This window comes from Archocentrus centrarchus, chromosome 15, assembly GCF_007364275.1.
Source record: "Archocentrus centrarchus isolate MPI-CPG fArcCen1 chromosome 15, fArcCen1, whole genome shotgun sequence".
Classification (NCBI taxonomy): Eukaryota; Metazoa; Chordata; class Actinopteri; order Cichliformes; family Cichlidae; genus Archocentrus; species Archocentrus centrarchus.
Window position 1 is genome coordinate 21,857,746 of NC_044360.1, and position 282,151 is coordinate 22,139,896.

Here is a 282,151-nt window from a genome sequence, read left to right on the forward strand (position 1 = left end):
AGGTAGTGAGGTATACAGTACAAATGAAATATGTGTAATCCCTAGAAATGAAAAGGACTTTATCTCTCATTGTGTTTCATGTGTCTTTGTCCAGAGCGGCCCAATTCGACCTGCTGAGTGAGCAAACCCACCCTCTCCACGCTTTCCCTTTCTCTTCTTCATACTTGTTTCTGTTGCTGCAAATGGGACAGCAACCAAGGGGTCCGCACTACAAGCAGCAGATTAAAGGATTACCATTAATTAGATGTCAGGGACAGAGAGGGGCTTTGCCTGTCTTGGCCATGATACAATATCTGTTAATCTGCTGCGCTCCTGGATAAAAAGAAATCAGTCCTTTGGCAGAAAAAATAGGAAAAGAGGGATGGGGCCAGGAAAGAATTGAAAAACAAGAACAAAGAGGCAAAGGCAGTAAGAGGTGGCTTTAGAGGCTGGAGGATGGATGAAAGGAGCGGAAAAAAGGAAAACTGCTCCTAGTCCACTCGAGTGTACATTGAGCTTTTCTTATAGAAAGAAAAGCGGCTGGAGATAATAGGATGCATAAGGATGTGAGAGAGCAAAAGGAGGTAACAATGAGCTAATAACAGGCTGATCTATAGAGAAACAAGGGGCTAAAGAGAGAGGTGAAGTGGCTGAGGCCTGAGAAAAGAACAGTTGCTCCAGAGAAAAATAAAAAAAGAAACAAACTATGTACTTTTACATTTATTATTTCTCTTGTTGTCTCTTTCCTTTCTTCCAATTTTTTTTATGTCTGCTGAGACAAGGTTGGGCAAACATCTCTCCCCTTTAGACATGTGTCAGCTTTGCCGTGCACCACTGCATCTGTATTATTTTCCCCCCAAAAAATAAATAAATTGAAAATGACTGTACAGCTGGACCTCAAAGATATAGTGCTCCTTAGTCCACATGTGTCATCCTTAATTAAAGACTTGGTCAGATGGATAGCAGGTAAGTCGTGTGACAGACAGATGACTGTTCTGAGTTTGATAAGGCACTGGTCCATAATGGAAGCCCTGACCCTCATTTTTAGTGCTGTTAACCCAAGGCAGACTGCCTGTGTTGACTTCATCTTTCTTTGACAGGGAGTTTGATTCTGCGCCTGAGGCCAGGTGAGGACAAGCTATCGGGGTCCTGCTAAACACCCGCTTACCGCCCAGCCGATAACACGCACCCTGCAGGCATGCTGGTTTGGGGTACTGTCTCCCCTGTCTGGACAGATCACCCTCAGTGAGCCTGCAGATGAGTGAGGCTTATCAGTGGTGCATGTACACACAAGAAGATAATATTGCTCACAGGATATAAGCAAACTGAAGTTGATCCTAAAATATATATCCGTGGGTTTTCTGTTGAGTTAGTAGAATGCCTGAAGGCAAGTACAGGACCACAATTTTTTTTGCAGCAGTGAGTAGGACCTAATGTAAATTTGAGTTGTGAGGGGGGTAATTGATGGAGAAGGGTTGGGACATCATTTTCTTATGGCCAGGCATAGGGCATTCCCTCTATTTGAGTAAAGGGACTGTGGGCGCCCCTGTGAGCCCCACTCTGCTGAGACTCTAATTACTTTGGGGACCTGGAGAATTCAAAGGATTTAGATACGGGGAAAAAAGAATTTCTAATTTACTGCACCACTTGATGTTTGTCTTCATTTGTGGTATGACTTGTGCTTTGGAAAGCAAACAGACACAAAGTGCGCCTTTATCAGGAACTGCTTCCCGATAAAAGGGAAACAGTATTCGACCGCTGTCACTGCGTTGTTTATCCCCAGGGTTTGTGTGTGTGTGTGTGTGTGTGTGTGTATATTAATCTCCTGGACAAACACACTGTAACCTCACCCCCTCTTTCTGCCAGAGCTATCTTCATCGCACAAGGCTCAGCCCCTGCCTGTCTGGTTGCTGACATTTCTTCTCATGCTGTGGAGCCATCGTCCCAAACCCCTTTTTCACCTGGACTAAATGACCTCAGAAAATATGAAGAAAAAAATTTTTTATTTCTTAATTGAGTCATATCTCATGCTGCTACATAGACATTTACACAGGTGTGTGAAAAATTCAATAATCACTTCGCAGTTGGGGGGAAAAGTCGTGCATAAGAATCTGGACTTAATATCTTTGAGTCCTGAAGATGTCCGTGGTTCACTAGGCAGATGATTTGGTTACATGCAAATCATTTTTTTCATTCCGAGGGCTTTGTATAATTAGAATATGGTAATCAAATTCAAATACTAAAAAAAAAGCATTAAAAAATATTCATTTTCATTTTTCATTAGATTGCAGCATAGATTACATTCTCGCCTGATTGAGAACAGTCCCCTGTGGACTGTGGAAGGTGCTGTCTGAACAGGCTTTCCTGACAACAGACCTTTTGAAGCATGTGAATAAGAAACAAGTTTTGGTTATTAGGTCAACTAACAATAATTGCTTAGCAGGTTGGTCAATTAACACCCCACCCCCTCACACACTTGTTTGGATTTGCATGCACATGTTTATGTTGTGCCTTTATATAAAGAGCCAGAAAGGTGTTAATTTTAATTTCATGCCTTTCCATGATTTAGTCAGTGTAGATTAGAGAAATAGACTGCATCTACAGTATTAGTGTATCAGACAAAGGGAGCCGTGTGTGTGTGTGTGTGTGTGTGTGTGTGTGTGTGTGTGTGTGTGTGTGTGTGTGTGTGTGTGTGTGTGTGTGTGTGTGTGTGTGTGTGTGTGTGTGTTTCTTACTTATTCAGCATGACGCGCTTTGGAATTATGAGGCCACAAAGGCAGTAAAAGCTTAATTTGAGAGGTTACACTGTTCCCGACCGAAAGCCATAAGAAAGCTCAATGGTGAAATGAGGATTTAATAAAAAAAATATATTCCCTGTGATTCAGTTGTCATCAGTTGAGAGCGCCCCTACGCATATGCACAGATCCGTGACCAATAAAATGAGTGTGAGAGAAAATGGGTGGTAAACTTTCCATCATCTCCATTCTTTCTTATTAACAGGGGGATATTTTGCTCTCACTCTGAGTGGCAGAGACCAGTAAAGCCACGGTGTTTTATGGCCTTCCAGCTCACTGTTGACAAAGATTGGGCACCAGAGGGGCCTGCTAGAAAGTCACAAAGTCATGGAGGACAGAGAGTGGGGGTTTGCAAAGTGAGTCTTCACTGACAGAATCTTCTGTTATTAATGGTTTAAGGCATTAATGTCACACTTTCAAACTTTAATTGAGCAACCAGTGAGCGAGATGTCAAACAGCAGGGCTCTCCAGGGCGACATATGCTGTGCGTGTGTGTGTTTGACAGAGTGCGCCCAGGTCTATTTGTGTTTGTTTGTGTGTGTGTGTGTGTGTGTGTGTGTGTGTGTGTGTGTTGCTCACCTGTGTGGGAGTGTGATAGACAGAATGAGACCTCTCAGCAGAAGGTGCTGGGGAGACAATCAATACTCCTCACCGAGATGTGTGGCTACAGCCCTCTCTCATTATGTGCCACGAGGGAGGCTGCTGCTGAGTCTGGCTGAGGAAGAGCCAAGGGAGTACGGACACACATTCATAGAAGCCCCCCTGACGCAGGCTATTGCTGTTTTTTTCAAGATATGTGACAAGATAATGAGTCTACAGCACCCCTCAAAACATCTCTCATGGGTGCACTATCCTTGTGTATCTTTTCTCTAAAAGAGTGTTACTGTATTCTTTCTTAGGATTCACCAAGAAGAGTGATGCCAGAAGTCCATTCAAAGGCACCTCTATTTTAGATGTGATGATGTCCAAAACCAAGAGAGGCTATTTGTGGATCTGCTGTACCTAACTCAGGGGGAGAAAAATGAGCAGAAAATGATACCTACAGCATACAGTGACATTGGAAAAAATACCTCTCTGCAAACAATGTGGCCCCTATTATCTACAAATAACCACAATCCCGAAGGTGCTTTTGGATTAAATATAACTGCAAAAATAATGGGCATATTTTAAAATTTGGTAATGCAACAAAATCCTTCTGGGCACCAGTTTCTTGGACCAAGACAGTGGGACGGTTCTGACGAGCTGCACCCCATCCCCATCCATTTCTATGGAAGTTGCCAGTAAGCTGTGCCAAAGTGCTGATATCCCTCATTAGAAAAGCAGAATCCAGGAAAGAGTCCAACTCATGCCTGCCCACACTGTCACAATGATGGTGCAGGGTCTCCACAGGAGATTTGAAGGTCAACAAGAAAAACAGGTTGTAACAGATATAAAATTGGGGCCAGAGGAAACCCAGCCATTTAAGTAGAATGGGGCTGCTGAGGAATGAGATTAGGGAGAGTGAAGTTGTGTTCTCCAGTGCTTGTTAGCACTAACTGAATTTGACTGTACAAGGAAACAGGCACGTTGATGGAGGTTATTTATGCATGTGGATCCAAGGGAAGTATGTGTGATTTCCATGCCAACAGTCAATTTATTTTATTTACAGATTAGGAAAAGAAAAAGGCAGCTATTCTAACAAGTCGTTCATTATCTGTTGATACCCAGGATCTATCCACTGAGCCCACAAAAGACAACATTTATCCAGCCCTCAGGGCAGAGCCTGGGGTGGGGGGGCTTGGCTCTAAGCCTACAGGAATAAAGAGTTAACACAGGTCAAATCCCATCTTTCATATCCTCGGGCAAAACATGTATCCTCATATTCAGCAATTCCATGCTAGCAACTCATTATTGTAATTTAGTTATTTATTAATGTATTTTTCTCTGTTCAGCTTGTTCACTCACTTGGGCATACATGCCACACTCCAATCTTATTTAAAAGCTTTCTCTCTCCTGTGGTCCTTTGTAATAAGCTCTGGGGTGCTGCAGGTATCGTGAAGGGCTTTCAGTGCCAGACAGGGCACCCACACTAGATTAAACCACCAGCATTGCCTGCTGGGAATTCTAACAATTATCAGCCTTGTACTCCAGGGACGTGGGACTGATGGAGGACAGGGAGTCTTGATTCAGAGGAGGGGGGGGAGCCAGGCTTTGGATGTTGTACGTATAAAGCCCCCCATCTTTAACAGTGGTCTGTCACATTGAGATAAACAGTGCCTGCCAGGCAAATTTATTATAAAACATCAGATGTCTCAAAAGCACTGTTAAAAAGCACCATTTGAGACAAGGCACTGACTATTTTGTTTCATGTGACTGGCTTAAGAATATCCTGCTGCTTATCTCCTTTTGTTTCGTTTTGCATCCTTGGCCATGACATCGGTCACTGATGCTGCTGCTGAAAGTGTAGGTACAAATGTATAAATGCTCCCTTTATTCCACCTACACAAAAGCAGGCCTCTTTGTCATTTTGGAGCTTGTTTTAAATTAAAGGACCCATCTGAGGGCACTGGGAAGAGAAAGAGGATTTGTAATGAGAGCATTAAAGCAACATATGTTACTCCCTTGCACTTCTCAATTTAAGACTGGCTTTTATTTCACTTTTTTTTTCTCTTTCACACACTCCACACCTTCTCTGTTGAATTCCCACTTGCCTATTTTTGGAAAGTCATTGAGAGTCTTTGACAAAAACGGCCTGAAGTGAATGTGAAAGTGTACCCCTGGCCTCGTCGCCTGGTAGTCAAGCAGACCATCTGACCACCAGCAGTAGGTTGGGCCATGTGGGGCCATAAGACCAAACCTGGGAGACCTATGTAGCTGCTATTGCCAAGTTACTCCACTCTCCTTCAAGCTTCAGACTACTCTGCCCACCTCAGCTACCACAACCAGCACTACACTTCTCCTCTCTTACCCCTGCAGGTGCCAGCTCTTCTGCTAAGCGAGATCCCAGTGGAGCACACTGAGGGAAAAAAAATCCAGTCAACCTCGTTTGTGTGTGTGTGTGTGTGTGTGTGTGTGTGTGTGTGTGTGTGTGTGTGTGTGTGTGTGTGTGTGTGTGTGTGTGTGAGAGTGGGACAGAGATGTGAAAGAGCACTGGTGGCAAAATGGGTCTCGCAAGCAGAGGTGTCAAAGGAGGTTCAGTCCCAGGGGGGCTAATTTTATATTGTTGTCCAGATGACCTTGAGCTGGGTACCATGGAAACATTCCTACCTTGACTTTGAAAGGTGTCTTGGTGGCTCGGCGTTCGCGTGGCGACAAAGCCCTCTCACCTCAGAACAGAGAGAAATGGCCAAAGGCAAAAGGCTGGAAATAATAGCAGAGCGCCTTCGGTGCCCAGGGAAGGAGAGCATTAGCAGGAAATCTTTTGAGGTGCCTCTGTTCATGCTCCACAGCTCCTCTTCAGACATGCAGCTGAATTTGAAAGCTATTGATGGCCTTGTTCAATCAATGGAATAACAAAGTCCTGAACTAAAGTGACTCAGAGAAAAGTGGGGGTAAGTGTGTGCGTGTGTGTGAATGAACGAGAGTGACAAACAGATAGGAAGAGAGCGCATTTGATTGCATGTGTGTTCGGGGTGTTCAGAGTGTGCATGCAGCTGCAGAAGGAAACCGGGAATGACTTCGAGAATTGATCTTTTTAATATTAGCTTGGAAATGTCCCAAAGCCCTGTGTTTGTCTCTAAGCAACATGCACACTATGTAAATTTATGTCAACTAACATTATATTCAGCTGTATTTGTCTGTTGCGTATTGATATACAAATGAAGTCAGTTGGAATACATTAAACTACACACATTTATTTCAGGAATTAAGTACTATTAGGCTTTGATTACCAAGAACTGTGCCCAGGCAGGACAAGACAATATTGGTATGCAAATACAGAAAAACAAACACACACTGGTTGAAAATGCTAAATAGGGGCATAATGATGATTCTTCTCATTGAGCCTAAAGACAAATGCAAAATTCTCTAACTAAATAAGAAAATATTTGTTATTAGTATTTGTAGAAGTCATTTGATTTGAATGTGCTTTGAATTAGAGATTAACTGAACTTGAAGACGTACCTCATTGTCACAGCAGTGTGTAAGCAGAAAGAAGCATGCATCCTGCTCTGTGCCACACCCCACCTGCTGTCCTGCTATCCCAGGCACTTTCCATCTGCTATTGCAACACCTACACAACAAAACAGAGTGATATTGCTTTGGATTGGTTCATTCTCATTCCACATGTTCAGGATTTAGTATACTCCAAAGAAGGATTTTGAGAGCGTGGTCGCACACAATTGGCAACAGCCATTTTGACTAAAAAGGTTGCCAAATGTGCTCATGCAAACAATCTCTGATGAATCTTGGTTGCTTCCTTTGCCTATTGAAACATTAAAACAGCTAACATTAGTTGTTAACATCAATTAGGAATTAATTACATAGAGTGTTATAAACAGTGTTATAAATATGGACCAAAGGGCTGTGTGACATTGTTTTAATGTTTACACAGAGCAAGCATTTGTAGCTGGCATCTCCCCTTTCCTGTGAAGTACTCTTGGAGGTAAGTCTTTTATATCTCAATTAAAGTGCTTTCCCTGAGCTCCGGTGCTCTGAGCATGGCCATTATCACCATGGCTCCCAACAGTCTAATTATGCCCACTCCCAACATCACCCCCTCCCAATTCATCCTGCGCCCACGCTTCTCTATCTTGAACCTCAGTGAGCTCACCTCAGCCTCCTTACAGCCAATCAGAGAGAAGTGTATGGAATCATTGGGTTATGGGATTGGCTGCGTAGTGCTGGGTGTCTCTATGGGAGGCATTGAGGAAATACCCCAGGGGAGACCTGGCACAGCACGGCTGTTGCTAAACCCTGAACTGCCTGTCAGCAGCACTTTGTCTGAACATGATGTGTTCTTGTTAAGAGGCAGCGATGCGATGGTAGAGCAAACACCCCCTGCAATGGGCAGGTGCAGAAACCTCAATAAACTAGCCCCAATTTTAGAGCAGCATTCAGGTGTCTGGGCGGCAATGATGTGGCAGCATTCGCTGTTTAAGAACAACCATCACAACGCTGACAGAAAACAAACAGGAAAAATATTATTCAATATTCAAAATTTAGCACAGGAGTTCCTAACTTTTGACTACAACAAGATAAAATGCCTAAGCTGTGACATTTGTTCAGTAAACTGCTGAAAATACTTTATATTTTTATTATTGTGAGCAAACCCTTTTACAGTTGAATTGCTAGAACAGTAATTCCTGTTCTCTGAACCAAATTCTCAATCACTCCCTGGAATCAGTCACTGTTTTGATGCATCCTCAAACCTTTAAAATGAGGGAAGTCAATTGTGTCTCCAGCCTTATATTTATATGTGTTGCAATATTTTTAACTGTAAAAATGTTTCCTATTATGAATTTGCTGTGGACTGCTGGAAGAGCAGCAACATATCTATCAAGCAGATAATTATCTGTGTTCTCATTCTGACATTTTATTTCTGCCCCATACTCTTGTGGCTCCATAGTGTGGTGGTTTACACATTCACCTAACAAGCAAAAGCACAAACACCTCACACCAACTGTCAAGCACAGCTGTGGAGCAGTGATGATTTGGGATGATTATTTTACCACCACAGGACCTGAGTACCTTACACTCACTGAGTCAACTATGAACTCCTCTGTATACAAAAGTATTACTGAGTCAAATGTGAGGCCATCTGTCCAAGGAGGACAATTATCTCAAGCACAGCAGCAAAGCTACAACAGAATGGCTGAAAGACAAAACAATCATAGTGTTGCAAAGTCCCAGTTGAAGTCCAGTCGTACACAAAATGGCCTGTGAATCATGCGCTTGGTTTTCTCCTGCAAAACCAGAAAAAAAATACATAATATGGATTTTCTCAGATTTCTGAAAAATCTACGAGGATTAAATGGCATGAAAAGTTGTTTGCTTAACTATTTTTTGGTGCAAATTTATTGGAAACCATAATTAATTACATTAGACAATTTCAGATTAGATAAGGGGAGAAGTTTACATCTGATAAACACAAAAGTACTCATTAAAAATGTATTCCTGTATAAAATATAATTTGGTCATGAAGGAGCCCACTGTGTTAAAAAGACTTGGCTGTTTAACCCTCAAACAGGGTTAAACAGTTTTAACCTAGTTAGGCACAATTTGCAGACCTCATTTAACCTTTTTTAAATATAAACACATATTTATTCATTAAAACACTTTTAAACAGTCATTCACCTGTGATGTATCACAGTAGCCACTGGAGCAAAACTGATATAACCAAGTCATAGCCGAGTGCACAGACAGGAGGGCGTGTCAGAGGCTGATACCAACAATGAATGCAAATCATCAGAGTTCACATTTTTGTGATATTTGTAGAACTTTTTAAATTATTATTTATTTATTTATTCTAGTCGTTTTTGTAATAAATGAGTGAGTATTTTGACTCTTACACACACAAACTCAAACTTATGCACAAAATTCTGAAAACATGAAGCTCATGTATGAATAAAATGACCCCAAACCGCTGAACTCAAAGCACATTTCCACTGGTCTCACACAATGTCATTCAAAATGCCAGGTTCGCAGGTCTCTGGGTACAGATTGTATCATTTAGCACACTTTGTTCACCTAAGAAAATGCAACACAATGATTACCAATTAGTCTCACTCATGCTGCACCTGTTCAGATTCATTTGGATGAACAGCTGAGTCATGTGTTAGAGTATAAAGGAGGCCTCGAGTGACTTGAACAGTTGTGCAAGAAGACGGAGCACAAAGAAGAGGATGAGTGAGAAGAAGGGTAAGAGGAGGCCGAGGAGGCAACAGAAGGAAATTTGCAGTAACACATAAATATTTCTATTGTTACCTTTTTGTATCTGTGCACTGATTTTCTTTGTAATGTTTCTCCCTGTACTTAGATTACATGGCAAAAGTACTGGGTTTTGCTACGCCTACACAACCTCCACAACCTCTACAACCTACGTAAAATAAGTACTGTAGTATTTCTGTTGCATGTACTGTACATGTAATACTGCAAATGTTATTTTAGAACAAAAAAAGAAACGAAAAGAAAAACCTCTCCACAAACTTGTATTTATTTAAATACACTGCTCAAAAAAATAAAGGGAACACTTAAACAACACAATATAACTCCAAGTAAATCAAACTTTGAAATCAAACTGTCCATTTAGGAAGCAACACTGATTGACAATCAATTTCACATGCTGTTGTGCAAATCGAATAGACAACAGGTGGAAATTATTGGCAATTAGCAAGACACACTCAATAAAGGAGTGGTTCTGCAGGTGGGGACCACAGACCACTTCTCAGTACCTATGCTTTCTGGCTGATGTTTTGGTCACTTTTGAATGTTGGTGGTGCTTTCACACTCATGGTAGCATGAGACGGACTCTACAACCCACACAAGTGGCTCAGATAGTACACATCAATGCGAGCTGTGGCAAGAGGGTTTGCTGTGTCTGTCAGCGTAGTGTCCAGAGGCTGGAGGCGCTACCAGGAGACAGGCCAGTACACCAGGAGTCGTGGAGGAGGCCGTAGGAGGGCAACAACCCAGCAGCAGGACCACTAGCTCCACCTTTGTGCATGGAGGAACAGGAGGAGCACTGCCAGAGCCCTGCAAAATTACCTCCAGCAGGCCACAAATGTGCATGTGTCTGTACAAACGGTTAGAAACCGACTCCACGAGGATGGTATGAGGGCCTGACGTCCACAGATGGGAGTTGTGCTCACAGCCCAACACCGTGCAGGACGCTTGGCATTTGCCAGAGAACACCAGGATTGGCAAATTCGCCACTGGCGCCCTGTGCTCTTCACAGATGAAAGCAGGTTCACACTGAGCACATGTGACAGACGTGACAGAGTCTGGAGACGCCGTGGAGAGCGATCTGCTGTCTGCAACATCCTTCAGCATGACCGGTTTGGCAGTGGGTCAGTAATGGTGTGGGGTGGCATTTCTTTGGAGGACCGCACAGCCCTCCATGTGCTCACCAGCGGTAGCATGACTGCCATTAGGTACCAAGATGAGATCCTCAGACCCCTTGTGAGACCATATGCTGGTGCGGGTTCCTCTTAATGCAGGACAATTCTAGACCTCATGTGGCTCGAGTGTGTCAGTTCCTGCAAGATGAAGGCATTGAAGCTATGGACTGGCCCGCCCGTTCCCCAGACCTGAATCTGATTGAGCAGATCTGGGACATCATGTCTCGCTCCATCCAGCAAAGTCACGTTGCACCACAGACTGTCCAGGAGTTGGAGGATGCTTTAGTCCAGGTCTGGGAGGAGATCCCTCAGGAGACCATCCGCCACCTCATCAAGAGCAAGAGATGTGTGGAGTTTTGACACGGCAGTTAACACTTTTCAGTTTCTTTCAGTTTGTGCTGAAAGTTTTGAGAAACCGAGCCACAGTTTCTGGAAATTTAAATTAAAGTTTGAATATTTTTGGGGGAAAGAATGTTGTGTGGTTTTTGAGATAAAGCTGTTCTGATGCATTTGTGAGGTTTTGCCATAACAATCAGAAGTTTTGTAAATGCATTTTGAAAAAAAAAAAAAAAACAGTTTCAAGAACTGTGTCTTAGCAACTGTGAAAACAAAACTCTCTGCACTCTCTTTTCTCACATAAATATATAATTTTTTAGTTATTTTAATGGAAATGTTCTGACATGAAAAGAACTTTAGAATGTCTTATTTGTACATTGATAATTGGATGAAAGCGTGTGGCAGCTCTGCTTCGGACTGCTTTGTAACCTAACTGGATAAACAAGCTAAATGAGCTCATAAAAAAGATCAAGAATGATTTATTTTTCCTTTTTATTTCCAAAAATAAAAAGAGACCACTTAGTTTGACAGATTAGCAAAAAAACCTGGCTATGGCAACAAGTTTATGGATAAGGTCTAAGAACACAAGTGAGAATAAATCACAGAAATCAAGTTAAAAACAGCAGCAAGGATAACCAGCTCAGCTCACAGTCTCACTGAAAGGCTTTGATGTAGGAAAGATTTACCTGGAAAGTGAATAAATTTGCCACATTAAGTCACTTTAAAAAAGAATCGATCTATAAAGATTAGTTATTACCAGTGTGAGGTTACAAAATAATTCTCAGCTTAAAGTTGAAACTGAGAGTTCTTGCTTATGACATCCAAACCTTCATCCAGAGAGACAAGGACAGAAATATGAATCACCTCAGTGACTTGCAGCTTTCCACGGGCAGAATGGCAGCTTGATTGAAAATAAAGGAAAGGGCAAAACTGCCATGTGCCAAGTCCAGGAAGTATAGCGCTACAAACAAAATGCACCTGTTCTGCATAGAGAGCACAAATGAGACTTTACCATCATAAATCATGGACCTATAGGAGACAGGTACCTTCTCCAATTTAGACCCTGGGGCAGATGTAGACTGTAGGACCGGAAGACTGTAGAATAACACTCAATAACAGAGTAAAACCTGCAACACGCCTTTGACATATAAAAGGTAGAAAAGCAATAAATCAAACCCATGCTCTACTATGAGCGTACATCACCTTTTAAGCTGGGAGGCTAACCTTCTGGGTAGCTTCAAATCTCTGTGAAATTGTGTCACACTGTGTACAGTGCAATATTAAACCATTCTTCAAGAAGGAAAGGAGCCGTTCTTTAATGGATGAAAGAGGTGAAAATGAACTCTTTAATATTCGGAAAGGTCCAGCGACACTAAGATATTTTAAATGAAAAGATGTGTGACTGCTTCCTGTTGTTCATGGAACCGCTTTTTAATTTATTTAGCAGCAGGCATCGTGGTGTTACCATCTTGGTATACAGGCCCATCACAAGAATTCAAGATTGACACCGCAGGGTGCACTTGCTCGTGTGAAATACCTTGGCTGTTACGCAATCATGCAGCGCAATCATCAGACCTAATGATCCCCAGTAGAGGCTGCCCCTACTATTACAGCGAGACTGCAACGTTTAACAGTTGGCAACAGACACTGTGGGTTGAAAGCATCATTTAGCTTTCTTCAGGATCTAGAGAGGATGAAAGATGAGTCATGAGATGATATGCCTCTCACTGATGCTCAGGGTCTAGGTGTAAAGCAGGTTATATACATTTATTTGTGGGCCATGGACAATGTGTTTTCAAACACAAGCTCCAGCAAACGGTACCAGCTTTGTACAGCTGACTGTACTCACAGCACTTACTACTTAATATTGTGGTAATATCTGAGGATGCAACACTGGTCGACATCTATATTCTTACATAAATGTCTGTCTGCTATTGACAGCGGCTTTCGAACAGTGTCTTTACTGGCATACTTTAACTGTGTTTGGCATCGTGTTGCTATGTTTTTCTATTTTGTTGTGTCTTTAAGGTCGTCGCCCTTGACATAGTTATTATGCTGCTTTATTTGTGTCTTTTCATTAACAGATCGGCCTATTAATAACTCATTCTTCTTTTAAAGTAGAATTCATGGCTAAATTGCATTCAACAGACTGTAATTTGACTCATCCTAGTCTTTGAAATGATAATTTGATTATTCATGTGGTATCACTATTGTTACGGCTAATCCATGTATCCTTGTATTTCTTTTATCTATTTTATGTCCTGCAATGTAAATATTTATGATGAAAAATACTCTCTTGAAGCAGAGCTACGGTCATGAGCTCTGGGTACTGATCGCGGTGGAAATGAGTTTCCTTCATAGGGTGTCTGGGCCGTCCCTTAGAGAAAAGGTGAGGAGCTCAATCAGTCAGGAGGAACTCAATTAGAGCTGAGAAGAGCCAGTTAAGGTGGTTTCTTCCTTTGTTAGGATGCCCTGTGTGTCTGCTAGGTGTGGTGTTTCAGGCACGCCACTTTAAGCTCCTTGAGATGACTGTCCTTGTGATTTGGTGCTGAGTAAATAAAATTGAATTGAAATTAATTCAATTGAATTCAATTGAATACCCAACTTGGATGAAGCACTGGGCAAACCCAGGATGTGGTGCAGAGACGATAAAATAGGTGAAAGTACTGTTCTCATCAGCTGTGGCCTGTTGTTACAAATAGGTGGAAATGGAGAGTTATTTGGCAGCTTGTTTGTTTTTGTGAATGGGAGTTAGACGTTTGTGTTGGTATTTCATTTCTCACAGTAACCTCTTTACAGCAAATAGCCGCCTGGCTGCTCCTTGAATTTGTTGCAGTGGAGTGGGCTCCGTGCCCACGTTTTTTGCCCTGCAGACTGAGCTCCTGAGAGAGTCTGACAAAAACAAGTGTGGACATTAGAAAATCTGACTTTGCACAGTAGTGGCCAGATTTCTCTCCATGTAAAAGGATGCTGTGCCCTCCCAAGGTTGCTTCTAAAATATTTGGGATGTTTCTTTCTCCTAACTTTAGGCAGCTCAGACTGAATATACTGACTCAAGTGTTGCGCCTTATCAGGAGCTAGATCTGAAGCCTTCAGGGAATTATCTTTTTGTGCGCATGTCTCCAGCTTAGATTGGACATGTTTTTCAGCTGCCACAACAAGATTTACATCCTGAAACGGGGTACCCCTTTTTCCCGCCTCTTCTGAACTTCGTGCTTTCTAATACATACTTAAATTCGGCCTTACCCCATCCTGGTCTTCCCTTTGTTTGGCGGACTTTTTATCTTCTTTCAGCTTTAACTTGCCTGCATTCATCTAGTGTTTTCAAGATTTCATATGGCCTCTGCTCCACCAACTCTTCTGCACTCTCTCCTTTGTTTCTTTTTCAGCTTTCTCTTCATGTAATTTCTTGTCCATAATTTTTTTTGTCAGCCTTCTCTTTCAGCATGACTGCCAGGTTGTCTGAAAGAATTTCCATTGGTATCGGTAGCATCCCTCCTTTTCTTTATTTATACTGCGATATTACTATATTAACAGAACATTTTTGCAGAACAAAAATCTTGATACAATCCTGATCAAATGTTCACAACATATTTTTTCAGAAGGAGATAATTTGACATGTTGCGGTATGAAATTCCTAATTAATATGACAGTAATAAAATACATAAAGGTTACAATCTATATAGATGCATTTTGCTGCATGCTCAGTGTTTGTGTTATGGCTTGTGAAATGGAGTCATATTATGCTTTGCTATTTTGATCAAACAACAAAGGTGCACAGGTGCTAAATATGCACTAGCAGCATGTTTTCCTCTCAGTGCATCTCATGCGTGTAAAAGAGCTGTTAAAAAAAAAGAAGCCTTTTTAACCTTTTCTTTAATTAGAGAAACAACTGAAGGAGGAGTGTCAAAGAAATGTCACAAAGTGACGCAAATTAAAAACACCAATTTAAAGGAAATGAAACACAGGAAACTAATTCTTCTTTACACTTCTGATTACAACAGCCTGAAAAGAGTTACTGAGTGCTGAGGTAGATATTGTGATGTAACTTCAACAATGTTGTTTCCACGAGTATTTTTTTGTGTTCTGATTATGACGTGTAGTTTCCTGTGCTTTTGTATTTATTTTTACATTCAATTTAATGTGATTATTACACATATAATTTTTTCAGTCATATTACATTCAAACAAGAGAAAAAAACTGAAACAGCATTACACCTCTTCTGCTTGCAAATGAGTTATTTAAGAAAGATGTCATGACAAATGTATCCACAGCTTTTTTTTTTTTTTTTATTCAGCAACTCTTTTATTCCCTTTTGCTTGAACCACCAAATGAAGCAGTGTTCATAATGCCTCAAAAATAGGCATCCAAAGTAGTTGGCTGAACTGATTCATTATTGTGATTAATATTTTTTTACAATGACGAGGCAAAGACTAGAGAGTGGGTGATAAACGAGAGGTATTACAGGCAGGCGAATGAGAAGAAAAGCAAGATTAGACTACCAATTACTTAATCTCTATTGTTGTTTGTGACTAATGATAATTAGAAATAGCGCGCAATAATTGCAAATTCGCAGACATGGGTGGAAACAAACTGTATTACCACAGCAGTATATATCTTGTAATCAACAATTAACAGCACAGCAAACCACTGTTTGCTTATCACATAATTCTCATGTCTAGCAAAAACGCTGGTAACAAACTGTGCTTGCTGATGAAAATAACATGCACTTCATAGACTTGTGCAGGATAACCAATTGAAAAAAGTTGGGATGCTTAAGTAATTAATAAATCGTGTTAATTCTTTACTCTAAAGTTATTCTCGCTCATGGTCAGAGATGTATTTCTTATACAGAATGCTCCATCTTGTGAGGCTTTTTTTGGGGGGTAACAGCAATGGGAGGCAGGGATGGATGATATGTGTTGGAACATTAATCATATGCATGTGTTTGCAAAATGTTCTTGTGCTGCCAGACTGCTATGCCTGCTTTACTTTACTTTGCCTCTTAGTCACATGCGAGCAGAGGTGCAACAAAACAAGGACAGTATCGCCTGAAGTCAGCAACCAGGGAGCAAAATGTGCATTCAGCATTCTGGAATGCATACATGTGTTGCATCATTTCCCAGAATAAAATGAAGAAAAACATTTAAACCAAATGAAAATGCCTCAGAGTGACAGTTCATCCCCCCTCCCCCCATACAACATAGGAAGGATACACATAAATCTTTTCCTGAGGTGGATGAATGGGTAGACAAAAAAAAAAAAAAAAAAAACCAACAAAAAAATGAAGAAATTGTTCCTCTAGAACAAAATGTTATGACTGTCTTTCAGTGCACCCATCCTGGGAACAGTTTCTGTGATCTCACGCAGTGATTTTGGAGTTGGTGACCTCAGGCAACTTTGTCATCTTCAGGGTATCTAAACCCCAGGAGGCCATCATTGTGGCCTCTCATTGACCATAGGCTGTGACCTTTCATATGTCAGTACTGCCACCTCACAGTAAGAGGGACTCATGATCAATACAGTAGTTATACCTTGATGTTTCAGTGCTTCATTTTTTTCCCCAAAAGAAGACTTGGTGGTGGATTGGAGCCTATATTTCCTGAAGAGAAGTCCCTCTATTCAGACATTTTAGCCTTATAATAGACTAACAATGTGTTTGTGTAAGAACATATATAAGAATGGTATTTAAAACTGTGCTCTTTTATAACACATCTGCATTGTGACTTACTGTGTTGTTATATTGTGTTGCTCTTAAATGGAAGACAGCAAGCTAGGAAAAGTTTCTATTCAGATGGTGACTGATATTACTTTTTGCCCATGTTAATTTAAAACCTGTTAAGACAATGGCAGTATCTGCACACTGTGAGTGTGCCAAATGACCAGGCTATTAAAACTCACAGCAGTGTGTAATCCTGTAATCTCAGTACTCTGTACATTTAGCTGGGTTTATACTTCTGCATTAGGAGGTTGCAAATGCAGTACCTGACTCGAGAAAAAATGCACACTGAGGCAACGGCAGAGAGGAGATACTGTAAGTGTTTCAAGAACTGTGATGGCTCAGCATAGGTTGCTTTGGTTTTGTTTATTTTTTTCCTCCTTCTATCGGCGCCAGTGATTTCTGGGTCTGAACACTCCTTTGGTTCCCAAAATCAAACACTGAGGAATCACTAAGAGGTAAGAAGAACAGTCCATAATCTCTCAGCTCCAGTGATCAGTGTGGCTGTACTACAAAGCAAGATTTATGTGTTAGCATATGTTGAGCTTAATGTTAAGCAAGAGTGTGCTCTGTGAGTTTGAATTAAAATGTTTATTTTACCTCTCAAATTGAAGCAGTGTTGCTTTTTCATGCTCTTAGATTTTTAATCACGTTTTATCATCAGTCACATGACCCGTGAAACGCCTTTTTCAGTGAGCACGCACAGAGCCTGAAGCAGGAAGCCCCGCTTAACAGAGAAAGATGAAAACCACCATTATTTTGTGATGTCCGACTGGGCTTTTAGGTTCTGCCAAGCCAGCTAAGGCAAAGAAAACCTGTCTGTGTTGAACTTTGTTCGCAGTATACCCTCCAGGTCTTACAATACCTTTAATGTCCAGGTATCCATGAAAAAGAGGATTTACAAGGTTTAGCAGAGTTAGAAGTCACCAGGAAGTTAGCTATCTAGTTTCTATCCAAAGATGATACACCGTGATCTTACTGAAGTAACACATATATATATATATATAATATATATATATATAAGTAACATATAAGTAAGTAATATATAAGTAACACACATATATATATGACCTTTGTTTTTTTTGGTAAATTACAATAACTTTCTGAAAACATCCTACTGGGGCAGTAAATATTAGAGTTGCTCTTTTTCTTCTTATCACCCAGACTGTCATTTGTTTCAGTTAACTCCAGTACACTATTAAAATCCAATTGTGGAGACTTGAAACACAGTCAAGCTAATTAAATCATCACAATGAACAAAATTTCTATTACATTTTTGTCAAAATATTAATTTAACTGATGCAACATGGAGCTACATGGAGGACAATTATATTTCTTCTTGGAAATACAGTCCCAGGAGAAAACTAATTTCACTGAGAAATTAAGATATTTTGTGTGATTGGTAGCAGGTGAGCCATTGAATTCTGAGCTGAGTGTATCATCTGAATATGTGATTTACAGTGATCAGAGAATAACACAAAACCTCACACTGAAGTTGATAAACAGGTGTGGGAGTTATATCTGTTTTGCTCTAAAAAACAAAACTACCCAGGTGATCATTTATTAAACAACCTTGAGCTCATCTTAATGTTCACGCATGTTTGAAATGTGCATCCAAGTTGGGTCTTGAAAAAGTATGAAGATATTGCCCAAGGAGGAGCTGTTGCAGCTTGAAGATACCCATGTGAGGAATAATAAAATGATACTGGGAAGTACAACAAAAGTTATATTGGGATTCATACATAAGGGAAAGCAGCACTGCAAAAAAATGGAGATGGAAAAGTCAGAGCTGAGCCGCCAAAGGAATCTAAAAAGCTGACACTTTACAGATTGTAAACAAGTTCTTCTTTTCATAGTGTAAATACAAAGGTCCACGAGGTTACAGTTTAAAATTTAATTTTCAATTAAATTTAAATCTACTTTATATAGCACCAATTCACAACCACAAATGTCTCATAGCATTTATTAGATGACAGTATCAGAGCGTGAGAATGTTACTTATTGCTCAAAATTGTCATGACTAGGGTGTGTGTGGCAGGCAGGATAGGACCCCAGGAAGCAGACTCGGATGAAGGTTTGAAATAAAAGGTGGATTTATTGTCAAAACAGAAAGAACCAAAACTCAGCTGTACGGGAGGTGAATATGTGCCAGAACTAATACAAAAACCAGGACGCAGGGACACACACAGCACAGGAATACTGACGCAGCAACATCAACAACACAACAACAGGCACAGAAAACACAGGACTTAAATACACAGAGGGGCTGATGAGGGAAGAGGAAACAGGTGGGAACACAGGTGATGCTGATTACCTTAACTGGGGGAAGCAAAACTGAAGATAACAGACATGGAACAGACAACTATCAAAGTAAAACAGGAAGACAGAAGAGGGAGACAAAGACGCAGACTTGACACCAGGAAAACATACGGAACAAGATGACAAAACAGACACAAGACCATAGATACAGGGGAGACAGGGACAAAGGGAACAAGACATCAAAACAAACTGGGGACTGAAACTCAGGAAAATAAAAACTTAACACAAAATGCTGGGCAGACGGCCCAGGACATGACAAAAATAGAGGTGTTGAGATTTTATCTAAAGGCGATTCAAGGAATGTACACAAAACATCAACACTGCAGACAGAAACACCAAGATCAATGAACCAGAAGACGGGAATAATGCGTCAGATTTCCTCTGAGATAATGATGGGGTTTTAAATCAGTGAACCTTTGGCAACCAAATGACACTGTGCCCATTTTGACAAGTAGTCAAGGGTGATTTTAAATGACCCCTTGAATTACTGAGAACCATCAATCACCCCCCCCAGCCCCAAACTGCACTGTGCTCTCCATATCCAGACCAGTGGAGCACCACTGTGCTCCCCACACAGTGTGAGTTCTTGACATAGTGAAAGAAGCAGGAACTGAACTGACAGGATGTGTCATTTTCAATCTCAGACTTTTGACTTCACAGGACAAAGCTACAGAGTGAACTGATAATGCTGTTTTAAAGGACTGAATAAGGCTGAACTGCCAATTGAAATTTTGTTTTATTGATGAAATAGTTGTAGATGCAGAGAGAATTTCCAGAGATGTCTGTTCTGTGTTTCGGACAGTGTCACTGGACTATGAAGCTGAAGGCCATGAAATGAGAATAGTAAGGAAGAGGAGGAATCACAATTATGTCCCCATCCTGAGCCTGTAAATACACTGATACCACTGGTGTCACAGAAATATGCACAAGGTGTCCTTTGCTGTAAGCAACCTAAATGGGATATTCTTCAATGCAGTCACCTGATCTCAACGCAGTAGAGCATGCTTTCCATTTACTGAAGACAAAACTGAAGGCAGAGAGACCCACAAACAAGCAGCGACTGAAGGTGGCTGCAGTAAAGGCTTAGCAGAGCATCGCAACAGCCAAGTATAATCCTTTATTAATGTTAGTTTCTCCAATTAAATGGGGGACTATTTATAAAGATGTCTGTAATTCATAAACAGTTAATGCAATACTTTTGTCAAACCCTTTGAATTAAAACTAAAAGTCTGCACTTCAAATTCTGGACCTAACTGTCTGTGCCTGGACTGACTTCAGAAATATTGCACTTTTAGAGATAATGGTCCTGTTTTAAAGAACACCCAAGTTAAATTAGAAGGTCAGAGGGATGGTAGACGGGTTTGAAGCTGGGGCTGAAAACAATGGAATCTGTCATTGGTTTTCTTCATGTGCTTAGTTAAGAAGAGAGGAATCTTGCAAACAGTGCATTGTGGTGGAAAACATGATAAACTGCTTAATTTATTTATTTTTCATTTATTAGACTGCATGCATGTGAAAATCAATTCCAAGCAAGAGAAAACTGCTCAGCTATATTTTTAATTGTTGTCCAGAAGCTGATCGATCAACAGTGAAAACATACATGTTGAATCAATTTCAACAAATTTATGGAAACACAAAACTCACTGCAATCTCAGATGTTCCTGTGATCCACCGCAGCCTCTGATGTTAGAGTCACAGGTTTACATGGATGGATAGACACTTCATTGATCCCACAAGGAAAATTGTACAATCTACAATAATTAAACAACAAAGTGAGAGTGAAAGTGCCACAGGCGCACAGTGAGCCATTAAACTATACAACTCAAACGCAAAATTGTAGCCAGTCCTGTAAATACCCTGGACATATTTTTCCTTCAGAACTGCATGCTGAAATGTAAAATGCCAAGATACATGGCATTTTCCGTTAAAAACTGCAGAACACAACCTTACACTTGGGTGAAATCAGGAACATGTCCTTGGGCCAGTGTACGATTAATATTAATCATCTTAATAAGCACATTTTGCAAACTAAGCAGGGAGTGTGTGTCTCTGTCACTCACCTCAGTATATAAATACCTGCTGTTGTGCTTTTGCTGGTCATCAGTGCCAGAGTGGTCTGAAGGAAGTCAGTTCTAAACAAGAGAAAAACTGTTACATGTAGGTTGGGCTGGTGTTCTGGTCAAACACAAAACAGGCCCATTTAATTGTCACCACTTTAATTAATCTGCTCTAAAAGTAGGCCATTCCATTTTCTGCAGCTGTGACACCACAGCCTCCGGATCACAGTAGATCAGGTGGGTGTTAATACCTGAGAGAATTCCCTTCCCACATACTGTAGTTAAAGTTGTTTTGGCCCAAACAGCTCAGCTTTAGTTTCTTTTTTTTTTTTTTTTCAGCTTTTTTGTCAACGACGCTTCAAGAAAACAAATGAGCACTCAACGATTGTAAGCAGACTATTAGCTATAGCTCAATATCAGAGAATTTGCCTGAAAACCATCTTTGAAGCAGGATTTTGTGCACAGTAACTTCCCTCATTAAATAATTCTGTTGCCTTATAAATAAAGCGGTGCTCTGTGGAGAATTCTGATGTTTACATGAAAGATCCAAAGGAAAAGACAAATCTATGAAAAAATCAAAATAAGAATCAATGATATCTACTTTATTTGTACTGGAGTTTTTTAACCAAATGCACTGCATATTAAAATACAGTAAAAATGAAATTCTTAAATAATAGATGTGGGTTTTTGAATCAATAGTTGCTCTGACTAAAGCCTTTGTTATGCCCTTCTGACTTTTTAATGCCACGTAATACAGATGATGCTGAGAGAGGGCAAAAAGTGCAAAGGGACACAGACAGAAACCAGTGAGTGAACAGAAGATTGCTGAGATTGGTGCCATGGGGAAGAATCATAAGGAGCATGTCGATAATACAAACTCCACTATAGAAAGAACTGAAATGTAGCTTCATTTATTTAATTTACTTCACCACACACACACAAAAAAAAAAAAGTTGGCTAGCATAAAACTCTGGCAGAAAATGGGCACCTCCTGTGGGCCTGCTCATCACCAGACTGTCTTTATAGTATTGGCTTTCACTCTATAAGCAGTAATTTTAAACCACCCAGAACAGTGAATCTACAGGATGTTAGCACTGCGGGAAAACAGTTCTCGTTAATTAAAGTTTGGACAAAATATATACAGAAATCAAATCAACCACCTAAGATAAAGAAGTAAAAATTAATTTCTTTTTAACGACAAAGCTTTGAGGGGGAAAAATGAACACATCAAAAAGATATACAACAAATCTTTTTGTTGAATACAGCAAAATGATTGTTGGATACAACAAAGGACTAGTATGATACAGCCTCTGTAATGAAGCTCCTTTATCATTCAAGAATTTAAAGTCCCTGATACTATAGCGGTGGTTGGGGATACAGGACTGAGTCAACTCGCAGGCTCATCTTACCATCCTCATTTATATCTTTCTCTTTCTTCTCTTTTGAAATATTCAGCACTTTCCGCTTAATCTTTCTGACTCATGTCAGTTCCAGAGGAGTGACGGTTAAAGATCCCTCATCATGAACACTCTCTTTTTCCCCCTCAGGGATCACCTGAGGGGAAAAAAGTTGCCGTTTCCAAACAGACATAGCTGTTGCTCTCAGAAGGAAAAAAAGAGGGATTGAAAGGAGAGAAATTCAATGGCCCTTTTTTTTTATTTTACAAAGGTTCAACTTCAGCCAATATGTCTCCCCTCTGAGAACATGAGTCAAAGTGACATGGAGCCCCACTGACAACTCACCATCAGTTCTCATTAAAGAGAACCAGGAACTCTTCAGTCTTTTCACTTTACTACTCCAGCTCATTCCCATTTACTGGGAAGAGCAGAAAATGAGCATGTAAGCAAACTTAAAGCGAAGAACTCTACTAGCACAGAGCATTAAAGTTTCTGACAATGATTAGCACTCTCTCTGATTTCAAAAGCAGCCCGTCTGCTTTGAGCAGTTTGAAGAAGGCGCCAAGGTGTGAGCACAGTGTGAACTGATTATAAGAAAAAATAGATTAACATTGTAACCTCAAAGGACTCCATGCATTTACATCAACACCTCGCTGTCTCATGACTTTCCCTTCTTCCTTTCACATCCTTATGTTGTTATTAGCTTCCATGTCATTCTGCCGCGCTTGTTTCTTTAGTGCTGCAGCCACAGAAATACAATACAATGCAATTTAAGTTAAATGTTTTTGTCTTTTTACCCGACTTTTTACCCGCTTGGGGAAACAGACGTGTCTCTCACACCAGAGCAGTTATAATGAGTTGTCAGAAGCCCGACTGTGTAAACTTTTAAACTCATTGTCCACGTTGGCAAAAACCTCAAGTTAGCAGAACAAGAGGTACAAAATGCTATTTTGAGCCACTCGTGCAATCAGGTGAGCTGGTGAAAAGTGGGTATGCTGCTGCAGAGCACGGCGCTCTCGAGCTCCTTCTGTCCCCACACTGCACGCTCATTCCCAAGGGCCTAAGGAGGAATAATCAGTCATTAACTGGCGCAGGCCAAGGTTCAGCTGCAGAGTGCCATGTCCCTGGGAGGATCAATAGGCCAGGGTAATTAAAGAGCTGGCCAGGGGAGGGTGTGGTGGGGGGAGCATGTTGCCAGTAAATCCACTGCAGCGACGGGATAGCTGTAGCCAGAATGACTACAACACTGACACCGGGAATGTCACTAAGGGAGGGTGACACACTCGCATAAACACGTAAACATATCACAGACTCCAGTGGGACCTTGAGACTGGCTCAAACACAAGCCAGTGCGCTTATAAATAATAATGCACCAAGACTATTGTGCATGATAGCACTGATGTGTAATTACTTGACTTGTTTAGGTTTCTTTTATTTATTTTATTTTTTTGAGATTTCTATTATCATGTGGTGTAAATTGGCATAGATGACAGTAATTACTGTGATGTAGAGTTCTGCGCTGTGCCCAAACACCAGAGGATTAATCGTATCTTCTTGTGTATCCAAGTGGAGACGCAAATCTATTGAGCTGTCAGGACACATGGTGATTTAATTTCTCTAAGCTGCTTTTAGCGTGAGTAATGTTTTATTGTGGAAAAGGTAGCAGCAAGGTAAGCCGAGTGAGCATGAGCCACATTGCTTCTCACATCCAAAGCACCATAAGATGGATTCTTTTTTTTTTTTTTTTTGCACTATGAATAAAGCTGCTCAGATGTAAAAGTCCAATAAAGAGATGAAAGAATCACCACAGAAAATCCTTCTGGAAAGACTCGCGTGGATGATGTTCTTTCGATGTTTGTTTGCAGAGGAAAAATGCTTTTTCTTTGCAGAATGAACTTCGGTGTGTACCTTAAATCCCAGAGCATTTGCGAGCTCCATTGGTTTCTTTAATCTGATACATTAATGATCCTCACTTCATCCTAATGAGGACGCAGAGGTCCTGTGCTGTCAGCCCTCTCACACTTGTAAAAGATACTTTTGAATCCAGTCTTTTCAGTTCTCTAAATTTAATCCTCACACAATAAGCAGAGCACACATTCCACAGCTTCCAAGATACTTCCAAGACTGCACTACATATGTACTGATGAATAATTAACTCACACATCCGGTGACGCATCATTTTTCTTCTCAAGACCACTAACACAAAAGCTCTAATGTCAAAGGTGAGAGCATATGTAATTTTTCATTGGAAGGCATTAGTCAAAATACCAACCAAGAGCACTGTAAACCACACAGACTAAATTATAATATCCTCAGTTTGTGTAATACATTCAAGTCACAGAGCTAACATCCCATTTTCAGTTCTATAATCTTTCAAAAACCCAGAAGGTCATTTTGATGACATCGATTCAGGAGGTGTTTCCAGAATCCTCAAAGACTTCTCTTACCAGCTGGATTGAAAAAAACAAACAAAAAACAATCCTGTCTTGTGCATGAAAAAGAAGATAATTATTTCTCAGGTAATAAAATTTTCCTTTCTCAATTTTGGCAACAACACTCACACAATATAAATGCGATATTTTTGTCATCTGTGATACTAAGCTATAGATAATAACAATAAAGACACAGGAATAGTCATGAAAGGTGTAAACTGATGTTAATGTAACTAAATCCAAATTGAAAATGTTGTGTGATGTCATGGGAATCTGCAACACTTGAAAGCTGTGAAATGTTAAAATTAAAGTTTACAACATTTCTACCACCTGCTGCTGTCTATCGGCTGCCACATGCACTGTAATAAACCGGGTATCATCAGCCTTGATGCTACATAACACACAGTACACTAGCACAGCCAAATGGAGGACAGCCAGAGACAGACATCAGGACGGTCTGTAGAAGATTTGAGTACTGTCTGTTTTATGGCATATGGAAATGGCCTAGATATTGATTACTTACTAATGAGGCCCATGCAACATCCTATGTATACTATATTAGTTATAATTTAATATTATATGTATTAGCTCTCTCTATATATACTGTATACTATACTATACTATAGATACACATATATATACAGTTTCCATGGCCTATAAAAACTATAAAAACTCTACAGCCTCTTGGTTGTTTGGTTGCAGTCTTGTTAACATAAAGCAGGTTTGTAAGACAGTTTTTGATCTTCGTTCGCTCCAGTTTTCAGGTATCTTTTTGTTTTTCTGAGCCATACTGCTCAGAGATACTTTAAGTCCATTGGCAGTTTCTGTGTAAAATAATACTTTCTTTCCTCAGAGTAAAAATAGCTTTTCTTTCCCCGTGATGACTACTGAGTGCTTCACCAAAGACATAAACATGCTGACCTATTGATTGGAAGGTTTTCACTTCCTAATGGGTTTTATTACAAGTGCTTTACAAAAATATTTTTGGCCTATTATGTTCTTTAATTGCACATTTTTCCCCCATTGGTTTGTATTATAAAGTTTAGTTTGATCATGAACAGCTTAAACTTTCTCTGTCAACATGAATGAGCATAAGGAACCCCAGTGTTTTTTAGCTACATATTAAGCAGTTATGATATGATTTTATACAAAAATCAAGTAAATGACTTGGTATAGGAATCAAACATTCTAGGTGAGTTGAATTAAACGACACGACAAATCCACTACAAGCTCTTTTTTTCCTCTTCTTTTTTGGTGCTTGTGTGTTTTGTTTTGTTTTTTTTTGCAGATTGCATACCACTACATACAAGGTGTGATCAGCTCCACAAACAGTTCCATAAAGATTCAAAATTTTACTCACATTCAGGGTCATCTTCTCATACGCCTCTGGACCTTTTTCATAGTGGCTGCTATTTTTAGATCATGTTTGGGCACAATTTGGACCTGGGAAAAAGACTCAACACGGTAAGGCAAGCAGAAATCCAAAGCAGCTGGGTGAGTAGTGGTGGAGAGTGGGCAGGTAGGTGGATTACTGGTAAGTACTTTCCTTTAAAGATGTGGAGACTGGCTGGCTTGTTCTGGTAAGAGTAGCTCGTGGTGCTTGCAAAACTCCTCAGGAAAGCAGGGATCCAGGTGAACAGGTTTTCAAAACAGACTTTGAACAGGCAACTAGGAAGTAGATGGGGAAAAAAAAGGGTTAATGGATGAAAAGCACAAGAACTAGCAGGTATCAAAGAGGGCCTGATTAGCCTCATATTGCTGTTAATGATCTGACGAAAAACAGCGGCATCATCCAGCCTTTAAATGCCATGAGCTTGGATCATAACAAGATCTCCCGGTGTTATCTTTCCTTGTTCTTGTGCCCATGTGATGGATGCTGGATCTTCTCCAGTGTCAGAACAGCAATCGTTCAGCTCAGTTTTTTGGGAACTGGATGAAGTTGCAAGGAGGCAAGTCTGGCGAGTATGCCAGTAGTGAGTAATGATTGCAGTTGTGTGGCCAGAAAAAAACAAAAAAAAACACAGATTAGATAGGTTCCTCTTAATATTCTTTCTACAAGACCACAGGATGTTACTATAGAACTCCATCTTGACAGTCTCACTCTGGGGGATGAATTCAAGGTGTGAAGCCCGATGAATATTGAAAAAAATGTGGAGCATTTTCCCAGCCTCGCTCCTACCCCTGATGCACTGCCTTCAGGCTTGTAAACTGTGGACTCTTCCACCAAAAATTGCAGAAAATGTATCAGATTGTATTCAGTGTTCTGTCATGCAATTTCCAAATAAGTTTGAAACAGAACTTAATGTTTGCTCTGTGCACAAATTTTAAGGTCCTTGGTGAAATCACAGAACAATTATCAGAATGGGACTGCCAGGGAGAGGAAGTGATCTAAAAATACTGGTCATGCTGGAATATTTTTGATCACACCCCACTCATACTGCCAATACTCAACAGGGCCAAATCCATCCATCCATCCATCCATCCATCCATCAGGCTTCTGTCAGTATAGCAGCACCAGGCACAGACTCTTTTTTCTGACCACACATGCTTAGTCTCTCCAACACACACAGTTTTTCTGCAAAACAGGCAGTAATGTGGCACAAACGCTGCCCCCTACTGGCAAGTGAATTAAATGTGTAAGTGAAACAAAACAGACAATACGGTGGTTTACACTGTCGCCTCACAGCAAGAAGGTCTGTGTGGAACTTGAATGTTGTCCCCGTGTCTGCATGGGTTCCCTCTGGGTACTCCGGGCATGCATGAGATTAGGATAAGTTGAAACTGACCTAAATTGACTGTAGGTGTTAATTGGCGCATGAATGGTCATCTATCTCTGTGTGTTAGCCCTGTGCCAGATTGGAGACCTGTCCAGAGTGCACCCTTCCTCTCGCCCTATGACCCTGAATTGGTTAAGGAGAAGAAAATGGATGGATGGATGGATGGATGGATGGATGGATGGATGGATGGATTAATCAAGTCCTATAAAAAGCATTTTGGGCAGATAGATTTGGGTATTTTAGAAAACACCCTTTACAGGTACCAGTACAGTAAACTTCAGCTAGACTGAGTTGTTTTTGTCACTTTTTGTGTCATGGTTGTTGCGTCTTTCTTCTATTTTTCACTTTTTTCAGTGGATTTGCATTGCTTTTGTTTACCCTAAATTGTCTTATTATCTCTGATGAACCTGCCATCCTGAGACCTTTCATCCAGAATCTGAACCTTGGGTTCCATTTGGTTGATGCTTGCTGCTCCTTGGAGCCCACTGATTATTTGATTTATTGATTCAAGCAATATCCTTTGCATGACATGCAGGGGTATTTTGGTCAGTCTTGTAAGGAGGTAGTAAACAAGGAAGGAGGGGGGGAGAAGTAGAAGCCTATTGATTCTGTGGACAGTGACTCTGATCACTTTAAACAGGCTGGAATCGACAAGCCGTCCCCAGGCAGAGCAAGGCCTTGATCTGACAAAGAGGAAAGCAGCCTATGGGCGTAACAATCAGCAACAAACGTTCCAAAACTCAACAAAAACAAGAGAGGGTATTAACTGTGATGCCCATTGATCGGTCAGCACTGCGCACAGTCACAGAGACAAAGCTGGCCCATTCGATTTGTCTGGAGACAGACCCAGAGTAATTGTAAGGAACTGCAAACAGCAAAAAGAACAGCACAGGTCAACAGGACATTTTCACTTGAAACGCATTTTTTGTAATGTGTTAGAGGTAGACAGCAAACACGTGAGGTGGGAGAAAAAGACAAGAAACACAGATTGAGAAAATAAGGGTGAAAAACACAGAAATCCATAGGGGTTTGATGTGAGCAGTGACATTAACAGTCAAGGCACAGAGTTCCTTCTGGCTTTACTGCCCACCGTGCACCAGGGGTCATTCTTTCCAGACAGATCTGTGAGCAGGAGGTACATATTAAGAGCTTAGAGGTAGCTTTATTCTGTCGTGTTTGGTAGAATCTCACAGGTGGAGGTTGGCATAAACAAAAAGTTTGAAGCTGCTACACGGTCCTATTCCTTCATGATGCTTGACACCAGATGGAAGAACAATGGACACAAATTTGAAGTTTTTGATTTTTTTTTTTCAGCACATCCAAGATACAATTATAAATTTAAAGCACGTTGTCTATAGATTTTCCAAAAAAAACACTACAGAACAAATTTCTTAGATTTTTGGCTTTAAAATGGCCGAACATACACCTAAAATGACACTGCTCAATCATTTATCACACCTTAGCATTTACCACAGAAGGTTGCTTCAGGAGCTATGGATGTTTTCCGCTCTACAAAACCTCATATCTCATCTTGCTTCATGAAACAGTATTCCTGCTTAATCCCAAGAGAGTTGTTTTTAATTACATATGTGTTTGTACGCAGGCAAATAACAGCATACCGTACCTGCATGTTCAATGTAATACATCAAGTTATGGTTACTTTCTTTGAAAATTATTTCCAAGTTTGCATCAGTGCTCCTGTTCTATTTCAGCTTGCATTAAATGATTGATTAATTGAGAGTCCTTACGAATGATGTCATCAGCCACATTTTGTGAATTATTTGAGTGATCCTAATGACAGTTTGACGCAGAACCAATCTACAGTGCGGACAAGAAAGGTGATTGAAATTCATTGCTTTTGAATTGATGTAATTTGTGTCCAGGTCAGAATGTGCCAATTGCCACAAGCTTGAGCATTTCCCAAACCAGCAATTAAACAGAGAGCACATAAATCATTGGAGGACCATGGATGACAGACAGGGACTTTCTAATCGCAGCCATTCAGCTGCAGAGGAATCTATTTTTATTAAAGTTAAACAGACGTGAGTGGCATGTGACATTTGTTTTGCAGTTAAAAAGGCATAGTTATTATTGAGACTTAGAGTTATCTTTGCTTTGTGTATTTTTAGCATAACTGATAAACTTTATTGTTCTCCCATGCTAAAATGGACACTTTTAGATTACCCAAAACATCTTGAACTTGTCTCGTCATGGCATGTATCTCAGTACATAGAAACACACACAGTTGTCTACATAGAGACAGCTGGCTTTAATTCTTCTTACACAAAGCCATTATTCCTGGTGTAATTTAAGACAGCCCTTTGTAACATGGTAATTATGGCAGAATGAAAGATTTTCACATTCTGGTAACCTAGAATTGCTGACGGGTCGCTGCATTTCTGCGGCGAAATGGAAGAGGTCTGTGAGCAGATTAACAGGACAATCTTTTACATTTTATCTCCAAGACTCATGCAGAGAATTGAGGTAGTCAGGTTCCCTTTAAATCACTAAGTCAATTACCTCGTCCATATGGGACAGCGGTGATTTGGATATTAGAGATGGGTGGAGTTGAGTGCAAAGGGGCTGTATCAAAGGAGTCTCTCCTAGCTATGCTGTGCCCCTCAAGGCTGTACTTATGAACACCTCACTGACTCTGATTCGCCGCTGTGCTGCCTGTGATAGCTTTGGCAGCAATAGCAAGTTGAGATGAGATGCAAGATGAAGCACCTGGTCCAAGAACAACTGCTAACATCTCCAGGGATTTCAGTAATTAGCGTCACATTCACGTTGCAGCACCTCTGAAAACATAACGTGTCTGGCACCTCAATAACACCTGCGCTAGATGTTTTCAAATGTTTTCATATGCCACATTGTCATAAAACATTAAGGTCAAGACTGACGTGTATTTTTAGTACATTGTACCTCATTAAAAAAAATAAATCAGTTTCCACAAAGTATCTTAAAATAATTTCTTAAAACAATTGTTGAGGACTACTGTAAAGTAACATAGTATTTCTGCTAGGAGTAAATTTGTAGAATAACTGCAGCAACAGGCATTCATATGGAGGGATGTGTTTCTTATTTTTGATGTTATGGGACTTTTCTGAGTGGAGTTTGCATGTTATCATTGTGCATGTGTGTGTGTGTGTAAAGAATATTTGTGTGTATTTTAATAAGGACAAATACAAATAAAAGGACAGATGCATTTTAATATGATGGCAAAATGTGTTTATAGTTAATTGGTTTATGAAGTCAATAATTTGATTCAGTTTCAGCTATATCATAATGCATTTATTGAAAACAAATCACTTTTTAATAACCATGCATAGATGGATAGATGTAATCTGAAAACAATCGCTAATAGTGATCATCTCAGAATATGACTGCGGTTCCTATCTGCTCCGTTCAGCATTTGGACTTCTTTCAGTTCATTGTTTTAGCGTTGCAGTCTGAAATTATTATATATTGGTTCACAGCAGTTAGCTGTTTTCAACAAAATAAATAAATAAAACTAGGGTTGATTTTGCACACCAGCTGCATGGGTTCCTGGTACACACCCGTCTTAGAAAATATCATATTTATACACCAGATAAGCATACCTCATTTGTGGAGCTACAAATTCATTACAAACCTTTACTTGCTGCTCATGGGTCAGAACACAGCTATCCTCTAACTCAGTCATGCTATCAACATGCCAAAGCCATGTGATGGAGAATTTTGCTCTAGTTCCAGCAGCAGTGGGTGTCTCTAGAAGCACCTTTTGCCATGATGACACAAAAAACACATAACCACAAGGTGAAAACAACTGGCCACATTTGCTGAGATGGTAAAGCTCAGCACCAGAGAGTTTAATCTCTACGTGTGATACATGCATCACTTGATACACAGAACATGGCATTACCTGCACATATGTACAGCTAGAGCAATAAACTACCTGCATAATCATGAGCAGATCCTCATGTCAACATTTCAGCTCTGACCAAGAATGCACATGGGGACTCTTGGGTTTCTGTGGTAACCCAGATTGTCTTGTTCCAACACACTGTTCATTGGATGTGGGGAAGCATGATCGGGGATGACCTGGTCGTCTCTCTGGCCTCTTTATCGTGTTCATTGAGCAGCTTTTGCTGTGTCCTTATGTTCTGTTGGAGGAGGCTGCTAACATGTGAGAATGAGGGTGCTATGGGGCTGACGCGCCTCAATCCAGCATTTCTCAGCAGGCCATAGCATTTTGACACAACCATTAATGTTAGCCACTTTGCTTGTCAGTGGTTTTAATGTTGTGGCTGATCACTCTATGGCAGGGCAGCAGAAACTTGCAGACCTTGACTGACAAAATAACTATTCAATGAATATTATCTACATTTAAGTGGGGCTGTAATATTCATTACAATGAGCTGGTGAAGAGATGAAAAGCTTTTTCCTCCACTTATGCATCTTATTTTAAATAAGTGAACTGGCATTTACATAGTGATAAGTAATAGTTTCAAATATACATCACATTAGATCATACACTAAATCTCAAATATGGTAATTATCAGGTTAAAGGTCATTTGCTGTTCTGTAGCCCTCGGATTATGACGTTTTTCTGCGAAGAATTTGTGCAGGTCTTTAAATAAAATCTATGTGAAGCATTTCTGTGTGCCAAATGGAGTGACAGGCTTGACATATTTTGTTCTAATGAAAAGAGACTGGACAGATTTCAAGTTAATTGATTCAGTTACATGAAAGCTGAGTGGTTGACTTAAGCATTATTGAGAATGACCTTTAACTTTGTTTTTATATAATAGTCTATCATCTTCCCAGTTGCTCTGACGAGGCTCATACAGCAATTTTTTTTTTTTAGTGTGATCATACCGGATCATCCGTCGACTGTCACAACTTCAAATGTCTCATATGAACAGACACGGAGGGGGGAAACAAAACACCTTCAAATAGCCAGCTTTAATCCTGAGAACTGTACACAGTTTACACAGAAACACCAAAAGCTTTTTAACTGTCATGATACACACGTATAGTATCGCTGATATGTCTGACATTGGTGACTGGTGATCATCTGTTGTCATGCTTTAAAGGACTCAGTGTATAGGCTCAGAAATGCACCCGGTATAAATTATGAATTGTGTTTTAAAACACAAGTTTGGCCCTTGTTTACGATGCAGGTAATTTTCCTTTCTTTGGTACCTTGACGCAGACTGGCTGCTCAAAATGATCCAGTGAGGTCTCAGACAGCAGTGGATAATCTGAGTGATCAAAGAGTCTTAATGCAATATGAGGGTTTTTTTAAAGGTCAGCTGCGGATCTGCCATTTCTTATAAGTCCTGTGCTCTCCTTTGGCCTGCCAGCCATTAAAGGTCACATCATACTACTCTCCTGCAGACAAAAAGATGGCAAAAGGCTCTGTGTAGGGGGGTCCATTCTTCATCTAACAAGAGCCACAACAACGGGCCCTCATATTATACTACATGCTGTCATACCAAAAATTCATAGCAAGCTCTCCCAACACCGCAGAGACAAAGGCTTGTCCTACAGCTACTGAAATGATTAAAGTCTCTTCAGCCCCTCTGTACTGTTTCACTAAACGATCACAATCCACAGCAGTGCCTTTAAATCTTACCAGTATTTTATTGAAAGTAAACGACATCAGCTGTAATGACTATAAATGATACCTGCTGTGTACAAGACACTGTGGGCATGAGTGCACAGAGCTGAATGTCTCACAGTGTCACTCAGCGGCAATTATTTCTTATTTTAATGATCATGTTTCGGTTTTCTTTCATGCTCTTGCTCGTGAGTGACGAGAAATCGTTTAAGAGAAAAGTTTTTCAACACAGGTTTGTTCAATAAAAATGATAAAATTATTACTGTAACGTTTCATTTAAGTGCCTTATGAAAACACATAAATTGAGCACATGAAACAAAAGATGTGATTAAAGACAGAAAGCTGTTGCACTTTGAGCAAGCATCTGAAATCAACTTTCATTTGCTACACATTTGTAGCATTATAACAGTACTAATATTAGTGTATATACATTTAATCAGTACAACATGCAAAAGCAGAATATAGAGTAAGAAGGGAAATGTCTGTATTTGTTTGTACGTGAATAAAGAGTCAAGTGAAGCATTAATAAAATTGCTATTTTTGTATCGTATCATGTGTTTACTCTCAGTGTTGAATCTATCTATCCTCCATCAACCCATCCCTTTTCTTCCACTTATCCAATTCAGGGTCATGGGGGGTTGGAGCCTATCCCAGCTGTACTGGGGCAAGATGCAGGGTATACCTTCTGTCACGGGGCTAACACAGAGACAGACAAGCATTCACGGATTCACACTTACAGTCAATTTAGAATCACCAAAAAAACTTATCGTGCATGTTTGGACTGTGGAAAGGCATGGGGAGAACATACAAGCTCCACACAGAAAGGTCCCAGCTGTCTGGTGGATTCAAACCTTGGACCCTTTTCCTGTGAAGCTAACTACCACATTGCTGTGCCACCCTCTGCGTATCCTGTAGGTGACATATTAACATTAGTCTTATAAAAAAAAAAAAAAAGCCTCAAATATTAGAGCGCTTGACGTGGAGCGGCATTGGATAGATTAATCCAATGCTGCTCTGCATTACTTTCAGATTAGAAGGCTTTAATTTTTGGCATTTACATTCCACTTTATCGAGGCAGAGAGAAAAATGAAGCCAATCAGGAAATGAAATGGATTTAATTAATCTGTTATGGCTTGTGGCAAACGACTGTGAAGGCTCAGTGAACCAAATGCAGTCTATGTATGTGGTGATGTAGTTGTTTAGTCCAACACTTAGGTGCCGTTTACACGAGACCGTTTTCATTTTGAAACGGTGTCGTTTTGATGCGTTTCGGCCTTGCGTTTACACGACAACGGTGTCGTTTTGATGCGTTTCGGCCTTCTGTTTACACGACAACAGAGTGAAAACGATGTGTTTCAGAAACGGGGTCCAGAGTGGAGCGTTTCAGAAACGCACCGGCTTGCGTTTTCGTGTAAACACTTGAAACCGGGGTGATTTGAAAACGCTCGACTCGCACATGCGCACTATGGTTGCGACGGCCAGTTTTTCGCGCACGCGCAAACTGATAAACAGTACTCGCGGATTCACGAGTGCTTCTTATGCTTTTCCTGTGTTTTTACCGTTTTGTAATTCAGCGTTGTGTGCAGCAGCGATCCAACCTCATCATCGGTCCACACAAAACCTCTCACATTGGCCGTTTTGTAAGTAATGAACAATTTGCCGCACTACCTACTGTGTCACTCCACGCATGCGCGTCTTGCGTAAACAAACTGCAAAGAGAAAACCAACGCCAACTTGTGGCCTGGCATGGGAACTACATCGTTTTCATCGTTTCACATGTCCTCGTGTAAACGCGGATCGTTTCTGAAACGCCATCGTGTAAACGAAAGGCTGAAACGCATCAAAACGACACCGTTTCCAGTGAAAACGGCTTCGTGTAAACGGCACCTTAGAGCTGTGAACTGACCTCCGTAATCTCTGTGGGTGACTGTTTTCTTCCTTTGTTATGCTATGGAAGAAAAAACATTTAATTGCTCAGTCTTAACCCATCGATACCATGATGAATCAAATCATTAGAGGAAACCTTGCAGAAGTCTAACCTACATTCCTGATTATCCTTTTCTTCAATTCAGTACATTCCAGGAGATATTTTTTGCTCACTGTTGGGATTTACTCCTTTAAAGTACATTTTTCCCCTAACACTAGTATTGGATTAAGCAAATTCACTAACTCCACAACCATCAGCTGTAAGCCCGATGCTTTAAGCACAAAGACTGTAAGTGAAAAGAAAATCTTTCCATTTTAAGAGCAGCTGTGAGAGTCATGGCCCAATCGTGTCCTATTGTGACTGTGTCCCCTCAGAAAATGCATCACTGCCCTTTCTGCCTTAGATTATTCCTTCCTGCAAAATTGCACTGACTTTGTCATCCGCACTCATCTAAACATGAAGCCTGTGTGACAAGCCTGCAACACTTAACCCTGTGCTATAGATTTCAGGAAATGTCTTGAAGTGGAGCTACATCCTTTAAACAGTTGATCAATGAATTAGTGATAAATAGCTATATAAAGGTAAGAGTGTAAGGGTGGATTTGATTAGTCTATTATATATTACACATTCCATAAAGTGACAAAAACACATGTAAAGAGGTCAAGTGTTGGGATTCTCAGAGAGAAATTCAAACAGTGAGATAAACAGAGAGGTATCCAAACATGGACTCTGTGTGTGCGCGTTTGCTTCATCGTACCTGCCACAACAGAAACATGATGACTTCAAGCTCACTTGCCTAGCTAATGTTTTGAGTGTGGAGTGATTAGTAATTTGCTGACATCTGCAGCAAGACATTTGTCATCAGTGAAAAGGAAATGTCAGGAGTGACACCAATGAATAATGCCCTTATCAGATATGTATGTCATTTTTCCATAACCATAATGATGTAAACGAATTCAGTCACTTTTGATCACTCATAAAATAAGACTTTAATATGTATCTGTCATGTTGTTACTGTGCAGCCGTTTCAGCATCCTCTGCTTCCTCATATTGCAGTTTGACCTACCTGTGTTGCATAGCGATGGTGAAATATGCAGCAAGCAGAGGAAGACAAGGTACTAACAAAAATTTGACTTTAGTGGCCAAAAAACAGGACCCGGAGACAGGAAGTCCATAAGAATAAAACTCAACTGGACATGAGGAAATATACAGAACTTAAACAGAGTGGGAAACTAGAAACACATCACCTGGAACAGAGTGGAACAAACTACTTGACAAAGGAAAAGATAAGACACTTTTTTTTTTTAGGTACATCCTACATCTTACATAGACTCAACATGGTGCTGGAAACATTTCTCAGATATTTTGGTCCATATTGACATGATAGCATCACCCAGATGCTGCAGATTTGTTGGCTGCACATCAGTGATGCAAATCTCCCTTTCCAACACATCCCAAAGGTGCTCTATTGGATTGAGATCTGGTGACTGTGGCAGTCATTTGAGTACAATGAACTCATTGTCATGTTCAAAAAACCAGTTTGAGATCATTTGAGCTTCATGACATGGTGTGTTATCCTAGAAAATGGGTACACTTTAGTCATAAAGGGATGGACACGGTCAGCAACAATACTCAGGTAGGCTGTGGTATGTAAAAAATACTCATTTGATACTAAATGGCCCAAACTGTGCCAAGAAAATATCCCCCACATAATTACACTATCAAAACAGCCTAAACTGTTGATACAAGGCAGGGTGTATTCATGCTTTCACGTTTTTTATGCCAGTTTCTGACCCTACCATCCAAATGAGCAGCAGCAGAAATCGAGGCTCGTCAGACCAGGGGATGATTTTCCAGTCATCTTTTTATCCAGTTTTGATGAGCCTGTGTTAAGTGCAGCCTCCATTTCCTGTCCTTAGCTGACAGCTGCTGTGGTCTTCTTCCGCTGCTGTGGTCTGTCTGTGTCAGTGTTTGACACGTGTAATCAGAGATGCTCTTCTGCATACTTCAGTTGTAACACTGGGTTATTTGAATCACTGTTGCCTTCCTATGAGCTTGAAGGAATCTCACCATTCTCCTCCGACCTCAGCCAATCAACAATGCATTTTCACCCAGGAAATGCCGCTGGATATTTTCTCTGTTTTGTCAGACCATTCTCTGCAAACCCTAGAGATGGTTTCTGAAATACTCAGACCAGCCTGTCTGGCACCAACAAAGTCACTGAAATCACCTTTCTTTCTCATTCTGATGCTCAGTTTGAACTTCATCTTGGTCATGTCAATATGCATAAATGCACTGAGTTGCTGCCACGTGACTGGCTGATTAGATATTTACATTAACAAGCAGTTGAACAGATGGACCTAACAAAGTGTCCAGTAAGTGTATACACAAAGGACTGATTACACAATGAGACACAGGTGTGACAATAATGAGGGAGGGGCAGGTAATCACAAGGGAGAGGAACTACTATTTGAAATACAAGAGGAAATACTCAAGAGACAAATAACAAACACCAAAACAAGAAATTACACTAAACAAGATGTCAAAGGCAGTGAAAACTAGAAACACAACAAAGCTGACCAACCTAACGAGAACAAAAATCAAAACAAAAAAAAAGCAAAAACTGGGACCAGATTTGACTCAGCTGACTGTAACATCACACCACTATTAACACAGATTAACAGTGACACATAGAACTATATCTGTACATCTGTTATACAAATAATCTGGTAATAAACACATGCAACAATATCCTAATCTGCACTTTTGGTTTACTGTATTTCTCTGCTTCTATCTTTTCTCTCTCCGCATGTAATGGAGGCCTAGGAAGTCACGTTTCTTGAAATTGGATTGCTGACAAATACTGACGCTGACTGTTCGGTGTGTGGGTAAGGTTTTCATTTGATTCAAAGAAAAGCAAATAGAAATTCAAGAGCATGAAAAAGCAGGAGAATGGGAGCGACAGAAGGGATATTTTTCATCTGGTGATTTACAGTGGAAAGTGAAAGGAAAAAAAAAACGAAGTAAAACGAGAGGAGGTGAGGAGAAGGGTAAAAAGAGAAATACCTCCTCCAAGATCGCGCCCTCTCCTGTCATCATATGTTTTTCATAGTTGTCCTGATGTCCTGTGCTGTGCTCTGTGGTCATTAAAGTGTATCCTGCCAATGTGCTGTGGGACTGATGTCTTAGCATGACAGCCACAGTGAATGTATGTGGATTACCCGCCATATGCACTCATCGCAGACGTCATTATTCAGGTACAAATCAAGCACCAGAGAAGGATAATGTTTCCTGAAAAAACACCCCTGTGTTGATAACTGACACCTTAAGTCATGCATATTGATTAAGTCCTGGAGGCATTAGCAAAATGAGTTGAAACTGCAGGAAGGAGACACTGAGGGAATAGTGCTGCAGCAGTGAGTGAAAGGCATTTAAAGACAGTTTAATACAAAGGGCTGTGCTGTAGAGATAGGAGATGTAAATAAACCTGCAATCAGGATGCATTAGCTTCAGCCTGAGCCGCCACGATACACCACTGTGATGGACTGTGTTTGTTAAATGAGAAACAGTGCAACCAGGTGCATGTGTCATTTTGAAGTCATGCCCTCACCAGACAGCCTTATTGTCCTCTGAAAAAAACATTTTCCAGGCTTATTTATGAGGAAGTTTTTATCCACTACATTGACTTGCTTCATTTTTGCAAATTACCCTAAAAAAAAAAAAGGCTTTGCCCTCCACTTCCATGTCAGTATGTCTTCAATTATCGTTATAATGATGAGAGCTGGTGTGGTGCAGCTGTCAGCATGCTTCAACCAACTGTATGGCTGCCTTTTTATCTGGGATTGAGGTGATTATGAAGCCCTTAATCTGCAATCACGGTAACAATAGTGCAGTCATACCTTTCATAAAAAGCTGCATCACTCCAGGTGTTCTGGAACCTGATCAATGTTTGTGCAAAAGTCACGGGGACACACACTGTCTGCAGCAACACATTTTTTCCTGGAAAACTGTCTCTGGCTTCCCGGCATCTACCTCAGCGGTGAAGACAGTGGCACCTCTTTGGATTTCCTGCTGAAATTCGATGTGGCATCTTCAGTTTCCAGAGAGGCGCGTTATGGCCTTTCAGTTGTGATTATGAGGTAACAACCACCACAGACAGGAGGTGGAGACCACATGAAACTGAACACCGCAGTGAATGTACATGAAAAGGCTTTGCACATGGGCGCTCTTCTGGAAAAAAAAAGACAAGCATACTTAGGAGCACAGCAGCAAGCAAATATGCTGCTGACAGAAATATGTACATGTACTAAAAAGCCTCGCAGACACATATCAATCACAGCTGCACCAAGCTCGGAACCATTTATTATTAATAGAGGAAATCATGGGAGGCTTTTAATTGGAGATGCTCTAGTGGGTGTCTCAGAGGTAAGCGGGGTGCTGTCACTGTCGATCTGCAAACTTCCTCAGCTCGGAAAAAAACGGCAGGACGTCGCACTTTCATGTGCACCTCCTGTTGACTGTGAAGGATATAATTTGAAGCCATCCTTCTCCTCTCACCACAACCTCTGATTAGCAGCCGTGACTCGGAGGCCGGAGCATACTAATTCAGGAACAGCAGTCTGGGAATCACCACCATTAGTAGCAGGTATAGAGACTAAACGGCATAATATGCAAATGAAAGGAAGGTATCACCTTGACTGTCAATCACTAAAATGAAATAAAAAATTCTGTACGGCCGCTAATAATACCTCACTAGAGAAAGGGAGCACAGGAATGTAGATGAAGAGAGCGAGGGGGGAAAAGGGAAGCATAGCGAGGATAAATGAAAGCAGTCTGGAATCAAAGCCGGCTGGTCTGTGCACATGTGAGAGTGTGATCATGGCAGGCAGTCAGTATGAAATTAGCTCAGACACTGATGGGAGTTAATGACAGGAAGGGCTGGGGTGCCAGGACACTTCTAATATTCAGTGGCATGTTGCTGTCTCTTGTCACCCATTTGCCTACTTGAGAAACTATTGTGCCTTCCTGTGAGTTTCCATAATGACAAGCTGCACCTGGCCATCATTACACTGCACTGATCACACAGGAGCTCAGGCAAAGTGCTGCCTTTTATTTTAATCAGGTCCCCTAGACATTCTTTCTTTTTATCAACAGTAGCACAAAGGCAGCATTCAGGGAGGAGGTTAATCACATATTGTGTACATAAAGAAAGGAAAAAAATCTCATTACACCCTAATACTACTTCATGTTCTGTGGGTATTTGGCTGTCTAAACTCAGCCCCAGAGTGGCACAAACCTGCTGGTCGATCACACTGCTCTGGCTGGCAGGAGGATCTGAAAGTCCCTCTTGTTTGTCACATATTGACCCACTTTGCCTGACAGCTCACAAATCAGAGCCATCAGTCTGGAGTGCGTATGCGTGTCTACGTGTATTTACGCAGCCTCCAGCGCCACCTTCCCTCATGGAGCTCCCCATGAGGATTCCAGGGTCGTACCTCATTTGCACTCAACACAGCAACTTGGGACTGGGCTGACAGGCTCATTTTCCCCACTCTGCATGAAGCAGCACAGTAGCAATGTCTACGAGCAGCCAGGGACCCAGAGTGGGTTTTATAATTAGCTGCTTGCTCTGTGTCATCAATGTACACAGAACAAGAACCTCCTTCTGAGTGCATATGGTTGGCAGGCACTCAACATGGGCAAGCCACTGCTAATGATAATATGCAGGCATACGGTGGTATAGGCCGACTGAGGTCACAGAAACATGTTAGAGTGGGGTGAGAGAGGGAAGCGGGAAGGGTTGGGAAAGTGTGTACACAGTGCACGCCAGGTCATTGCTCAGCAGGTGAGAATTGTGCCTGGAGGTGGTGTCTGATTGCTTTGATGTGAAATGATTGCGTTTTAAGTGGCTCTGAGGTGCATGGACCACAGGCATGGCCCTGGTGTCATTGTCACATGGTCAGACAGGCTTAAGTTAGCCCGTACTCAATCCCAGTTGCTCCCCAAGAGTCCAAAGGGATGGGGGCGGATGCAACTGTTGGTATACAAATGTGCGATGAGGAGTGAGAACACAGCTGCTGGCTGCATCTCTAGGTAATGTGTCCAGATAAAAGGGTCTGGTACTTGCAAGAAGGTGAAAATGAAACGGGGAAGAAAGGTCTCTCTCACATGGGATAGCAAGGGCACTTCTTTGATCCCTGAAATATCCCTCCAATGTTAGTGAATAGCAAGAAGAAGAACTGCTGATTACATGTAAAAATAAACGATACAAGAAGTAGCACAGCATGGAATAAAAGTACAAACTTCAGAGGCTAGTGCAATCGCTATATTGCACTGTTTCCCGTTTTTAACTTTTCTTTTTTTAACATCTTTTACTTTTGCAGACTGTTTAACATAAACGTTATTATTGCATTCATAAAAATGATCCATAAACAGATATCTGCACATAAAAACAAAGAAACTATAGATAAGGGACAAGACATAAAATGAATAGTCTGAAACGCTCATGTTTCCAAATTCCAGATATATAAAGAAGACATGCAGGATGATAGTGTAAAGTGTTTTATCACACCCTGCCTGTCGCACTCCCAATTCTCCAAAGGCTGACAATTGGTCAGGAGCTGTTGGCATCACATTTTAACGCACTGCGTAACCCTTTTTCATTTTTCAAAATGAAGGGTACCCGACAGACTTCAATAGAAGTCCCTCAATGTTTGAAAGAGAAGGGCTGTCTCACATCGGAGAGACGGCGTTTGTTGTTCGCTCACACAGCAGATAAGCATCCACTGAGTGCAGAGGTGGAAATGGAGCAATCAATTAGATTTTAACAAATGACTTTCTGTGTATTACCCAGCAGCTGTTAAATCGGTCAACCTTAGCACACACCCCTCTCTGAGGGGACCGTGGAGAGAGCTTGTCTACACTGCATGCTACATTATGGCAAACTCCAGAGAAAGTCATTCGTGGCCCCAGGCAGGAGTGTCGTGTGGCTGTGGACAGAAAGGGAGGGATGGAGGATGGAGGTGGGTCAGTTGGACCCTGTGGGTCCCTGGTGGAGATGCGGGGACTGATTGCAATTTATTTCAGTATCTCTGTTAAACATTTGCTTACTTGCAAACATAGCTGTGGTACATGTACGTTTGTACACTGAATGCAGAAACAAAATAGCCTCCACCAGCACAGATTTCCTTCACGAAGGACAAACCTGTGTTTAGTCCTGCTGGGCAACCTCAGTCTTTAAGGGCACAGGCACAACTCAGTGAGTCAGCTCCCTAAATGATGTAGTTTTATGGTGAAGTGCTGCTAATGGCTCAGCAGAACATCTTAAAAGGCCACTTAAAAGCTAGCAGGCCCATAAACTGTGTGACACACAGCAGTGGGATCTGACCACACAATACCCATTTGAGTGACTGAAGGCATATGCTGTGTGTGTGTGTGTGTGTGTGTGTGTGTGTGTGTGTGTGTGTGTGTGTGTGTGTGTGTGTGTGTGTGTGTTGATGCTGGAGATATGCAGGGTGACAGAACGAAGACAGACAGATAGTGTCAGCAAGGTGCGAGTGCATCTGCAAGCATGGCTACACCATTTCACTAGTCTTGTATTGTCACCTCAGGATATATTTTCCAAAAGCTACCAGATAGGAAAAAGGTGTGGATGGTGTGATGATGCAAGAAGAATTTATTCTCATCTTGGATACACAGAAAGCTCCGGAACCAGTCTGACTTCTGACATGCATGTCCTCATCTCAGGTTTTTGGACTGCATCCCCAGAAAATAAATAAATACTTTAAAACACGTCACCGTCCGGGTCCATATGCCCAGTGATTTGTGTTTTTTCCCTTCTGTTCCTTCTGTGTGTGCTTACTATTTGGATTCTTAGTTTGTTATAGTTTTCTGAATTCAGTTATTAGTTATAGTTATTATTTATATTGAATTCCTGTTTCTCTTTGTTTTTGTCTTCCCTGCATCTCTGTGTTCTAGTGTCTGGTTTGTCACTCAGTGTCATTTCTCTTGTCCCGCGTGTTTTATTCCCAGTGTTGTGAGAAGTCTGCGTCTCTGTTCCCATGCTTGTTCCCATGTTTCACTGTGTCAGTCTTTATCCTATCTGCCTTTAGTATTTAGAGTTACTTCCTGGTCTCTTCTGTTGGGATTGCCTACAGCTGTGCTCCTCATCTGTTGTCCATTTCCTCATTGTTCTCTGTGTATATATCGTCTTTTTCCCTGATCCTTTGTTGTGTTTTCGTCAGTGTTTACCCACCCTGTGCGTCTCCTTGTTCCTTAGTTTGTAGTTTAGTTCTGGCACCTGACCAGCTCCAGGATAGCTGTGTTTGTTATTCTTGTCACTCCTCAAATAAAATCACATTTAAGTTCAGTTTTGCTCGACGAACCCGCATTCTGGGTCTAACCTTGCCTGCCACACAGCTCCTCATGACGTTTTTTTTTTTTTTTCTCTGTTGCAATTTAGAGCAGTTGTCAATACTTAAGCCCGTTAAAAAAAAAGAAACAGCATTTTTCCAAGTGCAAACCACTGTACAGGCCTGTAATCACTGAGCACAATAGAGCAAAAAGCCTCCACTTATGAAAAGTACTGTATAATGGCAGAGAGGTTGGTGAAGTCTACCATTAAGTTTTCATAACATGGTTGCTATGCTAACCCTCATGGAGATTTATAGAGAAAATACTTTTCCATCTGGTCAAGTTATGTTACAGATTCAGTCTATGCAATCAGAAAAGAAATCCTGCTGAGTATATTAATGTTTGTATTTTTTTTTTTAGATGATCTTGGATTTTGCTCGATGTTGATGGTAAAATCAAACTGACAATGACAACTGGGGGGGGGGGGGGGGGGGGTTCTGTCTTGTTTAAAAACAAATAAAGATGAAGTACGACTCCAATTCTGAAAAAGTTGGGCCGCTGTGTAAAATGTAATAAATAAAAACAGAATGCAATGATTTGCAAATCTCATAAACCCATATTTCATTTGGAATAGGCCACAGAAAACATCAAATGTTTAAACTGAGACATTTTACTATTTCATGGCTCAGTGTGAATTCGATGGCTGTAACACATCTTAAAAAACACTGGAGCCAGGACAACAAAAGGCTTGAAAAGTAGATGGTACTAAAAAAGAAACAGCTTGAAGAAGATGTTGAAACTAATTAGGTTAATTGGCAACAGGTGAGTAACATGATTGGGTATAAAAGAGCATCTTTAGAGAAGCAGCATTTCCTCAGAAGTAAAGATGGGCACAGGTTTACCTGTTTGCACAAATCGTGGAGCAATTTCAGAATAATCTTGCTCGATGTGAAATTGTGAAGACTTTGAATATCTCATCAGAAACAGTGCACAATATCATCAGAAGATTCCAGGAATCTGAAGAAATCTCTTTGCTGAAGGAACAATGTCAAAAATCAACTGGATGTTCATGATAGTTGGAACTTCAGACACAGGCTTGATTCCGTCATGGAAATCACTGCAGAGACTCAGGAACACCTCTAGAGTCTAGTCTGTGAACACAGTTTGTCGTGCCATCCACCAATGCTGGCTGAGAGCAGTGTGTGCTCCCAGCCAGATGCCGACTTTTTCAGGGAAGACCTTCCTTAATTTAGGAAGACAGTGCTAAGCCACACACTTCAACATAGAAAACCCAGGACTGCTGAGCAGCAGGAATCCTATATCAGATGGGCAGTGGTTAATGGGCAGTGGTTAAAAAGATCCTGGGTTTGAATCCAGTCTGGGGTCTTTCTGTGTGGAGTTTGCATGTTCTCCCTCTGTGTGGGTTCTCTCCGGGTACTCTGGCTTCCTCCCACAGTCCAAAGACAGGCAGTTAGTGGGGTTAGGTTAATTGGCCATTCTAAATTGCCCATAAGTGTGAATGTGAATGTGAATGATTGTCTGACTCTCTGTGTGTTAGCCCTGTGAAAGACTGGCCACCTGTTCAGTGTGTACCCTGCCTGTTGCCCTATGACAGCTGTGACCCTGAACTGGATAAGTGGAGGAAAATGGTTGGATGTTTTTCACTGATAATCTCACATCAGTCCCTTATTTCAGTGTATCTAATTATAGAAGTCTCAATAAACTGGCAGTGAGTAAAACGTGTGAATAAATTAGCAGAAGTGTAGCACTGAGTTGCTAACCTGAGCTTTTTAAAAAATTTTCATGATGCTCCAAAAAAATTTCATTCAGTTTAAAATCCCATGTGTATTTCTTATGAGAGTCAGCAAAGAAGCTTCCACTTTTAGAACTGCAAACAGCTTAGCTGTGGTATTTATTTCATGAATACCAATAAAATTAGTGGGATGGGGGATTTAATTACTAATAATTATGTTTAGAGCTATACTTTATAATCTGTTTAATATAATAAATAAATATTCACTCAGATGGCTCATTATGCTGGGAGTTGGATTAACTTACCTCTTGCAAACGCCAACTTGAGCCATGTTGCATGCAGTCATTTCTTCCCCTCATATATTCGCTCAGTCTCTCCTTAGCCCATGTCCATTTTGCCATACATCTTATTCCAATTTGAATAGTTTTTCTGTGTTTAAACAGAGGGATATATCATAATTATCAAACCCTTACCCAATATTTTTGTTTTTTTTTCTCTTGCAAAGAGCTGAGAGTTCAAAATTTCTGCAGAACACCAATAAATGTTTGGAGACTCTATATTGGCATGATTTACTTCAGTTTGAGTTGAGTGGCAAAAATGGCAAAACAAAGAGAAGCTGCTACTAAGCAAACAAAAAAATTGAGGGCAGTATCAATATTAATAATAAAATACTCTGTATTTATCAATTAGGTTCTTACAATGTGCTCTAAAACTGAGTAAAATTAAATTGGCCAGTACTTGGTGGGATCTCTTTGCCTTTAGAAACAACTCCCACAGTTCTGGGTAAACTTGCATTAGCTTAGGATGACACTTTGTTGCAAAAGCTGATACCTCTACATTTTCTAATTATCTTCACTGTCCCAGGAAAGATTAAAAAAAAAAACAAGACTTTATTAAGAATCACCTGTGATCATGTCCCTTTGCATACATCATTTTTGTTTTTTCTCCTCTTGTAAACATAAGATATTTTATTCCTAAATTTGTTTTCTGCAATTTTCATTAAATGTATGACTGAATTTTTCAACCAGGCATTTTCAGTAGGTTCAAATTAATAGCAAGCTTATAACAGATTGGATTCAGAGAGTAATTCTGCCGTGGGGAGAGGACATCCGCACAGCATATACTGCTGCTGTGACTCATCCTGATAAAGCAAAATGTAATTTTGTTTATGATTAGAATTATTCTCCAAATTAATTTCCACAGCAATTAATCTTGATGCGTCACCTATAAGATGCATTCCGCTCTTTGGTAGAGGTGATAAAATGCAAAATAATTGAATTGATTAATTTATGCTTTGTAATGACCAAGCTGTAATGGTTCTCTTTTTAATGGAGTTTTTTTTTTTTTTTTTCATTATGAATGGTCTATGTTGTCTGGGATGGTCAATAGCCTGTGGGTTCTAAGATATTTAATAAATATCCTTTTATTGTGCTTTATTCCATCGGTGAAGCTCGAGTATTGCCTCTCATGCCCAAAGTGCCTTTCATATCCCCATCCTCCAACCCCCAAACCCTATATCCCTTTTGAGGAGCATTTCTTAATTAAACCGTTATTTATCTACTTGATTGGTATATAAGAAGGGACACACTGCAATTCTCTATCTCATATTGGGACTTGAGTGGCCCAGCCCCTGAGGGAATAGGCCTTTATAATTTGAACATCAGGCCCTTTGAGTGCTATAGTTTGCATAGGTGTGCAAGCAAGAGGCTTAATAATGGAGAGGTGATGCAGCTAGGGCTCCTGTGGAGGGATAAAAAGTAATGAGATGAGGTTTGTAAAACAGTGGAAGAAATAAAGATAGAACTGAGGAATAGACACTGGAATGAAAATAATAAACAAAAAAAGAGCAGTTCATGCCTGATAAAGATTCTCATATTTTTGCCTATTGTATGGAATAATGCAAAAATGGATCTGTCTGGGGCTGAAACACACTACCGTCAGAGTAGAACACTAGGGAAGAAAAGCAAGGCTTATTACCTTGGACATTTTATTTCAGTGGCTGGGGGTAGAAAGCAATTACACTAACAGCAGTGAAGAAAAAATCTTTTGAAGGTGAACAACACAGAATTTCAATATTGGAATATGTGTTCAGGGCTCGGTATTTGGGATGTGAGGCTTTTTTTTTTTCCATTTAAAACTTTTAGCATTGCAATGAAATATGCATCAAGCATCGGCACTTATTGGCTCAGTTTTCAGGAATTGTTGGTTCACAAAATTATACAGACCGTCACCGGCCTGCACACTTTGCTGCTCCCCGGTTTTGTTTCACTTTAGCTTGACCGGTGTGTTTGACCATCATTCATGGGTTGTAGCTTCTCTCAGACTTTACAGAGGAATGAAATTTTTTATACAGAAGCTGCCCAAACTGAAGTCATAAACATAAAACCAAGAGAAGCAAAAGGCAGCAAATTACCTTGTCAGAAGTAGACTGCCTCTAGTATCACTCTCAAAAAATGAACAGTGCCACATTCATTGAATCATATCTTCTTTTTTTCTTTCCAGCAACCAAAATGGCTGCTTATACTGTATATAGTCAAAAGCACAATATAGTCAGTATGTTGAAAGCACTTAACACATATGAACCCAATTAGAGCACCTTTTACCTTCAGAACTGCCTTAGGTCTCTGTGGCACAGATTCAACAAGGTACTGGGTACAAGATGGAGATCTTGGTCCATATTAGCATGACTTCATCACGCAGTTGCCATTTGAGTACTTTACCTAAAGAAATGGGCTGCAACATTTAAATGATGCTCAGTTGGTCCTAAGGGCCCCAAAGTGTGCCAAGAAAACATCCCCCACACCATTACACCACCAGCAGCCTGAACCATTGAAAGAAGGCAGGATGGATCTGTGCTTTTAAGTTGTTGATGCCAAATTCTGACCCTAACATCCAAATGTTGCAGCAGAAATCGAGGATCATCAGACCAGGCAATGTTTTTCCAGCCTTCTTTTGTCCAATTTTGGTGAGCCTGTGTGAACTGTAGACTCTGTTTCCTGTTCATAGCTGACAAGAGTGATACCTGGTGTGGTCTTCTGCTACTGTTGTAACGAGTGGTTATCTGTGTTACTGTTGCCTTTCTATGAGCTCGAAGGAATCTGACCTCTGAAATCAAGAGGACATTTTTATTTAGAGAACTTCTGCTCAATGGATATTTTCTTTTTCAGATCAGCTTTAAAGTCTAGAGAAGGTTTTGTGGGAAAATAATGGAAGATCTGCAGTTTGTGAAATACTTCTGGTAGCCCTTCTGGCACCACCAACAATGCCACATTTAAAGTCACTTAAATCACTTTTTCCCCTGTTATGATGCTTGGTTTGAACTTCAGCAGGTCATCATGGCCATGTCTACATGCCTAAATGCACTGTTTTACATACTGAAGTTATGTGAGCAGCTCAATGACAGCGTAGCAATAAATGTAGAAAATGTGAACTACCTGAATCTTGTGTGATTATGTGTCTCCAAAGTGACAAAAAAGTGATGTGAAGCAGCAAAGATAATTTGGGATCTCATGCATGGAGAAACTGCAGCTAAAAAGTGAATAAATATTGGACTCACACTCATCATCTGGCCTGAAACACGAGTGGATGCTGATGACCTGCTGTCTAAGCTGGCATTTCTTTATTTTTCCAGGACAGCCAGAGTTTCTTTATCCGCTCAGACCCTCGTGGGCAAGATGTAAAACTGCATCACACCTACAAGTAAAATGCCCAATAACCTCCCTTGCAACATTCCTCTATCCAGCCATACCCTTCCCAATTACTTACCCCAACTACCCTCCTCGCTTCCTGCAGAGAACAGCTTAGGTCATTACAGTCTGCTGTCAAAACCTGTGACCACTTCACATTGGAGCCGCCAGGATTAAGGGCTGTGAAAACAAGAACAAGAAGGGAAAGGAGGTGAAAGCTGACAGAGGGAGCAAGGCCTTAAATATTTTCTCTTTTTACCCTTCTTTTTTCTCTGACCGCGTGCTGATTCTTGCAGCTACTTTGTGGCGGACTGCACTAATATGAAGCGATATGGAGTCGCATGGAAAACACGGCAAAGGAGGAGCAAATAATTCCTGACTGCTGAATCAAGGCTCCTCGGTGCATCCTGTTATCACTATAACAATTTGATGAAAATGCCTCTTTAAGAAATCCTAATTCTCAGAATTAAATAGTGAAATCCCCCAGACTCGGTCAGATGGTGCCTTTTTAAGAGACATAATAATCTTAGCCACGACTAAGTGAGGTGGAAAAATATATATTTAGCTGTTTGAGGCAGGATGGGATGCTGGCCTGACTAAAATAACTTTAAAGTACCCTTCGATTTTGTTCTTACTAAATGCAGTTATCTGACAGTGTGATGTCCAAGTGCTGAACACTTTGCAAATCTGATTAAGTTTCTGTCACATTCTGAGGCAGGAGTTAACATATGTGTGGGTGCATACAGGTACGTGTATATTTTCTCTCCAACTGGGAATTGTCAAGTTGACAATAACAGCAAATTGCATTCTGAGTCAGATTCTTACAGGTTGAAGGGTTGAGGCAGCATTCTTGCATCAGACCTGTGTGTCTTTTTCTCATGGTGTACTATATAAGTGATGTTATCTGAAAAAAGGGATCAAGTCACGCAGGTATCAGCAGGCACAGGAAGAATATTTGACATTATCTCAGCCGTTTACTTCTGTGTTGACACCATCAGGAATTCAATTTCAGCCCAACAAAAGATCATCCTCTGCCTTTCCGGTCTAACTGGGTAAAGTGCACTTTATAAATGGACGCCTTCCTTCCCTTTTTCCAATTTAAATCAGCTCCAGCAAACTGGAAACAGCACGAAGCCCAACCATGACTCCATTATCCTCCAGCATTAATTTGAAATGAGTGTGAAATCATATGCCTGCTTGGACCTGCTGTCCTGTGGAGTGGACCTGTTTGGTGTTTTATTTACTGTCACCTCAATGCCCAGAACTCTGTTAATCCTCTGTTTGTGTTCAAACACCTTAGTTGGTTGTTCTGCATCAGTCCATCTCTATGCTGGCTGCTGTGAGCAGTCTGTCTAGTTGGCTGCCAGTGGAGCTGATCTGGCTGGCAGCCTGCTGTTAAGGACGATGACTGATTTTAGAGATGTGTGACAGCGGATGGTAGTTTGATATTGTCTGTCTGCCCTCCCGCCTGCCTTTGTGTCTCTCAGGATATCTGTTTGTCTGCTACTCTTCACATCTTTTTTCTGCCTTTCATGCTGTCCGGCTGCTAGTTAGTCTTGTGTTAAAGGCCCTCCTCTACAGGCGTAATAAACTGAGGCATAAACTCATAAAAATGAATCTGTTTATCAAAAGGACTAAAATTTAGGTAAATGTGAGATTAAAAATCTCTTGGCGCAGACAGGCCTCATTACATAGACTAGTAATGCACACATCAAAAACACAGCAAAATACATTAAAAGTATTTAGCTTATGTATTTACATCAGAAAAACTGAAATACAAAACTTAAACTTAACTTGAACAGGAGAATAAGTAAATGTCTCAGGCCTAACATGGGCAATAATGTTCAGGCATAACAATTTCAGCCTCAAGGAACTGTCTCTAGGCCATTTAAAATTACCTTAAACACATTTAAAGAGACTACCCATCGATTTTGTTCATTTAATTAATTCTGCAGCTGATACCAAGAGGAGAGAGACACAAATTTGAACACCATTTTTCCAAATTCAGTACAAGCTTTAGGGATAGAAAAAAAAAAAAGTCTTGGGATTGAAAGTGAAAACTTATTTTATGGATATAAGTAAGCAAGTAAGATGGGAGCAGACTAGACTGGAATAAGAATGTCTCAGTGGTTGAGTCTACAAAGCAGATCATCCAACCTGAGCATACATCATGCAACGCTAATCTTAGCAAACCACAGTAGACCATATCAAGCATTTTATAAGTATTGTGAAGATGTCACTAAAATCCAACACAAACACAAAGTTTTAACTTCAATTTTTTTTTTTTATTTCACCAAGTTCTGGATGCACTGAGATCTGCCTGTCAGGCTTTTGCATTTTTTTTTTTTTTTTTTGAATTTTTTCTTAGATGCAAGTCAGTTAAAAAGTTGTAAAAGTTAAACATTAACCTGAGATGACAATTTGGACACTGACCTATAGTTTTTGAAGGGAAATGAAGGGAAAGAAATGCTCCAAATTATGTGGGACCTGCTGATTATCTAACATCTAAAAGCTCGAGGGCTTTACGCACCTCTGACACTGTTACAGGAGTTAAACTAAAGCCACGGATTCATCAGAGCAAGAAGTAGCTCTAGTTCTTATGAGTGATATTTAGAGACTCAAACAATGAGCCAAAGGCAATAAATGCTTGTTAAAGCAACCAAGCATGTCAGCCATGTCAGAAATTTGGTGCAGGTCCTTAATATTGCATGGGAGAAGCTTTGTGCCAGCTAACTCTTCAAAACAGCCTTCAGAAATTTCTATTGAAACTGTTTGAAGTGTAGGTAAAGGAATTAGCTTTGGCTTTTCTAATAGCAGCGTGCATGAGTGGAACAGTCACCTGAATCCTGGGTCAGTCTGTGTTGGTATTTGTTCTCCTGTATGTGGCCCGTGTCGCATCACACTCATGAAGTAGCTTGGATAACTCAGGAGTAAAATCACGCCTTCCTTTGACCTTTAATTTCACACAGTTTCAATATCAGCTATAAGATTACTTTTTCTTTTTTTGCAGTCAAAGTGAAACAGGGCATGAACAAACCCTTGTTCAAAAAATAGAATCATGCCATGCTTGAGTAATATGGAAACTCAACTTGGTTTTAGGAATAAAGCAGCTGTAAGGTGCACAGCAAGCCAAAAAGACACTGTGTAAATTAATCGTTGCCCTCTCCCCGGTTTGTGCTCACTGTCATTACTGCCGGCAGTCGTCACAATTTTGGGACCTTATGCACACAGAAAGCAGGTCTGCAGGCTGGCAGGTCTCTGCAGGCACATCACTGCAGGAGAATAGAAAGACAGATTCCCAGATGGTACAAAAGGAGGTTGCTGAAACAGCTGGAAAAAGATGAGAGACTTTGCTGAAAACTTTCAAAAATGTCCATAACTGTTTTGTTTCCTGTTCTTACTTCTTCAGTGGTAATTTTCCTGCTTTCTTTCTTTCTTTCTTTCTTTCTTAATTCTGAGCAGTAACATCTCAACAGCTCCTCAAGTGCAAGTATAAATCGTTATGGCTCTGTGCTGACGTCACATTTCCCTCAAGCAGTGACCAGTGCTTCAACAATCACTGCGGTTTTACCCCCCGCTCTCTCTCTGCATCTGCGAAGCTGGAGACGCAGATTCACATTGCCGAATTGCATGTTTTGCTAAGCAGCAGAGGGAAAACACCCTGCTTAAAATAGACCTATTATGCTTTTCTCTGTTTTCTATTATACAGGTGGCTGCTCATATTAAATACAGCCAGAGTTTCAAATAATGAGATCAGTAATCCCTATGAGCCAAAAGCTCAGGCTTAGACTGAGCTTTCTGTTTCCAACATTTTTTACTCGTGTATCTATATTATGTCAAAGAGATGGGGTATCTCTAATATATAAAGTTTGTTTTTTTTTAATGGGAAAGTGATTGTGCTGATCTAATAATAAAAGCAAATTTGCTCCACAGCACTGGGGCTAAAACAGTGAAAGCATAGTCCCCCTTTGTTTTAAGCCTGATCGGTGGAACCTGTAACAGTAATTGATTCTCTCTCTGAGGGATCTGGGGCAGTATAAGGTGTTAGGAGCTCTGAGATATCAAGTGGAGCCATACCATGTAGTGATTTAAAAGTAATCAGTAAAATCTTAAATTGGATTCTGTAGCAAATGGGAAGCCAGTGTAATTCTGGATGTGTTCCCTGTGTCAAGTGTTTGTGAGGAGTCTTGCTGCTGTGTTTTGTACTAACAGTAGATGAGAAACTGCTGCATCATTTCAGCAGACAATGACTTGCAACAATCTGAGGTAGTGAGGGTGTGGAGAAGGTATTCGGTTATTATTCGGAAGTAGTGGCCTGATGTTTGTAGTATTTCTAATCTGTACACAGTAAGACTGGGCTAGACTCTGGACATGCTCTTTAAAATTGAGATGTTGATTGAAAATAATGTCAAGTTCTCTTTCAAATTGCTTTGGCTTGGTTATTAGTTGTCCAAAGTGGGAGGGACACTATTAAAAATATGATCTGGACCAAGAACAAGGATTCAAGTTTTCTTCAAGTTCAGTTGTTAGAAATTAGAATCATTAATTGCAGTGGTCATTTCAGGCACACACACACACACACACACACACACCCATCTGCTGCTCCTTGCAAACATTTAATTTGCAGTGGGCAGCCAACCCCAGAACACATATAAAAAAAAAAATCTGACTGCCTGGAGCACAGCAACAATATAAATCTATCATCACAAACAAACAATTTAGATAGATTAACACTTGTTGGGAAGCTTTTATTGCACTTAAAGTAATGAGTTGCTGTCAACTTGGGTAACATGAGCATGTCTCTGCAAACCAGTATCACGGGTTGCTTTTTCACCATGACACACTGGATGAGGCGCAAATAAGCAGCAAAGGACACACAAATTCTAAGAGACTGTCACACTAAACTGAAACAACAAGAGCGCACACAAACAACGAGAGCCTTTGATTTGACTATTTTACTGATGAGCTGATAACAGCAACAGCAACCTCTAAGCCAGAAAAATAAAGCCAACATGGAAGTGCTAAAAACTGAAGTACCAACTTTATACTAAAGATAAACAGATGTTTACAGATTGAAACAAAACATATTTGGGTTTTTTAACTAAAGACCTTAAGTGTTATAGAGCTCTGAACCCTAACCCTTAACAGGAGGTAGATGATAGCTGATAGCCGTCGGTTCGGTCTCACCTCAGTTAACCTGAGTCACTGAGTGCATGTTCGGTATGTTGGTCCCCTTCAGAGTCCTTTTAATGCAGGTACCTGACAAATGATGTGGATACCTGGGTGTTTAACTGTACTGACAGACTATGCAAGAACTCTTTGCACTGGTTTTCTTGTCATTACTTGTATTTTACTTGGCAACTTAGTATTTGTGCATCTTGCTAAACCTTAATTGATAACATCTGACTCCTAAAAAACAAGATGAGGACCCAAAGCTATGATCAAGACTTTGAAACAGGAGTTCCCAAACTAATTAGTAAGTTCAGAATAGTTATGTGTACAGTATTTTTTTTATGTACAGTTTACTGCTTGTAAAAATGCTTGTTTGACTCATAATATTTCTTCTAGTCAATTAAAATGCCTTAGGCACATTTAATTCAGGTTAAAAACGTACTTGTCATTAAAGGGAGCTTTAAGCATCCTCAGAAAAGACATCATTCATTTGTCAAATTGATTATTCATTATTGGATTTTTTTTTGTTTTTATTCATCCTTTATTTAACCAAGTAAAAGTCTCATTGAGATTAAAATCTCTTTTCTCTGCTTTTCACCCGTCGCCCCCTGTAGGCCATGCATAAATCCTGACCCGGTTCCTCTGTTCTTTCAGGGTCATCGTCAGGCCCTGTGTCCTGGATTGGGTCCTTCCCCTCAACCGGTTTCTGAATGGTACCCCTGATTATCTCATAGGTTTGCTGGATATTCCCTCAACTCCCCTTTAAAAGAACGGCATTACTTCCAGTTCCCCAAACTTGTCAAAACCAATTTGCTTTCCTATTATTCCCTGAACTGATTTCACCATGACCCCTCCTCGCAGCCCTTCCTCCACAAATCCTCGACCCTCTACTTCCCTCAATTGAAACTCCCAACACGACCTGTGCAACCCCTACACTCCCGCCACCTTCCTCCCGTGGCCTCCTGTGAATATTTTTTTTAGAAACCACCTTCTTCTTCTCTGCCACTCTTTAATGGTCTAAACGCTGTGACATGTTCTTTCATCTCTGTGCAAGCCTTAAGAGGAAACATGGTAAACAGTTAGCCCGGCATCCACACACAAACAGACCTTTGTGTGAATGAAAGCAGATAGTGAGTCACCAACTACTAAATAAAACCTACCGAATAGAGATCAGCAAAACTAAACTCCTGCGGTTGCCAGCATTGGCAGCACTTCCACCATCATATCCTGCACAGCCCTTCACCCCCCGACCTGCACCCATCCCATCCATTCCTCTCCCGTCAATTAGCGCCTCAATAGCGACAACACAGAGGATCTTCATTAGTGGGGAGTGCTCAATTATATCAGTTGATATTCCTTTCCAAAACTAATTATCCTAGTTGCTTGGTACGGCTGACTGAGCCTGTCCTCACCCCAGGGCGCAGCGGTTACTGATGTGATTTGGTTTTGGCTCCAAGGTCTGCTTTCCTCTCTTCTCTTTTGTTACCCTTTCCCTCTCCACTCATTCAACACAGTTACAGTCCTTCTCCAGAATTCTCCAAGATATAACTGGACCTCTTTGTATTTTGTAAATTGTTCATGATGAATTGTCATACTTTTACATTTTCCCAGTAAACAAAAAAAAAAAAAAAAACTCTGAGCATATAGATGAGGATCTTGCTCCTCCTGCAAGACAAAAATAGCAGAGCTGTGTTAATTCTACAAAAAGCTCATCATAGGAACCCTCACTCCATATATTCCCGCTGCTTTGCTCATTCTGTGGGGGATAACAAAAATAGTCAGCTTGTACCACAGCTGTATCTGAAGCAGAAGTGGTGCAAATGCTGTTGTCCCATGAGAGGAGAAAGAGAAGGAAGTAAAAGCTACAGAGAACGTATAGTGGAGATATCCACTCAGAGCTTATTTACATGGAATGCATTCACTAATGAACAGCTGTGACATCTGAAATATATACATTGTGAGTACTGCTCACGAAATCTCATTTCAAAACAGCCTGATTTTCTTTCAATTAAAATACTCCTTTAGAGGTCAGAACAATTATCATGCACATCTCCCCACTATGGTAGATGCAATAAAAGGCAATAGTTGAGCATTTAAGTTAATTACTGTAGGAACTTTAAGGCAAAAACAGAGGAACTGTTTCTTTCTTCTGGAAGATATGTAGGTAGTGGGGATTAACTTTAATAGAAAGATTTACTTTTCTTTCATCTCAAGCATATTACTTCCATGCTAATCGTTTTGCTTTATGTTTCTTGAAAAGCTTTCTAAGACAAAATATTATCCAAATGTCTAAGCTGCACACGTTCTGAGTGTTTGCAATAATATGTCAGCTTCAGGTTCTCTCAGTGGGCTGCTTGCTGCCTATAAGCCATAGACCAGCCTCACGGAAGGTGGGCTATTTAGTCACATTTCCAAGTAGCTCTGGCAGGGGAACACACTCATTACACATAATTCCTCTCCTCTTTTCTTTGGCTCCCTCTTCAGTCGCCCCACTCTCCCCCTCTCACTCTCTCTGTATCGTTCCGCTCCTTGTTTCATAGACCAAGAGACCTTACGGTCCTCTGTCCAGCGTCCGGAGGTAGATCACTTTAATTCTGCTTCATAGATCTTTTTCAAAAAGACCCGAGACCCGGAGACCTCAGAACCAGTGACCGCTGGGTGAACCTGGGCCAACCAGCCAGGGCTTGGGCGCTTGTAAACACAGACATCATCTCACCCATTCTCATTCCCCCTGAGTGCTTTTGTTGCCCTCTCCACAAAAGCACAAGCATTTGATGTTAAGCAGTGTGTGTTCTTTTATCTAGGATGTGTTTGTTTGTTTTTGGAACCCCTGGTCATCGTGTCCACCACGTAAGTGATATTGACCGTGGCTGATCAATGATTTAAAGATGGCCTGGACACAAGTCATTACATAGTTTATTGTTTTGTTTTGTTTTTCTCTGTTATAGTTATTTGGGTGGACTGAATCCAAAACTCAGTGTTCCCAAGACAGTCTGATCTATCCTGGAACAAGTGAAAAAAAAACAACTGCTTTTTCTGTTTGATTAGGTGGACAGGACCTGGATTCCATCAGAGGTTCATAAGTTCATTTCACTGTTTGGGAGGAGCTTCCAACCAGACCATCTGCCTGATGTCATCAACCTAATTTGAACAAAGGAAAAAAACAGATCACTACTGAAAAACACAATTGTGCTACAAAGACACCTTTATTTTTTATTTAAACTATTTGCATTCATCAAATTTAATGAGATCTGCTTCAGTCTGCTGTCATTACAGGTCACACAATCAGTATAACAGCCAAATAAAAATATCATATAATCATAATGGGCGATCTTACAGCAAAAATCCTGAAGCATGATGCTTGTAACAGCAGATGAGTTTCTCTGAAAGATGTCAGTTTTTCCGAGACATAGCCAAATCAAAACACGCTCACACAGTTGATAAATCTTCTCACACAAAGGCAGGACACACACAAACCCACACACCAGAAAAATAATCACGGATGTGTCAGTGTGCAGGACATTCGGTGGCATTCTCAAGGAGTGAAACCTGTCTGGTTTACTTTAGAAACCACTGTAGACACGACTTTTCTTCAGCCTTGTTACTTTCGCACAGCCTCCCTTAAAGGGCAGCCGGCTCATCCTTTTGATGACTGACGGTGGGATTTGCAGTGATAATGTCTTCAGGTGCCAGAGGATTGGGATTAAACATACTCCAATTTAAACAGCAAAGTTGCCATGGCAATGACCTTCAGTTTTAACTCAGACATGTGGGGAATACGGCCTGGAGTTATTGTCCGGAGACGTTCCTATTCAGCGGAGGCTTTGTCCATGATTGCACTTTTAAATCCTCCATCAAATTAGAAACTCTGTCCTAGAATAAGTCTGTTGGAGAAAAGTGCGGGTGACATTTCAGTCATGGCAGTCATGGAATCAAGATACAAACTTGCAAGCATGACTTTAACAATGTTGAACACTCTGCAATGAACTATGAGTCCTAAAAGACAAACATTGGACACCCAGCCCGCCTACACCGTGGCCTATTGACCCTGCACTGGCCCTCCAAGTTTAGGAAAACCCTTAGCTCCCCTCCTAATTAAGGTGAAAGAGGGCTTTCAAATTAAACTGATGAGGGCTGACGTGGGGCCGCTCTTTTAGCTGTCTGTGAACGTGAATACCCAAAACATGCTACAACTGAGCAGGCCTGCAGACTCACAGTTTGGGGTCAGTGTCTATCCCCCACCAGGGCAATCCGTTCACACTCTCACACCTATCTGTCAAAGGAGAAAGCAGCAGGACATCACGAGAGAAAGAACAGCGAGTCTTTCAAAGCAGGAATTGTGGGGGGTGTTTTAAATTTTAAATAAAGAACAATCCCCTTCAGACAGCAATAAAACAGTACAATTATTATCACTATTGATTCAGCAGTACCCATGAGGCGTGGTTGGTCAATATGAATTGCTGCAATATTTAATGGCTTCAGCTGCAGTCACAAGTGTGGCTAGACTGCCCCACAGTGGAGGCTCTGAGAAGTGCTAGACCAGGTATTTCTGGTGCGCACACACTCAAATGCACACAGAGATTTATACACTGCTCAAAGAAAATTAAAGGAACACTTTGAAAACACACCAGAACTCAATGGGAAAACAATCATGCTGGATGTCTATACTGATATGGACTGCCTAATGTGTTAGGAATGAAAGGGTGCCACATCGTTTGATGGAAATGAAAATGATCAACCTACAGAGGACTGAATTCAAAGACACCCCAAATATCAAAGTGAAAAAAAATGATTCAGCAGGCTAGTCCATTTTGCCAAAATTTAATTGCAGCAACTTCAAATGGAGCTCAGTAGTTTGGATGGCCTCCACGTGCTTGTATGCCTGTCTGACAACATCGGGGCTCCTAATGAGACGATGGACAAGGGATCTCCTCTCAGATCTGGACCAGGGCATCACTGAGCTCCTGGACAGTCCGAGGTGCAACCTGGTCCCATAGGCAAGGGTGGGGGCCAGTCAATGGTATTAATTTTTTCATCCTCCAGGAACTGCCTGCATACTCTCGTCAGTCTGTATCTGATTGTTTAATCTGAGACATTCACACCAGTGTCCTGCTGGAAGTCATTTTATAGCTCTGGCTGTGCTCATCCTGTTCCTCCTTGCACAAAGGAGCAGACATCAGTCATACTAATGAGTTAAGGACCTTCTACTGCCCTGTCCGGCTTGTCTGACTCCTGGAATCTCTTCCATGCTCTTGAGACTGTGCTGGAAGACACAGCAAACCTTCTGTCAGTGGCACATATTGATGTGCCATCCTGGAGGAGTTGGACTACCTGTGCAACCTCTGCAGGGTCCAGGTATCACCTCATGCTACCAGTAGTGACACTGACCCTAGCCAAATGCAAAACTAGTGAAAAAAGAGGCAGAAAAGATGAAGAAAGAAAAATGTGAGTGGCCTCCACCTGTAAAACCCTTCCTGTTTGGGGGGGTTTTCTCACTGTTGAATGCTCTAGTGCACCTGTTGTTAATTTCATTAACACCAAAGCAGCTGAAACTGATTAACAACCCCCTCTGCTATTTGGCTGACCAGATCAATATCCCAGAAGGTCAACTGACTTGATGTTATACTCTGATTAAAAAGTGTTCCTTTAATTGTTTGAGTGGTATATTATATAGTCCTCATACTGACCCTCACTGTCTGTTCACAGTTAAGAAACAATATTCATACTATATTCATACTAAAACATGAGCACTTTCTATATATTTCAACAAGCTCTACTATAAGCAGTAGATATCATCAGTCCAACAGATTTCACTGTTATATCTTCTCCAATAAACATAATGTAGAGTGTTAGCATAGATCTGCCTAAGAGCAGCTGTTGTGTCCAACTGTTTGGTTTTCAAATATTTGGTGCATTTAAATGTGTCAGGACATATTTAAATGCACCAACCTGTGTAAATGGTATATTAGGGCTAAATTCACATTGAACCTTTCATTTGTTGAAATGTTTTTGCTATACAAAATAAATCTAGGTCAAATAAAAGCTGTCACATTATTTAATACAATCATGTATTTAATATATTTTTGCTCAGTGACTGAGGAGGTCATACTTCTTCTCTTGGTACTGTACATCAGACTGACAGTCAATGATGTTATAATAATGTATAATAATAATAATAATAGAATAATGATGGTGGCTCAGGTGGTAGAGTGGGTTGTCTACCTGACGCCACCAGTCTGCATCCACCGAAGTGAATGTTTAAAGTGCTTAGGCATCAATAAAAGTGCTTTATTAATGCGTGTGTGTGTGTGTGTGTGTGTGTGTGTGTGTGTGTGTGTGTGTGTGTGTGTGTGTGTGTGTGTGTGTGTGTGTGTGTGTGTGTGTGTGTTAATGCGTGAATGAGACTTGAAGTAGAAAGCACTTTAAATGCTCAACTGAGCAGAAAGGTGCCGTATAACTGCCAGTCCATTGTTGTGCAGTATTGTGTATAAAACAGAAATAAAGCCAACCATAGAAAAGTTAATAACCTTATAAAAAGCATGTGAAAACTTCTCAACAGCACAAAAACGCAGGTTAAGTTATTCAAACAGAAGCTGAAATCAGTATGTTTTTAGAAACATCTGCAAACACAAAGATGTTCATTTACTTGATTAAAGAATCTGAAACAGTTTTCATTTTGGTTTCATATTTGGGAACAAAAGAATGACATTAATGCAGGAATTGTCACAAAAGAGCTTTTTTATTGGTTGTAGTTAGAATTACTATATGATAAATTAGTCTGTACAGCTGACATTTGTTCCACTGTGCCATTCAAAAGTTGAATATCTTTACTTACAATATAGTATTTACACTTTAGAAAGGATAAGAATCCTTTGTTTTTAGATGAGATTAAATCATATTTTAAAAATGTAAAGAACAAAAGATACTAGGACTTCTCACTTACATATTTAAATAAAGGATAGAAGTAACATGCAGAAAAATATCAACAGCAGTGTTTCATGTACATTGCAAAAAAAATTGGAACAAAATTGGTAAAAAATAAAATAAAATAAAAAAAAATTCACAAAGGCTGCACATCCTGCATCCTTTAAGCACAGATAGTTATTATATAGTACCTAACTGTTGGCCGTCCACTAGTGAAGTGTGGTCAGACTCTCTGACTCTGAGATGGATTAACCTCATCAGAGTAACACACCTGGTCATGGCCATGTAAAAGGATTATATGGATTTACCGTGTATGAGTAGCATTTTTCAGTTCCTTCCATCATATTTCACACAGCTCAGCTGTAGAACTGACAGGTAAGGCTAATCATGTGACAACACACCAGTCTAGTGAACACTTAGTGCCGTATTTCGCCACAGTAACATCTGCAAGACAAGCTCTATTGACATGTATGGGTGTATCGGTATGTGTAGCATGAAAGATACAGGGAGAATTGTCTTGACAGATGATTGGTAAAAACTTAGTCTATTTCTTATTATCCTGCACTTTCACAAATTATAGGGTATGCACGGAACCAGAATGAGTAACATGAAAAATTCAAATGGTATTTCTTCCTCTTTAATGCAGGGGAAAAAAGGAATTATCTCCGCCTGTTATTTCAGCACTTCCCTTAGGATCTTCTACTTATTGGCTTAGTGAAATCCATTGAAAGACACATCCACTTGAGTACATTTTAATGGATTCAATCCAACATGGTGCATATAATCCACGCAGTCACATCTAGTAGATAAATAAGGTAAATCAAAGTAAAGTGAAATGGCAGCGAGGATGGCATGCAGTGTGGAATTTGGCAGGGTTATTTGGCAGTCGGATCCATGTAGGCATGAGTTGTCTACTTAAAAAAGCAGTGGAAAAATGGAAGAAAACAGCAGTAAGTAGTTAAGTCCAGGTAGCTGGTTGGCGAAGCTTGTTACATTGCAGTCATCGCTGTAGCAGCAGTGAACTCTGACGCCTGGCGCTCTGTAGCCCTGACTGTTGGCCTGGCTGCAGAAGGACTTGTAAGAGCATGACTTCATCACACCACCTAACAAACAGAAAATGAAGCCAGTTACTCTAATTTAGAAGCTGCCTTCGTCCAATCAATATAAAATTGTGGCTTTAACAAACTCTCCTGGTTGGTCTTGCTTTCAATTATTTTTGTTGTTGCTGTTGTTGTTTTCATCACAGCAGACCTTTAAAGCTGTTACTGCTGGTTTAAACACAGCATTAGAGTAGATGACTCCCTGCTGAAATATTACAAGTTGCAGGTTTGATAATAAGCCTACCATCTTTTAATTTATTTAGTGATATCAATAATAAAATATTTAAATAAAAAATATCAAATCTGCAGCCAAACAACAAAATGATCTGTTGGCTGAGATTTGGTAAAGCTGTCTTGGTGCCATGAACACATGGTGTCCTAATTAAGGATATTCATTGAGTAGGAGTAGCAAAGCTCTTCATTCCCTTAAAAGCCTCAGACCCCCTGCTGCCAGAGATGCATCTACAGACAGCAGCCTGTCCTCCATTTAACACACAAAGGCATACATACACATGCTTACACAAGATACAAATGGAGTTTTATGGTAGAAAAAAAAGGTTCAAATTAAACTAGTAAAAAGAAAGGCTACTACACTGTCACTGTTGGACTCACTGTCATGGCCCACCACTACAGCGCAGGCATCAGAGTAGCCAGGACAAGCTTTGGAGCCTTGCCGGTTGCAGTCATCATTATTGGAGCCCATGCAGGTATAACATCGTAAAGCCTCACCTGAATGAAACAGAGCACAGCTATGGTAAAGTCTGCATTGTGGCACATGCACGTCTCGTTTATTTAAGCACTGGACGTTAAAATCATGCAGCCTCTGCAAGGTCCTGGTGTAGAACCTGGACAGCCCATAGGAGACAAACGGTTGCCTCAGATAATTGAGAGAAAAGGTGTCAACAAGGGTGTCAACCGTGGATATTTTTGATTCATATCTACACAGGATCTAGAGGTTGGCAAATGCATGAAGGGCTTATAAATGTAATGTGTGATGTTCCATGCGTCCAGAGGGACTATGAAGAGAAACAGCACTAATTAATTAACTTCCTTCACACGAATTTTCCCAGATCAACCAAAGTGTTTCACCAGCGCCCACACGTTTTAGAAAAAAAAAATACATCTTTATAAACTTTAGCTAATGCCTCAGGAGCCCACTTCAGCACATAAAACACTTAAATGTCTTTCTAAAGCTCTCCCGAGGAGGGAGCAGTTATTTGAAAACTAACTGACCTTTGAAATACTTAAAGGCTTCCTTTTGAAACTCTCCATCCATCTCCTAAATTCCAGACAAACTTAAGGCTGCTTCCTAAGAGGATCAGAGCTGGAGTCACCAAAAGCTTCAAACATACTTTGCAACAGCACATCTCCTGTATTGGCCGTCAAAATAACCTCCTTCAACTCCAGATGGGGCTGTCATCACTCAGTTTTGATAGAAATAGACATAAAAAGTGTTGGTTTTTTTCCTATAGTGGGACAGCATATGGCATTTTCAAATGAAACCATTTGAAAATGGTTTCATTTGAAACCATTTTCAAATGATGGTTTCAAATGAAACCATCATTTGATGGACAAACCTAATTAAGTAACCTAATTACTTAACAAAACCACAAATTAACACTAAAGCTACAAAAACACTATGTGAAACAAAGTGTTCATGTTTCAAATTATGTAACTGGCTTCTTTTCTTTTCTGCATATGTCCCCTTATATATGCTGACTTATATATATTTATAAATACATTCTGTTGTTGGCAGTCTATCCCCACAGCACTGTCGCTCTACACACATTGTTAAGTATTAGCCTCCAGGCCTATTAAGAGATTATTGGCTGGGATTGTGTGTTACATGCGTGTACAGTGGAGCATGATTGACTGAAGGAATACGAAACCCATTGCAGATAGCAAGTAGTGACATGACATGAATAAAGTATAAGGTCAATATGAAACATGCCAGGCTCTTCCTGACACATAAGGGTAACTGTGGGTCTGTCATGTCCAGCTTTTTTCCCCTTGTTTCAGAATTTAGAGCCATTTTGGATAGTTGTTCATTCAATAAGGTCCGATTTTTCAGGAACACACAAAATGCACAAAACAATGAATATAAACTATTATCTGAAAAGCAAGGCTTGCAACATTCAACAGAACCTAAAGGGAGCCAAGATGAAATGACAGGTGGACAGAGGGTTACAAAGCAAAGAGAGATGTATGAAAAGAAAACAAGGTTCTTACAGGTGGTTGATAGCAGGACCGGGGAAAACAGGAGCAGCAGACAATAATAGACAGCTCTCATGGCGATGGTGGTCCCCGCTCGTCCTGATCACACAAATAAAAGCAGATTGTTTGCTCCCAAAGCCCCCTGAGCTTAATCTGAGCTATCAGATAAGCTGATATTCCCTCCTGTACCAGCCAGTACTAGCCCCTCTGCTGGGGCCTACAGCTCTGTCTTAAACAACAATAGCTGCTTCGTCAGCCTGGATGGACAGTGGACACACAATGGATTTCATCCTGAATCTCACATAGTAACGCTTTGCCGAGGCCACACCCATCCTGAGTTTGGCTCGTTGCTTTCTTGTCGTGCCAAAGTAGTTACCCATGACAGGTGTCAGGTAGGGACATCGCCCTGCTGCTCCTGGACTGATCATTAAGAAAAAAAACTTTAGCTGGCAGTCTGTTTGGTACCTGGTTGCTTTGCCAAAGGATGATTGTTGTTTTGTGTTTACATATACGGTTGTGGTCAGAAGTTTGCATCCACTCATCATGGGCATGAGTGTCATGGTAATTTTAAGCTTTTAACGATTTATTAAGGGATCACTTGATCATCACAGCATATTCAACAACAACATTCAGCGATATCAATCTGTCCGGTTAGGAAGCATAAACAGTTGAATCCTTTTCACCTGCTGTGGTACAAATTAAATTGAAAACAGGTACACTGAAGAGGCAACAACAAGACAACCCCCAAAATTAAATGGTTTTGCAAGTGGTGGCCACAGAACTTTGTTCTCCCTCCTCACCCCTCCTGACTGATTGTTCTCTAGTTGTTTTTTTTGTGTGTCCTTGTCATTAGTTCTATCATGAAACGGTACCTGCAGCCCATTCACGTTTCACAGGTAGTCCAGCTCCTCTTCTATGGCACATCTATACGTGCACCTTCTCACAAGAAGGTTTGCTGTGTCTCCCAGCACAGTCTCAAGAGTATGGGCTTTATACCAGGAGAAGGTCCCTTTCACAAGGACAGTGAGACAGGGCCGTGGAAGAGCATCAACCCAGCAGCGGGACCAGTATCTGCTTCTTTGTGCGAGGAGGAAGAGGAGGGCCTTTTAGGGTTGTCTTGTTTTTTGCAGTGAACTTGTTGTGCCTTTCATTTACACCAAAGTAGGTGAAACAAATTCACAATGGTTTATACTTCCTAACTAGACAGACTGATATCCTGGAAGTTATCCTATACTGTGAAAATCAAATGTTCCCTCAAGTTTTTTGGAAAAATCTATATTATACTGGATGCTCCAAGACACAATGTTGCTACATTTGTCAACAACTTAAATATTGCAATCATCTAAAGCTTTAGTTCCCATAACTTTTTTTTTTGTCTGGTGTACTTATTTAAAACTAAAAATTATATTTTTATTTATTAGGTAAATAACAAACTGAATTCATGTTTTTATAACCAAATTTGAGCCGGCACACCGGACTTCTCTGAGTAGTCAGAAATTAATCAAGCACAACTGGGACAGTATAGTCTGTCTTGTGTATTGTTTATCTTCTGCTTCACGTGTCTGAGTCCTGGGTCCTGTCTGCCCTTTGTTAGCTTTAGTCTTGTCTGTTTGTTTTCAGTTGTGCTTCCTTTAGTCTTCTTAATCAGATTCTGTTCAGCTGTGCTCCCTGGTGTGTCCTATTTCCCTGATGGTTCGTGTGTGCATATATTGTCTGCATTTTCCTCTTGTCCTTTGTTGCGTCCTCATCATTGGCTCCTGCCCGCTGTGTGCTCTCCTGTAGGTGTTAATCCTTGACCCAGTGAGTTTAGTAATTTGTTCTGCTGGCCCCTGTACAGGTCTGTCCTGTGTTCCCAGCAAATAAAGCTGTTAAGTTCCGTCCTGTCCTGATTCCTGCTTTGGGGTCCTAAAACCCACCTGCCACAGCAAAGCTCATGACAAAAACTCATTTTTCTGTTCAGAAAGGCAAGTAAATAATTGATTTAGCATCTTAATCAAAAACTAATGTGCTCTATTTATTTCTGCTTTTTTTGTAATACTGCCAATTTTTAAAATTCATGGATAACATATTTTAGCATTATTATATCATTTTGATTAAAGAGCTTGTTCATACTGGTGGAGTAACCATTACAGAAACATTAAAAATTATTTTGGTAATTACCAATATTGCAAATTTAAGCCATAAACCCCGCACTGGGTAGTGGTCTAATAAATCTGTTAAGCACTGTATACACAGCTCTTAACTTCTCCTTCAGTGACACCTCTCATTATGCTATAAATATATCCTTTCAAGCTGGATTAAATAAAAGTATTGACTCATATAAAACAATGTGATCCTGGACTTCTCTTCTTCCTAGCTTTCACTTCAATTGGGCACATTTACTGTGCTCAAACTCACAGCGAGTTGTATTTTAAATTTTTTTTGTGAGCTTATGTTATCGCTAAACACATGTGAAATAAAATGTGTCCATTTTATTTAATCATTGCATATTTAATGAGCATGTTTTCACATGCCTCTTAACTGCAAAAGCAAACCCTGCACTACATGCATCCCTCATTCTAGACCTTTGAAGAATCAAAAGGCCTAAAAAGCATCATTTATAAAACAAGAGCTGTGCTTGTGTATCTCATCACAATACAGATTTTAAAGAAAAAGAGCCACGGCATTTGATATAAACACTCATCAGCCACTTTATCAGGTACACCTGTTCAACTGCAAATCTCTAATCAGAGGGGGATGGCCAGACTGCTTTGAGCTGATAGAAAGACAACAAGAACTCAACCATTCGTAACACCCAAGGTATGCAGAAGAGCATCTTGGAACACACAAAATAGATGGATCATGGATGTGCAGCCGGCAAATCTGCAGCAACTGTGTGATGTTATCACGCCAATATGGACCAAAGGCAAGGTGAGTGGGTATCACACAGAGGACTACCTCAGATGCGGTGCCAAAGCAAAACTTGAGAAAAAAAAAAAAAAAAAAAGAACCAAATTCATGCCAGCATGCTGTATTGCCATCTTTTATTGCACTTTGTAAGCAGATGCTGTACAGTAGCTGTGCAGAAAAGTTATTCCTCAGTGTGACAAACAACCATTGCAGGACTAGGACAGGATCATCCAAAATTAAATTACTCCTGGTCACAACTGAACACAGTCACAATTAGTTTGCTTTTTATCAAAATAAAATCCCAAAAATAAAGTTCCACAATTTCATCAAAAAAGCTATGACAAGTATGACAAATATCTACAAGGTTATGTGAGGGAAGTGGGCCGAAGATGACAGAATACCTATCAAAAATGCACAAGTCTCGATGTTTCCTACAGTATGTACAAACATTAACATTACAAGTTCTTCTTTTTCTCTCACATGCAAGAATCTATTGTGATAGCTTGTATTCTCTTAGTGGTGTATCAGCATTTTATGAATAACTAAGAATCTGGTTCTCATCTTCAAAATCTATCTTTCTCTTGTATTAAGAGGAGACAATAACAGGAGTGGGTAAACAGTCTTCTCCCTCAGTGGCTGTCATGGCAACATCATAATAGATAATTTAACCCACAAACAATGCTTGCACTTTCTCATTATCATACACACACCCACACACACACACACACACAGACATACTCATTAGTGATATGATAAAACTTGAAACCAGACCCCCGATACAGTACGATACACTGAAACATCAAAAATGTACAGAGTAATTAAGAGGAAGCTGATCCTGTGGATGACGTATACACAAGGTCAGTAGGAAATACAACCCCAAGACCACTTTGGTCTTAGATGTCCATCAGTTTGAGAAAGAGTGATTCTCTTCATTTTCTGCTTTTCAGTTTGGCTTTGTTGCTGCGATGTGGCCTGTTAACTCTTCCCCATCTTGGCAATCAGCTCGTCACAGATCTTTGTTAACTCCTCGATCTCTTTATTCTGTAAAAAAAAAAAAAAAAAAAGTTACCCACAAAAATTAGTACACTCTGATATGTATAGTTTTTAATGTCATATCTTTTTACATCCTACTACTGACCTTCTGCTCTAAAGTGCGCTCCAGAGAGTCCACCTTCATCTGCTCCTTCCTCAGACTGGCCTGGTAGGCAGCTTGCTCCTGCTTGGCTTTGGCCCGCACCTGAGCTATCTCTGCATTGGCCCTGAAGGCACAAGTGACACAGTGTTAATTAATTTTTTCAAAGGCATCAACATTTACAATACTTAGTTGCATTCACATGACCGTACAACATTTACTGTATTTATACAGCAATTTGTTACAGTGTACATAGCTTGGTGGGGAAAGTAACGTGACATAATGAGAGCATGTACAGACTCACTTGTCTAGTTTCTCCTCTGCGTGAATTTTCAGGGCTTGATATCGCTGCTCCTCCTTGCGGACCCTTGAAAGATACTCCTGAGCACATTTCTTCAATACCTCTTCATTCTGTACGAGGAGACCAAAAGGTGTCAAGCAAACTCTGAGATGACTAACTGAGCGGTTCATACTAATAAAAACTTGGGAATAAATTGCATTACTTTACGGAAACCCTCCAGGACATCTTTCATCTTCTCATAACGACGGAAGAGGTCAGCTAGAGACTTCTCCACAGAGTTGAGGTCAGCCAACGCCTGATCCTTCTCCATGATGAGCTGCTGAATGGTGTGATGGGAAAGAGATTTCTCTTTCTGGTCATCCTCTGATGGACACACACACAAAGATGATGCAGATCAAGAGTCTATTTAGTGAAGAAGCTGCTGTAGTGGACGCAAATACCAAAAAAGACCACTACCAAAACACACACACACACACACACACACATGCACGCGCACACACACACACACACACACACACACACACACGCACACGCACAAGACTTCTCTGACATTTTTGACAATATATTGATATGTATTTGTGGTAGTATGATTAAACATGTTATACTATTCTATATGAAGATTACTGATAAATCAGTGTAGCATGCAAAAACAAAAAGCCACTGAACAATGAGAAAATAAAGAGATCTGCATAACAGAGACAGAAGTTCTGAGTAGCCTTGAGCCCCTTCAGTGTTAAATGCCAAAGCACCCACAGTATTTCAAAATACAAATATCCCTTTCCTTTCCCTTCATTGAGCGACCTGGTTAACTCACCAAATCTGCATGAATGACTTCACAGTGATCGCCAGTCATGGGTAAAGTGCACGTTCATGTATAGATTTAGAGTGTATATTTGCGCTGTATGTCTCATTAAATCTGTATAATATTGCACTTTACATGAAGAAGAACAAAAAAAACAAAAAAAAAACAAAACAAAATGCCATCAGAGTCTGTCCTTTTTATCCATTAAATACAAGTCTCAGCCTACAGGGTGAAATGCAAAAAAAAAACCAAACAAACAAATGCCACTGGATGAGATGAAGAAGTGAGCACAGCTGCTCCCCTCTCTGATGGACAGACGGAGAGATGTGAGCTGACACAAACAAGTGAAAGACAATTCCTCATTACTCACCTGGCATGCCTGTCAGGGTTATCAAATAGTAAGGGGGCAAAGATGGGAGCAGAACAGAAAAGAAGGGACTGTGTTAAATCAAGCTGGGAGGGCAAGACACGTGAGAGAGCCGAGTGTTAGGCATTAGCAGAGGCAGACTGATCCTGCGTGCGACAGTGCTTTAATGAGAGTAAGAAATAAAAAGTCGACTGCAGCAAAAAAAAAAAAAAAAAAAAAATCAGATTGTCGGGGATGTTCAAAGGTAGAAAGGAGGATGTAGGTGAGAGCAGGAATAATGCAGAGTGTGAGCCTGCAGTGAAATTTAATGAGTCCAGAGAAGCTGGACAAGAGTTGGCAAAGGAGAGTGCTGTCCCCTCCACGGACGTCAGGATTCAGTTCATGTCATTCAAATATGAAAGCAAACATACAAAAAAGCAAGATTGTTGCAGAGGATAGGAAAAAATATTTAAATGTCTGTGATCGGTGGCACTGAATACGGCCTCACAGGGACCTCCATAATGTAGTTCAGTTTGCAAATGAATAAGTGCAAAATAAAGTGTCAGAATTTGGGAAACAAACAGTTGATTTAAAATAAAATTAGTGTGTTTTGGCTCACCTATCATCTGGGCAATCGTCTTCTCATACTCAGCAACAATTCTCCTATGGATGAAAAATTGTAAATCTTCAATATAAGTCTTTTTTTGTTGTTTTTTGTTTTTTTACAGAAAACACTCTCCTCACATCAAGCCTAATATGAAGCATTGTTTTTTAAAATCAGGTCTCCATAGGTAAGAGGATTGATTAGCCATGCCTGGCCCTTAGCCTCTTAGTCTCTCCTTAGCCAAAGCCCAGTCATTCAAATTAAGTAAGCCCTGACTTATCCATACTAACTGAGCAGTAGACAGCTGGACTTGCACCCACCACCTGCTGTCAGACAGTAAAATTTCAGTACTGCATATTTTTCTTTCTCTAAACCCCAGAGCCACTTATTTAACCTTGACTGATGATCATAGATCTATATATACAGATATACATAGATAGATCATGGATCATAGCTAAAGCTATTTATGAGCTACTGTCATGCAGTTAGTGGAGTGTAATCTAAATGCCTGCAGCTCAATTTTAACTTTTTAACAGTAAAGCCTATACATTTATGTCACACAATCCACATCTATTTATCTATACTCCTTGCTAACACTCTTGCTGATTCTTGAAATGGCTCTCCACTCTCCTGTTAACCATGGCCTTGTTTGACACCTTAACTGAGATAAACCTCTTGAGAGGTTAGAAAGCTGATAATAAGTGGAGTCTGAGAAGACTAAGTACCATGACACACTGCGATTTGTCGGCAATACGGATAGGATCCGTGATTCATGCTGCAGTGTCTGTGTGGGACCCCAGTGTAATGAAAGTGATAACAACCCAAGGTGTCTCTTCTTACCTCATCTCCACCACTTCCTGTCGGCTCTCTTCATACTTCCTCTGCCACTCCAGCACTTCTTTCTCCTTTGACACAATCTGAGGAGGGTGACAAAATTGTTTCATAAAGTTTGTGATGCTGACTTCAAGGAACAACGGTGACACACAGAAGAAAAAGAAACATTATTTGGGGCACCTCCTCTCGTGCAATTCCCAAAGAGTGGTCCAGATCTCTGGGCAAGTGAGGACTCTCCGCTTCGATGTAGCTGGCTGTGGTCCTGGTGTACAGTGAGTTCTTGGACACGCCACTTTCTACTGAAGATGACAAGTCTCTGTGCTGCTTCCAGGAAGCAAAGGACAGGAGAGAAAGCAATGGAAACATAACCAGTTACCAACCAGACTGTGGCAACAATGGGACACCCTCACCCTCGGGGTCACTCGCACATTCTGGACTGGATTGCTGAACCAAACTGCTAGGCAGCCTCGAACTATATCAAAATGTACCACACAGCAAAAACAATACGAAAATGAGGCAAGCCAGTGATGTTCTTGAAGACTTGGTCAGCCGCTACATGATTGGATGAAACAGTCTTCATTGCCGCAGTATTAGCCGTGTTATTGGCTGATGCTGGCCCCAGCTGAGCAGTCATAATCACCTGCTCACTGCAATAGCTTGAATGTGATTGGGTCCAGGCAAGACAGAGGGGAAGGTGGGCAGCAGCTGATAGTGTACAGGAGAGGGAGGTTAGGGGAAGCAGATCGGGCAGCGAGGGAAATATTATGTTAGTCTCATGTTAAGCATGTTACAGCGTAGTTAACAGGTCTTACCTATTGTTCCTAGAATCAAAGCATTTAACATGGTCCTTGTACAGCTAGAGACTGTAATGTAAGGTGATGTGAGTCAGAAAATCCTCAGGGTTAATCATTAGAAAGAGTCAGACTTTGGATCTATAGACACTACAAACCCAAACAGATCTCCATGTGTCCACTGCAACCTAAGACAGAAAAAAAAAACTCCTCCCGTAATCATGATAAAATACAGTTGCTCTAGTACCACTTTTGGTTCCCTAAAACTCTGAAAGGGATTCAGTCATCCTTGGTAGAGAGAGATTACAGGAGGATTTGATAATGGGGGCTCACAGGAGACGAGGAGAGAGCTACTAATACGTGAAAAAGAGTTAAGTGTTTGGTCCGGCTGGAGAGCTAATTCCATTACACCTCTGAATAGAAACGGTCAAGTAAAGGTAACCATAAACATCAGTCAGATAGTGATTAGGTTTCAATCTACCGATACAGAAAGGTTCAGGTTCAGTAACATTAAGGAAATAAATCCAAACCTGTGGTCCTTCAGCAAAGCTACAGAAAGAATCCCCTAACAAAAAAGCCCTTTTAGTAAATTATCTTGAATCACATGTTAAAGAGCTTTTTTTGTTGTAGAAGTACTTAAGGCAAAGACCACAGACTTGCATAAATACTATAAATACTAATCAAAGCTACCCTGCAGAGTGTATTACGCAGGATTCCAATTTTTAAGGATAACCTGCTTTGCGTTTGTTTATAAAACCTCAGCGATGCATCTGAAATGTCATGCTGTGCATTAAATACTCAACATGTGAGAGCCATGTTTCAAGTTGGAGATGAGTTGTCATGGTAACCCAAGCTCATCTGAGATGCGTGAAGTAATGAGTAACAAACAGAAAAAGTAAACTGAGTTATTGATGTTTAATTTCTGCTGTCTTGATCATCATATTCATCATATTGGTCTGTGTGTCACTACCGTATTGAGTTTTAGGATATATTTTCTGTTGGCATACTCTAAAAATCCCCCAGAAACAGTACTGATCCCCACATATGTTTTTAGCATATAGTAGTATGGAACTGCAGACACAGACACGGTGAGCCACACTGAAATCTAACCTTTGTTTACAAGAAACAGTTTAATTGTAGGTTTAACACTAATAAAAAAGAAGAAAAGAAATGAGTCGAAGCCACACTACCATCTGTCAAACACAGAAATAATTATGAGATGCACAAAGTCTACAAGAGAGATGCTACATAGATGTAACTACAGAAACCACAACTCACACAAATTCCCTCATAGGGAAGCTTTGGTAGGCAGCAAATGAAGGGACTCTTTGGCTCTTTAACTTCTGGGATCTATTGAGGCAGAGTATCTAGTGGAGTCTGTAAGTGTTTGGACAGCAGTTTTGGCTTTGCAGTCCAAGATTTTAATTGGAGTGTATTAACATTCAAATCCTGTAAATAATATAGTGCTTATAGCCCTTATCATTTATACAAAAATGTAAGGCAATATGTATTAAAGGGCTATAATTCTACACTCTTAGCCAATGTAGATGTGAACACCGTTAATCACCTCTAAAGCTTAATTTCAGTACCTTAATCCAGCGTGTTGGCATACTGAGCCATTGAAACAATTAAAAACTATGTGTTTATGGCCAAGTACTTGGACTGCACTATGGGTGGATGAGAACAGATCACAGGGGAACTATGTTGCTCTTACTTTGAGTAAGGGTGAACCGTTGATATTCCACCGCCGAGTACTGGGTTTCTTGAGTCGAGACTGTGAAATGTGTGGGACAACAGCATGAGACATGGAAGGAAAGATGTAGGTGGGAAGTGCCTGCCCTGCTCCAACTCTTGCAAGAGTTTTTTTTTTTTTTTTTTTAACACCACCTGCCTCTTGGACCAGAAAATTCCCAGGTACTAGCTACCTGCCTAAAGCTGTTGTTAGTACTGTTAGTCAGATAGATGGACCAAATCACAAAACAAGAATGTGACCTGGGATTTGGGATGAAACATCAACAGATACACCTGCAGGATAATAACATAGTAACTCCTCGGCTGCTGATACTATGTCTAATTTGAGACATCCCCAGTCACATTCATGCTGACGTAAGCCTCTCATGAACAGGCAACATGCATGTTGCCCAACATGCATAACAAAGGCAAGGGACTAAGAGAGCACAACACTCTGTTCCTAAGGCTTAATGGAGCTCGCTGGTAGTCAGGGTGGGAGCTGGACGCATCAAGCCATGTTAGAGTCCAATGTGGGGACACAAGAGGTGGCAGGACTGTGGATGTAGCGGTACAGCCACCATGTTGATAAGGCCATGGGTTCACAGTCACACTCAAAATGGTGTGTTTAAGGGGAGGGAGAGGCAGGCTGAGACACACTCATGCACACACACACACACTACAGTCACGCACGCATGTGCATTTCACACACACTTGCATTTCACTAATCACTCATTCAAGATGCACCTTTGCTCTCACAAACACGCTCACGCACTCACCCACACACACTTGCATACAGCAGGTGCAGGCTGACTCAGCGCAGTACCTGGGGGGTTACAGTGGAGAGGGAGGGGCACTGAGAGATGTTTTTGGCTACCTGCAGAGCCTCTATCCTCAGAGCAGCAAGCACCAGCTCCTCCTTGGCCGCACACATGGAGGGCCGAATTTCAGTGGTAAGGGAGGAGAGGTTGCAGCCCAAAGATGACAGAGCAAAGGGAAACACAGAAACTTGAATTGAGCTGCTGTCTACAATTTATGCACCAGTAATCTAGTTTACCCAGCAAGCTAAAAACTGCAACTTAGGGAAGAGAGGAAAAAACGGGAAAATGAAAAGGCAGGATGTAATATGGTGACACAATGGGAATAATCTTTGTACAAAAACACACACAGACAAATATCAAGGCCCAAATATGGGCCAGCAAATTTATCAAGTACGGTCTTGTGTGGTTTGTCAACACACCTGCAATTTTTGGGCGAATGCTGTGGGGTTGGTCTCAGCCAGGTCAGGCTCCAGGTACTGCAGGGGGTCGTCACACTCAGACAGCCTGTCTAACAGGGGCATGGCCAGAGCTGGAGCAAGTGCCTCCACGGGGCCCTGGCTAGGGGGCTTCAGGGGCACCAGGAGGAGTAGGTAGAAGGGAAGGAGTAGGGCAGGGGACAGCATGGCAAAGCAAGCGCTGAGTTTTTGAGTAGCAGCACTGGGAGGTGGTTTGCTGAATTTAAGCTGGGAACCTAGTGTGGCTGACTGACTTTTCATTATCAGTGACAAGGATTTAATGAGAATCCCTGTGACTGATGGTGTTAACTTTGGATGGCTGAGTCACAGCCTGTGACAAAGCATTTCCAACGTGGCACTGTCTCCCCCTTGTGACTAAACAATAACATGGTGCAAATGCTCCAAAATCAAAAATGACAGATTCCCCTTAAATTATAATGACTAGACATGACTGTAAATTAAACAGATTTATGCACAACAAACTGTAAATGACTTTAAATTCTTAGGAAGGCATTTAGCTTACCTGCTCCTCCATCTCTGTGCTCTGCGTTCGACTGAGCGCCTCGCTTTCTCTCTTCCTGCCCTTGTCTACAGCAGAGCCCTCAGGACCAGGTCGTGAGCTGAGCACCGGTGTCTTCATACCTGCTGTTATCTGGGCCTCCATCTCTTCAAAACTCCTGCACAGAATGAGGAAAACAACAGGAGATGAGCCGGGGAAAGGCACGGCATGTAATGTACGGTAGATGATGGATGGCAGCATTAATGAAAACATTGCTGAAGCAGCTGAAATGCATGCATTATATATTATTTGTAGTGCACAGTTAGCATACAAGAGAATAAGAAAGGAGCTGAAAATTGCAGTGTAAAACTTATGTAGTCTATCCTGACAAAACCATGATGTAATACAACAAAGTAAGAAAAGAAGCAAGCTACAAGTGTAACAAGTAAACATTTTTACCCTGTGCAGGGGGAGCTGGGCTCAGATCCATGCACACATGTATTTTTGGTTAAGTTGTCAGATACTGAGTCCAAGTTCAAGTACAGAGATGGCTTCTTTGCAGACGGTGGCTACAAGACACACAAGGTTTAAAAAGAAAACCAACTCACTTTGACTCTCTTTTTAAAGGTTAAAATCTCATATAGCACACAAAACATAAATACTCACTGTGGAAGAGGAGCCAATCTTCTCCATGTACTCAATTTCATAGTCTTGTACTGGGAGAGAAAGCCAAAACAGAGCATTAGATAGAGTAAATAAAATGAAGAGACATATCAGGGGGCGCTGAGCTCTTGTCTGGCGAGCTCAGTGAACGAGGCAGGGCTGTTTGCTTTCCCATCTCTGACCCAGATGGGTTGAACCAGATAGCCTCTGGGAAGCAGTGGCTCTTGTGTCAGGTCAGAGGCTAGTACGGAACTGGGCCAGCGGACTTAAATCACTGCCACAAGAAAAATCAATAACGCTGTGGTATGAATAAAAGGTAACGTATTATATATAAAGATTTATCCAGACATAAGTTCTGAATTGCCCTCCAGCACCACCCATCTGTGGTATGCTTTGATGTCTCATAGCAGTTATTTGGATACAGGTGGCTGGAGTTACAGAGAGTCAGACAGTCAGGCCTCACCTGGAGTCTCCTTCGGAAGACTGTTCTCATTAACAAAGGATGTAAGGTCGCATGGTTGAGGAAAGTCTTGCTGGTCAGAGTTTAAGTCTCCGTCCATGTCATGCAGGGCTGCCCACTTATGACTGGTGGAAGAGGCCAGTTTCTCCTCATCTGTGGCATGGTCATCCTGCTGGTGAAGGGAAGAAGGTTCATCTGCAGGCGAAAGATCCTGTAACACAAGAAAGGTGGCAGAGAGGGATGACAAAGAATCAGATGGAAGAGGGAGAAATACAGGCAGATGAAGGGACAGAGCCAAGTGAGATTGTACATTAGATACGCACCTGGGACGGGTCAGATAATGGGGATTTCTTTGGTGACCTCTTCACTCTGAAAGTATTACTGAGAAAAAAAATGGATCCACCATTAAGCTCTAGAGTCACTCAGGCCATTCAGTGCACCACTATTTTAATGATCCAGCATTTCATATCTTACACAGAGTACTGTGCATTTGCTGCACATTTAAAACATTTGTATGGTCACAGATGTTAAAATCTGAAGGTGGTTAGGAACACTGGATTTTGCATAAAATCATCATTGGAAAAAATAAACATAGTAGCATAAATTTGCATAGATTATTTGCATATGTGGAACAGTGCTACTTACTGTGTGAGGCTGAAATGAACAGAATAGTGAAATGCTTCTATAGTTAGTAACTGCACAGTGGAGAGTAATGGAAAATTAATATTATGTTATGAGTAGTTTGATTTTCCTACTCATAAATACCACAGACCTAAGAGCTGAGTGGTCAGGATACTGATACAAACATAATGTATTGCAGATTAACTGTTAGTGGCAGGTTTTTACTTTGGTTAGCACTATAGAGGTTCTTAAAGTGTTTGAATAGTAAGCACTTTGCAGCAACTTTTAGAAGGAATTATCCAATATGACACGCCAAATTTAATATAAAATACATACAAGTTGTGAAAAAAAGAAGGTTTTCACAAGACACTGCACAGTTCTGGGAAAAATTAAACACACCCCATGATTCACTAACTTGCTGCATTTAGCAGCAATAACCTGAAGTCACTGATTTTGTCTTCTCTTTTTGTTTCTCTGACTTTATCAGTCTCTCACATCATTGTCGAGGAATTTGGCCCATTTTTCCTCACAGCATTATTTCAGTTCATTGAGGTTTGCAGGAATTTGTTTATGCACAGCTCTCTTAAGATCCCACCACAGCATTTCTGTTGGGTTGAGATCTGGACTTTGACTGTGCTATTACAACACCTCCTTCCAAATAAGCCATACTGGTTTTTTCAAATTGTACTGTCATTAACTTTAACATACTAACTGAGCTCTGAGTCTCTAGAGTCTGAGATGTAGCTCTTGGGGGGTTTTTTGCAGTTTCTCTGAGGATTGCATGATCTCACTTTGGGGAGAATTTGTGGGGACGTCCACTCCTGAAAAGATTGTAACATTGTGTTAGCACACCTGAATGCTCCAGCCCAACAAGCTGCAGAACTTCTGCTTTTATAGAGGTGCTCACCCTTGCTGATGATCAGTTAATCAAGTACATTAGCAACGCCTGGCTGCTACTTATGCTACCCTTAATTCCTATTAAAGGAGTAATGATGTACTTAGTTTTTCACAGGACTGCAGAGTCCTGTGAAAACTTACTTTTTCTGATGACTGTCTGTAAAATTTCTGGAATTGTTTAGGCATGGTGTTTAATGAGTGTAATGCATGCCTGAATTAATATAAATTAGATATGTATCCCTACAAAAATATAATAATTTATATAGCAGTAGTGTCAAATATGTGCCTGACCCACGGGTCCAATCCTGCTCACTAGATGGTTTGTACGGTATGTGAGGATTGCAGCACGGTCATTGATAAATTCAGTTCTTCAGTAAAATGCACCTCTGTTTCTGGAGTGGTCATACCAGCATTACAGGCATGAAAATGTATGAAGTATTTCTAGATGTTGACAAATTGCTTGAATCATAAAGAGAAAAATGAGTTTAGTTCTAAAATCTGCTGTAATCTGCAATTCACATGCAATAAGATATACTGTTGAAATTGCACATATTTTTAAGGTAACTGGATAAATGGATGGCTTGTTAAATATTAACATTAAGCTGTAGCTTCTCACACAGTTTTCTTACTGTTCCAGCCCATTTGAGATTGAAATGGGCTGTATGTGGGTTTGACAACTCCTGCTGTACTTTAGCTTTCATCCTTTCATCAATAGCGAACAATGAACACAAGAGGGGGCACAAGCACCTCCTTTGTTAAAGGCTCGAAACTGGATACAGATGAAGAAATGTACTGCATCTACTTCAGTAGAAAAACAAGACAGAGTATTTATCATCTAACACGAAAATTACCACAATCCTTTTGTAATGTGTTAAAGCCAAATAAAGCAACACAATAAACCGTTTTTCACTACTATCCATCCATAAGTCCATAGACAGAACAGTGTTAATTGTACTAACTGGATCTTCCATAGGTGGAATTATACCATACATATAATAGGTGATTTAAAATGGCAGGGATCCTCCAATTAAAATGGGTAGGATTCAAATGAGTTTCAATGATTTAATAGCAAGTACAAATGATTATGATGTTTTTGTTAATGGGGACAACAGGGCAACATGCTGTTTCAAAGATGGCCAGATTGAATTAGAGGGGAACAAGGGTGGATGGCTTTGTTGTCCCTGTACTTACAAAAAACAACATAGAGAGGACACACCCCTGGACTTCCTGTGACATATGAGAATACACAGACACAGGTGACAGACAGACAGACACACAGGCAGACAGACGACACTGGCAAAATTGACTAAAGAACCACATACAAACACAGACTAACCTAAAATCCTCACAGATGCATATTTTTTCTGAAAGAGAGTGCAGACTTTTCTGTAAATACATGAACCTCCGGTAACACAGAGTGAACTTACGATTTGATAGGAGTTTTCTTCTTCTTGGCGGGTTTGTTCTGGTTTTGGTCCTCTAATTCCCCAAGGTTGTCGTTGTCATTTTCATTATCGTTGTCATTGGATGACAGTTCAAAGGAGGCGGATGTTTTAGGAGGGGAGTTGGCCATCTTGTTGGATGATTTGAAAGGGTCTATGGAGTCGTCAAAGTTATTGGCATCAAAGTTATAAGATGGCCTGGATAGTTTGGGGGAGTTAGCGATACCTTTCCTTGAACTAAATGGATTAAAGTTTGGATCATCCCACTTGTCGGGTTCAAAGTTGTAAGACGTTTTCGGTACCAGGATTTCATCCTCATTGCTGTTCTGGGTTGCTTGAGGATTGTTGTCCAGCTGTTCTGTCTGTGCTTGAGGTGCCTTTTTCAACCCCAGCTTTGGTTTCCTCAGAGGCATTTTGGCACCTGGCTTCTTGCCTAGTTTCTTAGGTGGAGGAGAGGCCTGATGTGATGCCTCACCACTCTCCTCGGAGTAGTCAAACTCCAGTCTCAGTGACTGACGCTTGGGTATAATGGGCTGCTCCTCAGGATTGGTGATTGGTTCTCTAATAGGAGCCGGAGGACTGGGGTGATGTGGTTCCTCAGCTGGGAGGGGGGGACTCTCTGGAGTGGTGGAAATAGGGGCACACACAGGATCTTTACGACCCAGAACGGGCGAATTGGCAATTTTACTACCTCCAGTCTTAAAAGGGTTGATCTTCTCAAAGTTCTCTGGATCCCATTGGTAGGAGGCACTAGGAGGGATGGGAGATTCGTCTTTGTCTGCTTGAGTATCAGGGAGTGGGATCTCCTCCTGGCATAAAGGTAAGACAGGGACAATAAGGCTCTCCTCTTGGGTGGTGTGATTGGTCTCCTCTGGCAGAGGAGGAGGAGTCTCCACACGGCTCTTTCTGGTTCTTCGCAGAGTTCCTCCTGGGCTTGGTGTTGCAGAGCCTTCTTCTGTTCCCTCCTGAGCCTGAAGGGGGCTGGCTGTTTGAGGCTTTGCCCGCTTCTTAATTTCTGGGGTGCTGCTGGATGAGTCAGGCCTTGGGCTCTCTGGGTTGGAGTTCTGTCTGAGAAGAGGCTTTTTCTTTACAGACCCAGGACGAACTTTCTTGGGCCTGCGGAGTGTCCCTGGGGCGCTCTCAGTGCCTACACTGAAAGATTCAGAATGTGGACGGAAACCTCCTGATGCCGATCCGTCCAACAGACCAGAACTATCTAGTTCTCCTCCCTGGAGGCTGAGAGAACGGGTTAAAGTGTGACTCGTTGAATCTGCAGCAAAAACGTCGATGTTATATGTACCACTGGCAGCAATGGGCTTGTTTTCATCAAAAGCACTGGACAGAGAATGGCAGAGTGGTTCAGCTATAGTCAAGTCAGAGGCAGGATCAGTGACTGAGGTGTCTGCTACTGCAAAGCAAGAAGATTGAGAAATATGGAACATAGCACAAAGATTTCAAGAGCAGAAAAGCAAAATCCAAATGATCTAACCTTTAAATAAAACAAACTATATATTCCCTCCTGAGACCCTGTGTCCACATATGGAGACATTACATTTTGGCTTTGCTGCACCTTATACTTCATTGTGCTCAATAGTATTTTGTACTTTGTTAAGTCGTGTTGTTTTTGTTGTGCTATGCTATAAAATAATCCCAGTGTCCATATCTGAGGACACCTTTTTTCTCACAAAAGTATGTAACAACCATGTAACAAATACAACTTCCTGTTCAAAGAGGAAGCTTGGTACATATCCGGTCCATCTAATCACAAATATCTAGGAGAAATTGAAAATGCATTGGAAACAAGAGCTCGGGTCTCAGGAGGACACAGTACTGTACTAAAGTCTTAAACCACCCCCTTCCCCCACTTCTTTAAAGTGGTCTTGAACAATAGTTCTGCAGGCTTTCTGAAGGTCTTTCGAAGGTTATCTTTGGACATTGATTTTTTTCACTCATTTTCAGGCCGGTCCCTGTACCTGACCATTTTCAGAGGAATGTTTCCTTTTGTTTGTTTGTTAAAAGGCACTTAACACTGATCTATGAATCATTCAAGCACAAAAAAATGCACCTAACTTAAGGGATGAACCAGTGTTGTTTCTGCACATAACAGACAACTTAGTAAAGAACCAATTTTAAAATTTATCTTTAGGCACTTCAGGCAATACTAGGAGCCTGTCTCAAAAATACATCATTTGTTCCCATTTTTGTTTAGTTGGATCTGTGAAAAATGCCAAAGATAAAACAGTTTGACAGGAATAAAATAGCATTTCCGAAGAGCTATTAGCTGAAACTTATCACCAAAAATCAGTGGCAACAGGTCTGATGGAGTGTTGAATCCAAATCTATAATTCTTCAAATCATCAATATGTACAGAGGAGGTCAGCAGAGCAGTACAACAGTAAGTGTCTTCAGCCATCTGTAAAACACACTGGAAGCTCTGTCATGGTTTAGGGCTGCAGTGGTCTTGGGGATCTTTCAAAATTGATGGAATTCTGAATGTAGAAAAGTGCAGTCATATTTTGATCCACCATGCAATACCATTTGGAAAGTGTCTGACTTGGAAGAGCTTCATTTTTCAGCATGACAATGACCCCAAGCACACTGCCAATGCAGTAAAAGCATACCTGGATAGAACAACACACAATGGAACACTATCAGTCATGGATTGGCCTCCCCAGAGCCCGGACCTCAACATTATTGAAGCAGTGTGCAATCATCCTGATGAAGAACAGAGGAAAAAGCAGCCAACATCCAAAGAAGAGCTTTGAATGCCCTTCAAGAAGTCTGGAGAACTATTCCTCAAGGCTACTTAAAGAAATGACAATAAAGCTGCTTAAGAGAGTTCAGGCTGTGCTGAAGAATCTTATTTGTTGCCTTATATACTGTATTTCCATTTATGCTTGCACATTTCAATAAATTGCTGCACCTATTTCCCATTTTTGTGCAAAACATAAAAAAATGAGGGGTGGCTCGAGGCTTTTGTACTGAACTGTAGATCATCATCACTGGTCTGTGGGTGAGACGCAACAAATCCTACGTATGACACTTCAAATTCTAGAGATGGATGTGTTATAAATAATTCAATGAGTGTCTCAGCTGGTCAGAGAGGCATGAAAAAAACACATAAAAGTGAGACTGAAGTGTCCCAAGAGCTTTAGTACTGTCAAAAAACAGAGCCAGCTTTAAATTACAAGTTTATTCCACTAGGTGGTGTAACAATACTTCCAGTAACAACACTTTTTACAATAGTGAAACAGAGCAAGAATCTGTACAAAGCTAAGCACACATCATGGAATAATTGTCCTACTGTACCTTTGTCATCAGTTGTTTCCTTTCTCTGAGGTTCAGTGGGAGAAACAGCTTTCACTGGAGTTGTAGATTCAGGGGTCTCAAAGGCTCCATCAGAATCTGAGCTCCTATAATAAAAGATGAGGAAATCTTACGTACACACTGGACTGTAATGACTTGTATCAGGATCATGAACATCAATGTTCATTCATGTCAAGAAAGGGTGAGAGACGTAATATCATCACGAAGGACGGAATATTTTTTCCAAGCATGCAGTTCTAATATTATTCTTTATGTCACTGTCCTGGAGGTTACACAAGGGTCGTATTTTGTGGCGTACTTGCAGTACATCATGTAGGAAAGGCAGTAAAAGCCATTTCCTGCCATGCGTATTGATTAAAAAAAAAGCTCCAGGGTATAATGTGTTTATGTTTTTAATTCTAAGCTGCTATAATGAGAATGCTGAATCTGCAGCAGAGTGACAGATAACGACACGCCTCAGACAAGGCATCACCTCACAATGCACACACTAAGACTCATCCACACCAGAACACCTCAAGAGCTAAAGATAAAGGAAACACTTGAATTGAAACAATGAGAAATTAAAACACAAGTACACGAGGTGCAGTGAAGCTGGAAACGCAGCCTGGCGACCCAGCTGATCAATGGATTATCTGACAGTATATGACTCCAGTCGCCCATCCTGTCTCACCTCTGTCTGACCGGTTCCCCGGCAGCCCTGATCATGCTGTCATGACGTGAGCCCCAGGAGATACGACGAAGGAGCCCCAGAGCTGGATCGGAGTCTGGGCTGTTCCCATCTCCTGCCCCACCCAGCAGAGTGTCCCAGCCCCATCGAGCCCACTGCAGTGGAGACAGAGCCTGCCACGCACTCACTGCCATGGCTGCCGGTGGGCTACACCTCTCCGCACCACAATGTTACTGCCTGACACACAGGTAGAAGCCCACAGCCAGGATCCTGAATCCAGCCTTTCTTCTGCCTTCTCTGTTTTTCTCTATTGTCTGATATCTCTTTGTTTCTAATCTTCAGTCCTCATGCTGCCCTTCTTTGTCAGCTGTAGCCATATCAGTTTGTCTCCACGCCTCCTCACTAGGAAACGATGTCTCCCAGTCTAAATGAGACCGTCTGCAGAAGCCCACCTCCAGCAGTACTGTATAGTCTCTCTCTCTTTCTTGCTCTCCCTCTCCCTCCATCCCTCTGCCCCTTCCACCTTTTTTCCTGAAATACTTTGCTATATTCACACAGCACAGGTCTAAAACACACCAGCCAAACCCCCTGTGTTAAAGCTCATTCTCTTGATTTATACTACTGCAGCTGTCGTTTACTATATATTACATCCGTTAATCTTTTTTTCTATTCATAGTCTCCATTCATGCCAATATTATGACACAATTCAACAAAATTTGTTTTTTTGTTTTTTTTAAAGCAAAGACAGAAATTTACCCCTAGAAATTTCCAAAGATTTCAGTGGCTCAAATATGGGTCTATACGATGAAAGAGAAGGGCACCTTCACGATGGTCAGTACAGAAACCAAGCAAGCTGTTAGTAATCTGCTATCTCTGGGGTAGCATCACAGCAACAACAGAGGTTTCTCTAACCTCTCTCTTTAGCAGGCTACTATAGACAACATGTTAAAGCCCCAACGGTGTGTCGAATATTAAAGAAACCTGTTTAATACTTGTTTTATATCTCAACTCTGCTAAGGTGCTGTGATGCCAGATGAGACAGCACATGGTCTAGAAGTGAGCCAGAGCTGTAATCTCTGTGCGGGCCTAGTGTGTCCCAGCAGGATAAGACTGGTATGCCCACAAATCCATCTGGATCAGTCACTAATAACCACTATTATACATTCAGGTGGTCAGGCAGGAGGCGCCACAGACAGCTTCAAGGACAAGGACCCATTCACGAGGAGTCATATGCAACGAGCAAATAAGCATACAGACTACCAATCTAGGTTTACTGTACAGAAATAAAGCTACTCGGTAAATTCATCTGTGATAAGAGATTTCGCTGCCTGGAAATGGTTACAATAAAAAAGCTTCTCTGTGGAAGTATGCAAATAAAACAAAAAGGAAATAACGAGGTAATTAGGGCTCATTTCAGTGCTCTGTTTACGTCCTTGTGGATAACATTTTTCATGCACCTACAAACACAGTGTTACTATGGTAACTAGAGGTTGCTCCCGCCATATGTTCCACTACAGTGGCTGTGCACAGTCCAAAATACACAAACAAAAAAGGCTACCCAACACAGTTCTGTGAAGTATGTTATTTAAGGCAAATAAAAGCACATTGAAGACATCCACAGAGGTAAGCAGCTGTTGCACCAGCATCCTTTTTTTCAAAGCTCATTAACGGGTTTACATGAAAAAACAGAAAAATGTGATCGTTTCTATTCATTCCACACTTATTCCTCCATAGATATCAATATTGGCCATCATTTTTCTAATTTATTCCAATGGCATCTATTCGATCAGGCACTCAAAGAGATGCTGTAATTAAATGTGGATATCAACCCAATTAATAAGGTGAATAATAATCATCTGGGAATGCTCTCTGTGTTAATCCAACCACATCAGCAGCAGCTCTTAAAAGCTACCTAGCAGCTGATGAAACATAGAAAGCAGGAAAGCAGCGTCTGGGAGAGCAGTCGGGGTATGGGGGGCGAACGGAGACAAAGAGAGCAGCAGTTAATAGCAGCCTCTCACAGGCTGAGATGACTGCCTGGAGACAGAAATTCTGCAGCGTGAGGCAGGAAGACGCTGCATTTTAGACAGCCAGATGTGTCGCTGCTTCCAGCCAAATCCAACTCAATCTGTTTGAACAGCTTTCACAGCGCTAGAGGGAGAGCCATTGGGTGAAAGGGGAAGTGGGTTTAAACCGATACAACCAGAAACCAGCTCGTAGAAGACATTTTAAGAGGCTGAAACTGTAAATTGAGACAAGCAATCGTGCGTTCTTCACAAAAAATGCTAAACCTGAAATTACCATTAAAGAGAGAGATAAGGAAGCACAAAATGAGATGGGGGGGGGGGGGAGAGAGAGAGAAGGGAGGGATGATGGAGGCAGGCTGCTGGTCTCCAAGCTACTGTTTGATTAGCCTCAAAGGATTAGCTGCTGCACGCGCCCTCCATCATTTCTTGACTGTCATAGTCGTCTAAAGCAAAATCTCTACAATTGATTATGTCTTTGTTTTCTGCTAACCATCCAGCAATCTCTCCAATCTCAGCTCTTGTGGAGCTTTTATTGTCAGGCTGATTTGCTGTTAGCATTTAGGGCATCAAAGAATCTACTGTCCAGCCAATAAAAGGGGAAAGAACAGCAGGCTTTCATCATCATAACGTGGCAGCAGCAATAAACACTTACTCTGTTGCATGCTTTATAGCAAATATGAGTGACAAAAATTATCAATGAAAAAAATAGAGCAAATTTTACACTGTGTCTTTTCTTACATGATAATAGAGTAAAGGTCAGTTTTGTTTTATATTTACAAAAGAGAGGGAAAAGAAGAATATCATGTGATAATAAACAATATACTATGCCCGTCCTATAGAGTCTAAATCAAGAGACCAACAGAGGGAGCGCTGACACATTTATCCAACTGATGAATGAGTCTGAATATGAAGTATTGCATCACAGCCACTGTACGCTACAACCTATTTTCATTTTTCATGCTAGTAGACACTTTCTAGGATATGATTAATAAGGAGCAGCTTGCGGAGGCTTTATAATGGGAAAAAAAAACCAACAACAACTAGGACTTCTGCAAATGATTCCTAACCCTGCACTCTCTACATGTCATATTAAAATAATCTCCCAAAGAGCAGATGTTTTGCAATTTTTGTCTCTCATCTCCATCCAGGTTGATGCAGATCAGCGATCACCTGTAATCTGGGGATCATTTGTCCAAAGAATCCAAAGTCTCAGAACAAAGAAGCCATTAAGACAGAGTGTCAGACTAAGATAATCTCTCTGAGTAATGCCTCACTCAGCCTAATCTGAGGCCATGACTGCAAGCAGATGGCACATTAAAAGGCAACAGGCCAGACTGATGCAAGACAGACACTCAGCATGAAAGGGGCTAAACATCAGATGCTTGTTTCATTCAGGTTGATGCTGGAGAGACAAGGTAGGAGAGAGACAATACCCCAGTATCAATGAGAATGCAACACAACCTGGACTCTCGCTTGATACTAAAATGAGACTAAAAAGAAATAAGTCAGTCATTTGGTCATTTTTCTTAAACACGCTTTGATGTGTGAAAGCTTTATATCAACGCCTTTAACAGCTGAGGGAGTAAAGCAGAAGTCTTACTATTAATGGCTGGGATGGTTCGGCACACCTATAAGAAAAACAGCTGCTGACTTTTATTACAGCTGGCCTGTAATAAAAGCTCATAGCTGTGAGTTGTGATTATTAATCTAAAAGTATGCAGTCCTCCAAGGCCTGGACTTTGTAGCGCTTTAAGCTGAAAAATGACTTTATTATGCCATGAATCATTCATTTCTACATTACACACAGCACATAAACACAAGCGCTCAGTCCATTTCCCTGATCTCTCTCCTCTGTGTCTCCCCCGGCGCAGTAGTGTGCGTGAGTTATAAATAAAACAAAGCAAAGTGGAGCACTCTTGCTCCGTCTCGCTCCTTCTAACTCCCTTTCTCTCATCCACTGATATTCCCGAGGTAACTTCCCCCCCCTACCCACGCACAGCGTGTTCTATTTCAACACAGCCACCGTGTCCCGCTCCCAGCGCGTCAGACGCGTCCTCCTTCCCGCAGAACGAAACATCACCCCACCAGCTTCCCAGCGGTACCCACTGCACTGCATTCTGGTTCCCACGGGTGCTGCTAAGCCGCTGTTATGTGTCATCCATACAGTAGTCGCAGGCACAGCAACACACATGTGCCAGCACACGTGCTCTGGTTTTCTCATCAATATTTACATCACAGTAGCAGAAAAACAACAATATTTGCATGGTCAGCTGGCTGTGCCTGTTATATCCCGGAAAGGTTTTGTGGCAGAATGCACAGGGAAGATCAAATTGGATGAAGCAGGAATGCTTCAAAAACAATAACGGGGGGAGGAAAATTTTAAAAAGTGACCCACAGAGATTCTCTTCAGCCTTCATTGATGTATCAGTGACTGCAGACTGAGCATTTGTGTGGCATGGAAAACTAAGTCAAACCCATGAATTAATTATAAAACAAAACAAAACAAAAAACATCACATGACAGTCCGCCCCGCTTCTCAATCAATCTATGATCTTATTCTCCTTGTTAGTGTTAGTGGGTTTGATCTGAGCATCTTCAACAGCACCGAGCAGCAATGCAAGTTAAGTTAATGTTAAGTTAACTCACATGTGTTCCTGAGAGGGACAGGGGGTCTGTCCTTGCTCCATGGACTCGTTGGCTCCCATCCTCAACTAGCTCAGCACCCCTGCCCCCCCTGCCTGTTCCTGCTCTCCAGCCACCCTCCACATCCACCTGCTATTCCCCCAAAACTCCTTCGCCTTTTGACTGTGATCCTTGCAGAGTAGGCAGGCAGCCTTTATCAGAAGCTGGCTGAGCCTACAGTGCTGCAGTGCAGAGGATGAGCAAGCTTCTCGCATCGGGAGCAAAACAGGGGATGATTAAGGGCTCCTCACTTTACGCACATCATCTCCAGTCCTCTACACCTCCACAGACTGGGAATATGCGCGCTTCATATCTGCTGTTAAATAGTGCTGCAGGAGGAACGAAACATCCGAGAGCACAATCTAAAGGAGGGAATAATCCAAAACAAAAAGGATAAAACAGTAATCCTGTTTTCTTGCATGTGTGTCTGTGGTGCCTCTTCTCTATTCGGTTGCTGATATCACTGAGCGGTGTTGCTGCTCTCGCTGCCTCCTCCCCCCTCTTTCCTCCACTCTCTCCCCTAACACCAGCCTCCTGCGCCTTTAAAAAGACAAGCAGCCTTTTTTTTTTCCTTTCATCTGCTACTGCAACTATGGGGGAGCCAAACAATAGCAGACCCCCCCAATCCAGTCTGACTAACAGATGCTTTTTTCCTTCACTGTGTCCGTTCCCTTCTTCCCTCCCTCCTGCATTACCAGCACCTTGCAAATTCGCCTTTCTCCTGCCAGGATCCCTCTCACTCACACAGCGAGTTGCATAGTGAAAATGTCATTTTTGTGCCTCCTTTTCACACAATGGAAGCTTCCAGCACTCCGCTTAGCCAACCAGAGTGATGCACAGGGTAAACAATAGACTCTGAGAAACTATGTGTGAGTATGAATGTGTATTATTCAACTTTAACTCTACTATAGTCTCTTTCCTTCCAGCCAGTAAAACAGTGGCTCTGTTAACAAAACACAAATTATAAAACAAAGAAAAAATAAATATAATTTTTAAAAAAATGTGCCACGGTGTTTTCCAATAAACATAAATTGCTAAATGAAATGCATCTTTGTGTGACAGAGAGTGGCCAGTGTCCTGGAAATAAGAGCAGGAACGATATATTTCCCGTTGACTGTCAGTGAGCAACAGGAAAGAGGCACTGGAAATATGAGAAGAATAAATCCATTGTAGACTCATGGGAAAGTGAGGAATTGAGGGCTCACTACAATAACTTGAGCCCGAGGGACTGGTAGTCACACAAAGGTGCTGTTTTGAGGTATCAGGTGTCGTATCTCTGCCTAGGAGGATGAAAAAGACAGAATGAAATGGGCAATCTCCAATTCCTTTGCACAAAACAGAGCACAAAACCTAAAACGGTATCGGGAAAGAGGAAGTGTTTGCATGTAAACATGGAGTCCATTAACTGACTTTCACAAAAAATATTGATATGATGTGAGACTCCAACGGGCTCAATCAATATTCCACGACCCAAGGGGACAAGCACACTCAAAACTCCCAACTCCCAACACAGACCCCCTCTAAAAAACATTGATTGCCTAGTGTTCCCCCCAAGGTTGATTGCTTTGGAAGGGGGGCAGCACAGAAGTGGGTGGAGACTGGGTGGGCTGGATGTGTGGAAGCATCTTTCTCTGTTAGTTTCTCTCTTTTTTTTTTTTTAAATAAACAAGTTTGTATACACACACACACACACACACACACACAACTTCTTAAGAGCACATGCAAATTTGCTGGATCTTGCTGGATTTTTTATTGCACTTAGAATAATGGGATGATTTTCCTGAGGAGCAGAGTGGTTTCACACAAAGACAAGCACAGTGAAACCAAAAGCAGAGGAGAGAGACTAGCACATCTGGAAATGACGGCAAAGCAAAGTGGATACTCTCTAAAACTAAAACAAGAGAAATTAGGTTAAAAAATGTTTATTTCTATTCTGTTTCTACTGCCTTTGAAACCTCAACACATACAAATTCTAGCGGTTTCCTTTAAGGCAGCACTGTTTGCGGAGTACATGTTCCTGTGATATTGAATGACTGACGTAAACATCCACCTTTTCTCGCAGCTTTAAGAGCCTGGCCTCATGCTTGAGCTTCAACTGCACACTGGAACAAATGAAGAAATAAAAAATTCAACAGACTCAAGCTCTGGAAGATATGGCTCTGGCAGTTTTTTCTGAAAGATTCATAGCGGCACTCAAGAAGAATCAAGGTCATCACAATCTATATGCTTTCATTACTGGTGGAATCTGTTAAAAAATAAGTTGCATTGTGAAAGGAAGCTCAATGTAAAGGGTCCACCTTATTGATGAGTAAAGTCTCAAAGTTTGTCACAGGCTTAAAAAATAAAATGATATGCTCCATAATTTGGCAGAAAAATAATTAAGGAAACAAGATTACTCTAACAATCCTGAACAAAAACTTATTATTAATATTCAGTAAATTATGGGTACTGCCTCAGTGGGTGATGACCCAAAGAATGATTTGTGGCTCAGACAGCAGTAGGGGGCATTTTGCTGCTGTGCCCCACTTTTGCCCTTCAAGGGAAGGGTCATTGCAAATCAGTGCAAAGCTGTACTGAGAGATCACCTCCTGACTGGAGTGTTCACTTCCAGAATGCTCCCATTTACAAAGCACGAGGGCTCACTGAATGGTTTGAGGAAATTGGAAATGGGACACTTACTCTAAATAAACACAATAATTCAAGCCATTCTAAGATACGTTTTTGGGGAATCTTGATTTTAGAGGATGACACGTGCTCCTCTGATCCTCCTGCCTTGCTGACTGGGCATTGTAGTCTGGAGCTTTGTTTCTTAATCACGTGTGGGGTGCCTCACCGAGTGTGCATTTACAGTATATTTTGAGATTCAGAGGTTTAAGTTAAAAACAAGAGCAGGGGAATAAATGGAGCACCTCAGCTTAGATAGCCATCAGTCTAGCATCTTAATTGCAGACATGTGGTCACATAAAAATAGCGGTGGGAACACATTTATCACAAAGCCATTTCAAAGAGGAGCACAAGTGATTTAAATACTGTAACCTTCCTTTGTCTATAGTCTGAAATAGATGAAAGAGATGACTAATTAGAGTAATCAGCAATTAATGTAACAGCATGGGAGGAGCCTATTGTTTGAGGGGGTTTTTGCAGGAATCCCATCAGCTGTCAGGAACTGACTTCACAATAGAAAACATGTGGGAGTCGCCAACAGATTAATTATCCTGAATATTTGTCTAGTCAAAAAAGGATGGCTGCGTTGCATTCATCTCAGAGAGATATAATTATTGCTCATGAAAGTCAATGACTCATTTATGAAAAAGGAAAATAATATATGTTTGTTTTTGTGTGACTGACATTTTCATTATCTCATAGCTACAGAGGCCAATTTTCAATTAGAGGACAGTTTTAATGCTGGCAAGTGTATCTCTTGGTGACGTGCCTTTGAGCAAGGAAATTAATGTCTACGAGCACAGAGGAAGTTGCTGCATGGACTCGAAATTCTATTAATATAAAAATAAATGTATGCTTAAAATCTATTTATTTGCACTGCACACGACCCTTAATGCAATCTAATATAGATTAAAAGTATATATACAGCCACACTGGCACTGTTGCTGTGCAGACAGACAAGAAATTCTAACATCCAATCAGAATATTCCGGTTGATGTTACTGCATCGGTGCTCCACTCCTCCCTAGTTCTGTGTAACGGGCCTCTCAGATATAAATAATGTAGCATCAATATGCTCGCCTTGCATTCTCAAAATCCTGGTCAAATCTGAGTGAAAGGTATTCGTATAAAGCGAAACAGTGACACGGTTTACATCTGTCACGATCAAATGCGTAGGTCCACAAAGGGTTGGGTCATTTGTTCTAATTTAACATATGTGCATAATCTGGCACAGGAGAGCTGGTGTGCATTTCATATGTGCTCAGGGTTACTACAGCATTCAGACAGCAGAGTGCAGACACAGTCTGGCAGTCTAACATAAAGACTGGACTCTGCAAACCCTCTGCTGGTGGTAAATAACACTGCAACAGGGGGGGAACTGGCTGAGTCATTCCTTCTAATAAAATAAAGTCTATGATACAATTGCAAAGGCCAAAAAGGCTGCAGGGGGGCTGTTTAAAGGAATAAATTATGTTTGTAATAATAATCACAATTTAAAATGATTCAGCAAAATAAATAATGTGTTTTGCATTGAAACAAGTTAGTTAAATGTCAAGACACATGCTATAACACATTAAGAGATTATACTGGGCAAACTGCACTAATAGTAAAACGTGCAGTGTGTTTAGATGTCAATATATACATTTGGTCCTGGTGTTTTTTGCTATTTTCACCATTAGCAAGCCACAATTATACAGTATGCATTTGAGTTTCCATGACCACTAAGTTAACATTAGCAAACCCTATTTGCTTTGAATCCATGTGGTGGACATGCATAGCAACGCCATACTGTAATTTTGTGAGTGCTGTAATGAGACTGGGTGTTGACATAGCAGACAAACGTTTCTGTGGTTTTCATCTGGAGAATGTCAACAATACTGTATATAATTTATCTAAATATGGTTAGTACAGTCAGGAGATATACTCCACGATTCTTCATAGGAATAATTCAATATTTAAGTAAATACACTTAATGTCTTCTTGAATTACTTGCATTACAGATTAATACCACATTGATGGTAAATATGAAGAGACAAAGAATAAAAAATGTCTTTTCTGCAGTGAATCCTGTGCCATCTATTGGCTGACATAAGATCCCAGGAAAGTGGAAAAGTAACTGAAAGCACGAAAGACATAGTCAAGCACACAGCGATTTCATATTTAGACAGTTAGCTTCTTTCCCCCTGTCTCAAGTCTTGATGCTAAGGTAACATAACCACCTACCTGCTTTTTACAGTGTAGATGTGCTCTTTCTCTAGACTCTCAGCAAGAAATTGACTAAGAATATTAACCACAATGCTTAAAAATATTCCTTTAAATTTGAATATTTAATTGGCACAGTTGATTAAAGTTTGACTAGTTTTCTGTTCAGCATCTCTAAGAATCAAGACGTGGTAATTAAGTGTGCCAGATGTCAGTTTAATGCTGTAATTTGACCTGAACTTGACATGGGTTAACAGGATAAGGAGAAGACTACTTTTCGTGAAGCAGGCTAAGGAGACAAATGTCAGCACTGAACAAATCTACTGTAAGACATCAATGAAGACACAAAGTCTCATCACCATTTTTACCACATCAAAATGTGAGAGCCAAAATGATGACGAGGTTCAGGAACGGCGACTCATACCTTAAAGTGACATGGCAGGGTGCAGAAGCAGGGTAAACGTCCTCACAGTGGTCAGCAGAAGATGCAGGAGGGGAGGCAGGGACAGGGTGAGGAGGAGGACAGGGGGACACAGGCGGGGTTGGCAGAGCTTCAAGTGCGTGACCCTCTGGAAGTGTGGGAACGGGAGTAGGGATCTCTGCGGTGTCTTGGAAGTGAGGAGGAAGGACAGGCAGGAGGTGGCGTTCAGAGGTAAGTGGTTGAGGAGAGGCAGGGGCCAGGTGACCGCTCTCTGCTTTATCAGCGAGGGAGGGCCTGCATGGGGGGGGAACACAAAACATCAACAAACAGAACAAAACAAGAAAGCCAAGCATGGAGATTTGGAGTACCCACTCAATTTTCCTCCAAATTCCTGTACAAATGGCCCATTAAATGAACTCACCCCAGAGCAGAGTAAGAGTAAGGTGGATCACTGTGTTCTGTGCCATCACTTAAACCTAGCAGTGACTTGAAAAACAGAAGACTCGCTCCAACCATTCTAAGAACGTTTCGTCATTTCTCTCATCAGTCCCCTCATTTGACAGTCCATGCTTGCTCGACTTGCCCTGAAGATGTAGCTTGTTTGAGGGAGTGCGGCTCTGTCATCATTGACCACCTGGTGGAGTGGATTTGGCACCGATCCAGGCCCTTCTTATCAGGAGTGGTAGGCTCTTCTAATCTGGCAGGCAATGCGTTGGACGCCCATGCAGCTGTTCCCCACTTGGGGTATGCCTCCTGTTTAGTGCTAAAAATATCCCAGTAGCCGCTTCTGCAAAATAGAGCTTCACAGTACCTCCATAAAGTAAAGCACATTTACGGTGCTCACGCTCAACCATCTGCTGAGCTGCACTTTTTAAACGTCCCTGCCAGCTCAGGTCAGACTAAAACAGAGCTCGGTTATTCTCCGTCTCCCGCCAGTAACGCCTGAACTTAATAACATTTAATGAGGGTGTGTGCTTTTCTTAAGGGTGCTGCAAGTTACAGGTTACATTTAACAGTGTGGTTATTGTCATTCCACTATAAAGTGGGGAATTTTCTAATTGATGCAAGGCCACTGCATACATGATTTTAAATGTTCTCTAAGTTCCAGTATCTCTCTCTGTTTTTTTTTTTTTTTTGGTCCCATTCCTCTCTTTGCCCACAATCAGAAACTTACACCAGCAGGCCAAAGCTATACATGTGTCAGCATCTGTGGCCAACTTGGCACATGCAGTCTGGAAATAGAAGCAACAGAGTCACAACGTAGTTTGAGCAAAGTGTCATAAGGCGCACTGCTGCCTCCAAAGATGGACAAAAGGCATTCTGGGGCATAAAGACAAAAATATTTATTATTTTCTGATTCACTGCCTTTCAAGCGGTGATAATATCAGCTGACCAGCTCAGGTTAACAGCTGGAGATTTCTAATTTAGTCAGTTCTGCGTCCAGATACAACGTGCCTGAAGTAACTGACACTTTTTTTTTTTTCCCCAAAGTGAGATGATCAGATTAGATGGAACACATGTGCTCATTTACAGCAACACATCAAACAGCTTAGTTACACTGCTGGCATTAACACCTGGAGTCTGTTCAATGCAGAATTTACTGTAAGTAATTCAGCTGTGCGCATTACTCAAAGACACCTCACAGGCAGTTCAAAGAGAACGCAGATATGACAGGGCATGCATTTTCTCTCGGTTTTCAGAAAACAGCATTGATTCTCAAACCTCCACGTTCATGAATACATTTCAATATATAGAAGTGACTTTCCCTGTACAGCATTCAAGCCGCACACACAAGTTAAAAAAGTGGGAAACAACAGGACACCAAGTCCAGAGAGCGTGTTTCATGAGAAAGTGATTTTTTTAATGCTGACTGCTGTCCTCACACATGAGTATGTTCAAGAATACACTGTATGCACACTATCTGCCAGTGTTGAGCTTAAAATATTATTAGACAGACATAAGGGTTTTTTGTGTGTTTTTTTTTTTTTACTTGTGCCGGCACAGGCAAATGAACCTACTATTACCATGGCAACACATCTATTTACAGTACAATGTGGGCTACAGGTCCTACCTCTGTTTCACTCCAAAATCATCGATGAGAAATATCCTACATTCCGAGCTTAAGAGTCACAGCCGTTCCCCTGCTTTCCTCCTACTTTTTAAAAATATATTTTGTATGACACTTTTACGTAACACAACAGGACACACACTCTGTGTTTCCTGGAAGGCCCAAAAACCTTTATCGAATCACAGAGCTTTTTCATTTAAACTGGTTTTACAGAAAACTTAATTTGCTAGTTGTTAATGAAAAGCTTTACTATAACTGAGGGGACTTCTTAGGAAGTACAACATGTTCTAACCTGTTAAATATTTTTTTTTTTTTACATGGGAGGCGGTGCACCTTTCATTTCACAACTTTGTTCTGGAAAAGCCTTCTCTCCCTTCGTCCCTCTGCTCTTCCCTCCCCTCCACCCATCTGGTGAGGTCAGCAGAGGCAGAGCATAATTAGCACTAGTTACCTTCAGGCCATCTGCTGCATCCACCTGGAACAACCTACACAGACACTTAGCACAGATACACACATCCACACATACAAGGCAGCAGCTACTGTTTGTCAACTCACCCAGAATTCAGCCATCACTTCAGAGGTACAGTAACTACAGTGAGCGACTGGAAATGACTTTTCCTGAACTCCAAAACAGCGGAGCCAATGACTGCACGTCCCGGTCCTTCTCTCCCCTCTCTGTGACTCTGACTAACTCTGTCAAATAAACTCACACCACAGCACATGCTCAAGTGTTTCTCTGAACCCTGGCTTTTGTTCCACTCTGTCTGGTCTGTGCAAATGACTTCAGTGGGGCTGAGTGCCTGCCCAAATTCCTCCCACTACAAGCTTCAGTTCACAAAGCCGCATAGACTGAGCAGGACTGACAGCTCGGACAGCCTTCGGGGGCGGAGAGAAAAACACAATGTACACACACACATATACACGCACGCACACACATATCATATCATATGCTGTCACATTTCTGTCTGTGGCACATGTATGCAAGTGTAATTGTATCTTTTGATGAAACCTCAGGGAAATAACATTCGTCCTCCTTCCTGCTCTGAACAATGCTCTGTGTAGCCAACAGCAGTGATGGGACAAGTGTTGAGACTGACACGCAACAAGTGCTAATCTGGCATGCGGGATGGCTCCTCGGCATGCAGCAGGAGACAGTGACAAATAAGGGAATATGAATTCATTAGAATATCCTGAAAAGGATAGATTACATGGAAAGGTAAATGGAAAAATATTGTGCTTTTGACTAAAGGAATTAGTCCAGCTTGTGCTGTTGAAATGCTTAAATAAATACTGAATGACACTGGTTTACAATGCTTATTTAAATTTCAACAACATGGCATAAACCAGTATATTTTTGTGAGACTCTTATTAGTTCACAGGCACCATTAAACCTCTGCAGACAGAAACAACCACCCAGAAACCCTTGAAGTGTCTGAAAGCCAAACAAATCCACCAAAGTTTCTTTCCAAGCACATGAAAATCCATTTTACATGTGTGACCTACAGAGTTGACCTGTAAAGCGCCCTAAGGCTTCCTGTTTTACACATATGTTTGCTGCAATAAAAGACATCTAATACATCGGTATAAAGGAAATATTCTGACAGCATCTCCTTTGTATGAATTATCTGAGAGCACCTTCAACTTCACTTCAACTGGGGGTTAAACAGACAGTTTCACAATAGGGTCTGAAAGAGAACAGTCTGTTGGTAACGGCTTTCTAAGGAAACAGTACTTCTACGGCTGTTTACTAAATGTGGTAAAAAGTGTTTTCACTGGAAACTGTGGACATCAATTCAGAAATATGTCAAGCATGTGACACAGGAAAAACAACACACTCACCCACTGTCCTGCAGCTCTGCAGCTGGATCCTGGACTGCCTCTGTCACTGCAGTTTTCTCAGCTAGGACTTCAGATTGCTCCACAGGCTGGATCTCTAATGGTTTTTCCACAAGCTCCACTGGCAGCTCACTGACCAGCTTCTCTTCTGGTTGCAGGGACTCTGTAGTCGTCTTTGTTGTTTCCGGTTCTTCATCCTTTGTTGGTTCTACAAGCTCAGTTTCATTAGCTGTTGGTTCTGGGATCTCTTCTGCCCTTTCTCTTGGTTGGACAACCTCGACCTGCTCCTCAGTTGCTATTTCTGTTGAAATAACCTGCTTCCTATTTGGCTCCTGAAACTCATCTTGATGCTCTTCTTCCTCCTTGGCTGGTTCTGAGAGCTCTGTCTTTTTTGTTTCTTCTGAAAACTCTACTTTTACACTCTGGGGCGGTTCGGAAAGCTCCACTTTCTGGTGTGTTGATTCTAGGAGATCTGTGGCCTTTTTTAAAGACCTGGGAAGGTCTGCTGGCTTCTTCACAAGATTCAGAAGCGGGATCTCTGCTGTCTTCTCCGTTGCTGGCTCTGGTGGTGGGATCTCCTCCTGTCTCAGAGGAGCTGCTATCTCCTCAGTCGGAGTGAGGAACTCTTGCTGAGGAGACTCCAGAGATGGAAAGGGTCTGGGAAAAAACAATACAAGAAGAAGGGGGTGGGGGATTTGTTGTTTAGTTTATAGCACATGCTCAAGGAATTACTCACAAATCAAAAATGTATGTGCGTGTGTGTGTGTGTGTGTGTGTATGTGTGTGTGTGTGTGAAGTACTCTAGGTGTGTTGTTGTATTGTGTTGAGCAGTGTGTTTTGTGTAAGAAAGGGCTCATTCTTGCCCCGGAGACCAGGGAAGATGTCACGGCTGATGTCACTCTTTGAATATAAAGAGCTGCATTACTTCCATTAGACTTCAACAGGCACAGTCATCTGACCCGAGCTCAAGTTAATACAAAGTGCAGCTCTGTGTTTACCTCCTCATTCATATTCATTGTCACACTGCTCTCTGCAATATCCCTCCGAACAAGCCTCCAACATGGTGTTACTGGAATGTAAGTTGAAAAAAAAATGTCTGTGGTAACAGACTGAACATCACAACTCGTGGAAAATTAAAAAATAAAATTTTCCGATTCATAATCTGTTCCTTTCTTTTGTCCTTTTATCTTTTCTCTTTCTGTTCTATCTTTGCACACCGACCTTTAGCATGCATCATATCTGTATCACTGTAAGGTTTTCAGTGTGCTCCTCTGATCTGCAGTTCTCAATATATTTGACACACATGATAATTTCAAATACACACATGCTCTTTGGTTTACCTTAAGGCATCCACTGGGTTCACTTGTTCACTTTGAGAATGGGAGGCCGCTTCTTTGAGTGCTTTTATCCAGCTTGTGTGTGGTTCAGCAACTTCTACTTTCACAGACACGTGTGCTACAGAAGGCTCGCGGGCCGGAGCTCCATCGAGTGATTCTGACTCACACTGAGCGGCAGTGGGTTTAACCACGATGTCATCTGGGGGCTTTGACAATGACACCAGATCGTGTGGTTTCTCAGAGTGGATAAGGGTTTCAAAATCTTCCAGGCATTTTGATGAAACAACAGATGGGCCTGTGTCAACATCAGCACTCATTTTTTCTGTTGCATCACTGTCACTTTCTGCTGCCTTAGGCAGACCAGCATTCCAGTCAGAGTGACAAACACCAACCTCTCTGCTGATCTGTGTCTCCCCACTTTGACAGTTGCCTAAAACTGTGATTGATCCTGAGCTACTTTCTTTATCACTCCCTGGTAAATGTGCCACCCTCTGCGTCCCAGAAGGCCTATTATCTATTACTTTTATCTGACTTTGTTCGTCACCCTGCCCACTAACATTCTCTTCATCCAAAGCTGCTTTATCTTCTTTTGTGATCTCCTCAACATCAGGCCCTTTTATGGGTGTTTGTTCTACTGGGCTGTGTTGTGCGGCTGAGGTTTTATTGGGGCTTTGCAGCTCATGAGGCCTGGACACTGTATCCTGAATTTCACACGCACTACTTTCACCACTGTTGCTTTTTACAGCCGTGGCTGCACTGAAAGCCTTTCCTCCAGTTTCTGGATGTGCAGCAGGATCTGGCAGAGTGCCAATTGTCTGCATATGAAATTCACCAGCCTGGTTTGCACTTGACAAAACATCTGTATGAATGTCCTCGCTGGCTGTGCTAGCCGTAGTTGAAACAGAAAATTGGAAAGATGAGGTTTCATGTTCCTGTGAAGCAGGCTCAACAGATGCAGCCGGATTCTCAGACAGCTCATGTTTTCTACTCTGGTCTTGACTGGCAGCTGATAGATTGCCTTTTTGCTGATCTTTATCACTCAGATCGCTCACAAGCTCAGTGTCTGGCATTAAATCTCTATCTGACTCCTCTAACCCCGGGCTTTTATTCTCATCTGTCCCCTGTCTTGTCTCACCTACATGAGAGCAACCTGCTGCTATCCCTACATCGGGTGATGCATTTCTCCCAGCACTTTCATTTAAGTCAAGGTGAGATAGCACATATAACCTATGAACCTCTGGTAAAGCTCCCTCACCTTTCTCTGAACCTATCATTCCTTCATTACTAATGCTGGCATCACCTGCCAACTCATCCTTGCTTCCGTCCTGACAAATACTCCCAGCAGAGCTGTCTCCTTCCTCTGTGCCCCTTTTTATGCCTGGAGCCCATGTTTGGGACTGATTGTTAGACTTTTCTCCCCCCTCTAAACAGCCACCTGACATTGCTTCTGTGGGATGTCTGGATCCCAGATACTGTTGATGGTTCTCCTGTTGCTGAGCAAAACAGTTTGGATCTGGTGTGGTCTGTGATTGGCTAACAGCTGCACTCAAGTCCGCTGCAGTGTCAGAGCTGCATTCCAGTGCTGCTGTTGGAATTTGGCGCAAACTCGAATCATAAACAGTCTGAGGTTCACTACTAGACTTTAACTCAGCACATGCAATGTCGTCAGATGACCCTGAATATCTGCTGGGAGATAAGGAAGAAGTTTCTGTCTTGCTCTTGGATTCAAAACCCTCCTTTATTTCCCCTTCCTTCTTCATATCCCTTAATGATGATTCACTCTTTTGTATTTTATGTGCATGTGGCGGCTGCAGAGCTCCCGTTTCTTCTATGGTCTCTTTATCTGCTCCATTACTCTGTTGTGGCATTGTGCCTGTCGTTCCTGTCTGTGGCTTGCTGCTGTCTGCTGCTTCCTTTTGATTATCCATTGCAGCCTCTTTAGCTTGTTTCTTTTGCTCTTCAAACAACATGGCGGTCTGAGCTCCCATTATGTGGCTTTCTTTCACATTGTCCTGTTTAATTGTATCATAAGCCTCGTTGGCAGGCAGGTCAGAGTTAAGTGGGCAGCTAACATTGGTGAGGTCATGCCTAATGGAGGCTTCACAAATAATAGGTTTAATGCCAATAGAGTCTGGCACTGTTTGAGGCAGAGGAATTACATTAGCAGCTTGATTCTTTGTCAGTGCATCGCTGGGAGGTTGAGGTGGAATAGGTAGCTTATTTACATTATTGGCAACAGAACTTTCAAGTTCAAAATTTAAATGCTCCGATTTAACATGGACGTCACTGATCTCAGCGTCCTGTGCTAATGAAGTGTGTGTCATTTCTCTGCTCTTATTGGCCTCCACCTCTCTGGAGACACCATCAGCACTGCAGTCATATGCCTTTTCAGAAGTAGATGCATCACAGTCGCTAACGCACTCCAGGTGACTCAACATTGGGCCAGGAGGCCGCAGCTCAAAATCAGGATTACTGACACAATGCCCAATAAAAGTACTCGACTGCTCAGACACTTGCACTTCTGAACTGACTGATGCAGCCGTTGTCGGATCGGCAGAGCCGATTGTGGGCTCGGGCCCTTCGCTAGCCTTAATAATATCTGGGTTAACTGGTTCATTAGGAGGTGTTTCACCTAATTGCATAATAGGCTGAACAACTGGGTCACAACGTTTCGTATGAAGAGAAGCTGCGCAAGTCAAGGTCACAGGTTCAGATGGTGAACTTGGGTCAACATCACTTAAAGGCTTGCAGATAAAGTTATCAGATGAAAGTACAGAAGTTGAGGAGAGACTATGCTTGTTCCCTTCTTTTTCTTCAAGAATAATAGTAGTATCATTTATTAAAGGTGATTCCTGAGGCTGGTCAGTATTAACTGTGCCTTTAAACTCAGCTTGCACCTTCTCAATCTTTTCCTCCTTTGACAAACACACCAGTGCAGCATCTTTCTGTGTCTCCGCCTCTTCCTTTGCCGTTACCAATTCAACTGTCAGATGATCTGACTCAGAGACGGCACTCCCTGGAGGTTGTAAAACATCAAAACCCTCTTCATTCCCAGTCTGATTCTCCTCACTAGGACCTGGAAGCTGTTGTGAGCTGTTCACTGACTGTGAATCTACAGTGTTTGTCTTGAAGTTGGCACTCCCTGATTGATCTGTGGCAATGTTCTCCTTGGTTTCTTTAGTCCCTGTTCCCCCTTTAGCCAAATGGACATTTTTCTGTGCCTTTGAAAACTCAGCTGCTTCATCCTTAGTAGGAGCTGGATTTGTGGGGATTTCTGGCTTCTTTGAGCTGAGAAAGTCTGTGAAAGTATAGCTGGCCTCAAAAACAGGATGACGCAACTGCTCATGAACAGTCAGTGGAGGTAAAGAGGCACAGTCCAGCGCTGGCACTGACATGGTCTTGAGATCCACAGAGGAACTGCCCATTTGCTTCTCTGTGTCCACAAAGTGAACTCTGTTGTTACCTCCACGGCTGTCACACACATACACACCGACTTCAGACATAGCAGTGCTACCACTGTTGCTCTGGGTATAGGCTTTGACTTGAAGCTTAGCTGCACTTTCAACTGTCCTTGCCTCTGTTGTGCTACTAGGCTGAACCTGTTGATTGCTGCTCACTTGTTGCTTGACTGGGATTTGCTCTGAAGTGGTCAAAGGCTGACGTGAGGTTAAAGATGGGAAGATTTGGCTGTAGTTTGTCTCGGTGATGAATGACTCCTCAAGAGCGTGTCCCAAAGCCAGCCCTTCCTTCTTCTGAATGAGATCGGCCCTTTTACCTCCGTTTGTTTTACTGTAGCTCTGTTCAGTGTCAGCAGGGAGAGGTGGAGTTGCTGCGCCGCGGTGCTCCTGGCAGGGTTGACAGAGACGGTCCTCTTCGGTGCAGATGCTCTCAGTGATGGTAGCGATCGGCTCACTCCGGCTCTGTGATTTCAGCTGTGACTCGGCAACATCGGTGGGCGGACACCTTTCAGTCTCGGCTGATGACAGCCCACTAGCAGAGCCTTCTGGCTGGCTGAATGAACTGTGCTCTCTCACCGGCCCTCCTTCCTCCACCACCTCCTCTCCTCCTCCCTCTCCTGCTCTTTCTGATCCCGCAGCAATGTGATCCTGACGAGCAGGACCAGTAAGTAGCCCAAGGGGAGAAGTATTGATAAAAGCTTCTAAGCAGTGTGGCTCCTTTTCTGCATCCCCATCTTGAGCTGGTGAGAGCTCTCTGTCTGAACTCCGAACAGTCGCCTCTCTCTGTGCCTTAATTTCGGTCTCGTCCGAGTTGTGTGGCATTTTGCTGGTGCAGCTTTTTTCAGCTGCAGCTTGTCCCTCTTTGGCTGAGAATGCAAGCGAGCATTTTTCCTGTGAACAGATTAATAAGAGCTGAGAAGGGTTGTCCAGGAGTTTGTCCCTCTCTCCGTCTGCAGAAATGAGGCACTTTTCTATTCCTCTTTCCCCTACTCCTTTCTCACTCTCTGCAACTGCTACAGTAGCTACTCTCTCCAGTAAATCACGCCTCACGCTTTCTCCCTCTCCCTCGCTTTCTATCACTTCTGGCAATGTGGGTGTTGTCAGTGGCAACGCAGTAACCACCACTAAAGCCTCTTCAAGGACACTCTCCACGCAGCTCTCTCCCACACAAGTTCGGCTGTTAGAGAGTGGGATGTGATTCTCGGGTGTGAGTATTTTTGCTTCTGTAACTAAAGCCTCGTGTGTTTGTGTATCTGATCTCTTATCACTAGAAGTGGCTAGATTGATTACTGTAGTTTGGACATCTGTCACGGATATATTTTGGTTGCTGGTTTCACCTCCAGTTACATGTTGATCCCACTGCAGGCTTTCATTAGAGCTATGATTTATGCTACTCGGGGACTCACTTTGGTTATCTGATTGATGAGGCTCCTGTAAAAGAGCCTGGTTGGGTGCAGGTGAATAGGCTGTGGGAGTAAGATGATCCTGACGGTTATGAGAAGATGATAGTGGGGAGCTGAATGTGGGATTTCCCTCAAGTTGCTCGTTGTAATTAAACCTGGTATCAAGGTCTTCCCCACACATCACAGTATCTGCATCTGACAGTGATGCTGCATTTGAAGGTGAATCTGTGTGATTTCCTGTGTTTATGACTTCATTTTCCGACTGCACCGCTGCGTTCGCTTTCTGCTCAGTTTCCATGCTCTTCTCCGTCTTTTTCTTTTTCTTGTGTCTCTTTTTCTTTGCCTCTTTGTTCTGCGCGGCCTGTGTGTCACTTGCTGAACTCTGCTTGCCCGTGTTTGGCTTCTGCTCCACAGTGTCTGCTCCTGTCTGTGCAACTGATTGCAAGTCTTGTAATGCATCTTTATCCCTTAAATGAGTGCTACACTCTGATGTTTCAGTAGCTGAATTATCTGTCTTTGCTTCAATACAAATGTCAGGACTGAACTCATCCCTTAGATTTTCTTCTTTCTCTGCCTTTGCCTCTGTGTCTTTCTTCCTAATTACCGTTTCAGAGTCTAGAGTGCTGTTCTCCTCCACAGATGCATTATAATCAATGTGTTCCTCTCTTAGATCGTCTGTATGATCACTGCACGCAGCCTGTTTTGGTTGTTCTCCAACAGAATCTGTTGGCATTGCTAATTGTATATGCGTGGGTGCTTCCTTCTCTTCATCTGTCTTACTTTCTTTTTCTGTTTTCAGGCTTTCAGCCTCTGCTGTCTCATCATTATTCTCAGTGCCTAGTATGTAATCCCTAAAACTAAACACAACTCTATACTTCTGCCTGTCTGCTGTCTCACTGTTTCCATGTGTATCCTTGTTTCCATGACCCCCGTTGCTATGTCCTGGCTGGACAACGATCGGAGGTGGAGACGATGACTCACTGGATTTGTTAACCATCACTTTTCCAGTGGTCTTCCCTGCATCGTACAATGTCCCAGGCCTGGGGCTGTGGGGCTGAGTGGGAGTGAGCATGCCCAGTGACACCATTTGCTCTTCACATTCTTGGAAGGCCTCCTGGAGTTCCTGGTCTAAGAACGTGGACGGGGAAGGGGTCAGGGGTCGGTTACCCGGGTAAGGTGTGTCAGCAGGCTGCGTTAAGAGCTGGACATCTGCGATAACTGGGTCACAGCCGTGAGGCCTGGGGCAAGGGTAGGGTGACAGAGTTAGGACTATGCAGGCAGACAGCTGCCCATTCCACGATGCCACTGACAGAGTAGATGACCATGCTCTGACACAGCACTCTGTGATATGCACAGATGACACACAACTGCACTCAGGATGCCTTTTCGAAGATGTAGATTCTCTGTGCTGTTTCTAAGAATATGGGCTGGTTGTTAATGAGCATGCACTCCAAAACACATTACGGTAAGCAGCGTTTATGTAGTTTTATGCATTTATTTCAAACCCTACTGGCCTTCAGCCTTCAGTATCTCAGTATTATGATACAACTGTCTGATTTTCAGTGCATACCAAAAACTTAAAAGTGCTTTACTGGAACTATATATTATTCGCTTTAGTCTCGTCACGCTGTAGTTTGATGATATTTGCAGAAAAATAGTGTCAAAACATCATCCTGATTACAATACTGGATATTTTCTGTGTTATTGTAAACAGTTTTTTGTATCCTAAATTATTTAGCGTTCATGCCATCTTAATGCAATTCATTTGTAATGGCTGAGTCACTGCTAAGCCATTACCTGGCATTAAAGGAAAATGAGGGACCATTTTAATCTTTTATGCTGCTGAGTATATAGATCAACCACTATTATTAAGTTATAAGACAACATCCAGTGGTCCATTCAAGTTCTGTTATTGGAATGCATTCTTTTCTAAAGCCGTTCAGATAAAGTGAGAAGGAATATCATAACGCGCTACACTACAAGGGATCGGTTGCTATGGTCTCTCGTGACTTCCCCATAAAGACTCTGCCAAATCTTTGTAAACACATCTGCCCTCACATGTTCACATGGCAGTCTCTACTAAAGGGCGGAGAAACAAAACAGACTAAACAGTTTGCAGGTGGCCAGGTTTGCTATGCAACAAACCATCGCCTGCTGTTTTACAGTAATGTGATTGGAGACCTTCCTGTTTCTCTGCAGTGGTCGGTTTGAAAAGCAGGAACTCTGCTTCATTATTATTATCATTCTTATTATTGCTTTCACATCAAGCAATAATAATTATGCTTTTGGTTGTCAGGAGGCATTAAGGCATCAGAAAAATTAGTGCAATCGTCCTCAGACAAAAGCAGAGGGTTCAGCAGTGCTTCAGGCAGAGCATATCGTCAGTGTTCTCACAGCTCACCTAAGCATGAAAAAAAATCACCACGTCAAGACACCTCAAGTTCACCTCAACAGGCCACAGCGATCATATCCATCACACTCAAGGATAATTTAGAAACATTAGGTCATCCTGCCATCTATTTGTTCCACTCCATGCTTCCTAATTTAACTCTTTATCATCACAGCTTCTACTGACAACATGCCCACAGCAGACAGCCGTCTATCCTCCATCATGCTGAACCTATGAGGTACCTTGTATCTTGAGCCCCCAGTGGTTGACTGACTTCTATGTGATGCTGCAGACCCGCCAGCAGGGGGTTCACCTGTTCACATTTCCTCTCACCTGAACTGGTTTTAGCTCTGCTAACAAAGACCCACACACGCACACACACACACACATATATGCAGACATGTACACACATTCACACACGAAGCAAATCAACAACAGATTTGCTTTCACTCTGACTAAAGAAATTGTTGCAAATTTGGTTCCATATGGCCATAAATGGATATAATATAACATTCAGTACATTATACAGTAATATTAGTATATGTACGTACTGGCCACTTATTTAGTTACACCTTGCTAGTACTGGGTTGGACCCCTGTTTTATCTTCAAATCTGCCTTAATTCTTCATGGCACTGACACTCAGTTTGACCTTCAGCAGGTCGTCTTGACCATGTCTAAATGCCCTGAGATGCTGCCATGTGATTGGCTGATTAGATATTTGCATTGCATAGTCGAACAGGTGTACCTAACTAAGTGGCTGGAGAGTGTAACATAATAATAAGGTACTGGATCATGAACCACCATGCACTGATCACTGTAATATATCTTTCACCTTTTGTTCCAGTGCAATATAATCATTAAATATGGCAGGCTGCTTATCATAAATAATAACCATTCACACTACCTAAAACTATTCACATTGTTATTGTCTGCATATGTTTAGCCCACTCCACTCCCACGACTGTCAAAAAATGTAAAAATAAAAAAAAAAATACTTAGAAATTGCAGATGTGCCAGGGAACAGACCATTCTGAGTGGGCATATATTTGGCACATTTCTCTATAACACATATATATTTTAACTAAAGAGACAAAGTTATAAAAAGAAACACAATCTACACTTATTTACTGAGAACAGAAATCAGTATGAACATGTTGTTGTCTGATTGACACTTCTGGCAACATAAGAAAATAACCCCACAACGGTCAACATATTTTGACATTTCTTCGTTCATAATGCAAACGTGAATCTCTTCAAATCACAAGACAGAGAAAAGGAAAATTCATTTATTGGACCTATAAATGACCTACAGCACACAAAGCCAGCAGATAATGCATGGGGGGGGGGGTCATTTATGAGGCCCATTTGGCATCTGATGGAGAAAGAAGAACAGTTGCTCTTATTTTAATCAGCAAGTAGACAAAGAAACCAAACAACTGTAGCTGTTTGCATGAGAAGCATTTCCTCACTAAGCAAAATAATTAAAAGTCAAACTTGTGATTGTTATTGATATTTATGTTGCCATTAAAAAACAACAACTGCCAGGTTTAATCTGGAGCTATTTTCTCTTTAATTGTAAATTGTGCCACCATCACAGCAACAACTCATACCTGATAATCATCATCTGATTACAGTGATCATAAATCCAAAAACTAACTGCTAAAACATTACCTCAGTTCTCAAGTCAAATTAGTTAAAAGGACCGTGAAATGTAACTTGGAACCATCACAAAATGGTTGCAGTGTTTCAAATACAGTCCGTGTTTGGACACAGTTCTGTTACACAACGCCACCAGATGTCACCAATTATATAAAAGATTCAATTTAAGGGTGAAGATTTTGTTTAGGGTGAGTGCAGGCTTTCAGGTTAGAGACATAGTGATTATGGTTAGTGTTAGGGTAAGTCTCCAGGAAGTTATGTCTTCTGAAGTGTAAAGTCTGTGTGTGTGTAACCCCTCCACTTACCCCAGTGAGGACTCCCAGATGTTGAGCTCACTGCTGAAATCTAAACTGGGCAGCAGGTCGTGAGGAAACTCAAGCTCCTCCTTGTCCTCCTGGTCTGAAGCCGTACCTTGGCTCTCCTCCACCCCGGTGATGACTGGGATCTCTGGGAGCACGGGTTGAGGCAGCAGACCGTCCTGACTGGTGGAGACTTCAGTCAGAAGCGCTCTGTCGTCCCTCTGGCTCAAACTCTCAGCTCGAGCTTCAGCCTGGAGAACAGTGAAGGATAATAGTGAGCTACTTGCTGGAGTCTCTGCTGTACAACACACAAGCATGTACTTAAGCAAGTGTGAGCATGTTGCAGGCAAACACAGGAACACCCAGAAATTAATGCTCAAATCCAAACATCACACGAGCGGGTAACTCCGCCCATGTGTTTATAATGCAAAGGCCACGCTGGCTGAAGTACGTCCTTCAGTTCAGTTCAGCTTATCTTACACGTCTCTCAACTTGCTTTTCTTATGCTATTAAAAGATTATTTCCAGTAATTAATCCTAGCATTTATCCAGGCTCACTGCATGAGTTTAATCTCCCCAGCTTTGTTTACACCCTGCATTTGAGCATGTAAAAAAACACAACAACTAACTAATTTAAATATATTATCATTGTAGTCCAGTATTTTCCTCTTTACAAACACTTCATAGCAAATTCAAGTGTATTTTCCCCAAGTTTTCCTGTGAGAATAATCATTAATGACAAACCAGTCCTCCTGGTCAGTGACTCATTCTTTGTTTTATCTCGAGTAGGTACCAAAGATGTATCTTTATCTGAGCCAGTCACTTTTCTAAGCAACCTGAAATAAATGAATTTCTCTGAACCCTCCTCTGTTTTGCTTTCTGTCTGTTCAACAGTCAAATGGAGAGGATCCAACCGCAGCCACACACCTCAACGCCCTCATGGTGCACAACACTCAACTGCTAAACCACAACACGATAGAATTTCTCCCGCATGAGCTGCTCAGCGGATGGAGGGGGAAAGTTTTTTTTTTAAATTTAGGTTTTTGCTATTTCTTCTCATTTTTTCCTGCGTGCAGGAGCACCGACAGATGTAAAAATGTAGCGCTCTAACGCAGCCCTGTAATATTTTGTGGTTTTGAAATATGGGTGCATGAGTTTTTTTTTTATACAGAGATCATGATTTTAGTGGCCTGTGAGTTGATTTAATGTGTGAGTGTGGATACAGCAACACCGTGGTAATTGTATCCTTTGAGGATCTGCTGAGATTCAGTATTGAAGCACATTGATTATTTATGAGCCCTTCGTAGACAGCGTGCCTGCACACAGTCATTACAAGCAGAAATGAAGATTAAATCGATTCAATGTAGCACTTATATGAGACTGTTTTACCTGCTGTACACCTGCTTTAGTGTTTTCACTCATATCATATAATCATATTAATGCTGCAAACTATTACAAGCCAAATTGTATTGGGAGTGACTAAACAAAAAAAAGCTAACAAATGTTTTAAACCTCCTTCAAGATGGACTAGAAAACATGACCTTATGCTCCAGTTTCACTTCAGTGTTGTAGTGCCTCAATGTGGATACTGGAGACACATTAACAAATACTTTTGTGTGTGCAGTGCAGGAGGCTCTGAGTCACTGGTGTCACCTGTGTTTCCACTACAAAGAGCCTCCTGTGTGGTTTACATTCAGCACAGAATGTGCTCACATGAACACACACACACAAATGTGTAAAATCTTGTCCAAGAATGGTGTCATGCCATCTTAGTTTATTTTTAAATGTTCTAATTTAGACTCCTTTTTTTTTTTTTTTTTTTTTTTTGCAAGAACCCCTGGCTACACATTTAGCTGCAGATGAGAACATGAAACATTAAAGAATCAGAGTAGCGGAAACTGGATGCAAAAAAAAAAGCACTACTGCAGGTATGAGAGTCACTCTGAATGTCTGTGATCTCCCTACTGCTCCTATTTTCTATATTAATGTTACATAATCAGATTTTAAAACAGCTCTTTCACACCTTAACTGTGAACACGGCTTTGTCATGAGAAGACTGTATGTTGCCGTTTCTAGAGTTTCCTGTTTCCTGCCTATCATGCATGAGACAAAAAGACAGCCTGTACCTCTGCTGAAATAAACTCAGAAACATTCATGACAAGGAAGAGCACCGGTTACCAAAGCAGGCCAAAGTTTACAGCCAACACTCATTCACCATCTTATTGGAAGGTCGTGAGTGGGGTCACATGTGGAAAGTCAAGAAGGTGGAAAAAAATCACACCTCCCTGTTCCAGTTTGATCCCTATACAGAAAGCACTTTCTGTTAATATTTAACTCACAGGAACTAAACAGAATACAATACTGAAAGACAGCGGGGCTCACTGGTGACTGCTGCCGGTACAACAGTCACTCTCAATTCAAAATGTCAGTGCTCATGCCCTGAAAAGTCTTAATGCTTTACACATGACTGTTTAAACATGAAAGAGGAGTGCTGAAGAAGGAACAGGCCCGCTCTTCACCCACAGAAACACAAAACCGATTCAACATGTCCACTCTATCCACCCTCCTTCATAAAACACTCCTTTGATTGCACGTCCTACGTGTTTTATCCCATTTCATCCCTCTTGCACTTACCCAGCAGTGTGCTCCACTGTCCTGAAGGTGACTCTACAGTGCAGCTCCTCTGCTACCCTTGTACTATGCTCACTGTGCAGGCAGGCTCTGCAGGGCTCAGTGTTTTGAAGGGGGCAGTCGAGAACACAAACATGCTGCAACACATGCTGCTGACGCTCCCTCTCCTCCTCTCCTGTACTTCCTCCTCCTCCTCCTCCTCTCCACAGTCCTGTCCTCTCTGTAGAGTCACTGCCGCTCCCCTTTTAAATTTCCATGAGCCTCCTCTGTTTCTTCCAGTGTGTGTGTGTGTGTGTGTGTGTGTGTTTGTGTACTCTAGAAACACTACACTACCAAACCTGCTGCTGAGACTGACTAACTTGACCTCATGGAAGTGCTGAGCATTCTCCTCCCCCTCTACTGTAAAACTCTTTCCACTCAGCTCTCCTTATGTCTCCTCCTCCTCCTCCTCCTCCTCCTCCTCTAAGGACTTTCCCTCTTTTCTTTTCTTTCCTTCTTTTCTTTCACCCCCCCTTCTCTTGCTGCTGTGTCTTCTGGCTGGTTGCATTGACAGTGCCTCTGCAGGTGAATGCTGGGAATTAGGCCAAGAGTCAGGCCTGCAGTGACCCCCAAAGAGAGGATCAGGTTACGCTCTAGGAAGCTGTGGTTACACACACACAGTGGGCATGTATGCCCTTTAGAGCCACAGCTCATCCCAATGTCAATCCAGGGAATGTCAATTCTGGACAAGAAATTTAACAACAGCTTCTTAAGAATTATTCTCCGGAAAACCAAACAAGACATTGCCCTAATCAAGAGACATTGGGCAGTGTACTTAATACACCAGTTCACTGCAAACAACTCACCACTTAAAATGTCGCAAAACACTATAATTATATTCTAGAACATTTCCCACTGAAATGAGAAAAACAGAAAAACGTGGGTATGCACGCCACAATTTCTTCCTGCATTAACCGCAGCAAGTGTGTCAACATCACCACAGTGCTATGACAACGCCCTCTCACAATTTCTAAAATATTTCACCACATAAATATCAACATTTATTCCTTTCAGATTCACTTTTTCTTTGTCAGCTGTGCCTGAATTCACTCCGGCATGAATGCTTGTCCCTTTAAAAGTCGTGATGACTTATGTGATGATGAAAGTTGCTATAAGCAGCCACAGCTTGACTGGTAATAACCCAAAGAACCCACACAGCCATCCATGCCTGTGCCCTAACTGTGAGCACCACCGTCGTGAAATATCTTACCCATCCCACACACACGAGCTAATACTATCACACACACGCACACATGAATTTTGTACCTGTACGGAGTCATTTTGACTTTCCTTAGGTGGAAACAGAACAACATTTTCTGCAGCGCCCTCTTCTGGCTGTAATGAAGGAATGAAATTGTTCAACAAGAGATTTTTAAAGGATACACTTCACATGATACAGAAGCAGTTATATGCAACAGTGCACTGAAAACAACTCACCGCTGTTTTTTAGGGGGGGAAAGCATGATGTTAACCACAGTCAGACTGTAAGTAGTTGGTATGCTGTATTAGTTGTAAAGTTTGTAGCTCATGAGACAAATGTGTAAGTTAATGCGATTAGGTTAATCCTGAATTCCGCTGCTGAAGTCCTTCAGTCACATTTTAAATTACCATTTTTCTATAGATTTCCTTTTTTAGTTTGCTCGTCTTTGTTATAAGAAGTGCACAATTGCAATATTGCAATAAGGAGACACACACAACAGCCTTCTAAACATCATAAAGGGATGGATTACTATCAGGGTGTGTAGCACTAAGAGTAGATTATATTTTGTGAATTATTGAATAGCACAACCAATCTTTGCCTTTATCGCAGCTTTACAAGGTTCAATCACAAAATAGGACAAGGCATGTCACCTTATCTAAATGCTCACTAGACAAGCCCAAGCATTTAAAGCCCATATATTTTACTGCAGCAAACAGTTAGTAATCATGCAGCTAAGTATTAGTTTAATTAGTGCTTAGAATTCAAGGTCTGCATAGCAGCACAGGGGCAGCAAATAGCAATCCCAGCCGTCCAACATCTGCAAGCTTGCCCTTACCAACGTCTCAGTTGTGCTGCTCTCGTTCCCCATGGCTCACCCAGCTGCAGGGCCACAACTGCCCAGATCAACAGCCTCTCACATCAGCTGGCTGTAAGACACTAACGACAGAGAGACCATCAGCGTACAGCTACCCCTGAGCTCAATAAGGAGACACGGAGACTGAACAGGGGTCCCTGAATAGTCACAGACTCATGCTTCACAGGATTAGAGGTCTTTGGTATGAGGTTAAACTTGCGTGGAGTGAGAGAGAATTCTAAGGGTGTGCTGTTGTAGAGATTAGGGATGTCTGATGCAAGACCTACCACCAGGACCAAAGTGCAGGATTTAAGTCTGCTGATGTGGCCTTAAAAGCAAGAAAACAGGATCTTCTTTGGTAGAAGGACAATTGTAGTTGCAGTAACTTATTGTAACCTCTAAAAGACATCAAACAAATAGCACTGACTCTTAGGATAAGAGCATCTATGCATGGAGTCTTTTACTTTAAGCTTGTACACGTGATGCCAGTGTTGGCTACATCAGATGCAGGAATACAATCATCTTCCTCTCTCATGAGAATATTTGTGTGTTGTCTGAAATCCAGCTGTGCCATTAAAGTGTGCCAGAGAAAGGCTGTTCGTGCAGGCCTTGTATGACTGCAGGGACTGTATGGTAGCTCTGTGTTTAGTCAGAAAGCACTGACCTGAATTTGCAAGATTTTATAAATAGATATTTGCCCTGTTCACTGTTGTCAGTTTATTCCAGTCTTCTGCACAGTTTCTCATGCAAACTAAATTTTCCAAACAAATGCAGAAGCTGGATAGTCCAGCTGTGTAGGCAAAACACACGACCCATTTTTGACCTCACATCATTTTTTCGTCTCACATTTTTATATAAAATGAAGGGAAAACTAATATCCTGTCCTCACATATTAAATCACACCTATTCTGCAGTGTGGCAGCTTATCTGCTGTGCCCGCCTGTTTGCTATTTGTGTGATTGGGGTGTAATTTCAGCCCCTATAGTGACACGTGTGCACTTTAACTGGCAGCAGTGTTTCGGGGCTTTTTTGGCAGCCCAGAAAGCACTGAGGGGAAATCATGTGATTAGGCTGTTGCCAGGTCTCTTCTCACCTCATCATGGCCTATCCATCACTCAACGTGAGTAATCTTTTAAGTTCGTGGGTTTGGATAGGCGCCATAGGTGTCTTTGCTTAGACAAATATGAGTCTGCCTATGAGCAGGAAAACAAACTGCCAAACTAAACAGCACAACATATCATTTCTCACGACTTTACACAGCATCGATTTGCATACAATGATCCGGAATTTCAGGAAAAACAGGTGACGATACTTTACAGTTGATATATTTGTGATTAAAACCATGTCCACCAGCATGGCCACAGTAACAGTAAATACAGGAACTTAATTGAAAACAGTCACATTAATCTCCGTACAAGCTTTAACAATGCCACCATGCACCATATTGACCATCCTGCATCTGAAGGACTTCTCTAAACAAATCAAATAATCCAAAATCTTTAACACAGCTGCAACTCACCAACAACAGACTACTCACCACGCCAAACAAAAGACTTTTTCAGCTACAGTGTGTGCCCCCAACTTTGACAAACCCCTCCAACCTGTGTTTACTGTCAGACTCAAGGCCAGTGTTTCTGTCCTGTCTTCTGAGGAGCCCCGGTTTCTCTGTTGCTATTTTTTGCACTGGACGCAGGACGGGGACAGAAGTTTGGACAGGATCAACGGAGGGAGGGGAGGAGACTGAATTGGAGCTGGGGAAGCCATGTCTGCTTAGGGAGTCAGTGGATGGGTGGATTGTAAATAAACAAGCACACTATGGAGGAGGACAGGGTGTCAGACCCCACGTGTCACATAAAAGGCTGCAGATGCTGTTAAAGTATTCAGACCACCTGTAGCATGCCTTAATAGCCAAACCTTTACATTTATCGATCCCCTCACTGTCAGTCTGGTGGTCCTCTTTTACTACCTCCGTTTTAGCCAACATTTCCCTGTAGATTTGGCTGTGACTGACACATAAGGACAACATCAACACACTTGCATAACAAACTGACAGATGGGAAGAATAACAAACAAGACAAGGGCTCAATTTACAGTTTTGACAACAGAGGGCTTTAAATATATTTTTGGATCCTCTTATCTGCCATCTTCAAAGGCTATTTTCAGCTGAGCGCCCCCAGTGTGCTGATATCATCATCCCTATAAATAACAGTACACACATTATACACACCAAACACACCTGCTATAGATTTCTTCCCTCATTTATAGGGTTTGGACTGAATGAATCTGTACATGTAAACAATCCATTATCTTGTCAGTCTGTCTTCCATCTTCCTCCACTATGATCAGCCTCACACTCTTATACTCAGCTCCTCCTTTCCTCACTCCCTGTCTCCACAGCTCCTTTTCACTGCTGACATCGCCCCTCCTCCAGCACTTGAATGCACCTTCCCTCTCCCTGCTTTTCCCTTAGTAAAGACTAAGCACTTGACCGGTAAAACCTGTGTTTTTTTCTTGCATGCTATCCCTGCTCAGTCAGGCAGACATGGATGCTACCCTGCAGACAGCCTCTGACAGCCTCACAGTATGCCACCTTTCCTCTGTTTACCTTGCTGTGTGGGATTCCGATGCAGCTCCCCATCTTGTATTCCATGTCCTCCTCTGGTGAAGTGACTCTGGCACTACACGGCTTGCAAAGCACCTTTCTGCAGAACTGCATCGTTATCAGTCAGACTCAGCATTGCCAAAGCAGGCAGATTTCTGCAGGAGCTACAGAGTGAGGGTGTGCACGCCTCTGTGTCTGTATGAGTGTGTCCCTCAGTGACTAATAAATGCTCTGCATTGCATTGCCCATGGTGTCCCTGTGACATATATTTTCAAGCCATTGTTATATAAAATCTGCATTACGTAAGGAATCCAACCTAATCAAATGAGGGTGAAAAAGAGAGCCACTCTTTCCAGTCTTATGCAGCCTCGCTCTGCATCACTGCACGGGAGAGCAGACTGAAGCGCTGATTTGGAGGGAAAAAAGCTCCGAGTGGGAGAGAGGAAGAGATGGGAGGCAGCAGAAAGGGTGCCTGTCTCTTTAAAAGAGCCAAGATGATGGTGGTACATCATCATTATGGGTATGTATGATAGTACCATTCAACCAAATGAACTGATCATACTGAAATGCAGCATCGCTCTCCATGGCAAATAATTTCACTATACAAGCAAACATAAAACAGACTGTGAGAGTTAATAAAGAAGGATAAAGGAGCAGCTGTGGTTACAGTATGTGCCCTTTTGAGACACACTGAAGCCTAAATTGCTCCTGATGCCAAGGCCAGTGCTTTGAGTGGCTGCTTGTCTGTGAGTATGTGTGTAAATACATTGTAAAGTGCCACAGAAAGGTTAAAAGATGCTATTTGAGGATACGCCTGCCATTTTCAAAGCATCAGTAGGCTGTTAAGAATTAACCAAAACAAAGAACTGGCAGACTAATATCAATAAGAGAAGGTGTTGGCTCCTTAAAAAAAAGCAAACAGGGAGCACCGGTTTAGCTCAGTGGGTGAGTAGCAGACTATATACCAGATGGTCTAAGTGCAGCGGCCTTGACTCGAGTCTGACCCGTGGCTATAGTTCTTCCTCTCTCTCCATTACTCCACTATCCAATAAAGGCAAAAATGCCCCAAAAGGTTATTTAAAAAAAAAAAAGCAGGCAGGTAAGTGCTTCTGATATGGCACAGGGAATGGATTAGCTGTGGAAACTGGTGTTTCAGTGACCACACTGCAAAGCTGGTGTCCATGAAGAAAACCACTTTTCCAAATAACATTAAAAGAAACCTGATAAATACAGGCAGTGCATTCTTAGTCAGGTGGAATAAATGTGTTTGGATTAGATGGTGTCCACTGTGTTTGCTGTGGGCATAGCTGCAGCACATTCCAACTCATTAGTAATGGAAGTAGGCCCCTGCTGAAATGGGTTGATATGCAAAGGTAATGACATTTAGATCAAAGTTTGTATATTATTGGATACAAAGATGACAGTAATCCCAAACCCACTACAACAATCACACAACAGTTTTTATCACAGCAAAATAGAATGAATGGGATCGAGTATACCCCTTAACTCACATCCAATGGGACATCTTGAGAGGACTTCACAGTAGAATGCAAAGCAACAACAGCAGAGAGCTGCTTTAAAGAAATGTACACAAACTGGCAGAATGGTTTCTGCTTGATTTGTGCAAGACCAGTGGTCTATGTCAAGGACAACCTAATCTGTCACAGGAAATCATGGGAAATGTACAAAATATATATATTTTAAAAATGCACAAAAAAATGTACAGTGTACTGACTTACTTGCATTAAGGATACAGTATACAGTTATGTGAAAAAGGAAGTTTTCACAGGACTCTGTGCAGTCTGTTCAGCAGCTTGAAGAACCACCTTTAACAACAGCTTAAAGTAATACTTTTGTGTGCATTTATCAGTCTCTCACATCGTTATAGAGGAATTTTTTTCCCACTCTTCTTTACAACTGTGCCTCATTTCATTGAGGTTTGTAGGCATTTGTTTATGCACAGCATTTCAATCTAACACAGGTCTAGACTTTGACTGGGCCACTAACACATTGATTCTTTTCTTTTTCAGCCACACTGTTGTAGAGTTGCTTGGGACCACTGTCACTCTAGAATACTTTGGTATACAGAGGAGTTCATAGTCAGCTCAGGGACTGCAAGGTGCCCAGGTCCTGTGATTGCAAGACACCCAAATTATCACCCATCCACCACTGTGCTTTACAGTTGTATAAGGTTTTTGTATTGATATGCCATGTGGTGTTGTGTATTATAACAAAACTTCACTTTGATCTCATCTGTCTAAAGGACATTGTTCCACAAGTCTTGTGTTTCGTTCAGATGCAGCTTTGCAAACCTGAGCTGTGCTGCGTCCTGGAGCAGGCTTAGGACACGCCGGGGAAATGACATCCCTCAGCTGGCCTGGGAACGCCTCGGCTGACTCGAATAATCATTTTATTTCACAGGGGGTTTACTGTAGGGTAGTCTTGTAAAATCTTCAAACATTTAATAAGCACATGGTTTGTTCCGTGTTGCAGGAAATTGCACACAAATTTGCAAACAAAATTATGAACTTGACAGTTTTTGACACAGCTTAATGCAGGTTACCTTCACTCATTTCTACTAGTAGTTACAGAATGTGCTATGTCAAAGGTCAGCTCATCATGAATATAATATTTTGAGGCTTTTATTAATCAATATTTAACACCTGATATAAAACAATTTGAAATAAAAGGTTGTGTATTTTTTTTCTTTATTTCGATGTTAAAAAGTGGTAAAAAAAAAAATCAAAACAAATGTACAACAGAGTGATTATTATACATTTACCTCAACTGATAAAAGTATAATACTTCACTGTTATTACCGGTATGTAAAACATCTAAGAACAATGTTTTCCTAGCAGAAGGCGGCACCATCCCCCTGTGTGTCTGTAGGCCGAATAATCGGGTCTCTGATGTCAAAGGCATCTATGAGCTCCTGAGAAAGAAGCAAAGTATACAATTAACACCACAGACACACACACACACACAAAAAAATCTCCATTGTAGCTCCTGTGCATTTGATTAATCTGCAGCTAACCTTCCATGTTTTCGTACTGATAGAGAGGATGCACTGTTTACGGCTGGTGGAGCCTCCAGCTTCCACCTCCCCCTCCTCTACAGGTGCTGCAACATGAAAACATGTTTAAGGCATTTTCTGCATCATCCCACAGTCCAAATAGAACAAGTGTCACATCTTCTCACCTATACAAGGCAATTTATCATCATCCAGATACATCCGCGCCAAACCATCCTGAAACACAAACAACATCGTCACACCTCACAATCACCGGGAGGCACTGGAGTTCAAGTTAAATCTTCAGGAAGTGCTTTACCCTGATTAGAAAAGACGTGTGGAAAATGTTCTCTACTGTCCGGGAAAACGAGTTGGGGTCAATCACGAATTCGTAATATGATATCGGCGAAGTCGCTGTGATAGAAAGAAAGCACACATGAGCAACTAATGGTTTACTCGGCAATGAAGCGTCTGTGGGGTCGACTTCAAACTCACGATCGTCTTGGTAATAACTCTTCAGGTATCCCAGAATCCTTTCCACTTCTTTTTCTGTCGCTTCTTGATGGGACTCTTCCATTTTCTTCAGCTAACAGACAACATTTAATGATGAGTGAGTGGGACAGGTCCACAAAATTTTGACTACAAATTTTTTTAAAAATCTGAAGATTTCATTCATAAGGAGTACAACTGGATAAAAAATGTAAAAGGTGAAGTTGAAAGACAAGTTATGCACTGAAAGATGACTATTACTGAATTAAGCCATTTTTACACATGACCTCACAGACACATTCACACAGCAGGAGACACGCGCATCAGATGTATTCTCACTTCTTGAAATGCTCAGTTTGTTATAAGCAAACAGGAAACAGGACACCCGAATGCACCCGACTACATTCTCACATGTCCATCGAGTGATGCAAGCACAAACAAGCACGTTTCCACACATGCAAATCTGCATGTTAGGAAACGATTTCAGTCACTTTTGTCTTCATGTCACAGTCACATGTATATGTATATAACTGCAGGCATGGAAGTGTCATTTCAGCTACCTGAGTAGGCATTATCCTTTTGGCTTCTTTGCTGGGTGCCTTTCTTTGCCGTTCTATCCTCTGTTTTGGGGGAGGTGGTTCCGCATAGAACGAGCCCATCCTGTAAAGAACCACAGGAATTTTCAAACACAAGGAAGTTTATCCAAATTTACAGATTTAGGTGAAGGTGTAATATGTTCTCTAAGCTATTTTTGATTTTATTTTTTAAGTATACTTGAGGAATATGTATGTACAAGAAATTATGTCCATGAATGTAAATTAAGAGACTCAGAACATTATGTAAATTACCACTGTGTTACTCCATCTAACGCCATAACTTGATAATCTGGCTGACGTTATGAACTTGCGCACATCGCTTGAGACTCGTCTGCTGGTGTAGTAAAATCTTACAAAATAGTATACCACTAAACTTTTAAGCTGTCATATCCTGATATAAGTGCAGACACAACAGTGCCAGAGCAGCGCGTTAGCTTCTGAGGACGATTTAGAGGTGCACGAAAAAGCCCTTCATTGTGTTTGCATGCTGCAATCTTCTATATCATCATAAATATCATTAATTCCTCGAAATAGTGTGATATAATTTTGAGTCTACATTGCCTACCGCTATTTCTTGTCTTGTGCAAGACACTATGCAAAGTGGGTTTAGATGATTGCTCTATAAATAGATGCATTAAAATGATCAAAGTGACGTTAAAGTTGGAATGTAATGGACACAAGTTGTCTTCTCGTGTTGCTCTATTTCTATTTAAAGTGGACCATCTCTTCAGAGAGAAAATGAGCCTGCAGCAGGGTCATATTTTGTTCCTGTTTTCCCACATTTACAAAGCATCAATCAACATGGTCAGAATTCACCAGGCAAAGTGTCTAAGACATGTTTTTGTAGCTCTTTCTCACAGCAGCTGTCACCCTTGCATTACAAAGTAGCCTAGTATAAATGCAAACAGATAACACTAGGGCTGAGTCCTTCTTCCCCTTTACAGCTTTCCTTAACTTAATATTTTCCAAGAAAAAAGTAACAGAAAGGGAAAGTGTTAGGGAAAAGGCCCATTAAGCATTTTCATGACTATTCAACCACAACCTGGTTCCAGTTGTCACTTCCGAAGGACGATGTACTACCAGCTAATCTGGAACCGCTTATTCTATTTTTATAGATTGGTTGAGGACCACGTGTGCTTTTCCAAAGAAAATCAAGAATTTCCATGTTATCGATTACTTGTTCAAACGTTGATGGGTTTTGGTTACCTGGCAGGCAGATATCCTGGCCAGTAAAGCCAGTAAACAGACTTGCTAAATCACTCACATGTAGTGGAAAGAGGGTGCCGTCCTAAAGCAGCACTCGGCTCTCCTGGCCACTCGGTGCCAGGCGTCCTGAGGCAGGTAGCCATCCCCCGCGTTCTGCTGCTCGTCCTCATCATGCTCTAGCCGGTTCATACCCATGAACGACAGCTGTAGAGAAACACAGATATCACGACATCACCACTGCGGTGTATGATGCTTTGGAAGCTGTGCTAGAAAATCAGATTTACTGCATACCATGCTTGTTACATTTGCTAGCAATTGTGTGTCTGATATTGCTCCCATAAATGATCAGGAAACACCTATTACAAAGCTGCTATAACTAACATACAGTTGCATATTTATTAATTCACGTTCATTTGGAGCTGTGTTGGGCCATCAAATGAATCTGAGTCCATTAAACAGTCTCCAGTCAGCTCTGCTTTGATCTTCTTATCTTTCTTGCTGTTATGTGACAGAAAAGCATGCGCATCTCGAGCCATAAATCTGGACAGAAGTGCATGACTGTATGGACTGTATGGACCATCTATGCACACTGACATAAAGAATATACACAATACAGCAATCATACTCACAAGATGCTCAGTAAAAGCGGTGGGATCAAAAGCAGTTCCCTCAGAGAACAGCTGGCTGGCTTTCTCCTTGCCCAGGTCTGTAGCAACAACAAGAAGCTGTGCATCCAGGGCAGCTTCCCTCGCCTGCCGAACTGCCAAAAAGTACCAGGGTAAAGTCTAAATGATCAGTCTGTAGGGCTGTGTCATTCACTGTAAAGGAGCCCATATTCAAAGACTTCTGTGCTTGAATCAAACCCACCATCTTTAAAAAGTTTGTTTGCTTCTTCTAAAACCTCTGTTAGCTTGTTGTTGGATGGGCTCAGCATATCTTCCCTGTTCTCTGAAAAAAACAAATCAAGAAGACCACAACAAGGATTTGTTTTGAGTACACAAATCAGCAACTTCAGCCACCTCCGATCTGCCGGCCTGCAGCTACTCACGCTGTACTGAGCTGATGAGGTCTCTGTACTTGCTCCGGATTTCTCTCCTGAGGCCCTGGTCATTGTCGTCTTGCAGGTCAGTCGGGACAATATCACAGCCAGCCTCGTCTCCGTCACTTTGCTGCTGATCTGCTTTCCTTCGGCCCGCAGAGCCATTCTGCCGGGGAGCTTCCTCGTCACCGCCACCTCTGGCTCTCTTCATCTTCAGACTCACACTAGGTCGGCTCTGCTTTCTGAAGGGGAAGCGAGCTGACGGAAATCAGATCAACATAAACAAAGCGTGTTTCTACTGGTGAATATGGCAAGTTATTACCTCCTAAAACGAGTCTTGAAGAAAAGGTACAGAAACGGTCTGTTTACGGATTACAGTGTCAAGATGTTTTGCATCCTGTCGCTATATGTTAACCTAACACGCCACAGCAGTTTTCTCAAAGTTTAGCCAAAGAGCATATTTAATTTTAAAAAGTCAAGATAAAAATCCACATACACTAGCGCTCCCAACGTGGTAGACCCATCACAAAGATGCAAACACTGATTAGCGCTTCATTTAAAAAAACATTTGTTTTTACAAGCGACTTCTCAGTATCATACAGTATGAAATAAGCTTAAACGTGATCATAAGTGTCGCGGCTTTTGGAAAACGGCTGCTTTCTCACGCCAGCCTTCACTGTCCAGTTAGCCAAGCAACCCTGTCATTCCTGCGAACGCGGAAGTACTGAACAGTTTCCCATCTCGCTTCACCCGTCTTCATCTTTTGTTTGTGCTAACGGTAGCCAACGTTAGCTGGCAAATGCAAGAGCCTCGGGAGCTTAGCATAAGTGTAGGACATCTCACCCTCAGATCCTGGTAAAGTCTGGGCTAAATGCAAAAACACAGCCACACAGCATGTTCTGAGCGTTACAAAATCCACCTCTGCGCATTTTTATCGAGATTACTTCAACGTACCTGTGAGGCAAACGGACACAAGGCGCGCCAATTAGGTGTCAGCGAATTCGTCATAAACGAAGATAGTTTGGTTTTGGTTGTCCAATTTAAAAAAAACAAAAAACATACTAAACATTTAACAGCTGATGGGCTATTTTCTGTGACAACTCAAAATTAAATGGACATTATTTACATTACACACAACGTCACAACACAAGTAGTGTATTTGCATAGTAAATACATTACTGGTGTTGTCAAAAAATGATCGTGCCAAAAATAAAAATCAGCCTTTATTTAAAATTTTGCAAATGACTTGTTGGCCTAAACTTGTAGCTACTCTGGTCTGCTCAAAAGGACTTCACGCTTCGTACTGATGTCCACAGACATTTATTTCTTTTACAGATCATAAACGATGCACGGATCATCAATGGAACACCTGGAACACCGTGAAAACTAAAATAAAGGACAAAATGGCTTCGTTCAAACTCTCGCATTCATATTAAACATAAATCACACATTTCAGTTGTAACACATATTAACAGCATTGCAAATAATCATTACCGTGTGCGCCTGTTGACCAGTAGTAGAATATCGGTCCGTGTATTTTGCGGCCAACGGATTTTCGTTTAGGAATCAGAAAACGAAAAACGGGAAACGCCTCGTTTCCCGATTTTAGTTTCAAAGTTTAAAAACGGAAAACGGAAAACGAACCGTTTCCTGATTTTCATTTCAAAATGGGAAAATAAAAAAATGGAAAACGAGCCGTTTCCCGATTTTTGTTTCCTGATTAAAAATTTAAAAATGGATTTTAAAAATCCGGCGTGGAAATCGGATTTCTCATTTTTCTTCATTTTTGTATCTTGACCCGGAAATGATCGAACTCTCGCGGCACACGCAGACATTGGCGGTACGTTTGATTTGATTAGGAGCCATGATTCACATATACATCTAAGAAGACATGTCGTTGCACGAATATGCAGATTTTATTGCAGTAAGCAGAATAAATGGCAAGTGTTGTAGCGAAATCGCATCAATGTTATGCACCCACTTCGGAACAAGACGGGGTTTTTCTGAGAGGAATGTGCGGAGATGGTGTGCTGAGCAGGGGCTGCTCACACAATTCTGTTCAGACAGCCAGCTTGAAGTTGAAGTCGCTGAAGGTATTGCTGAGGTAAGTTTTTCATTGTTATAATTATTTTTATGATGAATGCTTTTTGTGAAATATGCAATGGCTACATTAATATAGCTAAAAAGCTGACTACAAGCTAATGGGAAGCCAGACATCAGTCGTATGCTACAATTTACAGATTCAATTAAATGGCTAATACACTGTTAGCCCTGCGAGAGACTGGCGACCTGTCCAGGCTGTAACCCACCTCTCACCCCTCTGGCAGCTGGGATCGGCTCCAGCTGCCAGAGGGGTGAGGGTGAGAGTCTCCCACATTGAACTGGATACGTGGATAAAAATGCATGGAAGGACTATACACATAATTTATCCAAATAATATATTTCACTTGTCACATTATTAACATGATAAGTATTAACAGTCTTACTTCTCCAAACATTCCACTGGAAATGTAAAGTTATTTTTAACAGTATTCTTCCCTATTTAGTGCCTCTATGGATAAACTGTCAGCTTCTGTGCTTAAACTTTTTTTTAAGTCACTATGTTGGGCTTTGCAAACATAACAAGCTTCCCATTTTTTTTCTCCAAGCATGTAGTGACCTGTGAAGTCTGTCCCCCCCCCCCCCCCCCCCCCCCCCCCCCCCCACACACACACACACACACACTTCTAGACTGGATCATCTTTTGGTCGAAAAATGATGACTGGATATCTTTCTGCAAAAGGCATTAAAGCTTCTGAAGGCAGAGTGGGCAAAGTGTTGAGAAGAATTCATCAACCCTATCATGCAGCAAGACAGCAGGTAATGTTAAATACCAGTTTTCCAGTAGAGCACTGGTGTTGAGAATCTAAATCTTGCAAATATATTGAGTATTTATAGTTTGTTTGATTTTAGGGTGCCCGAAATCTCAACCCCATACCCTACAATGCAGAATACATGGGTCATAAGCTTCACTTAGATCAAAATGAAAAACTTGTTATGTTTGGAGTGACCCATGTCATGGCTATTGATGGTTTCAGCAAGAAGATTGTCAGTCATTCCACCATGCCGGTAAAAAACATCATCATCATTTACGAGGATGTGTACAGGTAAAATAACCTGACTACTGCTACTAGTATTCATTTATTCCTCAGTCTATTATTGCTCCGTCCAGTTTTAACTAAATACTTTTTTTATCGTTACTTTAGGAGTGGCTGGGATGCTTGTTAGGTTTAAAGGGTTTATGTTTGTGTGTTTTATCTTCAGACCTGCTCTGCTTTCTTGTGGACTGTGGGATCAGGTCAGAGTTGACTGTGGGAAGGAGTTTTACCTGGCACTGTTCATCCAGGAAAGGCTGGCACAATACAGATACAATTGTCAGAGGCAGCCCTACATTCAGACACCTTCTACAAGGGTAACAATGTGGTGGTAAAATATTTTCTTTTTTTTGTAAACTCATTTCAGATGAGAATAAGCCGAGTCATGCTGTTTTAAAATATGCACAGAACCATGTGATTGAGAGAATGTGGTCAGAGGTAAATGCCCGAGTCAACTATCCTCTGAAGACTGCTTTGGTACAACTGGTGGACATGGAGGAACTGGACATGGAGGACAGCACATCCAAGTACTGTGTGTCAAACTTGACATGCCAGATGGCCAGGATTGGTATCACTAATGTTGTAGAGGCATGGAATGCACACAGAATCCCAGGTATGATTCATTCCTTTTTACTGGCTCTGTTACAAGAATATTTTGTTCACAAAGCAATTTAAATTTAGTTTACCACTCTGTAGTAAATTTTGATATGAACTGCATTTACAAATGTGTAGCTTATTTGCATATCTGTATATTCACTACTGACTGAAATTTTCAATAGATGGGGCAGCTTCAATTTATAAAATACCTCATCGATTTGTCCTGAGTTATTTGGGTATTTTGCTATTTTGTGTAGATTTCCTTTTATTGTTGTATTTATATCTAGATCTGTTCAATGAACACATAATCACCCCTTTGAAGCAACACTAAAGTAATAAGATAAGCTCATATTTCTAAATGCTGTGAATCTGTTGCAGTTATGTTCACTTTACTATACCAAGTAAATTTTAACTCATTCATTTGTAAACCCTTAAAACACACTTGTGTGTCATGCAGGAAAAGGAATACCAAATGAACTGGCTAAAGGGGGGTGTCCTGCAAAAATTGCTGAGGAACTTCTGCCTAATGGTGCCGCTGCAGCTGACCTGTATCAGCAGGAGGTGGGATCAGCCTTGAAGAGAGATTCCATTTTTGGACTGGAGCCTTTCTCCTCTGAAGAAGCCAAACAGTGGACTGAAACAGAGTTTGGTTCTCATTTTGACTTGTTTTCACTTTACCAAAACGTGGTTCATCATTAACTATGGACCCTTTAAAGATGCTGTTAGGTTTCTTATTGACATCACCAGATGTTGTGTGTGATCCATTAGTGGTATTCAATGAAGAAACGAGTAAACTTCTCCAAAAAAAATTTATTACAGAGAAAACTACAAGCTGTTTCAATTTATAACAGTTCAAATAATTTGTATTTACAATCTTGTTTCTGATTGTTGGCAATAAAGGAGAACTTGCAATTCTCTAATTCTTTTTTAAAATTCTAATTTTGTGTAACACCCAAGCTTGTATATCATTTAAACAATGTAACATTTAATAATTACATAATGAAAACCGCAGTTACCGACTACTGTTCCACTCCCAAACCATGTTATAAACATCAAACTGGGCTTGAAACCTAAGGACAACCAAGTAAAAAAGACAATGTGATTACAGAGAAAACCACCCATCAAACAGGATGAGGAAACGTGTTACTGATAAGCTGCAGAGGCTGCAGGTTAGTATATATGCCAACACTACCCAAGCTGATTTTATAAAAGGTTCCTCTGTAGGAAAACCTGGTCAATTAAGCTGGTGTGATGTTGGCTTGAAATACAAACTCTGCACCCTCTTTAGCTTTGTAGTGACAAATGCCCATTTATATTCAATGTTAGATGAATTACACATCTATATCTCTTTGAGGAGAGAGAGAACAGCATGGAGACCCTTAACTTGGTGTACCCTACGATCAAATTCTTCAGCTCTGCATTTCAGACAGTGATCTGCAGTTAACAGCCACTGCTCCACACATGTTCGGCATCCAACTAGAGACTCGCAGCACGTGGAAAACATGGGTTCCTCCATTAGAGCTACAAGGTTTTAAAAAAAGAAATTGATGCAGAAAAATATGTGCCAGTTACTTTAAATATAAAATAAGAAAATTAAACACATTTAAATTTGCTGTAATATGTAATGCATACCTTTGCAAACGAGGCAGGCAAAGGCATCCTTTACAGAATGCAGGTGGGCATCAGTCACTGCTTTGCGTGTGTGCTTTGCAAGCTCAGACAGCTGGTTTATTGCTGAGGTGATATCTTGGAGGCTCTCAGCAGCTTGCTTTAGTTGGTCAATTTTGCCAATGACCTCTTGTATGCTCATACTGTCGTCGGCCCTTCGACTTAAATGTAGAACGACAAAATAGTGAAATCGCCAAATGCATGAATATTTTTCTTATATCTGCCTATGAGGCCTTCAGTTTTTCTTTTAAAAAATATTTGTCAGGTAAAATGACTTATACTGTTTGCCCTTGTGTAGAGAATGAGTTTGACTTTACATACATTACCTTGCTTTAGCTGTTCTTCCATTCTGGAACTCCACAAAGTCATCCTCAAAGATTGCATAGATTTTTCTGGAGTTCTGTTTCCAGTAATGGGAACCTTAGGAGAAGACAATGTATTTCTATATTTATTAATTTTAATGGTAAAATGTAAAAAGCAAGTTTTTGATCACTTAGCTTACTTCTTGTGCCCTCCGAGTCTACTATTTCATTTCCTTGGCTGTCTGTCAGGGTAATCACCTCATCACAGCCCAAGGCATCCTTCACCTTCTGTGTTATTCCTTCCACATTTGCTTCAGCTTCCAAAAAGCGAATGATGACTGTTTTGGAAGTACTGAGCTTGTGATTTACTATTTTGGCAATATGGATAGCCCTGTGGAGGAATTAGATCATTAAAAAAATAAGATGAAAAAATATGGCTGTAGAGAGATTTTACTAGTAAAGACAAGTTGAATATTTAACAGCTAACCTTTGGAAAGATCTTGCTGGGAACAGGTTGCTTGCTCGTGGCGTTCCAGCTGAAGGCCGTGGTGTGTCAGTCAGAGCAGAAGGTGAGGGTCGGTGCATGAAGGCAAATGGAATACCAGTAGTGGGTAGGGATCTGCTTGCAGGAAGTGGACTATGAACTGGATCTCCATGGACCTCATAATGACTGTGATGTGAAAGATTTAGGATGGAAAAATGTCCTGCTGGCTCTGGAAATATTGCAGTGTTTGCATCATCTGTAATGTACAGACTACTGCAATTAACCTGTTTAATTTGGCAAAATAAAAAAAAAATTATAAAGTGCTAATTATTCACAGATTTTATGTTATTTAGAACAAACATCTGCACAAAATAATATTGGAAACATTCAATTCTAAATCATATTTCAATGTACTTTAAGTGTTTAGACATACCACAAAGTTACTTTTAGCTAACATTAGCATTTACTCGATCACATGCCATTAAGCTAACCAAGGCTCCGTAAAGCCAAAATAAATATTCTTATATATAAATCTATCAGTTATAAGTTGAACAGTTACGGCACCTGAAAAATCCTGCATATCTTGTCCACAGACATGTCATCTTCCTTAAGTGTAACACGTCTGCTTTCTCGAAAAAGGACATAACTGCCCGTTGCCATCCCGCAGACATCCAAAATACACTTGACAACGATGGAAACTGCAGCACGCCCTCTACTGTCATGAAACTGTCAAATGTATGGGGACAACTTCCGGGTGAGAATTGGGGAAAAAAATAAAAACTCAGAAATCCGATTTCCACGCCGGATTTTTAAAATCCATTTTTAAATTTTTAATCAGGAAACAAAAATCGGGAAACGGCTCGTTTTCCATTTTTTTATTTTCCCATTTTGAAATGAAAATCGGGAAACGGTTCGTTTTCCGTTTTCCGTTTTTAAACTTTGAAACTAAAATCGGGAAACGAGGCGTTTCCCGTTTTTCGTTTTCTGATTCCTAAACGAAAATCCGTTGGCCGCAAAATACACGGACCAATATCGTTAATAGATTTGAGTCTTTTATCGACGATTTCGTTTCTCTCTGACTTCTCTTGTGTCCGTTCTCTCCCGCTACTGACAACACACACTTCCGGGTCATGCATTTCCATGACTTAATACAAATATAGTTTTCTTTTAAGCACCGGTAATTTTACAAACAAACATTAACTGAAATGCCATGTAACTTACTGTTATAAAATAATTGTGCCATTATTAAACCAAAATTAGCAAATAAAATCTCGTAGCATATTCCTACTTCCTGTCACTACGGCAACCCACACAGACCACCATAGCGTCAGCTACACTCCCACCAAATTACCTTTGATATACAATGTAAATGTTACATTTTACAATATTCTTACAAATAAATCAATGGTAATTTCCAAATATACACTTTCCTCAAACTTTACACATTTAGAAATACAATAACAGTGGGATATACCCTTTAACTACTTTCTACAAGAACAACCAACTTTTGAATGGGTCTTTCAATAATAGATGGCTTATGTAAGCGTTCACCCTTCTTCCCCAGTTTTCTGTCTCCAACTTGTAGCGTCACTTTCCTAACCAGTCCACCTTACACCTAGTACTCGTTGCACTGGAAGGTCACTGTAGTTGAGGTCAACATCTTTTATCTCAGCTGCACGTTCTGCCACATCGACTGAGTCTAGAACATCTCTGTTGTTGGAGAGAAACTTGTGAAGGTGCAGCTTTCCTTTGGCACACAAAGCCTGAGCCTCTTTCACAAGCTCAGTTGCCTCTCCAACAGTTTCCACACTTACAAGGCCATCATCCACGTAGAAATGCTTTTGGACAAAGTTAGCTGCTAACTGATACTCTTTTTCATTTTCATTGGCCAGATGTTTCATACCATAATTAGCACAGCCAGGGGATGAGGATGCCCCAAAGAGGTGGACTTTCATTCGGTATTCTGAGGGCTCTGAGTCTGTGTTCCCATTTTCCCACCAGAGAAACCTCAAATAGTCTCTGTCCTCTGAGTTGACGTGGAACCTATGAAACATCTTCTCCACATCACACATGATTGCAATGGGGTGCTTGCGCAAACGGCACAGTACTCCTGTCAGTCCATTTGTGAGATCAGGCCCTGTTAGCAGATGATCGTTTAAAGCTGTCCCTTTAAACTTTGCAGAGCAGTCAAATACCACCCTGATCTTGTCCAGCTTTCGTGGGTGATAAACGCCTTGGTGTGGTATGTACCAGACATTTCCTGTTGTTGGCTGTGTGTCCACTTTTTCAGCATCGCCATCTCTGAGAACTCCTTCCATGAACTTTACATAATCACCTTTAAACTTGGGATCTCTGTCCAGTTTCCCTTTGAGGTGCTTTAAACGAACAAGAGCAAGACCTTTGTTGTTTGGGAGCTGTGGGCGTGCTTTAAAGGGAAGAGGCATTTCAAGATGACCATACTCATTCTGATGAATTCCTTCTTTTAAGATTTGGAGGAATTGAATATCATCTTGTGATATATCATTGTCATTTGACCTGGTATCTGCAAAATCTAACTCAAGTGCCTTAATAATTGCTGATGGAGTTACAGGAGGTACCTCTTTCACAGATACACGATGACACAGACCAGTTACATCTCTTGCATTGACAAACTGCGGTGCCCCTCCTACAATGCTCCAGCCTAGGTCTGTTCTTACAGCATAAGGCTCGTTGCTGCCACCAGTGATGACCTCTCTGGGAGCTAGGGCTCTGGAGCAGTCATAGCCTATCAGCAATCCAACTGCACAATCCATTAGAGGAGGAAGGTCTTGAGCAATGTTTGCAAGATGTTTCCATTTGCTGGCGGTTTGGCATGTAGGAATGTGTGTGCGCTCAAGTGGAATAAAGTCTCTTGTGTAAGCTGGAGGTAGGTCAATGGATGTATTGGAGAAGAATCCTCTGACTTTAAGTCCTTGTACTCTCTGACTCTTCACAATACTGTCTCTTTTGACCATGGTTGCGAGCTTTAGTTTCACTGGCTCTGTTACTGCCCGCAGCTTTTCACACACTTCCTGATCAACAAACGTGTGGGTGCTTTGCGTATCTAATAGCGCATACACCAAAGTCTCATTGTTAGGAGTATTAGTTGCTGATATCCACACTGGCACAATCATTGAGGTGCTCCCATTATCACCTCCTTCCACTGAGCAAGACAGTGAGGACATATTTTGTTCTGCTTTTCTTTGTTCAGGTTCGCCTGCTGGAGAGCGGTCTTCATGCAGAGGGGTTGGATGGCTCCTTTTGCATATGCTGCACATGGCTCTGTTTTTACAGTCTCTAGAATTATGACCTTTCCTCAAGCATGCAAAACACAGTTTGTTTTCATGAACAAATTTTCTCTTGTCATCCGCAGACATTTCTGTTAGCTTTGGACATTTGTGTACGGTGTGGTTTTCTCCACAACAAATGCACTTGCTCAGGCTTGAGATTTGTGGTGGTATGTCTCTTTTCTTTTGTTTATCAGAGTCTCTTGGCTTGATTTCCTCTATATTAGGCTTAGTTGCAGTGGCTGAGGTGTCTGAAGCCTTTACATTAGTGACAAATGCATTTGCTTTTGTGCGTTTTGCTTCTCTTACTGGGATTTCTGCAGGTGGCTTTAGAACATGTAAGGACGACACTGGGTTACATGCTATGCGTGCCTCCTTAGAGATAAAGGAAGCAAAGTCTTGGAAGCTTGGATAGTCCTTACCTTGATCTAGCTGTTCTGTTACATAGCGATTCCACCTGGATGTTATCCAATCTGGGAGTTTGACCAGCAACTTCTGGTTCTCCTCACAGTCATTTAGCACTTGTAGACCTTTTATGTGAGGCATTGCATTGCTACATGTTTGCAGGAAATCACTGAACTCTCTCAGTTTGACATACTCTTTTCCACCAATTTTTGGCCATTTGTTAAGTTTCTCTCTAAAAGCACGTTGCACTATAAATGAATGTCCATATCTTGCATCGAGCCTGTCCCATGCTTGCTTATAGGCTTCTTCATCTTTCCGGTAGAAGCTGCCTTCAAGTGTGGATTTTGCCTCTCCTGCAATGTATCTTTGCAGGTAAAATAGCCTGTCTGCAGGATTTGAGCAGCGTCTTTCTATAAGAGCTTTAAAGCTTGTGCTCCACTCTATAAACTTTAGAGGGTCACCATAAAACACAGTAGGCTCTGGAGCAGGTAACCGAGTAAGAGCTATTGACTCTTGAACTGCCTGCACAATGGCTGACTCATTTTTTGTGACTGGCTGGGCATCACTGTGACATTCAATATAAGAGGTGGACAGGCTAGAACTTACTTTACCATGTGCACATTTCTCATTTTTGTCTTTGATCTCCTCTTCAGTGTAAACCTTCAGCTTTGCTTGCATTACTTCAATGTCTCTTTGGTTTTCAAGCCTTTTCAGTTGTTGACGATGAGCTTCAATAGCATCTTCCATTTCAATTTCAGCTTTCTTTGCAGCTAGCTGTGCGGCTGTCTCGGCTCTCTTGTGAGAGATGCTGGTTGACTCTGAGAAATGGTCAGAATGAGGGCTGTGTGCAGTTACTCTGGAGGTGGTAGATCCATATATTGATCTGGCATATTCATTGTCAAGGAGCATGCGTAATCTTGCCTTTTCTGCTACCGCATCAAACTCACTTGCATCCTCTGTTAGCCGTACTCTCATTAACTGCATCAAGTCCAAAGTTACAGCAGAGCATGCATCAACTTTCCTCCGAATTTCTTGATTTGGGGCTGTTTGCTTTCTGATATCGTCATACAGTTCTTTCAATTCAGAATCAAACAATTCAACATCATCCATCATGCTGTATAAGTCTTTTTCTGGGCATTCTTCCTTTAATCTTGTGCGAATGTTTCTTACTTTAATTTTCCACTTGTCGTAGACTGACTGGAACTTTCTTTCCTTTTGGACCAATTCTTGCTCTTTTAGCTCCTGCATTTTAGGTGTAAAATGTCTTTCACGGGAGGATTTTCTAATCTCTGTTTTAGCTTGATCAGTTACAGCATACTTTACAGTTTCTTTTGGTCTTACATCTGCTTCTGTACATTGTTTGCCTTGCTCTTGAGGCTCATGGTTAATATGGCAATCATTTTGTAACAAGGGATTATCATTGGAAGTCATTTTGTGTTTATTCAACTCTTATTCATCCATCAGTAGCAGAGGCCGTTTAATTACACAATCTGACCATAGGATGCGCATTTGGACTTGATCTTACTCCCGCAGTTGAACTCTGAAGCCTGTAGCTTGCGGCAGGATGTGAAGAACTCTGGCGCCGCCTTGTGGATGCAGGGTGAAGCCGCCTCAGTGCGCCGTATCAGGTCACGTGTCGCTATAACGCCCCCTCGGTGCGATGAATCAGGTCACGTTTTCACTATAACGCCCCCTCGGTGCGATGAATCAGGTCACGTTTTCACTGTAGCTACTCTGGTCTGCTCAAAAGGACTTCACGCTTCGTACTGATGTCCACAGACATTTATTTCTTTTACAGATCATAAACGATGCACGGATCATCAATGGAACACCTGGAACACCGTGAAAACTAAAATAAAGGACAAAATGGCTTCGTTCAAACTCTCGCATTCATATTAAACATAAATCACACATTTCAGTTGTAACACATATTAACAGCATTGCAAATAATCATTACCGTGTGCGCCTGTTGACCAGTAGTAGAATATCGTTAGTAGATTTGAGTCTTTTATCGACGATTTCGTTTCTCTCTGACTTCTCTTGTGTCCGTTCTCTCCCGCTACTGACAACACACACTTCCGGGTCATGCATTTCCATGACTTAATACAAATATAGTTTTCTTTTAAGCACCGGTAATTTTACAAACAAACATTAACTGAAATGCCATGTAACTTATTGTTATAAAATAATTGTGCCATTATTAAACCAAAATTAGCAAATAAAATCTCGTAGCATATTCCTACTTCCTGTCACTACGGCAACCCACACAGACCACCATAGCGTCAGCTACAAAACTCTATCAAACATATCTCAAATATATCTCTCACGAATGATATCAAGTCATTTTCAGCCAGAAAAACATTTCTGGCAGAATATAGAAGCTGCAATCACAGTCTATTTATCTATTTATCAATATAAGCACAGACGTTGCACATCAGAAACATAGAGAAACATCGGAAATCACTTTTTGGTAGACGAACACTATTTGGCACAACACCCTCCGTAAAAATAAATAAATTGTAATGTCCTTTTAATTCCAAATGGCTAGTCAGTTTTCTGACGCACTAACAGGAAAAAGCATCTTTTTTGTTATTGTTGTTGTAGGTCGAATATGAAACTAACTTCAGCAGACGTCAGCACCCTGTTAGGCTGAGGTCGAAACACGTGATCAAGAAATTAGCCTGGAGTTTGGAGCCACTCACCGGCAGATGGTGCGCCAGTAAATGTCTGAAAATATCCACCCTGTTTAATTCAGATCTACTCTGTTGCTCTGTGGTTGCCATGGTATCCATACGCGTCCCTTGCGTCACGTCCAGCTGCCGTTGGACTTTTTCTTATTTCCTCCCACAACAGCACAAATGTTAAAGTAGGTCATTATTTTTATTTTTATTTCTTTAAAAAAGTCATATGATTACTTACATAGTATAGTTTTATATATAAATGCTGATCTGAGTGAGCACAGGTAAAGTTACAGGCTTGAAGCCTGACTCTTTCCTCTGTCATTGCGTACAATGTTAATTATAATTATAAATATGTTAAAATCCATTCTTGACTGCAAGCGTTTATTTAATGCGTTCTCTTGTTTTATATATATATATATATATATATATATATATATATATATATATATATATATATATATATATATATATATATATATATATATATATATAAACCGTCTTTTAATTTATATTTCCCACTTGTCATTACTTGCAGCTGATATAGAGACAATTGATGTGATATTCATTGATCGCTAATTGTCTGGAAAGACGCAGCTAATCCTCTCCTGACCTCTCCGTGCTGCAGACTGCTTATAAGCGCTGTTCGGTAGCACTGTGAGCACCTGGACCTTGCAGCCATGTAATTTAACTGCTTGTTTTGATTTTTTTTTAACGATGGAGAAGCTGAGGTCCAGCTCCCCTGTGCTTCGTTTGGACCTGAATAACTTCGAGTCTCCCCGAGCAGACAGGAGCCGGTATGTTTTAACGAGCCCTCGCTCCCTGGAGTCTTGCGCACGACTCGGTGTGAAACCGGTTCAACTTCTAATTAAATCTCTAAACGATTTGATTGCTGAACAACGGGACGCGCCGTTTGAGGCGATGACAGTCATGCATGAATCCTATGAAAAGGAGAGGCTGAAGCTTTTACAAACGTGCCGCCGGGAACGGCAGCGGATTATCCAGGCGGCCGGGGACAGGCGGTCATGCAGCAGCAAAGCCTCAGGCTTGGAGGTGCTGCCTGACACCAAACTGAAAGACCACCCAACAGAAAAACCCTATGCAGATCTCCGCTCTGAAGAAAATGCTGTTAGCAGGACCTCCTGTTCTGTTCATAGTAAAAGGGACCAAGACAGGAGCACAGTCTGCAGCTTCAACCTGGGAGACCTCATACACTCCCCAGCTACTGAGAAGAAGCTGCAGAGGCTCACTAAGGACATCCAAAAGCAGATGTGTGTCACAGTATCAGAGAGAGACCAGAAGATAGCTGCTCTCATGATGGTGAAGTATGAGGAGGAGCAGGCTCGTCTGAACCTCAGCCAGCAGGAGGAACAGGAGCGACAGGAGGCCCGCAGGAAGGAGGAGGCTCAGCAGGCTCAGGCAGAAAAAAAGAGGAGGAGGAAGCTGAAGCAGAGTATGAAACGCTGGCACAAGGAGCTGGAGGCCCGCAGGAGACTGAGGGAGTGTCGGGAAAAGGAGAAAGTGGAGCAGCTTAAGCAGGAGGCTCTGCTGCAAGAAGACCACTGGAGGAGGCTAAAAGAGGAGGTGGAGGCACAACGCAGGGTGAAGATGGAGCGTGGGCTGAAAGAGGCGGAGGAACGCAAACGCTACCAGGAGAAGCTCCTGAGAGAGAAAAAGGAGGTGGAGAAAAGGGAGCAAGAGAGGGAGAGACAGGTAGCAGTGGAGAAGGAGGAGAAGGCCCTGAGGAGCAAAATGCTGAAGGAGAAGAAGGAGCGGAAGAGGCTGCAGGAGGAAAATCGTAAAGAGCTGCTAAGACACATCCTGCTGAAACAGCAGGTTGAGCAGCAGGGGGAGGAAGAGGAGGCACAGAGGAGGAGCAGGCTAGAGGAGAAGTTGCAACAGTCCTGCCAGAAACATGCCAAGTCTGTAGAGGCGCGGCTCAGGGAGCTCCAAGAGCGAGCGGCTCAGGAGGAGGAGCTGATGAAAAGTGCGCAGCTGAGGGCCAAGCTGCACAGCATCCAGCAGCTCACACACAAACAGATCCTGGTCCAGCTGAGCCAGCGACGTATGGAAAGAGCTGCCCTACATGCCTCAGCGCAGCACAGACACAAAGCTCAGCAGACCCATCAGCAGAACAGACACAGGCAGCTCTGCCACCAGAGGCTCAGAGAGACGATACAGAGAGAGGAGGAGACGATGAGGAGAGTCAGAGAGAGCCGCATCTGCACGAAGGAGTGGAAGAGGGAGCGGCTGAGAAGGCAGCGAGAGCAGATACAGGAGGAGGCGCAGAGGCTGGCTCGGGCCTCCTTTCACATGAGGGAGAGAGTGAGGCAGCAGACACACAGTCGAACCTTTGATCAGATGGCTCTGGAGGCTCAGCTGACTGCGTCTTTAAACCGCATGAAATTGTGAACTTCAGACTCACATTTACACCTACACACTCATCCAGAGCTGCTGAGAAAAGGATGAGCAATGAAATAACAGTTCCAACAGTTCTTTTTCTAACTTCGCTCAGTGTTTCCTTGCAGAAACAACAGCGTATAGTGTTAAACTATAGCCATCAGACATTTGAAGGCCAATGGCTGCAGCTTTTAGCTGCCAGTGGACTGCAAATAAGAGGGGAGGGGATCATTTGGAGAGGCTGAACATGAGTCAAAGTGCAACACTACAGCAAAACTCTGAATGAGCTACCAGGGCATACGAGGCCAGACTTGTAGTTAATGTTTGGCAGACCATTGTGTTAGTCTGACTAGTAGTGGTGTCTTTAAAAAAAAAAAAAAAATCACACATAATTTTAAAAAGCCTTTATTCTCATGGCATAGTTACATTTAACCTAAAAAAAAACCCAAATGCTTCAGCATTACGAGCCTTCATCAGGGAGCTACACAGAATTCATAAAAACACAGGATCTTTTGCAGTGGGGTTCTGCCTACAGCAAGCTTCCACCAGTGAGACTCCACCAATAAGGATTTCAACAGAAAGCCAACAATATTTATCAAAATGAAATAAGCAACACTCAGCAGCATGAACCACAGACAACATGAAGGTATCTTTAAAGATAGATATGGTTCATTTAAAAAAAAAAAAAAAAAAGTAGTAAAATCCAAATCCAATTTATGAATCCAAAAACCGTCCCTTTGTCTGTCACATTTTTATATGGAAAGAGGAATGTGGTCAAGTCCAAAGGCTTGTAAGTAGGTTACAATTATAGACAGGTAGTATCTAGCCACGGGGTGATGAATGTTGCCTGTGCATGTTTTCATATGTGTTCATATATGGACTGTGCTTGGAGCTTAATGAATAAAGGAGAAATTTAAATGTAAAATATCTTAATTTTGAATGTTTATTTCATATCTGTTCCGTAGTTCTTCTCCAGCTATTCAGGGTAGCTGATAAAAGGTGAGCACTCCAGCGTACTGCACGTTGACCACAAGAAGTGAACAAGCCTGAGATAAGTCACTGCTTGTGTGATGAAAACTAAAAAGAACCGAGTATAAATTAATCAAATAAGCCATTACAAAACAAAAAGGCATGCTTGTATTTCACATTTCAATATTTCACAATCTCATTTGGCTGCAGTGATGAGCGCTTCACGGTGAGGAGGTCATCGGGTCAAACCGGGTGGGGGGGGGGGGGGGGGGGGGGGGGGGGGCTTTTTGTGGGGAGTTTGGATGTTTTCCCCGTGTCTCCAGTTTTGTCCAAGTGCCCCAACTTTGTTCCACGCTCCAAAAACATGAATGTTGAGTCAAGTGATGATTCTAAATTAACAGAAGCCGTAGATGTGAGCGTGAATAGTTGCACGTGCCTCTGTAATAGCAGCTACACTAGCAACCTGTCCAGGCCGCCTCTCACGCAACATCAGCTGCATCACAAACTTACTTGGATAAATTGTGACCAAAAACAAAAAAAAATGGATGAAATAACAATTTGTTAGTCTGTATTATTGCACATTTATAAACTAAAAATATGGCCATATTTTCAAACTCTTAGCTATGCAAGCAAAATAATAAGGCCTGGATACCTTTTTTTCCAGAGAGCATCAAATTACTTGGCTGTTCCTGTTAAACTATCCAGTTACTGGGAACTTACATCAGCAACGCTCGCCCTCAGAGGATTGTGGCGATAAACAAGACCTGTTTTTGTTTTTCCAGAATGGAAGCTCAGTCCATGCAGGACGATATATTAGTTACCTGATTCTTTAACACCTCCTGGAAAGCTTTTTGATAACCAAACAATAGCCTGACTCAAAGCCAAATTTCACTGTAGTAAGAGGACCAAAGCAGACTGTGCCAGAGCACGTTCTGTCTCCCAAAAACTGTGGCATTCAGTACAGTACAGGTGCTCTGAGTTTTCCTTTCATATCTGGTGGCACCACACCCTTCTAAACAAATTTGCCCTCATGTTCTCTTCTAGTCATCATGGAGTCCAAGAGCCAGCACCATCGGAAGTCCCACACCGAGGATGAGAGTGAGGCTCTCCAGTAGCCCTAAGTGTCCATGTCGGTGGGTTTCAGCTCCAGACGGCTGCTCGGGGTCAGAGGTTGGTTGACCAGCCCTGTTGCTGCTGACCTCAGGCAGAACGTGCACTGTGGCCACATAGAGAAAAGTCCCCGCTGAGAAGAGCATTCCTACTCCAGTTGCACTGAGCTGATTCTCAGATGAACTGCCAGACTGCAGACACAGCACACATCGAGTTAAATAATCTGTGTAATGACTGGGATTGAATCCATCTCCTTTCAAACAGACATGATTGCTGAACTGTGCTTTCTTACTGCATATAATATGAAGTAGGTGGCGATAGCAACTACAGGTGCTGCAGCTGAGAAAGCCAATAAGTGTCCCTGAATGTACTTCTTCTCGAGGCCTCCGTGCATCAGAAAGGAGACCAACCCAAAAGCGGCAGGTGCCTAGGAGACAGGAAAGATGGCCAAGCACCGTTATCGACTCTATAACATTCTGTATGTCACCCATACAACTGTTTATTTCACTGAAACGGTCTCTCACCTTGTGTAGAATTACAGCAAAAAATACTATAACTTGTACTGTCACTTGACCCGTGGCCACAGCAGCACCCAGAGCAAATCCATCAGCTAAATGCAAACAAAAAAGGTTATTACTGAAATGGTCCGCCTACTTCTTTAATGCGGGTTTGTACTTCAGTCAGTACTAAGACATTTAGTCTTTAAGAATACATGACAGATGATTGCGGTTTTCCCTGTTTAAATAACTTTGAAGCGTAAGCCTGCAGGCTTTGCTACAGACTCAGGGAAGAAAGAAGAATCACATGCGGAGTCACATGGGGGCATGAGGAACTTCAGATTTCTTGTGAACTTTCCACCCCTGCATCCTTGAAGCCAGTGAAAAGTTCCCTCAAGCAAACACAAGTGAATAAACATATAGAGTAAGTGTTTGTCTGGGTCATGTACCTGCAGCGTGAATGACCAGTCCCAACGTGGCTGTGAAGTGGACGCTGTTGGGCAAAAGTGTCGTCTGGTCTGAAAACAAATCTGTGGTTAACAAATCTGTGGAGGCGACAGTGTGCAAAGTGAAGCTGGTGTGAGAGGTCTGACAACTTGCCACGTGCGGAAAGATAGTTTCCTATCTGATCGACTACAAACATGAAGGTGAACCCGAAGGTTAACGCCAGCCCAATGAAGAACCGAGGTGGAACTCCTCCCTCTGTGGGAGCCCCATTTTCTTTACTTGAATTCAGACCGGATGGTACATCAGAGGAGGATGAGGATGCTGGAGGCGGAAGATAAAGAGCTTTTGATGAGCATCATTTTCATCACCACCTGCCTCATCAATCATCTAAGGGTTACAATCAAACACATGGAAATTTGGTGGGTTAGCACCCCCCTTCATGTGCATGTTTGATGTTTCCTGCTCACCTTTCCATGAGTCTTCCAGTAAACCCACTCCCTCTGGGATGGTGATGGCCAGTGCTGTCCCACACAGCAGACCTGCCCCCAGGATGGAAACAAACTGCAGGCTTTTCTGAGGGCACATGATTTCAGCTGATGACCGTGCTTGATCTCAAAAGTGTTACTTGCTCAGCAAGTTTTCAAAACAAGAACTCACAACAGCATGCGCATTATGAGGGCATAAAGCCAGGATTAAAGTGGATTCGTATAGTTTGACGCCACACTGTATCCGGACTGGATAGTAATAAAGACTTACCGCAGAGAGTTGGAACAACAGTGGGATGAATCCAAGTAAAAAGGTACCTACAAACATTGCCACAGATATAAATGTAATAGTCAGCCCTCCGTCCATGGCGACGACTTCTTCCTAACACAAATGATTACCCGGTTCGCCGCTTTGCGTTCATTTCATTTCAGTGTTAGATCCCACCGAGACGGTGTGTTCTCATAGCGTCGCTGGTTAATCTCTACTATCAGAGCAGACCAGAGTGCTGTTCTGCCTTTCCACGTCGCACCGCCGTGGCGCCCCCGCTGCCCTCCCCACCGCCGCCTTTTGCACCACAGCTCCCTCCCAAAGCAGCACCAAGCGTCAGACAGCGAGAACTGCACCCCGAGCCTTACAATAAAGAGAAAACACCGTGCATCTGTGCCCCAACGCAACATAACCTACACCAGTTTTGACTTGGTGTCTAAAGTGTGTTTTCTGAAGAGGTTTTACGCGCTCAGCTTGTACTGTAGGCTACTTTAGGCCAATAAAGCTGCAAGGAGTGGTATCTGAATGTGAAAAAGAAAACCAAAACAACACCATAAATATATTCTCAAACCACACTGAATCCATACTAAAAATGGTCACTGTGCTTTTTATAGACACTTTCCCTCACAATGCAGGGCTCCAGATGGAAGAGGAGGATGTGCAGTTTGTTGGCAGTCCATTTTGTTTGACTTGGCATTGTTAAGAAACTGATACACTCCCTTTTTGCATACTATTAATGTAGTTTACAAATAAAACAGCAACAGCTATTATGCATTCACCACCCACTTTATTAGGTACACCTGTTAAACTGCTCTTTAGTAAATATTTAAGTCAATCTCATGGCAGCAACTTAGTGTATTTACACACGGAGATCTGCTGAAGTTTAAACTGTACATGGTTTGTAGCAATGTTATTGGTGCCAGATGGCCTGGTCTGAGTATTTTAGAAACAATCATTGTGTAAAGAAAATGATCCAGAAAAACAAAATATTCTGTGAGCTGCAGTTCTCTGGGTGAAAATCCCTTGTTGATACTAGAGGTCAGAGGTGAATGGACAGACTGCTTAAGGAGGCAGCAGCTGCTCAATTAGCCACTCATTACAACCTAGGTAGCAGAAGCAGATAGGCTAAGAACAGGAAACTGAGGTTACAGTTTAGATAGGCTCACCAAAATTGGACAATAGAAGACTGGAAATATGTTGCCAAGTCTGATGAGTCTTAATTTTGGATCAGAATTTGGCATAAGCAACATGAACACATGGATCCAACCTGCCTTGTATCAATGGTTCAGGCTGGTGGGGGTGTAGTGGAGTAGGGGATATTTTCTTGGCACACTTTGGGCCTCTTAATACCAACTGAACACGATTAAAACATCACAGCCTACCTGAGTATTGTTGCTGACCATGTCGATCCCTTTATCACCAGAGTTCCCATCTTCTGATGGCTGCTTATTAGCCGGATTATTTTTTACTCAGTGAATAAAGGACAAATGTTTAAAGGTAAACTCCAGTAAATTATAATAATTAACAGTGGATCAACCAAATAATAAACAATTAAATAATACATTAGACAGAGAGCAACAGACCAGAAAGTAGTAGACTAACTTCTGTCTTTCAGTGCACCTTATGTCGAGGACCGGCCACCGAACGTACAATTAGAACATCACCAATGTCACCATGTTCTGTCATTAATCTGGACAAGATTTCACTGTATTGATTAAATTAGAACATCAGGAAGAAGATGTGCCTATGACTGAGAGGAATCTGAGTCATGAAAAACCAGCCAGAACAAGACTGAATGAAGAAGGTCAACTCATAGCGCCCAGAGATTGTTTATGCATAGATAACAAGTAGTATAAAAATGTTTTGGTTAGACAGGAACACGGGCTCAGAGAGAGAGAGAGTGCACACTCTTGCTCTGAGTCCCCACATGGCCATGTGTGTATTTTTTCTGATTCCTTAATACAATAAATGTTTTACTTTTTTAATTAAAGTGTTTCAGGTGTCTTCCTTCACAAAAAAACCTGTTTACCTGACAGTTTGAACAACAGTGGTTAACATGACATGTCACAAAGCTCAAATCACTGGTTACTTAAATGTGACAGTGTAGGTAGCTCCAAAGCAAAAGGGGCTCCAACCCAGCACTAGCAAGGTACAACTAATGAAGAGGCCAGTGAACATGGATTGGCAAGGCTAGCCACCATAAACCAGTATTCACAGTAGACCAATTAAGATTGTAATAGCAAAACCCTGGTGGTATTGAACTGAACACAAATTCAGCTTTTATGTGCAAGTGACCAAAATTATTAGATCAAAGAGACATTACTTTGAATTCCTATATAAGGGGATGGTTGAACATAAACTATTATCATGGGTGATAGTTTGGCCTTAGTGGGTGAGCAGGCGACCATTTGCCACGTGGCTGAAATGCAGCTCGCCTGGGTTTGAGTCTGACCAGTGGCCCTTTGCTGCATATCTTCCCCTTCTCTCTCTCTCCGCACTTTCCTGTTAATGTTCACTGTACCGCTACACATTAAAGACAAAAATACCCCCCCCCCCCCCCAAAAAAAATCTTTAAAAAAGAAGCTCCTCATCAAAAATGCTGATTAAATACACATTTATTGCTGAATGAGCTCAAGGGAAGCACAGATATACAGAATATATCTGTTGCACAGATGGACCATCAGAAAGAATGATACATGAGTCAAATGCTGATATGACATTGTTACTCTTAATAGCTAGAATGATCTAAACTGAGGGAAAAAGGCAAAGCACAAAATAAAAACAAAACAAAATAAACAAATCACACTCACAAACATACAAAACATTCAGTGTAGTTTTGAGATGCAGAGACAAAGAAACAAGCAGCTTCTGTTAGAGCGCAGCTGCTTACAAACACAACCTCATCATTTGTAGTGTAGTGTCTCATTTATACAGACCTTACAGAGATAGTAGAAAGAAAAAAAAAATCATCATCACAGACTTGGAATTAGCAAAAGACCACCAGAAGTCACTGAAACCATCAGACTAACAAATGTAGATTGATATGCAAATTAAAGACAAGAGTACAGGGCTGGACACTAGTAAGTCTGAATACAGTATAAAAACTTTCAACTTCCAGGTTAGTGAGAGAACCGTCCCATTAAAGCTACTTAAATACAGAAGCACAATTATATTATTAACCCACCAGCAAAAAAGATATATTTAACTACATTCATTGCTTAGTGGAAACATGGAAATGTTAGTTAAGATGAGATTTTAGGAACTGGAAAAGATGCACAACTTGGACTGACACATTCAGAGATTTCAAGACAGCTCAGAGGTATAAAAATTAATACATATAAAAACTAAAATCACTTCATCATGACACAGAGAGCACAAGAATCTACAGTGCTAAACAATGGTCTTGTTAATACCATGATGACAGACCTATATGTGGTACAAATACACCAAGGTGTGCCCTTCTCTGTCATTCATACAAGTGGAAGATCAATTACTGCATATTTTTCACTGTGGTTTCAAAAGCAGAAACCTGCTTTTTCTTTCAAACATGATCCCATAATATGTGGCCAATGGACAGCAGTTGTGGTTTGTCTTTAATCAGCAGGATAGCTCATAGTGTTGCAGTGCAGTTTTCATTTTTAAAGTATTTTGATTAGAGTCTGTGTGTTTCTCGATCCAGTGTGGTGTGTTAGTGCATGCCTATTTATTCAGTGCTCACAGACAGCTGTGCGTTAAACCTGATTCCCTCGTAACAATTTGAGAAGAAACACAATGAACATATTTTCCTTTCTGGTTTCCTCCTTTCCTATTAAAGATGAGTATGACAACAAATAGAGCTGGACCTCAACCACTGTAACTGTTACACTCTTGTGCCCAAGATTCAGTGTTATAGAGAAGAAAAAAACTATCCTCAATGACTAATGGAATTTACAGTAAACTACCTACATGACAGTGCCTACATAAACATTGTAGAGGGCCTGACAGAGGGCTGAGCAGTGAGATGTTAATTGATATTACTCCTAAAAAAAAAAAAAGTAGCCATGTGAACCAAGCCCTAATTTAAAGAAACTTGCATGAAAAAGTAAACACACAAACAAAAAGAAATGAGAACACACAAAGAAGCACAATCAGCGTCATCTGTAACTGAGCTTCCTCTTAGTTAGAACATTCACAGGATCTCAGCCTGTAGTCCTCCTGCAGCAGCCATGCAGGGGTTTCTTTCCCCTTCTGGAGGCAGTATCAGTAGCAGCATTCCAACTGCAGTCCCAACAAAGGTTTAGACTTAGAAACTAAGATCATTATCAGTGTAGTGTGCCGAGACATGATTTCTCTTTTTCCACAGCTTAAAGGGGGTGTATCAAGCATGAAAGCATTTAAACCTCCATTCCTACCAATAAATACATGTCAAAAAAGCCTATTTTACAAATCTAGAGTTTTATCGCTATACAGTGTCAAAGCTTCCTGGAGTGTTTAGTAGTTTGTTTTTTTCTCCTCCCGGTTACAACTTTTTAAAATCTTCTATGGAACTGCAAGATTTATCTGAGGCCATCTCATCTGGACAGATCGAGCTATGCGGCATGAAGACTACTCCCATCCTCTCATGTTCCCATTCTCTCCTAATCTGATAAATTCAGGGGAAGCATCTAATGCAGTTAGCAATATTGGGAAGGGATTATGGGAAAAGCTCTCCACCTTTTGAAGTTGCGTGCCATACTGCAGTACCTTAGTGAAACTAGTCCTGTCATTCGAGTGCAATAACAATAAGGTGTTTTAAGGAAAAACAGGTAGAACATCACTCCCCTTACAAGACAAGGCAAATACTTCTTCATTTGTGCATTAATGTCTTCTTTCCATTGGTCCATAGAAAGTAACTGGGGTGTGCCTCAGTTGTGCTGGGGCACAAAGATGTTGCTACCCTTTCGATGCCAGAGTAGATTCCCTCTGCAGTAGGCACGCATAAGATGTGGCCTAGTGAGGCCCAGTAAAGGAAATGCGAGTCTTTGTGCGGCAGTCCATTTGTAGTAGACAGGATGCTTATGCTTAGGTTAGTGGAAGGTCCCCGAAGGAGGCTGAGATGTTCTGGAGAACCACTGGTTCAGTTCCTCATTTAATTCACTCATTCAGTGCTCTCCTCAACTAATACTTTGCTTTCTTCCTTTTTCCTTTTCCACGTGGTATCATTACCGCACTTCGTTATCAATTAGGCTGTCCTCACCAGACTGGAAGTCCTCATTTAGGCCATGGTCAACATTGATTATTTGCTCGTCTTGTGAGGACCCCTGGCTGTCGTCATCGCCACTGGCAGAACCAGCCTCATCTGAATTTAGCTCTTGTAGTACCTGAGCAATGTACTGTAGGGTGTAGGGGAGAGACAGAAATGAAACAGGGTATTACAGTTTGGTACTTAAATTATGATTCTATAGGTTTTACCATGTCTTGGGTTTTTGCTACTTTAAGGATATATTTTTAACCAAAATATATTAAACAAGAAGCATGTTGATTATGCTCTCTTTGCATAAAGAACATACTGATGAGTTACCGAACACAAATCACAAGGGAGTATTTCAGACATCACAAAAGGACAGTATGGTTTTTAAACACTGTAAAAAATGATCTGAATTAAAGTAAAGAAATTAAGTTTGACCTATTTCTCTAAAAGCATAAATCCAATTTAAAGTGGTTCATATTGTATTCAGTGTAATCAAGGTCTTAATAGACAGGTTTCTTAATAGATTCCTGTTTGGCGCTCTTGTGTACATACAGAGGTACAGATGTGTACAACATTTGTATTTTGATAGACAAGTTACATAATTTTGATTGTACAGCCTGCTGTAGGGAAGTCCTTCCTCATCTCATCCCATCCATAATTTAATTGTAAACCAACTGACACTGCTGCTCATGCATGACAAAGCTTCAAATAAAAATAATAATAAATCTGCAATAGATCAAAATGGGTTTGTAGTAGGGAGGCAGGGATATCACAATATTAGAAGAGTCCTGAATATTATTTGGTTCAAAAAGAACGCTAAAGACACAGGTCTTCTTTCAGTGGACGCGGAGAAGGCTTTTGATAGGGTCGAATGGCCCTATCTTTTTAACATATTGGAAAGGTTGAATTGTGGTAGTAACTTTATTAAATGGGTTAAAATATTATATAACAATCCAACGGCAGAAATAGTATCAAACAAAATATTTTCAAGGGCGATTCAAATCAGGAAGGGTTGTCGCCAGGGATGCCCTCTCTCTCCCTTACTATTCACACTAGCAATCGAGCCTTTGGCATCAGCTATTCGTCTCCATCCACGAATATCTGGGATCACGGTGGGTCCCACAGAGCACAAAATTTCTCTATTCGCTGATGATGTTATTTTATTTCTAACAGATCTGAAAAACTCAATTCCGGCGACGATGGAAGTGATCCAGGAATTTGGGAGAGTCTCAGGCTACAAAGTAAATAATACAAAATCCTCTATTCTGGTATTAAATCAAGGTGAAAGGATCAACCCCATCAGTGAGATTAAGCAATTTAACGTGGTGGAACATTTTGTATATTTGGGTGTTCAGATTTTCCCAGAACTACAACAAGTGGTCAAATCCAACTACGAACTCCTAATGAAAACAATAGCTGCCTCAATTAACAACTGGACATCTCTGCCTATATCCATATTGGGAAGAGTTAATGTCCTGAAAATGAATATACTTCCAAAGCTATTATACCTCTTCCAAAGCATTCCCCTGCCGCCTCCTCCTGAATTATACAATTGGCTGAAAAAAAACATTTTAGGTTTTGTGTGGAATAATGGAAGGTCTAGGCTTCGCCTCTCGTTGCTTTATTTACCATTTGATAGAGGGGGGTTAAAGTGCCCCAACTTTAAACTTTACTATTGGGCCACTCAACTAAGGACTATTATGTTCTATTTTGCAGATAAAGATAATCCTCATTGGGTAGAAATGGAGTCCCACAATTTAAGTCTGACTCTTCCATTGTTCATATACTCCGACACATTAAAGAAGTTACAGAAACACACTACAAATCCCATTCTGAAAAACATGATAAAAATTTGGCAGGATGTTAGAAAATACCTTGCGGAGCCAAACAACATATCCCAATTTAGCCCAATATGGGGTAATCAGCTGTTTGCTCCAGGTAGGGCAGATGCAACCTTTAGGCTTTGGGCACTGCAAGGTTTAAAAAGTATTGGGGACCTTTACCCATCAAATTCTGATATATTTTTGTCATTTGGAGAGCTACAAATCAAATTCAAGCTGGATAAAAAGCACTATTTCAAATTTCTTCAGATAAGAAGCTTTGTTAAAGCAAACTACAACAATCTTAACAAGCCCCCTCTTACCTTACTTGAAAAGTTAATGATTCGGAATAAATCAAGAAAGGGCATCATTTCAGACTTTTATAATGTCCTGATCTCCAACACATTAGAGAACTCAAACAATAAGCTTATAAACTGGAATTTGGACCTATCATCAAATATCAGTGAAAAGGATTGGGAAAGGGCTTTAATTAAAACTCACACAATGTCCATAAACAGCCGTCTTAGAATTCTACAATTTAAATGGCTAATGCGTATCTATGTTACGCCTGTGCATTTAAATAAATACAATAATAATATTCCAGATCTTTGTGTAAAATGTAACTCCAAAGGGACTTTAATACACTGCATGTGGGAATGTAGACAAATCAAAGCATTTTGGACAGAGGTGAAAGATATAATTGAAAAAATTATCTCAAAACAAGTTCCATTGGATCCTAAACTGTTCCTGTTAGCTTTATATCCTGGGGAACATAACTTTATTAAATCAGAACGTACCTTTATAGATATAAGCTCGTTAGCTGCAAAAAAATGTATTGCTTTGGTTTGGAAAAACATCAGCAGACCTAGTGCCACACAGTGGTTAAAACAGATGTCGTCTAATTTGCCGCTAGAAAGAATAACATATATTAGGAATTCCAAACAGTATCTTTTCGAGAGTATTTGGGGACCTTTCATTAATTATATTAAGAACTTAGACTTGACAGAAGGTTTGTTTGAGTTCTGATTTGCCGGAACCTGTGGTGTGCCATGTTGTATAGATGTATATATTCATATTTGACCAATTTGTAATCTGCTCGAATACCCCTGTCTTTGAGAAGCTGTGTTTTTTTTTTTTTTTTTTTTTTTTTCTATTTGTCTCTTTTTTCTTTTTTCCTTTACTTCTTTATTTTCATTTCTCTAAGTTGAGTAAAACTAATGACTACCATGTAATAACTACAAAGAGAACCCGTTCAGACAATTACGTGCTTGTATTTGCAAAGTGAAAAATCCTAATAAAAAATATATTGGTAAAAAAAAAATAAATCTGCAATAAATCTAGAAGTATTTAACACATCTTTTCCTTTGTTTTTTGCTTTCATGATCAGCTGCTATGAGCCTTGGCAGAATGTCCTCGATTTGACCATCTCTTGATGCTGAGGCTTGTGCTGACATTAACTGAACACACTGAATACATACCGCTGGCTTGTTGGCAGTAGGAGGACCCACTACATCTCCATTTTGTGCTCCATCTGTAACCTGGGTTTCAGTCTGATGGAGAAAACACATCCAAAATAAGTTGTTAAACATGATTACTGGTGTAAAATGGTAGCATGGATAATTTGGAAACTAATAAACAGTAATATGCTATAAAAACATCTTTTAACCTTGTAGTTGTGAGCGCTGAAATATTTAAAATATCCAAAGATGACGTGACAGAGGTAAATGATGATTGTGATGATCAAAACCACAAATGTAAACATGGATGTTCCCGCTGAAAACCCTGGAGGAAAGAAAAAAGGAGAGACGTTTATTTTACTGGCACTTGTGCTCCATAAATAAAACCGGCTATGTGTTAAGGACAACAGTGGCCTCTAGATGGAGCCCTCGTCTTACCCAAGCGAACAGTGGAGAAGAACAGAAGCCAAAAGAGACAGAGAATAGGAGCAGCCACCACTTGGTTGACGGCTCCAGAATGGATTTTCTTGTCCAGTTTTGATGGCAGATAGGCGTAGTACATGTTGTATCTGTCTGCGAGGTGTTTTAGCAGCATGTACATCAGCCCTGCACAGGGAACAGAGGCAACACAATCAGTGGAGGTAATCCAATTAGGCCTGTTGATAAGCCACTGTACAAAGAACAGAATCACTGTACATGTCCTGTACAGGTTTATCCTGCAGTAATTGAATCAGCAAAACAGGAGTAAGTTAGCAGGGCTATTAAACAGCAGAACTCACCAAAAGGGACTATGATTGGGCAGGTTATGCTGTAGGTCATGACCACAGTGAAGACACACATCATCCAGGCATAAGCTGCCCCAAACTGGAACTCATAGGCTTGGTGCTACAAAGAGACAACAAACAACTTAAAACATAAAAATTTTCCTCAGCAATATGTGGTATTTTTTCTTTGATTAGTAATATATGTATAAAAAGTTGCATTAGGTAGTCCTCATTGTTTGATTTTCCCAGCATGCTGTACAGACATACAACTAATAAAAAGGTACAGCAGCAGTGACAATGCCAGACCAGAGAAAAGATGCTAATATCACACCCACAATCACAACAGTTAATGGATATTGTGATTTAATGTATTACTTTAATCTAGTATGAGAATTGTCAGAAGCAAATTTCCAACTGGTTAATTAGCTCATTATTTCAACAGTATTCCAAATGCCCAAGAAAGAGAAAAATTTGGTTATTTTCAAATTAAGAGCATGAATGTGTATATTATTTATTGTATCTACTGAAACAATTAATTGCCCATTCAGTTATAGAAAAGATGTACATGTACTACATTAACTACATCAGGCTACATAAAGTCTTTAAATTTGGACTCAGTGAGTATGAACTCAGAGGCCACACTAACCCTTTTGACATTCCTTCTATCAGCTGCAGAGCGAGCCAGGCAGAGGCGGATCATGTACATGAGTAAACCAGGAATCCTCAGCAGGTCCATGGCATTACCAATGAACGCAGATGCTATGACATAGTTCACAAAGAACGCTCCATTGTCAGGAAGGAAAACACACCTAAAGTGCAAAAAAATAAATAAAAACCTCAGTATCAGAAATACTAACATAACTCATGCTCAACTTTCAAAATTATTGCAGAAGCCAGTTTCACCCCCCCCCCCCCAAAAAAAAACATAAAAAAAAAAAAAAAAAAAAAAAAAAAAATCACAGACATATATATGCATCAATCCATGACCATAACACCTTGCTGTTTACACTGTGCATTTGCCATCTAAAATTTTCACTGTGTTCTGCTTCATCCTACTGAAACCTCCACAGAAGTATACGACTTACTCAAATCGTACTGCAGCCTCTTGCAAGAAACTTTTGTCAAAAAACCACCGGAAGAAAACGTCCAAACTGCAAAGACACAAGAAATAAATCATCTAAAATATTTAGGGTGACAATTTTGCTTGTATTGTTGGGCAGAGCAAAATAAAAAGATGCTGTACCTGGTGAGTCCAAGGGAGGGCAACAACAGGACCATAAAAATCAAGAAAGTGTAGCATTTATGCATTGTGGTCCTGTTCTCTCCTGACCTATACAACCAAATAAAAGATGAACACATTATAAAATAATGGAACACACCAAATCATCTTAAACCTTAAAGTAAGACAACATAACTGTCAAATATTGTGGACTGCAGAGAGTGTTAAACATACCGGGTCCAGTGCCTTTCGAAGAAGGTCGAGTAGTAAACAATAGTAGGAAGTAAAGCAGAGAAAGACCACAGAAGAAGAGTGGGGAAGAACTGTGTGACGATTGGATTCTGGTGGACAGATCAGAGAGACAAGGACACGTTTATGCAATGAAACAGGTGAATTCCTGCACTTCTGTATCAGGATAGAGGCTTGTGATGGCTTGAAATCAAATGCTGACCAAAAAAAAAAAAAAAAAAAAAAAAAAAAAAGGAACGATATGCTTATAAATTCCAATTTAACTGATGGTATTCAAATTTGGGCACTCACATTTAAGTACTCCACTGGTTTGGTAACATTGAACTTGTCCATGGTGGTGATGATAATAGCAGGCGTGGTGAGAAAGAAGAGGAGTATGAAGAGGCTAATGTTGATTACAAAGCAGCGGAGCCACCACTTGAATCCTCCCACTGACAGATGCTCCCTGTGGGATAAAGGTTATATAACAGTTAGACTGACACAGTCTGATGACCTGCAGTTATGGACGCAGCTGGCCAGTAAATTGATACTGCAGTTTAAAAAAAACAACATACTATCTGGAGTGAGAAAGTCTTGTTTCTTGTTACATCCCTAGCAACCCTACTGTGGGTTTGCTGTGTGGGTGTGTTGTGTGGATCTCTCCCCAGTCTCATGTGTGGCCCCTCTTTCTGTGGAGCCAGTGAGCAGCTCAGTCCACTCAGCAAACAGACCTTGGCGTATATGAACTGAGAGATAGAGACCAGGACCAGAGCCTTGGCACTGAACTGTGTGCCAGCAGTTGCTCACTTGTGTGTGTGCGTTTTGATAAACTTATTGACTTATCGATTTTCTTTGACCCTTTCTGAGTTTTTATTTAGTGTTTCTTCTCATTCTTAATAGTAATTGTTGCTTGGCTGATTCTCTTGGAGTTTAACTTTTGATAAAAGCAAAATCTTAGTTTTGTTCCATCTTCCTTTTCATTCAGATACTTTTATTCTTACTTTCCCCTCAACTTCCAAGGGAATGTAATGGGACTGAATTGAATTAATCATCAGTTAAGACCATTACAAATGAACAATTACACATTTGCAACACTTGCGTGTTACTTAAAAGTGTTCTTACCAGTAAACATTTTGTGGATCAGGGGCATAGCTGACGGTCCAGTTGTGTGTGCGCAGTTTGTCGCTGAACAGCGAGCTTGTGGGCTCACGACGACACTGACAGCCATGAAACTTGCAGGCATTGAAGTCCTTTAAAATTCTGGGAACAGAGATCAGACTGGGTGATGAGCCGTAGAATGAATGAGTTAAAAAAAAAAAATGCCACAGACACACATCGAGTTTTTTTTACCATATGTAAGTGTACAAACATCGCACATGTATACATGTGAATAACAAAAATGAATAAATTAAATAAACAGAAAACACTAACAAGAGGAGCCTACAGAGAGTTTATAAAGTCTTGGAAAAGCAAATGTGTTTGGCACAGAAGTGCATTCAGATCATGATTCTGATTCTGAAATCTGCCAGACAGGACACGTTATCAAAAGACAAAATAATTTATAAAGTATACATACATCGCAGCTGCACGCTCGTCCTCAAAGGTGACAAAGGCCATTCCTAAAGGTTTCGAGTTCACCTTCTCCCTCTCCTTCCTGTATTCTTCTCTTAAGCGTGCCTCCAAACTGGTATAGAAGCTCACGGCCTCTTCCTAAGGAGGAAAAAACACACACACACACACACACACACACACACACACACACACACACACGTTTTTATGGTTTACATTTTACTTTTTCCCCCCTGAGATTACTTAATAACTCTGTTATTTACTTCATTTAGAACATTTATCATATCAGGATAACCAAGCATCTTTGAAAACAGAGCAGGACATAAGTTAGATACCAGGAAACTCAGACACCAGTTAGAAAGGCTGAGACATGGATGTTTTATGTTGTATTTTTGCATTTCATAGGATTCAACATGTGTTGATGTCATTTAGATTAAATTATTAATTCAGGTCTATTACAACACCAGAGGAGTACTACGAAGCACGTTCTTTGTATTAGCCGTCTCAACGAGGCCTGAAACCCTAATCAGAAATAAGAGTTATCAACCCAGAAACTTTAAACTTGTTGCATTTAAATAATATGGGCTTTTTAGGGCATTAAGTAACTGTCCCATAGCTTAATGAAGGAGAGATGGAAAACACATTGTGATGACTAAGTCAAAAAAGAAATTTATTCTAGTGATAACATTCATAACATTGAAAATGCTGACTTTAGGCCAAACCTATCTGATTGACCTTGCTACACAGCATACCCTTCATATCCCAGTAACAGCTGACAATGTCACACTTTAATAAACACAAAGACACAGAGCTTTGCACCGACAGATATCACAACTAAAACAAATATAAAAGCCATAAAATGCAACATTATGTTTAGATATAAGCTTGTAAACCAGTATTAGAAGTTTGCTGATAAAGTTATATCGTACTCACCTGTTCACACCCTTTAATGATACAACAGCAAAGGTGTCCACAGGGCTTTGGGTTAACCATGGTAACTATCCCCTTTGCTTTCTGGTCAACAAAGAATTTTTTACTGCGCTCTGCCTTCTTCCTGAATTTAAAAACAGCAATTAAGATTATTGGAGCTGAGGAGCCAATCAGAAACTTCTAAAATACACCTTAAAACACTACAAACAGGCAAATGCATATTTAGTGAAAACACTGTTACCTTTCAGTGCCGAGATACATCAATTTGGCAACATCGTAGCAGAGACGAGCATCCCGTACATGACAGCCATATGCTTTCCTGTGAACCAAGGGCAGGGAAGGAGACAGACTGGGTAAGTTTTAAAAAGCGCTGATCCATAACACATTCCTTAGAATATCAACAAAGTGACTGTACAGTAGATCTGTTGCACGTTACTATTGCATTTTTAAGTCAAAAACCTTTTATCATTTTTCTATTTCATTAAAAACACTTTCTGAGATCGCAATTAAGTGGGAGGCCTTTTGCAGTCTGGGAGCACACACAGGATTATAGTTAATACTATTTGGTCAAGTAGGCGTTGAGCCAAACACCCCCCCCCCCCCCCCCTTCAATCCTGGAGCACAGTGGCACATGACTTGCTTAATGCTGCTCATCTGCCTTCTATTATGGAAAATTACACATATAGTCCTGCGATTGTCTGACTCCAAACATAAGAACCATGAAAAGGCAGCTTTTAACAGAAAAGAGAATGGCTCTCATATAACTTATTACATTTACTGCAAAGCTTGCTGACATGGCACGAAATTACTGCACAATTTTTATACACAGAGAAATTTAACTATTATGGAGACAAACTGTGGAGCCAGTGATAAAAAAAAAAAAACCTCAGAGGAATCCTTACTTAAAGTGTTCTTTTATCTCCTTCTCTTCTGCATATTTGTGGATCCGATTAATGAATAAAGTGCGCTTAACCTATGAAAAAGTGAGAAGATCAACAATTACTAATACCACACAGATTTGTGTGCACAGAAAGAATTGTTCAAACTCCCATTTTCTGAAACTGTGCCACCCACCAGGTCATCCTCCTTGTAGTGCATTGTGGATGTGTGCCGTCTCATGCTGTACACAGTGAGCAGCAGGTAGAGAAATGCGAAGATGGTGTGCAGCCACAGTAGTGCATTACTTGGAAAATAGAAGGTTAAAAAGGGATTTAGTTACAGTGTTTCAAATTAAACCAACCAATGTAATTCTTTTAAGTAAGAATTACTTAATGCTGGATAAAGGAACACTGTAACTCACTCTGGTCCGAGATTTCCTATAGTGGTTCGCCCAAAACTGTAGGCATTGTTTTCTGTAGAAAGAAAAAAGGAGCAAGACAATCACTTGATTGAAAAGCTGACTCTGCCCACGTTACAGCAGGAAAATGTAGATAGTGGTTTTAATTGGTAGAACAGTAAAAGGATCTTTTTACTGCTAATTTCCAAAAGACATAAAATATGCTTTTAAAGAGGGAAGCACAAACCTACATTTTTTTTTGTTTGTTTGTTTGCTTCTTTTTTTTTTTGGGGGGGGGGGGGGGAGATAGTGGTGGGGGGTGTATTTTTAGGGCGGGTGTCTATGTAGTACAGAAGGTTGCCAAATGGAAAAACAATAAAAAAGTAAAAGACACACCAGCAAGAACAAACAAAACAGTGATCAGGCAGCATCAAACTGGTCCAATATTTACAGCAAAACTGAAAAGAAAAAAAAAGAAAATGTACACTTCTAAGGTTACTCTTAATTGAATATCAGCTCACCTAGCAGATTGCCAGAGAAGTTCACTGGCAAGATGATGCCAACAGAGAGCACGCCAACCACTACTAACAAGCCAATGATGTGGCGCTGGAAGGACAAGTAATGTACCGCATCATTGCCACACTTCGCAGCGATCTCATCATCCCTTTAGAAAGAACACGGGACAAGTTAAGAGCAATTCAGGACAGAGAAAATCTGCTACTTTTTTTATTAACAATAGGCTGTAAGCAGGTGGACTCACTTGATGCGGAATATGGAAGTGAGCCACTCACAGAACCCCTAAAGAAGAATAGCATATATTTCAAGATGTTGTCCCAGTTTTCCTATGGCTTGTTTGAAAGGTTATCATATTTTAAACTATACAGCAGCAAGAGCATACTCACTGCGTCTCGATGTTCAAACTCCAAAGAGCTAGAAACTGAGGTGAGGCGCTCATAGCGTTCAGGCGTGTCAGATGTAGTTGGAGAAACCATACTATATGCAAAAGACGCAACACATATGTAACTACCAAACATCACCACATAGCATACAAGGTTGTTAGCTCTATGTGTCTCAGGACAAAGGGTTTACCTTCAGTATGGAAAAGGTAATGACACAAAACACTAAACACACCCTGAAATGAACTGAAGAGATTCACCCCTGTTAATGCTGTGTGGTTCACAGAGGATTTAAGCTGGTAAAAGTGTAAACCTCAAGAACAATCTCTGCAGTCACATCTCATGCAGTGTTAGGAGGTAAGAGCTACATGTTAAGTGCACCATCACTGTCAGAAGAAAGGTTGCAATAAACATTACAAGGCAGAAACCATTCACAGAGGAAGCAACAGAAACCCAGTAACGATCCAGAGGCAGACATGGGGAGCTGTTCCAGCAGAGCCATTTGTATTGTTGGATAAAACACAGCATGACCCCTTACCATTTCCCATTTACAAATTTAACTGCACTCCCCTGGGAGGTGATGGCAATTTATTTTGTACATATCATTATAAAGAGGACCCAGACTCTGCTGGAATTTTAAGATTTATTCATTGCTTAATACTATACAAAGGGATGACATCACCAATCTCTGATGGAATGAGGAGAGAGCCTTAGGGTGGAATTATCAACACTCCTCTCCCACATTTTTGTGAGAAGCTCATGTCAGGTCTAGTACAAGAATTACACTGTAGGTACGTTAGGGCCTGTCTGTGAACAATCACAGATCAAGGAAGTGTTATATTTCCTTGTAAGCGACCTGTCTGTATGTTCATGTGGTGTGCTCACACAGAAGAAGCCTGTGCTTCATAAATGGGTCAATACACAGATTAGTAGATCTGATTAGGACAGTAGGAGAGGACAGGAACACCCAACAGCAGAAGCACAAGAGTGACAAGGAGAGGGAGAACAAGTAGGAGCCCGGCACTAGGAAATGCCTGCAGGAGGAAAATGCCAAACCATCAAGAGTAAAAAGAACATGACAAACCCACTGTGGCCTGGGCAGACAAGAGTTATGATTTAGGTTAACTTCAGAAAGGGAAAAGGAAAGAAGAAAAGGCAGTGAGTCTATGGTAAGGAGAGATAACATACGATTCCTGTTCTTCCAGACGACTGTACAATGTTTCCCTCCTTCTTCTAAAAAAAGAAACAAAAAAAGCAAATCAAAGCCTTCAGCTTAGTTAAGAGGAAATCACTGTTGGCAAAAAAGGGTACTGGTTTAGAGAAAATCTGGGTAGGCTTATTACACCACAGGTATACCAATGAAGGTTTCTCTTCACACCAGGATACATTATCTAGCCATATACATGTATTTAGAGCCTGGGATGTAGTAACTAACAGCTCTAACAAGACAAAAACCATAAGTAATCCCCATTTTGTATTGTCCAACTTTCCTGGAACGGTAACATCCTCTTTTCAGAACTTATAAAAAAAGACAATGATCTAAAGCCAGCACAGTGTTGTGGGACAAACAGCTACATTTCCTGTCTGTTACAAAAGTGTTCCATGCTGCCACCCCCTCCCATCCTCCCACCATGCTGCAACCCCACTCTCTGCTCACATGCAGCTGTAAAAATAGTGTAGCTGCAACATCCCACAAACACAGCAGTGGGACATGGGTAGTGGAGCACTGTGTCATGTACCTTCCTGGGTTCACAGTCAAAGAGGTCTGAAACCAGTCTCAGTAATTTAATCAGGCCTCTTGTTTCATATTATCATGTAGCCTTAAGAGTGGGGAACTAGAGTCCTCGAGGCTTAGATGAAGGCAATGACTTTGAGATAAACTGGGGAATGAGCTAATGGGGGTACTTGAATGGATGACAATTTAATCATTTTTGCCTCTTCATCAATTTCAGGCTTTTTCCATAAGCAGTCTGGCCTTATAATGTCAAAGTGCACAAACAGTGTATAGAAGTGGCAAACAAGATAATCTCAGACTGCAGTGTTGCTTTTTAAAGGGGAACTGCTGAAGCTTACTTCCTGTCTGGACTACCATCCTCGTGAAGTCTGCTTCTGTCAGAGAAATAAACCTCCTTTTCTGGGTCAAATAACATCCAAAATGAACAGATGGCAGGAGCTAAATTATCACTGTTGGCCTAGATGATATCACAATTAATAATTTTACACACAAGTCAAATCTCAGTTTTTAGGTTATTAGCCTACTCTATTAGGTTATTCAGATTACAGAGTTGAAACTAGATTGAAAACAAATTTTTAAAAGTTGTTAAATTTAAAAATAATAATAATCATCATCATCATCATCATCAATAATCCTGTGGAGAGTCTGATATCACAACACAAAAGAAAACTATGGAAAGGTGAAGTCAAACAGCATCAATGAGTTGGAACTTGGTCAGAATACTAAATAAACAGCAGATAAAGAACACTGGATAAACAGCAGAGTGAAATCTCTTGCAGATTATCCAGGCTATCTGTGCCCAGAAACACACAACAGCACAATTTTACTATTTTAAAAAGGTAACATTAAATGGTAAATGGTAAATGGACTAGTTCTTATATAACGCTTTTCTACTCAGTATGAGCACTCAAAGCGCTTATACAACCTGTTTGCATTCACCCATGCACTCCCATTCATACAAGCACTTCCATTTTTATGAAGCTAAGTACTTTAGTTAACTACCATTCACACGCATACATACTCCGACAGAACGGTCGGAGAGCAACTTGGGGTTAAGTATCTTGCCCAAGGATACATTGGCATGTAGCCTGGAGTAGCCAGGATTCGAACCGCTGACCTTCCGATCAGTAGGTGACCTGCTCTACCTACTGAGCTACAGTGTACAATTCCACTGTGTACACAGAAGGCCAAAGTCTGGCAAAAGCCCAAGCTGCTAGCACCTACATAACAAACAGGCCTTCTGTGAAACCTTGGTTCAAACCCCAGCAGCAGTTTCTCTGTCTGCTTTTTCAGTTTTCCTGTAGAAATCAGGCTTGTTGTTTGCCACTTTTTAAGTCACATATTTCTCCTAATATACTTCTATTTAGAACATTATGTTGAGCACAAAATACAATATAACCATGAGTACCAGTCTTCAATAGCAAAAATGTCTAGGATTACATAAGTGTAATACAATGAGTATCAAGTTAGTGATTTAAGAATAGATGATAGTTTAGAATGGTAAAAAAATAAATAACCTTGGTAAAAACTCAATAAAGACACCCTGCAGACAATGTTTTCAGTCAGTGTTATCTACCAAAAAACACTCAAAATATCCTTCAGCTCTGATTAACATGCTGAATGAATTCCCTCAATAACTAAATCAAATGCATATTGTTAAATGATCATGTTACATTACCCAGACTTATGTAGCAAATACTGAAGGCACATGACTAACCCTTACCACTAATGTGAATCCAGCAGTTAACATACATGATGGATTTATTACAACTAATAAATCAGTGAATGACAGCCCTAATGTTCTAACTTCCCATGAATACTATTAAGTTAGAATTAAAGCTTTGTTGTTGGATTGGTCCAATCTATCAGACCAGTGTGGTCTTATTACCTGTCGGGGTCAGTCACTAGAGCGAGGCGCCCATAGTCCCATGCCACTTTTCTCAAGATAGAGAACACAAACAGCAGGCCCTAGAAAAGATAAACAAAACAGGTCAACTTTTTCAGTACCTTTATTTACATTAGAGGGACCTACTTAGTAAAAGTTGTGTAAGTGCTCTGGGTGTTCATAGTTTAAAACACCTTCCTGGAAGCATTTTTTTTATCTCAGTTCTGAGAATTGTGAGGATGGCACAACATTAAAAGGGCTCGCATGTCCTGATGAGAATAGCTTCATGACTTATGTAAAAAGGTGCTCATAAATAGTAACACAGTAGTCCATATGACTGACAGAAGTACTCACCAAGAAGCACATAAAGTCAAGGGCAAGTACAGTAGGCACCCCACCAAAGGGCAAGCCCTGGAGTACTGTACTCCTAATTCGAGCCGAGTAACAATACTCCTTGGTTTCATTGGGCGCCTTTGTTGGCGACAGTGACGTGCAGCTCACTCTCACCCCCCAGATGGCTATTATTAAAATCAATACTTTCTGCATCACTGCAGCATGACAAGGACCTGTAAAAAAGAAAAAAGAAATTTTTTTTACAATTACATATACTGGAATTGTTGGTCACACTGTGTCACAGTTTTTTTTTTGTTTGTTTGTTTTGTTTTTTAATTTATTGGCCACAGCAGCTTTTTGTTGGCAGTAGAGGGAGACAGGAAATGGGGAAGGATACAGGGGAAGACATGCGGGCAAATTGGCGACAGGCCGAGACTCGAACTCGCGCTGCCCGCACGCCATGCGGCATATGCATGTGGTCGCCTGCTCCACCACCGAGCCACCCGGGCGATAAATTACCAGAAATGGAAAGGAGACAACCAGAAAGGCACCGTCACAAGACAATGAAATAAAAGCTTTACTTCCCATTTTACTGACCCGCTGGCATTTCTGTCTCATCATTGGTCACACATGTTGACGCTGTTACTTTTGACTACACAACATCTGAAATGCTGGATTTAAAGAATCACACTTTCTGGCCCATGTTTTTACCCATGTTTACCAGCAACTTCCTTCCTATTCCAGCAGTCACAACAGCAAAGAGACCAACACTGGAATCCCACTGGAGAATTTCTTTCTAGCCAACACAGTGCACAAGCAGTGTAATACAAATGTCCAGGCAGGGTAATGCATTCCAGAAAGAAACAATCAGGTGACTTAAGATGCTGCTTAAAGGCTAATGATAAAAAAGGCTGACAAAAATTAAGTGCAAGAGTTGTAATAAATTATATGAGAAATCTATTGTAACATTCTTACCCAAACAAAAAGCAAGAGGCCTAATGATTTCTGCATTTTACTGCAAACATTAGGATTCAAAGTGAGTTTAACTTTTGTTTCCCCCTGATCTGGCACACAGAGATGAAGGCTTACTCCAGAATTCCTAATGTGAACATTACTGAACCAGACAGGGAAGGTGTTGGACTGGGAATAAATGTAAATTACCATTAAAATTTGCATCAAATATTAGGCACAGAGCAAAAGTATTGCCTAGATAAAACACTATTCCATCCATTCGATTATTTTTATCCTCTCGTGACACTTTTACATCAGGAACCCCTGGACCTAACAAACTCTAGAGTCGCCCTATAACTGAAAAACATTACAGCATTCTGGCTGGCAGATGCAATGCTAATTAACAGGCTAGCACATTTAGAAGATCATTTCACACATACTAACGACAAGGCTGTTCTGGCGAGAGCTGGAGAGGGCATTTTCACTGTTGGACTGCTATAGTTGTGCCCTTCTGCCCACTATTATCAGCAGCAACCACAATGCTGCTCATCTGCCCTAACACTAAGTCATTTATCCGCTCCCTGGAATGCTGTGACTTCACTGAAGAGGGACGTAGCTGGAGCTGAACAATAAGCCGATAGACACCGTGGAGTTCAACTGGACCGGTCTCAACCCAGTGAGGACACAGCGCACATGCCCCTGTGCCTTCAGCAATGCTGAACCACTGTGCAACACTAAGACTGTTCAACATGTAACAGAACATATTGTAACACCTGGAGGTACACACTACATATTATAATTGTGTGCATGTGTGTCATCATGTCTGTAAACATGATAGCTTGAAAAGTGTTGATGAATTCTGATAAAACTTTGTAAGTCAACTTAATGACTTATTTGTAGAAAATTGATGAAAAATTATTCTCACAAGTGTGGTGTGTATTGTCAACATAAAGAAAATACTGCATACACATTTAAAACAGAATTGCACATTGGACCTCTGACCTCTCCAAGGTCAAGAGATTGATCTAAAGGTCAAATTGACAATAATGGTATATAGAGCTATTTAAAACTATGTTTCTCACTGACACTGTTTGTGTTGACAACAAAGATATATAAGGAATGACATATAGGGATTCTAAATATCACGTTACTTTGGACCTCTGACCTCTTCTTCAAAGTTAAATAAGGTCAAACTTTCATAAAATGTTTTAATTTTAAAACTATGCTTAAAATTCTACTGCCTTTATTTGTATTGGCAACATTTAGGAAATTATACTGGTATATGGGATTCTAAATATCACATTATACTTTTCACAACAAAGTGAAAAGTTCACTTAAGGACCACTAGCATAAGAAATAAAGGGCTTCTGATATGCTGAGAATATACAGTATGTGCATTTACTAAAATGTTAATGCAGGGTTACCTTTTATTTCATGAAATCAAAAGTAAAATAAAAAAGTCATTTAACAATCTCCTACTGAGTTAGGAATTTCCATTTACCGTATTTTTCGGACTATAAGCCGCTACTTTTTTCCCACGTTTTGAACCATGCGGCTTATAGCCCGGTGCGGCGTTTCTGTGGATTTTTCTTTAACCACCAGGGGGCTCTTTAGCAGGATATGAATCATGGGACGTCAAAGTTGGAAATCAAAGAAGAAAGCGCCAACAAGTGCTAGCAGCAGGCACAAAAGAGATTTTTTTCAAACTCCCTCATCATGGAAACCACAAAAAGAACTTCCTATGATGCCGCTTTTAAGTTGAGGGCTATCGACCTGGCACTACAGGAGGGAAATAGAGCCGCTGCACGTAAGCTCGGCGTGAACGAATCAATGGTGAATTGACTTGTTATAACTCAAATTTGGGGTTGTCTGTCCCCCTCTGCTGAGTGCCGAGTAATTGTGGAAAACCGAGAGCGGCGGAGATACCAGCGGCTTATAGCCCGGTGCGGCTTATATATGTACGTTTCCAGTTTTTTCCAAAAAATTTGTAGGTGCGGCTTATAGTATGGTGCGCTCTATAGTCCGGAAAATACGGTACTCATCCTTACTGATCACTTCAAGTCATAAAATAGTCTGTCCATGCTGTTTAAGATATACCCTCAGACATCCAATGAAGCACTGTGAGGACCCAAAGCTACAGCTTATGTTTAGTAGTTCATGGAAAATCCCTACCTATTTGCCACACAACACCACAACAGAATATGTCCACATGAATAACAATAGGTACAGTGGAGTTTTCATCAAATGCTGTTTCTGTTTCTCTCTAAATAGGGCACAATCATAACTTATCTGTATGCAGCACTTATTTCCAGACCATCCTGTGTTGTTTAATAGACATGTGTGGTTTCTGCCCTGCAGGCATGTTTTGTTTGACTGCTCTGTTAGTCCAGATAATATTTCCTCCATATGATTCAAACAAAGCAACTTTTCTTTTGTACCAAAACTTGTAACAGAAATCAATTATAACGCCCCCACATGAAGTAATTTTATGGCACATTTAAGTGGGACCCATAGAAATTCAGCTCCACTGTACTATTTTTTTAACCAGTTTTGTTGATGTAATGTATAAATTGCTGTCAAATAAGTAAACAATATGTATGTTGCCCCCCCCCCAAATACCCATTCCAAGCCAGAATCGATCATGATAAAGTTTAAGCAGAAGGTTAACTGTCTGAATGAATGATAAATTAATCAAGATGATATGCAATGACCTCACATTTAATCTGGTTTAGTTTACAGTATTTCCTTCACTCTGAATAACACCAATGAAAAATTCATTAAATCAGTGACACGTATACACCCTGATGAAAACGTGTGCTACATTATCATTTAAATTTAATTCTATAATCAACCCGATTTCTCTATTACTTTAGTATTGCAGCAAATATCAAATCCAAAGACTTGTGTTGATTTTATACATTACCATTTCAATACCTCAAAAATTTGAACAGCACCATCATTGTGTGATCACGGCATGAGTCACCATTGCATAAATACTGGAGCACCTTTCCACCTGATGCCAGTTGTCATGGTACCATCAGGCTCTCTCTAACTACAAATAAATACGAAGGGGGTGAAGGTAGTGGGAGTGAAAGACCAAAGCTTTTCCATTTGAAGCTCAAATGAAAATTGACCCTAGACCGCGTCAATTGTTTGCAGCAGTGCTTTGTTCAATTTCTTGTGATACTATAAATATCTAATAAGTCAGAAATAACCACAGCAAAATGTCTACCATGACAAATGAGATGAAAAGTCATTTGAAAAGTGAGCCACTACTTCTTTAAACATCCTGGTGAACAGGCTTTTTTTCTGTGCTTTAAAAAAAAACTGGGTGAGGTTGTAGATTAGCAATGTGTTAAGCAACACTGACTTACTTCCCTAACTAAATGTAAAGAACTGGTTTTGGTCAGCTCAGTATGTTACTTATGTCATCAGATAATTCAAGTCGAAAACTGTTATTATAGGAAAGCCAAGTCTACAAAAACTGTACTTCCACATGCATGTCTCCAAAAAAAAAAACAGTGATTTTTTTTAGGGGTCAAAGCAGTCACTTTGTGACTCAGTGTAACACCAACACTGAGCGTATACAATAGAATACTTCTACTATATGTAATCCTGAGTTTCTGCCATCAACTTCCAAACACTTTGTGATAAACTTATCAGCAATGTGAAACTAAATAGCAAAGAATCAGTGCACACCCTGTAAGGAAACTGCCAACAACACCTGGCAGAAATAACGTTTCCACATACGACTCTTCATCTATTCAAGTCCTGCTTTTGAATCCATTAGGCCCTTTGTTTTCTTTGCAATCAAAACCTCCTTTATATTTTAATGACTTTGCATTCTGCTCCAAAACAGCAAACCTTGCAAGAGTTTTCCAACAATGCTGATGGTGAATAATGCAGATTTGCACTTATTTTAATTGTTAGCCAGTAAATCATTGACAGACGCACAAAGCCTGAGCTTTATCACAGATTTTGATGATGTCAGGCTGGTTTCATTATCTCCTCAGGTATCAAGTCAAATTAAAATCACATTAAAAAAATAAATACATAGGGGGGATTAGGGAACAATACATGCTGAAATTCAAATAAAATTTCCTATAATACTGATGTTCATTAATGGAAATACAAATCTGTATTTGCTGGTCAAAACTCTTTACAGTGAAACTGCATAAAGTCAACAACAAAGATAAGATCACATACTAACATTAATATTAGCTAGACAACACATTATAGTTGATGCATATTATTAAAAGACTATTATACAGTACAACACGGGGGTCTTAGAGTTGGATAAATCCAATGAATTAGATTGTAAAATTAATCCAGTTACTGTAATTGAATTCTACCTTTTTAAAAAAAAAAAAAAAAAAAAAAAGGAGTAGCCACACCACTGAATTTATTTAAACTAATAGGACCACAAACAGCCTGTAACTACTCATCTTACCAGATTTCTAAAGCTGTAATGCTCTGCATAGCTGTGTGGTGGTAGTGAGGTTTAGTGCAAAGGTAAGGTTATCCATTTCAGTGTCATTATTAATTCAAGGCTGGGCAGCTGGTTGTAGTTTAAGGCGTGACTTCGAAATCAGACTGAAATTTACTTTTATGTTTATTTTTCATTTAATGGAAGCAATTACTAATCAAATAAACTTTCATTTAAAATGGTCAGCAGTGGACAAAGCAGACAAAGTGGTTAGTAAAGCATTTAGAAAGGACAAAAACTGGTGGGGCCCTTTGTTTTGCAGTGCCTCAAACTGATACTACTACTTGGGAGGTTTTTCCCATCTATGCTTATTCATGCTACTGCACCACGCTAATAAGCCTGGGAGCTGCCTATGCTTTCCCTTACAGGCTACGCACAAATAAAGCATTTTGTTTAATAGCCACGCCACGACCAACCATCAGCCCATGTCAGAAAAGCCAGCACACTTTATCCTTATAATATGATGCAATTCTCTCAACACAGCAAAACACTTTGGTAGATAGCTGAGAAATGAAAGGAATGAATGATTTATTATCTAAAGGAATGGCAAAATACTGGCTTTAAACACGGAGCTTAATGGCACGACTGCAAGTTAAAGCTTCATTGTCTACTGCGTCCATGCATAAGCATTCTCTCAGCAGCCATGCAATAATCTGTCACTCGAAGTATCCTGAGTTAACATGACAAACACCCTGGCATCTCTCCATTGAGCCACCCCATGGTGAAAGGAAAAAATGATTATAAGCCGAATGACCGAGCCGAGCAGCAGGCTTATTTTGGGAGTAGCGTCAACAGGACAGTTGCAATAAAACCTAACTTAAAGTTACTTTAAAGACCAGAATAACAACTTTCAACGAGATTAATTTTGTTTAATAACTTTCATGAGCTGTGTAAACAACTAGCTCACGCTACAGTTGAGGGTTGTTAGCCTGACGCTTATAGTAACGGGATGTTTACTTGGGTACACCTGTTTACTTATTGTTTGACAGGCGCTTACGATGGGCTGTCGCCACTATAAAGGCCAAAGTGAAACATTTTTTGCTGCGAGATACTGATAAAATATAAGTTAACTGGTAAGAAAACCGGCTTACCTTGATATGCTACGCAGCAGGGAAAGAAACTTTAACAAACTGCTAAGGAGAGCTAGCAGTCAACTCAGCTAACGTAGCGCCCCGCTGTAGCAAATAACAGACGGAGCGTGTCCAACATCTACAGACTGTCAGCTGATTTAAATCCACTAACCGTGTGTCCGCTAACGACCAGCTAACTACCAGCTAACGATCACCTCAAAGTAGCACGTCGAAGTGTCAAGCTAGCTGTCAGTAAGAACACAAAAGTCGCTGTTGCAGTCTGGGAGCCGGTTGAACAACTACCGCTAACTCAACCAGTTAAACGGGGGACAGCTCGGTTTAGAGAGCGGCTGACAAAGAAGTAGATCACCTAGACAGAGTCGCCATAAAGTTATGGACAGATACAGATGAGCGGCTCACCGTGTCGCTTCTATTCTCCTTTATTTCTACAATACGACTAGCCCATCTCTATGACGCAGCGCAACGGATAGACAAGCTCAGGGTTTTTGCTTTTAATTTCTTTCTTTTTGCGGACTGTGCGGTGTGTGTGTGTATTACAGCTTGTACAAATATGAAACGGCTGACAGTAATACGTATAAAATAAAAAAAATATATATATATAATAATAAAAGCATGTCGCGTGTTAATGACGCAATACTTTTGACATTGGCATGGAGCGGAACAGACTATAGGTAACGATTAGCAACATATTTGTTTTAAACTTATACCTTGACGCCTCTTTATGTAGCTGTTATTATATTTATATTATTTGGTGCAAAGACTATAAACCAAGAAGGGTTCGGCTCTGTTAAACGCACCAGTCTCGCTTCCATGTGATTGTTAGCTAATGCCTTTAGCTTTCTAGCTGCTAACTATACATTGTTTCTCTGTTCAGCGGACTCAGGATTTGGTGTAGTTATGGCTTTTCGCTGGCTTTCAAGATCTCTTTCTGGGCTTCTCGTGGAAACGGCGTCCATAAATCGTCAGAGGAATTTCAGGTAAAACTAGTCTTCCAAATCTTAGATTTTGTCGTTCGTTGTTTAACAATTTAAAAGAGCCCCCGAAAAAAACCCATACATTTTATTGTTTAAAATGCGTGTGTGCCATGTTTGACACTACAGTGCTGTTTTTATATTCAAACTGTGTTTACTGTAAATCTGAGTTTAAGACGTGGATGTGTCTACAAGCCTTAATTTTAATACCCATTTTGAGGCATTGGGCGTCCAGTCCCGTGTGGTGTGGAAGCACGAATGAGCTTTTGATAGTAAATTCCTGTAGTCATCAGTATTTAAGCTGTAGTGCTGAGTTATTTCCAGACATGCGAAAATGAAAAAAGGATGTGGGTCTTTTTAATTGAAGGGAAAATCCTTCCATGCACGAGTATTTTTTTCCTTTTCTTAAGTCACATGCATGCAGTTAGTTTTCTTGAGATATGTCACATCTGGTATCATAGGAGGGCCTACTTAAAAAAGAGAAGTTCTTTCACTTCCAGCAGTGGAGTGTCCCTCAGCGTCAATGTCCGGATAATTGAATTTTCTGATTCAATTATCCGGTGCAGTTTGTGCCCTTAGGTGACCCCCCACGAGCCAGCCCTGAATCCTTTCTTTATTCAGTCTTTACGGAGCAGCATAAGAAGCAGCTTGTTCAAGTTATATCACGATATTTAGCTTTATATTTACAAAAATTGATTACTTGCATGTCTGCTGACTGAGGGATCTAAATGATTATCATAGTCAATGAGTAATGTCCCACCAGGATTCCTGAAGTTGGAGATGACAAATTTACTGTTTTTCTTGTCAGTGTATCTGCTGTTGCCGCAGCCATTCAGAAAATGACAAGAGTACGTGTAGTGGACAACAGCTCTCTTGGAAATACGCCATATCACCGTCCACCAAGAGTGATCCACGTCTACACCAAGAACGGCGTAGGAAAAGTTGGTGACAGAGTGTTACTTGCCATTAAAGGACAGAAGAAGAAAGCATTCATCGTCGGACACAAAATGCCTGGAGAACGCATGACTCCACGCTTTGATTCTAACAATGTTGTCCTGATTGAGGACAATGGGAACCCCACAGGAACAAGGATTAAAGTCCCTATACCCACACATCTACGTAAATTAGAGGGAGATTACTCTAAAGTATTGGCAATTGCTAATTCGTTTGTCTAATTGCATCATATATGAACATTTTGTGCTCAAGTTGTCTTCAATAAACTTTGAAAGTACATACTGTTGCAATGTGGTATTTACTCAATATGGCAACAGAGTCAAATCTTTCCCAACATGTCTGTCGTTTTACTGAGGTGTCTCCATGCTTACAATAAATACAGGCTTTAAATTTAATGCACAGAAGCTTCTAGTCCAGTTTGAGTAGCCAAAGAGACTGAGTCAGGCTTATGTTGTGGAATCATAGAAAAATATCATGAACTTTTGAGAGAAATATTTAATGAAGGCACAAAATACATTCATAACACAAAACACATGAGTGGCACATTTTAGTAGCTGTACTGTGTGTGTGTGTGTGTGTGTGGATAAGGCAATCAGTATCACGTAATTCCAGTAAATGTCATTTAAGTGAATTGATAAACTAGTGTTAATGTGAGGCAACTTCTCAAGCAGCTTCCTTCAACCACAATTCAAGTGCAACGTAATAAACTAAGAGGTCAGTGGCTTCACTTCATCTAAAGAACATTAATGTATTGAACTTTTTAAACTTGAGTACCTATAAAATGTTTCAAGTTTGTCACTGACATCAGATTGGATCTCTACTGACACCTACAGGTGTAAGAATGAAACTACCGACTTGACACCACAGTGATAACTTCTGGTTTTCTAAAATAAGTTTAAAAAAAAAATTAAACATGAATGCAGGATGATTGAGAAATTATAACACTTTTTAAAGTACCACAGAAACAGATTTTCAGACAGCTTTCAAAGAGTGAAATTTTCAGGTGATGAGCACACTAACAGCAAAACTAAAGTGTTAATGTAAAAAGCGACTCGCGTGAAACATTGCAGCTAGTGATTTCTGTCATGCACGTGGCCATGCTGTTTTTATAAAGATGACAGATTTCTCTCACACAGTGACTGCTACATGCTGTAGCTTTGCATAGTTCCTCAAATATGTCCAGGATACACTATGTTGGCTTGGTTAGACTTTGGTTTTCTGTTATGCAGCTATTTTGCAACTTTTATTTAAGCTGAGATGGGATTTGTACCCTGAAGGTTTCTAGGGCTAAAGGGTCTTCATAGCTCCAGCTTCGTGGCAGTCTGCAGGCACTGTGCCTTTATTCAATACCCTCCACCTTAACAGATGGTCCTCTTCAACCACACATGGTCAGGTAAAGCCACTAGCAAGGTGACAAATAAAGTTAGACAAACAGAAAAGTATGACAAAAGAGTACAGAGAATTTTTTTTTTTTTTTTTTAAAACAACCGTGCTCACCTCTGTCAGGTTCATCACTGCCTGTCCTGATTCCTCCTTGACAAACTGCCGGAAAGACCCTGTGAATTCAAAGTTTTCATTATTTGTTAATTAAATACGGTGCCACAATACTGCTTTGCTTTCTAATAGTGTGTCTGTCAACATTACTTACTAAACATGGCTTCAAGCTTGACCAAACAGCAGATGAAGTTGTCAAAGTCAATCATCTCATTCTCTGCATACCGAGCAACCAAAATCTGGTGCAGTTGGTTATTCAGCTTAAAACCTACACAGAGACACAACAGGAGTTTTCAAAAGGGTCCAAACTCTCACGGGTTATGACTTCTATACATATAGACCTTTTTAAACAAACAAACAAAAAAAAAAAATCAGGTATGCCTTGGTACTGCCAAGCTGGACACTCTTTTGCCTTCAGAGCTGCCTTAATTCTTTGTGGCATAGATTCAGTATGGCCCATACTGACATAATAGCATCACACAGTTGCTGCAGATTTGTCGGCTGCACATCCATGCTGGGAATCTCAAATTCCTTCACATCCCAAAGGTGCTTGACTGGACAGAGATCTGCTGACTGTGGAGGAACTCAAATGTTCAAGAAACCAGTTTGAGATGATTTGAGCTTTGTGACATTGCATATTATCCTGCTGGAAGCAGCCAGAAGGTGGGTACACTGTGGCCATAAAGGAATAGACATGGTCAGCAGCAACATTCAGGTAGGCTGTGGCATTTAAATGATACTAAGAGGCCCAAAGTGTCAACAAGGTATTTTCACTCAGAGAACTGCTACTCACTTGATACTGGCTGTGTGGGAAAATCCCAGCAGATCAGCAGTTTCTAAAATACAACCGTGCCACATTCAGTCACTTAAATCACCTTTCTTCCCCATTCTGATGCTCAGTTTGAACTACAACAGGTTGTCTTGACCACATCAAGATGCCTAAATCATTGAATTGCTGACTTCTGACTGATGGATCAGAAACTGTAATTTCCCCATTGCGGGACTAATAATATTTATTTTTTTGCATTTTTGGCCACAGTGGCTTTTATTGACAGTGGAGAGAGACAGGAAATGGGGAAAGATACAGTGGAAGACACGCGGGCAAATTGGCAACGGGCCCGCACCGCAGCACGGCATGTGTACGTGGTCACCGGTGTCACCACTAAGCCACCCAGGCGCCCTTGTGGGACTAATAAAGGTATTCATTCATTCATTCATGAGCAGTTGAACAGGTGTACCTAATAAAGTGACTGATGAGTGTACATGTGTCAGCAGGATGCTTAAGAGTTATACCTGCCGCTTCCACAGCAAGTCGCATCTCATATGAGCTCATGGCTCCTGACTTGTCGAGGTCGAATTGTCTGAAAATGACCTACGAGACAGAGACAGTAACATAAATAGAAATAGAGAGAAATTAAGCATAGAGTTCCTATTTTAATCACTCTTACCAGCCACTTTCGGATCTTGTTCCAGAGGATCTGAAACTCCACCAGTCCTAAACGGGCGCTACCATCTTTCTGTGAAACATTTTGTCAGGGGAAATACAACACAGTCACTCATACGTTAAAGGCACGATTTATTTTCCAAAACAATCAGTACTGCAAGATCTTTATTCTATTCAAGTCTGATAAGTGCAGAGGATACATCCATCAGGTTGACCATGGTCCTACAGGACTCCATACTGAAGCCATCAGTCTTCAGATCTTGGTCTGAAATGGTAAAAAGACACTTTAATCTATGTGGCTAAAAAAAGCACAGAGAGACAAGCTTGCAATGCAGTAAAGGAAATGGACACTGCAGTGGAATCTGATATAATAATGGGAGATGTATTAGTAACATGTGAACTGCACTCAAACTAAAGAGAAAACTCACGCCGGGCGATAACTCTGTTCAGAATGGTCCTCAGCTCGCGAATAGAAATCTCCATGTCCTGCAAAAGAACAGAAGACAACAAAACGTTCAATTTAGAGCAACTTTATTGGCTTTGTTTCCCTCTAATACATCTCCAATCTTACAAGCAGTACACTGCAAACACAACTATTAGCACTACAAATGTTACTTTATAAAAACATCATATAAAATACGTACTGAGTATGTGAACAGATGCTAATGAGTAAGATAGACCTTTTCAGAACCTACCTCTCCTGCTAGTTGGGCAAACATGGACTTAAAAGAGTCATCAATGTCATCTTCAGTTATTTCTTCCTGTAGGAAAGCAAAGTGTGAAACACACTGAGTGTAAAATTAAAAAACCTTTAACATTTCTTGCAATTCATGTCACTACTTAAAATTTCCAGAGTGACTTATACGTACATCTTCTCCTAAATCGGCAGAGACTTCATCATCCAGCTCTCTGTGACAGACAAAAATATATTAATACAACGCTTCATTTTCCACATATTATAATCAGTGAAACCAATATAGACTGATGTTAAAATAACATGCAAGAGGACACATACTCAGTCTCTGACTGTTTCTCAGTGAACACCCTGAGGACAAAGTCGGCCTCTTTACCAGGCTCGAAGGTGGATGGAACGATCAGGTACTCTCCAGGGGGCAGACGGAGGCGTGTGCTCACCTCCCGCAGGTTGATGAAGGTCTCCGAGCGAGCGCACGATGAATGGCGCAAAAAGAAATTTTTCTTCAAATGGACATTTTGGCAGCCTCTGTACTAAGGGCAGCAGCAAACGAACCATGGGTCAAAGTACATTTGCAGGTTTTTAGGTCCATTTCAGTACAGCCATACATGCTTTACATTACACTAACAGTATCTGCCATGATTGTTATCAAAATTGTCTGGTTAAATAAAAAAGTGGTAGAAAGTGATGCTCTGCTTACCTCCTCTGGAACCTGCAAACAATGATAAGAGAAAGAGTTAAGAAATGAACTTTGGCAACCTCTTAAACTTAAAAACAAGACAAAGGGATGATGCAGATTTTCCATCTCTGTTTGCACCTCATACAGAGCGAAGCCAATGGTGTGCATGTCTTGACCGTGGCGTCGATATCTGCGACGGTCCTTCTGCATGAGGGCTACTAAAAAACTGCACGCCACCTCATCGTCCTCTGGGTCGTCGTCCTCCTCCAGCAATGTGATCTTATACTGAGGGTTGATCCAAAACGTGTCTACACAGACGAGGCATTTGTGTTACCCTGTTTCATAGTCTAATAGTAAATTAGAGTAGAAACTTATACTGATGTCAGTGTGTATACTTGAACATGAAAGCCATCTTTGTTGCGTATACACGGTTAGGACTCACTGGGATGGTTCCTGCAGCCCCCAGCGGTGCTGCCTCGCCTCCACGTGCCGTAGAACTTCATGGTGTTCCAGTGGCTCAGACCGTCATCACTCAGGGCGTCTGGAGTCAAGTTGCATATCTCTAGTCGAGAAAACTGCCTCGTGAAATCACTGAAGGACATCCTGGAAGATATAGGTGTACTACACTATAAAACAGCTGGTTTTACAGTGTACTTTTTTCTTTAGTTTGATGACAAACTTGCCTGCACTCTCATATCTGTGTGTTAATTATAAACCTAAAATTAGATCAGAAAAAATGATTAACAGCACATTATGTCGCACACCTGTGCAAACAAACCAGTTTGCATTTTTTTTAATGGACAAGACTCCAGCAGCAAGGCACTGCTTTCTGAGCCATTTTTGTATGGAATAAACACACATTTACAACTTTATAAAATGGATTTAACCTGTTAACTGGCCGCACCCAGTCTACTTTCAGTGATTCCCTCCCACACCCAAAATAAATAAATGGTATATCTAAAAAAAAAGTTACAGTAAATGTAAACACTACATGTACACATAGACTAAAAAAACACAATCCTCCCAACAGTCCTTCTCTGATACACAACTTACATTTGGAAGCACTACATATGTCCTGTGGACAGGACTTGACGGTGCGTGGCCAGTCAAAAGGTTAAAGATTTTGTAACTGTGGACACAGTCAGACTGTTTACTCTTAAACTTTCAGTGTTCAAGCTGAGCTCTAATTACAGCCTTGTTATAGGTTAACATTAGGATAAAGACACAATATTCTCATCTCAGTCAAGGCAGGAGATATTTTTCTTTAAATCTTCTCGTACCAAAACTCTCCATCTTCCATCTTCAGATGCAAATCTTCTCGTTCAGAGGGGTCGATCTCATCCCATTCAGAAGAACTACAAATTACAAGAAAAGAAGGCAAGAAGAATTAGTGAAGATGGTACAGTTGCTGATTTTTTTTTTGCATATTTGTCACACTAACATGTTTCAGGTCATCAAAAACATTTTAATTTTAGACAAAGAGATCCTGAGTGAATAAAAAAGGCAGTTTTTGAACGATGATTTCATTTATTAATGAAAAAAAAGCTATTCAAATTACATTTTACATATTACATTTCACTGTGCATTTACTGTATATAACTGTGCATGTGACAAATAAACCTTATCTATCTTATTATTATAACATCCTCACTTGTCACTCCATGCACCAGTCCACTCCACCTGGCCCCAAGGGTTACGTATTCGAATTAGGCGTTCGATGTTGCCATGGAAATCCACCTACATAAAAACAGAATGACAAAAAAATAAATAAATAAAACCACAACTATTATGCTCAGGGTGACCAATCCAACAGGAACTGACCTCCTTCAGACCAGTGACCGAATAGGCGTGGCCCTTCACAAGTTTCTTGAACGTAACAGCCTCCATATCAAAGGCACTGGTGATCTGTATTTATATAAAAAAAAAAAAATGTGATTACTGCATCTCAGCATGAATCTTTTAGCATGGGAAGGAAGAGGAGCGCTTTTAATATAATGCATGCAGCACTTACATCGATAGAGCAGCCCAACAGGGAGCCTCTCTCCAGGGCTTTGCCAATTATCCTGTAGAGATCTCTAGGAGCTCGACGGAGCTCGTACATCTCAGACACACCACCTGTGAAGTCCTCAAACCCTTCAGTGGTGCTCCCTCCAGACAGAGCCTCATAGGAACCATTCAGTCTGACAGCACATCAAGAACACACTTCACATTGATTGCCCTAAACAACAGCTCTTCAGAATATGATCTGCTGCTAAATACTAAGTAATGTATCAGGCAGACACCTACTTAGCATAAGCTTTCTCCAGGAGTGCACTCCAGAATTCATTGCCCTCAGCTGAATGGACAAACATGAGCTCTCCATCCTTCACAGGCAATCTGTCATCAATCACAACGTCTACCCATTCGCCAAACTGCCAGAACTGCAACACAGAGCAATAATCAACAAGTCCATCCAAATTAAATGCTTGCAAAGAGAGTTTGTAGAAGATGATTTTAAAGTACCTGAAAGTGGAAGATTCCTGCATACTCATCTTGGAAGGACTGACCATGTGGGACAACCCGATGAAGAAGCCTCTCATTCAGTGTGAGAGAACCAATGGCTGCTAAGAGCCAGCAGTCACCTGAAAGTGGAAAAAAAAAAGCTTAGGATTCTCCATCTGTGCCTGCCTAGTCGTTTCCACTGTAAATTTAGCATTAAGGACTCACCCAATGCTCCCTGACAGATGTCTGTTCTGGTTGCACCACCAACAATGAACTGAGGGTCTTCTGTCAGTTCCTGTGGATAAAAATATAAAGTTAGGGGACAGGCAAATATTCTCAGAATTATTCTAAAAATTCAAAAGTGTCTGAACATTTTTTAAAATTCACAATATAAAAAAACAGTGGCGCGGTGGTTAGCACTGCTGCCTCACAGTTAAAATACCATCTGGGAGGCCTGGGTTTGATTCCACCTTGGCCCAGGGCCCTCCCTCTCTCTCTGTGTGTGGAGTTTGCATGTTCTCCCCGTGTCTGCGTGGGTTTTCTCTGGATACTCCGGTTTCCTCCCACAGTCCAAAGACATGCACTTACTGGGGTTAGGTTAATTGGAAACTCTAAATTGCCCATAATTGTGAATGTGAGCGTGGATGGTGTCTCTCTGTGTTTGCCCTGCAACAGGCTGGTGACCTGTCCAGGGTGTACCCTGCCTCTCGCCCTATGTCAACTGGGATAGGCTCCAGTTGTGTGTGTTTTAAGGCCCTGCAATGCTCAGAGAAACTGAAGAAAACCCAAGAGCTACATCGCAGTTTCCACATGCCTGAGTTAGCAAGTTGAATGTTAAAGTTCATGGCAGAACAATTAGAAAAAGACTGAATCAGTATGGCTTGTTTGGGTTGCCAGGATAAAGCCTCTTCTCTCTAAAGAGAACATGGCAGCATAGTTTCAGTTTGCACAGTTACATCAGAACAAACCACCAGACTTCTGCAACAGTGTCTTTTGGACAGATGAGACCAAAGTATAGACATTTGGCCATTATGCACAAAACCAAACAGCACATGAGCACAGCTTGATGAGGTCATCAAGCTGTCAAGCACAGTGGTGGAGGGATAATGACTTGGGCTTGTTTTGCAGTCACTGAGTCGGCCATAAACTCCTCTGTAAATCAAAGTATTCTACAGTGAAATTAGAGGCCATCTGTCTGACAGCTAAAGCTTGGCCAAAACTGAGTCGAGCAACAGGACAATGATCCCAAGCACAGCAGCAAATTTACAAAAGAATGATCCAGTCAAAGAGTCCAGAGCTCAACCCAATTGAAATGCTGTGGCAGGACCTCAAGAGAGCCGTGTGAACCTCCGTGAACTGAATCAATGCTGTAAAGAAGAGTGGGTCAAAAGTCCTCCACAAAGATGTGAGTGAGACTAATAAAGCAATAAAGAAAACAATTGCTTCAAACGATTGCTGCTAAAGGTGATTCTACAAGCCACTGAATCATGGGGAGTATTTAGAATTTCATATACCACTTCTCCATATTGGCTTCATTTTTACTGAATAAACAATGACAAAGTGTAATATGTCACCTGTTGCTGTTAGGCAGTATTTACCTGATTTTAAGACGTGGTAAGGACTAGATAATTATTTATTATGTCTTGATATGAAAAAAACCCAAGGACTGAAAGAGGGTGTGCTTTCTTTTTACTATAATTGTACTTTGATACATATCATTTAAGCCATTGCTTTTCTGGTATGTGTGATGTATGTGCCAATTTCCTGCACTGCAAACAAATGTCCCAGCAAGGGAGTGGTCAGAGAATGCATTACATCCCAACAGCTGCCATAGTCAGACAAGTCCCTGTCCCTACTTGTGCTATTCTGTCTGGGTTTGCAGACATGAAATAAGAAACTGTCACCAATATGTTTGTGGGTATGTCCAGTCATGTCCAGCAACAGTCAAAACAACACACATGTTGTGAAATATCACATGAGATGGGTCATAAACAAAGATCTTTTTTTCTAGCTTAATATCTAGCTGTACAAATGTCTGCACAATAAATGTTAAGACTAATTTTAATTACAGTGCCTACGTTTCCTCTCGGTTATCTCACCGTGGGCCTCATCCACTCCACATCTCTTGTTTTAGCAGAATAGGGGGCAAGTTCCTTAAAGCCCAGGGATGGAGGCTCAGCAGGGAAATAGGGGTCTTCAAACAGGCAGCCTGACTCCAGACATTCTTGCTTCAGTGCCTCATAATCCTGGCTGGCAAAGAGCACAGCTTGGTCCTTGGAGCCCATGCCCTCCGCCCGGAGCCTGTTGGCATATATGCTTGCAGATATCCCTCCAACTGGATACATGCTGGTGCAAGATAAAAATACAGTGTTGGTGGTTGGGTATGCACGGTTACATCTATTAATAGCAGCAAGCTAATCAGCAACACACTCTCTTCCAAAAGTTCCAACACAGCAATCAAGAGTTAAAAAAACAAAACAAAACAAAACCTGCATTCAAATAACCGGCAACCCTGCGTCTGACAAAACTGAAATGCTGCATTATGCTGTTAGCCTGCATGTAGCATAAAGCCAGGGCGGAGGACACTGAGGTCAGGTGTTTTCTGCTCTTCATAGGTAAAGTAAAACCCTTTAAAAATATAAAAAAGGCATTTCAGTTTTCAATTTGTTGTTTACATTTGATATGTTCAAATCAAATCAAACAAAAACATCTTGCAAAACTTCATAATAATTCATAATAAAACACTGAATATTTCACCAATTAAAGTGATTAATAATTCATTTTCTGTGAGTAGTAAGAAGCACTATGCTCAGACTCCTGACCTCAGTATTTCCCAATTCCAGGCTCCAATCTCACAGAAGGCAGATCCTGCAACTTTTCCCAGCAGGACTCTTAATAACTAAGTTGCTTCATTTTCAGCTTAGTTTGAACTTAGTTTTGTATAATCCTCAAACCACAACGATAAGTGATGGCATAAATAAATAATTTGTCATGCAGAAAGTTTAAAAAAGGAAAAGCAAGAGCGGGTAATTGTGAGATGAGATTCATCACCCTAAACACAGCAAACACAAGACTAACAGATGAAGAAATGCTATACCTTGTCTGTACAGGCAAGCTGAGAGGAAGAATCAGATAAAAACAGAGACAAAAGTCATTCATGGCTGATAATTGTTATTTACTTATTTTTTTTGTCAGATGCACAATAAGTGGAGAACGCAGTGCTTAAAAATCCGGAGGGGGTCCTCTTTTCTATGCCAAAGTCAGTTTTGCAAGGAAATCAGCAGTTAAAAAGAAGAAGAAAATACCTGTCAGGCTTACATTTGGTACCTCATGAATTAGTGCTGACAAGATCCTTTGTCTCTCTACTTGCCTCAAAAGGAATCCCAATGAGCTGAGTTAGATAAACAGCCCCTGCACTGAACGCTGGAAGGGCAAACTTGGCTGGAGCTACAGTGGTGAGAGGCCAGGACATCCATGAGAGAAATGGCTCAGTTGGAGAATGTGATGGTGTGCAAAACAGGCTTTTTGCTACTAACAATCTGCAGGCAGGGACATTGTTTACAGGGTCAACCCCCCCCCCCCCCCACACACACACACACACACACACACACACACACCCCCGCTATGGGGGTCCACATCCCTGTCGAGCCTCCAGGAATGCATCTCTGCTCTTTCAAACAGAGAATGGCAGTCTAAGGCTGCTGACCACAAGGGTTTTTTGTTTTGTTTTGTTTTTTAAATTTCCTCCCAATCAAGTTATCAATAAAATCTCGGCATCAACAACAGCGGATCTGTCAAAATACTGCACAGGAGCAGCATTAGCGTCTGAAAACGCATTTGTTGCCTGCTTTCAATTCATTTGTCATTCCATAGGCCAATTTAAAGTGACAGTATGCGAGCACAGGCTCAGTTTAGAGCACCTATTCACAAGTGTGCCGCAGGCCTGTCTTTATGCGCACCCGGCCTGCTGCCCACTTTAATGCTTTTTAAAGCATATTCACACTCATTTCGCTCTGGATGAAACAGCTGAATTTAAATCTGTGATCCCGAAAACGACAGTTGTATTTGTCTTGACTATTAGAACAGTTACAGCGTATAAATCAAATCAAATAAACCGCACTGTGGCCTGCGCGTCACCGGGCACCGTTAACCTCAAATTCTCCACATGACAAACAAATGAAATGCACAAAGCGATCACTCACCGCTGCTTTCACGGCAATTTATAGCGCCTTCAAAATGAATCGGATAGAGTAACAACTGTGTAAATCTGGGGGTAGAGCTTCACTTGGACGTCAGGTCCAGCCCCTCTGCACTGTCTGCACCCCGGACTGCACCGCCTCTCTACAGAAGGAGAGGCGGTGCAGTCCACTCACACCCACCACACACTGCCGCTAGAGGCGCTGAAGATGACAGGTACAAATAAACCAAACAGTTTAATTGGTCAAAATTAAACTATGAGGATGTTTATCATAGTTACAAATGAGTGCAGCGTTATTTTTATTATTCTGTTCTTGTCATATTTAGGCCTAAATAGAAATGTTCTTCATTATTTTGCCTGACCATTTTCTGAGGAATGTTTTTGTCTTTTTTATTATTATTGTTTTTTGTTTGTTTGTTTGTTTACTTGTTTGTTTTGTCTAGCAATTTAATTCTGTCCTATGACTAGTTGGAGCATAAAAAATGAATCTAACTGAAGGGCTGATCCAGAGTTGTGTCTACACATAACAGACAACTTAGCAAAACTTTTTAAATTATATCTTTAGACACTTTGTCAGTCTGTTGCAAAAGCACAAATTTTGATCCAATTTCTTTAGTTGAATCTATGGAAAATGTCAAAGATAACACAGTTTGACAGGCAGGAAATAAGATTTTTGCATCAACCGAGTGTTTACCCAAGAGCTATTAGCCAAAAACGTGACACATTGGCACTGTGTGCCAACTGGAAAAGTGGAGGACAAAAGAAGAAGCAGTAGGATTAAAAAAAAAAAAAAGAAAAACTGTCTACAGCAGATGAACAGTATCTGAAAGTCAGGTCCTTAAGAAATGGGAAAATTGCCAGCAAAGACCTGACCTTTGCATCTGGCCCTACTGTTCACTAAAGCCTCATCAGAAATGGTCTCAGTGGAAGTGCGGCTGTCAAGAAGGGAAACAATAAGAAAAGGCTAAGGTACACAAGAACTGAAAATCAGTGATAATGGAGTGATGAATCATTTATGTACTTGTATGGAGAAGGTCAGGAGAGAAATACCACGGTTCACTTGGCACCTTCAGCCATCTGTGAAATACAGCGGAGGCTCTGTGGTGGTTTGGGGTTGCATTTCAGCAGAAAATTATGACAAATTATGAACACAGACAAACACCACGAGACTTTGATCCACCATGCAATACCACCTGGAAAGTGTGTGGTTGGGAGTCACTTTATTTTTCAGGATGACAATGATACAAAAAAATGCCAGGGCAGTGAAGGCATTACAAATCAACTGCACTTGAGTCAGAGCTCTGAGAGTCCCCTTAGCTGGTGTGATGGTTGTTTTTTAAAGCACATGCTAACAGTATATGAACCTGGTCCCTGCAGGACTTCAGACTGCCTGACATGTAACAAAAACCAACCAAAATATTAAATACCCATAATAACTGAACTATACTCTTTAAGTACAGGCTAAAGGCATTTAATGAACACAGACTGACTAAAATAGAAACAATTTATCCTAATAAGTGAACAAGAGAAGTTCACATAAATGATTCTGTCTTCAGTTCTCATGTTTGTGTTTAGGACTGAAAAGGATACTTCACTTCTGGCAGTTAATATCATCATTATGAGCTCACATGTAATTATCAGCTGGGTGAAATTCTGCACTGATCTATGTCAAACATTTTGATAACTCCTGATTAATAACACCTGAGAAATAATGTGTTATAAATGAATGCAAAGATTAAGGTCCTCTGCCAGCACAGATAGCTGATGAAGCACGAGTACAGCTGGTGTAAATATTTCATCCTTTGTTGGGTGCAGGTGTGTTTGAGGTGGGAAGTAATGCAGTACAAATACTTCTTACTCTAGTAGAATTTTCAGGTATCTGTTCTGTACTTGAGTATTTATTTTTCTGACTACTTTATTTTACTCTCTACAGTTTTATACAAATATCTGTACTTTCTACTCCTTACATAAAACAGACTCATTACTTTAGGTTTAACACATCTGAAGGAAGTTGTTATTTCCCAGCACTGCACCTGAACTGATTTGAACCTAAATGGAGGAACAATAACACACAAAAGCCTTACTTATTGGAGTATCCTTCATCCCTGGGGCTCATCACATACAAAAAGACAAGCGGTAAAACCATATAATTTATGCATCATTTATAGTGCTGCACTCAGGGGTTACAGTGGGCCGGACCAAGTGCAGAAGTCCACAAGTTGTGATCACAGTGCTTCAGCATCTAACTAGTGCTACTGAAGAGGAATAATAATAATGTATAATATTGTTTTATTATTATATTCACATAGCACAAGGTTCAGTTAGCTTTCCACAGAAGTGTCCTCCAAAGAGCTACTTTTAATTTCTTACTTTGAGTACATTTCAGAGCCTGTACTTTTTTACTTTAACTTGAGTAAAGAAGTTGATTCAGTACTTCAACTTTTTACTGGAGTATTTTTAACACAAGTATCTGTACTTCTACTTAAGAACAGAATAACTTTACTTTTGCCACCTATGTTGAGGCGCTCTGTGTTCGGTGAATGTTATAAACATGCAGCTAACAGTGCCTCCATGTGGCTAAAAACGTGAATATTGCAGCTCAAGTTCATGTTAACCCACTCTGATTTTAACTCTAAGCCTTTGTAGAGAGCCAAAACAACGTGTCATCACAAACACACATGAACTGTTGTACTCATTTAGGAAGCAGTAGGGGGTAAGAGTGGGGGTTTAATGTATTGTTGCATACATACAGGGGTTGGGCATGAAACTGAAACACCCGTCATTTTAGTGTGAGAGGTTTCATGGCTAAATTGGACCAGCCTGGTGGCCAATCTTCATTAATTGCACATTGCACCAGTAAGAGCAGAGTGTGAAGGTTCAATTAGCAGGGTAAGAGCACAGTTTTGCTCAAAATATTGCAATGCACGCAACATTATGGGTGACATACCAGAGTTCAAAAGAGGACAAATTGTTGGTGCACGTCTTGCTGGCGCATCTGTGACCAAGACAGCAAGTCTTTGTGATGTATCAAGAGCCACGGTACCCAGGGTAATGTCAGCATACCACCAAGAAGGACGAACCACATCCAACAGGATTAACTGCGGACGCAAGAGGAAGCTGTCTGAAAGGGATGTTCGGGCGCTAACCCGGATTGTATCCAAAAAACATAAAACCACGGCTGCCCAAATCACGGCAGAATTAAATGTGCACCTCAACTCTCCTGTTTCCACCAAAACTGTCCGTCGGGAGCTCCACAGGGTCAATATACACGGCAGGGCTGCTATAGCCAAACCTTTGGTCACTCGTGCCAATGCCAAACGTCGGTTTCAATGGTGCAAGGAGCGCAAATCTTGGGCTGTGGACAATGTGAAACATGTATTGTTCTCTGATGAGTCCACCTTTACTGTTTTCCCCACATCCGGGAGAGTTACGGTGTGGAGAAGCCCCAAAGAAGCGTACCACCCAGACTGTTGCATGCCCAGAGTGAAGCATGGGGGGTGGATCAGTGATGGTTTGGGCTGCCATATCATGGCATTCCCTTGGCCCAATACTTGTGCTAGATGGACGCGTCACTGCCAAGGACTACCGAACCATTCTGGAGGAACGTGTGCATCCAGTGGTTCAAACATTGTATTCTGAAGGCGGTGCCATGTATCTGGATGACAATGCACCAAGACACACAGCAAGACTGGTGAAAGATTGGTTTCATGAACATGAAAGTGAAGTTGAACATCTCCCATGGCCTGCACAGTCACCAGATCTAAATATTATTGAGCCACTTTGGGGTGTTTTGGAGGAGCGAGTCAGGAAACGTTTTCCTCCACCAGCATCACGTCGTGACCTGGTCACTATCCTGCAAGAAGAATGGCTTAAAATCCCTCTGACCACTGTGCAGGACTTGTATATGTCATTCCCAAGATGAATTGACGCTGTATTGGCCGTAAAAGGAGGCCCTACACCATACTAAAAAATTATTGTGGTATAAAACCAGGTGTTTCAGTTTCATTGTCCAACCCCTGTACGTTACATACATCTTAATTTTCCCCCTGTGATAAATGGGTCGTCGCAGTATTTTTATCCTGCTTCCTCTCCCAATAGAAGAGTTTAATTTTTGTGGCTCATGAAAAAAACTTTTGGCTCACAATAGTTACAACAGAGAGCTCAGCATCGCCCCACCCTGTGGTAAATAGTCATCAATTATTGAGTCTAGCTGTTTTCCTTTATCATGTTATGTTCACAAACAAGACAATGTACACACAGCACTTAGTGGTTTCTGATGCAATGCTCTTCTGGCTTCCAACAAGACAGTGAGCTTCTCTGCTGCAGTGTGGATAATCTCAGAGATGTTATCTGGGAGGATGCTGTATGTCTACTGGAAGTGACTTTCAACAACTTCAAAAAGCTCCTCTTAAAAGAAGCCTCGTAGCCTCGTTGTAGGAGTCTTTGGAGCATTTGCAGGTAACTTATTGGATTTAAATGGAAACTTGTCCCTACAGAGCATGTACGTGTGTATTTCTGACTTTTATACGTTAACCATGCTCTTATGAAAGAACAAACAGCTCGTGTCCAAAGCTTGTAGTCGGTGTAATTCCTGCTCAAACTGACTTTAAGAATTGTTTGACTAAGGCTTAGCTCAACACGGAGGATGTAATGACAGAATAAGGATATAAGATCACACACTGACTGGATCTGTGCATCCACCAGGCTTAGTGTTGCCATGTCATTCAAATCCCAACTGGTTTTATGCTCATGTTGACGGTTGCTTCATTATATATATTTTAAGCGCCTCTTTTGCAACTCTCAGCTGTAGTTACCGCATGTAATCACATTTGCAGAAAAACATTTCTGTTGTTTTGGGTTATGATACTTCTCCATCACACATCCAGATAACATTAAAATGAGCGACGACAGTTCCCCTTAGGTGTGTCCCTGTTTGTATTTGAATTGTGGTCACAGCCATCTCAGTGCCGATTTGCTTAGGGCTGCTGTTTGCCTCACCTGTCCTAGTGGCCCCTCCCTGCTGTCATCTGACCCTGTGTTTCCTGCACCTGTGGCAGCTATAAAGGAGACTGAGACAAAGGCATATATGCTTTGTGTTCAGCTGGTGAAAGTTCAGCTCATCCGTGAAGACAACTCAGCTCACAAAGAAGGACTTTTACTGCTACCGGAGTCTACATAGAGAGGGGTGAGGATGACATCTACAGCAAATCGACTGGCCCGCCAGCAGGACAGGGAACAAGGCCTTGGCACCAATGCACAGGCAGTGAAGCTCTACCAGCAAGATTATGAGACTTTGCGGCAGCAATGTCTGAAGACCGGCTGCCTGTTTAAGGATGATCGCTTTCCAGCTGAGCCCAAATCACTGGGCTACAATGAGCTGGGACCATACTCATCAAAGACTAAGGGTATCATTTGGAAGAGGCCAACGGTAAGAGGCCAGTAGAAGGAAGTATCTTTTTTAAAACAAACATATATTTTCAACAGCTACATTATTCCATTCATAGTTGTACTGTACACCCTATTACTGAAGGAAAATCTTATTCTAAATTTTTGCTTTCATTCTAGGAGCTTTGTTCCAAGCCAGTGTTCATTGATGATGGAGCCACAAGGATGGACATTTGCCAAGGAGCTCTGGGTAAGTGATGATGGTTGAGTGATGAGGTGAGACACACTGCACATTATGATTGCATAAGGAAGGGGTTTGTTTGCACATACTGCTTACAGGGCTGCTCCAGTGTTATCACCACTACATGTTGCCCAGTGTCTGAGTATGTAGCTATACTTCTATCCTTACTGTGCAGGTGACTGCTGGCTCCTGGCTGCCATAGCCTCTCTGACTCTGGACCAGCAGATACTGGCTCGTGTGGTGCCCCCTGAACAAAGTTTTAGTGAGGGTTATGCTGGGATATTTCACTTTCAGGTGAGGAAAAGGCCTTTAAAAAAAATGCAAAAACTGAATATAGGGCGTGTCTCCAGCAGATTCCAGGAATGACATCCGAGATCTCTGTCCAGAGCGGCACAATCCTAGGAACGACTAAGATACTGCGCAGGACCGAGAAGGACTGCCCGCAGAGCGAGTGTTTTGTTTGGGGGGTTTTTTTGTATATGAAAAATAAGACGGGGCTTGTCAAAGCTGGTTCAATCACAGAAGGTAAGTAATAATGGAAAAAAAAGTCATTCCTTTCCTTCACGAGGTCAGAATTACTCCAGTTTTTAACTGCACACAAAACAACAGAAGTGCTTTGAATAATAGTACAAATATGAATGCAGTTCAAGGTGCTGTACAGTGTAATTTAATTACACTTAATTACTAAAAAGTACTCCCAGATACTCAAGTACAGATTTAGGAGCACCATTAAGCACCAACATGAGTCAATATGCCAACTTTTGCTCTATAACTTTATCAAGTTTTGTTAATATATTCAAAGAAAAAATACAATTTTGGTGAGAAGTGGCATACATATAATTAAACTCATTTAATTACACTGTGCAGTACCTTATGGCAGTTGAACTGCATTCATATTCATATGGATTTCCGAGTCATTCTGACCCCTTGAAGGAAAGGAATTACTTTTTTCCATTATCGCTTCCCTTCTGTGATTGAACCAGCTTTGACAAGCCCCACCACTTTTTTCATGTCACAATCTTGACTGCTCTAAGAGCATGCCCAGGCAACCACCACCATACACATATACAACACAATAAAAAAGTATTCTTTGGTGTTATTTATGAGACAATATTCAGAGAAGTTACTGCTGCTTACTACTTCCTGGTTACATGAGTTCTCCTGATTGATTCAATACTTGCACCTGAGGGAAAAATGCTCTTTTACATGATGAGTGTGTATTTAATTTTTCAGATTAGGTATGACCTGTGTACCACCAGCAGCTAAGATAAACCCAGCAAGCTGCAGCACAACAAACTCAATCCAAGGATCACAAAATGTTGCTTATTCGTCAGAATGTAGAGCTGATTGCATTTTATGGAAGAGTCTCTGGAGCTTGAAAAAAAGACAACTGGACTTCTTTAAGTCCAGTCCAGTCCTGTGACTCTCCACCACAGGTAATTGTTTATTTGGTGGGGGTTGACCCCTAGAGGTGTTCGTTGACCCACTACTGTTCTTATGCATAATCACATGTGCCAGGGTATGAAAAGAATAGCTGTTTTCAAGCTCCAGAGACTTCCATGACCTGGATGACTGAGCACCTACACAGATTTTATGGAAAAGTTGACACTAAGTTTATCAGTGTTTTCTGCTCAGTTTTGGCAGTTTGGTGAGTGGGTGGATGTAGTGATTGATGACCGTTTGCCCACCCGAGATGGAAAGCTGCTGTTTGTTCACTCAGCAGAAGGCTCAGAGTTTTGGAGTGCACTGCTGGAGAAGGCCTACGCAAAGTATGGATCTCTCCTCATATTTTTATTTTATTTTATTTTATTTTTTTTGCTTAATCATAATGGAGTATAAATGTACAAATATTAATTTCCACTATCTACATCCCTCTATGTCTGACAGGCTGAATGGCTGCTATGAGACTTTGGCAGGAGGAAACATTATTGAGGGTTTTGAGGATTTCACGGGTGGAATCGCAGAAATATACAACTTAACAAAGGCTCCCGCAAATCTCTTTCAAATTATCAAGAAGGGCCTGAGCCTGGGTTCACTGATGGGTTGCTCTATTGACGTAATTCTTATTTTCATATTGATTTGCACAACAGTTTGCAAATAAGGACACCATCAGTGTGATAGGCATTATCATTGGATTTAAATTTCATGTTTTTCAGATAACCAGCGCCTATGAGTCAGAGGCAGTTACATCTCTAAAGCTTGTAAAAGGACATGCATACTCAGTTACTGGTGCAGAGGAGGTACAAGAATGATCAAAACTGTTAACTGGGTATTCATATTAAAAATAAATAAATAAATAAAAATCGTGTCTCACATTGGATTGCTATGAAATGTGCTTATTCTTCAAGGTTCATTTTCGAGGGCAGCAAGTTCAGCTGGTCCGCATCAGGAATCCGTGGGGTCAGGTGGAGTGGACAGGGCCTTGGAGTGATGGGTAAATATTTATATATTGAGCAACATAATCAAGGTGGGAGAAAATTAAAGTATGTACTAAAATCCTGGATGATTGAAAGGTACAGGTAGGGTGAGAGGCTCAGTCATTTGGAAGGGGCTCAGAATAGAGTCACTGCTCCTCCGCATTGACAGGAGTTAGTTGAGGTGGTTCGGGCATCTGATTTGGATGCCTTCTGGACACCTCCTAGGTGAGGTGTTTCTGGAAAATCTTATTGGGATGGCCTGGGAATGCCTCTGTGCACTGGAGATGAGTTGGAGGTAGTGACAACATGGGTAGAGGAAGGTTTGGACATCTGTGCTTAGACTGCTTCCCCTACAATTTCGACCTGGATAAGTGGGATGGATGGATGGATGGATGGATGGATGGATGGATTTCCCCTAATAAGTGTGATTCTATATCAAAAATAGATCCAGCGAATGGAGTCACATCAGTGAAGATGAGAAATCAAAGTTAAACAGTGTGGCTGAAGATGGAGAGTTCTGGTAATTCTACAATCTTCTACATTATACTATACTGTTATACTGATTGTAAATTATAATTTTATACTTATTCAGTTTATGGATGATATGAATGATAGTCATGTGATAAAATGTTGGAAAAAAAAACAAACAAACCTTTGTTTAAAAATACTTTAAAACCTCCCAAAATTAACTAAAACTATCAACTGTTTCTGTGAATAAACAGCAGATATCCAATCTGTTTATAACTTTCCAAAGACATCAGCTGAAGCTGGAATAGGGCTGTGCTGTATATAATACCACTTTGAACAGCTATATAGAAATACAAAATCATTTCAAGAGTGCGATGTTGCTCGGGTTGGGCAACTACACTAAAAAGTTTTGGTGAAATGCTGCCAACTTGTGGTTTCATTAAATCCTGCAGATTGGAATATTTCCCTTAACGAGACATTGCTCTTTTTAGGATGTCCTACTCAGACTTCATCAGGCATTTCACCAGGGTGGAGATCTGTAACTTGACCCCAGACACACTCAGTAGCGATGATGTGGGTTACTGGAGCTACTACCAGTTTGAAGGGATGTGGAGGGTCGGCTCCACTGCCGGCGGCTGCCGCAATAATCCAGGTTAGAATATAATCAAAAGCCTATGTCTGAATAAGAAGTCCTTTCATGATCTATATTGTACAAATTTTTTAATATTATTATTTATTTATTTTTTTTGCATTGCAGCCACGTTCTCGTCCAATCCTCAGTTTCTGTTGCATCTGGAGGAAGAGGATGATGATCCTATAGATGGGAAGGCTGGATGCACCTTTCTGGTGGGTTTGATGCAAAAGGGTGGACGACAGCAGATGAGCCTAAATCGCAACCTTGAGACCATTGGCTTTGCCATTTATAAGGTATCTCAGAGTCATGTCATATTTCTCATAAAATTACAGATATTTTTTTTCAACAACTGACAAATTTTCTAAGATAAATTTATTTTCTTTTTTTTTTTTCCAGGTCCCAGACGAGGTTTGTATCTCTACTTTGTTTTTACTCTGTTACTTTAAGATGAACTTTGCAAAAGAAAGTGGACATTAGAAGTATCATAAATGTAGCTTGATTGATTGCACTGTAAATTCCCAGAGGTGTCTGACTTTGCAGTAACAAAACGCTGTTAATGTCCAGTACAAAGGTTGCAGGAATGTTCGCCTCGGCCCTGACGTCCTGCTGCGTCAGAAAGCTGTGGCCATGAGCAGCACTTTCATCAACACACGGGAATTGTGTGACCGCTTCAAACTCCCACCAGGAGAATATGTCATAATTCCCTCAACCTTCTATCCTCACAAGAATGGCAGTTTCATTCTCAGGGTGTTCACAGAGAAAGAGGCCGTAACCAGGTATTTATAACACAAATTCCAGATACATTTAAATTCCCGATTTTAAAAGCTTCAGTTTCTACTGCTGTTTAGGCTGAAAAGTAAAGCTAAAACTAAACCTCTTAAACCTCTTATTTTGGAAATATTCTGCTAAAGCTGTGCATTTCTCTTTTCTTAGTCGACTGGACAAGAAAATTGATGCTCAGATAAAGGAGGTAAGAAATGCGCTGTTCATGCATAAAGTGAAACTACTTTTTAAGACATTCTTTTCTTTCTTTATTACAACTGAAACTGAAACAAATATGTCAGCCTAAATTATGGTTTTATATGTTTAATCCAACATTGGTCAGCTCTCCAAAAGTCCTAGAATTTGAAGAACCAGTATTTGTATTTGACTTCTCCATTTCTTTCACTCACAGAAGAAGCTATCAGAAAGTGATTTGGATCCTCAGCTTAAGGACCTCTTCAAGGAGGTTGCTGGCAAGGTAGGTTGAGGAAAACAAGAACTGACTGCAAATCAAATAATTATTCATACTGAAGGTAAATATTACCACTTTTCAAACAGAATACAGAGGTGTCCGCCTTTGAGCTGGTTAAACTTTTGAACAAAGTCATGTCTCTCCGTAAGTACAGCGAACGCTTAAAGGCCTCTTTTCATTTTTCAGTGACTTAAGAGTTGGAATGAGAAACATGCTGTCATTTTCTTGCAGGATGCGACATTAAAACTCATGGATTCAGCATTGAGACAAGTCGCCTTATGGTTAGTCTGCTGGATGTATCCTTAAAATGAGTCTTTTTAGGTTTAATACATTACAAATTAAATTACATAAAATAACAGATGGTGAGCTTTTTAGAAACCTTAACATTCTTCAGAAAGATGAAAATGCCAAGTTGGGACTGATGGAGTTCCAGGTGCTTTGGAACAAAATCCAGAAGTACTTGGTGAGATTTATGTAGTTTCAAATGCATACTGCTCCTGCTGGAATACACCTGTGCATGTTAACACAAAACATGACCACTTGGTTCATATAGGAGATCTTCAAGACTCATGACGCAGACAGGTCTGGCACCATGAGCTCCCTTGAAATGAGAGATGCCACCAGTAAAGCAGGTAAGCACACATAATCATATCTCATTGCCTTTTGTTGTAAACAGGACAGCTTCAGTTATCATTTGTTTGGCATGAATTGCAAATCAAAATGAGTTATTTTGTGTCCAATTGCAGTGCTGAGAAAAAATATTTGCCTGCATTTTTTTTTTTTTTTCATATTTGACACACTTAAGTGTTTCAGATCATCAAACACATTTTAATATTAGACAAAGATAACCTGATTAAATACAAGTCATTTAGAGGTGCTTCTGATCATTGTGCTGCTGCATAACCAAAGTGCTCTTGAGCTTCAGGATGTGAACTGATAGCTGGACATTCTCCTTCAGAATTTTCTGGTAGAGAGCAGAATTCATGGTTTCATCAGTTACAGCAAGTTGTCCTGATGCAGCAAAACAGCTCCAGACTATCACACTACCACCACATTTGACTGTTGGTATGATGTTCATTTTATGAAATTCTTAGTTTTATGCAGCTGTAACGGGACTCAGAGCTTCCAAAAGGTTCACCTTTATTTTCCCCAAAGTCTTGGGGATCATCGAGATGTTTTGTGGCAAATGTGAGGAGAGCCTTTGTGTTCTTTTTGGTCAGCAGTGGTTTCCTCCTTGGATCTCCCATAGATGCCATTTTTGCCCAGTCTCCTCCTTATTGTTGAATCATGAATTCTGACCTTAACTGAGACAATTGAGGCCTGCAGTTCTTTGGATTTTGTTCTGGGTTCTTTTGTAAACTCCTGGATGACTCGTCGAGGAGTTCTTTGTACAAAGGTATGAGACACCAGAGACTGTATTTAAAAAAATGTACTTTGACTCTGGGTCTACAAGATGAGGCCAATGTGGAAGTGCCTTAATCCAAAGAAGTCTGATTGTATAGAGGACAATGGATTTGTTTTAAGTCTTATTTAATATTATACTTATTTTGCACATTATGGTCCCAGTAACAGTCAAAAGGAGCACAAAGCAGATTATGCTTTAGGGCGTGGCCACATTGTCATCAGGCCTGCGTGCTCATAAAAAATGCAGAAAATTGTGATCTAACTTTGAAAACAAACAGTTATGTCTTTAACTTCTGTTCCCTGAAGGAGAGGAACGAGGTACAACACACATAGTATGGGATATCACGCCCTCACGTGTCCTGCTAAAGACACCTCTATTCATGCCTTTAATGCAGATGACCTGTGATGACATATGTGCGGCTCCACCTGCACATATATACTCTGTCATCACAGTCATCCCTCAGTTCAATAGCTGTGCGGCGGGGTACCCTAGTGTTGTACCTTGTTCCTGACCTTCCGAGAACCAAAGTTATAGTCATAACTGTTCGTTCCCTTTCAGTTGATTCACTACAACACATATAGTATGGGACATATATATAAACGCCCAGGAGAGCAGCCACCAAACTGGAGTTGGATCACCAGCACCCTAGTGCAAGGCTGACCGAGCAGAAAGGACAGAATGAGCCACTGAAGGAGCTGTCACATACAAACGATAGAACCAAACAAAAGTGTGTGGTGGTGAACAATTAGCTGCAGCACAAATATCACTCCCTTTAAAAAGGGTCCATGAGGTTGCCATTCCCCTGGTGGAATGCGCTCTCACACCCTGAGGCAAAGTGACACCTTTAGTGCCATATGCCAAGGAGATGGTCTCCATAATCCAGTGGGAGAGCCTCTGTTTAGACAGCGCTCTATCTCTAGCTGGATTAGCAAAGCAGACAACTGGTCACATAAACGCACATTCTGAGTGCAGTCAATGTAGGTCCATAACAGATGCACTGGACAGAGAATGCAACCTCCTCTCCTCCTCAGATGCGGAAAGGGGGTGGGGGTCTCTGAAGTTCAAATTCCATAGAGCTATAAGCTGCAGGAAAAACCTTAGGTAGATATGTGGCATTTGGGCGTAGTGCAACCCTGAGACCATCAGAAGAGAACTGTGTGCATGAAGGATGCACAGATAGTGAATGAAGATCACTCACTTGCTTTGCTGCAGCCAAAGCAAGAGGAAGCGCAGTCGTGTATGAAAGAAACCTTTTATCTACAGACTCAATGGGTTCAAAAGGGAGACCACAAAGGGCCTCCAGCACCAAAGTCAATGTCCCACGAGGGGACACTGGACCTAACCATAGGTCTCAGTCAACAAGCCCCTTTCAAAAAGCGTATGGCAAGAGGATGTGCACCTGGTGTCACCCCATCAAAGGCAATATGACAAGGAGATATAGCTGCTAAATAGACTTTAATTGTAGAAAAAGACAGACCCTTATCCAACAGTTCCTGCAGGAATGGCAAAACATCCACAATAGAGCACTGGAATGGGATAATGTGCCAGTCCTGGCACCATTGCTCAAAGGCTCGCCATTTGTATGCATACAAGCTTCTAGTGAATGAAGCCCTAGCACTCTGGATTGCTGCCACCACGCTTGGGGGTAGACCCTTAGCTATCAACTTTGACCTCTCAACAGGTAAGCATGCAGCCGCCACAGTTGCAAGCCGTTACAAGAAAGATGACAAGTATGCACTTTGGGTCCTTTTATCTGTGACATGAACTGATACAAAGCAGCAAGTTCAGCCTTAGAGCCCAACCTAATTCACAGCCGCTTTTCTCATGTAATACACAAGATGCAGTGAAATAGTGGTAGAAAACTTTATGTTGAGATGGCAGAGTCACGTCCTTCTACTGCTTTTGTCACACGTTCTTGGTTCAAGACCAGCTAGCTTGCGGGGTCCGAGTTGAACCTGTTTTTCGGCCGAACACCGAGTGTGTTCGCGGTGGAAAAACTGCTGAATGGTTCAAAAACTGGTACTGACACCCAGTCACGGTTCCGGCTTGCTTTCGGCTAACCCATCAACGTAATCCACGTGGTCCGCCCAGCTAATTGCAGGGACATTGACCAGATACTCCTCGCCTTCAGACCCAGACGAAGCCAGGGTCCTAGACCCGGAAGGGAGAGGGTCATGCCGTGCAACAGCCGTCCTTCCCAGCACTTTCTTTACGAAAGTCACCCATCTCTCCAGGGTCGAGCACCAGACACACAGTCTTCGGGGTCGGTCAACGCTCTCCTAGCATGGAGAATTCCCAGGCAAACGGGGCACGCTTTGTGCTGGTCCTTGTCATGCAAAGAGAAACCGCATCCCTGAGGACAGGGGCGAACAGAAGATTTCTACTTTGGTTGCTTCCGTTTGGTACTCATACCAAGATGCAAAGCTAAAAACACTGCACAAGAAAAACTCAAAATTAGCGCTCCGCGGGCAGCCCAAACACCAACTGGGCGGTGGGAACTAACACCAACAGGGGCGCTTAAGCTAACTTCGAGCTAACTAGCAGCAGCTAGCTAGCCACCTTGGCAGAGGTGTTCATAGTGAGGTGAAGAGCGTAAGAACTGAGAGATGACTGCGATGACAGTATATATGTGCGGGCGGAGCCACACATATGTCATCACAGGTCATCTGCCTTAAAGGCATGAATAGAGGGGTCTTCAGCAGGACACGCAAGAGCGTGATATCCCATACTATATGTGTTGTACCAAGTGAATCGACTGAAAGGGAACATAATTCTTTTGGCTTCTCTTTCTGGGGTTGTATTGTATTTGAGCACTGAGGCTCTAACAAGCAAACAAAAGTGTGTGCATGAGCATATTTATATTTATGTGTTTTTGTATGTGCGTGACATGGGAAAAGGAGTTACTAACAAAGCGAGATCAACCAGTTAGGGGACCATCGCCTTGCCCATACTATTCATGTATACAGGAACAAACAATGGATGGGCAAGGCTGTGCAACACTGACTCTGCTGTTATCACAGAGATAATATCTGGAATCTTTTCAACACTGTACTTTCCCAACATCAGATGTTACTCAAATCTATGAAGTATTATAATGGATGAAATTAAAATAAGAGCTGTTTTTGCTCCCCAGGTTTCCAGGTCAACAATGCAGTGCTGAACGCCATCGTCAATCGCTACGCTGATGCTCAGTACGCCATAGACTTTGACAGCTTTGTAAGCTGTCTCATTAAATTGGAAATGCTCTTCAGTAAGTGTCACGAAACGCAACAGTAGCACATCTGTATGTCTCATATTTATCTATCATTCATCGAAGAGTTTTGACATGTTTACCTGACAAGTGTCTTTTTGTCTTTTTCTCCTCTGCCAGAAATGTTTAAGACTCTGGAAAAAGATGGTTCAGGCAAGATTGAGCTGGATATGCAGCAGGTATGTAGGAACATAAAGGCTGCTGGCTTTTCAGCCATCCTCATTTGGATCTCTAGCTGTATAATTTTGTTTCCTCTTGCAGTGGCTGTGCCTGGCAATCTACTAGCCCTGACGACAACATAACAAGGACCCATTTCAGATCAGGGCACAGTGATAAAGTTCAGTTGATCAACAAACAGTTCCTTCATTTCAAAAAGACAGCTGATATGCATTTAAGACAGTATATTCCAAATATAAAGTGTCTTTTGGCTATTTTATGACTAACATGTATTACATGCACCTCTTCTTTTTTCTTTTTCTGTTCATCAGGGAAAACTGTGATTTACTTTTAACCTGTTACAATGTCTGTCAAATTATAGAAATGTGTAATAGAAAATAAAGAAACAAAGTATGGCATCTGGACTCTTTTTGTCAGAAATCTAATGTTTAGTCTGTGAAATTTATTGCTGTGATAGTGATGATCTGTGGTGTTTAACTGGATGAAACCACTGAACCAGAGCAAGTTGTCAAATGACAATATGACCTATGACACAGAAGCCGTCTAACCGCACTCGCATATTGAGAGTTAGCCATAGAGACAAGACATCTTACAGCCTTCTAAAATGTCAAGCATTGCAGCTAAGCTTCAGCACATCGATAGAGAGAGGGGCGTTGGATTAAACTCTCATGCAGTGAAATACCTGAACCAGGAGTTTGAGGAACTCAGGAGAAGCTGTCTGGAGAGCAGGAGGCTGTTTGAGGACAGCTGCTTTGAGCCTCTGCCTGCATTCTTAGGTTACAATGAACTGGGACCAAATTCCTATAAAGTCTGAGGAAGAGACCCATGGTGGGCGCAGTAGTTGAAAACAACCCAGTGGCATGTTGCAGACTATTAAAAGGCCTCATATTTTCATTTATATTTTTATTTTATTGACAGTCCATATCTCCACAAGAGAAGTCAAGTTTTAGTTCTTTCTCAACTATATACCAAATTCTTTTGAAGTTTTGTCTTGGTTTCATCAAAGTGCTGCTTCTTATGATGAAAAAGGATTAAAACTGCAGATTGTAGCGACATTTGTGTAGTATTTTAAACAGTATATGAGCAGATATAGCCATGGCTGGCCTACCCACACAGTGTATGTGCCTGTTTATTAGAGGCTAAATTTAAAAAAGAAAAAAAGATATCTGAGGACTTATTACTGTTACAGTTTTTAGTTTTTCCTCAGGAGTTGAAATCCAATCCTAAATTCATAGTTGAAAATACACTGAAGACTGATATCTATCAGGAAGCATTTGATGAGACGTGCCCACCCGCCCTCTCTCCCTCTCTCTCACACACACACACACACACACGCACGCACGCACACACACACACACACACACAATTACATACATTCAAATTGATGCATTCTTTCAATGTCTGATTTTCACCTTTTCAAACTGGCTTAAATGCATTTTGCTGGCACAATTAAACACTTACACTATGTGACAAAGGACGACTGCATTGCTATCAACTCTTTGAATGCTTTTGCATGTTTTACATGATATTAGACTGTCGTTGCTATCAAAAGTACTAAAATAACCCACTGATGTGTTTTATCTTAGAGTGGCTGATAAAGCTGGCTATGGCTGTATCTAAGAGCACACAAAAGCCTTACATCAGCTGGTACAGTTGACGTAAGGATGCACGCCCTGTCTCTGTCATGGTTCCCCGGTCCTCCTGTGCAGGCTCTCCACTTGTATTTTCTCTCTGTCTCCTCCCCCTCTGTCTTGTGTGGGTTAACCACACCTTGTGCTCCAGGTTTGGGTCCTAACTCTGCTCCCATCCGTCAGTTCTACTCTCCTGTTGGTGTGTGCTATTTGAGAAGAAAGAAGCCCTTCAGTCAGTACCTGGTTGTTAAGCTGGAAACAGAATCCTGGAAACCCCAAGTAAGAGAGACAGAGCTTTTCACTGTGGAGAGAACCACCTTTGGATTTGTCTTGTCTGAAGCCCCTTTTCCCTAACTGGAATTCCATCAGTTGCCAATATCACATTCCCCTGTGTTGTAATAAAAATAACTTTTTACAAGTCTGCGTCGGAGTCCCATCCACTACCTGAACTATGACAGTCTAGCAAGACTGCTACAGTGAACCAAGGCTCAACACTGACTCTGACAACTTTGTGAGCTCCCTGGTTTACTTGGAGTCACTCTTCAGTGAGTTTCTGTCTTTATGTCCATCTTTTAATCCAAAACTATGTTTGCTTAAAATCAATAGACCCTGTGCAAGGATGGGACAGGTGAAATAGACCTGGATTTTATGGAGGCAAGAACCTGCCTGTGACAGACAAACCCAAGGATGGGTGGATGGATGGATAGTAACTTAAGTCTGTGTTTTTAATCCACAGAGGCTGAAGGCATCATTGGTGTAGAGCAGCTCTGCTGAAGTATCCAGACTTGTGCTGAACAGTCATTATATATTTGAACATTGTGTTTTAATCAACTTAAACAGCGATGACACTTCCGTGGGAAATAAAGCCTGCTCGTCCCCTTTTTTTTATAATAAGCCTCTGTCTTGGTCTTCTAGTTCACTGCGTTGTTGATGTGGATACCCAGGTACTTGTATCCTGGGGCAGGATACTGATGGGTATACATGACATACATGACATGGGTCATGTAGCCATCCTCCTCCCTCTGAAGTCCCATCTCTCTGGTCTTATTCACATTCATAAGCAGATGATTCCTCCCAGACCGCCACACAAAAATCCTCCACATGTGCTCTTTACGCCCCCTGCTGCCCATTACTAACACATCCAACCACTGCAAAGTATTTCTGTAGGTGGCATCACCCGAGCTGTGTTGCAAGTCTGAGGTAAACAGAAATGGAGACAGCGCAGTGCCCATGTGGAGCTCCTGTAAATACTGCGGCCTGTCTGAGGTGGTGGACGTGTTTACTCACATTTCCTGTAGCTTCTCTTTCAGTAGCAGCTGAAACATGGAGGAAAAGCAACCATCAGAGTGCATTTGACAGATCAGCTTTACTTAAATGTATTGCACTTTGGAAAGAAATACTCCTGTTACTCTGACAAAATGACAATTTCACACTTTGCTTTTTGTTAGAATTAGAATTAACATATTTTACATTTGTGCACATTCTAGATTTTATGCTATGCTAAGAAAGATCAGGTATTCTTTCATTGCCACTTTTGCAAATACTTTTGGAAGTTATGTCATAGCACTATTAAATTGCCATCTAGCATATCTCTGACAACCAGGGTGAAACAATGTTTGAAACCATTCTTATTTACAGAAATAAGACACTGAATTCACCTTGGAACAGTACTGACCACACCCTATTACCAAAGTACAGCACACTCAAACAGATTAGAAACTTAAACCAAGGTCAGAGCAACAATGGGTTTTTTTTTTTTGTCCATGCAAGTGTGAAGTTACATTTTAGAGAGCAAACCAAATCCATCTGGGTTGCTATAACCACATGTTCCTAACTCTTCTGAATGATCATACTCTGACTTAGGAGGAAATAAAACTGAAAACTTTCATAAAGAAATGTAAATGTGATTCTCAAGTGCGTAGTACAACGAACCTGCGTTCACTATATGATAAGCCTCAGATGGACTGCAGTATTAGAGCTTGGCGCAGACTGCCCATCATTCAATACATAAGTCATGTGTGTTTTAATATGTTGTAGTCCACAATAAGAAAGCTTATATTTGTTTAAAGCGAACCTATTATGATTTTTCCTTAATTTCAATATCATACACTGTTACAATGGTGGGTGCTCATATTAAACTTGAGCAAACTTTCCAACATGTACGATGAATCCCAGCGAGCTAACAGCTGTGGATATTCCACATATGGTCATCTCAGACACACAGCTCTGGCTGTAATCATGTAGGCCCCATCCACCTTCTGTTTGCTAGGAGCGACAAATCAGAAAAAGGTGGCTTAAATGAAAAATGTGTGATATTACTACCAAATTAATTTGTCATATGGTTTCTTATTCACCAGCTTTATTTGAACTCACAAATCAAACTCCGGGCAATATCATACATGCATTAGTGAATGATAATGTCAGTCTTCGCAGGGTACAGCACACATCACAAACACAGATCAGCACGTCAGTACCTGTTATTTACCAGCAGATGTCCCCGTTCTCACAGATTTGTGCAATACTTGTTCTGACGTAACTGTGCGAGTTGTGGCAGAACTCCAAATGTGCTTGCAGCAGCATGAAAAATTCAACTCACAGAGAGCTGTGCAGCAGCCATTTCCTGCCCTGTGTGGTTCGGAGTTGTATTTCCGCTTTTAAAACTTTGAAAGTTGCTGCTGGCTGCCTTTAGTGCTGACAGGCAGGCCTCGTTACAGATGTGACAATAAATGCAAAAAAACTCACATCTGCAAGAGTTTCCTGTGGTTAAATCTCACTCAACAACTCTAGCATAAATTGTATTTTAGAGTCAGATTCTGATGGTTGCAGCGCAAGTGTTAGGCAGTGTACTTATTGCACACTCTGGCTTTTTGGAAGAGACGTTACTCCGGATGTGGGGCGGGACTGTGACTCTAAACCATGAATCCACAGAGCGGAAGCAATGCCACTGTTCTGCTGAAGCAGAGTATCTGTATTTAAAAATAGTCACTTAAAAGGACAGGCCTCACAAAAGCACCATGGCCTTAATCGAAATATGATTAGACAAGATAAAGAATGAAAAAATTAGCATGACAGTGCTGGTGGAAACAAGGACGTGAATTACCAAATGTTTAGTGAACACTCAATTTTCTTTTGACAGTATTATAATTCTAAAGGATTAGTGCACAAAAAACACCTGGAATTAAGATAGAAAAACCTCTCTGAGCACAGTTACACCAGGCCCCCTGTCTAACACAGACAGCGGACTGTAGAGTGCATAATCATAATTAGGATTCTGTCCTGTTATTGGCAATTAAAGGTGACTGAGGTGAAATAATTTATTGTAATGTATGTGAATTTTAAATACGTCACTCTGCAGGTTAGCCTGTGTACTTTCTCCTGGAATCAGTGGTCCTATCTTTATCTAAAATACTGCTTATCCTAGTCTGAAAAAGTAACCATCAACTAAAACATAACATAAATGTGAACTTTATATTTGCCCCTGAATTGCAGGAAACACGTGAAGTACATCCTCTACCCTAAAACTGTCACTTTACCCCATTACTCACTCTTTACACTGTTCAGAAAGCCATGCTGCAGGCGTGGCAGGGGCCATTGGAGTCCCTCCTTCCTTTGCACGTCTCCAGTAGTCTTGCACTTATGTGTCGTGTGCATATGATTACGCTTCTTTTCCATGTGACTTTGGGTTAGTGAAACAGAGAGAAGACATATGCCTTACAGTGCTGCAACTTTAAGAGCAGCAGCACAACTTTTGTGACCTATGAAAACAAAAGTGACTCATCACTAAGTCACAACATAACTGGACCGAAACCTTTAAGACGCTAAGCTGACACGTGAACATTTACACTGACACGCTCTTGTAGGGCTTCCAAAACGGTCCTCTCGAGTTGTGAATATGCATAAAGGTATTAGTGCAGGTCTGGACCAAAACAATCATGTGTGTATCTCACAGCTCGCTATAAAAAAGGCTGCTTTCAACAGGTAGCTGGATAAACTCTTTCGCCACATCTCTGCACTCATCCTACCTATTACCTTATATGGCCACAGAGATGCATCTGAGCTGCAGATGGGTTAAAAAATGTAGACATGTTTGTTCTCCATATATGGATATTATGTGCCGCTCCCACCTATAACACCTGGAGCCTCACCTGAAACTGAAAGATATTAAGCTTTACCAAATTAAAGCAGGTAAAAAAGAGCCGCAAAAAAACCACTTGTGCTGCATGAGACACTTATGCACATGTGCACCTATTGTGATTTAACCTTCAAATGTAAAGCGATTAAATGCAAATGCTGAGGTTGCAGATGAAAATGTGTCACACCTGTGGAAGAGAGGGCCGGGCCGACTTTTGGAGGTGTGCTCATTCACCACAGCTCCTCCTCTATGAGTCAACCTGCTCTCCTTCCTTATGACCCTTCAGCTTTTTGACTGCTGCTGCCATTTTTCTCTGCTGGTTGTTTCCTTCACACATCAGAAGCAAAATGGTGAGTAGCTTTCACAAAAAACAAATCATGTTTTTTTTTTTTTAACTTGGGCTGTGTCAGTCTTGTGTGATTTGTGTGTCCTACTGAACATGCAGCCTAGAAATGAATAAAAGTCTTATTTTAAAAACTTATTTTGGGAGGGGAAACTGAGTAAAACTGGTTGTCAGTAGAGCTACAGTGTAAGATTTTTGTTTTAATTGTTCCTTTTGGGAAAAGATTTGTGCAGTGAAAAGATGGTTTGCTCATTCATGGTGTGGTTTTGCCTCCAAAATGGAGGAAGCTTCGTTCGTGCTTCAAACTTGCTGAGAGAGAATCCCTTGGGGCGGTGTTTCTTGTGTCAACTTGTTCCACAATGACTGGAATGTGACAGATTCAAGGCCTTGAAAACTAGGAAAAGGATAGCAACACCCAATGGCACATTACTGCTAAAAAAAAAAAAGTGGATAAATGTTTGCACATTTAATTGCCTAAACAGGCTTAGCACTTCTCTCCAAAGCGTTCTGAAGAGCTTCCTGTTTCTTCGTCTTTCATTTCTGCTTTTTTTTTTTTTCTATCTCTGAACAAAACGTCGAAGTTAAGAATATTTGCAGATTTATGAGCCGAGGGCCGAATCATTTTAACGTGCTCATTTTCTCAGTTTGCATCTCTGCATTTAACACAGATTACTCCCAGTGCTTGACTTTATTAATCCAATCCTTCAAATGAAAGGAATCCCACAAACCTAATGATAGATTTGTCTGTAGTGGAGCAGCTGTGCCTTTTTTATATATTTTATATATATAATTAGTTCTAAATATGGATCATTTTCCTTGTCTTCTCACCAGGCATCTGGAGTGCAAGTCACTGACGAAGTTAAGGACATCATCAACAACATGAAGGTAGTGAAAACTGATGCTGATCTGAATGAACGCATAAGATTGGTGATATTCAGAATCGACGACAGCGAGGGCGCCATCGTCGTGGATAAAGTCTACCGTCAAAAAGATCTGGCGGACGTGCCCGACGTCTTCAAGTTCTTCGTGGGTCTTCTGGATTCTAAAACATGTCGCTACTTGATGTATGACTGCCACTTTGAAACAAAGGAATCGAGTAAAAAAGAAGAACTGGTCGCTGTGATGTGGTAGGTCCTCGTATGTCAACTGAAACATAAATACACTTGATTTTAGTTTCTTCATCCGCATCCAAACTGACTGCAGGAAGTAGTGAAAGACCTCGGTGTAGTTTGAGAGCCACTGTTTTTTCTTTGCAGGTTTTTGCATGAATAGTAAAAAATGTTTAAGCAGCATCAGCTTTGGACACTTGGATAATGACTTCTCCTTTTTTAGGGCTCCTGATACAGCACCAATCAAAGAAAAAATGAAATACGCTAGCTCCAAAGATTCCCTGAAGAAGAACCAAACAGGTATGGCTATTTTTTTTTTTTTTTCTTTTAATGCCACATAATTCAATTCATATTTCCGTGCATTTACTTTGGACGGGCTGGGATTTCTTTGATATTGCATAAACAAGCTGAATGGTGTTTCCCCTTGTGTTTTTTTTTTTTTTCTTTTCTTTTCTCCTTTTTAACAGGAGTCAAACACATGCTGGAGATGAATGACCTTTCAGACTATGGGACCAGGGAAAGTTTTGCAGAAAGAATGGCAAAAGGTGTAATCAAGCTTGAGGGCCACAGTGTAAATGCATGAATAAAGATTACTTTATTCTTTTGTTTCAAAACAAGGTAAATTTAAAAACAGATTTGAAATGGGGCAAAACTGAGTTGGAGGGGATCAGATTGATGAAGCTTAAAGGGGAGGCTTGAACTCTGAATGGGATTTGATAATGCTAACAGGGAAACTTTACATGTCTCTACCATACGAAATTACCCAGGCACAGTCTAACTGTGAAATCAACCTTGTTCAGATGTTTTTGTTTTTTTTATTTTTTGAGCATACATTTGTTACGGTGGTCTGTTACTTGACTCTTGGTACGTTTAAATTTCTTAAATTAATTATTTTTTTTGTGTACATACAAATCTACTGAATCCTGACATATCCCAGTATGGACCATTTGTCTTCCTTCTTGATTATTGTCCACAACAAAAACAAATATATGCTGTAAAATGATAATTAAAACCCCTCTTTGGCCCCTAGAATATAGGACAAGTTTTACCAAAACAAAAACAATTACTGAAACTGCTGCACTGTTAAAGTGTTAAATAAACTCAATGCAACATTTGTGTGCCTTTTGTTTTCATTGTTCTGATTTACCAGTGCAATTAAATGACTTGGTATCATATTGACTCATTTATCAATTCCACATTTTGTCATTACAGGTGAGTATTTGGAGGGAAAATTGGTGTATTCAAAAGGCATGAATGATATAATTAACAGCTAGCTGGGGCTTGGTCCTACCACCAGGATGCATATAGCAGCCAGGGCTCTTGGTTTAGTCAAATTTTCATTTATCCAGGTGGGAATGGTGTAATAAGATCAGTTATGCTTTATTTCAAAAACTTGAATTGGAAATTGAGATTATTCCTGTGGGGTCAGTCTTAAAGCATGTGATTGTAAATTAAACTGCATCCATGAGGACCTCAAGAGAACACAATGTTTAGGAACTCAGTGCTAATAGTACATAAACCTGCAAGAAGGTCTTGATTTAGCATGAAGTCTCGAAGGCAGCAGGAACAGATTACCTATTTAATTAAAAGTTAATCAGTGTTAAATTGTCGAACTTTCCGCCTTCTGGGATCTCAATTGCAAAATAGAATCCAGTGCTGCCTCGAGCTGTACTGGATTTGTGAGAACAGGAAGTAATGTGGAAAGCTGTGTGGGAGCACCGCCCGGCCAGCCTGTCTACTTACCAAAAATCCTGCCAGCACAACAGTTTCAGGTGGATGGACAGGTGGCGCTTCTTGTCAGTAGGCCTAAGAAGGAAGCGTCACACCGACATTTGGCGGGGTTGCTGTATTATTGGATGAACCCGAGGGGCATTCTGCTCGATCGTGATTGGCTATTTTTGCTTTCAGTGACCTGATGACGCACAGCGATTTGAAAATGTCGCGCGTCTCGGTTTTTTTTTTTCTTTCTCAAAGGCCTCTTTCCCACCAACAGGGTTCCGGAGCCGTAATTTAAACCGTTAGGCGGGTTTTCCACCGCCCAAACACTCGGTGCTCGGCCGAAAAACGGGTTCAATTACGGCCCCGCAAACTAGCTGGTCTGGAACCAGGAACGCGTGCCGAAAGGGGCAGAGGGGCGTGACTCTGCCGTCTCAACATCAAGTTTTCTACCATATTACATGTGTATTACATGGGAAAAGCGGCTGTGAATTAGGTTGGGCTCTAAGGCTGAACTTGCTGCTTTGTATCAGTTCATATCACAGATAAAAGGACACAAAATGCGTACTTGCCGTCCTGCTCTCGCTGTCTGTGTTTACCTCTGTGCTGCACACAGATGCTGCAGTAGTTTGGTTTGGACCGTAAAACGTATTTGCAGCACAAGAAAGGGGAGCGTGTTTTCCCACGTTTGTGCGCTTCGGCTTCCGTGTCCAGACGAGGACCCGCCCTCGCTCACACGTAAAGGAGCAGTTCACGGAAACGCGGTGGGAACGCGGGCCCGTTCTTAATCGTTTCGCCGGTTCCTTGCTCCGGCTCCGGAACCTCGGCGGTGGGAAAGTAGCAAAAGTGGTTTACTGCAGATGGGTAGTTCAAGAATCCTCGGAATTTTTGCACTTCTTATTGAAAGCGTGCATTCTTTCAGTTGGACTTGGAGATCCAAATAAATTTTATACAGAAACCCTCTTCTTATATAAAGAAATCTCACTTTGGAGCCCTGTCACTGTATTAGTTAAGTTACTTGAGACTTTACTGAGACCGTAGCTTCTGTGAAGTCTTTGAAGTGAACATTGAGAAACCTTCCAAGCCACCATATTCTGCATTATACTAAGTTTTATTGTAATTAAGGCTTTAGGAATATACAGTGGCATTTTCTTTAAAAGGTGGTCTATGTATGTGTACTATGGGTTGATTTCATATCTGCATTTAGCTGTATGAGAAATATAGTGAGGATATTGCTGTCTAGCAGGACTTCCTGGTAGATAGCAGGGCTGTTCTCTGCACAGCCAGGGTTTGGCAAACAGCTTTTCACCTTGACACAATGATTTAGTGTGTAATAAATAGTCTTAAGTCAAAGAACTTCCTTAGAATAATTAGGATTTTCCTCTATAATATCACAATCTTTTACTAATTTTGGACTAATTTTTATGAATTATTGCAACATAAATAAAGCTTGTATTGCATGCTATAAGGTAAATGTACAGCACAGTGCGCATGACTGAAGATGTGTGGTTTTATTTACACCAAATCCAAAAACTGTGCTATTACTCTTTGCTTCCTGCCTGCATTCACTCCATCACAGTAACACACAAACACACCACAGAACAATTACAGAATGCCAACACTGTAGTTTATTCATTCATACAAATTCAGATTCAATGTGTGTTAATGGCAACCAGCTACAGAGGAAAGCATGCCCTGCAGTGATGAACCATATGTTCCCATCATTCAACCACATAGAAAAGACATACAAAGTAATTGCACAGGTTGATGTACATTTGACGTACATTCGGTTTCCCTTTTAACACTGAACTATGGGGGAATGTCAGGAATATAAGGCAGGGGGATAAATAACTTCTGACACAGCCAGAATTTTTGAGGGAATGTGGGTTTCAATAAAGACTGCAGCAGGATTATCTCCTCTAATCTTAGTTTGAAATGTTCTTAAAAGATCAAATACTTGATTCCTACAGTTGCAATAAATGCAATCAACTACAGTACAAAGAAAAAAAAGTTTTTGGAATGCATAACTATGGTAATTATAAGGCATATTTGGCAGTTTTGTAGTGTCCGCAGTGAGCTTCCTCTCAGACGGACGTTCCTTCCTTCAGTTCCACATATCCTCCCTTGAAAACAAATATGAGGAATATATTAGCATGAAAATACACAAGTGCAGCACAATCTCAGCTTACACACTGGGAGTGTATTGGCTCACCTTGTTCTCCAGGTGCTCCTGTAGTGTTCTCACAGTCTCCCGCTCTTTGGTCAGCTGCTCCTGAGTAGCTTTAAGAAGCTGCTGGAGCTTAGTGGCTGCTTGGCCCAGGTCTTTGGACAGCTTCTTCTCCTTCTCCAGGCGCTCCTGTTCAAAAAGCAGGAACAAACATGACTTCAGAGAACTAATCTTTATTTTCAGTTAGAAGCAGGACCACCTGTCACCTTGATGTACTTTGCAGGGTTAAAGATTAATAATCCAGCACCATAAAATAAAAGCATTCATCATATTTAAATGCTTCTTTTATGAATTATCCATTCTACTGCAACCCTGCTACACACTCACCAATGAAATACATCTGTATGTGTATGTACAATTTCAACCAAATAAACACTTATTAAAAAAAAAAAAAAAAAAAAAAAAAAAAAAAGGAGTTTACTGTTTTCAAACAAAATACTATTTGTAGCCATGCACACCTTCAGCTGAGCTACATCTTCAGTGTCAGATTGTGGCGACTCTGAGGAAACCTTTAAAAGATCCAGTTGAGCCTGAAGTTCTGCTACAGTTTTCTGGGCCTGGAAGTTGACAACAAACAGTGTTATCCACTGACAACTTAAGAGAAACCTTACGGTGTCAAAAGAACAAAGACTGCACAAAGAGCAGCTGCTACCTGCTCAAACGCTTCTGAGAGCTGCTGCCTCTGGGCCGCCTCCCCGTGCAGCTTCTCTGTTGTCTGACTCAGCACGTTCTGGACCTAACGACAGACAGAAGCACACTATAAATACACGCAGACTATTAGGTAATACATTTGTGCGTAAACAAACATTCTTTTGTCAAAGCATCAGCACTGTGCACACACCAACACACACACACAAAAAACCAAAAACAAAACAGAAGCTGCTCGACCTGTGGACCGAGTTAGTACTTTTACTATTTTTAGGTGAAAGGCTGAAGTTAAACATGAGGTTTCTGGGCTGTTAAACGTATAAACAAATAGCTGGAAACAAAATAGCGGTGAGCATGCAAGTCGATAAAAACAGCAGCAGTTAGATTCACTCTGTTAGTGCAAACGGTGGTTAGCACAGACAGCTGCCCTGCTGGAGGAGTACTGGACAGACTGGAAACACAGCCCTACTTTATCAGAGTCATCTGTCAGTATTCGTTTTCAGTGGCACATCCTTCATTTAGGAGAAGGAAATAAGCAGATGTGCCTCTAATCCGCATGGCCAAAGACCTGCATCCTTGCAAATTTACTTTAGACGTGCTTTTAAACGTAACCAAGCTTAATTGTGAAGGAATTAAAAAAAAAAAAACAAAACAAACAAGAACAAAGGAGATCTGCGGAGAACTGTTCAAGTCACTGTCCAGTACTCTCTAACAGGAAGTGAAGGGTGACATCTGCACCCTGACCTGATTGGGTTGAGCCTCAGCCGGGCCATTCTGTTCTTGCTGGGCCCGCATCGTGATCTCGCCCAGCTGCTCTCTGACCTGAAACAGGAAGTCGTCGCTCGTCACTGTTTATGTAACTGCCATCCATGAAATCTCCTGCTTGGCACTTGTGCGTCAATGCCAGCTTACTGAGCCGGTTGCGTGTGTGAAGGAATGAGTCGCATGAATTCCTTAACATACGACATCTCATGAGGGAAATTCCTTCCTCTCACCTCAATTACACTTTGATAAGAATTCATTACATATTATGGTGTGGATGATGGAAAAGCGAGTCACGACGGTGCAGTCACCTGTGCAAGCTCCTCCTTGTGTGCCTCGGCCTCCTTCCGGGCCAAATCCAGCTGGCTCTGACGTTCCGACAGCTGCAACTTCAGCTGAACAGAGCGCAGACAGGAGCAGATGTTAGTATTTTTGTTTTAAGTGGAACAAAAGAAGTAAATAAGACTGAAAATACAGTCAATGTTGCTTTAACTCTGCACATATATCACGAGTTAGATATTCTTTAACTTAATAAAAGGATCTACATTTGCACTACGACTTTGATTTAAATCTAGCCAAGCTTCATAACCCAAAACACATTTTTCAGAATGCAAGACTTAAGCTGAAAATGGTAACAATATGCAAGTTTGGATCATTTAATATACATATACTACAGTTCTAGTCAGTCTGCTGTAGATTTAAGCTGCTTATGTACCTGCTCCATCTCTTCTGCAGTTACATAACTGTCTGTCTGCTTTTCCAGCTGTGCTTCCAGAAGCATCATCTGCTCCTTCAACTGTGGAGAAAAGGAAAAGAAGGGGGCCACACTTAAATCCTGCTAGCTTACCCCAGGAGGTGATTTAAATAGAGTAGAGTAATCCTCACCTGTTTTATACTTTGGTTTTCTGCTTCCAGCTTGCTGACTTTCTGCACAGCCTGGCAGAGTAACAACATACTGTAGTTTAGTTTCATAAATTTTTTAAGGGAACTTAGCCTTGGTGAAAACTTCTGAAAGTGACTGTATTTTAACCCTTTAATGACAAGTGTGCGTTTTTGAGACTTCTATATCACCAGTATAATTTTTATTTCCTCAAAAAAACAAAATAAATTGCACAAAAACTTATATGCAAATTAATATTTTATTTATTTTTATAGTTTTTCAGAAGGTTCAGTAAACACACTATTTAAAAAAAAATTTCTGGCAATTACTTCATGGTTCAGGCTTTACAGGGTTACGTAGGTATTATCACTTACCTCTTGCAGCTGTTCCTCTGACTTAGCCATCTTGGATTTCCATACCAGCTCTTCCTCCTCCACACTCTTCTGAAGATGTTTCAGCATTCCTTCCTAAAGGAGAATATAAAGAGATTAATAGATGGGCCATATCAACTTTAATCTATAATCCACAATCGGATTTTAGCAGCTTACCGTTTCGGCCAGGACTGTCCTGTACTGTTCACATTCAGCCTGCAGGGAACCATGGCTTTCCTCTGCCTCCTTCAGTTTCTCAAGCAACTCCTAAAACAAACCGCACACATTCAGAGCTTGGTCTGCCAGGTTAAGTCAAACCAGTATATGGAAAGAGTATAAAACTGCAGCTTACTGAATGCACTCTGCTTGACTGAGACTCCTGGCTCTGCTGGCTGAGAGCCTCCTGAGCTTTCTGTGTAAACACTTGTAACCAGTTTAACTAAGAGGAGAGAAAAAAAAAAATCAGACACAAATGAGTCACACGCACATTATCGACCGCATCAGAATAAAAGACCATTCAGTGAAATCCCCTTTTCTTACCTGCTCTCTCTCTACAGGTATCTGTGGGAAAAGCATCTGGAGAGCTTCTTTGGTTTCATCTTGAAAAGCTGACAGTTCTGTGCCAGTATTCTGTTTAAGCAGTGGATGACATTATCAGTGAGGTGACTAACAGCAAACTGGTTTCAGCTGATAAGCCACTAGCAGGTGAACAGCCTTACCACGTGAGTGGCAATCTTCTCTTTTGCTTCCTTCAGCTCCTCTTGTAACAATGTGACAAGACCATCCTTTTCGGTCAAACTATTAATACAAACAAAACAAAAAAAGAATAGATCTAAATAACTTACTTAATTTTACTTGGTCTTTAAGAGTAAGAGTAAGAGTGTGTGTGATTTATATCTGTTAAGGCAGAGCAGCAACATTTAAGTGTATTACCTGTTCTGTAGTAGAGTGAGCTCTGCAGAGCCATCTGACTGCTGAAACAGGAACATGCAAGTCATTTCTTTTTTTCTTGCTCTGGGTGCTCTAAAAGCAGAAACATGCGCATCAACAAGAACACTTACTTGTGTGTTCTTCACTTTCACCATTTCTTCCTTGAGGTTTTTAAGTTCATCCTGAAGTGACGTGACATGGCTGGCCTCTTCACTAGAAGGACACACAAATAGACACAATAGTATAAATAATCAGAAAACCACCCAGGGGTTCTGACAGCCTGAGATATAAGAGCCCAATATATGAGAAGCACCATACCTCTTATTTCTTTGCTCAAGCTCAGCAATAGTGTTCTCCTGTTAAAAAGGCACATTATGTGATTAGCAGATTTTTGTAATCTATCTTTGTCCTGAAAAACTGAGAAGTGATACTATTTGGTAACAGATTAAATGCCAGACGCATGCAACACTTACGGCAGCTTCCTTCTTTATCTGCAGTTGCTTCAGTTCATCGTGAAGCACGTTTAACTGACTGTCTCTCTCCTGCAAGCTGTCAATGAGACCATGATATTTACAAAGCGGATGAACAAGCATTGGATCTGATGTTGACTCATGAGAAAGAAACATTAAATGCTTACCTGAGCTTCAACTGTTCCAGCTCTTCAGAATTCACCTGGAAATTTTAAAATTGACATCCTTAGGTGTGACTACATATTACTCAGTATCCTTTTTCAGAGAGATCAAACTTAAAATACATTTACCTGCTTGCTGTCCTCCTCCTTTTTATTCTGACAGGCCTCCAACAGTGAGTTGATTGACGCCACCTGCTGTTCAAGCTGGCTTTTCTCTGCTTTTGTCTCCTCCAACTGGACAGTGACGACATCTGCCTGAGCAGAACGCTCCTTGAGCTCAGCCTCCAATTTCCCAATACGTACCTGAAACTCTGCAGAAATAAAACTCACAACTTAATCCTTAGGTTTATTTTGACAATGCAACTGGTCCCATTACAAAAAAAAAAAAAACAACAACAACAACAACAACAACAAAAAACCCCACAGCTATAAATACATATGTATAAATACAAAAAGTCAACACCTTTACATCTGATACCCATTAAGACCTGCTTGCTCACTGACCTGAGAGTGTGCCACTGTCCTGCTGAGCCTTGTCCACAGTCGCCTGCAGGTTGTTGTTCCTACTCTGTGTTGTTCTGAGCTCCTCACACACCTCCTCCAATCTCCTCTGTAATGCCTGCTCTTTGTCTGTGTGGCTGGTCTGAAGAAGAAATTGATTATGCTGTTACAAACAGCAGGGGGTAGCAAAGATTCACAACATTTTTTTTTTTTTTAATTAGTCGCATTGGGTTATAGGTTATTATGCATCCTTAAAACCTCCATGCAAAGAAAGAGACAACAGAAAAATCGCAAGTGAACCACCTACAAGGTCGAGACTGTGTTAATTATATTAAAACAGACATCTTATGACTGAGCTAAGCAGGTCTAAGGAGGTGCTTTGATTTGGAAATGGCTGAATTGCCTGTGCCTTTATGTTATTGACTGTCACAGTGTAGAAAAATGAGTCTATCATGTGAGCGTGTTTACTGGATACTGAATTGTTGCATAACATGTTCAAAGACTTTACACTGCTGGGAAGGCAGCAAGTAAATGATTAAACAAAAGGCACACTTGACTTGTCACAAGTGCTGACTCATTTGCTCCACATTACCAGTTCAAACAAAAAGCATTCCATGAGTGAGAGGCTGTGTGGGCTGATACATAAAACCAGGAAATTAACAGAGCAAAACAAATGATTGCACTTCCTGCCTGAAAACTGGACATTCCCTGTCCTTTTACGGCCGATTACAACAGGCTGGAGAGGAGGGATGCTCGGACTCGCACACATTCCAGCTGGCACAGGGAAGCATTTTACCTGCAGCCCCATCATTGTTATGGCTTCATTCCAGCCTGACCCTGGGCTCTATGATTATAAGGCTATTATACAACCCTGAACATTAGAGAGTCTACGGATTGGCGGGAAAGACCTAAGCTTACATGCTCAGTAACTAACTGGCTGCAGAAACAACACTATAAAAAGCTAGAATAAATTTGTTCCCGTAGGAAAATAGACATGGAAAAAAAATGTAATTGATGATAAAGCTAATGTGGTGTTCCATGGGACTGGCCAACCTGTAGCTGTGAGAGCTGCTTCTCAGCAGCAGAGACCTTGGCCTCCAGCCCTTTCCTGATGTGCTCATCAGCAAGCAGACTCTCTGTCTTCTCTCCAACTTCCTTGGTTAACTTTGCGCATTCCTGTCGCAGCTTCGCCAGCTCTGCATTTTGTCTGAGAGCAGAAGACAGAGCGAGAGATGTCAACTTAGAGTAAGGATGCACGCCTTGCAAACAAGTCAATCTTGTACCTGGTATAACAAAGAATCTGAATTAATACACACGGCACTGAATTTACACCTTAATGTATTTAATAAATGGGTAAAAAGGCAGTCATTATCCCATGCTAGGCAGTAACTGTGTCAGTGTTTTGTTTAAAAACTCACTTGCTCTCAGCTTGACTAGTAGCCTGGTTGAGTGCGTCACGCAGGATGGTGTTCTCCTGCTGTAGACGAGCAAGTTGAGCATTGGGGCCTTTTTCCAGCTGGTCTTGAAGGCTTACAATCTGCAGTAATTTTGAGCATTTTTTTTTTTTTTAGTAAAGAAACAAACCACTGTGCCCCTATTCAGTCTTTAACCTTTCACAAGAATAATGCATTTCAAGAGTGAACTGCTTCTTTGCTTCTAATAGTAGTCAGTACACCAAGAGCACCATAAAAGGATAAAATACAAACACAAATATGCTGATTTGATTTTTAAATTAATTGTAATGTGCATTAAACTCACCTTTGCATTGAGCCTCTGTGTCTGGGCTACATGGTCCTGGTAACTGGCCTGCATGCGAGCCTGCAGAGCAACCATTTCTTGCTCCCTCTTACTCAGCTGAGAACTCAGCCTCGTCTCCACGCTGGCCACTTTGGCCTTCTCAGCTGACAGCTCCTGATAAACAGACAGCACAGTTGGAGAAAAGAGCCTGGTTCATTGTGCAAAAGACTGAAAGAATGAAATATCTGCACAACAGCTGTCATGAGATTAAATGAAGACATCCATCATCTCGCAGAAGATGAGAAGATTACACACTTTGGAAGACAGACTGTGACCTTCACCTCTAATGCCACCATAGCAACCATTTTTATTCAACACTTGGTTCAAAAACAAGAGAAAAGTTATAAATGGTCAACAGAGTCTCACTTAGCACCCGTCTACCATCCTTTTCTTGACCACAACCCTTAACATAGGATAATATATCTTAAAACACAGAGCACAGACTACACAAGCAAAGGGAAACTATTGCCACTGGATTTAAAGGTTGAATATAATAAAATATAAAAATGAGTGAGACCTCCCTGCTAAGGCTGTTGTCTATAGTAACCTGATAACCAAGTTAACTTTCCAATAGTGCCACCTTCAGGACAAAAGACTGTAGGGCAGCTGTCAGTGCACATTCATGGTTAACAGGATATTAATCATTTTCATTTAGGTTTTTTCATCTTTAAGGGCAGCAAAGATTCTCATCCACATTATGAGTATTAATAGTCCCAGCAAACAAGGCTATCGGGTAGACACTGTTGTGGTATGCTGCCTGTGAGACTTTTCTTTGTCTAACCTTGGTGAGCTCTCTGAGACGATTCTTTACTGCAGAAGCATCCTCTTGCTCTGTTGCCAGCTGCTTCTCTCTCTCCTCCAGCTGCTTCTTCAGCATGGCCACTGGGTCTCCTTTCTGAGTGGCCTAAATGCACAAACATACACAGAAATAGAAATTAATTAATTTTTCTTTCATTCTCAAATGTATTCAGTAAACCATGTTCCTGTGCAAGGGTTTTCCATCTCTGACTCCAGTGCTCCATACCATGTGCCAAGTGTCCTGGATGATGCCAACTTTCTCAGAAAGGATCTCGATGAGCCTGTGTGCCTCTCCCTCACTGAACACCATGCTGCTGATGGTGGATACCAGAGCCTTATAGGGCAGGTACAGCGGAGCATCAGCAGAATCCACTGGTGCTACTGGAAAGGAAAACACAAAATAATGCAGAAGAATGAGATCTAAAACAAAAAGGTCTAGTATTTTTTTGTCACAAAAGGTGACTGTCTTAGAAAAAGAACAAGGCTACAACTTGTCCTTTGGGTCTGGAGCCCTGGGCATTTTCAGATGGCAAAATGATGGGGCATTGTGGCACCAGGCGGAGACAAGCCTCAGGCAAGTGAGAAAGCCAACCCCACCTCTCTTCTCATTGTCAGAAGCACTGAGAGGCTTTGTAAGCTAACAAAACAGAGCAACAGTGTTTTGACAAGCTGGCGTGCTCTCTGCTCTCCAGAGCTGAGTGCCAGACAATACCCACCATTGCCACTGGCACTGTATTCCACAGGTCCACAGCTAAAGTTCATCAGTACTGACAAGTTATTCCTGACTTAGTTTGTGAGTATGTGTATGCAAGCCAACTGTACCTCCATTCCCACCCCCAAACATTAAATTCCCACCACAACAACCAGTCTGATGGCTAATGTAGTTCCTGCCATTTCCATCCATTTAAAAGATAAGGATAACTTTAGCAACTGGGGCTGTACCAGCAGTATTTATAGACAAAGGTTCTGATGCCAACTATACGGCATGCATAACAGCAGTCCTGTACATTGAGCAAACAATGTCTTGATTACATTAGAGGATCTGGTGGTAGAGTTAAGCAAAGAACAAACAACTGGCATCCTAGCAAAAATGTTGATATCTGACAAACATAGGAAGGGTTTCCAAGGAAGTAGAAACTCTGTGTGTTTCTCATTTTGCAATATACGCTCTCTTGTAGTTTCTGCTTTACGTTGACACAGAACTCCTTTCCCCTCTGCCACCACAGAAGATGCACCAGCCCCTTAAATGTGCCTCAAGAAGATGAGAGTGAGAGGGGAGGCTTCTGGAGGAGCTCAGAGCAAGGAAACACGTGTATCCTAAAAAGTATTCTATATACATAAGAAAATCCCAAGGATTTCCCTTTCATCTCTTCCTCACATCTGTCTTTGGGAGGAGGCAAAATATGCCAGGAAGAGACACAAGAGGAAAGTGAGGGACATATTGGCATAATAAAAAGCAGCCAGAGCAGCACTGTGGTCATATCTGAAACTAAAGTTGGGACTTCTTAAGACTGTTGACCTATATGCATTATCTTCCATGTGGAGATTTTGTAACAATGTTAAACTATAAATATTAAAATATAAATATTATAATAAGATTAATAATACTGTAGATGTTGTAAAATGCAGTAAGTAGAAAATATATCTGCTTACCAGGCTCAGCCTTTTTCTTGGAGGCTTTTTTCCTGGGTTCTTGTGCTTTTGCAACAGCAGGAGCCTGCTGAGAACCCACTGGGGGCACAGCCATCACTGGGACATCTTTCGTGACAGCCTCTAGCACCGGAGCTGTTTTAGATGGAGCTGATACAGACTTGGCTGGGGCTGTAGCAGACTTGGCTGGTGCTGGGGCAGATTTGGATGTGACAGGGGGAGATTTTGCTGAAGCAGGAGCAGCAGAAGCAGCAGATTTGGTTGAAGTGGACTTAGCTGATGCAGGAGCAGACTTTGCTGTAGCAGGCGGAGGTGGAGCAGGAGCAGACTTTGCTGAAGCAGGTGGAGGTGGAGCAGGAGCAGACTTTGCTGAAGCAGGAGCAGCAGAAGCGGCAGATTTGGTTGAAGTGGATTTAGCTGATGTAGGAGCAGGAGCAGACTTTGCTGAAGCAGGTGGAGGTGGAGCAGGAGCAGACTTTGCTGAAGCAGGTGGAGCAGGAGCAGACTTTGCTGAAGCAGGTGGAGCAGGAGCAGACTTTGCTGAAGCAGGTGGAGGTGGAGCAGGAGCAGACTTTGCTGAAGCAGGTGGAGGTGGAGCAGGAGTAGACTTTGCTGAAGCAGGTGGAGGAGCAGACTTTGCTGAAGCAGGTGGAGGAGCAGACTTTGCTGAAGCAGGTGGAGGAGCAGACTTTGCTGAAGCAGGTGGAGGAGCAGACTTTGCTGATGCTGAACCCAACTTAGCTGATGCTGGGGCAGCCTTGGTCAGGGCAGAGGCTGGAGCCTGGGTTATGGCAGAAGCCGCAGAGGACTTTATCGGTTCAGACACAAGTACAGATGGCTGGGTGGAGGCTGGCTCAACCTTTGCCACTTTCTTCTTCTTCTTCTCTTTAGGTGAGGGTGCAGGTGAGGGCTCAGCAACTGGGTTTGGTTCAGACTTGGGCTGCATCTCTGCCGCCACTGGGGCTGCACTTAATGCAACTTCAAAAGCAGGGACAGGCTCAGGAACAGAAGCAGGGGCAGCAGCTACAGTCGGGGCACTTACACCCTCACTGACTATGTCAGCTTCAGTGTCAGCTTCAGCAGCGTCTTCAGTTTTCTCCTGCTCTGGGATCTTCCCATTGGGCTTTTCTTCTCTCTTCTTTCCACCTTTCTTCTTCTCAGAAACTTTGTCCTTTTTCTTTTTCTCAGTGCGAACAGACTGGGCCTTACCTAGTTCTCTGCGTTGTTTAGCTAAGGCCTCCTCATAAGAGGTCTCCTTCATGGATAAGGTGGAGACAAGGGCAATCCCAACAGCAGAGATCACCATGAATCCACCAAATACCATAATCCCAAGGGTCTGGGGGTCATAGATATCCATTGTTTAATTTTAGTAAACCTAAAAAAAAAGAAAAAAAGAGGAGAGGAGGGATTTGTTAATTTAGTTAACTGTCATTCTAAACGAAACAGCTTTCTGCACATGAGCCAGGACCAAAGATTCCTATAAGGAGAAATAAAATTCATATCGTAATTCACAACAGGCCAAAATTGTAATGTTACCAGCATACCCCCCCCCCCCCCCCCCCCCATTCTTGGGCAAAATTAAACTGACATTAGCTGCATTAAAACAGCTGATGAGACAGAATTACTGTGAATGCTCTTAGGGAGAACAATCCCAGCTTTTACCTCAAACGGCCTCACGGTGTCACTGTCAACCCCAATAACTTAAACACTGTTGCTCCTCTTCAGGTGAAATCATAGTTCTCAAATTCATCCTCATATTTACATCTCATACACTTTAAAGTTTAACACTGAATAAACGTATAACAAGTGTAAAGTTTGCACAAAGTGTAAGGTGTTAAAGAAACCTTACACAAAGTAAATACAGTTTGTGTTGTCATTTAACGCCATTCACTTTTTTAACGGCAATATTTTGATTACATTGTTGTTATTTTGGCTGCATTATATAACCACCATCGCACAACATTTTCTGAAGCAAAGATCAAAAACTTATTTTTCTGATTCTCAAAAATAATGATGTTAAATCACACATGTTTTGTTGAAAGTTCTCCACGGGTCACTAAAACACCTTCTTTGATTTATTCTAGTAGAATTATCAGTAATATCTGTTATAGATATGTTATCCCATCAGAAAAATATATAAATGCAAAAAAGGTCGCGATGTAGAGATTTATTGTTTTAAAACAAAGCAATTTGACACGGACAGGAAAAGTGCTGAGCCACTTAAGTTTAAGAGTCCAGAGTCCCTGTTCACTGCGAGGTCTCTGAGCTATGGTCCTGCCTCCTGATCTGTGATGTCACACGTCAGCGCATCCTTACTAAGGCTGAATTGAAGAAAACTAACTCGGCCCAACTTTCCTATAAAAGTGCAACTCCTTTAAGCCTGAGTCTCAGATATCTGGCTTTAATTCATGGGCACGGTGGCTCCCGCAGAGGCTGCACTCACATATTAAAACTGTCTTCAATTTCAAGTTAAAGGCGTGACACTTAATAATAAAGGCATTTATGATTTTATACAGATTCGCTTTCGTTACTTTTTGTCTCAGACACACGGTGGGAATCAGCAATATTTATACAACGACGGCTCACTTTTCATTCCATAATCTGATAAAAACACATAGATTTCAATAACTTCAAAGATAGTTTATTCAAGCTAATCCTAAAATTACCCCAAAAACCACAAGTGAAAGGTATTTTTAAAAGTTTATAAAACGTTAAGGATATCCTACCTCACTTGTCGCGCATCGCATGTAGGGGTGTGAAACGCCCGACTATTTTTATTATTTTCTTCTATTTTTTTTTTTTTTTTAAATGTTATGTGCTTTTAATAAATACTTACCAGCGAGCATCGGAGCTAACACTGTGATTCAATGAAATTGGCTAACATCCTGCACAATAAACGCCGTTTGCGTAACAGAAAAATCAATACAGAACCTAAAAAAACTGTAAACTAAATAGTTAGCTAGAAAAAGAAATAAAATAATTTTAGATAACTTGAGTCTGGTGTGTTTCTGTAGCAGTGGCTTCCTTAAGGGCTAGCAGTTAATAGCTTTTCGAGCTAGCTAAGGCTGGCTCAATGAATAAAAAAATTCCAAAAATCCCACGCTTACCCCGGCGACGATAACGCTACGTCTGCTCGCTCCAAAAGGAAATTACTGAGGGCGAGTTGTAGATGAAGTGGCCTCTGAGCAAAGCTACCTATATGTCCAGCTATCTGGCTAACTTGCCTTTTTTTTCCCACTGCTCTCCCCCTCACTCCGCTGGAGAATCCTCTGTCTGCTGTGAAGTCGTGGCACTTTGAGCTGGCTAGACGCGCTGGCCCCATGCCCCAGATAGCTACCATAAATCCACAAGGTTTCTGATTGGCTGAAATGCGCTCAAGACGGAAATGAGGCTGCTGGGAGTTGTAGTTTCTTGTGGTCATGGAAAAAGTACATACAGTTCGATGGTTTGAAAAGGAGAGGAACTAAGTAAGTTTCCTGTACTTTCCTGTAGTCTTTCTAAGTGGCATTTTTTTTGAAGGACGGTGTGCTTTGTAATGTTGAGAGAAAATACCCTTTTATACTTAACAGCAGCTTTTTTTTGCCGAAACGTGTGAGTCTTTTTTTTTTTTTTTTTTTTTTAAATGACTGTGTCATTCCGGCAAAATGAAACATTCAAGATCTCCTGATCATCATTTATCCAAATTTCCCCGAAATTCAGCCTATATTTAAACAAAGTGCTGTTATTTATAAGGCTGCAGCATATGATACAGCTTTTCTCTTATGCAAAAATACACTGCAGCCTACTGACCCCTTCTTTTATCAGAGTATTTTATTGTAACCAGGACTACTGCTTTTTACCACTTCCATTTATTCTTTTCTACACTTTCACAGTTTTACCTGAGTTTCAGGATTTGCCACTAACAGACGCAACAAGGGCACATCAGTCTTTTTACATCCCATAATAGGCCTTTGTGGCAACCTCTTCTCAAACTGCTCAAGAAGTGGAAACACTTGTTTGTTCAAGTGAACTCACATACTGTCCTTGTCACATTTCAACAATAGATTTGACTTTGAGATGACGCTGTGGTACTAATACAAGCATAAAAGCAAATGATTGCTGTAGCTGGGCAAGGTGGCCTAACCTAGAAAAGGCTTGGCCATGACACGCAACTTGCTTTGAGTCTTTTCATGTTTTATTAATGGCATAACTCCATTACTGAAAAAAAGAGCACACACTGTCCTTCAGATATTCCTTCACACTTTCACACCTAAGATGTGCAAGTCCCCTGTGCTGTGGGCCGTGGAACAGGCGAAGTGGCAATGTTAGATATTTATATTGATGAAGGTCAAAATCTAGGTGCTGTTGTTTGTTATCAGACTCAGAGGGTGGAAAAGTAGCTGAAAAGAATTTCAAAAATCTTCATCTATGCAGCACCAGGAAGAAGCAGCCTATTCTGTTACAGTAAGGAAGCGCAGACGATCCAGTCACGTCAGCAAACCCTGCAGGTGCATTTTTTCAGTCCCTTCAGAGGGCATATTTTCTATTTGAGGAGGCTTTCATGCGTCATGCCTCTAAGTCCTGCTGTAGGGCTGCTGTCTGCATTTATGATCATTTTCAGGTGACTGCTGTTGAGTTCTGGGCCATGAGGCAGGTGCTTTCATAGGCTCAGTCAGCGTGAGAGGATGCTGCAGCTCGCTAAACCGTGAATAAAACCAAAGTGAGAAAAGACTCAGGAACTATATGACACAACAGAGAAACTTACACCTCACCATTACGCCTTCTTAAAATCCTGGGCCTGATTATGTAAGACTGCTTCGTGTGCGACTGAGGATTAACAAGGGGAATATAAAGATGGCACTGAATTATTTCTGGCAAATCACCAATCATTTATCCAAAAACTCTAAGAATGTGCAAAATCTGCTTCAAATCATAGCTTATAAATGATCTAAGTGCACCTAAGGGAGGGATATGGAAATTCATCAAATAATCTAAATACAGTCTGTCTTTGAAGCAAGCACGATTTTTTCTTTACATCAGTTTACGCAGCCAAATTTCACACAGTGCGTTTTGCTTCTGAGATGACTTATCAGTTCACTCGAGCTTCACAGAGGAAACATGAAAACACTATATTTAGGACTGATACTTTTCTAGTTCATACAGCCCAGTAGCTGTGGTGAGGGGACTTAAACTCTGTGTAAGTAAATGGATCCTCTGGCAACTTAAAACACACAGCTGAGGTTACGATCCAGGCCTTTTATCTTATCTTGTTCCAAAGACAGGCCTCGCTCTAACTCTTTAATACTGCGCTTCTAAATACTGTTTGCTCTTACCACAGCTGGCAAACTCCTATGTTTGTGCTGATTAGTTATAATGTCATTGGTTACAGTCAGCCGTTTCATCCAATCAGTTAATAGCCTGAACCTTGCAGGTCACTGTGCCTGAATGACTGGGGCTGTCAATATTGACAGTTCCCTCAGGGGTAGGTGCAGTATACGCTACGTGTGCGATCATTGCAGTTTTGCTTCTCCACATCTCCTTCATCTATAACCTTTCTTTACTCTAGAACAACTCAAGTGCTGGTAAACATTTCATTAAAGAAGCTTTCTAATGCATTACGATGTTCTTCACAAGTTCACAGTATTTTTTTTTGTTTTGTTTTTAGCACTGCTGTCTGTAATAATAAATGTATAGTGAATATAATGCATACGGGCACAAAGTGTTTGACTTGTTACACAAAATATATTTAGTTCTACCTGAGCTGTAGGTTGCTTTGTGCAGCTGCTAAAGTAGGTCATTGCAGTGAGCGTGTTGGTTATGGTAATTCCCATAAGCCCCCTGGCATTTCCTCAAAGGTTACCTAATACACAACACCATCGAATTCCTGGATCCACTGTGGTCAATGGATTTAACACAAACATGCATACAGCTGTGTTTAACTTCAAGGACTCAACAGTTTCAGCAGGACACAGTGGAAAGCTCGATAGTGCCACCTAGAGGCATTATGAGCAGATTTTTAAAACGCAGGTTCAGGATATTTGAATGGAGAGTGTAAGATTTTTTTTTTTTTAAATGTGTGGTATAAAAACAAGCAAACAAGCTTCGAAAGAATAACAGGATCAAACTTGGGAAAGTAGGGTTTATTAAACAGCATTAATAAAACTTTATAAAATGCTAATGTTCTGTAAGAAAATCATCATGTGAAGGAATTCACACAACTGGAATCCATTAGAAATACATTCAATTTCTTAAAAAACTATAATGCATTTTTAACACTCCATCAATGTGGGGTCATGATTGTAAAGTAGTTTTCAGCTTAGTGCATCTTTTTATTTATTTATTTTTCCAAACAAACTGTTGAGAGGATCAGGAGAATATATGAGGTCTGACGTGTGAGACTCCATCTGTAACAAAGGAAAAAACTAAGAGCAAAATAAAGAAAATAACTGCAAACTGAAGGAATAAACAGACATGGCTGGAGTGAACAGGCACGTGCAGAAATGAATGTTTTCAAATGAAACCAAAACTATAAATGTACACTTTTCTATGCCCTATGCTCAAACAGCACATCTGACTATTTGAGTCCATCCCACATCTTTGATAACTGAGATTTGAGGCCACATCTTACAAACCAGAATGTGGGAACCGATCCAGCTGTTTAATTCCTGAGGTGCAGAGCAGCTATTTTTGTACTCTACGATTTTCTGTCTTATCTTCCATGTGAGTCATGAGTTTTCTTACTAGAGGGTTGGTTTGGCTGTTCACTAAACTCAGAGCACAGCAATGCAGAGCATGAGGATGTTTTTCCAGGCATTGCTTTTGCTTCTGTTTTGCTCATTTAACAAAGTAAAAGCCCCAAAAGATAAAGCGTAAGAAAAAAAAAATCTGGTTGTGTCATGATTATATGGAAATGATTCTCTAAGCATTTTAAACTGTGTAAAACTATATATAAATGCAGAGGTTAGACTGAAGGAAATGAAGGCAGAAACATGATCAAAAAGGCAAGAAATATAACAGCAAACACAAAATCAAGAAAAACAAAAACATCTGTTGATGCTGCAAAAAAAATATGGAAGCCCTTGATGTTGGGCTGCCCCAATTCTCTGGAGCCATTCACATTGAGCTAGACTTCCATAAATAATGCAAAAGGATGGACCACAGACCAAATGACAGAGACTGTAAACATGAAGACACTGTGCATACAAGACGCTTAATCTTGTGCAGGGTTTTACGTGGCATCAGACCCAGGCGAGAGTGGACATAGAGCTGAGACTTGTGCCCATGCAAGGCCCCAGGGACGCCAAGTTTCTTCTTCTTTTTTTTTTTTTTTTTTTTAAAAATGACTGGTCACTTGGTGATGGCAGCACAAGAATACTTAAGCACATCAGTTGCTCTTGAGCAGCTCAATACAACTCTGCAAGAGAGTCACGCTGTTCTGTGGAGACAAAAGTAACTTGTATGGTTACTCCTGAAAAACAATCTGTTTTGTTGTAAATCATCAGAGCATTCATTGGGCCAAGGAATATGTAAACTACATATCACGTGCTTGTAATCATATGCAAGCTGAAGATGAATATAAGATGAATACATCTGTATTTTTTTTTTTGCTTGATTTAAAGATCTTTCTTTAGTGTCTTTTTGTCTCTTGGAGCATTCAAGTGAAGATGCCAGTAGATTTGTGTCTGTTTACTGTGCTGCTCACCTTGGCGTGCTTTATCTCAAGCTCAGCCATCTCTATGAAGTTCTTCCTGAAGGCCACAACACGTCTGCCCTTGAAACTGGTGAGTTCTATGAGGATAAGATTGTGCATTTAAATTTTTTTTTTTTTATGAATAAAGGCTTCCTCAGTCAATGCCACTTTAGACACAAAGAAACAAGTACAGAGAGCTTCTGTCACACACCTTTCTTCCCAGATTCTGAAAGCTTGTCAAATTTCTGCAGGCACTGCCGCTGGTTATCTTCCGCCTGTGGAATGTCCTTGCTCTTCAGTCGGGCCTTATCCAAGGCCTTGTTAGAGTTCTCATAGTCAGCCAACGCCCGGGCTCGCCTGTACAGAAGGTCCTGACAAACATGTTGGAAAAGGTTTTAAAAGAGCCAACACAGCCAACACATCAACTTTACAATATTCACATTTTTACTGTTCTAAAAATGCAATGAGAATACTGAGTATGTCCATTCAGTGCTACATTCACAGAGAGAACGCAATACATTCCTCTTTTATAGTTTCTTTCAACTCTTTCACGTGCTAGGGATTTTTAAGATACCACTTTGAGATTATTTGTGCTTTGTGACATGGTGCGCTATCCTGCTGGAAGTAGCCATCAGAATATGGGTGCACTGTGATCATAAAAAGTACTACACGGCCCTAAGAGTGCAAAGAATATCTCCACACCATTACACCACCATCACTAGCTTGAACTGCTTTCATGGTATTTACACTGAATTCTGACCCTATCATTGGAATTTTGCAGTAGAAATTAAGACTCATCAGACCAGACAGTGATTTGCCAATGTTCTATTGACCAATATTGGTGAGCCTGTGTGAATTGTAGCCTCAATTTCCTCTTCTGAGCTGACAGGAGTGGCACCCAGTGTCACCTTGGGCTGCTATAGCCCATCTCCTTCAAGGTTTAATGCGTTGTTCATTCAGAAATGCATACCTTCTGCATACCTTAGCTGTAATAAGTGATTATTTGAGTTACTGTTGTCTTCCAATCAACTAAAAGCCGTTATTTCCTGGCATCAGCAAGGCATTTTCACCCAGAGAAGTGCTGCTCCCTGGACCTTTTCTCTTTTTTGCACCACTCTCTCTGTGGGGAAAATCCCAGCAGAGCAGCAGTTTCTGAAATATTTAAACTCACTCATCTGGCACCAACAACCATGCCACATTCAAGGTCACTTCAATGACCTTTCTCCATTCTGATGCTCCATAGTTGTAAATCTGTCCCCCTTGTATAAAGACAGAAGACATGTCTCATGTCTCACCTTAGCAGCTTGGATGTCTCTCATGTAGTATCTCAGCAGCTCTGTGAGTTTTAGATCCTGGTCAGATGCCACTCTTCCCTCCACTTTCTAGAGACAAAGTTATTTTAAATTAGAACAAATCTGTACAGTATAAATGTGATAGTTTGTTGGTAGTTAAAGCTCTACTTACTCTAAGCTTCTCAAACGTGTCTGACAGCTTCTCAAGATTTCTGTTGGGGGGGAAAAAAAAACCCCACAGCAATTTCACGCAGAGTCATAACAGCACTTCTTTGTAATAAAAAAATATTTCATGCATTGCACCCACTTCTTATTTGCTGTTGTATCATCAGCCGCGAGACTGTTCAGAGTGGCGGAAATGTGAATATAATCATCCGCAATATCTGCAACAGAAATTTAAAAACTTAGCAAATTACAAACATAAATGAATTTATCCCAACCAATTAAACACTGTAACATAAACACTGCCGCACTTTTGTGTGCACGGGTCATTTTCTCTGCTTTGGCAGTGGAGTCTTTGATCTTGCTGTAGTAGTCAAGCAGGAAGGTTTTTTCCTGCTCAAAAAAGTCATCAACTTCCTAAACAGGAAACAAAAACAAAAGTTCTTAAGTTTCTGCTTCATGTGAGTTACTATCATACATTAACTACAAGCAGATCATGCAGAAGTCTCACCTTTACTCCTGAGATAAGGACTTCATCAGCTGACTTTACCATGTTTTTAAAGAATCCTCCAAACATTTCCTTTGCATTCTTTCGCCTCACACTGAGCTAAAATGACAGAATATAAACAGAATAAGAAATAATTCCGTAAAAGCAATATTTATTTATGAAAGCTTCATACATGATGCTGTGAGAACTAAATTAGGACTGAAGTAATATTTGTGAATCTACCAATAGTTCATTATTTTGCACAGATATCTACTGTAGGTATTATATATGGAATATTTAACCCTTATCCAAGCAAACACCGCTGCTACTGACTGACCACACAGATAAGTGTAATTGCTGATCACAGCAGGCTGCAAACAATGTGTCACAATTCTCCCCTAAACTCTGCTTCCTCTCTTTCCAACGAATAACCCGTGAAAGGAAGTCAGCACTATGAGGAACTCACATCCTGGTCATACTCCAAGAAAATCTGGAAATTTCTGTCTTTGCTTAAAATGGGGTGAGAAGACAGTCTCTGCAGGAAGATTTCATGCACTTGGACAGTTTTCTTAAACACAGCCAGGTATTCACTAAAAAGTACAAACAGAACACATTACACAAATATTTTTTTGGGAGGCGGACAATATTTTACACAGCTTATTGCTTATCTAACATGCCATGAATATAAAATGATACAATGAAAAAAAGTGTTTTGTTTGGAGTGCGACACTCACGCCTCCAGCTCTTGCTTCATTTTAGTGTACTCCTCTTTGGTCATAGTGGCTTCACCTTCCCCCAGTTTATGCATCTTCTCTCTTGGACTGTCAAAGTCAGGCTTAGGGGGTGCTGGAGGAATCTGTAAATGAAAAAGAAGGAAACAAAGGAATTTTCATTGCAAGTCAAATAGTTTAGTAGTTATGAGGTTTCCAAAAAAAAAAAAAAAAAAAAAAGGCTGCTTTATTCTTTTGGAAATGAATGTGTACTTGTGGTTTCTTTTGAAAGAGTGCACAAGGGCAAAAACAAACTGTGAAATTACAGCTTCCATCTCTGGGTGTGAGCTGTACCTACAAGTAGTCCTACTCACTATTAGGCCAGCATAGTCCTCTGTCTCCACCAGTGTGTCATGTAACCAGATGAAATCTTCATGCTGCCTGGGAACAGAGAACTCCGGCTTCTGGAAAGAGCTCAGTGTGGTCTGGGAAAACAGTGAATAGCACTCTGTAAATATTACTGACAACACATCAACAAATTATAGAAGTGATTAAAGGTTAGTTTATATGGTATTCTCATTGTTGAGGCACAAACATTCTTTGTTTTTACCTTTGTATGAACTGTAAACTTGACTTTGTCTCGTTCACAGAGTGCGTCAGGAATGTCAATAAGGAGAGAGGCATCGTTGTTTAGGTCCACAGACACAGAGCGCAACTAAGGAGAAATCAAAGACAAAAAACATGTCACTTGTGATGGACATATACTTTTTTGGTGTGTGTAGTCATTTGATTTTTAACACCGCTTTCAGGAAGTAGTCAACAGATCCTGTTATGATTCTTCACTTTATCATAAATGCCATCTGATTCACTTCATTTTGGTTTAGTTTTACTTTTTAATCTATATTGTTGCCCTGATACTTCTTGGAGAAACTGGATTCTGAAATCTAATTTGGACTTCATGTATCCTGACAGCAGACAGGCAGAGCTTAATTAACTGCTGCATTTCTACATGACGGCTCAATAATACTAATCACAAGATTCTGATTTTATATTTGGAAAATGAGTAGTGTCCACGTATATCTGTATGTGACTGACAATGTGCATTGTTTCAACGCCATTGGGTCTTCAAGAGGCCTCAACAAGCCTAGGGTGTCTTCATTTACTTTTTTTTTTTTTTTTTTTTTTTTTTTAGTACCTAAAAAAAAATAATGTATGCAATGTGCACAAATGTGTATGTTATTGTGTTTTAGGTTTACTCGTTTAAATGAAACGGTTGCAGCTGTAACAGTAGTAATTTCCCTTTGGGATCAATAAAGTATTCTGACTGACTGACTGAAATGGTCTATTCTACTCACATTTCATATTTCAGTTGTAACAGTATCAGTAAAAACTTCCCACTCAAGTACTTCCTCAAATCCTTATTTCTGTAGCTGCAGCTTAACAATACACAAACAGCTAGGAGGAAAACTGTAAGCAGATACAATGCTGAGTCCAAAGCCATCAGCCTGATTCAACACCCAACAAGGAATTATAAACAAAGTTAAAGAACAGTGCCCGCACATGCTCAGGTCCGGCTTGAGCTTAAAAGCTAGGTCCACACCCTTGCAAAATAAAGAGTAAACATAGCTTATAATTTACTGTCTTGCTGGCGTTAAACTTTGCTGTCAGTTTATTAGATACAGATCCCTAAAAATCCCTAATTTATCAGATTTTGTTGTAACTTGTGAGTGAGGATTTAATGCAACTTTGTTCTAGTTTTAGAAACCGTAACGTTGGTATGGTATGACTCAGTAGCACCACAAACCATCCATCCATCCATTCGCTTCCGCACATCCTGTTAAGGGTCGCGGGGGGGCTGGAGCCTATCCCAGCTGTCATAGGGCGAGAGGCAGGGTACACCCTGAACAGGTCGCCAGCCTGTTGCAGTAGTAATCTTTCAAAATTACTACTGGAAAGTTTAATTAGCACCTGTCAAAATACGAAAAAAAAATAGCTCACACAAAGACCACTGCGATGCCACCGTGCTTTGTGTTGCCCAGCTGCTGAACACAGTACTTTGATGGACCGAAAACACAGCAGAGCCGCTACATTCATGACCCAGATAGGTGCTCAGCTGAAAACGACCCTCTTTTTGTTATTAGGCATGAACTACACGGGACAGTCGAAATTCAGCACCGGCTACGTGACTTTTCTGTGAATTTGACGCAATATGTTGCACGTTTAAACACGGTTCACGCCACCCAAATTTCCCATCGCATCCACCGAGTTTTACACCACCCTTCTTGACAGCTTCATCGATAAAGCGCTGGCTAGCGTTAGCCAGAGGCTATCGTTATGCAGAACGAAAATAACTCAGTAACTAGTAGAAGACAGCCATTAATGTTAGCTATCTCGGTGCTGACTTTTCGTGCAGTTTACACTGCCGTGAAACGTTTAACCTACCTTTTCTTTGTCGCTTTCATCTATGGATGTCATGCTGGCACTGAAATCGAGGGAATGGCAGGAAGGGGACCACCGAAATAACTAAACTATGTGCAGGAAGCGAACTCTCCGGTGCTAGTTAGCTACGAGACGAACTGTCAAAACGTTTTTTGACAATTTCCCAGTGACGAAAATTAAATCCCGCCTCAGACAAATTTGACTGGGCAGTATGGAATTTACAAAAGCTGTGATTGGCTCTTCAACCAAATCAATCATGTCACATTCCTGTACCGTGTTCTGAAGCACGGGCCTAGCGGTGGCACACTTTTTTTTTCCAAGTAACGCACCGATAAGGATTAATGAGCAAAAAATATATATCTATGTAACTAAAATTAGGGCAGTCATGTCAATCCTACCGTCGAGAAAATAATTCGATGGACGTAGTTTTCATGTTAGGTTATGGGTAACGTAGTTTCTACAAGTTACAAACATATTCATGAAACTCAATTCCGAACTCAATTTCCCAGCTACGGGAGTATGTGTCACTAAAAGGCGCGCCGTTCAGAAACGGTCCCGTTTGTTCGGCGTCACAGCAGAACATGTTGGGGCAAGTATCACAGGCGGTGAAAATAAACACAAAACTCTTAAATGTACTTTGAAACTTCGGTCCTGCTGTAGTTGCCTGTAGTAATTTAGCTAATAACATACCGCCCTCTTGGCCAATTGTGTGAAAATCGCCAGAATGTTCACTTTTAAGCGAGTTTTGTCCGTCAGAGGCATCATTGTACCGCAAAGCACCTCCCTCGGTGTGAGCCACTTTTCTGCTTGTCATTGCTTACGAGCACCCAAAAGAAACAGTCCGTACAGTACAGTGGACACTGAGCGCTACTCTTATCTTGTGAAGTCTGTCATGTCGAGCAGGATCAGTTCCCAAACCCCAGAGACCCTCCAAGCGGAAGACGAACACGTTTATGGACCTGTTGTCAAAGCTCAAACTCCTGCAAGACCAGAGACGAGGGTGCCTAAAATCCTTCATCCGTTCTTAAACTGTCAAGAGACTCTAGAAACCGAAGAGCCAGAATCAGGACCTCCAGCTCGGATTGTGTTAAACAGAGGACAAGGCAGGTCTCTGGTACCGAGTGTGACCCGCATCCTTCAGCAGACCCTTTCCCCAGATCAGATTTTCTACCTGGAGAGATGGAAGAAGAAGATGATTGCGGAGCTTGGAGAGGAAGGCTTCAAAGAATACAGCCAAAGTAAGACTTGTAAATTCAGATGCATTAGGTTATCCTCTTATGAATGTAGTGAGATAAGTTGAAAGTGACTCGGTGTTGTTGTACTCAAAACAGATTTGTTTAGACAAGGGAAGCTTTTCCATTCAGCTTTGGAGGATGTTCTTATGTCACATGCAACATGGAAAGACAGAAATCCTTCAGAGTATCCACCTGAGGTGCAGGGATACATGCAGAGTGTCTCTGACATCCTGGAAGACATCCGTGCAGTGAGAGCTATTGAAAGCACCGTACAGCATGAAACGCTGAACTACCTGGGAGTTGTGGATTGTGTTGCTCGCTACAGGTTAAAACCCCTAATTTACTGACCTCTTTTCTCACCAGGCTTGACTTTTCTCATTTCTTTAACTATTCTCATCCAACTTTTTTTCTGCAGGGGTGTACTGTGTGTTATAGACTGGAAGACTTCCGATAAACCCAAACCATTCCTAAGCAACACATATGATAATCCTATTCAAGTAGCGGCCTATGCTGGGGCTTTAAACAGTGATGCCAACTACAAGTACCAGGTGATCTACTAAGATAAATGATGTGAAGAGCTTGTATTTAACAAATATTGTATTAACTGTATCTCTCTGCCTGGAGTCAGTTTGGTTAACAATATATCTTTGTGATTACTGTGTGCCACCCACTGGTGTTACCGCTGCAGGTTGAAAATGGACTCATTGTCGTGGCCTACAAGGATGGCTCTCCTGCTCATGCTCACCAGCTCAACTCAGAGCTGATGTTGGAGTACTGGAAAACTTGGTTGCTGCGACTTGAAGAATTCACAGAAAAAAGGTAAAGCAGTCAGAACAGTTTTTATTTTTTTGCAGAGTAATTTAAACTCAGATTTTTGTTTCATACACCATGCTCGATTCGTCATTTATACTTGAGTGTCATTTATACTTAGAGTCAGTGTCTAGATGATGGATGTTAAGCACTGAATGATGTATTTATGCACATTTGTAATGCAAATGGTTGTTTTTTTTTCCTTCTTTGTTTCAGATCCAGCTGTGCATCAAGTGCAGAAAAGAAATGAGTTGTGGAGAGAAAAAAAATCTAGCATGTTCGTTAAATAAGAGGGCCAAAAAAGAGCTATTATCCACATTTCTGACTACCATTGTTATTCCAATCCTTTTCTAAAATGATTTGCTTACATTGTGACTGCAACACATTAATATAGGAAGCTGTAAAATTACTTTTCTTTTTTTCTGTTTTTTTTTTAACTTATATTCTGTCCTTCATTGAAATATTTGACCATCATTGAAACCAAACCAGCCTTCCCTGTAAGAGGGATCTTCAGTGAAGCCCAGGTTTGCAAAGAGCCTGTAGGACATGGTGTTCTCCTCTTCTATGAAGCAGTAAACTGGGTAGCCCTGTGCATGATTCCTCTTGGCCAAGCTGCTCACCAGGATTTTGGCGTAGCCTTTCCCTCTGTGCTCTGGCAATGTATACAGCATTCCAATAGAACATGATGCATAGGTCAGAATCCAGGACACGGGCTTTCCCTCAGCATCCAGCACGCAGCAAGAAGGGAAGTTTGCGATCATGTTGCGGATCATACAGTCAGCCCCATCGTTGTTTCCGAACTTCCACATCTGGTTCACCAAGTCAATGTGTGATTCATTCAGAGAGCTTAGTGAGATCCCTGAGCTGACACGGAACAGAGCAAAGCCTGTTTTATTAATGAGATGTTAGACCTAAGACAGTGCTTTTTCTCATGCTATGATTGAGTGTGTGTGTGTGTGTGTGTGTATAATACCTGTCTGCAGAGGGAAGCTTGGACACATCCTCCAGTATCATCAAGTGACATGTTGCCAGTTTGTTGCAGGGTACACCTTTCTCTGATGCCACTGCTCTGAATATCTCAATGTGGGGGATACTGGTTCCTTTAATGGAAGTAATTAAATACTTGAATGTGTGAAACTTTTTGAACTGTTTTTAATTACTTAACTTGAATGATTTATTAAATCAGGATTAAAATTAAACTTACTCCCACTATGAGAAGTACAAAGTTCAATCATAAATGCATCCTAACTTTTTTTTTAATGGTGCCATATCTGCCTATCACTAAATGATAACAACAGCAGCACTTTGACCACAATGGAAAGCAATGTTTCTAAAAGCCATTTTACCCTTTAAAGTGAGAAGTACATGAATGAGTTTAAGCAAAACACCGGGTGTTAGGGTGTCTTTTCACTTACTGATGTAATTATTTAATAGAAAATGAGTGTAGAATAATGCACTTCAGTGACCATGTCTAGGGCTACTGTATGAGAGTGAGGGAATAAACAGTTCAATGACCTGACTTCCGAGCTATTTTTCAGTAACAATGCAAACAATAAAAAAGTTTGTTTCCATTACCAACACAAAGGTACCTGCTCCAGTCAATAACAGATGACCTTTTTAGGATTTCCTCTAGAACATCATCATCATTTGCAAAAACCAGTGTGTCTTTGAAGAGGTCACTCATCTGGAAGAAAAACCACACGTGAAACTACTGAATTGGCATTTAAACAATGTATTGTGTGTGTGTGTGTGTGCAAGCCTTTATTTCTGCACAAACAGTACCTGTTTACATTGTGGTTTGCACACAATGACGCGGAACTGTGGCCATCTGTCCACTAAAACCTTTACGGGGTCCGATCTGACTCTGTTTCTGAGCACCAGAAACCCGTAAACCTTAAATCAGTTCAGCAGTTGGTTATTTACAGCGCATGCGGCTCCTCGTTGAATTGACAGTGGAGCAGATCTGACTGTGCGTACCTGCTGTGACCGAGGTAAATATTTCTTCAGCTCGGTCTCTGCTGTTTTTAACTGATCTTCGGACAATTCCAAAGCCATTTTTATTTTATTTTTTTTTTCACTCTGGAAAAATAAACAGCGGACACTTCGGGAAACAGCAGAGGTGATCGGAAGTCGACGGTCTGCGACGGAAATGCTAAATGGGCTTTTTCCCCCCTCCAGGCTGAGGTTATGATTTCCACTTGGTTCGAGACGTAAAATTAAAGGGAACGTACGAAAACCATTGCCGCTTCCACCAGTAGCTCACACAGTAATTGAAGGTGACTAAAATTCAGATTTGTGTTCAAAATATAAAATGTAAACACATGAAAATGCTTTGCTGAACCCAGAGGTTAAGAGGAAAATGGAGGAATGTGCAATGATATGTCATTATGAGGCAAAATCTTGGAGGAATGTTTCTACATTACTAGCAAGGCTTACCCAAAACAAAGTGCCAGTGAGTGAATGTCACAGCTGTTTCTGCACAACCAGGTATCAAATTTAATACTGCAAACACAACACAAGGCCTTGAAGAATGAAACACTTTCTCGGGAATGTGAAACTTTTATTTTGAATTATCAAAACAGAAAAGGGGCGGGCATTAAAATGTGTTGAACTTGGATTCAGTTCACAATGGGTATGCTGGTAATTTTAGAGTCATGTAAGAAAGAAAGAGAACACATCTGTGTGAAGCAGGAAATTAGCCTCATATAAAAGAACAGTCAGCCAAAACAACGGGCTGTTTCTTTACTGCACAGCAGAGAAGGGGAAGTTGCTGACACATCGGAGGGAGTGTATGTGTGAGAGAAGGGGAATAAAAGGTGCATTGAAGAGCAGAGTGGCATGACATGAGTGACTAAAGGCTGAATGAGCTGAAATCATTTAGATGCTTGTTCATATTGAGTGACAGCAAGTTTTTAGTGGAGAATCGCTGAGCTGAACTAGACCATTTTGTTAGTTACAATACTGGTGTGCAATCAGGGGAGAATCTCGTGTTTGATTTTTTTGCCTCCTGAGGTTTGATTGTAAGCACTGATTACCTGGAGAATCATATTATTGGGTCACCTTGTTGAATTTGGTGATACTGCTTTGGCTTATAGAGCTGGCCTCTTTAACTGCCAAATAAAAAGTTTCTTCCACCTCATTACTCCTCTTATAATAACCCCGCTCACCTGTCCTCACTGGCAGATCACATAACTGTCTCATATTACTCATATGTGAACATAAATCTTTCCCTCAGCTGTGGACTCTCCACTCTATTCATACTCCCCAGTCTCTCTGACAGGAGGATTGTGTAAGATTCAAAGATTTTTATTGTCAGTGGCTGTCAAGGACATACAGGACAATCAAAATACTGTTTCTCTCTCACCTTAGTGTAAAATAAGAGTTAAGAAAAGATGAAAAGAAACTCCAGGGAATCTATAAAAAACAAATCGATGTACAATAGTGGCAGTAAATATAAAAAGTGGAATATAGTAACAGATGTACATGGACATATGAATATAAATAAAGAAATAGAACAGCATGTTAACATGGACAGTAGTGCAAATGACCAACAGCAGCAGGTATGACAGTACTGCAAGTGGTTGCAGTAAAGTGCAGTGAAGTGTAAAGAAAGCAGCAATAAAGATTTGAATGTACCGGGTCCCTGTGTGCAACCAGCTAAGTGTGTTACAGTCCAGGGGTAGGGGGCAGAGTTCAGTCTCCTGAGAGACTGAATAAAGCTGTCTGGTGGAACGGGCCCAGAGGCTCTGAAGGCAGGAGGCCGAACAGAGAGTGGGAGGGCTACTTGAACCTTGAACCTTTCAACCTCCTTGGCAAAGGCAAAAATGGACTTTTTTTAAAAAAAAACAACTTTATTTATAATTTCTCAGAATTAAACACATGAAGGAAATGAAAACAAAAAAACGTTAAAAACAAAAAAACAGACTGAAACCACAAAAGAAAGAAAAAAAAAAACAAACAAACAAAAGCCAGTCAAAACAGTCTGTTAGCCTATGAGTACATTGACAAAGGAGGATGAAAAAATATGCGTGTTAGTCCAGAGTGGGCAATTAAGCATGAGACAGAGAACTAAGGGACAATAATGGACTTTTTTAGTAGGGTTGCATTCATTTTAATTTTAATTCTACTTTTCCACATTAAGATGATTTAAAAAAAATATGATCTTGATAAATATATGTGATAGACATTCATTTTACCTATCAATGAAGCCAGATGACACACATCAATTAGTTAAACTGCAGGAATGTCTTAAAGATATTAAGGCCTGGATGACCTCTAATTTCCTGCTTCTAAATTCAGATAAAACTGAAATTCTTGTTCTCGGCCCCACAAATCTTAGAAACATGGTGTCTAACCAGATACTTACTCTGGATGGCATTACTTTGGCCTCCAGTAACACTGTGAGAAATCTTGGAGTCATTTTTGACCAGGATATGTCCTTCAATGCACATATTATACAAATATGTAGGACCGCTTTTTTGCATTTGCGCAATATTTCTAAAATTAGAAACATCCTTTCTCAGAGTGATGCTGAAAAGCTAATTCATGCATTTATTACTTCTAGGGTGGACTATTGTAATTCATTATTATCAGGCTGTCCTAAAAGCTCCCTGAAAAGCCTTCAGCTGATCCAAAATGCTGCAGCTAGAGTACTGACAGGGACTAGAAAGAGAGAGCAGATTTCTCCCATATTGGCTTCTCTTCATTGGCTCCCTGTTAAATCTAGAATAGAATTTAAAATTCTTCTCCTCACATACAAGGTCTTGAATAATCAGGCACCATCTTATCTCAAAGACCTCATAGTACCACATCACCCCAACAGAGCACTTCGCTCTCAGACTGCTGGCTTACTTGTGGTTCCTAGGATACTTAAGAGTAGAATGGGAGACAGACACCCTCTCTATTTTTAAGATTAGGCTTAAAACTTTCCTTTATGATAAAGTTTATAGTTAGGGCTGGATCAGGTGACCCTGAACCATCCCTTAGTTATGCTGCTATAGGCCTAGTCTGCTGGGGGGTTCACATGATGCACTGTTTCTCATTCACCTTATTTACTTTGTTTATACTCCACTCTGCATTTAATCATTAATTGATATTAATCTCTGGCGCTCTTCCACAGCATGTCTTTCTCTCCCCTCAGCCCAACCGGTCACAGCAGATGACTGCACCTCCCTGAGCCTGGTTCTGCTGGAGGTTTCTTCCTGTTAAAAGGGAGTTTTTCCTTTCCACTGTCGCCAAGTGCTTGCTCATAGGGGGTCGTTTTGACTGTTGGGTTTTCTCTGTATTATTGTAGGGTCTTTACCCACAATACAAAGCGCCTTGAGGCGACAGTTTGTTGTGATTTGGCGCTATATAGATAAAATTGAATTGAATTGAAATTGAATTGAATTGAATTTTGTTTAATCTAACTCAACAGTTGACTTCAAACCAAGCAGCCCTGTAAGAGGGATCCTCGGTGAAGCCCATCTTTGTAAAGAGTTTGTAGGACAGCACATTGTCCTCCTCTATGAAGCAGTACACCGGGTAGCCCTCGGCATGGAGTTTCTTGGATAAGGTGCTGATGATGATTTTGGCATAACCTTTCCCTCTGTGCTCTGGCAGAGTATACAATATTCCCATGGCACAGTAATCATATACCAGAATCCAGGACACAGGCTGACCCTGGCTGTCTGTGATGCAGCATGATGGGAAGTTACTGATGAGGTTTTTAAGCCTCCTGTAAGCCTCCTCATCTCCTCCAAACTTCCAGGTTTTATTCACCAAGTCAACATGGGAAAGATTAAGAGATGAAATCCTTGATTCAAGCTCACTGTTTAAAAAAAAAAAAAAAGAAAAAAAAAAAGTAATGAAACAACATAATTTACATCACTCTGAAGCTCATTTAAGTGAATTAAGTGCAGATGTCATGAAATACATCTTTATTATCAGACTATACCTGTCAACCACCGGCATGTGGAGATGGTTGGTGTCTGGCAAATACAGAAGATGCACTAAAATGCTGACTTTGTGGTTAACTCTTCTGTCAGAAGACACTTGTTTGAGCATTGGTGCACAGGAAAAATCAACTCCTGTTGAACAAAAACATTCAAATAGAAGACTTTTTTGTTTTCCCTTACAAAACACTCTACCAGTAGGTTGCAAAACAGCGTTAAAATTGTGTTACTATTATTAGCAAAATTTATCTTCAAGAATTAAAATAGTCAATGCAGAAAAATTTCCATATGACTTTTACATTTTTATGTTAAACACTACTGATTATTACAAAATCTACCGATGCATTACTGGCCTTGAATCTGTAAAACTTCATGTTTTGTCTGTAAAAATATGTATGTAAATAGTAACAGCTGTCAAATAAATGTAGTGAAGTGAAACCCACCATATTTAGCGCTTATTTTACGCATTTAGCCAAACTCACCTCCTATTACAAAATACCTGCTCCAATCAACTGTATTCTCCTCTGTCAGCATTTTCTTTACAGTCTCTTCATCCGTGCTGTAGTGTGTCACCTTTTTCATGAAATTCAGGGCACGTTTGTTCTGTGACATAAATAAAAGACGACATAATCATGTGACATACAAAAAAAAATCAGTCTGGAAAAGCAATGCCCAGTTTTCCAACGGGATTGGAACTCACCTCGGGGTCCGGTCTGCAGATGATGACTTTAAAATCCGGCCATGCATCAACGACAACTTGCAGTGTAGTCGGTTTGTTCCTGTTGATACCGTACAGAAAACCGTACACCTAAAAGCATGAAACACTTAGTGCTGCAAAGGCTTAAAAGCACAAAGGCGCACAATTTTGTGTAGTAGTTACCTTATAACTCTTCGGAAAGTGTTTGAGCAGAACTCCTTCAGCGATCTGCAGCTCCTCTCTGTTCAGGACCTTCATGCTTGGACAGTGGAGTTTTCTAACCAATGCACTTTAACCTCTACAGGGCCCTCTGCCTAGTGACGTTACATCCGATACCAATGCCCCGTTGCCTGTATCGAGTAAAGGGGAGCGTTTCCAAATAAAGCCTGTGTCGGGGTCCCTATATTTTATTAGTATATCACGTGACAAAAGACAAACCCGTTTTATGAAATCACGTGTCTGTCTCGTGATTCGAGTTGCTCAAAAACTTTGATATACCACCAATATTACGTCATTGATATACCACGATCAGGATATAGTTATTTAATCACTTTGGAATACCTCACATGGAGATTTTGACATAATAGCTGCATAACTGCGTTAAAAGGTCCACTAGCCCACATGTAATGTAACAGTAGGAATGCTGTCAAATGACCAGCAGATGTCAATCCTCCTAAATGAGCTGGTAAACGGCGCTTTGTGTAATGGAGATTTTGGTAAAGCAGGAGGCCTCCAGGCGCCTCATCATAACATCTCTACCGCTGCCCTCTCTCTCTCTCCACTCTTTTGCTCTGCTCTCTTCTTTCCTCTGTCTGTGTGAGTGTGTATGTGGAGACTATGCTTTACTTTCTAGAGGCGGGGTACGTGGAAATGTCTCCGCCCCTTTAATCAAGCACCTGCGATCCAGCACCCCATTACTCACCTGTTTGCTGTGCTGTTGATGAAGATTTTGGCAATAAGAGACTGCTGCTTCGACGCCTGATCGTTGCACCGGAAGCGGTAACGCAAGCGCTGCTCCTTTAAAACCTTTTGTCTACTTACCTGTCCTCCGCCATCCTCAGCACGCCAGCCACAGGTAGAGGGTGAGACTGCAAGCTCACTCGCAGAAGAGCCAGAAAGAAGAGAGAGACTTGTGGAGACTGCTGTCTGAGTAGCAAACAAATCCTGCCTTAGGACTGTTGTGTTTTACAATAAAAACTCGCTTTAATCTTCCCACCGTGCTCTGCACTTGTGTCTAAGTTTTCACGGAGCGTAACAGGCTCTGTTTCTGAGCGCCTGAATGGACGAATGAATGTGTGAATAAGCTACATGTTCATTCAAAGGCTGGACCCTTGTGGTTTCTATTATTTCAGAAGCGTGTACAAAGCTATCGCAATATCAGTGACGTGTAGGTGTCAAACACTGGTTATTTACAGTACATGGAAATCCATGTAGAATTAACCTGCTGTGACTGAGACTCGAGTAAGCACGAAGTGATTTGGTTCTTACTCTGGACAACCATGGAGACTGTTAATTGCACTGCTGCTTAAAATGACGTATTGTCAAAGGGAAAGGCAGCAGAAAACAATGGACTGCTTCTTTATTGCACAGCACTTTCATTGTTCTTACGTTAACCTTTTGCCTCCTGGGAATCAAATTATTGGGTCACCTTATAGAATTTGGAGACACTGTTTTGGCTTATGAAGCTGGATGCTGCCCTCTTTAATTGCTAAATAAAATAAGTTTCTTCCACCTCATTACTCCTCTTCTAACATAATTAAGCCCATTCACCTGTCCTCACCAGCAGATCATGTAAATATCTCATATTACTCATAAGTAAACATTTCCCCTCTGCCTTTGTCAACAGACTTGGTCTGACACAGAGGTAATGTTACTGATTTGTTTTCTAGCAGGGTTTTTTTTGAAAGGCACAAATTAGAGAATACCTTTGGAGCGGATCTGGATCCAGGAAGGTCAGAATTCTTTACCATTGTGAAATAGTGGAAAATTGGAAATTTTGCACCATATCTTTACAAAGATATATCAAAATAAAACTGTGAGACAGTGCCTTAATGTTCTCAAGAAAGTATAGCACCTTCAACTACTCCCTTGTTCACCAGGGGTCACCACAGCGAGTAGTTCTGCATGTTTGGCAGATGTTTACTCCTGATGCAACACACAAGGAATCTGTGTGTCCTCCAAGAAAGTATCACATACTCATTTAGATCCTTCAGGATCCAGGGGCTCAATTCATGCATGGAATTTTCAACCTTACCTGTGGTACGCAGGCTTGGACAGTTATTGTTGTATTATTTTTTGTCAATCAATGCCCTCACTTATTCTTTAATTTTGTACAGCCCAGGTTTAATGCAGTCCTCCTGGGATATTTGCTGTACACTTAAGAGTATACACTATCATAATATATTATGGACTAAAAGTGATATTCTTTCAAACAGAGGAAAAGAAAAAGGTGATGCTAAATTTGACTTTTTATGTGGGTTGATTTCATTTTAATTCTATTTTTACAAATTAAGAAGATGTGTACAAAATTACAAATATGATAAAAAAAAAGTTAGCTGCACATTTAAAAGATGTATATCCAATTTTAATGATTGTTGGATTAACAGATGAACACGACCCCACTCAAAACCCCTGCAATGAATCAGAATCCAGTCAAAACTTCTCAAACTATTGTGTTTACAGACAGAATCACAAGCATACTATCAAAAACATAATCTCCTTGGTAGAGGCAATAATGGACTTTTTATTTGGGCTGCAGTCATTTTAGTTCTACTTTTCCACATTAAGATGATTTTTAAAGATTATGAACTTGATAAAAATGTGTGCTAGACATTCATTTTGTTTAATCTAACTCAACAATTGAATTCAAACCAAGCAGCCCTGTAAGAGGGATCCTCGGTGAAGCCCATCTTTGTAAAGAGTTTGTAGGACAGCACATTGTCCTCCTCTATTAAGCAGTAGACCGGGTAGCCCTCGGCATGGAGTTTCTTTGCTAAGGTGCTGATGATGACTTTAGCATAGCCTTTCCCTCTGTGCTCTGGGAGAGTATACAATATTCCCATGGCACAGTAATCATATACCAGAATCCAGGACACAGGCTGACCCTGGCTGTCTGTGATACAGCATGATGGGAAGTTACTGATGAAGTTTTCAAGCCTCCTGTAACCCATCTCATCTCCTCCAAACTTCCAGGTTTTATTCACCAAGTCAACATGGGAAAGATTGAGAGACGAAATCCTTGATTCAAGCTCACTGCAAAAAAAAAAGGAAAGAAAAGAAACAACATATTTTACATCACCGAAGTTTTTAAGTGAATTATATGCAGATGTCATAAAATACATTTTAATTATCAGACTATACCTGTCAACCACTGGCATGTGGAGATGGTTGGTGTCTGGCAAATACAGAAGATGCACTAAAATGCTGACTTTGTGGTTAACTCTTCTGTCAGAAGACACTTGTTTGAGCATTGGTGCACAGGAAAAATCAACTCCTGTTGAACAAAAAACATTGAAATATAAGTCTTCTTCATTGTTTCTCCTTTTAATAAGACTATACCAGTAGTTTGTAAAACAGTGGCGGCGCGTGGGGGGATTTGGGGGGGCGCTATAGCTCCCCCTGGAAAAGTCATAGCACCCCCGTAGCACCCCCAAGAAAATAGCTTGTGTTGAGAACTGAAAGAACAAATGATCCTTCATAGCACCCTCAGAAAAATGCTTAGCCCCCCCTTAGCACCTGCAGAAAAATATTTCTGGAGCCGCCACTGTTGTAAAATCAGAAAAACTGTGTTAAAATTGTGTTACTATTAAGTGTGACTATTTAATTTTGGTAGCGCCCTTGCTCATTAGATGGGGAATGTTGGTTGACGCTTTACGGTACGTCGGAGTGTGACGTCATTACGTTAATGTGTTTGTTCTCACCATGGGAACCGTCAACACAGAGAATCGGACGGAAAAATGTGTCTTGTGTGCGTGTTGTTGAGAGGCTCCTGTTATGTTAAATAAATATGCCTAAAGGCTAAAAGGAAATGGGAGTCTCGTCTCGCGTGTCCATCCACATGCAAGAAGAAGAAGGCTACGCGACCAAGCTCAACAACTATTATTATCAAAATTTATCTTCAAGAGTTAAATAGTAAATGCAGAAGAATTTCGATATGACTTTTACATTTTTATGAAACTCACCATATTTAGCGCTTATTTTACGCATTTAGCCAAACTCACCTCCTATTACAAAATACCTGCTCCAATCAACTGTATTCTCCTCTGTCAGCATTTTCTTTACAGTCTCTTCATCCGTGCTGTAGTATGTCACCTTTTTCATGAAATTCAGGGCACGTTTGTTCTGTGACATAAATAAAAGACGACATAATCATGTGACATACAAAAAAAATCAGTCTGGAAAAGCAATGCCCAGCTTTCCAACGGGATTGGAACTCACCTCGGGGTCCGGTCTGCAGATGATGACTTTAAAATCCGGCCATGCATCAACGACAACTTGCAGTGGAGTCAATTTGTTCCTGTTGATACCGTACAGAAAACCGTACACCTAAAAGCACGAAACACTTAGTGCTGCAAAGGCTTAAAAGCACAAAGGCGCACAATTTTGTGTAGTAGTTACCTTATAACTCTTCGGAAAGTGTTTGAGCAGAACTCCTTCAGCGATCTGCAGCTCCTCTCTGTTCAGGACCTTCATGTTTCTTACTGATGCAGTTTTACCAGCTTGCTGATTTAAAACAACTCATCTACTAAAATGGAACAACCTTTATAAATTATTAACAGTTCAGTCAATCTCTGTTGGGTTACTATGTTACTGTAAATGATGAGTGGACTGATACTGAAATAGCGGTACTTCCGATGCCAGACCTTTATGCTTTAAAATCGATTCTGAAATCCAAGTATCAATACTTTCAATACTTCAGTCATTTGAGATAGTGTATCTTGACAAGAATACGTTAGAAATAAGTAACTAAATTATTGAGATCTTGCCTAAATGAGACTGGGTCGATGGGAACTACTTTTTCTTCGGCCTTGTAATGCGTAAGGACATAATGCCTAAGCGCACCGTGCTGCTGCGGCTCGCTCACTCAGTAGTGGATACTGCAAGATTTGGTATCAATCCGATACCAACTAAATACAGGGCAGTATTGCCGATACTGATATGATACCGATACTTTTTAATAATTATGAAGAATTTTATGAATTTTAATTTTCCCCATACATTGTGATGTCTGGATTTTTTTTTTCTTAAATAAACTGTACAAAATGATCACTCAAGAATAAATTAAAACTTTTTTCAGGTAGTGTCATGTCCCAGGATTTTGGTGCATGGGTGTGTGTTTTTCTCTTTCTTTCTCTCCTCCATGATGTGGGCGTGCTTGGGGACTGGTTCAGAGCCGTCTGGGAGGCGGTCTCTTGAGACTCCTCCTTCCTGGGCAGGTGTTTGGCATCGCTTCTCCACACCTGTGACAAATTGCCTCATCATGCAGCTCTTCTTAAGCTGCAGGCAGACCTTCAGTCTTCGCTGGATCATTGACTGAGTCACAGTTAGTGTTGGCCATTCTCTGAGTTGTTTCCTTGTAAACGTTTACCTTGACTTACCTGCTCTCCGGTCCTTGCGTCAGATCCTCCGTGGACGTTCCTGCCTGCCTGCCTGCTCCGTCTCGTCTCCAGTCACCGCTCACCACGCTGCCAGCCACCCACTCTCACTAACCCTGCCACTGTTCGCCCCCTCAGGATTCCTCCCTGCATCCCACGTCATCAGACACCGCTCAGCCAGAGCTCACCGACTCATCTCCTGAGATCCCCATTCACGATCCCATCCCGTTTTCACTGTAAATAAAACTTACTGTTTCATTTCAGCGATTGTCTGTGTCCACTCCTTCCCCACGCCGTGACAGGTAGAGTGTTCAGTAAAGTATAATACAAAATGTAATAAAAAAAAATATCCCTTCATTCACAAATCATCACTCCACAACATTATAAAACATTTACGCTTCCGGCCCGCGATTTGATCAATCTATCAATCAATCAACTTTATTTATAAAGCACTTTAAAATCAAATGCAGTTGGCCAAAGTGCTGTACAAATCTAAGCACAAACAAGACAGGCATAAGATAAGAAAAGGATTAATAAATAAATAAATAAAACCACAGCTAAGAAAATAAAGAAAACCAACATCTCAAACTGAGTTAAAAGCCAATAAGAAAAAATGTGTTTTAAGAGAGGACTTAAAAGCAGAGAGTGAGTCAGCCTGCCTAATGTGCAAAGGAAGATCGTTCCACAGTTTTGGGGCAGCAACTGAAAAAGCACGGTCACCTCTGGACTTCCTCTTTGTCTTTGGAACAGCCAGCAGTGCCAGATCAGCTGACCTGAGTGAACGTGAAGGAACGTATTGACTTAATTTGGGCATCAAGTTTGAGTTCACTGTCCAGCTTCACACCTAAGTTTGTTGCTGTCAAAAATATAAGACAATTCCTCCCTTTAAGTTACTTTTTGACATTTCGCTAACTCTTCTTAATTGGAGGGGAAAGCGAAATGTCAAAAAGTAACTTAAAGGGCCAAATTGTCTTATATTTTTGTCATCAAGTCGCGGGCTGGAAGTAGGGGGCGGGGCTGGAGGTGGCCCGTGGGCCGCTGACAAATTCCGTTTTTTCCCCAAGTAAAATATGTTAAGTGTCACGTGATGGTATAACGTCAAAACACTGCGGGGAGAGGAGGAGCAAAGTGTGCCTGCTCTATGCTGTGGCAGGAGCAGCAGTCGTCTCACAACTTTAATGAAACCACAGCATTGCATACAGGAGAGAAACTGAAGCTAAAGTATTGATCTCATTACACTGTATTGATCGATATCAATACAGTGGAGCCGTTCGGGAGGGGGGGAGCGCAGTGGCATGACGCTATGTTGCGCCTTCAAAATAAAAGCACGCGAGTTAAAATTTTTTTCTCCTCCGCGGTGTAATTTCTGGGTGGGACAAATGCGCCTGTCTCCAATATTGGTGGGGACTCGTCCCCCCCGGTTCCTACGCCTATAATTGCACCACTTTTTTTTAGATTTACCAAACACATTAGGTGTTTTTGCACAAAGTATTGGTATCAGATGGGTATCGTCGATACCAGCTTGAATTTTACTCAGTATTGGATCGGAAAAGAAAACTGTGGTATCGAATATCACTAATTACTGCATTACTATGATTGTATGTTAAATGCACTTGTCTCAAAAAATACAAGACTGAGGTCAAGTGAGCTATCAGGTAACTTCCTGTCACAATTCACCCTGTGGGTGGTCTTTTGTTTGTCCTCCAAGCTTGGGTCCTCTACCTGAGCCCTGGGAGCTTAAGGGTTCTCTGCAGTATCTTAAATGTTCCTAGGACTTCACTCTGGAATCTACTGGAGCCACTCTCCCAGTTTGGGGGTCACTGCCTTGAGTGCTCTGATTACCACAGGGTACCCTGTTGCCTTCACCTTCCACATCCTCTCTAGCTCTTTAGTCCTGGATTCATATATTTTGCAGGTGTGTGAAAATTCCAAACAGCTGGACCAGGCTGAGGCTGACTACTGACCTCGGTAACAAGCTCTTCCCTGCCTCTTTTATGCTTTAACGTTTATAGAACCAATGCTGACTGCATTATATTTCGCATGTTTATCCGCAGGATCCATTTTCCATCCATCCTCTTCCCTTCCACTTATCCTTGTCAGGATCAAGGGGGGGCTGGAGCTTATCCCAGCAATCACAGAGCAAGAGGCAGGGTACGCCCTATAGAGGTTGCCAGTCTGTCGCAGGGCTAACAGAGAGCCAGACAACCACTGACACTCACAGTCACACCCACGGGCAAGTTAGAATCACCGATTAACCTAACCCCAGTAACTGCATGTCTTTGGACTGTGGGAGGAAATCTGAGCACCTGGAGAAAACCCATGCAGACACGGAGAGAACATGCAAACTCCACACTGAAAGGCCCGAACCAAGGTGGATTCGAACCCAGACCTTCTTGCTGTGAGGCAGGATCCATTTTAAATTGTAATTTAAATGTTAGATTGTCCAATACGCCACTGCTGATTGGTTCAAGAAGAAAACTGTTGTAGAATGGCCAATCATGCATCACCTTATTACAAAGTTTAATCACACTTTGGATCTTGTCCTGACATATAGAAAGTGAAGACTTAACAGTTTCCCTGGAAGCCTCCTCCTGTCTGATCATTTCTTAATTATCATTTACTTTAATGGATTACACACCAGTGGGGAATGAGTTTTATTACAGTAGAAGTCTTTATGAAAGTGCTGTAACTAAGTTTAAGGATCTGATTCCTTCATTATTATGCTCTTCAGTGCTATGTGCCAACACGGTGCAGAGCAGCTACCTAAACTCTGCTCCCAGAGAGGTCGATTATTTTGTCAGTAGTTTTTCCATCCTCGCTATCATTTCAATTTTAATTAGGTTTGTGCTTACAAACCTAATTAAAACAAACTGAAATAATAGGTAATGTGCCGGTAATGTTCGTTTTTGTGTTTGTCAGTTTATTTAAAAGCCTTGTAGATTGATTTGAAAGGTCAAAAACAAACATCCAGGAAAGAGTCCAGGAAAAGGCAGAATGTCAGAACCGAGACTAATATGTTTTAACCAACCTCGGCCTCCTGCAAAAGACAGAACTTGGTAATAGGGCGGTCCAGGCAGCTGGTTTGAGTTTTAATCCGAACCAGGCTAAAAATCCCCTTCTGTCTGGAAAAGATTGGTATCACTCGTTCCATCAGATATGAGTTTCGAGGAGCAGTACTGCTCCAAGGCCACAACGCACTTATTATCAGGCTAAGAAGTCACTTGAGAAATCCAATCCTGTTTGCTGCCAAGATTGTTGTGGAAAAAAATAAGTTGAGCCCTAAAACCAAACTGATTTTATGATGATTTATTGAAAGTAAGAATATAACCTTTGCAAAGGGATCAATACTGCATGAACAGTCTTCGCACTGGCATTGACCGAAGAACAAAATAACCACAGTTCTGTTATACTCATTGTGTTGTCTTGTTCTGTTAGCTGTGGGGAGTTCAAGTTCCCACCACTGTGTAGCATCAGCCTGATAATAAGTGCGTCATGGCCTTGGACACAACCTAGAAAGAAATTTGTTTTCTACTTCGTGCACTTGGACTTTGTACTAGAAAAATACAACTACATACCAAAGAGGTACACAGAGGTTATTAGAGATGAAAAACAAATTTTCCATTACAGCTCCTTTGGCTAGAGACTGTGATGCTGATTTGTTTGGTCCTTTATTTGATGCTGTAAGTGCGTCTTGTATGTTTCCAAATACAGGATCTGATCGTATTCTCACTTGTTTTTCAATAAAATCAGCGATATCAGAAAATCTGGCTCTTCTTTGTTTTTGCTCCTGCAGTTCACAGACTTGGCTCCTCCATCTGTCTCTGAGCTTATATGGCAATTTCTTTATGATGTTCATCATACTGGAAGGCATGTCTAGATCATGCAGATATTGCACATCCTCCATAATGTTACAGCACCCTCTGAGGAAAAAGCAGTAGTCCTGAAGTGCTCTCAAATCCTCAGGTTTAATTGCAGGCCATGAAAAGGCTTTGTCCAAATAAGCAAAGGCAATCCTCTGGGTGAATGTGATGACAGCTCCTGATGAGTTCTTTGGCATGACCTTTTGTATACCGTTCTAAAAAGTATAGATGATCAGTATTGTTAGTCGTATTCCTCTAAACTCCGTTCTCAAATGCTTTTATGAAGGTATGGAATTTTAATGGATCACCATCATAAACAGGAATCCCTCACTTTGGAAGGACATTGCTGTTGGATTAGCATGGTTGTTATTTCATTCTGCTTCCTCATTATGCCCAGATCATTGTCTGTCTCTGCATCCAATACATCATTTGTGTCCAGGGTGTGTTGAGCAGAACTCTGAATTTGGATACAGTAAATATACAAAGTTGAAGATTGTGGGGCCATATTGAGGGCTGTGCACTCTCCACAGTTGTGTTTCCAACTAGACATATTTCATTTTGTTTTGAGGGTACTCGTGGAATAAGTTCTTCTGCACTGACATTGAGCAGATGACGAGATGTCCTCCTTTCCAAATATGAATTCATTTCATGTGAAACCTTTGTACTTTTTCCACTTATTGTGCTTTGCACCTTTATAATGGTGAGTGTTGCCATTTTTTCTGCAGTTTCATTATCCAGTTGCAACTTCTCCTTTCTTTTGCATAGCCGTTCCTCTTCCTTCTTCCAGGGCATGTCTTTCTTGTATTAGTTTTTGTCTAATGGCTAATGCAGCTAATTCAGCTTCAGCTTTCGGACATGCAGAGGACGACGTTGAACGCTGTGACCAGGCTATTCTCTGTGGGTACCAAAATTTGAAATACTGTCACCTGGTTTAATGTCATCTTCATTTTGATTAAAAATGCTTGGTAACCGTTCATTTGTTTCTACAAAGCATGTGGCTGGTTTGATTTCTGTTAAATCTTGTTCTTGTGAATTATGACGCTCAGTTTCCTTGATCCATTCATGAATATCCTCTTGAAACATTTCTGCATGTTTTATTTGCTTGAAAAACATTAATTTTATTTTAAAATTTCACCATGTGGAAGCAGTGGCAGCAGCTCATTATGAGCAGTGGTAGCACTTACATGTAGTTTGCTTAAATACCCCAGAAACTGTTTTATTTGAGGCACATTTTCCCTTTGTTTCACGAGCTCTTTCATTTCTGGCATCAACACTTTCATTTTATTGGCAGCACCTTTGCGTTCATTTTGCAGCTTTTCAATTTTATACACCAAGGCCTTTTCAGTAAGCTTGTGTTCCCTTTGTTTCCCAGCCTCGATTTCAGAGCATGAAACAGCACCATTTGTTCGACTCATTTTTCTTGTTTCAGTTTTCAGAGAACCATTGTATATAAAACATCCACAGCTCTTAACAATTAAGATCATTCATATCAACAAAGCAGCAGTCATTTTCCATTGAATCTCCATCCAAGCAGATACCAAGCCAAAAAAAAAAAAAGAAAAGAAAAAAGAAAGTGGGACACCTGGCCCCGCTATCCTTGTAGGTTTTGGATGCTTTTAAATGTGTAACATTTTTGTTTTATACAACACCTCCCTCTATTCCAAAGTGCTTTAGAAAAGTAACAATTTAAATGAGCACCACCCCTCTAACCACCCACATCTGGATGGTGAGTGGTGGGAGACAGTAAAGAGAGTTCCTAAAACTTAATTTAGATGGTATTTTCCATATTGAGTTCTGTCTGTTACATGTTTGTGTGTATTCTTATCCAGATTAGTCAACAGGCAGGTATGCAGAGAATTCCCAAACAGCAACAACAACAAGCTAAAAACTTAATCCTTGTGTGCATTTGCCACATGAACACGTTCACTCAAATTCACATGCAAGTTTAATTTTATTTCAGAATTGATTGCTTTTTTCTAAAAAGCTCATGTATAAGTTGGTACACAATAGCTTATTTGCCTCGTATACTAGTCAGGCATTACAAAGTTGCTTCTCTAAAAGTCAGTGGAGACTTACATTGCAATACTTCATAGTGTACTCTGAAAAATACAATAAGTTTGTTTAATTCAGCATAGAGTGAAGTAGTAGAGCCAGAAAAGACTTATGTTAATACAGTGATTCCACCTAAAGGAAAAAACATTGCAGGTTAAGTGAAGGTTATTCTGAAAACAACATTAATCCATAAGATTTCACATGCTGTTCTCTTTCTAGCATCCCACGTAGAGCTCAGTGTTTGCAATTCTGACGCAGCAGCTGTATCTCATTAAGCCATGGGCGGCTCCACACTTCAAATGTGCACACGAAGGGCTGGAAAGAAAATTTGACAATATATTTAACAAAGACCTTTCAGGCAGCGTTAATATTTATAAAAATAAATGCTGTATCTTTTTAAAATAGGTGATATTAATTTGATATCTACTGAGAACATGATTATTTAATGATCCTATTAAAGGTGCAAACACACTGGAAGTGATTTGCAGCGACGTGGTGACCAGAGACCGTAGGAAGCAAATGACAGCAACTACGGGTGAAATAAGCACCAGTGCATGCCAAAAAAGTGGTTCAATTTGCCAAAAAAAAAAAAAAAAAAAAAAAAAGATTGCTGGTATTTAAACTGCCGTAAATAACTTTCTGACTCAAAATGACTTGATATTATTCATGAGAGAAATGTTTGAGTTTTCTTTTGACAGGTTACAGGCCAGCAAGAACATTCTTGTCACAGGGTGAAAGCCACAACCAGTTATTGGCAAAGTGACTTTTCCATATCCAGTATTTATCCAGGCAAAAAGTGCCACTGACATTAAAAATTTAATTTTCGAGGGGGCAGCAGAAATTGTAGTAAATATAACAGTTCTCTAAAGATATTTCAAGTGGGCAAAAAGACTGGATTTGTAAAACAACTACAGTCTATTTACCAATGTAAACAAACATATTAAACATATCCAAAAAACAAAAAAAGGAAATCACTTTGTGGCAGATGATCACATTTCGACACTACACCAGCTGTCAGCTGCAAAGAGATGTGCGACAAGCGTATCACTTCCAGTGTGAACGCAGCTCTAGACACAAGCCTGCTGCATGGCACTTAAGAATGGATCTAACATTTGAGAAGATGCCATAGCTTTTAATATAATCATTACCTTAGCATCTGCCTGGATTTCGCACACTTCATCTACACTGTTCTTTTTGCAGTGGGTCTTTGCCATTTTTGCAGTTATGACGTACTTCACACCAGCAACCACCTGTAAAGAAAATCAAGTTAGACATGGAAGCAGATTACAATCCAAGGCTTGACAAGCAGTTCTCCTCCAAGAACTCACAGTTCCCTCTGGACCGATAAACACCAGCACACTCTATGCTAGCCTTATCTGAAGTTTCAAGAAGAGACCAAAATAACTTTTAAATGACTCAGCAACAAGTTAACCAATCTTTAACAAAGTCCTTATCAGGTTCCTTTTTTTTGTCTTTTTCCAGATGCTAAAGAGGACAGCTCAGACCAATGGCAATAGACAGCTTACTGTTAAAGCTGGGCGTGATAGGATTTCAGAGGATTATGGTGACTAATTAAGAGGCCAGACATTTTTTTGTGACTGCCAACGACTTTAACACGGCATATATAGAATAAACTGTAATAGCCATCGGTTTTTACTGACTTCCGTTTAGAAATAAAAATGAAACCCTTAAGGGTGCTTAACAGGCCTTTTCGTAACGGCTCATACCACAAAATTTTATTATTATTATTTTAAGTAAAGTTAAGTTATTTACAAATCTAAACGTTACTAACCTGTGACTGAACCCTGATCACTTGTGCCACTTGACTGAGGTACATGTCGTTGCTGCGTCTGTTGTGTTGGACGACGGCGAAGTTCAGCGCATTTCGCGCACCTTCATCGTTGGTATCGATGTCTGTGAGGCCGCCTACCAAAGTCTCAGACCCAACGGCGAAAACGGCCGCAAGAACAGTCAAAGCCACCTTCCACATCTTGTTTCTGTGGGTTAAAAACAATGAGGAGACGAAGCAAAATCACTGTGGACGGCGCCTCCCTGTTATATAAACAGCGACGTCACGGCCGCTCCGTGCGCGGGGGCGTGAGGAGGGAGGGGCAAATCCCGGAGCAAATCGGTAATCCCTCCCGCTGAAATCGCGTCTGATCCTGGCTGTCGCTGCGAGCCCGCTGAGACCGTCTGTTTCCGTACAGTGAGCATTTAGCCGTCCCGCTTATTTGTGGAACTCAAACACCTTATCTCGAAAACAAAGGTATGTTGAAGTGCGCTGTGATTTGATTTCGACGTACGCAACTTTGGAAGCGCAATGAGAACAAACCAACAATGAAGCAAGCAAACAAACCTTAAAAAAAAAGGAAAAAAAAAAAAGCAATTTTTGACCTCTGTCCTATTGTGCAGGTCTGAAGTCCTTTTTGGGCGCCCACTTTTGGAACAGCACAATGCAAAGACTGGAGATTTTGAAGTAGGGAAGCACTAAATACCACAAATAAGCTGCTTAGAAATGTGCGTTAAGTTTTTCCTAATATTTTCCCACACTTTGCAGGGAGACTTTCTTTGGCTTGGGTGTTGTCCAGCAGCAGCTATTAATCGGGTCTGCGGTTGCAGCAGGTGGAATATTGACATACATAGTATTCAAAAGGAAAAAAGCAAAAACTATTCCCCTCGGGGAAGGATGGTGGGGAGCAGGAGAGAAGACACGGTCAGAAGATCAGAAAATCTACCCTTTTCAAGTGCAGACCTCAGACAAAGAGATTAAGGTAGGTTTGAGCTGTCAATCCAGCTTTTGAAGGAACAATATTTATACAAAGTAATTTTCTTGTTCAACAGGATCTCTATGAGCGCATCGACAGGACACGCTATGCTGAGCCTTTAGAAGATAGCAGGTTCCACTATGGCTTCAATTCCACTTATCTGAAGAAAGTGGTTTCCTATTGGAGGCATGAGTTTGACTGGAAAAAGCAGGTGGCTGTGCTCAACAAGTACCCACACTTCAAAACCAAAATAGAAGGTACATAACAGCTCCACAGTGGGCAAACAGGATGTACTTCATCCCACAGTGTTCCCTACAAATTTAAATATTTGGCCAATAATCAGTCAGCAGAGATTAATGTTACTATTTTGCTTTTCACATTGCAGGACTGGACGTGCACTTCATCCATGTGCGTCCACCGCACCGCGAGAATCAGAAGGTTCTGCCTCTCATGCTCATTCACGGCTGGCCCGGCTCCTTCTATGAGTTCTACAAGATTCTGCCGCTTCTCACTCAGAGCCGCGATGGCATTGTGTTTGAGGTTGTATGTCCATCCATCCCTGGCTACGGTTTCTCAGAAGCCCCTCACAAACAAGGTAGAACAACACTGCTAATTCAGAATAAATGTACACATTTTCAGCTTGAGCAGCAGATGTTCACAAAAGCGTCTCCGCTGCTAATCCAGGGTTCAACAGCCTCTCTGCTGCCCGAATTTTCCTGACACTGATGGAGCGTTTGGGGTTCTCTCAGTTCTATCTGCAGGGAGGGGACTGGGGCTCGCTCATCACCACCAACATGGCGCAGATGAAGCCTCAGTAAGTGCAAAACCAGCAGAAAACATCCAGCGGGTTATTCACCGCAGGAGAATGTCCACCGTCCACTTGTTTGTTAAAGGAGACATTGTTACATTTCTTACTGGAACTGTGAAACAGTGGTTGTGCTGTGTGGACAGATTACAAAAAAAACAAATGACTGTGCAAATTCCTAAAGAGTGAAGCTAATCTCATGTGAGAATAAATAACGGTACAAAAAAAAAAACCTTAACATTGAAAACTACAGATTCAGTATTACCTTGGTAACATTTTTCTTTCTCTCTTTTCACAATGTCTCTTTTGCAGATGCGTAAAAGGTCTCCACCTAAACATGTGTATGTCAAATAGGGGATTCAAGGTGCTGATGTCTATGTTGATCGGTCCTTATCTGCCCTTCTTGGTGGGTTTAAGTCGGGAGGATGTTCGCCGCTTGTTCCCATTCTTTGAGAAGAATGTCTGGGAGATGCTGAGAGAATCGGGCTACCTTCACATTCAGGGCACTAAACCAGACACTGCAGGTGTAAACATGACACACGTTAACAAGCTCAGTGATTCTGATAATCACATTGACACTGTTAAGAGGTCAAAGACAAGCTAATCTAAGAGAATCTACTTTTAGTGATTTCAGCTTTTGACACAGGTTTGTTGTTGCAGGCTGTGCAGTGAATGACTCTCCTGTAGGCTTGGCAGCCTACCTTCTGGAAAAGTTCTCCACCTGGACCGATTTTAAGAACAGAGATCTGGAGGACGGTGGGCTGGAGAGGTACAAGATGTTGGGATTAACTGCTAAATTCTGTGCCTGTAGCCAATTTTGATACCAATCACTCTCTCTCTTTTTATTTATTTATTTTTTTTTTACATTGGTAAATGACTAATGTTGGGGAAATAGGACAACAGGGTCAGGATTGACTGACATCGGTGCCGCTCTAACAATAACGTATTATTTCTTAATCCCAACAGTTATATGGAGATAGATTCATGCTCTTTGTGACTAATTAGAAATGATGGTATTTGTACAGAAAATTCAGCCTGGATGATCTCTTGACAAACGTCATGATCTACTGGACCACAGGCTCCATCACTTCCTCCATGCGCTTCTACAAAGAGAACTTTAAGAGTAATCCTAACAACAGAGTGGATGCCAAGTATGTGGTCAAGTATAATTCACGCTACAGATCTGACAGTTTTACCCTGCCGTGTGATGACTCTAATGGGATATTATGCTTTTGTTTTAGGACAGAGATATTTGTGCCCACTGGACTTGCAGCCTTCCCTATGGAGCTCATGCATTGCCCTAAGTCGTGGGCACAAATTAGGTATCGAAACATCTACTCCTACACTTTCATGCCCAGAGGAGGCCACTTTGCTGCCTTTGAAGAGCCCCACCTGCTTGCTGACGACATTTTCAATTTTGTCAAGAAAGTGGAGAAGTTCTGAAGCCGTCAATAAACTCTCTGACCAGTTATGGCATTTTTTTTTCTTTATTATTTCAAGCAGGAGACATACAAATTATTTTTACATTGAACCTTTCTACACCACATTGCATCTTACTGCTTGATTTGTCACGTTCATTTGCAAGTTTTGACAGATGTAAACATGCACACAGATAATACTGGCATTCCTTTATGTCACCAGCATGGATTAAAAAGTCTTACTCATTAAAAATGTATTGCACTAATAGTGAGTGTATTACTCTGTGTTAAATGAATGAAAAACATTTATAAACAAATTGTAAAAAGCAAAAGTAGCACACCATACTGTTTGTCAGTGAATTCATTATTGTTTGAATTGACATACTCTGAAAAATACTAAAATACAAAAATAAAAGTAAGTTGATTAAAATATGTACATCTTAATAAAAAACATGTTCAAATTTCCCTTGAATTACTGTTAATATTTACTGTAGCACACAAGCTCAAGAGAGGAAGCACTACACTCGACACTTAACACTGCCCAACTTTTAGGGTCAATTACTGAAGCCTTTAATAGTCACGGGTGCCTGAAACCACACATAATCCTCCTGCCAGTCTGACCCCTCAGCCCTTGGTTCCTTACAGATGTTTGGATCACTAGACAGAGCAATAATTTGTTTCTTTACACGAGCTGGGACTTTAAATTGGAGTTTAGGGCGAAACCAGCCTACACCACAGTCCCTGTGAGCCAGCACCAAAACAGTGGTGGGCATTAAACGAACAGGTCTGGTGTCGGACAAAAGGTCAGCCACAAAAAGAGTGCGGAAGAGTTGCCTCAAGCATGATGACACCCGAAGACACTGATTGCCACCGGCTGATACCAGAGCCTCCATATTTATCTCGTACAGCTCTTTCGGGAGGACGAGCGAGCCGCCCATTAACAGCAGCACGCGGGGCACCCTGCTGAGGGAAAACAGCACCTCCAGCTGCTGCAGCACCTCCTCCAGCTCCTGAAGGGTCTGCTGGCACTTGCGCCAGTCCATGTCTGCAGACAGCACTGGTCTCCGATTCACTGCGTCTTTATCCTGAAAAACAAAACATTCACCAAACACGTCAAGTTAATCTCAAATCACCGATATTTCTTCAACTGTGAACAGATGGAGGCATCTACCATAAGTTTCCCCGTTCACCTGCACTGAAGCTTGCCGCTTCCTCTGGGAGTATACCAGCTGGTCGTACGTCATGGGCAGCTGCTGTCTTTGATAGAGGATGCACTTGAGGATCTCACTTACAAAACGACAGCAGCCTTCCTGAGTTACAGTGCCAGGAAAGACCACGTTCACGCAGCCTTCTTCCTGCGCTCTCCTCACCATCTCAGCATCTCTGTCCTCGGCATCATTTTGAACACCGGCAGTCGCTTTGAAATGTTTAAACCCTCCCTGAGAAGAAGTGTCGTCTTCTTCTGCGTCATCTGTACAAAACCAGTATAATGGCATTAGGGTGAGCAAGATTTCACACGATCATCTGATGAAGCCCCAGTTAATGTTTATTAAATCTAGCAAGATGGGTATTCTCATCATAAACATATCATGTGGTGGCGAAATTACTCATCTGAAAATCTACTACTAATTATATACTACTAATTATTATTTTGTACACTTCTTTGATGTGTTGACATGAAGGCAGCGTTTCTGATGCAGCTGGTCAAGAATCCTGTTGTCTCTGCTGACTAACTAACTCTAATCTACAAGGCTAAAAATCTTAATATTGTTTAACAACCTGTCGAGCTGGGTGAGGCCCAGAAACGTGGATTTACTGCGGTGCCCCCTCGATGGGGAACACACGCAGACCCACGCCGGTTATGTCAACCTACTTTGAGTGGCCGCTTCGGAGAGGATAGCGGCGTTTTCCTTATCGTCAGTGTCGTTCACACAGCGCTGTTTAGGAGAGGCGTCTTTTAATTTCATGGCATTTTTAGCCTTTAAATGTGCGTTTACGGCGGGTGGTGAGAGTTGTTCGGTGATTTCCGGAGAAACTCGGCATGAATTTGCGTCGTCGGATACACCTTGTTGTAACACTAGGACTTCGGGTGTCATCTTCGGCTCTTCCGCTAAGCTAATATCCGTTTTTGACGAAAAGGAGAGCCGCCTCGTTATCCCGAGATCGTCGCTTTTAACTGTAGAAACATTTTCCGTATCCTCGGAGTTTGATATTAGTTTTAATATGTTCGAGTCTTCTGCCATAGTTTGAATGTCCGCGCCGGGCTTCTCCTTTTCCCCCAGTGCATCATGGGAAATGCTTAAAAAAATTGCCGCATTCACGTTACATAGAAAAAAATCGAAAAACAATCACTCACTTGAAACTACTGTCATACTTTGTATTCTACCCTCATAAGAAACGCATTGAAATGCGTTTATTCAATGCTACTGTAATTTCGAGTAGGACGTTTAATAGAATGCTTTAATTGTGCTAGCGTGTCACAGCTCACTGGACAGTGGCAACCTCTAAGTTTTGTGCTAAAAGTAACTTTTTTCTGATCATTGAAGTCATCATTTTATGGGGTAAAATTGATTTAACCGTGAAACACAAGTCGATTTAACTCTCAGGTCTCATTTGGAGCAATTACCTATGGAGGAGCCCTTTTTATTGCAGTTTTCAACCATGTAGAAATTATTGGGTTTCATTATAGACTTATAAGGCTTTTTATTTACTTTATTCAGTACTTTACTTATTAGACATACAAACTAAAATAATTTAGCTGGGGCGCACCCTAGTGGTTAGTTTGCGCAGTACATTAAGAAGGCAAGGCCCAGGTGTGATAATTAACGGTGAAAACTAATTCTTTGAAAGCAGGGTGGAGGAAGTGGTTGGACATTGTTCTGTCTGAATTTTATTAATAATGACTTCGATGCGAGTAGCGGTCCGAGTCCGTCCGCTGAACAAAAGGTAGGGAGAATGACTTTTTATTATTATTTTATTTATTTCAGAAACGGGCTCTGTGTCACCCCCATTCAACTTTTCACAGAGAAAAGCAGTTATCTTCGAAGGTAATAATTCACATGACGGAGAACACAACAACTATTCAAAAGGTATAGTTCTATTATCACAAAATGAAATGCACGATACCGCAGTTAATGGAGTTATTACTGAGAGTGAGCGGTGCGTGCGTTTATAATTTTAGCCCACAGTTCGAGGAGACGAGCTCGGGGGCGGAGGGAAAACCTTCTCATATGACTTTTCATACGACTCATCTGACAGAAGAAGTCCCACATTTGCATCCCAGGAGAAGGTACCTGGATTCTTCAATTTATAACCTCATCTGTTGAAACGTTTTATATTGCTTGTTGTTTAACTGTGAAAGAACAGTTTCCTCCTGCATTTTCTTCTTTTGATAAATCTCTTTTTAAATAATCTTTTCTCTGTTGCTTCAGATCTTCCGAGACTTGGGGTTTGAAGTCCTGAAGGCCGCGTTTGAGGGTTTCAATGCCTGCGTGGTTGCTTATGGGCAAACGGGCTCAGGAAAATCCTACACTATGATGGGTCCTGCAGTAAGGTCTTCTCCTAAGTTTCTAAACATTTTAAACAAAGTTGAAATGCCATTTATTTTTTTTTTTCCTTTAAATGACATGTACACCCACCTTCATTGCTAAAAATATGCATTTATTTATATATATTTTAATAAATGAACACACCACTTAAAGGCAGTTGTTATTATTCCTGCATTGCCAGTTTCATGTTTCTACCCCACAACTACTTGCCTCTTGGACCAGGAATGGCTTCCAAACTACAAATAGGTGACAAATTAAAAGAAAAAGCAACATTAACTGACTTTTTAAGGTGTTGCAGCACTGCCACTGGAACAGCGTCATTGTTCCTTGTTACTGATGCTCCAAGTATCTCAAAGTTTACGTGAGGGAAAGCATTCCTTAGTTGGTAGTTTGATTATGATAATAGTGGTGGAGAGCAACGTTTAACAGATTGCATTCCCATGGAATTAGCTTGAGATCTGGTGACTGTAAAGGTCATAGTGTACAATTCATTCATTCATGCTCCTTCAGTAAGTCATTGTGCCCAATGGATGGGGACTGGATCCCCTCACTGTAGGAGTTGAGGTTCAGGTTTTTCCTTGAACATGTGTAGTTGTGACAAGTCCTTTTTGAAGGTACATGCCCGCATATTTCTTTTTTTACTATTCATTTTTACCAGATTAATGTGAAAGCAGACTTTTAGTCTAAAACCTTTTTTTTTTTTCTTAGTGGAGGTGCATAGCCTAATTTTCATGCCTCATTTCAAAATGCATCCCAAATGTGACCTGTAAATAAACTCTGCCATAATCAGAGACTTATAGGATGCCACAGCATTCACAGCGCTTTACAGATTACACTGCAGTATTGCTAACCCCGCTGACTTCTCACCACATTAGAAACTGGCTGATAGCAGCCTCATCAGGTGTGTTTGTTTCTCCTTACTAATCAGAAAATTTGATGAGGCCAGCAACCCACAGCTTTTTTTTCCTCACCTTGCACAGCAATGGGAATTTCACATTATCAGTGAGGTTTCAGCTTGTCTACCAGGAGACTTTTGCAAGGTCATCAGCAGAGCTGCTGTCAACATCCCAGATAATTATATATGGCTTTTAATGCTTACTATCTGTTACTTTGTAATTAAAACAAGAGGGCATGTAGCTCAGACTGGAATTGCCTTTATGCTTCAGTAATTCCATATCAGGATGAGCTGTTTGTGTTATTCAGCAGACTTTGCACATACTGAGTTGTGGTCATGGCACAGCATTACATAGTATGACACCCAAATTAAAAGAACAAAGTGGGGCCAAGATGTAATTATCATTTTAAATTACAGTCTCTATCATTTTGTTTCCTCTTTACTGTGTCAGCAAGATAAAGGTTTAATCCCACGGATCTGTGAAGGCTTGTTCTGGGAGATATCTCACAGGAGCAAGAGTGATGCCGTGTCGTTCCACACAGAGGTCAGGTAAGGCACCGTCACACTTAACTTTCAAACATGTATAAAGATTTCAAGATAAGATTCAAAAGGATTTCAGGGTTTCCTCTGAAATTACACTTCAATACAGCTAAGCATAGTTTTTTTTTTTTTTTTTTTTTTTTTAATAAATCAGTGATGGCACATTTAATTTTATGTATTTTTTTTTTTTTTCTTCTCATTATCCTTATGGCCTCTGACAGTGGACTCATTTCTGTGCCTGTCGTATCAGACCTGAGTGCAGCATTTGTTAACGATATTTTATTACAGAGGTTAGAAGATTCAGTTCATATTAAAGGTACTGCGCTGCAGTGGTTTGAATCATATCTGAGAGATTACAATTTCTTCATGTAAGTGAGGAGTCTTCTTCACACATGAAAGTTAGTCACATGCTTCCACAGGGCTCTGTGCTGGGACCATTTCTATTTACATTATACATGCTTTACTTAGGCAACATTATTAGAAAACACTGCATACATTTTCACTGCTATGCAGGTGGCACCCAGTGTTGTTTATCCATGAAGCCAGAAGACACAAATCAAATAGTAAAACTACAGGCATGTCAAGGCCTGTTTGACCTTTAATTTCCTGCTTCTTTAAATTCAGACAAAACGGGTGATATTATATTTGGCCCTAAAAATCTTAGAAACATGAGTGTCTAATCGAATACTTAGTCTGGATGGCATTACCTTGGCCTCCAGTAACACTGAGAAATCTTGGAGTCATTTTTGACCAGGATATGTCCTTCAGTGCACATATTAAACAACTATGTAGGACTGTTGTCTTGCATTTACACAATATCTATAAAATTAGAGAAATCCTGAGTGGACCTTAAAAGTTAGTTATGGATTTATTACTTCTAGGCTGGACTATTGTAATTCAGTATTATCAGGTTGTGAAAGTTTCCTAAAAAGCTTTCAGTTGACCCAAAATGCTGTAGCGAGAGGACTGACAGGGACTAGAGAGATCACATTTCCCCTGTTTTAGCTTCTCTTCAGAACTGAATTTAAAATCCTTCTCAAATAAACTATATTACCAAAAGTATTCACTCACCCATCCAAATAATTGAAGTCAGGTGTTCCAATCCCTTCCATGTCCACAGGTGCATGAAATCAAGCACCTAGGCATGCAGACTGCTTCTACAAACATTTGTGAAAGAACGGGTCGCTTTTAGGAGCTCAGTGAATTCCAGTGTGGTACCGTGATAGGATGCCATGTACGGTATCACCTGTGCAACAAGTCCAGTCTCTACTAAATATTCCACTGTCGACTGTTAGTGGTATTATAACAAAGTGGGAGTGACAACAACCCAGCCACATAGTGGTTTGGCCACGCAGACTTCACCAACTTTCTCCACAGTCAATCGCTAAAGACCTCATGTGGCCTTCCGATTAGCTCAAGAACAGTGCATAGAGAGACATTACTCCCCACATGTTTATATACCACTGCAACATGTCATTAAATTCTGCCCCCTCTCCCTTAGTCTGTGTTTTGCCCTGTCTCCCTATGCTCTTTCTCTTATCTTTCTGCTCACCCTTCATCTGGTCGCAGCAGATAACTGCCCCTCCCTGAGCCCGGTCCTGCAGGAGGATTCTTCCTGTTAAAAGGGAGTTTTTCCTGCTCACTGTCACAATGTACTTGTTCATACACGGTCATGTGATTGATGGGGTTTTCTCCAGAATGCTGTATGGTCTTTACCTCACAACACCTTAAGGTGGCTATTGTTGTGATTGGGCACTGTATAGTTAAACTTGAATTGAACTGAATCTTTATACAAGTATTAATATTAGATGACTGTCAACCAGTTTGAAGGTAAACTTATTTAAAGAGGTGGTTGTGCATTGCTGGGTAGGCTAATTATCATGCAATATGTGGAGGGAAAAGGATATGGAGACAAAATGTGTGGAATAGTGTTTCACAAGAGGCATACTTTGATTTAAAAAAAAAAAAAAAAAAAAAAAAAAAAAAAAAAATGTAGTGACCAAAGGACTGGTCTCATTAGATGATTTGATGGTAAAGAGGTAGAGGCATTCATTATTCTTTTCACTTTGCTAGAACAGTCACATAATTTAGGAAAATTGTCAGGCCTAAATGTAATGAAACCAGAAAAAGACAGTTAAAGTTTTATTGCTATAACCCAATAATGTTCAAAATCCCAGATGAAATCTGGTCTCATCACAATATGTTTTATGTCCCAGCTGTTCCCCTAAATTATTATGTTAGCAGATAAAATTGGTGCTTTTAAGTCAAACTACTTTGAAATCACTGTTTTGCCATCTGGTTTCATGTGTGCTGCTGGCACATTATTTGGATTTAAATTAACTCTATAATTGGATTTTATTTTACCGTATTTGCTTGACCTTGATATTAGAATATCTTAAAAGACAAAGGTATAACCTTTGATACGTAACACATCTGTAGTTGTTTTTTTATTTCTTTCCTTTTTTTTTTTTTTTTTTTTTTTTTATAAAGGAGAAAGAAGCAGCAGAGCTCAACTTGGCATTCCCCTCAGAGTACATAAAAAAAAAAAAGACAGTTGTGTCAGCAGTCACTTGGAAAGCGTCTGATATTGAAACCAGTTTGAGTTCTCAACACTGAGCCAGGAAAAAACATACATGGCTACATGAGCAGGATGTGGTCCCTGCCATTTTATTACTGTCATGCATCCTCTTCTAAAGCCTAATTGCTTTATGCCTGGCATGGTTTTTGAAATAGACACTCAGACTGGTTCTATTGTGTCTCGCACAGGTGCATCATAACTTTGATTAAAGCATTCGGTCAAATCAAATCTTTCCATATTTTTGATTATTCTTTGCCAATGCATGCAGAACAGCACTAGAACAACAATTTGGCCTTCTTAGTAGACAGTTAATAGTAACTTGCCTTGTTGGTATTTGGTGGCATGACTTTCCACACCAAACTCACTCATTCATATATTTTTTTTCCCAAATCATAGATCCAATTTTTACATTGTACCTTTTTTTTTTTTTTTTTAAATCATGGTCACAGCTATCTTGAGATCTACAATGAACGGTTGCAGGATCTTCTCAAGAAAAGAGCATCACCTACAGATGGTGGAGGCTTGAGAGTGAGGGAGCACCCCAGGCGTGGTCCCTATGTAGAGAGTAAGACTGCGTTTTATTCTGCATTCTCTGTCCATCTTAGCTGTGATCGCATTAAATGCAGAAAACCGTAACTCGTACAGATCTGTCCAAGCATTTGGTACAAAACCACAGTGAAATGGAAGACCTGATCGTTCTCAGCAATACCAACCGCATCACACCCAGCAGGGGCACGAATGTCTTCAGCAGGCGCTCCCACGCCATCTTCACCATCATGTTCACCCAGGTGAACTATAGTGCTTAAACATATCTTTGCTTCTGTGTCTTAGGATGTCTAAATTTGGCTAATGTAAAATGTTTCCTAGAAATCTCTGGGTGTTAGCAGAAGTCATCCCTCAAGCTCCAATTCTGCCAGTTTTTCCATCTTTTTAGTTCTTCAAAGGCTTTTATTTTTTCCCCACTGTAAGCAGCACTCTGTTCATGATGCAACCTATACACCCAAGTGCTTTCTTCTGTGATATTGCCTTTTAAAATAATTATTTATTTTTGCTCACAAATGTTTCTCATGTGACAGGTGTGGTTTGATGCCGAGCTGTTATGTGAGACAGAGAGTAAGATCCACCTGGTAGACCTGGCAGGCAGCGAGAAAGTTAATACTTCATGCACAGTAGGAGGCAGGTTGAAGGAAAGTGCGAACATCAACAAATCTCTGGTCACTTTGGGACATGTGATCTCAGCTCTAGGTAAAGGCAGTCGGTTTGATTTGGAATCGGTTTCTAAATAAAACAGTTTGGGGTCCATTGACACACCTCAATTTTTTTAACAGTTGAATTTTTTTTGTTCGCAGACATAAGAAATGTGGTTTAATTATAACCTCTTTTACGTAGACTTGTATATAAAAGATGGCTGTAGCTTTGTGGTCTGAAAAGTGACTCCAATGTAGAAGAGCCCTAAACCTGCATTATTTATAATGGCCAGCAGGGGGCAATTCCCATTTTTGCAAAAAAGAGGTTGGTTTTTAAATTACAGTCTCTATTAGAGGATTAAAAAGGGATGATAAAGCAAGGTATGCTTTACTGGGGGCCTAACCTGCTGCTACTGCTTGAGTGCTACTGCATCAGTAGAATGAGTCTGGATGCCTTGACTAAGGTCGAGGCATCCAGACATAACTTCATGCAAATTTGAGGCCTTTTTCTAAAAGATACATATTTGGCCGTGAGCATTTTGTTCTCAGAATTATTTCTTCCCAGAATTCATATGTAACTAAGGATGAAACATTTTCTTTGTGGCACTCCTGAATTGTTTTTTTTTTTTTTTTTTTCTCCTTCTCTTCCTCCTTTGACTCTCAGCTGACCTTGGAGTAGGAGTGTCACCAAAAAAGAAACAGATCTTCATTCCTTACAGAGACTCTGTGCTGACATGGCTGCTAAAAGACAGCCTGGGTGGAAACTCCAAGACTACTATGATAGCAAGTATGTAATACTTAATTCTGACCTCTTCTTAAAAATGTAAATATTGTTAACCACATAATTATTTTGCTTTCCATCTTTTATCTTCTCATGAGCATGTGTGCATTTCTTCTTGATGCCCCTCTTGGCAGCCATTTCTCCTGCCCATGTGAACTACATGGAGACCCTGAACACTTTGCGCTTTGCCAATCGAGCTAAAAAAATAGTGAACTTTCCCATAGTGAATGAAGATGGCAGCATGAAGGTGATCAGAGAGCTGCAGGCAGAGGTTACCAGACTCCAGCAACTACAAAAAGAAGCCACTCAGGTCCTGTGTGTTCAAGTTCACAGAGGAGGCCATGAGAATACTATTTTATGTATGATGAGCTTCTTTTTCAAAGATTATATTGTAGGGTGGATTTTTTTTTTGTTTTTTTAGGTTGTCCATGAGGAGTCATTATCCTCTGTGAAAGTAAAGGAGGAGCTGAATCAGAAGGAGGCAAAGGTGAGTCATCCTCTGCAGAATAGAGACAAAAGGTGTTTTGAAGATCCTCTTTTTGCAAATAATAAACCTGTTGTTTCTGCAGTCCCTCCAGGCAGTAGTGCTGACCAAGAATAGAAGCAGCAAGTGGAGGGAGACTCTGAGTATTCTGCAGGTACAAAAATGATTCATTCATGCATTTAAATTTGAACTTCTGCTTGAATGTCCTGAAGGCCAATTTAACTCTCAAATGCTAGTAGGGTATGTTTGATTCTTGGATATGAGTTGGAGGGATAATAAGAAGTTCTTGTTGAGCTACAGTGTTCCATTGACTGGGTTTGTTGTAGTTCTTTCATTTAATCAGATTGTACAGACAGTCGAAACTCCTGTAGCTGTTCTTTTGCACGGAGTTAGATAAACATTTTAGAGTAAAATGTGAGGCACCCATGTTCACAGTAGGCTTAGGTGTTCTTGCTGCTCACCTCATTTTCACCTCATCCCTCTTTGGAATTTATCTTAACAAATTATGTTTAGAAATACATAAAATTATATGATTTAAAGTGTGGTACAGAAGAATATATGCAACTGGAATAGAACAGCACAAAGTATAGTGAAGGTGTTTGCTTTTTTTCATTTTACCATTATTAATCAGCAAAGAAGCAGTTTAGGTTGGTATTACTGCTTGCAGTAAACAAATCCTGCCAGCTGGTGTCACTGCAAGTCTTGTGAATAACTGCTTCTTGGGGAGCAGACTCAACCTGGTGTTTTAAATGAATTTTACATCTATTTGGATGTAAGTGGCATCCAAAAGTAAAGTTCCTCTAATTATTGTAAAGTTGGTGTGTGACAGTGTTTAGGGAGCCTGACAAAGAGAAGCAGAACACATATGCCTTCTCCCTCAACCCAATATGACTTCTCTGAGGCTGGAACTGGAATGGCAGCAGCCTCGAAAGACCCAAAGGTGAAACAAAAATTGCCACTAGTGCCAACCAAAAATGAAACTTAACTCTCTTCCTCTGCTGAGTTTATGCCCAACCTCCCAAACAGCACCAAATGTCGTTTGTTTGGGTCTCCTTGTGTTCAGCCAAGTAGCCTGTTGCATTATGCATTCAACCGTGAAGCGTGCCAGTCATGAAAAGTATGGAGTGACCTCTTGTCTCAATCACTGTACATGCTAGTTATAGATTCCTGTGTTTTTTCATGGGGTTAAGCTATTTTGTTAATGCAGACTTTGAAAGATGTCTGAATATGTATGTGACATCTAACAGCCATTAGTGATACAGCAGCAAAGTAAGAGGTTTACTTCGCTTTTGTGAGGACATTGTGTAAGGTTTTAAATACCATATACATGAATGTCAGCTATATGTGTGTGGTGGATAATTAACATTCTATTTTGATGGTGGTTAGTAGGTGACATTTAGTGGCTTGACAGCCCTTTTATTCCTGAGCATGTATTGGAACTCATTAGCTTCTGTCACAGATCCTAATTAAGAGGTCTTGATTATTGACATATGGTACTTTCATTTCTGTCTGTCCAGCATGTTAATTAGTTACTATGTTGTAAATCTGCTTGCATATTCAAACAGTGATGACTTTATGCTCAGAGGCAATATTACCCATCTCTGCTACCAGAGCTGAAAAATTTGCCTTTTTTTTTTTTTTTTTTTGAGCTGTGCCCCTTCATGTAGACACATCTGTTAAAATGCATGATACAATGTGACACCTAGGCGAAAAGGCCAGTGCACTGGTGACCGGTAGGCACATTTGTGTTGGCGACACTCTAAGTGTTTGATGATTGACTTTATGGATTTGACATTTGTCTTCCTGTGCATTTGCATTCTGCCTGGGTGCAAAATGATAAGTGGGATTCCTGCATGGAATGCTGCAGATATTAGAGGTGGAGTCTTCAGAGAAGCACCTCCAGTGCAAAATGGAAGATGGCCATTTTAAAATTGAGCAAAAACACCTAAGGGAAAAAGTTTAAGTAATAAGGTTGTAAGTTTTCACATGGCATCAACATGTTTCATATGAAAAGAAGGGCTGGAAATAGTTTTATATACATTGCATGTTCTCTATATCTAACATGTGGCTTTTAATTTAAGAACAGTCTTCTCCGACTCTCCAAATCTTGTGTATTTTGTTTAATTCAGTTCATCCTGTTGCTGAAAGCTTGATGAGAATTTCTGCTCAGGCCTTAAGGAGACAAGTTGACCAAGAGCGGTGTAAACAGAATTTTGAATTCTGTATTCAAAGCAGATTTAGAATGCAAAGTTATTCATCGTCAGCTTCCCAGATTGGTTACAGGGCATGTGGGAAAGAGAAAGTAATTAATATGAGATGGATTCCGGAGCAGCCTCTTACCAGACGGAGGCGGCAAGAGATTGAGAACAAAAAAAGCAGGAAGAGGGTAAAGTTAAATGTTGTACTGCAAAGAGGGCGATGGGGGTGGGGGACAAAAAGTATACCAAATTGTAATATACACATGCACGCACAGATATTTGTAAGTAGTTCCTACTTCACGAGCAGAACTGCACTCTGCTCCCCCAGCCAACCTTTTGGGTCCCCTTGTAACACGGTGTTGTGGGAGGGACTTCTATTTCAGTAAGATAAAATGAACCACAGCTTTTCTTTGATCTTAGTAGTCTCTGCATTTCCCAGACATGCTACAATCAGCACAACAGCACAACTTAGTCTGCTCTGAGCCTTGCTCCGCTTAATGTGAATTTTATTTGTAGTGTCAGCAGTTAACACAATGTAATTTTTATAGCATTTCACAATCTTTATAAGCAGCCTTTCTTTATGTGTGGGTAAAGGTTGGCTCAAAACTGGCTTTTTTTCTTTTCTCTCTTTTTTTTTTTTTTTTTTTAAATCTATCATCTTAACTGAGCATAGTTAAGGCAGGCCACAGTCATGCTTGGTTGAATCCTGGCAAATGATTTGATCTCAGTGCCAGCCCACATTAGCTGATGGTGTTAATGCACACATTACAAGCCACTTTGCAATCCACCTCCACTCCAGGTTCTTCTTTCACGCTCTCATCTGCTGTCACTGATGCTCGCCTCCTCTGTTCTGTGCCAGGGTCTTGCTGCTGCTCTCCCCACCTTATGCTTCCCATTTATGCATGTGGAAGGAGAACAGTCATAGTGCCAAATATATATATTATGCAGATGGAAATAAGTCTGTTTTTTACTATAGTAGCCTTGACTTAATTGAGATTTAATCTCTTCAATGCCTACAAAGGCTACTCTCTCCTTGCTCTGTCCCTAAAATCAACTAAACTTGACATTGTGGTAAGATAATTAATTTCCCCACAGTCTCCCTGAATCAGTGAAAGTTCAGTGAATGTTATGTCCAGCATTGCACATGACAGCCATTAACTGCATGCATAGCCACATGCTGATGGCTAGAAGGTATACCAGGCTAATAAAACAGTTGATAACAACCAGTTGGTTGAAATTCTGCTTTTGCATGTATGAACACAGATAACAAAACATATTAAAAAGAAATTACTGTTAATGAGGAGCTTGGTCTTCCTGCTAGTTAAAAATTGAAGAGTCATTCACTGCAAACAAAAGGCTTCATGCCATTTTGAAACTTGCCATATATTTGCATTTTACTTGTCATTTTAACTTTGATAAAAACACTGCAGTGTGGGATTTAACCTTTTTAATGTGACAAAAATTTTAAATGCTCTTTTTTAAAAAAAAATTTTTTTTAACCTGTTCTCTTGGCAAATTGCTCCACTTGACAAGGCAGTCAGAAAAGATGATTGGTTGACTCTGTTTTGAAATGCATATTGTCGAAGTCAGGAACCTGACCTGTCAAAGTGCTCTAAAGTCCATTACATTTCTAACCAGCCACAAATGATGGCTTTTAATGGAAGCCTAAATGCTACCCAAGCCTGGCTGCTGGTCTAGGCCACAGTTAATTACAGTATGTTCACCAGCTGCTTCAATCTGAATACAGACTTATTTTTATTTATTTTTTTGTCCCTGCATCATGCAGAGTGACTGGGTGTGGTGAGGAGCAACTGTCTCTGTTTATGCGTGTGAATATGTGTGTGTGTGTGTGTGTGTGTGTAGGGGGGGGGGGGGGGGGGGGGGGGGTGGATAAGAGGATCTCATCTGTTCCTGGTGTCTGAGGAAAGTGACACAGTGCATTAATCTGCCAGGCTGCTCCTCACCTCCTAATGAAGTCTGTGAAAAATCCCTTTTAATTAAGTACAGGGGCTGTAGTCGATGCCTCTCCTTCTTCATTAGAAAAAAGGATTTCTCCCATCCCGCAACTGCCGATGAGAGAGGTGGTACTGGTGGTGGACACGTTTCTCGCTTCACGGTCCAATCTATTCAATAGAGCAGGAGGAGGTTGAAAGTTACTTTTGCTAATCTGTGGCAGTGTGAGGCAATGGTCCACCAGCTTAACAGAAGGATACTTGTCATAGGGCCACTCACACATGGATAGATTCTGGGTTATTGAAGAGCAACCGCCATTACCCTGAGAGGAAAAGGTTAAACACTTACCTAGAGTGCTGAGTTCCTCTCTTTATTGCTCAGTTCTGTATCATTTAAAACCTAGAGTTCATTGAAGGCTAAGTGTTAAATTTCTTGTTTTATAATTGGGGAAATTCACTGCTCTATTTACTTATTCAGTCTGCAGCATGTCAGGTCTTTTCTTAAGTGTAACCATACCTTTTTAGTCAAGTTAAGAATGGAATTGTACAAAATAACATTTTATACAAAGTAAAATGAATATCACTCCCTGGCAGACATGTATGCAGTATAGCTGTCTAATGCTGCAACATTTCCTCTGCAACAATTGCTGGAGGCAGTGAAGCGGAACATGAAGCAGATCAGACATTTAAGTGTGGCTTTCCTGAGCTTTAGAAATGGCTTTTAAGGATTAAATCAATCTTTCTACTTATCGGATTTCTATGGAGAGGTGCTATAACACTGTTAAATTATTTAGCAGAGGTTTCCTTAACACACATGGATTTAAAAAAAAAAAAAAAAAATTAAATATAGACAGTAATTTGTCTGATTTTTTTTTTTTTTTTTTTTTTTTTTTTTACCTGGTGATTTAACTGTTTTATCTATAACTACAGTGCAGTAATCAATAGCTTTATATGTTAAATATGGACATTTTAAATGCTTTTCACTATTTAATTTGTGATTTTAGCATTTAGTGATTGTGCTGACTCATGCCAAATCATATGGTGGAAAGATTGGGGAAAAACTGAAAATCCTCTAACAAGAGAGGTTTGTTATTTATATTTTTCTTTCCACTTATTGACAAACATGTAAGCACAGGAGTTCACTTTAGTGTGACCTTCCATAAAGTAGTGCTTTCAGAAACACTGTAAATTGAAATCAAAGTAGTGGAAGTTTGTTGCTGTTATCTGAAGATGACAAAAACTTACAAACTCTATAGTATTTCGACATCTATGTACCAATAAAGGCAACACAGCACATCGTATACCACCCACCTGTGTTGAGGACGGGTGGGGGTAAGCGGTATTGCATCTGTCGCACTTGCTGATCACAATGTACAGTTTGACTCTCGCCATGATAATCTAAATGATTTATAGCGTCTCTTTTGCTGGTAGCCAATCTGCTGTTTCATGGTGACACATGGTTGGAGTGCTGCAGTTCTGCTTGGCCTTCAGGCAAGGAAGATCAGTCATAAAGAATTCAGCTTTCTGCTGGTTGCCATTAAATGTCTGTCAGCATTTTTATTTTATATTGTATGCCACTCCAGCTACAGGCTATTGAATAAGCTTTTTGTCTTGCAGTATGTTCTCTTGTGCTTCATAGGAGGAGATGGTGGCTCTGAGGAAGGAGGGGAGTGGAGTGTTCTTGGACTGCTGTTTACCTCACCTCATTGGTGTTGAAGATGGAATTATCCTCTATTACTTGAAAGTGAGTAGATTATTTGAGCTTCATGTAATTTATGGACTAGTCTGTATGTAATCTCAAACTGTTATGAGCCAAGGTCCAGTGAGTTTAATTGCTTGAGTTTAAATGATCTTTTAATCTTCACCACAGGAGGGCAGAACCACAATTGGGAGTCTTGATGCATCATGCACTCAGGATATCGGTGAGTTGGGGTTATCACCATATAGTTCCCTCTCTAGATTGCCAGCTGCTATGCTATGCTGACTTTTACAATTGTGCTGTAGTGCTTCGTGGGCCTGGGCTCCTCAGTGAACATTGTGTGCTTGAGAACAGTGCAGGGACTGTAACCCTGTTCCCTCAGGATGGTGCACTGTGTTCGGTCAATGGCTCTGCAGTCACCAATCCTTGCCAGCTGACTCAGGGTAAGCATTTCTATAAGATCTAATTTGCTCCTGACAGTCTTTAATGAACATTAGTGGTGGAAATCTATAACAATAAAGATTTCTCTCTCATTCATACATAATCCTTTGGCTTGTGGGAGCCAATAAGAATTTCATCTATTTTGAATGCAGTTATATATGATCACTGCATCACATCTTCAAATGAAATCCACTTTATCTCCCTGGCTCTCCTACTGCAGTGCACTCGGGGCATGAGTGGATTCTGAACACAGCCCTCCATAGGGCAGATGCCATTTCTTTTACTAAACATTTTGAAGGGCGAGAGGCCCCGGACAAAGCTCCAGACAAAGCCCCAGGCCCTCCATTTAATTGGCAGATGGAGTTGATAGGGCCGACAGGTTTGAAGTGGGCCAGAACATTAACCTTTCAAAGGACAGAGGCAAGCCGGGCTGGAACTCTGGCCCCCCTGAGCCAGCCCTTCTTGCCAGGGCTGGGAGCTTTCACTGTTTCCTGCCTCCACATCCCCGTCGCTTGGCTTTTGAGAGATAAAAAGTTTAGACAGAGCCAGGCAGCACAGGGCCTGGCTATGCTAGTCTCTTTTATAACCATTTCAATTTATCCAATATCCCCTTCAGAAACGGCTGCATCTGAACCTATTTTCTTGAACAAATGATAGTAATTTTCAGCCCAACAGCAGCTGGATTCCATCACAGGCTGCTCTCTCAGGTGCTTTGTCACTCGTCAGAAGTCATTAGTAGTAGCAAGATTAGTATTTGCTCTGTGAGAGAGAAGGAAAAGGAGGAAAGACCTACTGAAAATCTGTGGATATGGCCATATGAACGTGAGTCTGATATATATAAGCCCCAATATCACTTCAATTCTATAGCTTTACAAGATTTCTCAAGTTTCCCTGAACCATTTTCTCTGGTAAATTATCCCCTGGTCTTGGTCACTGCCAATCATGTTGGGGATTGGGTTCCTGATGGCAATTCATTAACTTTACCTCAGCAGAAGAAACTGTGACTATTTTTGTGCTTTTTTTGTCAAGTTTTTCCAAAGTTCAGTGTAGATATCAGGGTCACTGCTGTCCCACAGTGAAGGGATGAGAAAGTTTTTCTTTATGCATTATACACACTGTGCCATACTCCAAAGGTTTCCTGGCAGACTTGACAAAATTACTTTCACTGGCATCTGTCATTTTGTCTCTGCCAGTTGTTCTCACAGTGCATCACATCATTTTTTGGTACCAAGCAGAAATGAAGTTTATGATGATTATTGAACTGGTATTTTGCCATTTTGTTTCCTGTATTACTTTTTTGGGATCCCTTTAGGTGCCATCGTACAGCTTGGAAAAAGTGCAGCATTCCGGTTTAACCAGCCAACTGCTTCCCAACTGAGACAGGAATACCAGGTATGAAAATTTACTAAAAACCACCACATGCACAACAAGTCCCAAGTCTTCTACTATTAAGCGTTTTCTAAATCTGAGTGTCATTTTAAAAAAAAACATTTATAGCATTTTCTGCTGGTAATGTTGTAAAAGCAAGCAAACATCACACTCTTTGTTGCCATCACTACTTAATTTAAATGCCTGTTACCTTTTGACAAATGTTCAAAATCTACACGAGAAAGCTCCACCAACACCACCAGTGGGCTCCATATGTCTTTGTTTTGATCAGAATATAACTGCAAGCTTTTCAACTAGCACTGCTTGTTTTTGGTTTAGTATAAAATGTCTTCTTTCTTTTTTGTGTGTGTGGTGGTGTTGGTTTTAAATAATTGGCTCATATGATGAACAATATGTTCCCAACTTTGGAACTCCTTTTTCACATTAGAAAAGCCCTCTGCTGTTCCTGAAAAGCAGCCAGGTGCAGTCTTTCAAAGCTGGCTGCTAGTTGTACTTTTTGCAACAGCTTCCTCTTGGCTTTCATGAGTATTTTTAAAGAAGCATTGTGTGAGTATACTCACTCCCTCACTTCCTTGGATGCTGCAGGCAGTGTGTTTTTTTTCTCTTCAGTAATTTATCAATGTAAAGCATTCCTGAGAAAATCTCTTGAAGACTAATTTAAATTCAGTGATTAAAATAAATATAATACTTGGATATGTTTCATGCAGTATTAAAGTAGAAAAAGTTGATAATTAGTCATCAAAAGTTCAACAGAAGCATATACGTGACAGCTAGAAGTCTACCGCAGGAGTTGTTGTTCAAATGTGTTGTAAAAAACTAAACTGGTTGTGGAAAAACAGTTAATGAAATAAAGGTGACACTTCTACGCGATGCTTAGTTTCAGTCTCATTTGTTCAAATTTTGTAAACAAGCACAAGGAGACTTCTGCTTAGGTGTGTGGTACTGAGATGTCTGCATGACTGAATCAGCTGCCTTTGAAGTGTTCAGTTCTCACTCTCTCTTCCAAACATCTGTAAACAGCACACAGCTGAAATCAGCAGATTTACTGATGCTAAACTCTGTTACATTTTTGTTTTAAATTAACAACTCTAACCATCAACACTACGGCAACAAAGAATACACTGAAGTCTTTACAAATGACGGAGCATATTGTGCATATCCACTCATCTGCCTTTTCTTGTCAATTCGTATCCAGAGCTATGTTTTTAAGATCGGTCTGTAAATTTGTCCTGAGGTTGCCTCAGCAGTGAAATGTCCCATCTTCTTATGAACAGTGCATGAGTAGCACCAACTCCCTTTGACAGTTTTTTCTTTAACAGGATGTATTTAATGTTGATCGACAGAAAAAAGTAAAAATAAATAAAAAATAAATCATATGCCTGAATTATTTACTCTTGCGGCCATTTGTATTTAAAAGTTGACATGTATGTGGAATAAGTGTGTGTGTGTGTGTGTGTGTGTGTGTGTGTGTGTGTGTGTGTGTGTGTGTGTGTGTGTGTGTGTGTGTGTGTGTGTTGCAGGATTTTTTTTTTATGTTAAGTCCACAAGAATCTGTATGGTACAATTGCTGCTGAGTCAGTTTCCAAGGTACAGCTATCAAGATATTACAAAAAGCCTTTGGCACAGATTCACTGAAACCACCTCTTGATTAAAAAGGAATGTAAGGTTAGATTAAAAATAGACAGTGGTATAAATTTTTATATATATATAAAATAGACTCCATTCTTTGTATCTCTGTGAGGAGCCCTAGTGAAGCAGGTCAACACGAGGAAATGTAAGAATGTCAGAAATGTAACTAAAGAATGCAGCGTGCATGTATTTTCTAACTTCTTTTAATTTCGTCTGGGTGTGAATGTTGCGTTACTGGTTTTGGACAAGTACAGAAATGTGAGACGCAGTCTCCCCTAATGCAGTGGAAAGGTTGGAAAGGTGTTACGACATAGTAAAGTGGCCCCTTTTACTATTAAACTGTATATGTGAAATGAATATTCATAATTGTATAAATCTGTAAATGTTGCTAAAATTATTATACTCACTAAATTAGAACTTTTATCCTCATGTCAGTATTCAGTAAAATGAAGTTATGAGATGAAAGAAAACAACTTTGTCAGTGAATTGACTGTAAAGCCTGCAACTTTAAGCACCCTGTGCTTTATAACATTTCATGTTGTAAAATTGATTCACACACCATTTTAGACACAGTTGTACTTCTGGCTTTTGACAGCTCTCTGCTCTTTGCATTATTGAAAGCGGCACGCTATTACAGCCAAGTAAAGCACAGGCATCCAGGCCCTGCTGTGGTTCCAAGGAGACTCTTTAACATTCATTTTTAACATCGATTCTAAATGAGATGGTCTCAAGAGCTCCACATTCGCTTAGTCTGAATATGTACTAGCACATCCAGTCTGTATCTGTTGTGTAAAAAAAAAAAATAGATTTTTAAAGTGTTCTGTCTGAATATTAACACAATTGTGCCAAATATGGAAATGGTGCTGAATGAAATATTTTGCATATTACAGCTTTATTTTAGCAGTTTTTCTGTCGAGGCTTTGATAACTATCTTTAAATTTCTCCAAACAACTGCTTAAAATTAAGACTCATCAACCATCCACCCCCTGCCCCTCTATTTTCTGTGAAAAGCAGTCACAAATACAGGTGACTCTCGGTATGCTATACTGCAACTGAACCTCTGGTTAAATGCAAATCTAGCACAGGCAGCTGTCACTCGTTTCTTACACTGAGGCAGATTTCACAGTGCTGTGTCATTCTGTTGTCTGCAGAGTGGAATGCCATCTGTGTTCAGCCCATCTGTGACTGAGTCGTCCAAATCTACTGAGAATTTGTCCAAGGCGATGGTGCAAAATCGAGGGTAAGACATATGCAGACATGTGTAATGGGTCTCTGCACTTTGTGAGCCCAGCATAACTGCATCCATTCCACCTCAATCTCTGCAATGTGCCTGCTTATTGAGCAGCATTCATTGGGCACACAGACCAAATCAAAGCCATAAATCATGGCACCATTTCTGTGAGGAGAGGTGGGAACATACAAAAAGCCATTCTGTAGTGCTTATTGCTGAGCCCATGGAAATCAGAGCAGGCAGCTCTCCTACAACCAAGGGCATGTCCGAAAACAGCACCTTGTTTGCCAGGTAGTGACCTGCTCTGCGTCCCATTTTCAAAATTACTTCAGTACACTTCAGGTTCAGCTCCTTGAAAGTTCCAATAATGCACAGTTTAAAAAAAAAAAAGAAAAATGTGTAAAATTCTTATTACTAGTTACATAACTTCACATTTCACTGTACCTGCAGCTAATTCTTTCCATGTTAAACCTTTCTTCACATTTCCTGTCTGTATCTGTAAAATGTCATTGGTCACGACCAGAGTGATATTTGAATTTATTATTTATTTTTTTAGTACAGTTCAAATGCTTCAAACTCTTTCTCCCATCGTTTTATCAAGGATTCTTTGGCATTTTATTTGTATAAATTTGGCAAAGGCTTTGCTTTAACAAGCAGCAGTGGTGCCCAATGCCAGCCCCGTTTCTGATTTTTGGATATAAAGCTCAAAGTTTTGATTTTTGAGTGGAATAAGTGAGCTATATTTATCTCAAAATGATGCCTGCTTAAAAATATGTTGTGGCCTCAAGAAAAATACTAATTTAATCACACACAACCTTCTGGCCTTTAACAAACAGTAAAGCATTTACACCGCAGCTTTTTTTTTTTTTCTTATTAAATGAAAAGATGACATCTTTATGCCTTGTCACTGTTTTGAAATTGTGTGACAGTTCATTGATGTCAGTGTGTCGGTGTTCAGTGAATTAATGTCCAAAATCTAATTCACCACCTACTGAAGTAGTGAGCAATTTGAGAAACATCCCTGGTCTCATGATCTGCTAATCCTGATGTTTTACAGCATGTGGAGCTGTCTGACACCCAATTTGCCCCACACTGCAGCACTCCCATTCTGCTCGTGATTAATACTGCTTTCACTTTGACACCTGCTTCCCGATCCAGTGGTCTGGTGATGCTTGATTCAGATATGAAAGGGTGAATACACATGTATATGGATTACTACAAGGCTGCTATTGGCTGAATAGTGTCTTCATTATCCTGCATCAAAAACACTTTGTTGCTAAAAGGAGAAAGGTCAGTAGGCATAAGTGGTGGGCATAGACTGTCAATGGTCACAGCAGATAAGAGAGAGAGAGACTGTCTGCTGCTCTTTACAGAGGGGCAAAACCACGCAATGCATGAGGCACAGTGCAAAATGTACTTTGACTATCGGATTCTACTCTCGCTGTCAATTAACACGCCCCATAAAATATTAAATGCTGTATTCATTGTATTTAACATTGCCTCCTCTCACCTGGCAAGCTGCCCATCTGCTGTGCTTGAACAGATAATGGTTCAGTATGGAAAAGATTTTCACTTTGTATTCAGAGATGTACTTCATCTTTGTTCTATTTATTTGCATAGCACAAACTCCCTCGCAGCAAGGACAGACTGGATCTCACTTTACTCATTTTGGAAATCATCCTGAACAATAAATAAGAGCAAATAATTTAGATTCAAATGCTGGCTTTGGAGATCTGGTGTGTTTCAGGGGTGATAAAGTATATCAGTGAACTGACCTGCAGCTAACCTGCCCATTCAGCTACATCAGTAGGATTTCTTACTTTCTTGAGAGCTAATTTGGACAGAATCACCAAAAATACTTGATCTGCTCTTGGAGAACTTTTTTCCTCACCTGGGTTTGACTCAGAATAAAGTGTAAAATTACCTGTTGCTCTCCAAATGTTGTCAAATGCAACAAATCTGCATAATGTTGTGTTAACATAACATTTCAAATTCAGTCCTGTCCTGTAACTTGAGCTTTTATTCATTTTATTCCTGTTTTGAAAAGTCTTTAAAATTAGATGATTTTGTAGCAAATTAGGATATTTAAGCCAAGCCATGTTTATTTATAAAAGCGCTTTAAAAACAGTAACCACTAACCAAAGTGCTGTACATAAAACACATCAATCAGGACAAGAGAAGATAAAATATAAATTTTTTTTTTTTTTTTACATAGTTAAAATAAAATGCACAGTTTATCCTAAAAAATAAAATCAAAACAAAACAGCAGCTCATACTAGTCAAAGGCCAAATGGAAAAAGAGAGGTCTTAAGAGCAGATTTAAAATTGGCCAATGACGAGGCCTGTTTAATGCCTAATGGCAATGAATTGCAGAGTTTAGGAGCTGCCGCAGCAAAGGCTCTGTCTCCTCTGAACCTCCGCGGTGTCCTCGGCATGTCAAGGTGCAGTTGGTCAGCTGATCTGAAAGACTTGGAAAGATAAGGTGGGGCAAGGCCATGTAATGAATTAAAAACAAATAAAAGCACTTTAAAATGGATGGGCAGCCAGTGCAGTGAGGATAAAGCAGGAGTAATATGCTCCCTCTTCCAACTAAAGAAAAAGTACGGACTTTGAGTGACAAAAGGATAAATTTGAAGAATTTTGAGTAAATATTTCATAAATATGAACTTTTGGATGGTGTTTTCGCTCATTCTGATTTCAGACTTAAACAAGAAAAAAGGCTTAATTTAATTTTCCTTTTATCTACACACAATTCTCCAATGTCATAGCGAGAACTATTCCTGTTTATTGAAAAATACTGAAATATCCCATTTACAAGGTTATTCAGATCCTTTGACAATTTTCAGTTGAGCTCTGATGCATCCTCCTACCCGTGGTCCTTGAGATGCTTTTACAACTTGGAGTCCATTTGTGCCTGACTGAATTTACTGGACATGAAAGGTTTCTATACAAAATTTCATAATTGAATGATTTGGTTTCAAGTTTTAGGGAAAACAAAAACACAAGATCAAGATGTAAATCTTGTGTAAAGGCACAGAACTGTGGAAAAAGTTTGGAACCACCAGTTTGTCTGGATCTGATCAACCAGACAATATGAGATAATCTGGGACAAATGTCCTTGGATAGACAGGCAGCTGGAAACACAGTGATTACTATGAATGAGATCCAGAGTTTATGTGGAGATGGGAGAAGCTTACAAAAGGACAACCATCATATGATCACTCCATCGATCAGTCTTTTATTGTAAAAAGAGAGAACCTATGATGAAACAAATATTGAACCATTTAACTACAATTGAGGAAAGCTGGCTCTGCCCATCACTTCATTAATACCATCCCTACAGTCACACATGGTGGTGGGTGCATCATGGTCTGTGGATGTTCAGACTAATCAGTGTAGAGCAATTATGACAATCATCTTAAGTGGGGCCAAATGTTTATAAACCAAACAACCAGAAAAATACAGTAAAGAAAACCATGAGTTTCTTTGGGAAAACTGTGTCTAAACCCAACAGAACATGACTGGAAACTGTAGGAGCCCAAACTATAACGCAAGGATATTTTTTTACTTAACCACCTTATAAACCAGATATCAATGAGAATAGTTCTGTGCAGTAGTAAAGTATTAAAAGGCACTGCATGTGTGTGCACTTCAGGCACTGTGGTTAGTTAAGACTGGAAAAGGTCTATATAAATGCCAACTATAAGAGACTTCAGCAGTACAGTGTAAAGACTAGGGGGTGGTAATTATATAATTAGTTGCTTATTCTGCTGTGTGTGGATAAAACAGTTTTTAGTCTAGGTTAGGGGTTACAGCACAAGTTACCATAGCACTGTACCCCAGTTAGCACCATTCTAACTTTGTGTACCGCAAACCTGGCGTTAAACCTAAAGTTTCCTCGCTAAACCTCAAATCTTTTGTAGTACAGGCTTCACGAAATGTGTGGGCACTGGCATTTCCCATTCAATAACACTAAGCTTGAAAGATTTGAGTGAGAAGAATGAGTGAGTCTTTCAAACTAATTCAAAGGGTCTTAGAACTTTCCAAATGCACTGTAAATGTCATGACTTTTGCATTTTAGTATGGAGACATAAGCTTGATATTCCTAAGAGAGGCAGGGAAGGGCTATGTTGTCTATTAAGGCCGGGTCATATGCTTTCATATTGTATATAAATCTATGCCCACAAGATCCACTTCTTCCCTCCTTGTAAAAGGGGCCCTACTGTGTTTGAGCCATACTTTACTAAATGGACTGTGTAGCAGAGACACAATTTTGAAACCCAAGCTAAAATGCAGCCATTTCAAACCCACAAAGTCTGGACTGTGAGAGCTCCCAGTGATGGAACCAGCCAACTGGTGTTTGACCTGAAACAACATTTAATGGCCCTGTATGCTCTGAAAGTCCCTTATCTGACAACCCTCTCAGTATCCTCCATCTCTGGCCAGAAGGCCGAGTGCCAGCGATTCTCTTGGCCATTTTTTGACCACTGACAAGCTGCTATTAGGAGCTTACATCACCTGAAATGGTATAATTTCACTGGTTAAAGTCCATCACTTTAGGAGCTCTTGGTTGAGCTCTGAATGTCAGTTTTTTTTCCTTTTTTTTTTTCTTTTTCTTTCTTTCTTCTGTTCACTTGAAGTTAAGTCAGGAATGAACATTTGAGTTTGATCAAACAGCCACAGAGTAGATCTTTAATTATAGTATGAAGTGTGACAGAGGGTGCACAAGGATGTAGGACCTCACGTATCTCACTTCATAAAACTTGTGTGGTGGTGCCTGTATGACTAGAAGGGTGGAATCAGGGCTCAACTTGTGGGTTGGATGGCAGCAGGTCCAGGAAAATGGTGGAGCTCATCAACACGAGGATGAGAAGGCCATAGAGGCACAGGGGGAAGCCATGGGGAAGTGAACTATATTCTATAATGGTGTTAATGACTCTGTTCGTGTACCAATTTAATGCAGTCATATCACAGAACTCTGGACCTCTGTGAGCTGCAGTTTGTGTGCAGCAGAAAAACTGAGAAAATGTAAGCTCGTCTGTCTGGGAATCCCAAAGCCTGTTTCCTTTTCTTTTTTTCTTCTTTGGTGAGCACACAGGAGTACAGGACATCCCCTCTACTGATCCTCAGGATCTGCAAAAATCCTTTAATCATCAGCAGGACCTGCACTGTGTCCCTCTTGTTGATGTTGTCGATGCTTTACTGCTCCCGCTTGCACCCTTCATCAACCTGCTGCTTATATACAAATCTCAGCCAAAGCCGGTGTTTACTGTCAGAAGTCTTTCTCAGCTTTATATTTGGTTTCTGCTCCTCCCTCTGGAGTGCTGAGTATTGTATGTAAATCCTCAAATCAACATGTGCAGATTCTATTTAATTTCACAGCTAGTCGAGTGGCTCTAATCTCATCCAGCCATTTGGGCTGTTTGCTTTTCAAATCTAATGGATGGTGTTTTGTGAGGGGGGGAGGGGGGTCGGGAGGGTATTGCAGTCTTGTCTTTTCTATGCAAACTGATGCCTCCAGTGTGACACTACAGCAAATAATTTCTTCTTGAGAACAAAGGCCTCAGCAGCATGTGTAAGCATATAACTGCAGCTGTATTGTGCTCCCATATCCTCCCATTGACACACAGTTTTTGAAAAATGTATTATTTGTTTATGCTTGCTGTCTCTTTAGCCAACATGTCCATCTGGCTAAAGCCTCAAGCGTCTGTCTTGCCTCTGCCCCAGCAAAGAAGTTCATGACTGCAGTATGTATTCATATATATAAAAATTTAACTTAAGATAATGGAGGTATTTGGTCATAAAGCCACTGCTGTTTTCTGCATGGAATTAGAGAGGACTTTGTTTGTTTGTGTTTTTTTTTAAGGGAAAGTATACTCAACAAAAACATAAACGCACGAACCCTAAAGGTTAAGTTAAAATGACCTTAACATGCCCATGCACTCCAGGAGGAGTGGCACAACATCCCACAGGCCACTATTGGCAGTCTGATATCTGTGTGCTGCAGATACGTGATATACTCAGTACTGAGTGTTATGAACTCTGATCGCTGACTGTGCTGTTTGCTTTGTGATAACACATGGACTGTTACACAAAGACCTGAAACACTGGTTGCTATTGAAGCCTGAAATGATACTGAATGTATACACAAATTGTTGTGCTTATACATTGTTGATTAATTATGAGATGAAATAAGAAAATGTTTAGTGCATTTATATTTTTGTTGAGTGTATTAAAGGTTAAACATGGTGTGCAAATAGTGAGATTTTGATTTGCAGTTTTTGTTTAATGCAGTACTAGATCGCCACTGTACAACTCAAGTTCTAGTCCCTTTTAGTGTCAGAGCAAAATGTCAATATCCACCCCCTCTCCAGCCAGGCCTGATATAGATTTTTATGAGCCATGAAATTCTTTCCCTTGCCTTTTTATTATGCACATATTTAATGCCTATTAAACTTTCCTTTAGAGGTTTAAAAGAAAATGACACTCATTTTGTGAAAGCATTTTGCAATGAGGGCGCACTTGAACTATATTTGCTTCTAAATGTGGTGTTATTCTTCACTTTGTTTTCCTATGCATGTTTCCATGTATTCAAATATGAATTAGTGTGTCTGTGTTTAAGAGTTTATTGAAAGTTATTTTATTTGTCTCCATTATTTTCCTCTTTCTTCATCCACCTACCCAATGTAAACTAGGACACTAGGCTACCAAGAAAATATAGCATCCCTCACACTAGTTTTGAATTGAATGGAGAGATGTTGCAGAATGGAGTAAGTGCCAGGGATGGCCAGGAGCAGGAGAGGGACTTGTGTCATAAATCAGGGCCTGGGCTCAAGTCTGAGAGGAAAGCTCTAAGTGGGACTGGAGTTGCAAGCTATAAGGGAGAAGAGGGCTGGTCAGGGGATGCCAACCTCCAGCAGACAAGTGTCCTGGGCCTGGGTGATGGATGTGGCACGAAGCCAGAGGGGAATGCTAATGAGATCCAAGATGTCGGTACTGAGAGCTACAAGGGGGGACCTCGCTCTGGTGGGAGCTCATTAAGCAGCATGTCCCACCTGCAGAGCAGTGGAGGAACCAGCTCCGTGTCTATCCTCCCACAGAGCAGCACTCATTCTCAGCTTGACACAATGCCTCTTGACAGTCACACAAGCTGCTGTCCACCCAAAGAAACCGCCTTCACGAGGGAGTGTATCTGTGAAGAGATGGATGAATCTGAAAATTTAGAGAAGATCCCTGAAGTGTGTGTGACAGGGACTGCAGCAGCCACAGTTCGAAATTTGAGGCTGAGCTCTTTGTTCAACGGTGTTTCTTGGATTGTCCAGGATGCAGGACGTCTCCTTTGGAGCTCTTCCACAGTATTGCAGCAAGTCACAGAATTCAGATTTCAACCTATTGCAGCCTGCTGGTCCACCAATTTTGTCTCTTTGGTAAGAAAAAGTAATGTTGTGTCTGTTGTGAGGGACAGCCGCATCTTCTCTATGTTTAGAGGGAGCTTTATCTTCTCCCTGTTAAGGGACAGTCACATTTTTTCTATGGTGAAAGAACTGCCTCTCATACAGCACATCCAGATGGATATAACTCAGCTCCTTCAGTCTGAGGAAGCTGCTCAGATGATTCAAGGCTGCATTAATCCCGAAAACGCACAACTCTCTGTCCTGACACCAACACAAACCTTGAGTAAGGCAGAAGATGTGCAGCTAGTCTCTGAGGAAATCTTGAAAAAGAATACAAATATCTGGGATATGGAGTCAACACAAAAGCAAAACATGGTTGATAGTCATGCAAAACAAGGACATGAACTTATCACAGAGCTGTTGCTACTGAAACACAGCAGTGTGAGAGAGGTTACTCATGCGCCTGGAAACTCAGTGACTGTTCAGATTGTCATTCAAACATTGATAACATTTCCTGATTCCCTTGCGAACCTGCAAACCCTCCCACTTCAAGACATGATAGACAGTATACAGTCTGTCATCTCCACTTCAGTGCTCTCAACTGAGAAGATTGTAGCTCTCTACTGGCTGAATGTAGCTAAATGCAACCAACCAGATCCCCAGTCCGCCCTCCTGATCCTGATGGAATCTGCCCTCTACACACTAACTTCTGACTCTGGGCTCCTGGTTTTGTTCCATCACCTCCCTTTGTTGCAGTTGAAAGAGATTCAGATAGGTTTAGCAGGCCACAGTCTGCGTTTGATAGGTGCTATAGAGGAAAGCATCTTTGTTGCTTATACCTACAGCCAAAAGCATACTAAGGACCTGTGTAGGGCTATACTTGACATCATCTGCCCTGGGGACAGCAGGGTATCTCAGTACCCACCGCTCCATGGAAACTTAATGGAAATGTCTTTAGGCTGGCAGGTCAATGTACCTGAGCTGCTGCTGGATGCTGGTTTAAGGGTTTGCTGTCAATTTCAAAAGAGTCTTGCTGATCTGATTTACCTCTTTCATTGTAACATGAATCAAGAAACTGTCACACTGGGAGAGGTGCAGCTAAAACTTTACACAAGTGTAGCAGTGCACATCGGCACTAGTACCCCCAGTGAGCGTGTGGCCCAGTTTTTACTCACAGATACGCACCTTGGTCTGGTGTGGGAGGATGCTGTCTGTCACCCACGTTCACACTCTGTCACCACAGCTCCCTGCCGTCCACATTTTCATGTCTTAACTCTTCGTCGGTGCTCTGATGTTCGCTGGATGCTGGTACACGATGGAGACGAGAACCGGCCTGTCAGGCTGGATGTAATCTTTGTAAAAGCGAGGGGCAGGGGTCACCCTGAAAGCGTGACTAAGGCAGCTACCCCGGCTGCATATGCTTTAAATTCATCTCCGCGTGCAGAAGTGTGGAAATTAACT

At 41.0% G+C, this 282,151-nt stretch overlaps 22 protein-coding genes across 40 annotated transcripts in view; 8 read left to right on the plus strand and 14 right to left on the minus strand.

Annotated features, from left to right (window-relative positions):
- Positions 1-67,583: 67,583 nt before the first annotated feature.
- On the minus strand, positions 67,584-115,824 carry tacc2 (transforming, acidic coiled-coil containing protein 2). The gene is made up of 21 exons (XM_030747533.1): positions 115,630-115,824; positions 108,308-108,552; positions 97,759-98,412; positions 93,855-94,145; positions 83,172-83,275; positions 79,848-81,270; positions 77,226-77,283; positions 76,906-77,113; positions 76,446-76,495; positions 76,239-76,348; positions 75,804-75,957; positions 75,245-75,391; positions 73,991-74,050; positions 72,435-72,464; positions 71,666-71,806; positions 71,492-71,568; positions 70,667-70,710; positions 69,102-69,262; positions 68,903-69,009; positions 68,605-68,725; positions 67,584-68,507 (listed from the first exon to the last, which is right to left on the minus strand). The coding sequence occupies exons 1-21, from the start codon at positions 115,738-115,740 to the stop codon at positions 68,442-68,444; spliced, it is 4,362 nt and encodes a 1,453-aa protein (XP_030603393.1). The 5' UTR covers positions 115,741-115,824; the 3' UTR covers positions 67,584-68,441.
- Positions 115,825-118,319: 2,495 nt separating this feature from the next.
- On the minus strand, positions 118,320-134,654 carry nsmce4a (NSE4A component of SMC5/6 complex). 8 transcript variants are annotated; one of them, XM_030747571.1, is made up of 11 exons: positions 134,564-134,582; positions 121,976-122,208; positions 121,795-121,875; positions 121,557-121,687; positions 120,986-121,131; positions 119,686-119,785; positions 119,132-119,222; positions 118,956-119,050; positions 118,825-118,873; positions 118,661-118,746; positions 118,320-118,558 (listed from the first exon to the last, which is right to left on the minus strand). In XM_030747571.1, the coding sequence occupies exons 2-11, from the start codon at positions 122,175-122,177 to the stop codon at positions 118,478-118,480; spliced, it is 1,062 nt and encodes a 353-aa protein (XP_030603431.1). In that variant the 5' UTR covers positions 122,178-122,208; positions 134,564-134,582; the 3' UTR covers positions 118,320-118,477. The 8 variants fall into 8 exon arrangements, with proteins under 8 accessions (XP_030603431.1, XP_030603430.1, XP_030603429.1 ...); XM_030747570.1 differs by lacking the exon at positions 134,564-134,582 and adding an exon at positions 123,461-123,568; XM_030747569.1 differs by lacking the exon at positions 134,564-134,582 and adding an exon at positions 122,921-122,987.
- Positions 123,634-126,614, plus strand: LOC115792925 (uncharacterized). 2 transcript variants are annotated; one of them, XM_030747561.1, is made up of 6 exons: positions 123,634-124,070; positions 124,697-124,825; positions 124,919-125,112; positions 125,270-125,379; positions 125,468-125,713; positions 126,155-126,614. In XM_030747561.1, exons 1-6 carry the CDS (start codon positions 123,858-123,860, stop codon positions 126,394-126,396), a joined length of 1,134 nt encoding a protein of 377 aa, XP_030603421.1. In that variant the 5' UTR covers positions 123,634-123,857; the 3' UTR covers positions 126,397-126,614. The 2 variants fall into 2 exon arrangements, with proteins under 2 accessions (XP_030603421.1, XP_030603422.1); XM_030747562.1 differs by having other exon boundaries at positions 123,668-124,070; positions 125,270-125,417; positions 125,509-125,713.
- Positions 126,753-131,801, minus strand: LOC115792922 (uncharacterized). 3 transcript variants are annotated; one of them, XR_004021086.1, is made up of 6 exons: positions 128,716-131,801; positions 128,155-128,435; positions 127,926-128,058; positions 127,692-127,785; positions 127,330-127,526; positions 126,753-127,218 (listed from the first exon to the last, which is right to left on the minus strand). XR_004021086.1 is itself a non-coding variant. In XM_030747558.1 (6 exons), the coding sequence occupies exons 1-6, from the start codon at positions 128,871-128,873 to the stop codon at positions 127,037-127,039; spliced, it is 1,005 nt and encodes a 334-aa protein (XP_030603418.1). In that variant the 5' UTR covers positions 128,874-131,801; the 3' UTR covers positions 126,753-127,036. The 3 variants fall into 3 exon arrangements, 2 of the variants coding, with proteins under 2 accessions (XP_030603418.1, XP_030603417.1); XM_030747558.1 differs by having other exon boundaries at positions 127,868-128,058; positions 128,155-128,337; XM_030747557.1 differs by having other exon boundaries at positions 127,868-128,058.
- On the minus strand, positions 131,686-134,128 carry LOC115793597 (uncharacterized). The gene is made up of 3 exons (XM_030748646.1): positions 133,819-134,128; positions 131,816-133,710; positions 131,686-131,714 (listed from the first exon to the last, which is right to left on the minus strand). Exons 2-3 carry the CDS (start codon positions 133,290-133,292, stop codon positions 131,686-131,688), a joined length of 1,506 nt encoding a protein of 501 aa, XP_030604506.1. The 5' UTR covers positions 133,293-133,710; positions 133,819-134,128.
- LOC115792923 (coiled-coil domain-containing protein 177) lies at positions 134,647-137,864 on the plus strand. Of its 2 annotated transcripts, none has more exons than XM_030747559.1 (2): positions 134,647-134,727; positions 135,078-137,864. In XM_030747559.1, exon 2 carries the CDS (start codon positions 135,257-135,259, stop codon positions 136,949-136,951), a length of 1,695 nt encoding a protein of 564 aa, XP_030603419.1. In that variant the 5' UTR covers positions 134,647-134,727; positions 135,078-135,256; the 3' UTR covers positions 136,952-137,864. The 2 variants fall into 2 exon arrangements, with proteins under 2 accessions (XP_030603419.1, XP_030603420.1); XM_030747560.1 differs by having other exon boundaries at positions 134,715-134,823.
- A 360-nt stretch (positions 137,865-138,224) lies between these two features.
- On the minus strand, positions 138,225-140,978 carry LOC115793348 (zinc transporter ZIP9). The gene is made up of 7 exons (XM_030748291.1): positions 140,719-140,978; positions 140,430-140,535; positions 140,116-140,283; positions 139,965-140,033; positions 139,543-139,628; positions 139,311-139,445; positions 138,225-139,209 (listed from the first exon to the last, which is right to left on the minus strand). Exons 1-7 carry the CDS (start codon positions 140,812-140,814, stop codon positions 138,949-138,951), a joined length of 921 nt encoding a protein of 306 aa, XP_030604151.1. The 5' UTR covers positions 140,815-140,978; the 3' UTR covers positions 138,225-138,948.
- Positions 140,979-143,312: 2,334 nt separating this feature from the next.
- On the minus strand, positions 143,313-166,874 carry tmem63ba (transmembrane protein 63Ba). Of its 2 annotated transcripts, XM_030748531.1 has the most exons (24): positions 166,565-166,874; positions 160,058-160,269; positions 159,707-159,786; positions 157,272-157,316; positions 156,090-156,180; positions 155,948-155,985; positions 155,709-155,851; positions 155,212-155,263; positions 154,986-155,094; positions 154,814-154,884; positions 154,153-154,230; positions 153,915-154,035; positions 152,989-153,122; positions 152,535-152,672; positions 151,725-151,878; positions 151,419-151,525; positions 151,209-151,295; positions 151,051-151,116; positions 150,612-150,774; positions 149,981-150,086; positions 149,640-149,807; positions 149,411-149,526; positions 149,223-149,294; positions 143,313-146,066 (listed from the first exon to the last, which is right to left on the minus strand). In XM_030748531.1, exons 2-24 carry the CDS (start codon positions 160,247-160,249, stop codon positions 145,896-145,898), a joined length of 2,502 nt encoding a protein of 833 aa, XP_030604391.1. In that variant the 5' UTR covers positions 160,250-160,269; positions 166,565-166,874; the 3' UTR covers positions 143,313-145,895. The 2 variants fall into 2 exon arrangements, with proteins under 2 accessions (XP_030604391.1, XP_030604392.1); XM_030748532.1 differs by lacking the exon at positions 157,272-157,316 and having other exon boundaries at positions 166,565-166,873.
- Positions 166,875-167,068: 194 nt separating this feature from the next.
- mrpl14 (mitochondrial ribosomal protein L14) lies at positions 167,069-168,757 on the plus strand. The gene is made up of 3 exons (XM_030748533.1): positions 167,069-167,235; positions 167,439-167,541; positions 168,344-168,757. The coding sequence occupies exons 2-3, from the start codon at positions 167,462-167,464 to the stop codon at positions 168,708-168,710; spliced, it is 447 nt and encodes a 148-aa protein (XP_030604393.1). The 5' UTR covers positions 167,069-167,235; positions 167,439-167,461; the 3' UTR covers positions 168,711-168,757.
- A 209-nt stretch (positions 168,758-168,966) lies between these two features.
- capn1a (calpain 1, (mu/I) large subunit a) lies at positions 168,967-178,725 on the minus strand. The gene is made up of 22 exons (XM_030748074.1): positions 178,600-178,725; positions 177,381-177,627; positions 175,507-175,576; positions 175,303-175,421; positions 175,087-175,220; positions 174,812-174,980; positions 174,622-174,705; positions 174,452-174,537; positions 174,081-174,155; positions 173,243-173,403; positions 172,939-173,108; positions 172,822-172,833; positions 172,443-172,654; positions 172,297-172,336; positions 172,123-172,188; positions 171,856-171,913; positions 171,628-171,692; positions 171,432-171,500; positions 171,277-171,355; positions 170,138-170,251; positions 169,987-170,045; positions 168,967-169,891 (listed from the first exon to the last, which is right to left on the minus strand). Exons 1-22 carry the CDS (start codon positions 178,611-178,613, stop codon positions 169,865-169,867), a joined length of 2,130 nt encoding a protein of 709 aa, XP_030603934.1. The 5' UTR covers positions 178,614-178,725; the 3' UTR covers positions 168,967-169,864.
- Positions 178,726-183,809: 5,084 nt separating this feature from the next.
- On the plus strand, positions 183,810-195,037 carry LOC115793204 (calpain-2 catalytic subunit-like). Its single transcript, XM_030748076.1, has 22 exons — positions 183,810-183,937; positions 184,537-184,907; positions 185,045-185,114; positions 185,281-185,399; positions 186,741-186,874; positions 186,993-187,161; positions 187,262-187,345; positions 187,454-187,539; positions 187,968-188,042; positions 188,482-188,642; positions 188,748-188,917; positions 189,021-189,032; positions 189,189-189,400; positions 189,558-189,594; positions 189,799-189,864; positions 189,945-190,002; positions 190,090-190,154; positions 190,253-190,321; positions 190,412-190,490; positions 194,397-194,513; positions 194,634-194,692; positions 194,775-195,037. Exons 2-22 carry the CDS (start codon positions 184,671-184,673, stop codon positions 194,796-194,798), a joined length of 2,103 nt encoding a protein of 700 aa, XP_030603936.1. The 5' UTR covers positions 183,810-183,937; positions 184,537-184,670; the 3' UTR covers positions 194,799-195,037.
- A 5,652-nt stretch (positions 195,038-200,689) lies between these two features.
- Positions 200,690-203,019, plus strand: cfl1l (cofilin 1 (non-muscle), like). Its single transcript, XM_030748077.1, has 4 exons — positions 200,690-200,803; positions 201,628-201,923; positions 202,129-202,205; positions 202,373-203,019. The coding sequence occupies exons 1-4, from the start codon at positions 200,801-200,803 to the stop codon at positions 202,486-202,488; spliced, it is 492 nt and encodes a 163-aa protein (XP_030603937.1). The 5' UTR covers positions 200,690-200,800; the 3' UTR covers positions 202,489-203,019.
- A 2,207-nt stretch (positions 203,020-205,226) lies between these two features.
- Positions 205,227-218,138, minus strand: rrbp1a (ribosome binding protein 1a). 6 transcript variants are annotated; one of them, XM_030748704.1, is made up of 27 exons: positions 218,041-218,138; positions 214,820-216,191; positions 213,393-213,547; positions 213,150-213,272; positions 212,330-212,482; positions 211,990-212,108; positions 211,625-211,778; positions 210,575-210,713; positions 210,200-210,381; positions 210,077-210,111; positions 209,913-209,988; positions 209,758-209,795; positions 209,571-209,652; positions 209,443-209,483; positions 209,229-209,307; positions 209,050-209,139; positions 208,862-208,948; positions 208,687-208,776; positions 208,513-208,605; positions 208,144-208,194; positions 207,974-208,054; positions 207,570-207,653; positions 207,241-207,318; positions 206,501-206,584; positions 206,307-206,405; positions 205,834-205,977; positions 205,227-205,744 (listed from the first exon to the last, which is right to left on the minus strand). In XM_030748704.1, exons 2-27 carry the CDS (start codon positions 216,171-216,173, stop codon positions 205,706-205,708), a joined length of 3,750 nt encoding a protein of 1,249 aa, XP_030604564.1. In that variant the 5' UTR covers positions 216,174-216,191; positions 218,041-218,138; the 3' UTR covers positions 205,227-205,705. The 6 variants fall into 6 exon arrangements, with proteins under 6 accessions (XP_030604564.1, XP_030604567.1, XP_030604565.1 ...); XM_030748707.1 differs by having other exon boundaries at positions 209,443-209,480; positions 213,393-213,544; positions 217,924-218,113; XM_030748705.1 differs by having other exon boundaries at positions 213,393-213,544; positions 217,924-218,113.
- A 3,972-nt stretch (positions 218,139-222,110) lies between these two features.
- On the minus strand, positions 222,111-227,742 carry snx5 (sorting nexin 5). The gene is made up of 13 exons (XM_030748710.1): positions 227,579-227,742; positions 225,747-225,851; positions 225,511-225,621; positions 225,161-225,282; positions 224,893-225,016; positions 224,451-224,546; positions 224,251-224,356; positions 224,085-224,160; positions 223,950-223,989; positions 223,781-223,867; positions 222,697-222,856; positions 222,498-222,583; positions 222,111-222,230 (listed from the first exon to the last, which is right to left on the minus strand). The coding sequence occupies exons 1-13, from the start codon at positions 227,609-227,611 to the stop codon at positions 222,180-222,182; spliced, it is 1,197 nt and encodes a 398-aa protein (XP_030604570.1). The 5' UTR covers positions 227,612-227,742; the 3' UTR covers positions 222,111-222,179.
- A 392-nt stretch (positions 227,743-228,134) lies between these two features.
- mgme1 (mitochondrial genome maintenance exonuclease 1) lies at positions 228,135-229,975 on the plus strand. Its single transcript, XM_030748711.1, has 5 exons — positions 228,135-228,813; positions 228,907-229,135; positions 229,226-229,358; positions 229,499-229,629; positions 229,837-229,975. Exons 1-5 carry the CDS (start codon positions 228,300-228,302, stop codon positions 229,868-229,870), a joined length of 1,041 nt encoding a protein of 346 aa, XP_030604571.1. The 5' UTR covers positions 228,135-228,299; the 3' UTR covers positions 229,871-229,975.
- A 71-nt stretch (positions 229,976-230,046) lies between these two features.
- Positions 230,047-231,755, minus strand: LOC115793647 (glycine N-acyltransferase). The gene is made up of 5 exons (XM_030748712.1): positions 231,598-231,755; positions 231,403-231,513; positions 231,196-231,304; positions 230,594-230,720; positions 230,047-230,484 (listed from the first exon to the last, which is right to left on the minus strand). The coding sequence occupies exons 1-5, from the start codon at positions 231,673-231,675 to the stop codon at positions 230,073-230,075; spliced, it is 837 nt and encodes a 278-aa protein (XP_030604572.1). The 5' UTR covers positions 231,676-231,755; the 3' UTR covers positions 230,047-230,072.
- Positions 231,756-234,937: 3,182 nt separating this feature from the next.
- LOC115793693 (glycine N-acyltransferase-like protein 3) lies at positions 234,938-237,235 on the minus strand. 2 transcript variants are annotated; one of them, XM_030748795.1, is made up of 6 exons: positions 237,173-237,235; positions 236,434-236,600; positions 236,254-236,361; positions 236,036-236,126; positions 235,556-235,688; positions 234,938-235,429 (listed from the first exon to the last, which is right to left on the minus strand). In XM_030748795.1, the coding sequence occupies exons 2-6, from the start codon at positions 236,506-236,508 to the stop codon at positions 235,030-235,032; spliced, it is 807 nt and encodes a 268-aa protein (XP_030604655.1). In that variant the 5' UTR covers positions 236,509-236,600; positions 237,173-237,235; the 3' UTR covers positions 234,938-235,029. The 2 variants fall into 2 exon arrangements, with proteins under 2 accessions (XP_030604655.1, XP_030604654.1); XM_030748794.1 differs by having other exon boundaries at positions 236,036-236,156.
- A 1,484-nt stretch (positions 237,236-238,719) lies between these two features.
- On the minus strand, positions 238,720-241,319 carry LOC115793691 (glycine N-acyltransferase-like protein 3). The gene is made up of 5 exons (XM_030748793.1): positions 240,868-241,319; positions 240,688-240,795; positions 240,471-240,591; positions 239,611-239,743; positions 238,720-239,502 (listed from the first exon to the last, which is right to left on the minus strand). The coding sequence occupies exons 1-5, from the start codon at positions 240,940-240,942 to the stop codon at positions 239,103-239,105; spliced, it is 837 nt and encodes a 278-aa protein (XP_030604653.1). The 5' UTR covers positions 240,943-241,319; the 3' UTR covers positions 238,720-239,102.
- Positions 241,320-247,636: 6,317 nt separating this feature from the next.
- cst3 (cystatin C (amyloid angiopathy and cerebral hemorrhage)) lies at positions 247,637-249,858 on the minus strand. The gene is made up of 3 exons (XM_030747509.1): positions 249,549-249,858; positions 248,905-249,006; positions 247,637-248,071 (listed from the first exon to the last, which is right to left on the minus strand). The coding sequence occupies exons 1-3, from the start codon at positions 249,744-249,746 to the stop codon at positions 247,991-247,993; spliced, it is 381 nt and encodes a 126-aa protein (XP_030603369.1). The 5' UTR covers positions 249,747-249,858; the 3' UTR covers positions 247,637-247,990.
- A 28-nt stretch (positions 249,859-249,886) lies between these two features.
- On the plus strand, positions 249,887-253,010 carry ephx5 (epoxide hydrolase 5). Its single transcript, XM_030747506.1, has 10 exons — positions 249,887-250,022; positions 250,169-250,232; positions 250,314-250,527; positions 250,598-250,778; positions 250,907-251,116; positions 251,206-251,335; positions 251,639-251,850; positions 251,987-252,095; positions 252,352-252,477; positions 252,568-253,010. The coding sequence occupies exons 2-10, from the start codon at positions 250,210-250,212 to the stop codon at positions 252,767-252,769; spliced, it is 1,407 nt and encodes a 468-aa protein (XP_030603366.1). The 5' UTR covers positions 249,887-250,022; positions 250,169-250,209; the 3' UTR covers positions 252,770-253,010.
- Positions 252,813-255,015, minus strand: mad2l1bp (MAD2L1 binding protein). The gene is made up of 3 exons (XM_030747507.1): positions 254,618-255,015; positions 253,935-254,215; positions 252,813-253,829 (listed from the first exon to the last, which is right to left on the minus strand). Exons 1-3 carry the CDS (start codon positions 254,985-254,987, stop codon positions 253,299-253,301), a joined length of 1,182 nt encoding a protein of 393 aa, XP_030603367.1. The 5' UTR covers positions 254,988-255,015; the 3' UTR covers positions 252,813-253,298.
- Positions 255,016-255,643: 628 nt separating this feature from the next.
- kif16bb (kinesin family member 16Bb) overlaps positions 255,644-282,151 on the plus strand; it is a 26,640-nt gene continuing 132 nt past the window's right edge. The window contains exons 1-19 of the mRNA XM_030748473.1: positions 255,644-255,690; positions 255,770-255,833; positions 255,947-256,033; positions 256,176-256,292; positions 257,639-257,736; positions 260,755-260,870; positions 260,951-261,093; positions 261,382-261,550; positions 262,157-262,279; positions 262,408-262,598; positions 262,710-262,764; positions 262,856-262,911; positions 268,547-268,651; positions 268,778-268,829; positions 268,912-269,049; positions 270,360-270,439; positions 273,217-273,305; positions 278,971-279,043; positions 279,992-282,151. The exon at positions 279,992-282,151 is cut by the window's right edge and continues 132 nt beyond it. Coding sequence (XP_030604333.1) covers positions 255,644-255,690; positions 255,770-255,833; positions 255,947-256,033; positions 256,176-256,292; positions 257,639-257,736; positions 260,755-260,870; positions 260,951-261,093; positions 261,382-261,550; positions 262,157-262,279; positions 262,408-262,598; positions 262,710-262,764; positions 262,856-262,911; positions 268,547-268,651; positions 268,778-268,829; positions 268,912-269,049; positions 270,360-270,439; positions 273,217-273,305; positions 278,971-279,043; positions 279,992-282,151 — 3,963 coding nt within the window. The remainder of the gene's footprint in view (positions 255,691-255,769; positions 255,834-255,946; positions 256,034-256,175; positions 256,293-257,638; positions 257,737-260,754; positions 260,871-260,950; positions 261,094-261,381; positions 261,551-262,156; positions 262,280-262,407; positions 262,599-262,709; positions 262,765-262,855; positions 262,912-268,546; positions 268,652-268,777; positions 268,830-268,911; positions 269,050-270,359; positions 270,440-273,216; positions 273,306-278,970; positions 279,044-279,991) is intronic.

Bases quoted from the DNA above. Each gene is read 5' to 3' on its own strand.
- snx5 (XM_030748710.1), bottom strand. From the start codon at position 227,611: ATGACATCCATAGATGAAAGCGACAAAGAAAAG. The intron at 225,852-227,578 runs GTAGGTTAAACG...ATTTCTCCTTAG, and splicing joins ATGAAAGCGACAAAGAAAAG to TTGCGCTCTGTGTCTGTGGA. The intron at 225,017-225,160 runs GTGAGTGTCGCA...TGTACTTTTTAG, and splicing joins ATGAAGCAAGAGCTGGAGGC to TGAATACCTGGCTGTGTTTA.
- mrpl14 (XM_030748533.1), top strand. From the start codon at position 167,462: ATGGCTTTTCGCTGGCTTTCAAGATCTCTTTCTGGGCTTCTCGTGGAA. The intron at 167,542-168,343 runs GTAAAACTAGTC...TTTTCTTGTCAG, and splicing joins AATCGTCAGAGGAATTTCAG to TGTATCTGCTGTTGCCGCAG.
- rrbp1a (XM_030748704.1), bottom strand. From the start codon at position 216,173: ATGGATATCTATGACCCCCAGACCCTTGGGATTATGGTATTTGGTGGA. The intron at 208,055-208,143 runs GTGAGGATTACT...TTTTCTCCACAG, and splicing joins AAAACCAAAGTATAAAACAG to TTGAAGGAGCAGATGATGCT. The intron at 207,319-207,569 runs GTGACTGCACCG...TTCCTGTTTCAG, and splicing joins ACAAGGAGGAGCTTGCACAG to GTCAGAGAGCAGCTGGGCGA.
- cfl1l (XM_030748077.1), top strand. The intron at 201,924-202,128 runs GTAGGTCCTCGT...CTCCTTTTTTAG, and splicing joins GAACTGGTCGCTGTGATGTG to GGCTCCTGATACAGCACCAA. The intron at 202,206-202,372 runs GTATGGCTATTT...CCTTTTTAACAG, and splicing joins CCTGAAGAAGAACCAAACAG to GAGTCAAACACATGCTGGAG.
- nsmce4a (XM_030747571.1), bottom strand. From the start codon at position 122,177: ATGAAGAGAGCCAGAGGTGGCGGTGACGAGGAAGCTCCCCGGCAGAAT. The intron at 119,051-119,131 runs GTGAGTTTGAAG...TTTCTATCACAG, and splicing joins GAGTTATTACCAAGACGATC to CGACTTCGCCGATATCATAT. The intron at 118,747-118,824 runs GTGAGAAGATGT...TTCATGTTGCAG, and splicing joins TGATAAATTGCCTTGTATAG to CACCTGTAGAGGAGGGGGAG.
- LOC115793693 (XM_030748794.1), bottom strand. From the start codon at position 236,508: ATGAAGGTCCTGAACAGAGAGGAGCTGCAGATCGCTGAAGGAGTTCTG. The intron at 236,362-236,433 runs GTAACTACTACA...TCATGCTTTTAG, and splicing joins ACTTTCCGAAGAGTTATAAG to GTGTACGGTTTTCTGTACGG. The intron at 235,689-236,035 runs GTGAGTTTGGCT...TTTGTTCAACAG, and splicing joins CAGGTATTTTGTAATAGGAG to GAGTTGATTTTTCCTGTGCA.
- mad2l1bp (XM_030747507.1), bottom strand. From the start codon at position 254,987: ATGGCAGAAGACTCGAACATATTAAAACTAATATCAAACTCCGAGGAT. The intron at 254,216-254,617 runs GTAGGTTGACAT...GGTTTTGTACAG, and splicing joins CTCCGAAGCGGCCACTCAAA to ATGACGCAGAAGAAGACGAC. The intron at 253,830-253,934 runs GTGAACGGGGAA...TTTGTTTTTCAG, and splicing joins AGCGGCAAGCTTCAGTGCAG to GATAAAGACGCAGTGAATCG.
- LOC115793647 (XM_030748712.1), bottom strand. From the start codon at position 231,675: ATGGCTTTGGAATTGTCCGAAGATCAGTTAAAAACAGCAGAGACCGAG. The intron at 231,514-231,597 runs GTACGCACAGTC...AACTGATTTAAG, and splicing joins ATTTACCTCGGTCACAGCAG to GTTTACGGGTTTCTGGTGCT. The intron at 230,721-231,195 runs GTAATGGAAACA...CTTCCATTAAAG, and splicing joins GAGCAGGTACCTTTGTGTTG to GAACCAGTATCCCCCACATT.
- LOC115793348 (XM_030748291.1), bottom strand. From the start codon at position 140,814: ATGGACGGAGGGCTGACTATTACATTTATATCTGTGGCAATGTTTGTA. The intron at 140,284-140,429 runs GTGAGCAGGAAA...TTCCGCCTCCAG, and splicing joins ACTGGAAGACTCATGGAAAG to CATCCTCATCCTCCTCTGAT. The intron at 139,446-139,542 runs GTGAGAGACCGT...CCTGTCTCCTAG, and splicing joins TTGCTGTAATTCTACACAAG to GCACCTGCCGCTTTTGGGTT.
- LOC115793597 (XM_030748646.1), bottom strand. From the start codon at position 133,292: ATGACTTCCAATGATAATCCCTTGTTACAAAATGATTGCCATATTAAC. The intron at 131,715-131,815 runs GTAACCCAGTGT...ACTAATGTAAAG, and splicing joins TAAGGAGGCACGCATAGCAT to GCTTCAGACACCTCAGCCAC.
- LOC115792923 (XM_030747559.1), top strand. From the start codon at position 135,257: ATGGAGAAGCTGAGGTCCAGCTCCCCTGTGCTTCGTTTGGACCTGAAT.
- ephx5 (XM_030747506.1), top strand. From the start codon at position 250,210: ATGCAAAGACTGGAGATTTTGAA. The intron at 250,233-250,313 runs GTAGGGAAGCAC...CACACTTTGCAG, and splicing joins CAAAGACTGGAGATTTTGAA to GGAGACTTTCTTTGGCTTGG. The intron at 252,478-252,567 runs GTATGTGGTCAA...CTTTTGTTTTAG, and splicing joins AACAACAGAGTGGATGCCAA to GACAGAGATATTTGTGCCCA.
- capn1a (XM_030748074.1), bottom strand. The intron at 174,981-175,086 runs GTAGGTGTCTGC...ATGTGCTGTCAG, and splicing joins CTGGAGAAAGCTTATGCTAA to ACTGAATGGTTCCTATGAGG. The intron at 172,337-172,442 runs GTATGTGTCCTC...TGTCTGTCACAG, and splicing joins GAGAAACAGTCAGAGACTGA to AGAGCTGGATGATGAAGTCT.
- cst3 (XM_030747509.1), bottom strand. From the start codon at position 249,746: ATGTGGAAGGTGGCTTTGACTGTTCTTGCGGCCGTTTTCGCCGTTGGG. The intron at 249,007-249,548 runs GTTAGTAACGTT...TTTTCTTTACAG, and splicing joins TGATCAGGGTTCAGTCACAG to GTGGTTGCTGGTGTGAAGTA. The intron at 248,072-248,904 runs GTAATGATTATA...TTTTCTTTCCAG, and splicing joins AAATCCAGGCAGATGCTAAG to CCCTTCGTGTGCACATTTGA.
- tmem63ba (XM_030748531.1), bottom strand. From the start codon at position 160,249: ATGCAGAAAGTATTGATTTTAATAATAGCCATCTGGGGGGTGAGAGTG. The intron at 154,231-154,813 runs GTAAGGATTCCT...CTTGGTTCACAG, and splicing joins GAGATAAAAGAACACTTTAA to GAAAGCATATGGCTGTCATG. The intron at 149,527-149,639 runs GTAAGACGAGGG...TCTTTCCTCCAG, and splicing joins CTTCTCCACTGTTCGCTTGG to GGTTTTCAGCGGGAACATCC.
- LOC115792925 (XM_030747561.1), top strand. From the start codon at position 123,858: ATGTCGTTGCACGAATATGCAGATTTTATTGCAGTAAGCAGAATAAAT. The intron at 124,071-124,696 runs GTAAGTTTTTCA...ACACACTTCTAG, and splicing joins TCGCTGAAGGTATTGCTGAG to ACTGGATCATCTTTTGGTCG. The intron at 125,714-126,154 runs GTATGATTCATT...TGTGTCATGCAG, and splicing joins GAATGCACACAGAATCCCAG to GAAAAGGAATACCAAATGAA.
- mgme1 (XM_030748711.1), top strand. From the start codon at position 228,300: ATGTTCACTTTTAAGCGAGTTTTGTCCGTCAGAGGCATCATTGTACCG. The intron at 228,814-228,906 runs GTAAGACTTGTA...TACTCAAAACAG, and splicing joins CTTCAAAGAATACAGCCAAA to ATTTGTTTAGACAAGGGAAG. The intron at 229,630-229,836 runs GTAAAGCAGTCA...TCTTTGTTTCAG, and splicing joins GAAGAATTCACAGAAAAAAG to ATCCAGCTGTGCATCAAGTG.
- LOC115792922 (XM_030747557.1), bottom strand. From the start codon at position 128,811: ATGGCAACGGGCAGTTATGTCCTTTTTCGAGAAAGCAGACGTGTTACA. The intron at 127,786-127,867 runs GTAAGCTAAGTG...TCTTCTCCTAAG, and splicing joins AGACTCGGAGGGCACAAGAA to GTTCCCATTACTGGAAACAG. The intron at 127,527-127,691 runs GTAATGTATGTA...TCTACATTTAAG, and splicing joins GGAAGAACAGCTAAAGCAAG to TCGAAGGGCCGACGACAGTA.
- tacc2 (XM_030747533.1), bottom strand. From the start codon at position 115,740: ATGCAGTTCTGCAGAAAGGTGCTTTGCAAGCCGTGTAGTGCCAGAGTC. The intron at 83,276-93,854 runs GTATGAGTCGCC...CTTTTATTATAG, and splicing joins CCCTGCCATGTCACTTTAAG to GAGCTCAGATTCTGATGGAG. The intron at 70,711-71,491 runs GTAAGAAGAGAC...TTTCATCCATAG, and splicing joins CAGGAAGTGGTGGAGATGAG to GAGAATTGTTGCTGAGTATG.
- LOC115793204 (XM_030748076.1), top strand. From the start codon at position 184,671: ATGACATCTACAGCAAATCGACTGGCCCGCCAGCAGGACAGGGAACAA. The intron at 186,875-186,992 runs GTATGGATCTCT...TATGTCTGACAG, and splicing joins CTGGAGAAGGCCTACGCAAA to GCTGAATGGCTGCTATGAGA. The intron at 187,540-187,967 runs GTAAATATTTAT...TATCAAAAATAG, and splicing joins ACAGGGCCTTGGAGTGATGG to ATCCAGCGAATGGAGTCACA.
- LOC115793691 (XM_030748793.1), bottom strand. From the start codon at position 240,942: ATGAAGGTCCTGAACAGAGAGGAGCTGCAGATCGCTGAAGGAGTTCTG. The intron at 240,796-240,867 runs GTAACTACTACA...TCGTGCTTTTAG, and splicing joins ACTTTCCGAAGAGTTATAAG to GTGTACGGTTTTCTGTACGG. The intron at 239,744-240,470 runs GTGAGTTTGGCT...TTTGTTCAACAG, and splicing joins CAGGTATTTTGTAATAGGAG to GAGTTGATTTTTCCTGTGCA.